Source organism: Gymnogyps californianus, chromosome 3 (genome assembly GCF_018139145.2).
Source record: "Gymnogyps californianus isolate 813 chromosome 3, ASM1813914v2, whole genome shotgun sequence".
NCBI lineage: Eukaryota > Metazoa > Chordata > Aves > Accipitriformes > Cathartidae > Gymnogyps > Gymnogyps californianus.
This window is the reverse complement of record NC_059473.1, coordinates 77,003,961-77,260,209: the sequence shown is the minus strand read 5'-3', so window position 1 is coordinate 77,260,209 and position 256,249 is coordinate 77,003,961. Positions and strand designations below refer to the sequence as shown.

General features: G+C 40.5%; 3 protein-coding genes across 7 annotated transcripts; 2 read left to right on the top strand and 1 right to left on the bottom strand.

Moving 5' to 3' along the window:
• Window positions 1-69,987: 69,987 nt before the first annotated feature.
• On the top strand, window positions 69,988-138,419 carry ARMC2 (armadillo repeat containing 2). Of its 2 annotated transcripts, XM_050894256.1 has the most exons (19): window positions 69,988-70,030; window positions 74,230-74,451; window positions 75,768-75,840; window positions 78,111-78,279; window positions 79,545-79,752; window positions 83,514-83,564; window positions 93,330-93,400; window positions 97,178-97,270; window positions 100,195-100,370; window positions 101,682-101,784; window positions 104,362-104,582; window positions 110,664-110,809; window positions 113,059-113,158; window positions 125,514-125,835; window positions 127,415-127,537; window positions 129,443-129,556; window positions 130,997-131,129; window positions 133,406-133,563; window positions 138,051-138,419. In XM_050894256.1, exons 2-19 carry the CDS (start codon window positions 74,234-74,236, stop codon window positions 138,206-138,208), a joined length of 2,637 nt encoding a protein of 878 aa, XP_050750213.1. In that variant the 5' UTR covers window positions 69,988-70,030; window positions 74,230-74,233; the 3' UTR covers window positions 138,209-138,419. The 2 variants fall into 2 exon arrangements, with proteins under 2 accessions (XP_050750213.1, XP_050750214.1); XM_050894257.1 differs by lacking the exon at window positions 83,514-83,564.
• Window positions 138,420-142,651: 4,232 nt separating this feature from the next.
• SESN1 (sestrin 1) lies at window positions 142,652-229,233 on the bottom strand. Of its 3 annotated transcripts, none has more exons than XM_050894351.1 (10): window positions 228,665-229,233; window positions 152,515-152,580; window positions 151,390-151,590; window positions 150,259-150,441; window positions 148,685-148,927; window positions 147,291-147,438; window positions 146,328-146,440; window positions 145,892-146,082; window positions 145,487-145,631; window positions 142,652-143,784 (listed from the first exon to the last, which is right to left on the bottom strand). In XM_050894351.1, the coding sequence occupies exons 1-10, from the start codon at window positions 228,944-228,946 to the stop codon at window positions 143,698-143,700; spliced, it is 1,659 nt and encodes a 552-aa protein (XP_050750308.1). In that variant the 5' UTR covers window positions 228,947-229,233; the 3' UTR covers window positions 142,652-143,697. The 3 variants fall into 3 exon arrangements, with proteins under 3 accessions (XP_050750308.1, XP_050750311.1, XP_050750309.1); XM_050894354.1 differs by lacking the exon at window positions 228,665-229,233 and adding an exon at window positions 160,092-160,122; XM_050894352.1 differs by lacking the exon at window positions 228,665-229,233 and adding an exon at window positions 159,746-159,772.
• Window positions 229,234-238,985: 9,752 nt separating this feature from the next.
• On the top strand, window positions 238,986-253,456 carry CEP57L1 (centrosomal protein 57 like 1). Of its 2 annotated transcripts, XR_007766283.1 has the most exons (12): window positions 238,986-238,997; window positions 242,625-242,769; window positions 244,246-244,425; window positions 244,999-245,120; window positions 245,537-245,653; window positions 245,944-246,021; window positions 247,782-247,880; window positions 248,599-248,676; window positions 248,785-249,014; window positions 250,681-250,825; window positions 251,523-252,110; window positions 252,993-253,043. XR_007766283.1 is itself a non-coding variant. In XM_050894880.1 (11 exons), the coding sequence occupies exons 2-11, from the start codon at window positions 242,628-242,630 to the stop codon at window positions 253,215-253,217; spliced, it is 1,416 nt and encodes a 471-aa protein (XP_050750837.1). In that variant the 5' UTR covers window positions 238,986-238,997; window positions 242,625-242,627; the 3' UTR covers window positions 253,218-253,456. The 2 variants fall into 2 exon arrangements, 1 of the variants encoding a protein (XP_050750837.1); XM_050894880.1 differs by lacking the exon at window positions 251,523-252,110 and having other exon boundaries at window positions 252,993-253,456.
• Window positions 253,457-256,249: the final 2,793 nt, after the last annotated feature.

Here is a 256,249-nt window from a genome sequence, read left to right as displayed (position 1 = left end):
CACCAGTCTATCTGAAAACAACACCCTGCTTGTGTTTTTGCCTAAAAACATGCTCTTTCTATCGCCAAACTTTCTCTCACTGTCCTTGCCCCGGAAATTGCTGTGCCAGGCAGGGAGCTGCCCGTAGGGGATTTTTGTGCATCCCCCCCAAACTGAGCAGGGATCGTCTGTTGAGTTGTTGGTGACCCAAACCATCAGTGGCCATCCTAACGGCCCAGCTTCCCATCTCAGGCACCAAAGAACTGCTGTTGCTGTCAAAAATATTTTCAAAAGTGTAACCAAATAGAAAACAAGAATCTATAAATTCTCCTTCACGACAGCACTTGTGGTGTGTCTGCTCTTGGGAGGAGAAATTGTTTTTCTTTAACTGCTAAGCTGACACATCCAGCAGGATTTGGAGGGCAGAGGTAATTGATGAGGTTAGGTGAAATGAAAAGCATATCTTGAGAGAATCACTCCTGACACTGATCTCAGCCTCATGCAGGCAAGGCCAGATAGTCCTTTGTGCAGAGGATGCAACACGCACCCGTCTGCACTAGAGAGATCAGTCAAGGAAAATCTTCTCCGACACCGTTTGGACTTGGCCCGCTTCTGTCCCCCAGGTAGCAAGGAGCATTTTCCACTGTGCCTTAGAACACCTCGGGCTGATAACCACATGCTTCCCAGCATAAAAGTTTCTGGCAACATTTTGCTGAGAAGCTTTTGCACTTCTGATGGTCACACGTGGCCTCTGAAACTCAGCAGGAGCAAAGCTGGAGGTCAGAAATAAACTTTGTCTTTGACTTTAAAACTCAGCAGGAGCAAAGCTGCGAGGCCAGAAATAAGCTTTGTCTTTGTTCCTTTAGCTGCTGCTCATGTTTTTGGCTGAGATAAAAACTCTTTTGGAAATTATTCATATCTTCATTCAGTGCTTTGGCAATCTGAGGAGACTGCATTACTCGATGATGCTTAGAGCTAGCAATGGTAGGGCCCAGATATTCTTGGATTTGACAACCAACAAACGTCTTCATCAGTGAACTCGTACAAGGTGATGTTGTTTTGATGTGCAATTAAGTTACTAGGGATCTAGTCATGGAGCAGAGCTTTGAACTGAGTAGCTCTTACTGTTTGAAGCAAATGGGGGAATAAACACAAATACATATGCATCTGAGACTCAGCTTGCCAACGGGCAAACTGATGAAGAGGGGTGATGTTCCTCAGCAAAGCTGGGTCAGGTGGAGAAGGTGGAGGCTTGAGTGCAGGGGAGGCACAGGCAGAGGCATGGAGGTGAGGCATCCCATACCTTGCCAGCTCCTCCATGTGTCCCTGGCACTCAGTCCTCTGGTTAGTCCTGGGGAGCCTCGGGAAGGCTGTTGGGAAGACACAAGGGTTCACAGGCTGCAGAAAGAGGACCTGATCATTTAGAGGTCAAGAAATGCCAGTATAACTGTCAAAAGCAAACCTGAGCTGAAACTTGCAAAGTATTCCAGAAAAATGGGAAAAACTTCAAATCTCGATGTAAGAGAGGATGAAAAGCAGACTCAGGCTGCTGTGCAATAAATGAGATTAAAGATAATCTAGGCATGGCCTAAAATCAAAGGAGTATTTTACCTCTGTTCTCATTTAAGGAAGACAAATCCTAGATGCAAAAGCAGGCTGGTTAATGGGAACAGGAATATGGAAATGGAATCGCTACTGTGGGGAAGCAAAGCCCAAAGAGCAGGCTGTGTTCCTCTTGGGGGGGGCAGGTCATGCCTGTCCAGGAGTTCTGCAAAGACCAGCATGTGAGGTGGCATGTCTAATAGCAACTGTTTTTATACATCTGTCAAGTCAGTGAGGGACCCCATGACTGCAGAATATCCATTACAATGCGTTTTGTTGCACAGGGTTAAAAAATAATCCAGCCAACTGTCGTCCTTGTAACTCTGACCTCACTGGTATGCGGGGCTTTGGAACATGCCTTGAAGGTTAATTAAAAATGCAAAGGCACATCAAAAATGGGATGAAATGCAACTAAAGGTACATCCTGCCAGACTAACCCGATGGTTCTCTTTGATAAAACAATTATTTTTCCAGACAGGTGATATCTGCCAGATTTGCTTTATCTAGACTACTTTAATGTATTTGCTATGATGTCAAGTGTGAAACAACTGATGTTGCTGGAGACAAAATAGATTAGCAGAGGAATTGCTTCGTTGGTAAGAAGAGGAGACAATGAGTGCTGAGGGTGGAGATCTCAGGCCAGGAGGAGTTATGTGGGAGAGTTCTTCAAATAGGAGTTTTGGGACCAATTTTGTTTTAATGTTTGCGTTAATGGCACACTCCTGGCCGATGCGAGCATTCTGCTGATGAAATGTGCTGCACAAAGCCGTGACGCATTGCTGGCGTGGAGGTGGTTTGGAGGCCAGGCAGGATGAGCGGGGCACCTTGAGAACAGCTGTAATAAAAGGAGGATGACATTCAAATAAAAGACGAAGAGTCATGCAGGTGAAAACCGGTGTCAGAGGCGGCTTTTGCTATTAACAGGGAGTGAATCAGTTGGGAAAATAACTGAGGAAAAAGAAAAATCAGCATTAGATAATCATAGAAGAGTTGTGTGCTGCCAGCTTGATCCTTATTTTGCATCTATTTCCAGTTTAGATGAGGAAATATTAGTGCCAACATACACGGCCCAGATCGACTCTCTTCCCTTCCCGCCCCTCCTTTTGGGAAAGATGCATTAACAGCAGAGCAGCTGCAGAGAAGAGCTGCAAGGGAGACTGGGGGACCAGGAACCCTCTCTCCCAGGAGGCCATGGGAAGGTCCTGGCGTGCATGCACGTGGTGATGGGGATGGAGTTTGATGGAGCAGGCACCCTCCTGCAGTCTCGGGCTCAAGTATCCAAACACTGCCTGCATGGGGCTGCTCTAGACTAACGCCAGCCCACGTTGCTGCCAGCTGCTAGCACAGTCACATTTATTTTCTTTGGATTAGGGGCAAAAGCAACCCCTGGGGCAAGTGGCATAGGCGGGGGTACGGTAGAGGAGGGAGGAAAGGCCAGGCTGGACCAGCTCACTGGTGTCTCCCAGTGCTTTGGTACCAACTGAAGCCCCGGTGCAACGTTTCGCCCTCTGTCCTGGGTGTTACCAGCCCTTCCACCAGCACCTCGCACTGCAGCTAGGCTTAAGCTATGCCGCAGCATCAGAGGTCCGACTCCAATGATGGCGTGCCATGAGGAGTGGTTGCAGTTATGTGCAATTACATTTGTTTTAATATTTTTCCTCAAAGCTTAGAAAAGCAACTGAAAAATGAATGAAAACAACTGCCTGCCTGCGTGATTCACAACCATATTGCTCTGCCTAGCAAGTACCAGAAGTTTTTCTGCATGTGTTGTGGAGAAGGGAATTTGCAGGAGGGCCCCAGATGAAGCCTAAACAAACAGGCACGAACTCTGGCCATGCCTCAAGCCAGTCAGACATGCAGCAACCTGGGTCTGGAAGCTGCATTGCCGCCTTTGTTGGAGACGCTGTTGGAGAGCGGCTGTTGCTGGGGGCTGTCAGATAAGGCCCAGCAAGTTGCTAAGAAATGGCTTCCAGCCCAGGTTTGTTGCCCAAATACTCAGGTCAGCAAGGGCAGCAGAGGTGCTCAGGGCTGTCAAAACTGGACTGCAGGGCTGTGCCCTTTACGGAGGGACTGCGTGGTTACATTTCTGAATTTCTTTAGCTTGCCTAGGAGCTAATATTGTCTCCATCGCTGATGCCTTTCTAAAGAGAGGGGTGAGAGGGAAAGGCAGAGTGTGAGAGAAGAGTAAATAAGAAAGAGCAGAGCTGGATGCCCATGCAAAACCTCAAGAATTAAAAGTGGAGGCTCTTAAAGCTTGTGTAAGACCCACACAGCATTTGCAGGTTTGGCAAAGCAGCCAGGAGGGCTCTTGGTCCTCTCGTGAGAGCAGCCGGGAGCAGAGTGGGACTCTCCCACCAGGGAACCCTGGCAGCCTGTTGATAAACACGTTGGTGTTGAGAAGCTAAGTCAAATACAGTTATTAAACTGATTATTCATATTCCATTCTGTTCACTGTGGGAAGATACTGCTTTTGGGGTTAGGTTTATGGGCCATACAGATTGTCAGAGTGAATCTAATTAGCAAGAGAAATCCGAATGGAACAATGACTGGTAATCGTTGTTAATGATGCAAGCATATTATACCAGCTAAAATGAAATCTTGGGTTGCAAGCAGCGCTGAAAGGCAAACGAACATTAATAGTTGTACATTAAAACGCTACAAGTCCCTACCTCGCTACTGTCAGGTGTGCTTAAGGTGAGCTCCCACCCATAAAACAGCAGTGGCTTGCCAAATGCTTCCTGGCGGCCACTGGAAAAAAATGCTGCAGGAAATGAATGACCTGCAGAGCTCTAGTAGGAGAAGTGGTCTGGAACTGGTGTGCAGGCTGAAAGCTATCCCTGCTTTGCTTTCACCGAGGCAAACCTCAGCTGCCCCCAGAGCTGATTTAAAAAACAGGATCCTTTTTACTTGGACAGTCTCTGGATTGTGCCTCTGTGCAGGTGCAGGGCCTCCAGCGTCGGAGTCGGACCATCCCGGGTTCCCCAGCTGTTGGTGCTGCTCTTGGCACGCCTCTCCAGCTCCACCAAGCAAGCATGGGGCGGGCCACCATCCAAATATTTTGGATTAAATTTGGATCGTGAATTATGCAATACACGCAGACATAGACACACAAAACCTATTTTGTTGCTTCTGCCACTGGAGGTGGGCACGCAGACCTTTCTGACCGTATGGCAAGCTGTGCATCTGAATTCGTTGGAAAGATCTGGTCCAGAGCCTGCATTGTGGTTAGCAGCCCCCAAACTAGAGTGCTGATGACTGGCACTCTCAGTCTGGAAACTGCCATGCTTAAACAGTCAGTGGAGCTGGGACAACTCGTAGCAGTCATGGATTTGGTCCAGCACTGAGCTTCAGCTCTCACACGGAATGGCCCTGGTACCGTGCCTTGTTTCTCTCTTTTTAGCCTTCAGAATGTTTTGGACTGGTCTTCAGTTCAAGACCTACCTATTCCTCTGTGTTTTTTGGGTAGGATGGGTTTGTAAGAAGTGAATTGTATAGAAAAGTTGTTGGGAAAGGTGATTCAAGCTGCATCACTTCGTTTTTCAGAGGTTAAACGCAAGTTATCTGGTTTTTTGGCAATACTATAAATGTAAATATGATGGGAAGCCTGGACAGTTGAAACATTTTCTACTTATTCATCCTTCCAAATGTGTGTGGGCAAGACAACCTGGTACAGACAAAAATGCAGACTCTCCCTTACATTACTTACTTTACATTTTCTGTGGCATAAAAGATGAGAGTTGTAACGGCCAAGGGTGGGAAGGAAAGCAGAAGGAAGAATGTGAGAGTGAGAGTTTTAAGACCATGGCATCAGATAAGACCTCCATGCCTGCAGACCACTGCATCCTTGACCAGAACGTGCAAGCTGGCTGTTAAATATCACTTCATTGATACGGTGTTGGAGTGTTGGAGATGAAGCTGGGCACTTGGCTAAAACAAAAATGTTTTAGTTAAAAAAGAAAAAAAAGTTTATATTAACAGTTGTAGAACTTGAATAAAAACAAACAAAAGGGCTGGCAAAATCTAGTCCAGATACTTTCGTTTGAAATAGCATTTAAGAGTGGTCTGAGATGGTTGGTTTCTTATAAAAACCCTCAAAATTTCAACAATAATTTTCAATTTTTTTTTTTAAATAGGTTTGTCAAAATTTTTAAAAACAGAGAGAAAAGAAACCTTTCTTCTGTGTAGTCCTCCTCTTCCTGATGCAGGTCTGAGTCATTATAATGGGTCCATTGATAGGGACTCAGTTTTGCCAAGGACACATAAGGTTAAAAGTTAAAAATTGAAAAGCTGTGAAAGTACTCAGTACTTTTAATATATTTTAAGGACTTTTGTTTGAATTTTTCCAATGACTGTCATAGAAGTTTTTTTCATGTATCTAAATTCATACCTAGAAATGTATATTCCACAGCTAAGTGTCATCATAATTTCATTTTTGTCTGTTAAAAATAATGATGAGATTTGACTTTTTCTATGTTTTTATTTCTACAGGAGTATAAATGGTGAATTTTTTATTTCTCTTTGCTATTCAGATGTGTCAAGGAATTTCAAAGAAAAACAAAAATTTGCCATTGAAAACAAAATTCCTACACTGTCAGGCAACCCTTGTTTTAAACATCAGGAGTGAATTGTTTCTTTGGAAATTATTTGAATAAGAGAATGCATAAAAACAAAATCTCCATTTTTGGAGATATTCAAAACTCAGTTGAACAAGGCGCTGAGGAGCCTGAACTAGTGTAGAAGCTGGTCCAGCTCCGAGCAGGGAGTTGTACCATACGAGCTCCAGAGGTCCCTTCCAACCCAAACTATTCCATGATACTAAAATCTTACTTCACAATTTTTAGTATATTCTTTCTAGTCTTATTTGAATCTAGGGTTCTTCCAAATTTGAATACCTTTTTTGTTTTTATCAAAACCTGGGTCAGAGTTCATTTATCTCTTCATTATTATCAGTTACAATAAATAAATCTGTTACCTTCAACTGGAAGGCTAGGGAATGATTAAAAATTACAGAGAGACCTCTTGGTATCTCTTTAACAAGAGTGAACAAATGCTCAAGAGGAATCTTCACAAACCATTTTGCTAATTCACTTACAAATATTGTGTAAGAAGGCATAACAGAACCAGCAAGATATCTCTGATCATACAGCTTTATTCTGTAACAGCTTCAATATACTAACAAAAACCTTATGTCTTTATTACCAAAAACCATTGCACTGTATCTAACTTAAATTGCCTGGTGTTTTAAATGTACTTTTACAGCCAAATCTCTGTAATACAAGTTTCTTACATATATGCCTTGAAATTATCAATCAATGGAGCATTTAAGAATACGAAAATGGGTGAAGCGTGGCAGTACGGGTCATGATGGGCTCCCCAGCACGGAGCTGGACTCTCTTTTGCAGTAACTTAGGGAACACACCATACCTCACATGCAGTTCCCAGAGTAGCCAAGAAGGATGTAAGTCTTATTTATTCCAGAATCCATGAACCTGCACAGGTGGAAATAGTTAGTTTATTTTGTTAAGCCACAGATGAATCTTCCAAGCCTGTTTCTCTTAGCATGGCCGCTGTGGGTCTTCAGGAACTAGAACTATCCCACCTGTGAGACGGTGACTTTAGTGAGTGGCTGTCAGTAGCACGAAGACTTGTTATCAAAAGCTTAAAGGACAAAGATTGCAATTACATTTATTGATTTAAATGGCATCATCACTTTTTTCCTTGATGTACACTCGATGCTATCCCAAGATGTTGTCCAATGTCAGTGTCCACTCCTCCTTTTTGTCCACGTGACTTCTTCTCCATTCATTTGCTTTCCTATGAGTCGATGTTTTGTCTTGTCTATTAATACAGAACTAGAGGAGGCAGCAGCAGGAGGTGAAAAACCAGCAGCTATCCAGCTGGGATGGGAGAAAATGTGCTCCCAGTCTATGAACATGGAAGCGTGAGAGGAGATCTGCATCAGAGCAGGATGAGGTTTATGGCATCTAAATTCCACCTCAGTCCTGACACCTAACATTTGTTGTTGGACATTCATTCCTCTCCTGAAAAACACTGGTTAAAAAAAACCCCAACATTTTTTAACCTCATCTCCCTAATGCAATAAACCTTCTTAACCTCATAAAATGTGATTGTCAAAGAACAAAGAATTCCCCCTACTTTCTTTATTATGTACAATTTACATACTACCCCATCCTTCCAGTGCAGGTTGGTAATATTTAAAGGGCACTGAAATATGATAATAAGAAGTGCTATGCTTGCTGATGTATTATGAAATGTATCCCATTAGTCACTTTATATCTGAAAGGCAGAAAAATTTCCACCTAGCAACAGGAAGGCTTTTAGGATTAAAAAAAAATATTTGGCAGGCAGTAGGCGTGTTAAACTACGCCAGGAGGAACCCAATCGGAGGTTTCTAGAGACAACAGGAGCATAAATAAGTTGCCGTCAGTGTTGCCCACCACAGAGCTGGAAGACAATTAAAAGCTCTGTAACCTGAAGGAGCAAAAAACAAGTGAAGGGCAGCCCGGTGGCAGCCGTGTGCTGGCTGTGGAGATCTCTGGGAGGAACTCTTGCCCTCCAAAGCTGCAGAGAGAAACGTGGCAGCAGATGCCCCAGCTCACCTGATCCCCACTGTGCCACGCTCCTGCTCATTGTGTGGGCCACAAAGAAGATGCCTCACTTTCTTAGCTTAGAAAAACTGATCTACTACCAAAAATGCTCTATTCATGACGGTGCTGGTGAGGGAGATATTGAGAGATTCTTGCCAAGGCTTCTTTTTTTTCCTTCTACATAAGAACATAGCTGGTGCAAGAGATCTTACCACTGGAAACCAGAGCAAGGAGAACACTTCAATTTTGGACACAAAGCAAGCCAGACAAAGGACAAGAACTTTTTCTGTTGTTTGTTCATATCATTAACTACCTAGAAAAGGGTTTTTTCTGTGATCTGTAATTTATCCTGAAACAGAAATGTTCTTGATGGGCCAGGCAAAGGCTTTTTCCAAGAGGACCATGTTTTAATCACATTAAAATTTTCCATTCACCTCTTTTCCTTTGGAGAAGGAGCTCTTTTAGCAGGAGTATACAACCAGCAAGCCTCCTTGTGTAGCTCAAGAGCAGCACGCTGAAGAGAAATAGGCAGCAATACTTTATTTCCTAGGTGTGTCCAAGCCCAGGACTGGGGATTTCAGAAGGTGGCCAGGGAACTTCTACAGGCTTTGGTGAAGATCAGAAATCTTCTCCTGCCTCAGAAGGACACATGCCTCAGCCTCACAGCACTACATTCCCAGACAGTCATCCTAAAATGAGATGGAGGAATTGCTTTTTCCACCTGTGAAGTGACACTGCTTTCATATCTGACCACAATGAGTAAAATGAGCAAAATGAATATAAATGAGCATAGTGAATGCACGTGACCCCTCGGTCTGGCTTCTGGTCCTGGAGGGAGCTGGGTTATTTACAGGACAATCTTTCTGCTGCGTAGCAAAGACCACCAGAGGAAGGAGGCCTGAGAAAGGACAAGCTTTGTCAGCCCCAGCCTTGTTGAAGAGGCAGGAGATACAGCTGCAGGGGTAGATGCTCCTGCCCTCTCCCTACGAGTCATTACATGGATATTGCTGGACGTCTCTGGCCGTTTGTCAGGAATGGATCCTCAGCTGGGACTCACCAACACCCTCCCCCGATGGGAGGGGAAGATGTTTGCCTTATTTTATTAGTGGTGAGTGACAGTATTTGTGCCAAATGTTCGGGAAAGGCTCCACGCTGCCCAAGACAGCAGCAGGGTCGCTCTGAACTGAGTGTTCGGCAACATTGAAGAACAAAGAAACACCGTCCGTGCCCCCGGCAGCCTGCGCCCCAAATGCCTTCCAGCACAAACGGCTCGGTGGTACTCCCATGCAGGATGCCAGTGAGCAAAACAGTGCTGGGCACTGGAAAGTGGTCTGCTGCTGGTTATCTAAGAAGCCTTCAGATGCTTTGTTTCTTATTCCCACCTGCTGGAGATGGTGCTGGGGCTGATAAACCTCTGCCTGGAGTAAAACTCTTCCCAGTCTTTATGTTAAACAGAACCCACTTTACTCCAGTTTGGGGACAAGTCATAAGCCATAATTTGAGGATAGCTAAAATGGCTGTGCACTTCCCTTCTGTTCAGCCTGGTCTTTGTGTTTCCTGTCGTGAATTAGGTAGGGCAAACGCAGCCAGAAAAAACAAGGGCTGAAACCTGCCATCAGAGCTCGGCCCCATCACACAACCAGTGCCCGAGGCTGGAAATCGATCAAGGGGGAGCTAATAATAACAACACACAGCAAAGAGCAGAGTACTTTGCTGCTGTTGCTGAAAGTATGAAAAATACCATTTTAATTTAGAGACTTATTATGGCATATTATGGCAGGGCATGCCAATAAATGCGGAGCAAGGTAGAAGTGCTATGCTATGGTATGTATTCTTATCGCAATAATAAAAAAAATTACCTTCTGAAAATACAGTTTCAAAAAAAGAAAGGATGTTCTGCTGTTTATTCAACAATAAAAACAAAAAAGCTATGACATCCACAAAATACTCTCTCTTTGAAGTGGTCAAAAATAAACTAGAATGAACCAAGTTACTTTTCTGCCTCTGAAAACCTGTTAAATGCCGCTGTGGCCTGCAGAATATTCCACATAAATGCTTTGTATCTTTTTCAGATTTGTTTTTCATCATACTTAATATGTCCATTTTATTGAATTTTATTCTTAAAAATAACAAAGCTCACAGCCAAAGAAACACAGGCACTTCAAAAGCCTGGTGGCACTCCATGCTTTTCTTTTTCCCTGGATGTAAGAAAAGAGCTAAAAACCTTTAAGACATAGCAGCGAGCTCGGTTAGGGGACAGTGCTTGCATACCTGTACCAGAGGCAGCAGCACGCATACAGGGCCCACCAGTCTGCTCTACTGCCTTCTTGTGCCGCTCCAGCTGGGAAAGCAGAGGTGGGCTGCAGACCTGCTGGAGGCTCCCTTGGTTGAAGGAGGATCTCAGCTTCAGAAGGACTGGAATCCCTTGCTCCTTGCTGCCCTCGGCTTCCCGGCAGACCAGGAAAGGGAGAGGTGGGGAAACTTAGGCGTACCATGGGGTTGCTGTCGACTGACATCCCTCAGGGCCATCACCGGTACTCTGTCGGCACCAGGCCCCCCCAGTGCCAAGCTGGACTCAGGCTGCTTCACAGCGTCTCCTGTAGCACGGTGGATAAAGCCACCGTGGTACAGGAGCAGGCTGCACCACCACCACCAGCACAGTCAGAGCTTTCCACATGCACCCTGGGAAGTGACCTGCATTTCATTTAACAGTAGCTTACAATTATTATCCAGTAATTGTAGGAGGGTTTCTTAGTGAAATACTAGAGAAATCCTAAATTTGGTTGGAAAATTATCAGCCTTTTCTGTTTGCAGTTACTTGGTGGAGAGATTATTCTCAGGAGTTATAAGCCATTCTCCAGCAAGGAAGGAGTGTTTGGGATTTCCAGCATTAATGCTAGTAAGAAATCATTTGGCTGTCACTAACGTTATGTAAATAGATGGTTCATGTTTATACTCTACAAAATCCATTTACAAGAAAAAGGCTGACTAATTCGGAGGTCAGCTTCTAATTCAAGGTTAGTGCTCAACAGTTTTTTTTTCCCTGCCAAATAAAACCACTAAAGGCTAAATTAAAACCATGTGCTCTAACCTACCTTTATGTAGTTACTGATACAAAGAGGGTGGAAGCAGTTTTGCTCTCAAATTTAATGCCACTGTCTAAGGAGTGAAGTAAAATGTCCTACAGAAGCTTCTGCACAAGGACGCGCACCGAGACTGCCCAACCTGGAAGGTGTGAAGTGCTCGAGTACATGAAAGCCACCTTTCAGTGACCTGTCACTGTTACGGACTAGCAGCTCGATTTCCCAGGAATACATTGAAATCAATAGCAATTTAATCAACAAATCATCCTCTTCATTAGGAAGAGCAATTGGCTACAGGAAAAAAAGTGATCAGCATGATGACATTTGATCCTCTTTTAGATGTTTGGATATTCTAGTCATGGTGAAAGAGGTTAGGTCCATTAACTCCCTTAGACCCATACTAGATGGTAATATTGAAGATGGCTGCCAAATTTCTGAAAACTATCAGCTGCCAAAATTTGTACCAGCATTGTATTCTCCCTTCTAGCTATTTGTTTATCACTGCTTAAAAATTATCTGGTCTTCAAAGTTTCACTTAAAACTGGAATGAAAACTAAACCCCACTCTTTTTTATTAGCTTCTCAGATGTAAGTAAAACTTGAAATTCACCCAGCATCTTCTTAAAACGTTTTGCCTGGAGAGAGTGGGAGCGTTCACCTGAAGACTTGAGCAGAAGGTCAGTGATGCTACTCAACTTGTGCCAGACTAGAAGTAGGGTGCAATATTTCTGTTCAATCCTGTGAGCACGCTCCCAAATCGTTTGAGGACTGAGGTCTGTCTGTCCCCATCTCTCAGTCCCCCTGTGTCTAAGAAATGTTTGGCCCAGGTCTGTGAATGTGTGTCAGGGTGATAAAAGCCCAAGAAGATGCAGTGCTTGTCATGAGGTGGGACTGCGGCGTGCAGGCAACTAGCTCCCATGCAGAGCCAGCCTGGTCAGGATCTTCCCAACTCCTCGGCCACTGAGCTATGGACCTTGCTGGGGTCATGTAGCCTCTCCCACAGATCCCAAACAACACTTCTAGTGCTTACAGCTGCAGAAGAAAACCTTCAGTTTATGAAGTAATCTGCTACCTTTGGATTATAAAATACAAGTTGAATTATGAAATAAATAACAAATGTTTGCACTTCATTGCCCTGTAAAAACAGCCACTTAATTTGTATTACAGGGGTTTGCACTCCTTCCACAGCATCAAATATTTCACCTGTCCAAGAGCTCAAATGTCCTGTTTCTCGCAATGTCCAGCTTTTATAATACACTTATACATCACAGTGGCCAATGTGCATAACGCAGACTACTAGTGCTGCAAGGAAATACAAATAACAGCTAACTGTAGGATGTGTCTTCAATTCAGGAAATCCCTTTATTTAACTGCTGCGGCAAGGATAGCATGGGCATAGGGCGGCTGTGTACGGGGCTGGTTTTGCCGTGCTGGCTGCCTGCTTCCACCCAGGTCAGGAAGGCTCCTGTGCCCTGCACGGGACTGGAAGAGCAGCGAGAGGACCGAGTGCGTGTCTACAGCCCATGGCCGGTGCAGGGTGGATGTGGCAAATGAGTCCCCCAAGTGCTGGGTATTTGTGTTACTTGGAGATGGACCCTGCCCAAAACAGAAATAACAGGCAGGGCTCCGGGTTCGAGGTGCCGGTTCAGACACTAAACTGACACTATAGCCTGAAAATTAGTGAATCTGTCCAGAGCAAAAGAAAGATCTCACAACTACTGTAAAAAGTGCTAAGTATTCACTCTCCCAGAAGGATTTCTCAGATGCCGAACTTCAGCCATCTCTGCTGAAATCTCTCTTATTTCCCAAACCCTCTTCTTATTTCAGGCGTTACATCCATAAGGTACCTTTAAACCCAACAAATCCTAAATTTCTTTGCAAACTGAACTATCACCAAAATGTAAAAAGATACATTTTAAATATGTGCCCAGATTAGAGGCGGTGACACTAGAAGAACTGCAGCTAGGATCATCACATACACTAAATTTTAGTATCTAAAAACAGTGACCACACACTTTTATAATAGGCTCAGTACTGCCTGTAGGTCTAGCACAGTATCCAGGGGTGTATTGACCCAGCAGAAAGTGGGAATAATCAGAGTGATTATAACCTAACGTTGAGTCTATGTAACTTTAATCGATCACATTGCATCTGTACCCGGATTCTGACCATGACTATAGTGGTAACAAGACTTCCACGAGGCAAGATATGCAGCCTGAAAAGAAAGAGCTTTAGGTTTTCAGATTAAGTGGAGAAATGGTTTTGAATGGATCAGCCAAGACAGCAATAATTGCCATGAGGCTTAATGTAGCTTGTGCAGAAAATGTTTCTCAATTGCTTATAGTGGATTGTCAGATGTAAGAGCAGACAAATTGAGCAGATTGTGAAAATAATCCTAGCGTAGCTTCCAACAACAGAAGTTAAACTTTTTTGTTGCTAAGAAATGTGAAATTACAAAAAACAGTAATACCAGTTGCTGCAGAACCAACAAAAGCATAAAATATTGTTAGCTGCAATCATTCATTATATGTCATCTGATTAAAAGAACTTGCTAAGTAGCATTTTCCAAGACTTGCCCTTAGATAAAATGATACGTTTTGACAGAAAAGGTCTTCTGTATTGACATGTACATAGTGAAGCTCTTTGCAAATTGAGAAAACAGTTTTAAAAACCTTGCTGAAAAGAGCATATTTTCCCCACTGTTCACTAGAGACTCAAATGGTATTAAAACACTTCCAAAGTTTTTTCATTATCTGAAAGGGGACTAATCAGTTGTTTGTCTGAGTGGTTTCAATATAGTAATGAAGCAATGTTAGGAATTTTTGGGGAAAAAACCAAAAACCAACTAGATTACAACCAAATTATTTGAATTTCAATACTATCCTTATTTGGAGATGCCACTATTAACTTTGGGAGACATTACTTTCTAAAAATTTAATGAAAAATGAGGATGAATGATTGCTGGCAGCTAACTGTTGAAATCATATATATTGCATACATCCATAATAGATGATCATTTAATCTTCATTTAATCTTGAGGGTTATGCATAGCTTTCAATCATTTAGGGGGTTTAGTCATCTCTCCAAATGTCAGCATTACCAACCTTTGTCAAACTTCAATTCATGGGAATGAATTCAATCCATGGGAACGTGCATGCCCTCACATGATGGTTTATCTCTATACCCTAAAGTTGAAAGATCTTAAAATTATTTCCAGCTATTAGAAGTTATTTTTGTCCAGTAGTTAAGAATTGCTCAATTGCAATTATAAATTCCTTAAGGATGAGAAAGACGGTGATGAAGGAAAGATGTTTTCAGTGACTGAATATTCCTTATCTTCATCTCATGCTGGGCTAAAAGTTTGACTGCTCTAATTTTAAAGCTATCTAATCTTTTATGTGCTAAAGCATATGAAATAATGCATTATTAGAAGTACGAATCACAAGAAGAGTTCATTTATTTGGTGTTATATATAACCTTTATCTAAAATGCATTATGTGGTCAAAAATTTTTCATTTAGTAATATTCTTTAAGTCTCAAACTTTTCTTTCAGAGAACAAAATGGCTTCAACCTGATTGAGATATTTTATCTGGGGGAAAAAGAGTGAATTTTTTACAAAGTCTATAAGCATCAGTGAATGTTTTGACACTTGACAGTGAATCGGACGTGAATCCTGTGTATAAAGCATGTTCTTTACTGGGACATCCATTCAAGTAAGTGTACAGGCCTCAGAAGTCTCATATTGGAAAACAGTCACATATTCTTTCTTCAGAAATGTGAGTTTTTCAGTTTCTTAGAACATGTGGAATGTGTTGTATTCATTTCACTGTTGCATCTGAGGCATGTATGAATATTTTCTTTGTATACATGTAGTTGGAAAGATTGCAGAAATCTATTAAAGGCAAACCCCGCTTAAGGTTGAGCTTCCAATTTAAAGTGATTTTAATTGTAGAAGTAAGGAGTTTTATCAATTGATTTTTTTTAAGATGAGCTTAAATGTACTAGAATGATGCTTATCAGTTTACCAATAAACTGAAGCTTATCAGAGTGAAATGCTGCACTTGAGAGCAGTGGAAATTTCCACCTTGGAGAAAATCAGATGATACTTGAAAGGCAAAATAGCATTTCCCTGAAATGTCACTTAAAATAATGTTCCTAATTCCTACCCGAAAAGGTGGCCAACCTGCCCAAGAATGATGCTTTCAGGACAGATGATTTGTTCTAGGACAAAAACACAGTGCGAGTCTGCACCCACGCTTTTAGTTTAGTCCTAGGACTTGGGGGTTTGTTTTTTGTTTTCAAGTGTCACTAAACCTTTCTCCCTGCCCCTCCGCTGCTAGATTAATTATTTTCCGTGCAAGGGCCCTTCTTTCAAAGTCCTCCATTATTCTGTTTTGACCATACTGGGGAACTTATCCAAGTCAACAAAAAGGCAGCCTTTATCACAGAGAGGCTGTTGATGAAGTGGATGGTTTCATACATTACTGGGGGAGAATTGCCTTAACATCGCCTATTCACGCTGATGTGCCAGGTGCATCCACTTACATGGCTCAAAACGCTGCTGCCACCACATCCTCGGCTGCCAAGACCATTATGTACTCTGAGTGATGGAGCAAGAGGCAGGACTTAGATCTTCTCCGCTGGGAAGTGGAGGGAGAGAGACTGATTTTTGTGTCTCAAAAAAAAAATCTGCTGTAGGGAGCCTTTTAACTCTCTGCGGCTCTGCAACTGCGAGAGCTTCGGAAGAAGATGGGGAGGAAAACAGCATGAGTTTAGAGCAAGACTCTGCTCTGCATCACTGCCCCGAGATACTGTAAAGAGGACAAAGGGAAACTGGGATATAAATAGAGAATGACATTTTCCTTGCATTGTCCACAATGAATACATTTGTACATGAACAAAATCGTTGGAACGAGACAACATGCATGCCTGATGTTGAAGAAAAGCCTGTTTGTGCTTAGTACATTGGAGACATTGTTCGAAAATAGTTCATCCTTTTGTAAATATTGCCTCGGCATTGGTGCCAGGGTCACTGTTGCTTTGCGCTATCAGCTGAGTAAGTATCAGTCATGCACGTGCTGCTGGAAGAAATTTTAATACGGGCACCAGATTTAAAAGGAGAAAATTATCCTCCTAAGGACTGTCCCATTAATTTGTAGTTAATACTCCCTGCTTTCCTCTTCTTCTTGTTTCTTCCAAACTTACCCTGTCTTCTTGCACCTAAAGGGTGTTTCACACATGTCATCAGGAAATAAAACTTGCCCCATCCCTCAGGTGCTGCTAGTATGTGTACAGAAAGCAGATGTCCTTTTCAGACAAACCCCTGGTCGGTGGAAATCTTGCCTTCGCTTTTCATCTGTAGTTATACAGCTACAGCAGTTCCAGGCTACGCTCCCTCCTCGTGCAAAGTGCCTGATGTCAGCTGAGTGGCGCCGAGTTGGAGATCTTGGCTCTTCAGTTTGTTTGCTTGTTTTCTGGAAAGACATTTATGTGGCAACATTTCTTTTTTTTTCTCCAGAAGTTTTAAGAATCCAGCAAAACAAATACTTGTATCACATGCAAAACAAAATCTATGAAATGAATAAAATATGTTCTGCGCTCAGTGAAAGCCTCCTTGTATCCCTGAGCAGAAGGCAAATCTGATGAACAAGATACTTTTGTATTCGTCCCCATACCCAGCTTTTTTGGCATGAAATATAGAAAAAAATCAGAGTTCATTAACATACCAAGATAATGGACCACAACTTGTCTTTAAGTATGCTTGTGCAGCTCTGCTGTTATTAGGGAGAAAGAACGGGTGCAAATGAGGCAGAATTTAACCATCAAATAAAAAAACCCCTTCCTGTGATGTATCACATCAAAACACTCGTGATCCCAACAAATTGTGCAGCCTCCCTTTAGTCAATGGGAAAATATGCACTTTCTGGAGCACAACTCCTGTGACCTACTTCAGATCCCTAGTTGAGACTGAGATGACCTGGTACTTATTTCTCTCTCACAAATATAAAGGGAGTTCAGAGAAGAGGAGGCGTGTGCTGTGGATGTTTAAAGACGGGTGAGGTGAATCCAAAGTTTTTTGTTAACGGATCTGTACAAACAGCTTTTAGCAGTAGCTATAGCCTTGGATGAATACTTCAATAAAATTGAGAGTAATACTAAGAAGAGAACGATTGCTCCAAACAAGGATGTGTCTGTTGGGATTTCCAACAGACCGTGGTTCGTCTGGGAAGTAATTCTTACTGCTAGGCTATTCATTTAAAAAGCATTTAACCAATGTGTTGGGTTTGGCAATCCAGGAATTGTGCAGGTGTGGGGGAGTGCGAAGGATGGCAGAGTTAGTCTGGTCCCTGGCTGTGCTGGCTGAGACCTGGTTTTAGAAAAGGTCATTGGAAATGGAAAGGTTTTAACTGAATAGTCTTTGAGTGACCCCCAGCAGGTGAATCCTGGTTCTAGGTGGCCTCGGCCTCTTCTTAAATCCCGGCTATCCATACCCAGTGGAGCTGGTTTAACTCTAATACGAAATAGGATTTTATATAATTTGAGTCAAATAATATTATCATTTTTCATATTTCCTTGAAGTCCAAAAAGCAAAGTCAACACACTTACATGTGCATCTTATATTAAAATTGCATATATCTCATTTTGGATATGCCATGCTGCCCTCATTTCCCTGCCTGATTAGGAATGGGCTTTTATTTCCTGAAAACCTCCCGCTCCAGGAAGGAAATTAATACATTTGTAATCTGAGGATACTGTTCCCCATCAAGATAAAACGCAATCTGAAACTACAGAAATTGCAGGACCCTCCAGCATTTCACACTAGCAGGCACATACAGTTATCCCTATGATACAGGCAAATAAATCAGAGGACAGTGAACTACTGACTTGCCCAAAAAGTAGTCGATGGAAGAGCTGAAAATTATACCTTTAAAAAATGCTATGATGTTCAGGCAATTTTGAAAATGTTTCTCTGCCCTAAAGAAGGTATAGTTCAAGTTCAAACAGGATGCGGTAGGAGCTATTGTACCAGGCTTATGCAGCGTCTGAGGATAATGATGCCACATATCCTGAAGATTACTATACTCTGCCACTCTCTGCTTTTATCTCTACGGCCATGCCCCAAGGTTAAAAAGTGGCACCCTTCAAATCAGGCCTCCAGATTTTGCAGTTGGCAGTGGGATTTTCATTAAGCTCCTTGATGGAACGGGGACATTGCAAGTGTTTTTCTTTCAGCGTGCGTCACACCCAGTTTGAAGTTAAGTTGTGTCGCACTCACCCACCTTCACCTGGGCAAAAGGGCCAGGCACTCAATCTGCTCCCGGTTGGTGGGACAGGGCTCAGGGGACACGAGTCCTGCTCTGCTGCTGGCCTGCTGGGTGACAGAGGACAACTTCTCCGAGAGCCCTCTGGAAGCAAAAGGACCGTGGCATAGGTAGGCACCACAGGAATCCCACTTTCTTAGGAGGTCCATATGCTTCAGTTCAACAACTGCTTTTGTGCATTTGACCTCTGCCTGGGTTTATGGCACAGAAGATGCGCTCTTCTGCGTATGCGCTGCTCCAATAGACTTGTCATATTACCACCTTGATTGCAGTTGCTTAACTGATTCCTTTTATTATTTGCCATGTTATTACAATAATAAAGGTTTCACATTCTGCTGTCTCCTAAAAAAAGTAAAATAATCTATAGGTCAGGGATGAATGTCCAAAGACTGTAGTAATTAATGAATGGAAAATTTACTTCATATTTGATAATAATGATTTACTGGAAATTAGTCCATCATATGTCACTTCAGACTTTCCTGATAAATACCTTAATGCAGTCAATTTTTATGTCTTCTAACTCAGGTCTACCGTTCAGGAGCTATTTGGAGTTTGTGAAATATTAGATAATTGTCTGCAAAACTGTTGCACCTATTTTTTTTCTAGAAGCAATGCCATAACCCCCCAAAATAAAACATACACATGCTTTCACACATGTGAGTCAACCAACAACGGTAATAAGTATAGAATTAAAAAAAAAAAGGCAGACCACTAAAATTCGTACGTCAGTCTTTTTTTATTATTACTCAAACCCTTTGTGGTTACACTGCACAAGGTGATAAATGGATTATTTTTTTTTTTCCTAGATTGGTTATGTAGTTTTCTGAACTAAAATGTTCAGAAGACTGCTCAAAGCCAACTACACTACCCAAACAGCTTTCATTTGAGCTTTGAACACCTTGGGCCCTCATTTCAGTGTAGTTCTCTGCACGTTTTCTAGCACTGCGATGTGGCCGGGATTCCATCCTTCCTGTTTCAATGGTTTAAAAAGAGTAAGAAAATCTAGAGGTCAAAGGAAAACAAAATGCTTTCATAGTAAAATTAGGTTGACTAGAAATGTGAATTTAAATGAAAACTAGAATCCATTTCTGTAGCATACACTGCTGTGATTGGCTTTTGTATATGGTAGAACTCAGCAGACTCTTTTAGTAAAATTTGTAAATTTTACTCCAAAAAATTGGAGTAAAAAAGTTCCTCCAGCCCAGCAGAAAACAGAAGATCAAAAAGTTGCCATTGTAGAAGTGTGGATTGATTGCTCAAAGAAATAGAGGACTGAGTAGTCAAGGAGACAGTATCCTAATCCTAAGTAGGTATAGCTTTCTTCCCTAGTTGTGCTCTGCAATGGGTATAGAGCCTTGACCTTGTGCCATATTTCTGGTAAGTAGAAAGGAAGTTTATCCGTATCTTCACGGGACAGAGTGATAATAAAAACACTGCAATACAGTGGAGTTATTTCAAAATACAGTTTCTCTCAGTATTGGGTGGTTTCTTGATAGACCATAAACAGGGAGTTAAATATAAATATTCAAGAGAAAGCACCATCAACAAAGGAACATCCTACCTTACGCCTTGGGAGTGATTTAAAGCAATTTTATTAACAGGATTCTAGTAGTAGCCTATACTACAAGGTTTTACCACTGTCTTTAGATGACAATCTGACATCATAAACACAATATATTATTAATTATAATTTGCTTTTATCATCCAGGTGTCCCACTTCAGACCAGGGACCTTTCCTCTAGACACTGTAAAAATTCATTAGAAATGTGTCTGGAGAGATTAAAATGAGTATCTGGCTACATCTTGGCCTTGATTGCAAAAGAGCACACTGTCAAGCATCTTAATAACATATTTACTGATGTTCAATTAGATGCTAGAGAACAAAATTGATCACCACGCTTAAAAATATCTGCTGCCGCCTTACCGTGGTGAAAAGTGTTGCCATCCATCATGCACATGGCAGACCCGTTGGCTGAACACCAGTTCCCGCAGTCACTCTCCATGCCTTGTGGAGGAGCTGGTAAGCGCATCCAGCCCTGCTTCCTCCTTGCCTTCAGTTTTCCACACGTACCTGAGCAGCACGGACAGGGCAGGCTGTGGGAGTCAGAGAACAAAAGCCCTTCAAGAAAAATATCCCCTCCCTGTCCATCTTTGGTTAATGAACGCAATGTTTTTTAACCAGTTCTTACAAGACAAGCTTCATCTTGTCGTGAACAGCCTTCTGCATGTGGTAACGTTTCGCGTTTCCTGAGCACAGGCGACCCAAATCACAAATGATACTGCAGATGCAATTTGGTCTGGAAAGCAGATGCTGGAAATCCTGCACACGCAATTGCCATACCCTACACCTGCGTTTGCTTCTTTCCCAGCTGCATCACTCCAGTGCCCCACGGGGTCATCCCCTGACCTTCACAGACCCTCATGTCTATCTTGGAGAGTCTAACTCGTAAGCTCCCATCCGGAGTTGAAACTCCTACTAGTTCCTTAGCGTGCAGACATGGTTTTTAATTACATTTTTACCTGCTTTTATTAACGCAGTGGACACAGCCGTTCAATTCCACTGTAACAGCCCAGTCCTCCTCTGTACCGACAGGGACTCCCAGCTCTTGCCTTGTTAGCAGATTTCACCAGTACGGTTGATACATGGGTTGTGTTGTTGGTACAGGGTCATTAGTGAAAATATTAAATAACCCTGATCTCTGAGGTAGTCCCGGTTACCTCATCTAGGAAACCATGTCAATAGAGTCTGCCGTCACCTCTCTTTTGCCCAGTGTTTCGTGTGCGTGTGTTACAACCCTGGCCACAACGCTCTCTCCTGCTTACTAATGATTTTTAGCACGGCATTGTAACCACTGCTTTACCATTATTAAGAGATTTGATCTAGGAGGATAAAAGAGGGGAAGAGAGGTGTAAATAAGGGTCGAAGTATAATCAGACTGTTCTACATACTCACCTTCATCACTCCTTAGGAAGTTTCCAGCAGTGCCATGGATACCCTCTTACGCTGTTTCTTTCCCTCTTGGCCTTTCTGAAGGTGAGGGAGAAGCGTGTGAAGCAAACTGTTGTTTTCTTTTAGTACAGTGGGGTTTGTTTGTTTGTCTGATATTGGCTTTCTAGCTTTGATTTTGCAATGTTTTTTAAATATACATGTTGCTATGGATTTATGTTAAAGGCAGCCAGGCCAAAGAAACATGTGCAAGACTTGGAAAGTGGTAGAAAAGTTTTACACAGCACCATAATAATGCTGGTTTTTTATTTTGTTCCCTGTCCCTTTCTCTGTGATTCCTAATATTTTGCTTGCTTTTCGAACCACTGCCAAGCAGCACATTGATGTTTTCGTGGAAGCATCTATTACAGCCCCACGACGCTGCTCAGGAGGGGTAACAGCCAGCTGAGACCCCGTCATTTCCCCCTGTGTATCACAGTGCAGTTATCTACGCCGAGGTTCATCTGCTGTTTTGTTGCTCAGTCACTCAGCTTCACGGTGTCTTCCCTCATCCTGTCTTCGTGTTGACAGTAATCTCTGCAACTTTTATTCATGCCCCTTCCCAGAACATTTCTGAGCATGCTCTATAATGCTGGTCGAGGGGCTCTGCTCTTTGTCTCCCATCACCATGAAGTGAGCGTTCATTTCTGTCCTTTGCTTCCTCCCTTTTCATGTGTTATTTGTCCACGTGAGAAGCTGCCTCTTTGCCCATGCAGCTTAATTTCTTTGAGAGCCTTTGGTAAAAGACGCCTGTCGTGGTTTAACCCCAGCCGGCAACTAAGCACCGTGCAGCCACTTGCTCAGTCCCCCCACCCAGCGGGATGGGAGAAATAATTGGAAAAAAAGTAAAACTCGTGGTTGAGATAAAGACAGTTTAATAGGACAGAAAAGGAAGAAAATAATGACAATAATAATAATAATAAAAGAATTAGAATATACAAAATAAGTGATGCACAATGCTGTTGCTCACCAGTCGTCGACCGATGCCCAGCTAGTTCCTCAGCAGCAGCCCCTGGCCAGCTTTCCCCCCAGTTTATATGTTGAGCATGACATCATATGGTACGGAATATCCCTTTGGTCAGCTGGGGTCAGCTGTCCCAGCTGTGTCCCCTCCCAGCTTCTTGTGCCCCTCCAGCCTTCTCACTGGCAGGGCATGAGAAGCTGAAAAGTCCTTGACTTAGTATAAACACTACTTAGCAACAACTAAAAACATCAGTGTGTTATCAACATTATTCTCATACTAAATCCAAAACACAGCACTATAGCAGCTACTAGGAAGAAAATTAACTCTATCCCAGCTGAAACCAGGACAACAATGTCAAATGTCTTTTTTTAATTCCTTGTAGGTGTGTCGACCAGATCTCCTCTCCCCATACAGAGGGACTTGCAAGGCATCGCTTCCCTTCACAAAAGCTGCCTGTTTCTTTCCCTAAGTCACACTTACTTACCCATTTGTTCACTAATGCTTTTCTTTAACTAGTTCACCTGGCTTGGTCATCAGGCCTAATGGTCTGTAGTTACCTGTGTCTTTCTCTAGAGCCATTGCTAAAAATTAGTCCCATGTGCGCCAGTGAGTTTTTCCTCAAACTTATTTTTTGATACAGTTAATAGTGTTTTTACAGATATAACCTGCCAGATAGACGTTCTTTTCTGTTTTCTTCATTTGGGTATAACTTCAGGTTTTTAAAGGATGCCTTTTAACTTGTAGCAACCTTAACCAAGTTGTTTTTAGCTATGTTCACTTTCTTTTTAAGACTTTATAAAACCTCCAAGATATGACCAGCCCTTGGCTGGACTAGAAGTGAAGTGTGAAAGTCTTGGAGCAGTAAATTGCAGGATTTAGAGGCTCTTACGTCTATGGTATTCTCAGCTACATGCTAAAGACTCCAAGAAAATCCATGGTTCACCACCACCTCTGTGAATAAGCTTCTCTGTGAATCCTTCAGATGGAGGTGAAATGGCAAAAAAAATTAGTTTTGTTCTGGCTTTCTTAATTTCTGGGTGGGAAAACCTGTACAGATTGGTCCTTGAATCCAAGTAGAAGAGCAGCCACCTCAAATAGGACTTTAGAAGTAATCAGAGTTTAAAAGGGGGAAAAATTGGGACTGCCCACCAAGAACTTGGATGCAAGGAAGCGTAGGATAAAATTGGATAAATAGAAAATAAGAAAAACACTACAGAGCTTTCCTAAGAATAGATTATGACACACTGGCCAGACATTTAAAAAAACACCAAACCCTACTTTTCTACATCAAGGAAATGAGTTGACCTAATCTGACTGGATTTCAGGAAAACATTTTGTTAGTACGCTACTTGAAAAAAAAAAATGAACTAAGGAAGACAGCAATTACTAAATTAACTCTTAATATGAATAAAAGCTTGCGAAGTAGTTTTGAAGGGGAAGTCTCCAGCTAGAGGCAAGTTGATAGTGGACCTCCTTAAAGAACGATCCCAGACAGATCTTACTAATTATTTTCACTGACTACCTTAGCCTAGGAATGATCAGCCGATGACACAAAGCTGGGGTACTGTTTGCACAAAGGGGGCCTGGAATATCATATAACAAAGGGCATGAAAGTAATTTTACGTGATGGGCTTGACTCAGTATCCTGGAACTCGGCATACACCAAACCTAGCAAAAGTTCTTCAGTATGGTATTTTCACTATAAAGATAAACCACAGTGGTCAAGTTTCTTAGTTGTCCCACAGGCACAGAAGTAAAATATATCAAATAAAATTGCTATATAAAAATGCTACAATACAGATTTCATACAGCAAGTTCCAAGGGAAGACAAAGAGAAGAAAGAAAAACAGATTTTTGCTTGTTTAATCAGAGACAGTCATAATGTTACTTAACTTCCAGAAACACAACCACTGAAATCCTCTAGATTCTTCTATAAAAAAAAGTAATTCTTATTTTTACATGTTATTCAGGAGTGCCACACAACTCTTGTACGTACCGCTCTCCCTTCAATCTCACAGACCTAACCTGTAAACTGGAGATTAACCTACAGGATCAATAGAAACAATATCATGTGACACTAAGTTAATCTCCTCTGTTGATTCTGGAAAAATATTTCAGAATTTGGTCTCTTGCTCCCAGAGCTGTCAAATGAAGCCAGTACAGGACACCAAGTCAGAAGTACTGTACAACTTTCTGAAGGCTTACCTGAAATAACACACCATGATGTGCCTGAGGTAACATAATACTAGAGACAACTCTGTTTCATGAGCCAAGCTAGCTCACCTGTAAAGCCCTGCGCCGTATCATGTGCATGTGCCAGCTCACGTCCATAGTCGTGCAAAGCGTAGAAATTCCTGAACAAATCTGGACACGCCAGAAAATTCAGGAGAAGCCCGTGGCTTGGATGAAACTGATGACACCCTTCTTATAAAAAAGCCTTTTGACACCCTTGTCATGCAATACCACTACAGTAGTGCAAAGGTCAAGGTCATGAACTAGGAATGAATAACAAGAACTTTTGCTATCAGCATCCATAAAAAAGGGTAAGTTGGGTGTTTCGGTCAGTCCTCAAGGCCTGTGAGATGTTGACAGCAGGTATCTCTGACTACAAAAATTAAAAAAAAAATCAAAATATTAATTGCTGTATATCTAGCAGGGATAGGAAGGTATTAATGCCAGCATGAGAGGCCCTGGCAACATCTTATCTGGGAGTACTGTGTCTACCTCTAACCCTGCATGTTAAAAGAGATTTACTGGAAGTGGAAAAGGTGCAAAGGAGGGTTAGAAGAATGGTCAGGGAAAAGCATCCTCCTCTACAACAGGTACGGCACAGCTGTTTTGGCTGAACTGAGGCTGAGCAGGTTTTGGCAGTAACCTATGAAAGCTCAAGGGGTGACAGATTGGAAGGGACTTTATACTGGGAGAGAGAAAAGCTCTTTAAACTGAAGTCCAAGGCCTCGCAGAACATGAGAGGTTCAGCTGGTCATGATACACGCTATATGAAATCTTTAACCGTTCAGAGGAACAGAAAATGCGGAGCAACCTCATGACAAGGGTAGCTTTAAGATGGAGTCTGGTATCTCTGTAAGTTGAACACTGCAACATGGCTGCCTGCGATAGCTGGGATCAGGCCCGATGGCTGAGGAGGTCTTCTCCAGTCTTGCCTACATCAAGGTCAGAGCGGACTATGAAAGCTCTGATTTTCAAAATGTGTATCAAATCTACACATTTGTCACCAGCCAGTTTATCATCACCTGCTATCTTGTATTCAATAGTGTTACACAAGAGTGTAAATTAACATGGAGTGCAATCCTCCTAATTATTACAGTTGGGGAACAAATGGGGCTGTGCATATGCAAGTATCTAATTAGTCACATCATGGTTGCATATATGTGGAAATACCCTCTTTGACTATGAAATCATACGGCCTGCTTTGACTTATACAATGATGTGTGTTGCTGCGACTCTTGCATAAGGAGAATTAGGCCTTCTGGTTTAATAATACTGCACCATTCCGCTCGATTCTGAGCCCTTAATCTTGCATCACAGTAAAACACTGTAGTAGCAACACATAATTGTGTATTTTTCCAATTTTCCATTTTGTAAAACACTGGTTCCTGACCTCTGCTAAATGTGTACAGTGGCCTACCTTGACACAGTATTAGATTAATCTTACTGAAAAGTCCCAGTGTAGCTGTAATAGTAAAAAGAATATGACTTTACCTACTCATGAATTTCAGGTTTTGGTCTTCTTTTCTCAGAAGAGCGCTATTGTCTTAGTACGTCACATGTGTAGTTTCACAAGTTCTGTTTGTTTTAGACCGAGATGACTTGGCCTGATTAGCTCCTTCTATCCCCTCCAGTTTTGGTGGGCTCCCAAGTGCCTCCTTAGTGGTATTGCATAAGGAAATCCCCATAAACCGCATAAAGCCCTAAAAAAGCTGAGGGCGAAACTGAGCGGATCTCTGCTCTCGCAGGCAGTGTCCTCCCCTTCCGCAGCGCTGCCACGGGTGTCAATGGCAGCTCTGCAAAGAGCAAGAGAACCACAGCCCACAGGTTTTGCTCACTGTCCATGTCTGAAAGGACACCCTCACCCGGAGCACCTTTTCTGTATTCGCTCGATGTTTAAGGGAGCTTATTGCTGGGATTTCCAGGGCAGAGTCTCGTCACTGTGGCGCTTCTGTAATTTACAGATAATGGGTGATGAAACAGAAATGTAGTTTGGAGGATTGGGCACGGTATGGGGTCGTGTTCTTCTGCTCAATTTGTAGGGGCACCTGCTTGTTTCTGAATTATCACTACTTCATTTAGATGAGCGTCAGCAATGGACAGATAAAAAATTGTTTGTGTGGTTTTGAAAATACCTGCATCTTTTCTCCAGAATATGATAATTTATTTTGCTTATATATAACAATTCAGATTCCTCCTAATTACTAATTAATTTTAGGGTTAATTTTACCTCCTTCCCCCTCTCCCAATACACAGACATGTATATACTTATGTACATGCACATACGCATACCCCATCAAAATTATTTCAGCATAAGTATGAATACCATGAACCAAAAGTTTGGCGTACCTACTACAGTGAAAGCTGACTGCCACCTATGGGTAAGAGTTCATGTTAACATATTTAGATAAAATTTTAATATTATTCTTTGTAATTAATTCAATTTGTCATTATCTAGCAGGACAGTTTTGATTCATTTGCTATATATTTTGTCAACAACAATCACTGCTCATCCTCTGAAAGCTGGGTATGAAAACCAACTCCCTTATGAAGGAGCATCAGCTTTACGAGGAGTAAAAAAAAATGGGGTATGACGTTCTTATTTTTCTTTTTTGAATAAGGAATACATAGAAGTTCCCTAATTCCCAATGCAAAGAAAAAAGACTCAATGCTACGCAGCTAGGTACATCATATTAGATAATGCTGTATTTAATGATTACCATAATTTTAAAGTTTAGGCACCTCAAGGTTTTAATGTTTTGCTTACTGCTTTCTTTTACGAAACACATACAAATAGCTTAGCTATGCAGTCTCATGAAAATGTGTATATAATCAGTATGTCACAGTAATTTTCTATTCAAAATTTTTCATTTTTCAGAGTAAAATGAAAGCTAAGTGGGGGAAGGGAGGCAGTAGAAAAATGTATGGCTTGGTTATGTAAGCCTCGATTTTTCTGATAATCAGTCTATGTAGCATTTACTTAGAAAACTCAAAAGGAAGTACAGACTGAAAAGCCAAACTTATTGTATCAAAAATATTTTTTCCGATTCAGCTTTCAGGTACTTAAAAGCAAACAGGCTGACAATTCTGTGTATCTGGCTACCAAAGAGAAAAACGCTAGATTACAGCTACTATACTGTAGTAAGCTGCATTAAAATGGACATCACTATCTATTTCTCAGAAATACCATAGGTAAAAATAGCTAGAAGTCTAGCAAATTAATTCATATATTTCAGTTTGGGAAAAAATCATTTTGCTCCAGTAAACAGAAGCTAACTGTAGTCATTATATTTCTCCCTTTCGGGGCAGGGGCGTAGTATTTCTGAAGGAAGAGAGACAGAAAGGAACTTACAAAAGGGAAAACTATATTAAAAGAGATAGCAACTAATACAAACTAAGAATGACTCTGATATTAATTTTTTAAAATCCCCTTTTTAAAGTAATCTTAGTCCTAGGCCTTCTCATTCGCATTCTACTTTATTAAATATGATAATCAGCCTATCTAAAAAAACTGAAATAAATATTACACTAGTGCTTACCTCGTGCATTTTCACCAAGTTTTTTGACTAAACTTATGTTATAAGCTTATGAAATACTGTAAAAGCACTCAGTAAATGCCACTTAAGTATCAGAGGTTGTCACATCAACATTTCATGCTTGCTCTCCGACAGCATTGGTACCCTTTATAATCTACGTAATTCAGATGCTTATGGTAAAAATCTTTGTGCTTCGTAGACAAAAGCATCTTGTAGCTGAAGTAACTCTGCTCCACAGTAATATATTTGTGATGCATTTTCCTTCTTACTTCTGACATATTTTAGACACTGCAAAAATAGCATTCTCCAATTTACTTCCTTGCATCAACTTCGGCTACTGAATCAAGCTGTCAACTGTCCAGTAACATTTCCCTGTATTTTAAAAACCACAGTTTAAACTTAACCTACTTAGTCTCCTTGGATGGGAACTTCATATCAGACAGAAATGACTCGTTATCATGTTTGATGAATCCAGCTTAAAACAAAACACCAGAACTGTATGAACATCTGTAACAAATGACTTGTCTCAGCCATTCTGCTCTTTCTTATTTTATCTCCCACTGGAGTACAATTTAGTAGGTATACTATTTCATAGTGCAGACCTCCTCCCACCAACCTACTGCTTGCAAAAGGAATAAAAAAAATATTTTCCGTGTGTCATACCAAAACCTGAACAGAATATAGTTGAACCTTTTAAAAGAATTGCAAGTAGGAAAAGGGAAATAAACAAGTAAGCTAGTACCCCAAATTTACAAGAGCAACAAAAAGGTAAAAAAATGTACAAATGCAACAGAGGATTGTTAAACTAATAGATCTATTAATAGAATATGAAACAAAATCCTCCTTTCCTGGTGACACATCACTGAGTTACTACTTGTATACTTCTACAAGTATAAACTGAGAGCAAAATTTTTCTTTATATAGTCAGTATTACAAATTCTGAGATACTCCTCTTTCAGTATCTTTAAAATCGAGGCCTTGTTAAAGGACAGGGTACTTGGAAAGATCTCCATGACACTGGAAACGCAGACAGGTTTCTCCTGATTTTTTTCCACCAAGGATCTCTATGTTTGATAGAGGAAAAAAAAGCACAGATCAGGCAGTGCACCCAATTCTCTGAAGTGCTTGTTGTTAATTTTATGCCTTTATGAAAAGACAAGGAAAATTCCACTTCCCAAGTGAAGAAATACAGAACACTGTAACATCATAGCTTTAAAAAATTATTCTTTCTGTTCTATATAGATGTCTCACCAATTTCACTTGAATGCTGCTTGTACTGTATAACATAGATTTTACTTTAAATAATAGTACTTAATGCCTATATGGATTTTTTGTTATCTAATAGCTTTGCTAGATTGATCATGGATTTTTTACTATGCTACGTATTTTTTCAGTACTTAGTTATATGCCTGCATTTTCCAACAGACATTCAAAATATTACTGCATTCTGGTCTATTCCACTGTGTTTTGACACTGGAGAAGTGCATTCAGATACTCATAATATAATATAATATGCTTATAGATGCAACTAAACAAAAAAACAGATTACCTTGTGATATACTGGAATGAATGGGACTTTCTTCTAATGGGGGAAAAACTGTTTGTTCATAATAATTTAGTTTATAGTTGAGAAAGGGAGCAACACAGTTGGAACTGACTAACTGTAAATTCCAGAAATGCAAGGAGCTTCACAAAAGTCTGCGGTTACCTTGTTTTTTAAGGAACCGTGCAGAGCTGACAGCTATTAACAGTAGCAAGGACTTGCATAACGAGGACTTGAAGGAAGGCTTAGTACTATCCATGCTGGAGTGATTTAAAGAGAATGAAGGCATGTATTTCTTTATGATGCATTATGTAACAACACAGAGGGCAATCCGAGGCATTCAGAAAAATACGGGACCCACATTTGATCTTATACTTGTTATTTATCACAAAAATATTTTATAGTGCTTATAGCTTAAAGCTTATGAAACACCTAACTTACGAATGTTATCCAGTACAAATGAGTTTGAAATGGTTTAGATGACATATTTTATGTTTTGTACATCTTTAGGAAAATATAATAGGTACTATAATTCATTTTCTTCAAACTTCTGCAATACATGCAATCTCAGATAAAATAAAATTGTCAAAATCAGTGATAGCTGGACCTTCTGGTTCACATTAGTGTGAAGAGAAAACTGCTGTTGAGCTGACACATTGATAGATTACGAGTTCTGCTGAAGAATAGCTAAAAATGGTGATTCAATCTTGTCGCTACTATCTAAGAAGAATAACAGAAGTGGAGATGTTACTCATGATATCATGTCTTTTATCAAAACCCTAAAGGGTTCTGGTGCTTTGAACACATTCTCTTCCTGAGAGCTTCTGGCTCTAAAAAATACCAGTGTAGGCAAATGAAACTAAATGGGCCTATTAAAAAAAACAGGATGAGCTTGTGCCATAAATTTATTTAAACATGAAAATAAAGATTGGATTGTAAAAAGACTATCTTTTAAAGTTTTTTTTTTCTCTTTTTTTTTTTAACAATAGAGATGCTGGTCTTGTAATGATGAAATGGAGAGCTAGGAGCATTATGAAACACAAGTAACATGAAGGGCAAATCTGACTGAAAGAGAGGGAGAATATTATTCCAATTATTTAAAACTTAGCTGGGTTAGTTCTCTAACTAACTTAAATCAATACAGCTCCCCTGAAATCAATAAGGTGATACAGATTCACCCAAGACGTATCTAGCATGTAAGATAATGCGGACCATCATCTTCTGTTAGGACAGTAAACATAAACACATGTGGAGAGTCATCTTTTCTAAACAGCTCCTTAATCTTTAGATACGCAAAAGAGAACTTTTAAAAGAGGCACCGTAAGTACTTCTGCTATTCTACCCCAGGTCCTCCGTTGATCTGAACCTTGCATGGTCATTTATGCTGAAGTGAAGTCAGGTTTAAACACTGACTTCAGTCCCTCAGTGCTTCATACTTCCCTGTGCTGCTGCAAATCACCACGGAAGGCTCAAGATGGAGGGAACGGGGCCTTGGTGGCTTGTGCCTTCCTCCCACAGACATCACCGAATGCTCCCGGTGCTTACTTCTGATTCATCCAAGAAGTTCTGCAACAACAGAAGGGGAAACAAGGCTTCACAGTCCTCATCCTTCACTGAGAGGGATAACAGGTAAGGAGGAGGAGGAAACAGAAACATGGGGGGGGAGGATTTCTTACTACAGGCTCCCCTCTCCCAAAGGAAAAGAAACCTTGACACAAACTTCATCACATCACAAAGACATACACAGGCAGGCACCTCCGATTTCTGATAACTCAGTGGTTTTGTTTCAGGGAAGGATAAAGTATTCTTTCGATTTTTATTTTTACTTTTACCAGGGCCTCTATAGTAAGTATTTGCAGCTTCTCCTATAATAATTCATGTTTCACGTTGCACAGGAATTTTTTACCTTAAAAAAAAATCTCCCCAGCAAAACTGTGACTTAAGTTTTGTTCTTAATTTGAGGATGAATGAGGAAGAGGGGAAGAAAAGCAGCAAGGCAGAAAGTTCATTACCTTGCTCTGAAACGTAGGCAGAGCCAGAAACCGAGATTAAATCCAAGAAATGTCTCAACCCTGTTCTGTGTTTTGCCTACAGTTCTTACACACACATTTGCCTTTTGAGTATGCACACCGACATCTTTAGGATATTCAGGCAACGTATTAACACATTGTGGATAAGCGAAAGAAACAAGTCAGAAATATTTGGAGGGTGTGAAGCAGTAAACAGTAACCAAGTAGAAATGTTTCAAGCAATGCTATTACGGCTTGACAGCAAAGTAGATTTATACATTCTCCTTTCAAGCTTGTAAGCTTGGTAACAAGTGAAATGAGTTAAATTTTCTGAGTTTGGAACCTAATTGATTTTTGTTTGTTCCACAATGCTATGCAGCTCTTAACTATAAAAGCTCTTACAGATGAAAGTCTGGTTTTAGGACAGGCCCCGTAGCGACAGGCTGCGGCATGGCAGGGAGAGACCCAGGTAATTCTGGCGGGGCAGCGTTTGGCGATGCACGACCCAGCAGGTATCCAGCCCGCCTTACGTAAGGATTTCATCTTCGCTAGACTACAGCTCGCCGCCGCACAAGGCAAAGGAGAAGAGACTATTACATCTCCCCGTGCAGCGCCAGTCCCCGGTGCCAGGCCCAATACCCGCATCCTCGTATTTTTTTTTTATTTTTTTTTTTTTCTCCAAACAGCACATCTACACAGTGGCGTTTACCTATTTGCTCGAGCCGTGGCTGCCATGGAACCTATCTGGGCGGCCGGCTGCAGAGCCTACGTTCAGCGGAGCGTTGCCGAAGAGGAAACCTCCGTCCCTCTTCGGCGCCGGGCGAGGGGCGCGCTGCGGGCCGGCTCCTGGCGAGCAGCTCTCCCTCGGCGGCGGCGGCGGGGCGGCTCCGCTCTGCGGCCAGCGGCGGGCAGCGTCCATTGCAGCTCGGCGGGGAGCCTCCCCGCGCGGTGCAAACATCCACGGGCTCCGGCAGCGTGCGGGGGTCCCCGGCCCGCCTCCGTCTCCTTCCCCCCACCTCTCCTAACACCACCGCCAGGTGCCTTTTATTTCTCGTCCCACAAATCCACCGCCTGTGGCCGCTGAGCCCCTGCAAGCCTGGCGAGCCCCCAGGTCACCACCGACACCTCTCTCTCCCTTTCTCTCTAAGCTGTCCCCGAGGAGGCAGCGCGGCGGAGCTGCTCTCCGCCCGACGCTCGTCCTGCATTTCACCGCCCCAAGGACGCCACCGCCGGAGCCCTTAAAACAAAGGCGAAAGCAGCCCCTTTCCGCACTCCCTTCCCTTCCCGCGCCGGCACCGCCGCCTTACGCGGCTGGCTACAGGAGCTCGCCTAGCAGGGGTAAAAAAAAAAAAACAAGGGGGGGGTGTTAAGGAAAGAAGACCCACGCACCCAGCCCCACGGCTGATCCCCGTCCCTGGACGGCGGCGTGGCGGGGCGCAGCGCGGCGCAGCCCAGCGCAGCGCACCTGACAGCCCGGCGCGCCGCGCTGTATTTCCCTCCCTTAGCGACAGGGGAGGCACGCGGCGGCGGCGGCCCCGCCATTGGCGGAGGGGAGCGGCGCGGCGCGGCCATAGGCTGGCGCCGCCGCCAATGGGGCGCGCTGTATCCGGGAGGCAGGGGGCTGTGGAGCTATTTAAATCCAGCTCGGTGATGTCAGCGTGGGTGGCGGTTGGCGGGGGCGGCGCGGGGGGAAGAGGGGCGGTTGGCGGTGAGGCGAGCGCGGTGGCCGCGCCTGTCAGGCCGCGTTAGTCACGGGGCGGCCGCTGCCTCCGAGGGGAGGTGAGGTGAGCGGGAGTGGCCCGGCCCGGCGCACCTGCGCGTCCTGCCGAAACATCCCCGCGTTACGGGATCCGGCAGCCCCCCCCCCCCCCCCCCCCCCCCCCCCCCGCTAACCCGGAGCAGTCCGCTTGTCCTGGTGGTGATCCTGGAATATGTGGGTTAATTTCGGGGTGTTGGCATGGCGCACGCCGAGACTGAGCACAGTCAAGTGGGGTCGCGAGTCGTGCGAGTTTCATGCTAAGCCATCCCTTAAAGAAAAGGCAAAAGGGCTACTATCCGCATTAAGAATACTTCTGCAACTGTTCAGGGGGAGGGGTTACCTCACAGTACCTTTCTACGCTGCTCTGATTCGCGTCCAGTGCCTCCCCATGGCCTCAGTGATACTGCAAAAGCAATCAAGTGCATTGAATGTCATCCCTTGAACAGTGCCTTCAGAAAGGCACAGCTTACCCCTTGGTGTTCCAGGGTTGTCTGGTTTTGATCCTGAGGGACTGCCGCAGGCGGGAAATCCCCAACTGATGATGCTGGTTTGAAGGTGCACGTTTGGGCCACAAAGCATACCAGTAGTAGGTACAGCCACCTGGCTGATTTTCCTTTTGCATTTCTGATTCTGGTTATGGCAGGTCCTGTTCTGTGGGTCACAGGGAAGACTTTTAGATGCCAAAACTTGATAGATGCTTCTGGCCACAAGTGTTCTGTTTTCTGTTGTCTTCCCAGCACAGCAATCATAGATGGAGTCAAAATGGTGTTACGGTACAACAGAAGATAAGCAAAACCAAGATCCAAATGCACTGGTCTGTCTTGGCAGAAAATGTCTTGTAATTTGTTCTGCGCTTCAATATGCTGGAGACCTGTCCAGGAGCTCATCTTTTTTAGCCTAATAAACGCTGAAAAGTGGGATTAAAGTAGACTTGTTTGACCTGAGGCATGTAATCATCCTGCCTGCAGCCTGATACCCAATACCCTGATGGCTGCACAGCTCTGTCCCTCTTGTGTGACCCAAACTTACCCATGATGTGACCAAAATGCAGGCATCTCCCATCATACAATGGTGTGTCACTTGTGATGGGAGCGCACATAAACATCAGGTAACAGACTGCAAGCTTTTCTCAGTTTGCAGATGGATGTGTGCTGTGACCATAGATTTTGGCCTGTAACTACAGGCATTTTGGTTGCCTAAAGCTGTGTGTTCAGCTGTGTGGCTGCAGAAGCTGTGTGGTGACCTGTGGAAGCGGTTCCCTAAAAGCAATGCTGGGGGGTGGTGAGCTGAACGCACAGGGCATTACTGAGCTGAACGTTGTTGGTACCAGAGAAGATTTATCACGAGGAAATTGAGACTGGAAACCAGGAGGAAGGAGGTTGCTGACAACCAGGGGACTGAAGGTCTCAACAGCTTCCCAAACAGGACAGTGGGAGCAAACAGCCTATGCTATTTCGTGGTGGAGCTTCATAACCTCACAGTCACAATTAGTATGACAGGGCTGTTTGACGTAGGACTTAGCAATTAAAGCTGGAGTGGGGAGTTAGTACCCCCAAGGAAGGATGAAAAGCCCTTACTGTTACATGTGAAGGAGCTGTCATTGAAATGTTTCTTCACTGTGGCAGGATATGGTAACAGAGGTAGGAGACAGCAGGAGAAGGCTGTCCATGGAGGTGGCTTCTGCGAGGGGAGGGGAAGGCTTGTCATAACTTGGGGTCCTCAAGGTGAATCTGATTTTCTTTTAAGGACGTTCTTTCACTGAGAGTCAGATGGAAGAATGTGAGAGCCCCTTTCAGGAACTGACTCAGTGTGCCTTTTCAGTCCCATTGGCATTTCCTTGCTTTTCCCTATTTGGAAAGCTGCTTGGAATAAAAATTAACTCACTACACTCTCTGTGTTTTTTATGTATTGTATTTGTCCATTAATGCCACACTCCAGATTTTCTGTGAGTTGCCTGCAAGGCTCAGGAGATAATATTTTTTGTTGTTTTGATTGAACTTTCTCCCCGTGGTCCCTGGCTGTGTTACTTCTAGGTTGACTTGGGGAAGTGTCACCTTCCTCTGAAATATCAGATCAGCATTAGCAAGAGATGAAAAGCTGGGCAGAGGTGTTTGTGGTGGTCCTGCTCCTGACTCATGCATCTTGCTCACATGCTTGGAACTAATCTTATGATCAGATTTGAGTTGAGAAGAAATTTTTCTCTAACATTGGCCATTGCATTTTGGGCAAAAAAGGGAAGGGGGAGGAATTCGCCCTCCTCTGCAAGATGGAACGTGATTTGCTTTGTAAAATGAACTTGGGTATTTTGGGGGCAGGAACTGCTGGAATGGACAGAGCCCTTGGCCTGGAGTAGTATAAACCTTAATTTTGTTGGGGGAGGGAGGGTGTTAATATATGTGAGTGGAAGAGGGGAAGATGAATGGATTTTTCTGGACTTCACAGCTATGGCATAAACTTACTGGGACAGAAAGGAATGTGAAGAGTTCATCTGGTCCATCCCATGATTTTACTACTGTAAAGCAGGATCCAATCTCCCCATCTCTTTCCTGATAAATATCCAAATTATGCAAAGATCTTCAGGGATGGAACTTTATAACCTCCCCAGGCATCTCCTCCAGTGCTCCACTTTCCTTAGCTTAGGATAGTTTTCTGTTGCCTCCAACAGAAACTCCAATTAGAAACTCTTTAGGTGCAGTTTAACCCCATTACTTCTTGCCCTATCCATGAAGAGAACAGGTCGTTCCCTTCCTTTTTACCAGAGAATTTATGTATTTTGAAGATTGTCAGCATGTGTCTTTTCAGTCTTCTCTTTTTTTTTAGGCTAACCAAACTCTTAATCTGTTCAATTTTTGATCATCAGTAATTTTTTCTAGTTCTCTTCATGTGACCCTGGGAGACTGCAATACCTGACTCCTCCTCACTTTCAGTCCTACGTATCTGTTTAAGAAAGGTCCGGAGAAAGAAGGGAAGTAGTGATGTCAACATTTCCTCATAGTCCTTTTTTTCTCCTGAACAACCATGGTGAATGAACAAAATTAATGGCAGTTGAAATTTGCAGCCCCTAGGAAAGGAGCACACACTGCAGGGGAAGATGGATGGATGGTGCTTGAAGTGGTGACATCAGCTCAGAAGAGGGACATAGGGACAGCTGGCTGATAAACTGATGTGTGCAGCTCCATTGAAAAAGAAAAAACAAAACTCAACAAAACCCAAATTTTAGGATGCTTAAGGAAAGGAGATGCTGAGTGATGAACAATAAAATGTTACTGTAAATGACACTCACTGGAAATTACTGTGTGTTGCAGCACCTCAGCTCCAGAGTTTCACAGAGTGTACAAAGATTGCTGCTAAGGCTGAGTAAACAGAGGCACAGAGAAACTAGGAGGCACGTGAGTAACTGAAGTTCAGACAAGGCAGAACTGGAAAACCCCTCCCAGTCTTGACACTGCTTCTTCCTGGCCAGTCTTTAGAGATCATTCCTGCTTCAGACTAGTGATATGTGATACTGTATTTTTTTCTTGTTAAGAACACATTTTGCAGAAGGGTCTATAATACTGTGTAGGATTCAGCTGAATTCAGGTTGCAATTTTATCATTATTTAAATTCTATTCTAAATGTTCTGGTCAGGACTAGTGAAGCTTTTCCATTTTTAAATGTGTTTTCTGTGGAAAATCCCTCTGTTAAATAATTAGCAAGCGCTCTAAGCATTACTGCATATTTTATATTTCATCTGCCTGGAAGAAAGGACAGTTCTGTTGCTACAGATTAATTGCAATTTATTTTGTGATATTCTAATGGAAGAGAGACTTCATAGTTTATTTCTGTTATATCTGATTATTCAAGGAATGGGGCTGGACAGAAGAAGGGTTTAACCACAACTTTTCTTCTACTCCCAGTCCCAGCAGACATTTGAGTTTACAAAGAAAAAATCCGCACAAGCTGAAAATGTGAAAACCAGAGAGTGTGTGGTTCAACAGTACAAAGAATTGCAGTGCTGGATCTTATTTTCTTGGCCGGCATTGGCTATGATGGTTTGTTTATTTTACCTTTGACGTAGCCTTATTCCACATTTCAGTGTAAATTTTTCTCAGGCAGCAAAAAAAATCATCGCTGCAGCTGCTGTTGCATGAATTAGTCTTAGGTACCAATGGACACTAATTGTATTTAAAATGAAGAATTTGGCACAAAAAGCTGTTCAGATTTAACCTTTTCCTCACAGAAATGGAGTTACTAATGTTTCTGTTTATGGAATGAAGGATAAGATCACCTTTTAATTCATTTTGATGATCAGGTCTTTGTTCCTGAGGGTCTTTGAACAGTAGGTTGTGTCAGAAGCATGTCCCTGGCTTTGCTGTGGGCAATTCTGTACATCTTGGTGCTGTTAGCAGACTACACCAGCAGGCCTCGGAAAGCAACACAGAATGGTAACTGTCACATCTGTTTTCCTAGAAAGTTTTGTTCTGTCTTTGAGACAAACTTTGAATTCTGGGATGATTTTGTATTCCAAGCACTGCAATTGGCAGCACCATTCCTGAAGGAATAAAATGCTTCAATCTTCATGTGTGTTGGACCTAATAGCCCTCCTGGCAGTCAGCAGGAGGCTTTAGTATGCCAAAAAATGAAGACATGGGCTCCTCAGCCTGAAGAAATTGCCCTAGATTAGAGAGTACAGACAAATGTTGATTAACCAAACGTGCCTACAACACACAAAAGTTCTCTTAGAGTGTAAGGTAACTTCCAAGTTTTCTCCTCTGGTCTAGCACCAGTAGCTCGGAGCTCTAAGCAGTCCTCTGCTTAATTTCACAGCCGTTGCTTAGGTGGCCAATCCAGTTTGTTTTCTAAGCTATGTTATACAGAAGGCCATTACCTGTGCACGCTATCTCTGCATGCACTGGGGTTCAGTTGTATATTTTGCCCACATCAGCTTCTTCCACAGCGTTGCCTCGTTAGCACTTTCAACAAGCATCTTGTGAAGCCTTTAGAAAAGTCTCTTCCAGCTTGCCAGAGACAAACATGTAGGATGCTAGTCTGGGATTATAAAGAGGATGGTTGCAGCAGTACTCAGTGGTCTGTTAAGGGCCAGATCCCTAGTCAGGCCAACGAGGATTGCAGGGAAAAGATCAAGGACTTGAATAAAGCTAATTCTCCATTCTGGCAATCAAACTGGGGAAATGCGTGTTTTCTTGCAGCCCCACTGAGGCTTGCAAAAGCTCTTCCATCTCCAAAACATTGCTGAGACTGATGCCAATGAAAATAACACGCAGAAATATTTTTAACATTTATGCCGCTCATTTGCAATTTGAGTATGGCGAACTCTTGTGTGCTGAAGTGCAGAGAGCAGAATAGAACAGACCAATCTATCTGTGAAGACTGGAGGGGTTATTTACCATCACCGAGATTTAGACAATTTTTTAATGTTATTGATTAGTATTTCTAAAATGGTGTTGAATTGTAGCTTTCCTGTTGTGATAAAGCTGTATGACTAGTATTTTGATATTTTGTTTGTTAGGAGCTTGGGACCACATATCAAAAGGCAGGGGACACCAAAGAAGGCTGTAAGAATGTGTTCAAAATAGCACAAGGAGGAATTTTATGTAGTATTTCCTAGGTACAGTGTTCCTAAGGCAGTGTAAAATTTTACTCTAGTCTTTCATGAAACTTATCTATACATATATAACAAAATCTGTTTTTTTTAAGCATTGGCCTGTTTGGGCAACTACTCTTAGACTTGGGATGAAGTATAGTGTGATGTGATGTCATGTCAGTAGGTAATATTAATATCTGCATAATTTTCCATAAAGGGCAGGGAACTTGAGAGGAATGTCCTTTTACAACCCCATATAATGAAGGGGGAAGCTTGTCAGCTGAATTTCCCAGTATGTGGATTATTTTTTTTTTTTAAAGTTAGCTCTCATAGTTCCGTGTTGTCTTCCTTATCCCCACAATCCCAAAGAACAGCCTATTCAATAGCTAGCATAAAATTTAAGTCCAGAGATGACTGTTACAGTAAATACCAGCATGACATTTAATATAAATTCTTGCCTAAAATATCTGTGATAAAGCCTAGATCCTATAGGTATGCATATGTATGTATTGGTACTAGAGTATGATCTAGGTGGGGTTTAAGCACCACATTCCAAAAAAGCAAATCCATGTAAACCACTCATCACCTCTTCATCATCTGAGCATATGCAGACACCTACCATCTTTGTGACACTGTTTTAATCCTATGTGGAATGGCTTCATGAAGACAGCTGCATCTTTAGCATACATGGAGCTTACTGAGTTCAGCACAGAGCTATTTCCAGTCAAGAATGCAAACCAGCAGAGATGGTTATTGTCCACCTCTTGCCTAATGGTCAGCCATTAGAGGACTTGCTGAGGAAATCAGACTTGCAGCACCCTCAGACAACAATTCCCACTTACTAGATGAGAGACCTCACCTTAGTGGCATGAGCGGAATCATGACACAGCCTCTTCCATGGTTTTCAGAGTTGATTTATGTTCTCTGCCATGCTTGCATGGGACTGTTTTCCTTTCTATAACCACTTAAAAATGCTATATTCCTCTAGTTTCTGTGGAATTCCTGTTTTGGAGTAAGGAAAGGGATAATTTTAACACAAGAACTGAAATTGTGCCCGACTCCTCCTTAGATAGAGAGAGGAAAATGTCTCTAGTGCTATTTCCTTAGGTCTTTAATTTCTGAGATAAAAAATGTACATCTTTGCTCTGGTACACATACTCTCTACCTCAACTTCTCTTGCATCCTTTGAATAATTATTCTGTTAGGAGTTGTAAGTCACACAGTACTTTTCAATTTATACAATTCAGCATGCAGGAGAAGTGCATATCAAATTTATGGGCTGAAATGGAATCATCAACCATTCACGAAGCAACACCTGCAAGAAGGAGCACTCACAGCTTCTTGTCTTGAGCAATACAGAACACTGAGCAGCTACTGGGTTAACTTGTCCTAATACAGAGCAAAAGCCCCTCGAGTGAATCCAGCATTACTTTTCTGTTTAAGAGCTCTGTCCATGTGTTTGATTGGTGTCTTGTTTTGGTTTTGTTTTTCCAAGGGAATCATAACTCATTTGCACAAACAATCCCTAGTCTATAATGAGTACACATACCAGGATTTATAACAGATAAATTAAAGGAGATGTGCTCATAAGACAGCAAAGCATGCAGTAGTAGAAAGGATAAGAAGTACCCTTTTCATGCTGTCTGATAAGATTGATCACTTAGATGAGAATATAATTTTAATTTCTAAGTTATCCAAATACCTGCATCAAAAAAGGAAAACAAAGAGAGAAAACAGGTATTTATGGGCACACTGGTGTCACAAGTGCTTTGGTATCCTGCTTTTGTACATTGCTTTCAATATCTGATAGGTAACATACACCACCAAAGCACACAGCATTTATAAAGATGTCATTAAAGAACGTGACAGTCTAGGCTGCAGGAGAAAATAAGAAAAAACATGGTCCCACTTAATCATTTGCCTGAATCTTACATGACTTTTTTCAGGGTAAGAAAAACAAGGACTGTTAAGCAGAAACTGTGTCTGATGGCAAGTCAGCTGCTGCTCAGAAAAAGGGGTGAAACTCTGTATGGTGTCCTCAAAAAAATGAGAGCCAAGAAGAAGTTGTGATCTGCTGCAGGGAGCTGAAGACGCATGTTACTCTTTAAATTAATTTAGGGAAATTTAATTTACCAGTAAATCAGCTATGATAAGATGTTGGAGAGAGATAACCATGTTGTAGGTGTGGGTGGAAGTAATATGCACAGCAAAACAAGCTGGTTGGGTATGTGGAGAAGCGTGTTGCTGGAAAATCTTGTGAGACACTTCATACTAGCTGCAGTATCGTATATAAACTTGTGTCACATGCTGTTGATCAGGCAGAATTCAAATGCTGAAGAGACTGAGCTGTGGCAGAGTCTCTGGCTTTGTGTGATTGCCAAACAGCCCAGTGTAAAACACTTAGTATCATCTTAACTTCTACTTTCTGCTTGTTATGACTACGTAGTGCTGTTTCATGGCAATTTTGAGGTTATTTGAAGGACTCTGGGGAAGGGAGTCTGAATGGCATACAGCATTGGAATGGACACAGCAACAGCTGGAAGATGCAAGAGGATTCATAGGGGAGGAGAAGAGCAGAGGGCAATGGAGAGAAGCAGAAGTGAAGAAGCATGGAGTGCAAAGATGGAACAAAGGTGTACCATTATAATATAGTTTAAGACCCTACCTAGGGATGCTAGGACCTGTGGGAAGCTGAAGAGTGTATCAGTGCTGTTTGCTTACCATGGCAGACCTGCTTATCTAATTATTTTATCTGTGGTATTTCTAGAATACAAGTAATGTGCAAGCTGTACTACAACGTGGAGGCAAGCAATAAAGGCAGTTCAGCTGCTGGGATCTGCAGATGCTGATGCCTGTGGTCCCTCACAATCTGGTATGTGGCTGGCAGGAGGGGAGGAAGCTTAGTAAAGGAGAGCCACGCTACACTTGGTTCTGTGGTTCAAACAGCTATAGCTGTCAAACAATAGTATTTCTTGTTTGGGAGTTAGCTTGGATTAAAGCTCTTCAGACCTACTTGCCTGGGGCAAGCCTCCAGGCTGGAATGCTGTTAGGAATTTACAGCTTAAAGCTCCTTGGCAGCAGTTGCCATTTTTCAGCTTTTGTGGCAGCAGAGCAGGTTCCTGGGAGTGGGAAGGGAAATCTCAGAGGGTATTTGTGAGACACCTGGGAGATGCGTGTAGGGATGGGGAGGGAATCTGGGAGAAGCCAGCAGGGTGTCATGGGTCTGTGGCAGACCTGGCGAGGAGGGGGAGGCTGTATTCAGTCTCTTTCCCTTCTCTCAACCTGTCCCCATCTCTTCCTCCCCAGGGGTGGCTCCTCATGTTCTTGGAGTTTCCAGCTTGTTTCCAAAGCCCACAACTGCCTCCTTCCCACCTTATAGCTGTCTCCCTCTATCAACTCAATTCTACCTAGAAAAATCCCTCCTTGTGGCCTTGCTGAAGCCTCTAATTATTCTCTGCTGAAAAGAAGAGGATGCCAGTGTGACTCCTGTTACAAAGCAAAGAGGGGGCAGAAGGTGGGTGAGGATTATTTAGGCCAGAACAGCAGGTTCTGTCTCCCAAGGCACAGGCAAAGTCCCTTGCAGTCTTCAGCTGCCCCTACCTTGTCTTGGCCTACTGAGCTGACATCACTCGAGTAGTCACGCTGATCTCAGAGGCCCGCAGTTTGACCTTCATTATGTTGCTATGTAGTTGTTAGGGATGTAACTTTTGTTAGGTAAAGCGCGACCAGGCAAGTGTTATGAAGAAAACATGATTGGTAGAAGTAGCAAAACTAACCTAATACAAGAATACTTGCCCAGCAATTCACTACACCCATCATCGAGCAACACTTTAGAGCAGACCGCCAACCAATAAAGATCAGCCAACCTGGATGGTGCTCTCCACCTCATAAAACTCACCTACCTCAGCCTGAAGGGCAGTAACACAGCCCTACCTTCAGGGACACCTGACCATGGAGGACCTTCAGGAACATCTGGGACCAAGCTTGCATAGCTGGAACCAGCACACTTAACACTACTCCTCCTGACTACTGACAACTGCTTGTCCTGTCAGCAAGGAAAGGGGAAGTAGAGATAACCACTCTTCTGTAACTTTGCAGTGTTCTTTTTGCATTATTAATCATTCTTTCACAGAGGTAATGAGTATCCACACTCCCTCACACATATCCAATTATTGCATAATAATTAATGCGTGCATTTAGCCCATCCTGACCTAAACCACAAGATGCTGCCTTGTAGGTTTCTAAACCAGGATCAATTAATGGTAGGTGTTTCCTGCACACTGTCTCCAAGCTCCTCTCCCAGTTTCTGCCCTTTCCCTTCAAAGTCTGGTTCCCAGTGCAGTGATAGTCAGAAAGAGGTGACTGTTGGATACATCAGGATCATAGCTCAGTGGGAAGAGACCTGATGGGCACAGTAACCTCTTTTGTCTCTACACCTTTGAGCGTATGTAGAGGTTATATGTATGCAGCTTTGTGTCTAGCTTAAATGAGCAACTGAATTAATGCTGACTAAATGTGCATGGATGGAGTAAAACATTTTCCTCTTCATTCCAGATCGGTTTTCTATCAAAACTAAAATCTTGGCCAGTTGACCTATCCACCTCATTGATAACATCCTCTGTCTCCTAGCATAAATAAAACACAGCTCTATGTGTTTCTTGCAAGCTATCCTGACTTAGATCATCTAATCATCTCTTCATTCAGGTGTTGCCTTTTGTCTCCTCAGGGTCCTCATATCCATGCAGTGTGTAAATCTGGCTGATTCTTCCCCTAAGTTATCCTTTAAATAGTTCAGACTTCTTGAACAATTGAAACTTATCTGGACTTTCTTAATCTCATAGCTTTATTAATGAAACATCAGTTTCAACAGTCTGAGAAGCCCTTTGCTCTCTCTCCTGGTTTTCAAGGAAGCTGGTTCCTATCTTTGCTCAGCCAATGCTTCCATACTTCTTTGCCTATCTGAGTTTCAACTGATGCTTCAAAATGCTTTCTTCCCCACTAGTCTTGAAGTCTGAGTAGTCCTTTACAAACATGTACAGTAGACCATTTTAAACGTTATCCTTCTTCCAGTCACTCTCCAAAACTGTCTGTCATGATAGGCACCAAAACATGGCCAGAATCTCGTTGCAGACATTCTGGGATTTACACTCACCACCGTAGCCACTCCTTCATAAATACCATCTCTCTCTCTCTGCATCCACCTCTCTTTTTCCTAATAATTAGATTGCAAAATCTTTGTGACTAAGAACGTTGTCATTTTGCTCTGTATTTAGAGAAACATCGAATACGATTGGCTTATCATTCATGACTGGAATTCCTAGGTATTACAGAAATACAGATATTTTTTATTTTATTCCTGTATTCATTTAAAAATAGCATGTGATTTTAGGGAGTATTTCAGGAGATTTTTGTGGAATATTCCTGAGAGAAAATACAAACTGTGAGTGATTCAGGATTCTATCCACAAAACGGTTTCTCCATCGCTCAAATTGCCATGGAGTCCTTCTTCTTATCTTGTTTGTAAAACCAATATTCAGCACTTTCAGTGTTTATCTGGACCCTCACCACAAGACCATAAACTGGATCAACCTTCACTGCAGGAATGCTGTGATATTAGGACAGAGCAGTTTCAAAACCTCAGCAACTGTGTATTCTTTTAGATAATTAAAGTAATAGATTTTCTAAGCTGTGTAATCTCACCAGATTCTTAAAGGACACCATCTGGCTGTACCATCACAGAAGTCCAAGTATGCCCTCCCCCTCCCAAAAAATGCAAGATTTTTTTGAAGCATAACTGTTGAATGTATTTTTACAATTAAAGAAATTCAACAATGTATTTGAAGATGAAAGAGCATCAACAAAACTAAAAAAGCAGATTGTGGGACTTTCCTCCCTAGACATACTTGAAAATCCCAGACCTGATGGGAACGTGGAATTTGAGCAATGTTTGTCCTTTGTTCCCCTGGCTCAGGAACACCGTTCTTCCTGCACTAGGGACAAAAATCATAATACAGATCTCTGGATGTACCGTGGGAATAACAGGGCAGGATACAGAAATTAAATATTTACTTCTGACCAAGTCCCACTCTGTTTAGTGCTTTCCCGAATTAGAACCGTTACTAGCAGTAGATCTGATGATAAAGACAAGCTTTCTCATCAACCTTCTTTCTACTGAACTATGGCTTTCCAGTATCCTGCAAGCCTGCAAGTCACAGCCCAAGTTCTAGCTCTGCTGCATCAGGGGCCTGGCTTATATTAACATCCCTAATAGATGAGAAAAGAGCTCAGTGTGTAGAGGAATCTGAGGCTCCATTAAAGCCCTGTTGCGTGGTACTGCACATTTAAGATGATCTGCAACACTCCGTCATCTGCATAAGGTGTGCTACATCCCACCTGTGTACGGGCTTGTTTTGCCAATAAAAACCCCTTTTATTCTTGTGTACTCCCATTATTGTCCATCAAAGAAATTTTGTTAGTATACTCAAAAGTGTTCCCTCTCTGCAAGAATCACGCACGCTTCTATGTACATAACTGAAAAGTAAAAATGTTTGCATACAAGTATTTAAAAGGATAGGTTTATATATGCACATCTACAAGAAGAGCAAATGAGAGATGAACTGATATTTACAGATAGTCCTAGGCCAATGATCAAAATGCAGAGCCCTTATGCAGGCAGGTGGGAAGAGTAGTGTTTCTTTTCATAACTGAAACCACAGGAACATTAACAAAGTAGAACAAGACTTCTGCTTGAATGCCTATTCTCTGTATCCATACAACCCCTGAAAGCTCTGCTAAGGTGAATTTCAGTTCTCATTATGGATTTCAGGAAGATGCAAAGAAAAAAAATTCCCATTCAAAATGTCTTGTCTGATCCTGCTTGAACTGGTAGTTGAATGGGCAGAATTCCCACTTTTCTCAGCTGTTGGACAAGTGTATTTCTTTTGTACATGTGATAGCAAAGGGAGACATTCTTTATATGTGGTGTTGCTGGTCAGAGGGGCTTCCCACACTCTCGGAGACCATCACTCCATCTCCTTTCTCAACAGTGTCGTTAAATCTTATGCTGGCATGGGTTTCTGTGGAACTCCCTCCTGCACATAAATGAGTAAAACTATAATGACAGCAAACAGCCTCAAGCTGAACTATCAGGATGCAGTCTCACAATTAGCCTTGGCTGGTCTCAGTCCGTTTTGCTGTATCCTTCCCCTGTGCCCCACACCTGCCAGCAGCACAAGTGGTCCTACAGTTACATACTCACGGATCAGCCGCTCAATTTGGCAAACCCAGCTGCTTTTGGAGAGGGGATGGGGTTTATTTTCTGCTTAGGCAGGTCCCTTCCCTGACTGCACAGCCCCATGAGAGCCAGTACCAACACACAGCAAGGGGGCAGGGGCAGGACATAAGGACATGTCTCATGTAGGGCAGGACATGAGGTTGTCCATATCTTTAGCAGTAATGCAAATGACTAAAGTTGGTAAAATCTCTCACTAAAAAAGGTATTAGAACACATCGATAAAAAGGAAGTGTGCAAATTGCCAGGACTTGACAGTATCTATTCTTGAATTCCAGCATAGCTAAAATACAAAATTGCTGTATTGCTTTTTGTGGTGTGCCACTTGAATTGGCCTAAGTAACAGAAGAATCAAAGGTGGGAGGTTTGAGATTTTTTTAAGGCTGTCCCATGTGTTTGGTAAGCGTAAGCTGGTATGTCTGATTTGTGTACCAAGAAAATAAAGTAAAACTGTAACCAAAACTAGAACTGGTGTATACAGTAAGCAGATAGAATAAGAAGAGTCAATATGGCTTTGTCAGAGGGCAGCTGTACTTCAAAAGTCTATTAGAGTTCTTTATGGTGAGTGTATGAAAGTGAACAAGGAGCTGAGAGGGATCCAGTTAGATTTCCAAAATACTTTTGACCAGGTCCCTCAGTAAAGGCTCATAAAAAATTGAGTTTCTGATGAGGTAAGAGACAAAATCTTCTGTGGGTCTGTTTAAAAGCTATGCAGCAATGGATAAAAATACAAGTTTTTTCACAACAGAGATTTGTTACAATTTCACTGGTGCTGGTCTTTTATTCATAAGTGATGTCAAAAAGGTGAAGAATATGGTGATGAGGTTTACTGATGATACTAAGTTCTTTAGGATACTAAAATCAAAAGCCAGCTGTAAAGTGTTGCAGAAGGACTCCACGAATAGCTGAATGAGAAAAAACTGACAAAATTAGGTTAATTTAAGAAAATCCTAACTTTTCAATATAGACTAATTGTTTCTAAACTAACATTACTACCATTCAAGAAAGAGGCCATGGAATAATTTTGACCAGTTTGATTAAAATAGTCACAGTTGAAAGGCAAACCCCAAGGAAAGAAACTGAGAATAAATGGAAAACATTGGTATAGCACTGTACTTTTCTCTATCTCTTATTTCTCTATATTACAAGGAAGAGCAAGAGGAATGATCAAAGGTGTGGAACTTTTCCATATGAGGAGATAGTAAATGAAAAGTAAACAGACTAAGATGTTTCTGTTTGGAGAAAGGGTAACTGAGGGGATACTATGAAAGAAATCTATGAAAATGGTGACTGGTATTAGGGCAGATATAGGGAGCCATCATGTACGGCTTCTCACAATAAGAGAACTGAATGGGAGTCTACAAATTTCTCATTTGGCAGGTTCAAAACACAAGGAAGTAATTTTTCCCGTAACGTAGAACTGAATGTAGACTACACATACTGTTATGGTAACAAAAATGGGAATGGGTTAAAAAAGGAGTTGGAGTGATCTGAGACAGGCCTATTGAAAACTATTATACAGTGGTCTAGAAAGAAATCTCCAGCTTGGAATTATTGGGAGCTACAGGATATACCCTGGAAAGAATCAATTTATATGTTTAATGAGCTTTTCATAAGCACCCACAATTGGCCACTGTGGGGAAGAGGGAACCAAGCTACAAAGACCTTTGGTCTGCCCAAGTACAGACATTTTAACTTCTACTTTCCAAACAGAATGAATGACTTTAATGAGGCTTCTAATATCAACCACATAATGTGAGGTTAGCACAGGTAAAGGATATTTCAGATATTACATTTAGCTCTGTATTGCCGTGATAACAGCAATGAAATATCCAAAGGGCATTATTGGGCATCATTCAAGTGGCATTGGTCATATGCCATGAATGCAACAAGCCTATATACGAGACCAGAGCTCTTTCTCCTGGTAAACACCACGCCATATGTTTTTATCAGGCACTAATTTTGGGGAGAATTAATCTTTATAAAGTTATTATGTTAGAGTGTCCTAGTTATGTCAAAGTATAGAGCTGGGGGCTTCTTCATTTATACAAATATTGCTGAACATTTAATTTCAGATTCTCAGTCTGGTGGATAATAAAAAATGACTACCCACCAAACTTGTAGCATTAAATGGAGACTGTATTTTTGGCAGCTCATTGGAGAGGGATTAATATTACTGGAATTGCTTTGTTTCTCAGCAATGCCTCCTTAAAAACAGCTTCCTTTGAACACATATTTCTATTTTATTGAGAAAAGGAAATACAGTATTAGAAATCAATGTTTTTAAAGGGTAATTTAAAGAAATCTAATCTTGGCAAATGCTGAAATATTTTCAATTTAGAACAAATAGTATTTCTGTCATCCAGTCGGCTTTTTAAAATTAGACCATTACTCCTTGATAAGTTAATTACAAAACAGAAAGAGACTCAACCAATCTAAAAAAGCGTATTAATGAAAGTATAGAGCACACGTCTAAAAGCTGCTTTTACTGATTTATTGGTGAAATTTTACTTTTTAGATGAAAAACCTTGTCTCCAACGTCTTAAATCATAGGAAAAAATGCTCAATTTTTCACCCAATCACAACTAATTTTTTACATTGGTACACTGATGGACTATTGTTTTTCTGTGCTACCATCCGTTATAAAAAGTGACAGCATCATAATTGAAATTATTTAAAATATGGTGCATTCAGATAATTCTTTACTTCGGTATAAATACGACTACATAAGAAAGGCTACTACTGGAAATTGCTAGGATGAGCTACCAAAATGGAATTATTGCTCAGCAGGCCATATTGCTCTGGGGGTAGGAAATGAAAAATATCAGAAATTCCTTTGAAATGCAAAAAGATAAGAGGAATGGAAGGAACATTTTCTGTTGTGTCTGAGGCCTGGTCATCTTTAGTCAAATCTTTATGCTGCAGGGCAGATACCCAGTATCAAACGTTGCAGAAGTTTCACACTGCACAGGCACTTAGGCTCCGTGCAGACATGGGAAACATGGAATATGTTGCAACCATGGGTTGAAATGTCTCCAGGTCCATCAGCTGAATCCTGGTCTCACTGAAATCCCTGGCAAGTCTTTCAGCCCAGTGAAGCCACAATTTCACCCCAAGGATTTTGGGTAAAAGCCAGCAAAACTCACAAAAAAATGCATTGGGTGATTAGCTTCGTAATATCTGCCCATGGATGTCTCTGTAACTGTGCTGCATGGCTGCATGTTGTGCTTCTTACGCTAAGAACCAGCCAAAGTGCCCAGTGGGAATCCTTCCTGGTTAGTGCTGGGGTCTCAACTGTGCCTGAGCCAAAGTCATGGCAGGTATCAGTCTAACAATTTAACGGTATGAATAGTGACAAGCCAGAGTCCAGACTAAATGTGCTGCCCCTGATTAGTTTACCAGTATGGAAATTGTCCCACAGAGCCAACTGGTTTGGCAATCTCTTTGGGAGCCTGTCACCTAGCGGTGTGTGCTGACTGGTAAACCCACTTCAACTAAAATATTATTTAGTCTCAAAGAACTGGAATAAAATATAATGGAAGAGGAAAACATTTTAAACCTTAACAAAAATATCAATACATATCTTCCTTACCCCAAAATGTTGCTGTCCTAAAGCAGACAGGCAGGTTTAACCTTTTCAGATACTGTATAGTTTCATAGAAACAACACCCCCCATAACCCAGATTTGTTATCTCTGCCATTTTTCTGCAGTCCCACACCAGTTGGCACACACAACAGAGGCTGATAATATCTCCTTATGGCTATTTAATTGCATACATAGTCCCAGAACAGCCCCCTGACAATTCATGGGGAACGATATTAGCTCAAGTCAGTGTTTCATTTTCCTGCCCGTATTTCAGCAAAATGTATTTCAGCCCAATATATTAATCTCTCAGTGCTGCCCTACTGCACATCTTTCCCCCTTGTCCATAGCCAGAACTGGAACATCATCTACATCAGGTTGCTGATTTTTCTTTCAACACTTGCCATGGTTCAGTTGGCCAAGAGGTGGTCCGAGTTTCATGTAGGCAAGGTTGTGTGACCCCAACAAGGGCAAGCCAAAATTGTGATAACGGCAGCTGCTGCTGCTGCTGCTGCTGCATTGGCCGTGTTACAGTTAGAATAGAATAGAATAGACTATTGCAGTTGGAAGGGAGCTACAATGATCATGTAGTTCAACTGCCTGACCAATTCAGGGCTGACCAAAAGTTAAAGCATGTTATTAAGGGCATTGTCCAAATGCCTCTTAAACACTGACAGGCTTGGGGCATCGACCACCTCTCTAGGAAGCCTGTTGCAGTGTTTGACCACCCTATTGGTAAAGAAATGCTTCCTAATGTCCAGTCTAAACCTCCTTTGACGCAGCTTTGAACCATTTCCATGTGTCCTGTCACTGGATACCAGGGAGAAGAGCTCAGCACCTCCCTCTCCACTTCCTCTCCTCAGGAAGCTGTAAAGAGCGACGAGGTCACCCCTCAGCCTCCCTTTCTCCAAACTAGACAAACCCAAAGTCCTTAGCCGCTCCTCACAGGACATGCCTTCCAGCCCTGTCACCAGCTTTGTTGCCCTCCTCTGGATGCATTCAAGGACCTTCACATCTTTCTTAAATTGTGGGCCCCAGAACTGCACACAGTATTCAAGGTGAGGCGGCACCAACACTGAATACAGCAGGATAATTACCTCTTTTAACCGGCTGGTTATAGCGTGTTTGATGCACCCCAGGATGCAGTTTGCCCTCTTGGCTGCCAGGGCACACTGCTGACTCATGTTGAGCCTGCTCTCAACCAGCACCCCCAGATCCCTTTCTGCAGGCTGCACTCCAGCTGCTCCTCTCCCAATTTATACTTGTGCCCGGCGTTACTCTGTCCTAGGTGCAGCATCTGACATTTCGACTTGTTAAATTTCATCCTATTAATCATAGCCCAATGCTCCAATCTATCTAGATCCCTCTGCAAGGCCTTGTGTCCCTCAAGAAAGTCAACACCACCTCCCAGTTTGGTATCATCAGCAAACTTGCTAATGGTGCATTCAGCTCCTGCATCCAGATAGTTGATAAATATATTGAACAGAACTGGCCCGAGAATTGGACCCTGAAAAACACTGCTGGTGACCGGTCGCCAGCCAGATGTAGCCCCATTAACTACAACCCTTTGACTGTACCTGGTGACGTCCAACACCAGGCAAAATCATAAGAAATTTCAAGGAGAAAATGTTTGCAGACAATTTCTATACTTCAAATACAGAAAAAAAAAAAGCACAGGATACAGTAAAAAAACCCAGCCTTCAGTATATACTGTCCAGTGGTAATTTTAAGAACCCAGAACTTTTGAAAAAACAGGTCATTTTTTAATTACATGTGAAGTCTCCTTTATACAAAGTTTTCCATATTACTCCTCACATCAGTACTATCTCAGAAATAACAACACCTATAAAGTGCAATATTGCTCACCTTCCTGAATGTGGAGCAAAATTTAGGCAGACACTAGGCCTTTGGCAGTACACTCCCCCCCCCCCCCCCCCCCCTTTGATGAACATCAATAGAAGTACCACTGTAAAGTTTGTAACTTTATACTGTTAAATGAGAATAAGCAAGGGAAGCAATTATGTCTATTATCAGGAAGTATACGAGCGCAGTGTCCAGCATCATCCCCAGGTGTTTAGCCACATCTCAGTGGACACTGTAATAGGAGATCTAAGATTGACCAGTCTGACCATTTCTTTAAAAGTTGTATAGCAGGTGAACATCTTTTACCACATACTCCTGCAATCATGCAGGTAATTAAGTAGCACATCCCAGGTGAACCCAAGGATTCCCTAAAATTAAATCCCTGAGCCTCACAATGTTATTGTAATTAGCTGTCTTTCTTATTAGTTTTTTTTTGTTTTATTGCATCTGTCCTGTGTGCTAGGGATTACAAACCATAATTTGACAGAAAATATTTAGAATGGTTTATTACTAAGATGAGGGCTTATTTTCATTTTCCCAGACTACATGCTCTTTCTTTCCTTTGCTTTTAATCACAAATATTCATGGGAGTGAGAGAGAAAGTAATGATGTTCACCCCTTCTATTTAGAGGGAAAACCTGCCTGGTCATGTTTGGTTTATCTTCACCTTACGAAGTGACACAGGCTAAGTACCCTGAAGGACAGGCATGTTAGCTCTGCAGTTTTGATTTGGGCTTGTTCCCAGTTAGACCATTTTTCAAACACCACTAATCACCACTGTGGAACAGTTTGTATTTTGATATAAATGAAATCACTTTCTTTAAGTGCAAGCTTCCAATTTTCACAGAGGAAAAATGGAAGTCAGAAGTTCTATATGAAAAATAAATATAAGCTGCACTGAAAATTGGACTTTGGATCATTATTCATTAGTTCACATTAACATGCATTACGAAGTTACTGTTAGCTTGACAGCAGAGTTCTGAGCCCAGGTTCCAGTTCTGTCACTTACTTGTGGCTTTTCAGCAGGAGTTTCTTCAGTTGCTCCATGGTGGAGCAATGTGCAAGGTCAAGTGGGGAGTGTCACCAAAGACCTGTTTTAGGGACTGTGTCTGGCCTGGGAGAATGTAGTCTCCCAAGCTAAGTCCATTATCAGGGACTGCATTTGACTCTTGTGGTATTTATCATAGTTATTAATGCACCAGCTCAAAAGGTCAAGTGACTCACATGAGATTCTCAGTTTTCATTTGAGGAAAAATGTGTCTCTGGCCTTGTACTTCTGGAGAAAAGATGAAAATATAAATGTACAAAGGCTTAAGAAGTAGCAGGATACTTAAAAAATCATTAAAAGACACAATAAACATGAAGAATTTTTGATCTGATGTTATGATCTGGGGGACAAATTCATTATTTTTGAATGTCAGGGACAGGAAAGATTAGGACGGACCATAGAAAAAGGGGTGGTGAAATCTTCCAAAATACTGATTATTTAAAGAGCTGTTGCCACGTGTTTAAAACATGAGATGATATTTTATTGTCTGTTGCTTACAAAAAAAAAAAAAAAAAAAGAAAATCCAGTCAAGGCAAGATGAAGAATCCATGCAGTGTTATAGGCTATGATCTTTCTGGTTGTTATCTCACTTTAGTCAGTCGGAATTTTACTAACCAATAATTTGACCCGTGTTGTTGCAAAGTAGATCCACAAAAGCCACATCTGCTCATGTAGCACAGAATTTCTCTTCCACAAGGGCCTCAAGACCTGCTTCAGGGCTGGCGCCTCCCATCAATCAATTAAATATGTTTAATTTTATTTAAAAAATGAAAACAGATTTTACATGAAATATGGTAGGGTTCTGCTGACTACAGTTTGTTGTGGGATGATTAACAATGGCCAGGCCTGAAATACTGTTTTGATTAGTGTTTGTTCAGAATAGTTAAATGCTGGAACAAAAAGTAAGGTAGTTTAGCAAGCTTCCAACTGCTACGAAGCATACATATAACAGCAGTAAAATCTAATAGTAAGAAAGAAAAGAGTTTGGGTTGAAGCACTAGACTGAGTGTGAGAACTCTCTGGGGAAAATTTTCACGCTTGCTCCGACTCCAGCTTTGTGCAAGTGCCGAGTCCCTTGCTAGCTGGAGAGAAGTCTTTTGCTGCAAGCATTGCCTGTTCCATCTCTAAGTATCCTGTAAAGGATCATCACACAGGCTTGGTGATGGAAACATGGGGTAGAAATCATGGTATCTTGCACAGTGAAGTGGGGGAGGAATGGCTCTGCTGCCTGCGTGGTCTGCCATAACCCAGAGGATTTCCACCTGCCAGCCTTTGCTGGAGGAAGGTTTCAGTCCTCACATTCAACTGGAATGAAGGTGACACAGTGGGGAATCAAAACTGCAGTTGCGTACCCCACTTCTGGCTTTCAATTACTGTACTGGCCTTCAAGAGATGGGACACAGAGTCTCTATCTTCTGCTATGAGTTCTAACAAATGCTTACTGCGTGATGATGGCCTGTAAGTGGTTAATTTATTTTCGCAAGTTGCACCATTGGACTGATTTATAAAACTAATTTAAAGTATGTAAAGCAGCTTTCGTTCTTTTAATAGTGCTCTGTAAGAATAAGGAGAGGGATGGGTTGTTGGGTTTTTTTTAATTCCTGTGCATTTTTTTTTAGTTAGATTCCACATTTAATTTGCAGTTCAGATCTGCAGTGTGTCCTTTTCTTGGAAACACATGCTCCTAACAAAGTGAATTCATATATCATTCAGGGATCAGGGCCCCACAGAACTTCCTGGGACTAGAACAAGTATTTTCTTATTACCATTTGACATGGCTGCCAAAGTATGAAGAGAGAATTTCTCTATTGAACTTGATGGCTCCAAAATTCCCTTTTGCTTAGCTAGCCAGTAGTCAAATTTTCAAGGGAAGGGCACAGCTGCTTCAGAAGTGCAGTGTACCAGTTCTTCATAAATGTCTTTCATATCCCCTGACATAAGGCAAAACCTCAATATCTGAGAAGTTTCCAACAATTGTCTTCTGAAAATCATAAAATGAGAAACTTTGCTTTAAGTGACCAATACTTATTTTTCACTTTGAACCCATTCTCTGTGGTTCAACTTCATTTGTTTGGTTCATCTATCGCTTGCAGACTGATAACACCCTGGAGTCCAGTCATGGCCAGGTCTTCATAATGTGAGATGACATATAAACAAACTAGCAAAATGATCCCAGACACAACCTAGAATTGTTGTTGAACACAATCCTAAAGATGACCAGACACCCGAGGAAGTAGGAGGATTAGGAGTTGCTTAGTTGCTGGCTGGGGTTAAGCCACAACATTGGTCAATACACGTTACCATAAAACATGACAGGCTGGCTTTAGCTTGGCAGTAAGTTATCTTTTGTCACATATTTGTAGTCTTAGGGTTGCAGCTGTACAATAAGAGATCCTTACTTGCTTCTCACATTTATTAGTATTATGTTGTTCTGCTTGTATCACAGCTGGAGACTGAAAGTATTTGGGAGCCTACTGAACAAAACTTGTGTTTTTCCTTGTGCGGGCTTGCTCCAGGAGCAGTGAGTGGAGAGCTGAAAGGCAGAAAAGAACTGTCTACAAAAGTGGTGTGATAAAAGAAGACAGCTAAAAGAAATACTGGTTTTTTTAAACCCCTCCCACCTAGCAATGCTGTTTCTTGTACCTTCAGTTTCATCTGCTTCTCACAGTCTATCCTACCAAATATGCCTACCTTTCAAAATTACCCCGGCTTTGGAATGAAGGTGTCAGCAGCTGCAAGACCCCGTAGGGTGTGATTATCTTATTTCCTGTCTGTTGACTATGTTTAAACATATGCCAAACTGGAAAGGTCATTTTTCTAGCATGACTCTGGAGTACACTTAATGATAGTCTTGTTACTGACTGACCTCCTGTACGTACAGAGATTAAACATCTTGGACAAATTTTCATTGCTCGAATCTGTGCCAAATCCTTTTAATGCATGAAGGACTTGATCACTTTTAAACCAGTGGTGTAGAGCAAACAAGGCTCAGTCGTTTGATGCCAAGGGGCCTGCCTGATTTTTGCAGTAAAGAAACAGAAATTCATAACCACCATGGGGATAGCAAAAGAAAACGTATCTATCTGCGCAGATCTCTGTCGATAGTCTAATCTGATTGCTGGGTACGTCCTGCCTGGACCAGGCTGAGTGATGCTGCAGCAGCCAACAGTACTACAGCCATGCTACCTTGCATGATGAAAACATGTTATCTGTGTCCAGGGCTTACCACCAGAAGCATAACCTCAGCTTTCAAAATAAGGGATATACTTTTAAAGTATTTATATTGTGGAAATTAAAGTAAATTAGACCGTGTTGTAGTGTTGGTTTTAGCAACTTGCACTTACTCTACTTCCATCATATTTAGACTCAAATGTAGCTGAAAAATCTTACTAAATCTATAATGGGGCTATTTTTAGGGCTTTTTTTATGCAACATTGACTATTAACATTTCACAGCATCTGGCAACGCTAGCCTTTCTGATTATATTAAACCTTGCTGAATGGGAATTTTTGTATCATTTAAGAGCAATTCTTTGCACTGCCTGTATTCTATATCTTCTCCTCAGAAGTAGGGATGATGAAAGCTGATGTTTCAAAAGATAAGTAATCTTCCACTACCTACCCTCTGTCTACAGTAAGTTATCTAGATGTTGTACATGAGGTTCACCAGGAAAATTCATCGTGGCATGTTAATTACTTTATTTATCCATTCCACTTGATACAGCTACTAAAAATAGGTGTTCTTAGATGAGTGAGTCTTCTCCTCTTGCATGTGTCAGTCTGCAGGATCTAATTCTATAACTAATTTTACAAAACTGAAGGCTCATAAGATGAATGGGCTACATTTACCTACTAACAAAATGTGAAACTGTATCCTCTAGGAATATTTTGATGATTTAAAAAATCCTTAGGATAGATGTCAATTAAAAGGAAAAAGAAAGGGGAGGGATTCCATCTACTCTTTCACACTCATTTCCTCTTCTTCTTCTTCAGCGTGTTTCCTTTCTATTGCTTCCATCCTCAGATAAGCTTTCTGTCACCAAATTAATTTTGCCATTTTGTATGTCTTTTTTTTTCTCTTCTTTACTTTTGCATATTCTAGGTTACACTACCACTATGTGAGGGAATATTTCTTCTTATTTCCAGGCATTTTCTGTATTTTTATTATTAATGAGATTGGAACCAAGTTCAGCATCAACAAATGGCTGATTAGTGGTCTTAGTATTTGTGATAAGAATGGGCAGATAACAGTCCAATTTTGAAGGAGAGGGTAACTATTACAAAATTTTGTGCACACCCTGGGCTTTTGTTGATCCTTTAAGTAGAAAAAGTACATGCTGAATGTAACGGAGCTTCTCACCACTAGAATGGTTTTCCTTACATCATGACTGAAGACTGCACTGACAGGCGACCACAGAAAAGCTTGCAAAACCTGAGCTTGCAGTTTAACGTTGACAATAAATCTCCTGTGCACTAAGACAGAAATGATGGGCCAGATTGTAGTTTGGTGGGCGAATATGCACAGGGACAAGGACAGAAGGAAAAATAATTCTTTCACCCAATCCTTCCTTTCTGTGCTCAGAGGCAGGTTGTAGAATACAAGAAGTGATGAAAACAGCAGCTGCAAAAATACAGAGCAGCCCAACCTTTCTTCGGAGGTGGTGCTGAGCAGGTCAGCAGGGCTGCAAAAGGAGGTGGGCTCGGCACAAGTATGAAGAGAGTACATCTACAACAGTCGCAAGGTCATGCAAATATCACTCAAATATCTATGAATATTTCAGCTGCAGCTGCTGCCAGAAATTAAAGTGGTTTTTTGCCAGTGTAATTCTACAGGTAGAATTATATTTTTGTACATAGGACAGTATCACTCCCCACATGGAGGTTCTTGTTCCAAAATAACAAAGAATGCCTTTTTCCTTAGTTTATTTATCAAATAGAACAGAAATGTCCACACAGGGAGCTTTACATTCATAAATATATTGCTAGATCTTTACTGGTTCCTTTTTCAGTGTAGGCAAGTCCTAAAACTATTACTTAATAAAAAAACTTGAGGAAGAACAGGAATAGTATTGATGCTGGGATGTCCTGGGGATGTTACCCTTGTATGCAGAATCCATTGCTGACTCAGGACGAGTCCGGACCATTACACAAAACATTGTTGGCAATGAAGCACCGTGTTTAGCAATTTAGGAAAGATATGCGAGGCAAGAGAAAGGAATCCAAAAAAGCAACAAAGATGGTAGACACATGGTTGTGCATTTCACAAGCACTGAGCTCTCTTAAAATAACACGGAAGGACGAAAGAAAAGCCAGAAAATTATATATCAGCAGTACTATTTCTAAAAATAATGGTTTTCAAACTTTTCCATGAGGCATTAACAGCTCTTTAAGGGATAATCTTTATTGCTTTGTAATGTACAAAGCAATAAACAGCTGCTGAGATTGATTAATAGCCAAAGCAAAGTTGAGGCATGTAATCAATCTAAAAAGCCATTTATTGTGAGTATACTACAAAGCAATAGAGATTATTGCTGTTGCACAACAAACCATAACAGAGAAAACACACACACACCACACACACCACACACACACACCACACACACCACACACACACACACAGAGCGAAAACAGTTGTTTTCTTTTCAATGCTCACAGTGCTACGCTGCCTTTTTCCTGAGCTTTCAAATGGCAATCTCTTTGACTACAGCAGGCGACTGGCCTTACAGCAAGTGATCTGCTGGAAAAAGTAATGCTCTAAGAACTCCAGTGTTACCTGAGGGAGAAATAATATTTGTTTTTTTAGTTCTGTAACTAGAAACACAAAATTCCACATGTATTCATCTTGTCCTTGGAACTGTTACTGCTATTCATATTACCAAGAAAAACAAAGAATTGGCTCACCAATTGAAAAATGATCTAATTTGTGCTAATGCAGAGCTCATTTAGAAACGAAGGCTGTTTACTTTTGCTTTTTTTATGAATGGCTACTAAATCACTTCAAAGTTTTTCACTGGAATGCTGAATGGGACAACTGGGTCTCAGCTCCAGCTATTTCGGGCAACTACCTCACCCCATTCTTTTTATACAAGTTTAATACAGCTCTTAATACAGTTCAGGTTTTGCCTCCTCCAGTCTTCCTGGGAGGCTGTTTCAGAATCTTACCTCTCCAGTGGTTTTAAAGCTTTTTAAAAATTTGCATCCTGAATTTTCCAGGTCAGATAATGCCCATTTGTTCCTGAATCAACATCGTCTTTTAGCTCTTTATCTTCTTACAGAGATGATATGGAGAGAGTCTCTCACCCTTCACTTTGGCAGAATAAACAAGCCATGCCGTTGTAGCCTTATGCCATGATAGGCTTGTCCCTTGATCAATCTCGCCACCCTTCTCTGCACCCATCCCCGTCTCAATCCCTCTCGCCTGAATGTGGATGCTCTGGATGGCACCGAGCTCCAGAGGGGGTCTCAGCACGGCCTCCTCCAGCCACACTCACTCGCACTGCCTACTGGAAATATTTCGCCCAGTAAACCCAAGGATCAAATTTGCCTTTTTCACATCCCTTTAACATTTGAAGCCAGTGGTTAACTTGCACTTCCAGGCACAACCTGTATATTTCTGTTTCTGAACTGATGACCTTGCAACTTATGACAGAAATTTGTATTAGTTCACAAGGGCACAAGCTTGCAATTTGCACTATTAAGTTTCATTCCGTTTCTATTACTCTAGTTCTCAAGGTTATTCAGGTCTTCCTGTATCATATTGCCATCCCCTTCCATATTAATGATGTCACCCACTTTCATGTCATCAGCAAATTTCATTAACAAACTCCATCTTCCTATTTTAAGGTAATGAATAAAAATACGACTGAAGATGTATCCTTGAGGAACTCTGTTAGTAAAACACCATTCAAAGCCAGGTATCACAATAGTAGGAACTGAATTCTTCAATTTCACATTTGCAGGAAATACAATTCAGTTCAGTGAAAATTAAATTTCTGATCCTAGTGGATAGAAACTTTCCAAACTCTTGTCTTTGAAAATTTGAACTATTTCATACCTGAAATTACCTAAAATTTAATAACACCTACTTAAAATATTACAATAAGGATTTTCATAATTCCATGTACATACCTCTTTACAGCTATAAAAATTTGGAGTGTAAGAATTGTACTCATGGTGTAGCGGTCACTTTGATTGTTTCTAAGCATTTGACTCTGGTAGTTAAAATATTTGTTTTAATGTTATTTTTACCCTAGCAGTCAATTTTACCTGTTAGCCTGTCTTACATTTAATTTCTTTTCACTTTCATACTACTCCAGCAAATCACACCTTCCCTGGAGAAGATGATCCCCACGCTTGAGATCACATTCTCCGTGAATTCCTGTTCTCTGTGGGTCTGAAAGTTCAAATTTCCTCATTTTCCCACTTTGGGCAGCCGTACTATTCTTCTCACAGGAAACACTGGGCCTAGATTCACGACCTTAGCCCTTCCCTACCTTTTATCTTTTTTCCAGTTGAACAGTTCAGTGTCAGCAAAATCAATGAAAATCTTTCAATAATTATCAGCGATATTTCTTTTTTCCTGTTAGTATTTTATTTGCAAAATGATTGTCACTGCAGTACATGATCTTTTGTCAAAAATTTTACAGAAAATTTCAACTTACAGCAGCCAAACCGAAGCTCATAGCTGTCTCAGCTGTGTCTAACGCTACATTTGTGTTGCTGATCAATCTGAGAAGAGTGAAAGAGCTCTTGTTTTTTCCAGCAGAGTGTAGACGGCCTCTTGTTATCGTTTAGCAGAGAATGACCTACTGGAAGCTGGGTTTGATGCATCAGCACAATACTGCAGAGAGGGGACTGCGGGTGGTAAGGCGGGAGTAAGCAAAGTAAGATGGACGGTTGCACTGCAGCCTAGTGAGAAGTGGACCTACGAAGAAGAAGTCCTCTGCAGATCAACCGTTGAACATCAAGAGTTCATGCTAGCAGAACTTCTGCCAGTAAAACTGCCTTGTTCAAACAAGGCCAGCAACAGGAGCGTACAGAAGAGGAGATACAGGTTACGACGTATGTTGGCCTGGGTGTTGGCGAGGAGAAGGGCAGCTGGGCTCTCCCCTCACCTCTTGCACTGCTGCCACTGTGTGAGCAGCCACCAGGATGCCCGCTCATGAGGTGCCCCGAGGCTGTGTACGCTGCTGTTGCTGCTGCTGCTGGCCTTGTTTGAACTAGAAAGTTTTACTGGCAGAAGTTCTGCTGGCATGTGCTACTGACATAGCTGTTTTGGCAGGATGTGTTCACATTTGGCTGTTTTTTAAAGATGCAGTATGTCCTCAGAGCATCAGGCTTTTATCAGCAAAAGAAGTCTGGCATTATGGGAGGCTAACCCAAAATACCTTGTGCCACGTTTGGTAGATTGCCTTCTGGTAATTTTTTGCAGCATATTGTGGAGCTGCCATTGTATACTGTGAGGTACAATGTCACATCATAAAATCTGTGTAAATATTGGGTCAGATTTTCAAAAACTCTTCTATCTTGTGTGATAACCTATTTTTATATGTGTTGTTTCTCCATATTGCAGATTTCTCACTGCCAGAAACCCAGACTGTATCAAACAGCAGAGCTCTCTTGTTCATTTAGGGCAGATGAAAGGATTCTTTCATATCTAAAGAGCAGCCTAAAATATTGGGTACTGTGGACAAGTGGAACATAGAGACAATGAATGGTAGCTAACTATTTGCAGTAAATATTGGCTAAACTACAAGAACAAATTGTAGTTTCAAGTCATACTGTGAACACTGGATACGAGAAGATTTCAGGGTTGGATGTCAAGTTTGTTTTAACCTCGTAGCACACTCACCCTAAGTTAAGAGCTGCTTAAAGACGAGACAGTGGAGAAATAGGTGGTGCCAGCTTTCTGGAAAGCTGTGCCGATCTGGGCATTTTGGCATTATTTGGGGTGCTCAGTCTCCAGTGAGCTACACAAAATTAAGTCTTTCCCGCTGCACAGTCTTTTCATGCTGGGTAATGTACTGGAAATAAGAGATGAACCTGATACAATGGGCTTTGCTAACTGTGGTGGAACAGTAAATAAGGTTTATGTCCAATTCGGTCCCATCTTGTTTTGAATACATAAAATGAAAGCAGTGCTTCTCCATGGTGATCTCTCTAGACAGTATTTTACATCAGTGTTGTTTGGGAGAAAGCCCATGCTTTCCTCCCCATCTATACTGTTGTCATTAATAGAGTTACAAAGCCAACTCTGGCAACAGAGATGAGGCAGCTCTGGTTGGAAAGGTGTTTGTAAAAATAAAAACCCTGTAACTGGAAAAAAACCCCAGAAATATCCACCAAACCACAAAACTCTAATTTAGCAGTCTCCTGCAAAAAACATGAAGGGTCTCATAGGGTCCCTTCATTTGCTGAGTGGAGTTTCATCCTGTTTCCTGAATTCAGCACAAAGTCAGTGGCAGTGCTTTGTTTTTTTCCGTGACATTTCCAGATATTAGAGACAAGTGCATTCCTTAGATAGGTATCATACATGTAGAATATATAGATGGATGGAAAATACATAGAGCTTAGAGACCATATGCATGCATGGAACCTGCTGGACCTCTGCATAACCACATGTGTAATGTGAGTTCCAGAACAATGAGTCTGACACGTTATGGACATGCAGCACCTGTGGTCTGCAGGCAGCCTGTATACATGCAGTAAGTGCAATGTGTTCTGGACACATCCAGTTTATCACATATTCACAGATATTCTGCTTAGCACATGCACAGAAGGTCTGGCATGACTGTGCATGTGTTGTGCTGCACATGGACTGAGACTGCTGTCTTAGATTTCCTGGATAAAAATCAGGAAGTCCAATTTCTATAGAACTATTTACTGAAAACATATACTCACTCATTTGGTTCCATTGTCACTAAAAATCATCTAAAGTAGTTTGGGTTTGTTCCAATGATACTGCATGTTATTGGTTTAAAGCAAGTGCGTTCTGTAAATGATGAACGTGCTCACTCACTGCTTTGCAATAGCTTTGTTCCTGCTCTGTGAAAGTTTTGGTTTTGACTTTTTGGACTTTTGCCGAATACTGACATTTCAGTACTCTTAATATACTCTTAATATTCCCTCCCACCAGCAGCTGGTGGATACAATTTGACAGGAGAATGCGTTAGGAGGAAAGGCAAGGAATGCTGATGTAGAAACCTTGAGAAAGTAAGTAAGATCACCATGTTAATACACCAGCCCTATTACAGTGAATCCCCTTCCTCAATTAGCTGTGTTCAGTGAGCTCCCTAAGGGGTTCTGTATCTCAATAGTTTTGACTCTATCCATGTCTCTGTTCCCAAAAATCTCTTCCGATTTAGCCAGTTCTTGGTATCCTTCACCGCAGGCTTATGTGAATGATAAGAGCAGTACAGTATGCTGTCCGTAATGAATGCACAACCATTGTAAGGTGTGCACAACAAGCTGGTCATAAAAGGAACACCTTGGACCACTAAACTTAAGGTTGTGTCTTGTGAGAAAACAAACTGCCTTTTCTTCTTCTTCACCCAGCACTGGCTCTTAATCTCGGCTTTTAGGCTTTACATTGGATTGTGGCCTCCATGATCTTCACATTTTCCCTCCACATCTACTTATTCTTGAGAAAAGGCTGTTTCCCCAAGTATCCCTCCCTGCTCTGGCTGTAGAAATTTGGGTCTTAAACAGAGTAGCTGCACCGAAGCGATGTGAAGTCCTGTCCGTTTAGTCAGGTCAAAAGGCAGACTAGAAGAAAAGCAGGCATTTCGCCAACACACCAGGGATTTCCAGTCACTGGCAGAGGCAGCAGAATTAACAGGAAATCAATGAACGCAGTCATTGATGTAGGGACAATTGCATAGTGGGTGTGTGGCTGGAAGATTGCTCACAATGCTCAGTTGGTACAAGAAGTCCTTGCATGCCATGTGTCAGCACAAACGTACCAACTGAAGGGTATTTCACTTGGGAAGCTAGCATAACCTCACCAGGAAATCTCAGGTTTTTATTGATGGGACTGGACAGTGAGCATGGAGGGAATCAAGTGCTGGCCAGAGTGAGGGTAAGGTGCAGAGCTTGCAGGACGCTGGCACAGGGACCAAATCACACTGAGCAATGCAAGCTAGAGGTTGATCATGGCAATTTCCCAAATCTTACATTTCAGCCAAATCTGAATAAGATTTTAAGGAATTTAAAAAAAAAATACATCTATTACAGAACATTTAAGGTTGGAAGGGACCTGTGGAGATCATCTAGTCCAACCCCCTTGCTCAAAGCAGTCAACTACAGCAGCTCACTCAGGGATTTTTTCAATCAGATTTTGAATACCTCCAAAGACGGAGACCACACAACCTCTATGAGCAATCTGTTCTAGTGTTTGACTACCCTCACCATAGAAATTTGTTCTTATGTTTAAATGGAGTTTCCTGTATTTCAATTTGTGCCTACTGCCTCTTGTCCCTTCACTGGGCACCACCAAGAAGTCTGGCTCCATCTTCTTTGCACCCTTTCTTCAGATATTTATACACACCGATAAGATCCCACCCAGAGCCTTCTCTTCTCCAGGCTAAACAGTCCCAGCTCTCTCAGCCTTTCCTCATACGAAAGATGCTCCAGTCCCTCAGTCATCTTAGTGGTCCTTTGCTGGGCTTACTCCAGTATGTCCATGTCTCTGTTGTACTGAGGAGCCCATGACTGGACCCAGCGCTCCACTTGTGGCCTCATCAGTGCTGCGCAGACGAAAAGAATCACCTCCCTCCACCTGCTGGCAATGCTCTTCCTAATGCAGCCCAGGAGGCTGTTGGCCACCTTTGCAGCAAGGGCACATTGCTGGCTCATGTTCAACTTGGTGTCAACTGGGATACCCAGGTCTTTTTCTGCCAAGCTCATTTTCAGCCAGTTGGCCCTCAGCGTGTACTGGTGCATAGGGTTATTCCTCCCCAGCTGCAGGGCTTTACGTTTCCCTTTGCTGAACTTCTTGAGATCCCTCTTGGCCCAGTTCACCAGCCTGTCAAGGTCCCTCTGAGTGGCAGCACAACCATCTGGTGTAGCAGCTACTCCACCCAGTTTTGTATCGTCAGCAAACTTGCTGAGGGTGCATGCTGCTGCTGACCAGCCTCCAGCTGCATTTTGTGCTGCTGATCTCAACCCTTTGAGCTCTGCAGTTCAGCCAAATTTCAGTCCACCTCACCATCCACTTAAACGGCCCATGTTTCATCAGTTTGTCTGTGAGGGTGTAATGGGAGACCATCAAAAGCCCTATTTAAGATAAACAGCATACACTGCTCTCCCCTTACCCGTCAACCAGTCATCTCATCATACACCCAGTTGTGGTGGGTTGATCCTGGCTGAACTCCAGGTGCCCACCAAAGCCACTCTATCAGTCCCCTCCTCAGCTGGACAGGGGAAAGAAAATGTAACGAAAGGCTCATGGGTCAAGATAAGGACAGGGAGATCACTCAGCAATTACCGTTACGGGCAAAACAGACTCAACTTGGGGAAAATTAATTTAATTTATTACTAGTCAAATCAGAGCAGGATAATGAGAAATAAAAACTAAATCTTAAAACACCTTCTTCCCACCCCTGCCTTCTTCCTGGGCTTAACTTTACTCCCGAATTCTCTACATCCTCCCCTCAGCAGCACAGGGGGACAGGGAATGGCGGTTGTGGTCAGTTCATCACACATTGTTTCTGCCACTCCTTCCTCCTCCTCAGGGGGAGGACTCCTCACACTCTTCCCCTGCTCCAGCGTGGGGTCCCTCCCACGGGAGACAGTCCTCCATGAACTTCTCCAACGTGAGTCCTTCCCATGGGCTACAGTTCTTCACGAACTGCTCCAGCGTGGGTCCCTTCCATGGGGTGCAGTCGTTCAGGAACAGACTGCTCCAGCATGGGTCCCCCACGGGGTCACAAGTCCTGCCAGCAAACCTGCTCCAGTGTGGGCTCCTCTCTCCATGGGTCCACAGGTCCTGCCAGGAGCCTGCTCCAGTGTGGGCTTCCCACAGGGTCACAGCCTCCTTTGGGCATCTACCTGCTCCAGCATGGGGTCCTCCAGGGGCTGCAGGTGGATATCTGCTCCACTGTTAACCTCCATGGGCTGCAGGGGGACAGCCTGCCTCACCATGGTCTTCACCACGGGCTGCAGGGGAATCTCTGCTCCGGCACCTGGAGCACCTCCTCCCCCTCCTTCTTCACTGACCTCGGTGTCGGCAGGGTTGTTTCTCTCACATACTCTCAATCCTCTCTCCACTGCTGTTTCCACAGCAGTTTTTTCCCCCTTCTTAAATATGCTATCCCAGAGGCACTACCACCGTCGCTGATGGGCTCGGCCTTGGCCAGCGGTGGGTCTGACTTGGAGCTGGCTGGCATTGGCTCTATCAGACATGGGGGAAGCTTCTAGCAGCTTCTCACAGAAGCCACCCCTGTAGCCCCCCGGCTACCAAAACCTTGCCACGCAAACCCAATACACCAGTGCTCTTTTCCTGTGACAGATTTCCCTGCTGCATATAATGGAGATCTTCATAAACCTATTTGATTAAAACTCACTAGGCCACCTAGTATAGGGGTTGTTTCTAACTAACTGCCATAAAATGAACTGCTTCACCTGCCTTTGTAATGAGCTACAAGTGATATGAAACACAGAGCTTATTTAACAGCACATACCAGATGGTCTATGCAAAGTTGAATATGACAGGAAGATTTTTGTCCAGATTGGAGGTGGGACTGTTGTTTTGTTTTGAAAAAGAGGAAAGAAATAGGGGGAAATGGGGATTGCATTGCCACTTGTGTTGCTGAAATTGCACTGGAGGCTGCTCTTACAGGTCAGCAACAAGCAGCAGCAAGTATGATCAATGAACACTTGGCAGGCAAAGTGTTTAACGCTGTTAGCTAATTCTGGATTGCATTGAAATATAGGCCTTGTATGCTTGGATATCCAGATAAGTTTCATTTCTAGACAAATTTAAGTTAGCCAAACTGAAAACTGAGACTGGATACCAGCACAAAATCCCTTTCATGACTTTCAAATCTAAAAAAATAAAGTAATTTGAATGAATATGACAGAATTGAATACTTTGTATTTTTTTGTTAGTTAGGCAGAACTGCTCAGAACACATTGCTTTTTCCTCAGCAATCTCTTGAGCAAATACCGGCTTGCCTAGACCAAGTCAGTTTATATGTTTTGATGATACTTCCATCCTAAAGCAGTGTTATTGCAAACAAGGAGATTTAATTAAGTACCTGCATTTAAAACAGGTGCTGAGAGAGTTCATTCAATAAAAAGCACATGAGAAAAGGGATTTAAGTGAGAAAGTTGTAACAGCTGAGACATAGCAGAGAGACATCACAGAAGAAATATTTGCTATAATTGCCAAAGCTCAGAAAATGAATAAAAAATTAACTCTTCAATTTGATGACCTAGAAAATAGAGAGAGGAGAAATAATGTGCATATGAAAAGGATTAAAGAAGCCAAGAAGGAAGGCTTAGTGGGTTTAACTGGGTGGATTTAAAAATTGTTTAAAGAATTATGAGATGATAACAGTAAAAAGGGATTCAAACTGGCTTTACCAGGAAACATCTACACATTTTTCTGTGAAACTTTGCTTGTATTATCTCAATAAAAGAAAGGTTCAGAAGAAAATAACAGAGAATAAGCTAACTGTGAATGATCTGAAAATAGCGTGCATGCACACACACACACACACTCCTTTGGCTTTTAAGGAAGGATATACAAAGAAAAGCAAGTACAATACTAACAAGGTTTTCGTTACTTCTGAGGTATTGAACTTGGCTGTAGAAGAAAGAGGACTACATGTCTAATAATTAGAGATAAAGGAAAAGCTAGCAGAGATAATGGCATGTGTTATGTAAACTGGGTAGGGTTACACATGGAGATCTTTTTACTGCTATCATAATGCCTGTCAGAATCAAAAGAGAAACTGGAAGAGGACTTTTTTCTAGAAGAAAGGGGCATAACAGGCTTATAACAATATTCAGAAAGACAAATTAAATTTAAAATGTCCACAGAGTTCTTGTCTAACAAACATGAGGAAGTCAAAGTTATGATGTTAGCAAGCAATTAGTAAAAGGAACTTCAAGTGAGTAAGAGAGAGATATATTTACATATAAATATATATATACAAGATGAATTTATTCGGAGAGTGCTTTCAGATATATCTGAAATGTGTTATAAAGGAACCAAGGAAGAAGCTTGGTCAGATGGAGCTGTATTTGTTGCATTTTTCTGTTATTCACAAAGAGATAATCACCACCCTCCTATAGCAGTTTTTAGATAAATTTCAAAACACATTCAGAGACAGTGAACAAAGACTGTCCTTGTCAGTCATGAACAACCCACTTGCTGCAACAGGCCTGTCTTTGTTGTTGTTACATGTCTGGAGATTTTCTGATACGAGCCGTGATCACATTACCCATCCCAGTAGCGGGAGGCATGCAAGGGAGCTGTTCAGTGAGTGTCCCGTGCACCTGGCCAACGGGGTCCCGAAACCTGGAAGTGGATGCACCTTCGGTAGGACCTTACCCAGGAGGCAGCTTGGGGAAGACACTGCAAGTGACCCCCTTGTGCCACTCCAACAGAGCTCTCCAGCCTGCGGGACTGATTTGTGTGAAGCTCTGCTACGGACAATGTGAAAATGGCTATCTTTTGGCCTCCCAGAGAACAGGAGGCGAGCAGGAGATGCGATAGCGCTTCTGGCCTGGCAGGAAGCCACCAAGATGAGCAACCCGACCCTCAGTGCCTGACCAGCGTGACCCAGGGAAGGGGTTTTGCGGCTGCTGCTACACCGTGCCCGAGTCCCCCCGTTTTGTTTTACTGGGGAAAACTTTCAATGTCTCCGTTTCCAATCTGTAGATCTGAGCTGAGAGAGAGGGTATTCTAACAGGTCACATCCAGCATTTCCAAACTGAGTAACTCTTGTCAACCCTAACCTGGGCTTTTGCCATCTGCTACTGTGCCCTAAAATGTGAGTCAGGACGGGCCAGGGGAAGTGCCCTCCGCCAGAAAACCACCATCCTACAGGCCAACGCTGCAGCGGGAGCGGGAGCGGGACCCGGGCTATGGGGACGCCGGCCAGGACAAGCAGCCGCTACAACCGCCGCGGGACTATCACAACACAGCGCCAGGCCCGCGCAGCCCGCTCCGGCTCCCGCTCCCGCTCCCTTCAGCCCGCCCTGGCCTAGGCCGCGCTGCGCATGCGCTTGCAGGTGCCCGCGCAGGCGCCTTGGCGTCTCCGGGCTCCCCGACCCCCACCTCCGCAGGTGCGGCTGAGGGGAGCGCGCGGGGCGTAACGGTACCGGCGCTATGGCGGGGCTGCCGTCTCCCTCGGCGGAGGTGAGTGAAGGTCCCGCCCGGCCCCGGCGCGCTGCTGGGTCGGCCGCACTTCGCTCGCGGCCCGGCGGCCATGGTGTGTACTGTTGCCATGGGAACAGCGGGCGCCGGTGCCGCCGGTCGCGGGGGCCGCCCGCGGCGGGGAGAGTGAAGGGGACCGGGGCCCGGCGGTTCCGGGTCCCGACCCTCCGCCGCTGGGGAGGGGGAGTCGGCAGGGCCGTTAGGCAGGCCGAGCCCCGCGGCCAGCGCCAGCCGTGCCCCGCCTGGCCGTAACGCTCGTCCTCGGGGGCTGCCGCCTCTCTGCGGGTTCGCGGAGGGTCGGGCTGGGGCGAAGGGCTGGGGTGTGCGGTAAGTCGGACCGGAGGTTTTGCAGAAGTGGCTGGAGAGGGAGAACCTCTGTTCCGTTTCCCGGTAGCTTGCTGTCCACTGTGTCCGGGCGAGAGTCTTGTTTTGCCGACTTTGGGTTCGTTACTCCACAAAGCCCGGGTCAGCTTTTACTCCACAGGTAGTGCTTATTTGGGGAGTTCCTCTTGGACGTGTTATCTGACGGCTGCACTGAAAATCTTGCTCTGTTGAGGGCTGCAGGCTCAATTTGTCATAACTTAGTTCTCATTTCTTTTTGATAGTGATTTCTCTGCTTCAAAATTTCACCAAGCTGCAAGCGTATCAGTTGTGATTGGTAAGTTGCTGATGTTTAAAATTATATCTAATAATACCCATTATTAGTTCACTCTTACTAAACCTGTATTTGGGTGCTAACTGTTCTAGAGATTTGCTTGGGCAGACAGAATGTGGATTCAGATGTCGGTGAGCAGAGTGTTCGCGGCTTGAATACAGGCTTTCTTCTCGCTGTACTTAGTGATGCACAATGCAATTGTTCACCACCTGCTGACCAATGCCCAAGCAGCAATCCGCGCCTCCCGGCCAACTCCCTCCAGTTTATATACTGGGTCTGACGTTCCATGGTATGGAATATCCCTTTGGCTAGTTCGGGTCAGCTGTCCTGGCTATGCTCCCTCCCAGCTTCTTGCACACCTGCTTGCTGGCAGAGCATGGGAAACTGAGAAGTCCTTAACTTAAGATAAGCGCTACTTAGCAACAACTAAACCATCAGCGTGTTATCAACATGATTCTCACACTAAATCCAAAACCCCGCACTGTACCAGCTACTAAGAAGAACATTAACTCTTTCCCAGCCGAAACCAGGACACAAGTATACCCACTCTGTATGCTAGCAATTAAATGACACTGGTTTTGAGGTGGGAGATAGGATGGCAGAGTCAGCGTGGTGCTACATCTGATGTAGTCAGCCCTGCTTCTCTCAGCTGCACCCTCGCAGCACATATCTCACTTCTGGAGACAGCTAGGACTAATCTGGGGTTCTCTGATCCTGTACCGCTATCTACTGCTTTCAAATCTTTCTGTACAGCAAAGACCAGGCCTCTGGAGTAAACAACTGGCAAAAAAAGACGAGAGCCCAAGTATGGCTTTTCAGACACTGGGTTAATACTCTTCTGCCTTCCAGTATAGAGTCGGAGAGGAATTCTTCATCTGTGCAAGTTAAAGACTACCTGGGGAATGGTGATAGCAGTGGGGGACAAGATCTGTGCGTACCAGTTATGCTGTCCCCATTGACACTGCGACATTCCCTTTGTCTGTCCCCTGCTGGGATTGGGGAGCAAAATGGGAACACTGCTGGATTTTCAGAAAGAAGCACTAATAATTAGAATTATTTCTTATTTGCAACTAAGATACTTTATTTCAAAAAGGATATTGAGTAGAGTTTGTGGAAAAAGCAGAATTTCTTACAAATAAATACAAAACCAGGCAGAACTAGTCTTGTATAAACAATGAAAACCAAGGGTAAAATCAGATTGTGTGCTGGGCAGCCAGCGCAGTCGTTTCCCTTCCACTCTTGCGCTCCTCCTTCATCATATACTTCCACTTTCTGCTTGTTGTGCTCATTTGTTGCACCTTATTTTAAATTAGTCTCTGGCATTGCGATTGAATGATTCAGGTACCGTATGCTCATCAAAGTCAAGAAAGCTTCTGGTGACTGGAGGGTTTTTCCCTTATGCCCAGATCTAGGTAGTACTTTTCTAGGAAGAGAACTGGTGTAATGTAGCTGAAGGTGCTTCCTCAAAGCTTCTGGGGCGTGGGACGCTGGAGACCAGATGAAACTTCTTTCTTGAGTGCTGCTGCAGCAGCAGAGCAATTGCTTGATGCTTAAAATTTTCAGCCTTAGGCATTATAAAATAGAGAGTACAAATCGTCTTTCTCTGTCTTGAGAAAGAGACAATGGTTGTACTGTGATGGCACAGCAGCCAAATTCATTCAGGTAAAGAATTACTCGTGATTTTTAAATGCTTGCAAGAAAGAGTAAGCTTTCTTATTGTATCATATATATACACGCATCTCATATTGTATGACACGGCTTACTTGTTTCTTTGTGTTCTATTACATTTTCTGAGATATCAATTAATAATATATTGGTATCGTATCACTACCACAATTCTGAATGTGTCTAATACTACCTTACGCCAAAATGACGAAGTGTTAATGCTCTGATCGGGTCCGCGTTCTGCTCACTGCCGCCCCCCCGTGACAGCTCCCGGGCTCGCTCCGCGCTCTGCCTCAGCGCCGGCAAGCGGAGACTGCCGCCCGCCAGCCTTGCTGCTCCAGCAGTAGGGAAAGGCCGTGCTCTCCCCCTCTCCGCTAAAGTAGCAATGCAGCAGTGAGCTCAGTCAAGCATTCAAACTAAGTCATAGGTTCCCTTTGCAACGTTAATTATTAAAACTTTGGTTTTAATGGATTGGAAGGGTGACTAACAGTGCCCAAATAGTAGGACTTAACTAATAAAGCTTACAGTAGAAAAGTTCCTTTGCCAGTTAAAAAGAAATAGGTAAGAGGTGAAGGCTTCAACAAAAAGTTATTATAATGGAACTGTGGCAAATAAATGTACTTCTGGGATAGAAAATTTGCAGTTGATAGCAGAATTAACAAAACCTAAAGCTGATTATATCAGAGATGGTGCTGTTCCACAGAAGCACATCATATCTCTCGGGTTGCTTCTTAGTTTAACTATGAAGAACGTATACGTAAATCCCATAAAATACACATTTCAATGTCAGAGCACAGAGGGTTTAAGAACTAAAGAAAACGGTGACCTTCAGAGATTAAATGTAAGATATTAGGTTACTTGAGAAGATTTATTTTAAAATTTAGCAAGGTGGATCAACATATATAGACCAGAAAAGAAGAAAGGTGAATTAGTTCAAATTTCTGATTTGTAGAATCATGTTGATTATGTTTTAGTATTTATTCACAGCTATTGTTTCCATATATGCTGGATAATAACTGTATCAGACATATGGCAGAAGACCTTCCACTTAAAGGTCAAAATCTTGACTCCCAGTAGCTGGGAGAATAGGGAATGATAATCTACCTTCCCTATTCAGTGAGGAATGGCTGTGTAATTGCTCCAAACAGACTGCTGCAGTGGAATTCCTTACTTAACTCTTTTGAATCATGTTGTAATAGAGGGAAGAATAGGGAGCATGGAGAGCCAAATTCAGTCACGGTGAAGAAAAGTAATGTATTAATGGTAATCGGAAAGATTAAAAACACTTGACAGGCTTAGGCTCCTGATCTGTTTGTGTGTGTTGTAATTATGTATATTTTAGTGAAAGAGGTTGGTGCGCTGCTCCTTAGTATCCAATTTTATCTTGTGTAGTTCAGCTGAAGGGCTTGGGTTGTGTATTAATTAAAGAAACTGTGCCAGAATGTACAGGCTCTCACAGAAAGAACAGAAGAGGCAGTTGGAAATGTAAAAAAGCAGAACAGGAAGAAGTGAACTAAGAAACTAAAGAAATAGGATTTTTTGCTCCATAGTTTAGAAATAACCAAGATGGTGGCCTCTGATCTACTGTCGGTTCGTTGTCATAAACTATGTGAGCGAATAGAAGTTACCAGATGGTCTGAGTCACAGACAGGGCAGAAACATATTTTTCTTTTTAGGTAAGTTTGAAAAGCAGAAGAGGAGTTTTGGATGGTTTAAGGCTCGTGATGAATTTGCTGTAAAAAGACAAGGATGGTATCTACAGCGAACTGCACCAGGATAGCGGTTGATTGTGGGGGGCTCGAGAGATGATGAAGCAAGTCTTTCACTGCCCACTGCATTTGCCGGAAGATGCAGCAGGACAGAACACTGATTGAAAGTTTGGGTTGATAATTTATCTTATATTAGTGTTATCTTTGTTTGCATGTGCTTGGGGGTGGGTTGGGGAGGCATTTGTCTCAGAGTAAAAATGGATTGCTTGTTCTTCCTTGTCTCTGCTTATCATTTACTGATAACTGTGCTTCAGTTACTGATAATAATACCTCTGAGTTATGAGGAAACTGCCCTTGGTAAGGTCGATAACTTATATTGGGTATTTCCTAAGTTCATTGGAAAGAAAGTGTCTCTTTATAGCATATTATTGAATTCCTGTTTTGGCTATGATGTTTTATAAGTAATCAGGTGTTAAGAAACAGATTTTCTGTAGTATTGGAGAGTACCACATTTGGCCCAGAAAGCACTGTGATACTGAGTGTGGTGTATTTTAGCTCCCTCTAAAAAACTAAAGGTCCTCTATGTCAGATGCTTTCTGTTCTTCTTCAGTATTTTCCTACAGAACTGAGAAATAGTGAGGGAAATGCAGTATCAATGAGCCTTATTTTCCACTACTTCATCACTGTCTAGGATTTTTTTATAATATCCTTTTTAACTACATTATGGTAGCATAACCATTGATGATTTAATAGTTTGTAATTTAAAACTAGCATTATATTCTGTGCTTTCCATATTGTACAGTGTTGTTCCTGTGCACTATTTTGCAGAGGAATGCAAGCTTCAAAGAATAAAAATACAGAAAAGGCAGAACCGTTCTACAGGCTTTCAGTGCCAAAGCAGAAGACCAGTTCTGAGATTATAAATGAAGCCAGAAATGTTCTACGAACACTAAGAACTCGGAGACCATTTACACCTACAGAGGATCAAAGGAAACTTTTTGGATCTGGATCCTCACGAGCTCCTCAAAATAGACCCCCTTCAGTTTTTAGGTACTGTGACTTTAAGACTTTTTCAGATATCCTGTAGCAGCAAGAGATTTGATTCTGTAATTATGTTTCCGGTGTTTGTTTTTTTTTTTTTCCCCTGTGTTAATCTGTATTCCTAATCACATCCTTTGCCGTCTTCTAATGATCCTTACTGTTGGTGTTAATCTACGTGTCCAGGAAGTTCCTGTGGATTAGAGCTACCAGAGGCAGTCATTACACTAGTTTGGTATGTGGAGAATAGTATAGGAAAATGGTCTGTAACTCACCTTTTTCTTAAGATAATGTATGCCTTTAGTTGAGATAGTCTTAATCTTTTCCCTAGAAACTGTGAAAGCTTGCTTGTTTCCATATAAACTGTATGCTAGATCTTTTTTCAGAGCTTTCTCAGATCTTTTTAAATATAAAATTGGAGGTCTTGAAGTTTGAAATGCTCATTTTTAAACAAAATTTATACTACTTCAGAATTATTTCTGTGTGGAATTTTGTTATGTACTGTAATTCACAGAGCTCAATAGATCTGTCTCTTGTGACAAAAGAGGAAAAAAAATTGTATATTGGGCTTTTTTCATCCATTTTCCCAGTCATTTTTTAGCTGTCCTTATATGCCAATTCTGTAATGACTGTAGGGAGGAGATATGAGCTGTATTTGTCATGTTAGGTGTCAGGCATGCCAGAAAAGATGCTGAAACATGTTTGAATGGCCATACAAGTAAGTCACTGTCCTTGCTGTTTTCATGGCAGCATGACTTCAGGCACTCAATGTATCCGATATTCCTTACTGCATAGTGTTGTGCCCTTACAGAAGGCAACAGCCTGAGAGTGGCTTGGCTGTTCGTTGGTGACCAGGTAATGAGGTCCCTCTGGCTGACATCCATGCTTGTTCTGTCTGTGCTTCTCCTGTGTATGGGAAGGAGCATGCTCATGCCTGCACAAACCTGGGTTTTCTGCCCTGCAGTGTTCTGCAGCTTGTGTCAGATAGTTTGGGCACTGACCACAGTTGGGTTTGTGCATGAATTTAGGCTTATATAAGAGAATTGTTATAGATGTGTATGAAATAAACTGTATCATGGCAGGTGTGCAGGCGATCTCATAATTCTTCTCCCTTGATGCTGCTGGATTCCCAGATATCAAAGTTAAATAGCATTCATGGAAGAAGAGTGATAGTATAAAAGTGCTCTGTCACTCTTCCTTTCTTCCTCCTTTTCCCCATATTCATTGGCAAAGGGAAGAAGCATGCAATGTATTAAAAAAAAAAAAAAAATCCACCAGGAAACACTGGGTCTGCTTTATTCATATTGTGTTTAATTTCTTTATGTTAGTCTTCATGCATCCAGTTTTGATTTGGCTGAATCAAGACCAGTGTCTGGTGTTCGTCTTAGCCCACTGGATGATGTGAGTACTCTGGAAATAAGTCATGCAATACTGACATAAAAATATGTGTATCGGTAGTATGAGGAAAAGATATGGTTTAAATAAGTTGGGGAGAAAAGGAAGCCTGTTGTAATGTTAGTCTGAGACTTAAAATCAGTTTTGTCATTTTTTCCCCAGAAGAAACCTGAAAATAATTTAAACTATTTAAATATTGCTGCACTGCATTATAATTCTAAGTGACATTAACAAGAATCAGAAGATGGATACTCGAGTCAGCTTTCTTGTGTAAGATTACTAAAATAGAAAAAGGTCATGAGCATCAACATGAGCCAGCAACGTGTCCTTGCCGCTAAGAAGGCGGCTGATGGTATGCTGGGCTGCATTAGGAGGAGTGTTGCCAGCGGGTTGAGGGAAGTGATCCTTCCTCTCTACTCAGCCCTGGTAAGGCCACACCTGGGGTGCTGTGTCCAGTTCTGGGCTCCCCAGTACAAAAGAGACATGAAACAACTGGAGAGAGTCCAGTGAAGGGCCACAAAGGTGATGAAGGGACTGGAGCAAGGCTGAGAGAGCTGGGACCATTCAGCCTGGAGAAGAGAAGGCTCAGGGGGGATCTTATCCATGTATATAAATACCTGAAGGGAGGGTGCAAAGAGGATGGGGCCAGGCTCTCTTCAGTGACAGGACCAGAGGCAGTGGGCACAAACTGAAATGTGGGAAGTTCCCTCTGAACTTCAGGAAACACTTTTTCTGCTGTGAGGGTGACGAAGCCCTGGCACAGGTTGCCCAGAGATCTTCAAAAGCTTCCTGGACACGGTCCTGGGCAACTGGCTCTAGATGCTTGAGCAGGGGGCTTGGGCAAGATGACCTCCAGAGGTCCCTTCCAACTTGAACTGTTCTGTGGTTCTGTGATCAATAACTTGAAAGTAACTAGGTTGATTGTGCTTTCTATTTGACTTACACATCTATAAAATGTAATGATTGTAGCTTATTTAAAAACAGATAGAGGTACTTGTAAGAACCCCTTTTTCCCCTGTGTGAAAGTTTTGAATTGTTTTCAAGTTATAAGTGTATCTGCTCTTTCAGGTTTTTTATATTTAATCTTTAAATATAAGATTAAGTCATGATCATTTGTTTAGTACCAGAGAGAACAGAGCATGCTAAAACGGTTAAGTATGCTAGCTGTATATATTGTTTCTTCAAGATAGTAATCTAAATGTAGCATTCTTTAGGAAGTTAGGGGAAAAAAAAATCCAAGAAATGTTATACTTCAGTAATTTTGATAAGGTAATGTATTTACATGAATAAAATTAAAAAAGTCTGACCATACTTATATTTAGATTAAATGTATCTACAGTTGGATTTAAATACTGCTGTTAAATTTACATTTATCTTGTGTGTGTGAGTGGAAAAAAAAAACTAGAGAAAACTACTGTTAAGACCAATGCAAAAACTGCCTTTTCTGCTTTACCAATGGAGATAAGTTAGTACACTGTAAATGTAGAGCTTGTTTTAGTCACAGTGGTTGTGGGGAGTGGGTCTCACCTGTTGGCTGTCTTCAACTAATACTGGGGAGAGCTCCAAAGGATTGGACTGGAGACTTTCTAATGGGTTCTTTATTGTAAGGAAATTGGTAGAGAACCTTGATCTTAGAGGGCAATGCATTTATGTGGGGCACAACAAGCATTTTGTACCAGAGGTTTAGGGGGTTGGTCACATCCTCTAAGATGCAAGATACTGACATAAATAAAACTAGAACTTGCATGTTTCTGGATCTGCATGATTTGTCTCCATGTGATAGGAAGTGGTACATATGATATGAACATATTTGAAGTGTTTTGGAAATACTACTTTAGTGCTCAAAAACAAATCATAAAGAATAGATGTGCCTCTAGAATTGTTAGCGCAAGTCTTTGGCACAACATTTTTTCTTTTTGACAAACATACTGCAGATGATGTTAAATGAGTATTTATGAGGGAAAGAAATAATTCTGAGTTTCAATTGCTCTACTCAGGCTAGTTTTTGTTTGTTTTCTGCACCCTGAATGTTTGCCTTTAAATGGCTTTCTGTAGCGATAAGGGTATAGATATCTGGCTTGTTCAGTGGAATGGTATGATTAGATTCTGGATATGAAAATTTCTTAATGAGGAAACCTATGTAACTTTTATCTATTCTATTCTGAACTTAATTCTTTGTATAAATCATTTGGTTTTCTTTTTTTTTTAATTTTTGTTTATATGAAAATGAAATTATCTGTGCTTTTATTAAAACGTCTTCTTTAACTTTGTCACAGAAACCAATACTAGTCACTTTTGCAAAAGACGAAGATTCTTCTATTTCCCTTCCAAAACCTCCTGCCAATGCTCCAGAGGTTAGAAAAGTCAGCAGTGCTCGGGCACGCTTATTTAGAAGAACTTCTCAGGGAAATTTCCTTTCTGCTAAAATGGTTCCTCCTGATCAGAGTAAGAATGTTTTGATACATATTATTTCCTAGAAAAATAACTGCATGATGGGTATTAATATTGTTAATTACATGAATTATTATGTTATATTAAAGGACCTGCATGTTCTTTCAGAGTAGATTTTTAAAATATTTAAATGGCTTTAAGGCAGTTTTGAAAATGTGATTTCCAAAAATGATACTGGTTTCACTTCTGAAAGTGAGTTGAAAGCTAGTCAGGTGCCTTTTTTTCCTATAGGTTTCTAAGTAATGGAATTTTTACTGAAAGTTTTCTTCAATGGGTAAAATTAACATTAAATGCTGAAATGTTTAAAGAGATCATGAGATGGCATCATCTAAGGAGATTCCCTGATGGATTATTGAGCATAAAAGGAGGAGTAAAAAGGAGTGATATGTCTTAACAGGCCTCCAACTACATCGTATTTGTTGTTAGGAGTTTCATTAGTGGAGACTTAATAAAGGTCACTAAATGTAGGATTTAAAAGTAATTTTCTTGCAGATGGGAAATGACTTGACATCTTGGTTTCCTGCATGTTGGCTCATAATAAAACGTCGTGGAACTCTGTCTCTAATGAAAACTCATTTGTAATAATGACAATTCTTACATTGCCTAGGATTGTTACTTTACATGATAAACTGAATATCTCACTTTTTACCTTATTGCAAAATAAGTCTTATACAAAAAGTACTAAACTTTACTTCGTTATTATGTACATATTCTATAAATATATATTTAAATCATGTACCCCTATATGTAGTTTCATCCATTAGCCTTAATAAGTTGATGTTACTAATTGGAGAAGTTGAGAACCTAATGTAGTTATAGCCTGAGTTTGCCTCTTCTCCCCTTTGGGGATCATGCAAATGTTTACTTAAGTTTTTTGTGCATGTTCTTATCGTGTGTACGTACCAAGGTACAAGATTAACAGCTACCTTTTGCTTGAGTTCCTTCATAATATTCAGATCCTGAAATGTAATCACTTCTTTCACAAGGTACAAACCATCTATCTGTAAAAGGGAAATTAAAAAAAAAACAAATGAAAGATTAAAATGTTAAAACACAAAACTGAAAGACTTTAAGAAATGATGTTCATAAGAAGACTTTGACTACTTTGTTCTAAATAGTATTAAGCTTTCTCACCTTTTAAATTGATACAAGCAAATTTTGATAATGTAACATGACAAACCATAATTCATTTTGAGCTCCGTCGTGTATTTATTGTGTAAGAACACTTCTACAAAATGTATTCTCTTTGGCTATTTCAGGTGAAGAGAAGCTAGATTCTGAAGAACCAGCTATGATGAATAATCTTTGCAGAAGTAATAATAACTGCTTAGCAGAGCAAAGGTCATACACACCATTTGATGATGAAAGTAGACAATTAATTTGTAATGAGCATATCAGCAGATTGGAGAGGGAAGACTTCCTAAAAGGGACAGCAGGAAAATTTGTATTTCAGCTGAGAGGAGAAAGGTCAGTATTGCTCGAGTATGGTAATGTGTGCCTTCCACCCAACCCTCTTCCTGGATATTCAGTTGTGCAAGTATCAAAATGTTTAAAATTGATGGAATTTGAAGGTAGCACTATTTATGCACTAAAACAAAACTATGTTTAGATTATTAGGAAAAAAAAAATCTTTACACTTCTGTTCTTAGGAAGTTTCTACACTCAAAAGACTAATTTGTCCAAAAATTGTTGGTAGGAAGTTGCTTGATATGAAATAATTTTAGTTTTGTTTGATCATTAACATTTCAAAACTAGGTCTTCTAATAATTGCATATAGAATACTCAAGTTTAAATTCAATGTGCTTGCTTTTACAGTTCAAGCCTGTTGTTTTAAGGTGCTATACATTCTTCCCTTAGCTCCACAGATGAGTAGAGCAGTGTTTTCAGTTCTGGTATTGGGGAAACGTGATTGTACACAAAAACCAGGCTTAAACTCATTGGCAATAGAGGCAGAATTTTTTTGTGGCTTTGAACTTTTTTTAGGTTTTGGTTTTTTTTATTTTGTGACCAAACAGGTGTAAGAGATTAATGAGACTTATGTGCATGCAGTCTGTTTTTACTGAACCTAGATTATTACATCCATTCTGTAACTCACAGTTAAGTCTCTTTTTTTTTTTTCCGTTTCAATTCAGATCTGAATTCTTGCACAGGGAGGAATAGTCCATGGCGCTATGTTCAGTAGGTGTATCAGTTGCTGCATTATTAGTTGGATGAACAGCCGTTTTGTGCTAATAACATTGACAGATCTGACAGTCTCCACAACAAAGAGTGAATAACAGTTTATTTTCAAAACACATCCTATAAACACTTGGTCACTATTAAATATAAATGTTTGCCAGTAGGTATCTTCTTTCTGGCATGTTTTTATGCTTAGGAAAAAATTATTTCCCTGGGTATTCTTAAGCACCTTTGATATTAAGGAGTATATTCTTAATTTTATAAAATGAAATGCCTTTCATTTACTAACTTGATGATAGTACTGAATAGTTTAGAGAATGTTGTCCATTGAGGCTGTTACAGCAAATGATATGTAGCAGAGCTATCATAGCAGTCTTCTTTTATATAAAACTGAATGCAGGATTAAAAAAAAAAAAAAAGATTCTGAAAGACTGGAGACTTATGGGAGCAAAGAAAAAGTTCCATGAGTATGGAGGGAGCGAAAACGAGAAAATAAGCCCATCGATGAAAAATATGGGTGAAGGAAAGTAAAGCACCAAGGAGAATGCTTCAGTGCAAGGTCATTTTCTCCCATTAAAATCAGTGACCCAAAAGACTTTTTAGGTAAAGACTGTATGGATTATCATACTACATAGTTACTGTAATTTGACTTTTATTTAGTAAAGGTATAGTGTGAAGTACTTTAGTGTTGGAGTTGAAATGGGTAGTCAGTTAATGGTATCCAAGTGTCTCTAATAAGAAAGGGTCAGTTGATGCTTTTACTAATTGGAAAGAATGACCTTCCTTCTGAGTCATAATTTTAGAACTTACAGGTATGATTGAACAGTTAACTCATCCTTGCTATCTGTTCAAAGTTATATGCTTCTCCTTTATAAGCTTGAGAGCTCTGCAGGTTTTTGATTTTGGGTTTTTGTTACTGGTGCTTTTCGCAATCAGCCATTCATATGGCGTTGTGTACCATAATCATTGAGTTTTCTGGTAGCCTGAACCACAGAATGTCATGATTTACCTTGATTACCTTGATAATTTTTGAGAATGACTGGCTTCTCTATTGAAATATTCTTAGGAACAGGTGAAAAAAGCCTATTACCGAAAAGATTGCTCGTTGCAACATGAAGTCTTATAGGACATTTTCAGTTCAGTTTCTCCATGTAAGAGGAGTTTTAGAAAATATAAGAAGTTGAAAGGGGAAAATTATATATTTTCAATTTTATATTCTTCAAATATCACTGTGCATATTTGAAGAATAGGTTGTCAAGGCTCATTTTGCGTAAGCTCCGCTGGCTTAATTTCTTTATGACCTGTTACTTACTTTTCTGACTCTTAATGTGATAGCTAAGATACTAATGATTCTAACCATAAAAGATGGAACGTTAATGCATGTAGCTTGTCATATCCATGTTTGAACTAGGGAGAGTAATACTAGAGGTAGTTGAATCTCACCCATCACTTAAATTAGATCTCCAATTACTGGCCTTAAGATAATAAAAAAAAATGTTTTCCAATCTTGTTCTGACTAGTTTTCTCCAAAATAGAAGAGTAACATAATATTCCTCGTTCTTCCTCTGTTGAATGCAAGATCTGTATTTTTGAATGGTGCACCTCTTACCTTCTCCTGTGGGTTGTGTGTGCTTTCTGTGTGCTTGAGACAGAGGCGACTTTTTCCAGTGCTGCCTAAGAGATGCTGCCTGTGCTGCGTTATACCCTTGCACCAAGGATCACTAACAACATTTAGGTGCTCATATGGCTTAGAGTACCAGACATACCTGCAATGCTGTAATATGCACAAAAATAATACAAAATGCTTTCCCTTTAGTAAAGGACAAAGATCCCACATCTGTATCAGCCCAAGCAGTTCATGCCATTGTATGATGGAATGACTCTAGGTAACCTCAACTGCTCTCATACATTCTAACTCATTGCTAAGACTTATGCCAATAAACATGTTGGTTCAGTATTTGCATATGATACTACACGAGTCAGGTAGACCTTGATCTATATCCTTTTCTGAGTCCAGAGATGTCATTCTTCATCTGACAAGGCAGTTGAAAGGTATCACAAACCTATCCTTCAATATAGTTTGTTGAGTTTGGTTTTGATAAGAGTTGTATACAAAAGGTTCCAGTACCATAGAGGGGTCGTTGCAGTAACAGAGTTTTGGCATTCTTTCTCATTAGAACATGTTTACAGGTACTAGATGATTGCTATCATTAGATTGCATCTGCTTCTATGTCATAAGGACTTGGGGAATCTTGTATGAAGTTAAAAAGATATTTTCTGTTTAAAGTACATTGTATTCAGGAATAATAGGGTGAAGGCTTAAAGGAATGTGAAAACTTTTATTACCTGGAGTCCTGTCATTCTCCATATGAAGCAGTTGTGTCAGCTTCAATTCTGTATCCCAGTGATGTAAAATCCTTGCAGGAATTAAGCAAGAGGATTATAGAAATAGTACACTTCGTCCAGGAGAAAGTGCATGAGACTCCTTACTCCCCTTTCCCCACAGTTCCTATATATGTACCAAAATAACTTTTCTAATAAAGTTGTTTTTCTGTTAATGATGAAACTGTAGAGCATGCCAAAGTAGCATGGCAGATTCCTGCCATTAATGCTATTGCATTTATTTCAAAGAGAACAGAAGGGTAGTATTTTATTTCAGCAAGAGACTTGCACACTTTCCATCTCAGATTCTTTTGTTGTCCCAAGAACTGATGAAAAGAATGAACAGTGCTAATGAAATCACTACTGCTTTATAAAGATACTGGAGGAAAAAAGAGAAAAGGACCTTTTGAGGGGAAGAGTTATTTGTCATTCTGTTTGCAATTCTGTTTTTCAACTAACCATCTAGTTATAATAGAATAGGTATATTAATTGAAGCAGATTGAATTTATTGACATGTTGCTTCAGGAAAGCAAGGAGCAATTTCTGACAATCATAAGGAAGCTAAGTTTTGTTTACATCTTTGTCCAGCCATTGTGCCTTGCCATCTATTGTGATTGCTATAGAAATGAAACTTCTAAAATGTTTTCTGCATTCATATATTTCAACAGAAGTGTCAACACTGATGGCAGATTTGCTGATGAAGAGCAACAGTTTCCCTAGTGAGAAAAGATGAATTCTTTTTTTTTCTCCTCCTCCAATTTCTCAGTATTCTGAAAGCTTAGATGTCATTCCAGGACTCCTTAGAAACATAGGTGCCTTCAATGAGGAAAAGCTTGGTGGCAAACAGTTGATTCCCAAATGGCCTGCTCTACACTTTTTTTAAGTGGTTTCTATAAATAGCTACAAAAGGATTAGAAGGTGCTGTAAAGAAGATATGCTATGCCCTGTTTTCTATCACCATTGCTGTCCTTATTAAATGCTTGTTTGACAGAATCCTTGAGAGATATTAATCAACTGCTTCCATAAGACTAGTTTCTCTTTCTTGTGCTTTTTAGAGTTTTGGAATGCTTCAATAGAAAATGATAAAAGCAGGGGACAAGTGAATACTGGAAATCACTTCTGTCTGATTGCTCAAACTAGCTTCACATCTGCGCCCAAAATATTCATTCTTTTCTCCTCAAAGAAAAGGGTTCCTGCAGAGGAGATAGATTTCTTTCCTGAAGGGAACACCCATTCTGTTTTGCTCTGGATCAATTTTTTAAATGAATGACATGGTGTGGATATTAGTTTGTTGTATGGTTTAGCTGATATTGCTGCAGATTCTCCAGACTTCTTTCAGGATTTGTCTTTTCTTATTATGCATATTCACAACTTCTGGAGTTCTCATAAGGACATGGAAACAGGAAATTAATATACTCCTAACTAATCTTTCTCTATTTCTGCCTCAGTTCCACTAGCTATTGAGACCACTAATTTAAGAAATAAACAATTGAATGGTGGGAAAGCTTTCACAGGTAGAGCTTTCTACAGTGTTTTCCAAAGAAAGTATGACACCTGCCCTTAGAACGTGCCTGGTTTTGTATAGGGTTAGGGGATACTGAGAGAAAATTGGGAATGAAGAATTCTTTTTTCAGAACTTTTTATAAACTTCTGAAGAAAAGAGCAACAGGTAGCTGTTATCTCTGGTCTCTTCACTTGTGTAAGAGAGAGTGGAGTTTAGGCTCAGTCTTACTGCCTACTCCAAAGGAAGTCTTTCCACTCTAGTCATTGGCTTCAGGGTAAGGTCATTGGTCTCCAAATCTGGGAGATCTATGTCTTGAGAATCCTTACTACCAATTGAATGGTAATTCTAGAATGGGAAAGTGTGACATGCAAGGGGTAAAGAAGGAATGCCAATTCAGTTTAGGAAGGACTATAGTAACAATAGAGTTAGATTGAATTTTTGTTTAGAATGAGAATGCTTATGCAACATTCAAGTTAGGAAGATGAAGATGCTGTGGTTTTCAGACTCAAATATATTCAGGCTAGTATTTTAGGTGTTTTTTATGGTTAGAATTAGGCTGTTAGTTGTCTGCTTGCTTAAAGATACCCTGCCACAAATAGATATTGTTAATATTTTCTGTATTAGGCAGAAGATGTAAAGACTGTGAAGAATAAAAAGGATAAGGATATAGGTTTTTCATCAGCCTCTATTATTATTTTAAGCCATACTATTTAACATGTACATGAAGTTCTTCATCAACAGCCTTTATAAATAGAGTACTATATTCTTTTTATCACTGGAGCTGTCATAAGTAATGGACTATGCCCATGATTGTGTTTATAGAGGAATTGTTATTTGTTCATCTTTAGGATGACTCAGAGTGTAGTTGGCCTATTTGTCAACATGTTTTTGCAAATTACGTTGCCTTTCTACTATTTATCCTTTCTCGTATCAGTGGTATCGGTTATACTCTCAGTTATAGTTTTCACTCTCTTTTTTTGTCTTTTCTGGTGGTGTTACTTATGATATAATCCTCTACAATTCCTGAAATAATTTCAGGACATCTATATTATCAGTTTTTCAATTATTTGCATGCTTTTCAAAAGCTTTGCAGCTGAGAAACAGGACTGACTAGAGGTTTGTGTAATTGGTTTAATACTTTAATTTATATTTCCTTTAGCTGTCCGCAAGTAATTTACTATGTGTCTGTTACGTTTTCTAAAAGGAAAACAGTCTTTAAAAATTGAGCTGTTATACTAATTCTTTTTTCTTTGAGGCACACCAATTACTTATTTCCACATTGTGTTTGTATCTGTCTTGTTTGTCCCTGAGATGACATCATAGGAAGGAAAGTTCAGTGGTAGTTGAGCAAAATAGGGACACATTCTCTTCAGTGTTTCAGTGAAGGTCAATTCTTTGTCTAAAAAGACATAGTGCCTTTCAAGTGCTAAGTGATGGGTCAGGAAGAAATCACTTGATTTAAAACAAAACAAAAACTGCAAAAACATATTCCCTACTATTCAACCAATGAAAGACAATACAGAAAACTAATTCTGATGTCCTTTTGGCAACATAAAAGGTCTGGATAGTATAATTAAATAGGAATAAATGGATTAATGAAAAATGCAAATGTTAATTGGCATATGGAAAAATTAATTTCTGTGAGAGTGAATGATAAAGCAAAATACTCATTTTTCTCATTTTGCCAAAAGCTAAAAACAATTCCTATTAGTTGCTTTGGCAAAAATACTAGGATGTTGTTTACATGTCCTTTCAAAGTCTACAGAGCAGTGTCTTGTTATTAAAATCAGTAACTATCATTTAGAGTTAGAACTCTTGTTTCCTGATCACTAAACAGTTACGGTGGAAGAATCATGGTAGCAGAGGGCTTATGTTCTAAAGTGGTGGTTCCTAAGCATTGTGTAACTGAACGTTATCTGAGAAAATCAGTCGCGGTCTCTCTCATTTGCTCCAGCTCCACATCTAACTCCCCTTCTCCTTTGCCATGGGGTTCTTGCACCACCTTGTCCCTTGCTGCTGACTCAGGGTCTGCTGCATCATCCTTCTTGTCCTGATTCGCAGGATCACCATTAGTTCCTTTTAACTTTCCCTGGAGCTGCCATCCTTCTTTCTGAGATGAAGATGCTGAGTCTGGCTGTGCCCTGATAAACTTGGTCTAGAGCCTTGGGTATCTGCACTGTGCTCCCCAGTGCTCCTTGCCAGGAGACCTGATGGGCAGTTCATGAGACCACAGTTCTGAATAATTTAGAAAAACGATAACTGGCAGTCAGTATATAAGCAACCCATTAGCTGATACACCAGAGGGTTGTGCAGCTGTCCAGAGGGACCTTGACGACCTTGACAGGCTGGAGAAACGGATTGACAGGAACCTCATGCAGTTTAACAAAGGCAAGTGCAAAGTCCTGCACCTGGGGAGGAACAACCCCAGGCACCAGTATATACTGGGGGCCGTCCAGCTAGGAGGCAGCTTTGCGGAAAAAGACCTGGGGGTCCTGGTGGACACCAAGTTCATAGAACAGCTGGGATTGGAAGTGACCTCAAAAGATCATCTGGTCTAACCTTTTGTGGAAAAGGGAGCTTAGATGAGATTATCTAGCACCCTGTTCATTTGTGTCTTAAAAACCTCCACCACACCTGGGGTGCTGGGTCCAGTTCTGGGCTCCCAGTGCAACAGAGATATGGAGCAGCTGGAGAGACTCCAGCTACTAAGATGATGAAGGGAGTCCTTCATATGAGGAAAGGCTGAGAGAGCTGGGACTGTTTAGCCTGGAGAAGAGAAGGCTTGGAAGGGGTCTTATCAATGTATATAAATACCTGAAGGGAGGGTGCGTTGTGATACCCTCATTGGTTGCGTGACAAGAGTTCTTCCTTCTCTCCTGTGACAGGCACTCAAAAGAGGAAAAACTAGCTATTTACCTGTGACTGTTCTTTTTAGAGACTTATTGGTTGTATATACTTTCACAACACATCCTTGCAGCTTTTCCCTTTGTAGTCCATATAGAATTTGGGAGTCTTTGGTTGAAAGGAAAACACACAACTGCTTAAATAGCCAAATGATCCTTGTCAATAGAAGGCATGCCATCCTGGATACTGCTAGCATTAAAAATAAACCCAGATTACAGTGTAGATGTAGTCATACTCTGAATGTCAGTAACATCTCAAAGAACAGTCTTTCTAAATGGCATATCTGTTTCAGGATTACCCACAATCAGGGGGACTGAGCTCTGATTTAGTCTGAAAGAACACCTTTGTGCCTAGTAGTCCTTTTGATACGTCTGGCTTGCCTGAGCAGGCCCCCAGGATCTGCTTAGCATTGCTCTAAATCTGTTCTTCTTACCACTTAGTGAAATGTCTTGATTTTTGGGTGTAGATATCATGTCTGGGTTTCCAATGCACACAATGTATGTTTGTAAAATCAGATGTTCAGTGCTTTTATTTATGTATAAACAGTCTGCATCTTTTACTTATTGCAGTGCCTAGGCTGTTTTTAGAGCCTTGTGAAAAGTTAGAAATTGCTCTCCTAGACATTTGAAGACCTGAAAACATAGATATATCAAGGATCCAAAATAAAATTTGTAAAAATCTGAGTCACATTTTTGGATTTTAAATTAACTAGAAGAAAGGAAGTTCATGGGGGCTGAAGGGGGTGGAATGAAGGAAAAGACATTGGGGAGAAATTGAGTGACTATTGGGGGAAAATGGAAGAAAAAAGAAGAGGAGGGGGAATGCATCAGGGTGAAAAACATGAAGGCAGATACTGAAGGAGAACTGCAGGCAGGGCACCCCAACAGCACCTTCTATTTGCTGGAGGCATCTAAGAAGCTTTTTGGTCACTGTTAGAAGACAGTGAGCAAGGTGGACTTTCAGCGTGACCTATTATGGCTTTTGTATATCTTTGTTACATAAATGGCTAGAGTACTTTTAGATTAATTACGACTGGTTTTGCTTACCTTATCAAAATAAAGACAAAAAATAAAAGGGCTCTAAGGACAAACAATGAAATTATCAGGGGCTTAGATTTGCTTACAAGGAAGGAACTTAGAAGATTAGAATCATGGTTCTATAGATATAGAAAATTCTCTGCAGATATAGATGTGTAGAAATGTATGCTCATAATTACAGTTTTTTGACTTAAGAAAAAGGGCATCAAAGAAATAAAAGGAAATTGAGAGGCAATAAACTCAAATGCCTTAGAAATTTATTTAAAAAAAACCTGAATCCCACCCCCTAACTAAATATTACTTTACCTTAGAAAATGCTACTAGAGGTTAGCAATGAGGCCAATGTTTTATTGAGAGCACATGGATGATAAGAGATCTTTCACGTGGTGGCAACACAGACTAAGGCTTCTTATCAGGAAGGAACTTCTGAAGAGGTTTTTCTGTGAGTGTGTGTACTTACCAGTTTTATATCTTCTTCTGATACACTAAAAAGAGGTAGTTGAAGACAAGCTTTTGGACTAACTAGACCATATTCTCTTTCGTATTTTTATAAAAAGTATGTAAACATACGTTCTGTAAATTTTAGTTGTTTATGTAAATTATTGTAGTTTAGTTTATGCAGGTGATGCCTTCAAAAGGCAGTGTGCTGTGTGTTTTTCCAAGTATCTTCCAAGTTACCTTTTCTGGTTTAAATGTTGCTGATGTTTGAGATTTACTACTATTTGGAAAGTTTTGTGTGGAGCTGACTGAGAGAAAATGGTGTTTTGTTAGTCTCCATAAAGTCCTTGGATGTTAAGCCTAATATTCCTTCTATTTCTGTCAATGGAAACCGGTTTGGTTCTTCTGGTGTCTTCAACCACCCCCCCTACCCCAAAGAAGTTGCCTTAAGCAGTCATGTAGAATTTGCCAACAAAAGATACCTATAAATACAAAGTTAAGGGTGCTCTGCAGAATCTTGTTATCTTCCAGATCACAAAGTTGGTAATTCATTTTCATTTCTTTGTTTAAAAATGGAAAAGAAATCTATTTCCAGACACCAGCTAGTGTCTACTGTGTATGGCTTCCTCACAGTGTTTACTAAGGGCATGCTATGCACTGTCTACGTATGAGTAGCTATCTGCCTTTGTAAGAGACTGTTCAGATTCCAGTTTACATGGGAGAGTCCCAGTTCCTATCTCTACTTCAAGAGAGAGAGTCCACAGATTCAGTTTACATGGGTGCAAGAGAACAGACTCATAATCTCTGGAGGAGCAAAGTTGTGTGAGATCTTGGCACTTGCAGAAGCAGATAGTATGGGGCTTATGGCCTTTTCCATACCCACTGCCCTTATCTTTTGCATGAGCAAAAGATATTCCTACTCTTCTCTTTGAAAACTAATCCTCATATTCTTTATCCTTTGTTGCACTATCTCAATTACTGTGCTCCTCTGTTCTCCCACTTCCATATTTTCTAGTTTTGCCTCCCAAAGTTGTAAGAATATGTAGGTGTTACAAGAACCTCACGATGAGGAGAGGAGAGGGTGGTGTCTAAAGGGTATGCCTTCAAGGTCGACAATTCCGAAAAGGTGATCATATTCTCTTTTCTTTCTAGTTAGGCTTTGCTACCTCACTGATCGAAAGTGCTTGTTAGAGACAATTCTGTAGAGAAGCATTAGCTTGTTAGTATTAGGCTATGTGTCCCTTTTAACTGGTAACTAAATAATTGGTGGGGCACCAGGGCTACATCTGTACTAATAATTAATAAAAATTAAACAAAGGAGTTAGTCTCTGGCTTGGTGGCCAACTGCTGTGCCATGGGTTATGTTAATACAAGGAAAGTATTTTTAACCCCCTCCCTACCACACACAAAGTATTGGCTGGTAATGTCCCTACCTCTGCTTGTCTGTGCCCTGTGCCCAGGCATTTGTCAAGGAAAGTACTACCTTTCTTGGGCCAAAACCGTAGGAGGGACCATGCTAAGGGTCTAACTGTAGGGAAAGGTGTGGCCCAAAATTCAGGCCCATTGCCAGACTCTGTTTTACAAGTAAAGAGGTAGCCAGATTCTCAGATGTTTAAGGCTCTGCTGTATGAGGAAAGAGCCCAAGCACTGTTCCTCTATTGGGATCTTGCACTCACATTTGTGAATCAGGCCTTGCTGTTGTGTACAGCTTCTTTGGAGAGAACAAGCCCAATTCTTTGCCTCTGGGATGCAGTTCTTAGAAATGTAGTTTTCCCTGGAATACCACTGAAGGTGAGAGTTTGCAGATTTACCATTAACAAGAGGCTTATGGCAAGAACAAGCAAGTAAACATCTAAACATGCAGAAGTTTCTGAATAAATGCTGCTTTCACTTAATTATGTATTCTTTCACCAGGGAAAAATACTGAACACACTATTGCAGTGCTGGCTCACCTTTCTTTTGGAAGTCCTCATATTCTGTGTACATTCAAGAAAGCAGTGTTCCTTATAGGGGCTACTATGATCTCCCTTATATGAGAAGGACAGAGAAGATCCAGCTGCCAAGTTCTTTTTCCTCTGTAAATCATCAGAGCCTCTGTCAGTTGATTTCTTGATGAGTCCCTTATCAGATGATCAGATTTCTGCCAATTGCCTTTGTTTCCAAGGCAACCACTCTCTTGACAAGCCAGTTCCCTTCAATAGAAGGTAACTTATTTTTTAGAGTAGGTTGATTACATTTTAACTGCATAGTTCTTAATAAGATATTGCTGCTTAAGTTTCAGCCCTACATGAAAGTGAAAAGATAACAAAGAAGCAAAAGTCTCTGTAACTAAAATGGAGTTGGCAGTATGGTAAAGATATATACAGGGATTTTATAATCTCTCACAAAATTCATAAATTGTACATACTCCCTAAAGATAAGCCTGCCCACCAGTCGTTCTCATTTATGTATGTATTCAGTGTATTCTTTTTCTGAAAATAATGAGAGTTCCAGTTAAGCTGTTTAACTTATGAGGATGTTTCCCAAAAGCACAGATACGAGCAGTACTGCAATCTGCTTTCCTACTCACGTACGTCTCTAAACTGGTTGATACTGGTGTTTAAGAAATCATAGGTTCCAACCAAACTTTTTTTTTTAATGCAGTTCAGACTTTGACACGATCTTACCCTTCATCTCACGTAAGTAGTGTTTCTATCTGATAAGTGTTCAGGTTACCACATCCTTTGCTTTAGTGTCTTTTCTGTTCAGCTGCTTTTGTTTCCTACAAAACTTGTAGGATTGTCTCTGTTGAGGTTTCTTGGATTCATCCTGTGGATTTACAGTTTAGAGGAAGAGGCACAGACAGGATATAGTTACAAAACTCTTCTTCTGAGGAAAGCAAACTCAAACATCCATATTCATATAGGCAGATAATATCATCATGCCTACATATAATTCTGAAGATACTGATTTCTGAATATAGCTGGGTTAGTATTAGGTGACTGAAGTTGTTATTCTCTTGCTTATCCAGTGTCCTTTCAGGTTATAGTCTTGATTTCAGGGATGGCTGAACCTTGTAGAATCATTTCTTAAATGTTTGAAGTTTGTAGGACAAGGTATTCACATAACTGGAACCAAATTTTGATTTCTTTTAATACACTGAACTGTATTTAATATGTGCTGTAGAAACCTTCTTTCTTACAGATATCAGTCTATTTTAGAGTTGCAAGCACTTGTTTTTGGTTTTGGTTTTTTTTTTTTTTTTTTTTTTTTTTTTAGCATTGCTTCTCCAGAGGAGCAGGAATTGCCATATATGTGCTGAAATAATTTCAAGATAGTTTGTGTAAGCATTTGGATTTTGGAGCACTTAAATCCTCATGCTGTTAAAAGAAAGCATTATTCACTGTTAGCCATAATGAAGCAAGTGTTCCTCTGTAATGTGATTGCTTGGGAAATTTTTGACTGATCACAGTGAGCTATCCAGTCCCTTTTGTAGGGAAGTGATCTTACAAGAGCTTTGTCTTTTATTCTGTCTCCATCTGTTGATAGGATGACTTACATCTTCTGTCTGGACTGGCAGACAGGATTTAGGCGGCAATCCAGCAAACCACTTAAACAACAGTTTAGCTTTAAGCCTTACAGCAACTAAATTAACAGGTTAAAAAAAATTGAAATAACATTGCTAACACACTACTGCTATCTTTAGAAGGAAATTTAGGAGATTAGGTTGTATTGGTACGTGAACTATAAATGGAATAAGTGTTAAATTAAACATACACTAAGAATAGAAAACATAGATTAAGACCTTTGTCTTTAGTACAGAATTTAAAGGAGGAAAGATTCCTGTTTAATAGCAAAGAGTTTATATCTTGTATATGTCTTTTAGATCAGTGCTGCTTGAGTGTGTAGCTAGGCAAACAGAATAGATTTGTCACAGATGTATGTAATTGTTTCCTCTGGCCAAAGAAAGACTAATCATACAATCAGCAGGAATTACGGCACTACTCACTGTTGCTTTACAAAGAAATGACAACATACATGTTTCTCGTACTAACAGAACTAGTGACTACTATGCAGTTCGCAATAATTCACAGGCAGACCTGGAAATTCTAATATTTATGTTAAAGTTTACTAAAGTGTTTCTTTGAAAATTCTTCTTATTAAATCTTTTTAAAGTGTTAATTCTATCAGAAGAAAACACTGTCCTTGTGAATGGATGAACTTACAGTTTTAAGCTAGTTGAGTTTATATTCAGTTAATGAAACTGATGATAAAATAAAAATTGGCTCTTTGTGAGTTTAGTTTGGTTCAGCTTGCAGTTTTACTGTACAAGTGGAAATGCTTTAGGTTTTGTGTTCCATAATGGTGACCTCTTGTGGTGTAAATATGTCAGTATTTCTGAAGGAGCTTTCTGTAATACATACTGGAGGAAGTTGTATTTATATGTCACTTCTAATGAGCAGATAACCTACTAACTTAGTAAAATAACTTACAATCTTTTCCAATTAGTTATTAATATGCAGATCTCATACTGAGTGCATGTGAAGAAAGAAGCATTTTGAGCATTGTATTCTGATATACTTTGTGTGTATCTTTGTGTGTATTTATACTGTATCTTTTAGTGACCAGATGAAAAAGCCTGGCACAAGTTCATCATGGCCACGGAGTACAGGCTGGAAGAGAAGAGTAACAGGTACTTCATAAGGCATTTCAATCTCCAATCAAAAAATGTGAAATACAGTCAAATAGAAATAATTTAATTTTTGTGATTTTAAGATCTTTTTCTTCTTTATTCACTGAACAATATTTTTGGTTTTCTAGATGTATTGGGTTTTCTTTAGTGTTGTTGGTAAAGAGAAACAATATTAAAGAGATCCTCACTCTAAAAATCTGCTTATATTTTCTCTCTTGTTTTTCCCATATGTAGGCTTACGAATTTGCCAATCCATTAACACCTTGTTTGCCCATCACTTTTTGTAAATTGGCATGGTTGCACAGAAACTAATAAAGTTATGCCGAGCTATATTAGCTGAAGATACAGGTTCTGGATTGCCCTGTAGGGATGCATTTTGCTCATTTTACGTCACAGATTTTAAGTAATATTTCCTCATAGCTTGCACATTTCATACACGGCAAGTGCATATTTGCAAGTCTGGTATGGAAACCTGAAGTTTCTACACTGCTATTATTATGCTTTATTACTATTTTTCCAGAACTGAGAAGTTGCATTATTCTGGATCATTCTGGCGAAGGCTGTAATGTGCTCTGCTTTCATTTCCTTCAGAGGAGCTGAGAGTATTTACCATGTCATGGGAGTTAGTATTCTATGGGGCTGTATTTTCTCTGTTTATAAGCCTTTTAATTTATTTGTGCTATTTTATTGGTGCTATTGAAAAAATCATGTGTGTTGTTAGCATTGTTTCTTTTTATATCTACTTTTTTTAACATTATGTAGCTTCCTTAGTTTGTGCATACTTTGTCTTTAATCCCAGAATAAACAGTGGGATAGCAGTAGGAATTCTCAATCATTTCTTCTCTATAGTGGGGTGCTGGGAGGAGTGTTCATTTACAGATTATTTCTATTTCCTGATACGATTTGTGTTTATACTTTCACATTTTAGAGAGGAGGTAGACTGTTTTAATATTGATAAATTCATAGCCACTCAGTATTCTGTGAAAAGGCTAAACATGATAAGTCAGGCAGTACACAGCTTTTGAAAGCTCAGTGTTGCTAAGGCTCTTGTATTTACATGCTAAAAACAGCAACCAATAAATGTAGACTGATTAGTGATTTTTTTTTTTTTTTTTTGACCAGAGTGCAAAGCTGTGGTTAAGACCTATGAAAAAATGAGACAACGAACTTCAACTTGCTGAATTCTTTTGCTTGAGTATTTTTGCTGTTGAATTGTGATTCGCTCAATTAGAAGGTTCAGGACAGCTTCTGCAAAATTTTAAATATGGCTAGTGCCATAACTTTTCATCAGCAGCTTAAAAATCTCCCAGGACTGAGACACATGCAAGTTTGCAATTTATTAATGTTGAATTTCTTTATAATCATGTATTTCCTGTTCATTCTTATTGCTAGGATTAATATTGTTTAGTAAAAGCTGATTATCTTTTTTTTTTCCTAGTTAAAAGAGAGATTTGTTTAAAAAAAATTATGCCATTATGACTTTTAGGTAGCTATATTTTTCTGATGAATGTGAGACAACTGCAGCAGAGTGGCATAAAAAATCAGTTCTTTTTGTTCTGAACTAAAAATTGAATGACTGTTAATTTTTTTTCTAGTGAGAAGTTTGGTCATATCTGCAAATGCATACATGAACTATTCTATTTCTCGCTTAATAAAGTTAAGCGTGTCCGTAGTTAGAAAGTCAGTCCCATCTTTCAGTTTGAGAGGTAGCTACAAATTGGAAAGAAAAGAAATAATTGAGTCAATATGTGGGTTTTGTGGCAGGAGGGAACAGTGCAAACTATTCTAGTGTTCTCATTTCAGCTGTGCTCTTACGTATCCAGAGCAGAACTTTCACTTCATTGCAAATGCTGCATAGTGTTTTATTAATTAAACTACTCATCGATCTAAATAAGACTATTAACTCATTTGATCTAGAAAATAAAAAAGGTCTGCAAAATAAGTAATAATAATAACATGTACTTATACTAATATGTATATATGCACACACCAACAATACATAGTTATTGTAATAACATAGCAGTGTATTACTTATGAAAGAGCAGCATTTTTGTGTAATCTGTTGAAATAGATATAATTGATAGATTCATTCTGTGTAAAATATAGGTAGACAGTTAACGTTAATACAGATACTCAAAAAGTCTGGATTTTTTTTTTTAAAGAGCAAGCTTTTAAAATAGGAAGTTTTTAATTGTTTCACTGTTTAAGATCTGAGATACTGTTCTCATGATGCAAACCTCTCAATATCAGTGTTTCCATGTAGTACAGTATTTTTTGTGTTTGATAATGATTATGTTAAGAGTTTACATTGTCATTTAAATGTAAGAGCTAGTAATGAACAGTAGGAGACACTTTCTGACAAATCTGTCACTTAAAAAATGTATATATTCTAGTCTTAATGGCTTTCTTGTTATTTAGTGGAGTTGTGTGACTTTTATTTCCCTAGTTTAAAAAAAAAACCACAAAAAACCCCCACAAACAAACAACAAACCAAACCCCATCTTTATAACAACAGTTTTGGTTGCCTGCAAGATAAGGAGCTTAACCTAATCTTGAACTCCAAAAATATGCCTACATGCACCTTGTAAGCAATTGTTAGATCCTTTAAAACTCAAGTTGCGCAGAAACTCTGGCTCTCCAGCTGTAGTGGGCCAATGGTCAGGACCAGAATTTTTTCACTTCACATAGTGCCAGGTGAATGTGAAAAGGGTGTTCAGCAAGTTGGAATAATTCCCTGTGATATTGCATCCATATGAAAGTCAATCCTGGAATCCATTTTCTAATAAATCATGTTTCACCAACTCCCTTGTCCAGTCTCAAAACAGATCCACGCTCCCAGTCTTGTTTCTAGAATAATTTCATACTGCTGATTTTTTTTTGGTCTACCAATTTTTAACTTGATGTCTGCTGATAGACTTTTTTTGTCTTTTCGTTTCGAAGCAAAGTATAAAAAAAGCTGAAATATTTTTTAAAACTTCTCTTTGTGAAGTGGACAAGGTTTCTGATAATGAACAGTAGCTCTTTCTCAGTCACTGTGGAGGAAATTGGTTGAGGGTGGCCAAGAAAACTGGGAGTTGGTTGCCTTCAAGGTTTCTGTCATGTTTATTGGAGGCAAAACATCTTTCAGATATCTGTAGTTTGCTGTTCATTTCCCAAGATGCTGTGTGAGAAATTGTTAACATCACAAAGAATAGGAGGGAAACATGCATTTTACAAAAATTTAGTCAAGAAGTTCTCAAAACTAATTGCATGAAGTGGTTAGAATTGCTAACAGGATGTAATAACTAACAAGACTATTTTTCCCTAACTGACCAAAGAGTCAGTTAACCAAGCTTAGTGTAATATTGTGCATGTGTACTAGATAAAATTGTACAATCCTAGAAGATTGTCTGTAGTATGGATATTTTTTAACACGGAACAAGCTGTCATGTGGACACAGAGCTGAAAAATAGTAGGACATGTTGATGTAAAAGTAGTCATTACCTTCCTATTCAGCGATCAAATGAAACATTGTCAGCAAACAAAAACAAACGGGCTTTACGGTACAGCTTTACATATCAAAACATTTATCCATCTAGTTTTGTTTGAAACTTTTGTTTTTGAGAAAATGTAAATAAAAACAAAAGTTTGAATAGGTAGAATAACCCAGAATATAGCAAAATGTGACATTTTTAGATTTCTTTTCTGACTGATTAATAAAGTATTTGTAGCTATTTATTTGTGTAGAAGTTGAAACCTTCACTGAATATGTGCTTTTGTTTTGAATGTATTTTGAAGGCTTAGAAGATGAAACAAGAATCAATGAATCAGAAGAGGAAGAAATCTTTTGGCATATAAAGATTCTACCAATTCTGCACGAACTGGGAGGAGGTGGGTAACTGTTCTTGAAAGGGTGTACTGTCTGTACTATTTCCTGCAGGAAACATGGGACTTATTTGTGTTTACTACAAAAGAGTAACAGTAGTTGGACTATGTAGTCTTTTATGCTTTCATATGTTCAGTGACTTTGCAGTGTAAACCTGGCCTGGGCAGCTGTCTCGAGGTGGCCCTGCTTGAGCCGGGGGGTTGGACCAGATGACCTCCAGAGGTCGCTTCCAGCCTCAACCATTCTGTGATTCTGTAAAAAAAATACTGGTTTAGAGAAGATCTTGTCTGATTAAATTACCTTATTTTAGACAACATAGCTCTGCCAGCTTAGCAGTCAGTGATGAGGTAATAATTTTAAGAATAAAGTACTGCACAGATTCACTGTTTTAAGCATAGACTGTATTGAAGGTCTCAATTAATTTTAGAAAACTAAGGAAATCTTAATGAAAATTTCCATTTGTGCTTAAAGTGTTAGGTGTCTCAGAAAAGTACGTAATGACCCAGAATATTGACGCAAAATTGAGTAAATTAAGTATGGCTTGAAAGATTGAACTCTGAAATCCATTTTAACATTTTATTCAAAAGGTTGTTTAGTTGCCTTCTATAGACATTATATTTATTTGAATGGTGGGAATATAGAAAGTAGATTTGTTTTTACAAGTGGTTAAAAGTGAGTGTCAAATTAGGGGATTGATTCTGTTTTATGGGATCTTTTGCAGTGTTCATTATAGCATGGTACAGATTAGAAAATTTTTTTTGCATAATTTTGCAGATGTTGATGAATATGAAACACCTGTACGGTACTGAGTGATTCCCAAAATATATCATTATTTTAAAAAGATAGGATTCTCATTCCCACATCTGTCACTGATGTGTAGAAAAACAGTGATCACGAAATTTGAAAACAGCTGTGCAACTTCACATTTTCCTTGCTTAATGCTGAGATTGTCAAATATGAACCACTGAGTTAAAGTTGTTCATAGTGAGATGTTCTTTATAGGTAAGCAAAATATTATTTAGAGGTAAAATCTAATCATGTCTTTCCCTTGTCATGAATGTAACTAAGGAAAATCAATTTTCATGCCCCTTTTCCTCAGTCTTTACTTGATTTGGCTAGTGTGTTGGGGTTTTTTTTAGCTTTTTTAAAAGCTTGATTATGGCTTAGTTTTTCTAATAATAGATGAAATTATCTAACCAGTTGATTAAGGTTTTTGTAGTACTACATTCAAAGTTAAGAGTTTTGCTGCTTCTTGAATATTCACACAGATTGTAACTGAATTGCATCATGGCCTCCTGCAGCTGCGTGTTATATTGCTTTATTTAGGCTGTTTACTGCACAATTGCAGTTTTTCCTATCAAAATGAATATTAGAATTCCATAATTTTAATGTTTTGAGTGGGTCTGTTAGTAAATCAGTATTTCTTAATTTTGTATGCAGTCACTTGCTTAATACCTTTCAGCTAATTCCCTGCACATGCATTTAGGTCATATTTAGTTTTTTATATATTAATAGAAAAGCCTTTTTCTTCTTCTTTCTCCCTCAAAAATATTTGCAGAAAACGTTCCATTCAAAAACAAATCTGAAGTTTAACCTGGAACTTAATTATTGTCTAAAATCTTATGAATATCATGCGCTTGAGATGATTGTTATATGACAAAACCAAATAGAACCCCAAAGGCTCTTTTTCTAGAGGAGCAAATACTTTATTTTGTTACATTCCAGTACTCAAGGGAGGATAAGCTTCAAAAATGCCCCATGGGATGAGTGATGAATAATTGTTGTTGTTGTTGCTGTTGTTAATTTTGATGAAATGGAGTGGAGACCTTTCAGTTTTGGTTCCTTGCCACTCCTGTTTCACTGCTTACTGGAGCAGAGAGTTTAGAATCATGCTAAATTCTGTTAAATTTTCTGTCATGATGGGCGTAGAAATGGCATAGTCATTGCTGTTCTTTGAGTATGATGATTGCAAATTGAGAGCTTCCAGGCACTGCTCAGCATGAGAGGTGGGTCCTTGAATCTGCCTACAGGTGTGGGGCCTTAGATATAATGTTTTTTGTCGTAATTTCCTGTCCATATATATTTCATCACAAGTGCTTTGCCTCCTTGAATATGATGCTATTTCAGCTGTGAAGTACATCCTGAGTAAATGCAGAGTTTATACAGGCCGTTTAAGTGGATTTATACAGTGCTTTATTAGTGTCACCTTATAGACAAAAGCAAATGTAAGAAATGAAAAAAAAAACCCCCTCACTCTTGAATTTTAAAAATAGGCAAGACTTTTCCTTTTCCCTCTAAAGTAAACATGTACGTGATTCCATTGTGTTGAGATGCAGATTTTGTAATAATTTACTGCAGGTTTTATTTTTGTATTTTTTAAATAGCGTCTGAGGGACTCAGGAGGTAGATGACTTTTTTGTCAATAGGCCAACAGTCCACTCAAATATATCTTGCACCTCTACTATGCATTGGAGAGTTCTAACGAGTTTTTACATTCACTTGTTCTTAATCCCAGCAAGGTTCGATAGATTAGGTTATGTATATGGGCAGAAGAATATTCCTTAACTGTCTCTCACATGTAATGTTTGGTGGAGCTCTTTAAAGAATGTATTCAGATTCACAGTTTCCTGGTAGACATTTGGTCAATCTGATTATTAAGCATTAAAGGTGAGTTTCATTTTAGCTTTAGGTATTATTTTGGCTCTGTGACTTCTTGGCTTGAGTCTCTTCTTTTTGAAAGAGCAGAATAAAACTGTTTCTGAGGATCGCGTTACCATTTTAAGAGATTTATTGGGCCCCTCATTTTTGTTGTTGTGCAACCCATTCTTTATTTTGTTCTCCTGTGTCTTTGTCTATTGAGATGCTCTGGAAAAGGTGGCACTGATAATTATTTTTTATTTTTCTCTCCCTTCCCACCCCCTTCAAGTAGAAGACAACGTAGAAAATCTTTGTCTGGCTTGCACAAAGCTCTATCAAGCCTTGAATGAAGGAAATATGCTTGGAAAAAGATTTAAAAGAAGAAGTGTGCTTCTGAAGACATTATATAAACTTGTAGGCATTGATTCAGATCCACTTTGCCTGAAGCTGGCAAAGATTATTCTGGCTGTAAGTGTCTTAAAATGCTGTTTGGTAGAATGTGAAGCTCAAAATCGTGAATTACAACTTGCATTTAGTTTTTCATTTCATACTTTTAAACTGTGTCTAAACTAACCCTTTCCTAAGCACAATTTCCTGCCATACGGATACTAATCTCCCATTTCATCCAGATCGGCACTTATTGGAGCGTATTTTTTGCAGAGAAATTACGTCTGGGGGAGGAAGGAGGGACACAAAATAGGATAGCTGGTGTATGGTGGCAGGAATATTGCTTAGGCATGGAAAAGAGACAGTGTCCTAAGCTGGGATATACGTGCAGGGATTTAAACAAAACAATAATTTTAAAAATTACACATGGAAATGAAGCTTAGTTTTTGAATAATATCTTGACCTTATTAAATACCTTTATCTGAAAATACCAAACCAGGGTTTTTTTGGAAAGTGAGTAAGTGTAATTATCTGTTTCTTTAGTATTTTGGGTTAAAACTCTCAATTAGGTTGGTGCTTTTGAACCTATTGGTTCAGCTTCTACTAAGTATGTATGGACAGTCCCTGGTGAAAGGATACCAGCTGGCATTGTGTTGTAGACATTTTAGTAATTTGTGTGTGTGTGTTGGTGGGGGGGGGTGTCTCCTTTAAGGTAGCCTGTGTTATTTTAATCAGAAGATGTAATTATATATTCAGATACTGCATAGATGTTAAGTGGTGCTTATAAAAAAAAAAAAGTTCTGTTACAGACATTTTTCTGTGGAATCTTTAAAAATCATGAACAAGAGAAGAAATTGCTCTTGAAATGCAGAGGAAAGGAAGAGACTTGTCATTGTATTTTTAACACTTTTACTTCCCTTTCATGATCTCTCAATGACCATTAGTACATCATAAGATCTTGTTTTCTGATATTTGAGAATAACTTCCATTATGACATGTGCTGTTGTACTGGAGTTCTTTGTGGTATGGCCATAGATGCCAAACCAGCGAATCCTGTGCAGAATTTCTTTGTAAGAGTGAATTAGAGAAAAAAAACGTGCAAGTTATTCATATACTACCTGCAGAAAATATATAAAAAGTTTATATATCATGTGTTATTTTAAAGTCAGTCAGCACAGTTTGCTAAATAGAGCTTAAACTAGCTAGGTTTCAGAGTCCTTTAATTCTGCAAACTTTTCAGTTTGGCTCAGTGTACTGTCAGGGTTTCAGCTGGAATTTAATAGTTCTGTGAGAATACAAGTTTGCCGTGGTGTCCGAACTTGTAAAATGTTATGGTGCATTTTTGTGTGTAGATTTTAGTTGTGATTTTTACGTCTTTTACTTTCTTTGCAGATGAAAGTGGATGGAAAAAATCTTCTCAGTGTTTGCAAGCTTGCGTTTAAAATTTGCAGGAATGAGAAAAATGATTACATCATTCAAAATGATAGACTATTAGGTATGTATTCTGTTCTTATATATAAGATGTTGAAATTCAATAGTTAGACTGATCATCTTTCAAGAAACATTCTCAGAGTTAACTTAGTCATGCACTAAAAATTGCCTACTAGGTCAAACTAACGGTCCATCTAATCCAGTGTGCTGTGTCTAACGGTGGCGATAGGGAATGCTGTTTAGGGAGAGCATGGAAGCCTATGTGTTTTCTGTGATCCGTTTCCCCTGTGCTATCCCAGCATCCAGAATTGTTACATTCTATAAGGGACATTAGATGGTGCATCCTGGCCTAATCCTTTTTAGTCTCTGTTTATAGATCTTTTGTTCATTAATTTGCCTAATTCCTTTTTGAACTTCCTGATTCTGTCTGCCTCTGCAATCTCAGAGCAACAAGTTCCAGAAGTTCTCTGTCTGCTGTTTTAAACCTATCTACTTTTCATTATGGCTCTGCTTGTAGTTTTGCAGGATTTGTAAGAGTTTCTACAGTCAGCTTACCCTCCACCTTCATGATTTTTTTAAACCGCAGTCATATCGCATCTCTGCCTTCTCCTCTACAGACTGAGGCATCTCAGCCTTTTAGCTCTCTCTTTGAAAGGATGTTGTGTCATTCCCTCAGTTGTTTTAGTAGCCCTTCTATGTACCTCCTCCAACTGCAGCAGATCCTTCTTGAGATGTACAGAACAAAACTGTCTATAGAAGTCAAGATGTGTCTGCACCAAATTTTACAGAAGCGAAATAATGCTGTCTGTGTCATTGGCCATCATCAGGAAGGTTATTGAGAACGATCATTGGCCTTTTTAGCTGCTGCTGCACATTGAGCCAATGGTTTTGGAGAATTGTCAGCAACGGCTCTAAGATCTCTTTCATGATTGTAACTGTATTTATGTCCTACACACACACCTTGCAAATATGAGAAATATGAAGAAAATGACAGTGTACGAATGATACTCAGTATTGATTAATGGTCATTCCTTTCATTAAAACTTCATTATGTTTTATTAACGTAGGCCTTGACCTTGCAAGCATTTATTGCATGTGCATAAGTTAAAGCATATGTGTATATCTGCTTAGATAGATGAGAGTATTCATGGTCTTAAAGTTTAGTATGTGAGTGTTGTCAGAAATAAAGACCAGATAAGCCTTTCCAGTAGTAAGATCAACAGGAAAGGACTCGGAGAAAAGAGAACAGCTCAGATTGCCCAACTGAGCAATTGGGGTTGCTGACTTCGGATACTTGAAAACTACAGTTTTGTAGAGATTAGCATCATACAAAAATCTGGACAAGTTGAGTGGCTATGTCTGTGTAAGCATTGGGTTTTTTACTCTCATTTCCATCTTCACTCACTTCTCTTTCACTTGCTCTTCTTTCCCTGTATTTTAAAAACTAGTGAAGGAAAGAACATTTTTGGTAGGGGTTTGTTTGTTTATTTATTCACTCTTTATGTTTTGGACCCACCTTATCCAAGCCGAAGATGTGAACCTGTGTTATCATCATAATCACTGTGATTCCTGTTGCAGTCACTGGGTTATAGATTCAATTTTTTTTTTTTCTTCCTCTGGCCCTGTGAACTATTTATGTGCAGTGGAGCAGCTCCAGTAGAAGAAATAAATTAACTGTTCGTCCCAAAATAGACAACTACTGTTCAAGACCCTGTTTGATACTGAGCAGAGCAGGGGCCTGAAATTGATTTCTCACATTGCCACAACCCAAGTGATTTAGCTGACTGCTAGGCAGTTGGTGAGGGTGAGAGTTTGGGCAAGAGCCTAGAGTGTGTGTACTTCATCCATGTACACTGGTATACTTGGAGAGAGTTTCAACTTGAGTTGAGACAGAAAAAAGTGTAGAAATCTCTTAAGTTTAATGAGATGGGAAAATGTTTTTATTCAACTGGATGGAGCAGAGGAAGCACAATTAAATATCAGTTTCAATCAATTACTAGAAATTCAAAAGTATAAAGTTGGTTAGGATTACTTATTTAAGATACACCCACCAAATTCAGAATGTCTCAATTTGACTGTGAAAGATACATTGGGCTTGTGCTAACAACTGTTAATTTTAACATTTCAGATATCTGACAGTGGTAGCATAAAGCAAAACTTTTATGGTAACTTTACTTACATAAAAGGTATATCTAAAAATGCTACAAACAGACTTCAAATATGAGATTTGAATTAGGCACCTGTGCTTTTTAGTGCTCCATTTGAGATGCTTTAAGACATTTGATTTTTAAGGAAGTAGTGGGAATAAACCTCTTTAGAAGGTCTCAAGTTTAGTACACAAAACTCCAGGGACACACAATCACTTTTGCAAATCTTGACTGAGGATTTCAATGATTACTGCTACATGTTTACAACTGGTGCTGGTTCTTGAAGCCTGGGAGAACAAGTCAGGCCCATTCTCTTATTCATCAGTACTTGTTTCTTTGTTTCAATCCAAATACCCAGTTTTTCTACCCCACTTATTAGAAATGTAAGAGTTCAATCTGAGGTTTTTTCCCCAGTTGTTAATCTCTTCAATGACTGGACTGTATCAAATATAAATGTTAATATTAGGCTTTCTGAATAATGATTTTCCTTTTAGATTGTTTGTTGGAGGTCCTGAGAACTGAAGATCTACCAAAAAACAATGAAGCTCTCCTGTATTGCATGGGAGCTATAAAATTCATGTCTGGAAATGCCGTACTCCTTAATGAAATGGTCAACAAAGGAGCTGTTGAAATGTTGCTGCAACTAATGAAGCAGATTAATAATATAAAAGAAAATGACACATATTTCTCCAACTTGGGCCACCTATTAGTCCAGGTTAGCATTTACTTTTATTTCTAAAAGTACACACTTCAAGGGCAAATTAAAAACTTAATTAGAAGAGGTAAGCTAACCTTGTGTGCCACTGACAGAGTTGTACCTGTATTTGAATAGAGTTCTTTTTAAGAAGTTTTCATGAAGTTGTTCGGGACCTAAATTTAATTATCATAGGTATTTTTGTGTAGTCAATTTTATAGGCTTTAGAAATTCTGAAGTTAGTAGAAATATTTTTAGGTACCTAATAAATCCGCTTTCTTACTATTACTTTATGGTGCTGACAATGTTCTCGATATTATAGTACACAGATAAAAATGTGTTCCCTGTCTAAATTCTTTAAACTGAAATAATAAATACAAACTGGTTCTGCAATACTCTCGGAGATTACAAAAAGCTTTTTATTACAAGAATAATGCATTTTAAAAAACACATAGGAAAATATAGCTACATTTCTTTGTCAAAGTGTTTTTGAAGAACTGTAAGGAAAAGGTAATTGTAAAAGCCAACACTTCTTGAATCTTTTTGAAGGCAGCAGGCTCAAAACTATCTTTTCACATATGAGGTACCTTGATGAGCGGTGGCTATGAAAACTAATCCTTTGCCCTAAAACTGTTTAAACCTTAATGTTTTAGAAGAAAATGGATATGTAGCTAAATCTCAAGTTATGCATAGGTTGTGGTTGTATTTGTCAAGGATTTACCTGGTAGATTCCTGGCATTTGTCTTGGAAATTATTGATGGAAAGACTAGTGAATGGTGGAATTGTAAGCTTTTGGGGACTTCATAGGAAAATATATTGGACAATTTTCTGAGATAGTGTTTACACTAAATTTCTCTACTAATTATGCCAGATTTCTTTAATTCTCTACTAACTTACAAACAAGGGATTTTATATTACTTGAAATTATATGAGAAAACAGATAGCTTACATCATCATGTTACTATTACTGATTTTTGTCTGTTTATTTTAGTGGAGCTATGAGGTATGTCTCTCCAGAATAGTGTTTCTAATCTTAATACAAACATAAACAGATTGGGAGATGCTACGAAACACTGAATGAAATGATGTGACTTAATACTTACATTTGGCTAAGGAAGTCCCGAAGTGGCAAATTTCTAAAGACTGGGAGAATGTATGATGAAACTGGAAATTTTGTGCTTGTCATGTTCCTATTTTCTTTCCTATCTGGTCCTGTCATCATTAAGTTAATATATGAATCACAAAGTTCTCTTTTATACACTTCTGTGCTGGTTTTGGCTGGGATAGAGTTAATTTTCTTCATAGTAGCTTGCATGGGGCTATGTTTTGGCTTTGTGCTGGAAACAGTGTTGATAACACAGGGATGTTTTAGTTACTGCTGAGCAGTGCTTACACAGAGTCAAGGCCTTTGCTGCTTCTCACCCCACCCCACCAGTGGGTAGGCTGGGGGTGCACAACAAGTTGGGAGGGGACACAGCTGGGACAGCTGACCCCAACTGACCAAAGGAATATTCCATACCATATGATGTCATGCTCAGCAATAAAAAGCTGGGAGAAGAAGAAGGAAGGGGGGGGAGCGTTCGGAGTGATGGCATTTGTCTTCCCAAGTAACCGTTACGCGTGATGGAGCCCTGCTTTCCTGGAGATGGCTGAACACCTGCCTGCCCATGGGAAGCGGTGAAGGAATTCCTTGTTTTGCTTTGCTTGCGCGCACAGCTTTTGCTTTACCTATTAAACTGTCTTTATCTCAACCCACGACTTTTCTCACCTTTACTCTTCTGATTCTCCCCTCCATCCCAGCGGGGGGGAGTGAGCGAGTGGCTGTGTGGGGCTTAGTTGCTGGCTGGGGTTAAACCACGAGAACTTCTATCTTTAGAACTGGGAATGTTAAGTTTCTTGTGGCACCGTGAATTCTCTAAACAATTCTGAAATCATCTGTGCCATTTTGTTGATATCATACCTTATATTCTATACAAAAATTGCCTGTGGGATTTCCAAGCCTTCTTTTTCCAGAGAAGGTATACAAACTTCAGGTCTGCATGTAATCAAAATTTTAATGACCGTATTTTTCTTGAACGCTGCTAGTTAGACTTTGTAAGTCCCAATACTACTGCAGTGCTGCCTTAGGCTATCAGTTTAGTTAGAAAGCCCCTTTTGAAAAGTATTGAGGAGGGATTGGGGGTCCAGAGTAGATTCTGTTCTCAGTGTAATTTGCAGGGTGATAGACAGTGACTTAAAACACCTAAACTATAAGAAAAGTAAGCTTAGATGAAGTAGTAGAGTATGGTGCCTCATATATGGAAGCTGTGCGGTCATTTCAGTGAGTGCAAATTTAGGTTGTAGTTTTGGTAGGCATTTTAAAACCTAAATTAGAGATATGTGTCCTGTATCTCTTTTCATGGCTATATAGTTTAAAAATATTTATCCTTCTGAGAGCAGGAAGGGGATGATTAAAAACAAAGCATATTACTTACTGATGTTTGCTGGCTGCTGTTGGCATTAATCGTATAATACATATAATGGGAATTCTGTGGAGTAGAAAGAGATGGAAATTTATGTTAAATAGATATAAAAAGAAGTTTTTGCCAGTTGGGGCATTTAAAAATAACAAATGATGTCCAAGTAATAAAACTAATAAATCAGATTATTTTCAGCTGATTGACTAGCTCTCTGAAGTTCCCCACAACTTTGCAGAAATGTTTTTTTCTTCCATTATTTGTATGTGGATAAACTTAGTTTTTTAAATCAAGGGTTTCATTTGCAAATGTGTGAAAGGAAAATGTTACGTTTTACACTTTTTTTTTTTTTTTTTTTGGTCATTATTATCTCTGCTGTTTTCAGTATGATTGGAAGTGTAGCAAAACTATTTTGTACAGTTTGAATAGACTGGCTGTTTCTAAGAAGGCCTCCAGTATTTTGTGGAAAAGTCAATACTGACAACTGTCTCTTATTGAGGTTGCTTTTTCACTTGTATTCTCTTTGTATTCTCTTCTATAGTAGTACAGATACTTCATTTTTCTTCCTCTTGTGAGAAAAGTAGTGATTCCCGCTGCTATGGAATTCCTGTGCGACTTTCTCATATCAGTTTCTTCAACAAATCTACATTAATGTGCACCATTTCTTCCATGTGAGTTAATTGTTCAGTCATCATAGACAGATGTAGGAATAGGTCTGTTTTCAGGGATGTAGTATCGAAGAAAGTTTCTTCTGTGATTCATGTCTTCAGAATAAAGGAAGTTTTTGTGGCATACTTTAACTTGTAGCAAAAGATCAAATGTCCAGTGATGTACAGAAATAATGAATAAATACAAGTCTTCAGGAATAGGCAGCAAATTGCATTGGAAGAGAAAAACACCTTAAATAGTCACAGTGGTCTCTGAGGGAGGCTCTGCCATCTCTTAATCCTGATAACTGAAGTATCTCAGTTAACTGGGACCAACTCTTCATTCTTTAACCATATAATTGCACAATCACCAGATGGCAGTGTTATATATAATCTTGCCAGGTCCTTTTTGTGGGAGTAAAGTCCCTCTCTGATTTCTTTGTTGTTACGCAATGGATTTTATGCAGAAGTCCTACAATATAAGAATAAAAATGTTTGTAATAATAATTATTTTTCCTTAATAGAGGACATGAAACCAAGGTCATCTTTGCCTCATTTTATGTTGCTTCACCTAATAGTCTGATTACATTTATACGAAATATGGTAATGCTTATTGAAGAGCCAAGGCTTTTGAAGTGTCACTGACAAGACTTAATAAGTACTCCATGTTCCTTAATTGAAAAGCACTTAATGTCTTCTCCTTTAAAAATAGCATTTGTCTGCTGTTAAATTTTCTGTTTGGGTGAATTTGATCTTTCACATGGCAACATAAGGATTAGGGCTGGTGGGGATTGCTAGAGCCAATGGTTACGCATTTCTCCCTGAATCATGGTGTCTGCTTGAAGCAATCAGAATATCTCTTGAATTCATCTGCTGTCTGGCTAGCTTCTATTATTTTTTTTAATTTGTACTCTTCAAATTTCACTTGTGTACTAACTGTTCTTTTCTAGATATATACTTCTATGAACTGCTGAATTGCGTTGTCTCGCACATTTAAGTGTATACATTATTTTGCATTGTTTTTCCTTTCCAACCTGTCTTTCTGTAAGGATGCCTCTTGATAGAATTTACTGCTGGAGGATTTTGAACTGTCTAACTGTCTCAGGCAGTGAAAAATTTTGCTTTCTTTTTGGAGGCCTCTGCACCATTACCTATTGATAAAGATTTTTTTTTTTTTTTTTTTTTCCATCGTCTAGTATGTAAGTCTCTTTGGTGCAGTGAAAACCCTGGTTTGGGTTTGAACAACACTTTTAATATGTGGTTTATCCTTCATTTTCTTTATTGTGACATTTAGCTAGAGCTCAACAAATATCATCCTAGGCTGACTGTGATCTTGTATGTGAGCGCTGAATGGAGTCTTCTGTGTCTATTCTATTTGGCAGGAATTTTTCCACCAAAACTTTTGAATAGCAAAATATTCGATCAGAATATTTTTATTTTAAAATATTTCTCCAGTATTGTGTTGATTTTTGAAGCATTGTGACTTGTGAAAGACTGTGTATCTGGAAATGTGGGGGTTTTTTTTTTTTTGCAGTTGTTTAGTTAAAATAACAAAAAACTCCAGGTGTCGTCTTAAAATATGAGCAACATGAAGCAAATGGCTTCCATAGGTTCACTTTCTGTTTATTCTGAATATAGTATACATTTCATATTTAGTGCTGAAGTTAAATCCATTCACATTATCATAGAATTTTTTTCCCTCTGTACCTTGCTTCTTCATTTTGACACATTGTTCCTTCTCCTATTGTTCCATTACAGAACATTGTGTGGTAACTGAAGACATGTACACTTTCATCAAATTTGTTGAAGTAGGACAGCAAATTTGAGAGCTGCTGGAGAATGGACAGAGTAGTGCATAGAATCCTATGAGCAAAAGCTCCTTAACACAACTTAACCTGCTCTTTGTGATATTTTTCCTTTAAAATTAGCAATTTCATATCACTGGACAAGCAGTCCAATTCAGTGATAAAAGACTTGGTTTCTAGAGTTTTTTGTGATTACAAACAATTTGAACAGATAGTCTTTGTGCCTTATCAAACTACATTTAAAACCAAATTGAAGTTAAATATCTTACTCTTAGAATAAAGAAAATCTGAAGAATTCCCATATTCACATTAGATTAAATGACTTCACATTAATTTTATAGTAAGTTCTGGTTTAGATCAACAGTTAACTTACATGTCATTGTCTGTCTGACCTTGGCATTTGAATACCCTTACCTTGGAAGAGAACCAGAACATTTCAAAATATGCAATAGCTGATTCATTTTGCCTATCTACAAGTGATAGATATTTTATGCTTAAAACTCCTTGAAATAGAACAGTATCTTCTGAAAGTATTTTGGTTTCTCCAAAATAGACTTGAGGACTTCAGCTTTTCATTTTTATATTGCTTGAATAGTGGATTTCTCTTGATCTTGATTAACTTTTAATTTTTTTTTAAACAAAATAAATTTTATTGTCTTTTAAAATCAATTCATCTTAGTTTGCAACTTATAACTTGATAACTTATAGTTATCAAAATATATATTATATATCATTATGATATATAATAATGATATTATAATTATATAATTAATGATATGATATATCATAATGATATTATATATCATTATTAATTTGCAAGACTTAAATGTAAATTTGCAAAATCAGACATTATGCAAAAAATCACTAACTATCCACAGCATTTCACATAATTTCCAATTGGTATATGGTTGTATACATACGTACAAGATTTTAAAACATATGAAAGATCGTCTTTCCCTCAAAGAAGGAGGTTACGTGCAGGCACAGACCAGTATCAATCTTTCATTTTCAAACAATTATTTCAATATACACAATTTTGTTACTTACACATTTCCTGTTATAACTTATTGGTAGATACGTTCAGACTGCCTTAGACGTTATAAATGAGATCTGAGCTTTATTAAATTTTCAAAACAGTGTGGAATCTGTTGTAGACGGCTGTGATTAATATATCTTTAAATATTCTATATGCAGCTGACAGCTACTTTGCGAAACTTGGCTGACTTACCTCTGGCAAGATGCCAACTCGTTGGCAGTGGTGCAGTCTCTGAGCTCTGTGTGGCGCTAGAGCAGCGTGTGAATGATAAGGATGTATGCACCTATATTGTCAGGATATTCAGGTATGTATAGAACACAGTGCTATTTCTGCATGCAGTCAAGTCAGTGTTACTGCTTCGAGTGACCTCAAAGAGGGCAGGATCAAGCACTACAATTGGAAGATTTACATTGAATTGTTTTTTTTAAAAGCTCTGTAGTTTTTAATAATTTTGTATGATAATTGTGTCTTTATTAATACTGATAAATTGTTTAACTGTAGCCATACAAACTTGGGTTCATTGTCCCTGTGAAAAATGTGTTGTTTTATTGTGTCATTCTTTGATCCCACAGATTCTGATTGAGATTTTTAAAGTACCATTTCTTTTAAAGCTGCGTAAATTATTAAGTATTTATTAATCCTATTTTAGGCCATGTTTTATAAAAATGAGTGAGAGAAATTACACAAGCTTAAGTTATATCAGGCACTGTGTATTGTGAAATAAAATACAAAAGAGAGAAAATGTGATCAGTGTTCATTGTTTTGAGCTGTCACAGAGTGTTTGAGGAGATTAATCTGTGGGATCAGAGCTTGAGTGTGCAGATGGAAGCGCTGAAAGAATCTCAGTTTTATGAGCAGCTCAGTGGCTGCTTCCCAAGATGTGCTTTTTAGAGGGAGATCAGTATGAGTGAATCACCCGGAAAGATCCTTTTGTAGTCTGAATAGTTTCTCAGTCAAAAATCTTCCAGTTACTAAGCACCAGCTTGCGGTATCCAATGCTTTAGCATTGGACTTGCAGACAATTTAAGGATTTTGAAGAAGTTGTGAAATTAACTGTTGGTAATTTCAGGAGGAGTTGGGTTATAAGCGCAATTTATGAATGGCGTTCTGGATGAAGTATTTGCCATTGCTGCTTTGTTATTGTATTGTGTCATGTTGCCTGTGGCTCCATGTTCATTGAGATTCTGCTATGGACTTCTCTTCCTGTTCAGCCCCTCCAAGTTATCCATCGCATTCTCCTTGCTAGATGAGATTGGGTTGTGCTTTGAAGAGCAGCTACATAAGGGACTGTCATTCCTTCCTCTCCACAGCTAAAACCAGGCAAATCTGGTCCTTTGCTGTTTGTGCTACCTGTAAAGCATGTGAATTGCTTCCCTAGTCCCATGCCACCTTGTCCACATCTGTGTCTCTAATTTTGTTCCTAAAAATAAGTTGAGTTCTAGCAATGATTACAGCACTTTGAGCACATTTACTTCTTCTACGGAGAGAGTATTTCTTTTACTTGGAAAATGCCATGAAAAGTGGGGTAATGGGTTTGTAATTAAATGTAATCGATACTTACACTGTAATTCTGACAAGGACATTTACTTGATCTAGAATTCAATATGGAGCAAAAGTAATTTGTCGTATTTAAACTTTCCTACTGCTTCAATTTTTTTTTCTTAAATTTAGTGAACTGCATGCTCCGAGGATACAAATTACCCATAAAATCAATTTAATTAGCTTCCTGGAAATAGCGGTCACGAAAAAAATATATACTATGCAGTACAGAGCACAGATTTGAATTTTGTTTTGTCTTCTAGTAATACAGAATGATTCTTCTTTTTCTCTCAGTAACTTTAGGCAGCTTCTTTGTAGAGAATATGTTCAATCTATTCAGATTATTAATTTCTCTAAGTCTGTTAAGTCTTGCTATAATTGGTTGTAATTGAACATCAACACAGATACTTGCTGGTTTTGACTACATGGGAAATAAGAGGTTATCCTAGTTTGTTTTGTTATTGCAGTATTTCTGGTATGACCAAAGCATGTCCAATTCTCTATTTTTGTAATGGTCAAGGTGAGCCGTGTAGGACCAGAGCAGCTGTTAGGGAATATGCAGAGATAAAATCGTGACTGCAAGAAGGCGTGTTCTCCATATTTGCTGGTGAGAGATGTGTTCTGTTAGTGCTGTCGCTGGGCTCTACTAGACGTGCATTAGGAAGGGACCCTTTATTTTCTCTCCTGTCTGACTTCCCATGTCATCTTGAAATTACAGTACTCCCATTTAGCGCTAAGAAGTGCTAGTGTTAGCATACTGTGCCCATATGGCAAGCAGGTTGGGAAGCTCCTTCTGTTTGCTTCTTCCCATAATTTGCTGTGGCAAGGATAGCTACACTTCTATTGTGCTCTTATGTAACTGCATATGCCTTTACTGGAAGTCAGAGTATTGGCATTCATTTAATTTGTGGGAAAATACAGCTCTGAGAGTCAAAAGCAGAATGATTTTTAAAATAATCTTTTGTGGAAAAAAATGTTTTCATTCATTTATATTTTATTTTTGTACCTTTGTAGCAAAATTTCTTCCTACAGTGACTTCTGTGCAGCTTTAGCAGACTGCTCCAGATGTTACATCTTATTTTTAGTCCTACTAAACAAATACCAGAAGCAGCAGGTCAGTTTTTTTATCTCTTGATTTTTATAGATTAATCCTCTGATATGTCTGTGTATTATTGTGTACAAGCTTGTTTTCAGTGACCTACTTCTATGCATTTACCAAATAGAAATTTTAAATGGTTGACAGCATTTCTAAGTAGTAAATAGTTGAAATTAAATCATTTAGATTAAAAATTCAAAGCAATACAGAGGACAGATAGTTGATTAACTTGTCTATCCTTTGCACGTGTAGAAACAGTCCTTTGAGTACTTAATTATTTTTCTTAGTTTTAAAAAATACTTTTTAAAGCAAATAGTTATTTGAATATTTAATAGTAGGAAATTGTTGGGATTTCTCCTGCCCTCCTCCCCTGCAAAAGAAGTATGACTTTTCCAGAGTTAAGCAGTTTGAAAGCAGAGGAAAATTTGTTCCTTGACAACTGCCTAAGGTATCAGAACGTATCTTTCCTCTACCAGAGAAAACCATATGTCTAGAATACTGCATTTGGAACATTCACCTAGAAAGAAATGTTTAGAGTTTGTCAAAATGCCTCGTATTACGAAGTAAAATTATAAGAGTATACTTGCTACCAACTTCATTAGAACTTCAAGGGTCAGATGTTGCTGTATTGTCCTGCTATATCATAGTGATCTTTCCTACGTTTACTGGAGCACCAGGCTCTGGGAGTTTGGTGCAGGATCACAGTTTTAAAGATTGCCACGTTGGTAAGAGTGGAGTGCCCCGTGTATGGCAAATTACTCAGCTCTATTGCCAGGTAAGATTTAAGAAGAAAATAATTTTTATGTAAAGCGTAGATGATCAAAGGTGGAACAAGGTTTCAAAACATAGAACATTAAATCACATTAAGATTATTCTTAAAAGCAAGGAACTTTCTTGGCTGCTGCAGCATCTAAACTAGTTTGAGGATATTTAGTTATCCTATAGAATTTATCCCAGGGTTAGTAATTCCTGGAGAATTGTTGGAAGGAGATCTTTTGTGTTGCTATTGTTAAAGGCAGTTAATGAAGGTAACCAGATCGGCTACGCTGAACAATCTATTCTTTCGCTTGCCAAATACAAAAATAATTTCTCCCTTTCCTGTTTGGCTGCATCCCTGTTTTCTGTGATAATACACATGGAAGGGGAACAAAGATTAAGTTGTTTCTATTCTTCTAAATGTCTGTTGATTAACATTTCTGCAGCATATCTGAGTATTTCTAGGTTCAGGCTGCTCTTGCATTGTATAGTCTTCAAAGACACTTTAGGTAAACGCTATGTAAATGCTATGTAAATAATATGAGAAATATCAAAGGCATGATATTTTACTAGATTTATAGTTATTTTTCCTTGTGAGCACTGTATTAAAAACTCAACAAATGATGGGACTGGGAATAAGGAGCTTAAATTGAGTAACATCTTCCTGTCCATGTTCATCTGTAATTTTAAGGGGAACTTTTCTAGGCCTCTGAGATAATAACTTTGTATCATAATGAATTGTAGGTTTATATATAAATTCAAATTGTTTGTTGTCGGGTAGTGTTCAGAATTTACCTTCTCATTTGTCGACTTTATTAAGTGGTCCTAGAATATATTTCTTCACTAGATTAGCATTGGTTTTTGTGTTAAACTGTCAGTTCTTCTATGAAAATACAAATTAGTAAAGAAATAGCTTGTGTATTAAAAAAACTTAGTTATTATGTTGTGATGATTATATATGCAGTGTCTTCAGAATAATTATTTCTTACTGCAGTTTTTAAACAAGCATACAACTGTCAGTTGTCAGCTTAGTGAAGCCCTGCAGAAACAAGAAGAGGGACATAGATAATGTAATGCACCACTTTTTCTGTAGGATATAATAAACACTTGAGCTGTGAGGAGTGCAAATGTTTTTCCTGAGGTGTAGTTGGCACTGCTAATCTTTCTTTTAAAATGCTGACAGCTAGTGAGTTATAGTGTGAGTTGGTATGCGTTGAAAAGAAAACAAGTAACAGCACTGTGAGTAAAATTGTCTGCTGTGGGAAGAAGCAAAGAGGAGGATAAATCAGCATTATTAAATCAAAGCATTAAAAATCCTCAGGACTAAGAACTGATATGTTAAGAAAGGAAGTGTGTATGTTTTCTGAATTTTCAGGTTGCAAAGTTCGTGGGATCAGGGTTTTTTTTACTGGCAATCATGGCAGCTGGAAACATACTGGGGGAAAAAATAAAAGAAAACCATCATTCAGACCTTCTCAAGTGCTTTCATAACTGTGACTTTAAAAATAAGCATTAAATATTGTGAAAATATAAATGTGAGCACTGGAAATAGGATTAATGACTTGCTCCCACACCACACACTGAATTCCACAGCTGCCACCCAAATAGTCTCTATTATTCTCACCACACTGCAGTTTCAGTTCTGTTTGGGTTTTTTTTTTTTTTTTCCTCAGCTCATTTTCGCTCTTGGGTAAAAGAGTGAGAAGAAATGGGAGAGTAGTAATTTAACTCTATGAGAAAGACTTTTGGGGAAATTGAGTTGGCAAGACTTGCTAAATTCCATGTGTCATAGTCTTAGATAAGGAGAGGAGTACAGAAGATTGGAAAAGCTGGATCTGCAAGGTAGGACTGGGGAATTCAGCAGTGCTTTTCTACGCATCTGAAGTACATGTTCTGTTGGACTTCACTCGTGGTTGGTTTTGGAGCTTACTTGTGTGGAGTAACAAAAAAATCTTTGGTGGCTGCCACATGCTGTGAAAGCTGTCAGAAGTGTTTGTGTAGAGCCTCTGTCTTGCAGGATGAGCTTTGCATGCTTCTGTTTCTAGTCAGCATTGTAGACTTCTGCCCATCTCCAGAAATCTTTTAACAAGATGCTGTTCCCCTTTCCCAGATCATTATCATCTCTAAGCTTTTCAGATAAGCTATATAAAGGATGACTTACTCAGGCTATGATAATGTTATAAGTCATGAGGAGGCCATGCTTTTGGAACAAGGAGATTGCCTAAATAGGGCAGTAACTTCTGTCAGTAAGTCAGGCACTACCTGAGCTTAGGTGGCCTTTTGGGGCTCTGCCAGCTTCCGTGTAATCTTTTATCAGTGTACAGTTAGGAGTCTATTTTCAATGCTAAGTGCGCAAATACAGGGTGTGATACTAAAATTTGCATAGAAGAAATCTTGTGCCTGTTGTATAGAAAAGTCCCTTTATACTTTAGTGTAGCCTACTTTTTTAATTAGGAAACATTTGTTAAGTATCTGATATCACTGGATGCAGCAATTGCCTATTCAGCAAAAGAATAATCACATTGGGTCACATGAAAGGTTCATCCAGCCTACTATCTATGCTCGGCAGCGGTGAAAATCAGATACCTAGAGAACAGTAAACACAGAGCAAACATGTACGATACTTCCTGTCTATACTTACCAAACCTCCAGCTCTTTCCAGTTTGGAAACTTCCTCAGCCAGCTGTGGTTCTCTGTGTATGAAATAAACCTCAGTTGACTTCTTTTCCATGAAATTCTGCAGTCTCCCCTCTACCCCATATAAACTTCTAACATGTTAAACATCCATTGGCAAGGAGTTGCCATAGCAACTACCCATTGCACAGATAATTCCTTTTGCTTGTTTTGAATTTGGCCTTTAATATCTTTATTTGATACTCTCTGGTTCTTGCATTGAAAAGTCGGTGAATATTTAATCCCGATATTCATTTCACACCACCCCTGACTTTCTAGACCTTTATCATACCCTCTTCGAGTTACTTCTTTTCCAGGCTGAAGAGTCCTTGCTTACTTAGTCCTTTCTGATATAGAGGCTATTCCATACCATTGTGCATCCGTGTTGCTTTTCTCAGAACTTTTTACAATCCTGATTCCTGTATCTTTTTTTGAAGTGAGGAAACCAGAACATGGCAGTTAAGATGTGGCCATATCATAGATTTGCATGCCTGCCTAACTTTATTTCCCAGTAATTCCCAATATTTTATTTGCTTTCTTGACCTTCTGTGAGCATTAAACCCCCCTGAGGAATCTGTCATTAACCCCAAGATTGCTCTCGAGGTGGTTATGGTTGGTTCAAAGGCTGTAATTTTATACATGAAGGTATGTCTGCTCTGTGTTTTTTCCACTTGCATCATTTCATGTTTATATGCATTTAAATTTCATTTGCTATTTTATTACCAGTTGACTACAAATCCTTTTTCTGCTCTTCAGTCAGCCTTCATCTTTGCTACTTTGAATATCTCAGTGTCATCAGCAAACTCTCCCATATCACTGCTGTCACCCACTTTTCCATGTTGGTTATGGACAACTTGAACACAACAGGTCCCAGCACAGAACCATGTGGAATTCCACTGGTCATCTTCCACCATTGCAGGAACTGCTAATTTGCTCTGGTTTCCATCCTCTAATCATTTATCTACACCAGGACATTCTCCCTTACAGCATGACTGCTTAGTTTCTCTAGGATTTTGGTAAGTGACTTTGTCAAAAGTCTCATGGAAAGCCACATGGGTGATACCAGATGGGTGGTCTTTATACATGTTTGTTGATCCCTTCAAAGAACTCAAGAATTGGGTAACTCAGAACTTAGGAGTCTTAAAGCTGATTGCATTTATCTGACTGTCCACTAATTTTATTGTTCTTTTTTATGGTCTCTTCTAATTTATCTGGCACAGACACCAGACTTGAATCTCACTTGGATCCTTTTCATGTTTGTTACCCTTCCAGTCCTTAGGCATCAAGGCAGTTTTGAGAGGTTGCACATCACTGTTAGTAATTAAGCTATTTAATTAATTAGTTCTTTTAGAACTGTTGGGTGATTATCCAGTCCTGGTGATTTGTTACTGTTTGTTTTGTTAGTTTGTTCCTTAAAATTGTTTGCGATCAGTTTTGGACAGATCCTCTGATGAGCCTTCCCCAGAGAAGGCTGTAGTATTGAGATCTCTCCAGTTGCTTTTACAGTGGGCATGAATCAATGCAAAGAACTCATTTAGCTTCTCTGCAATGACATTTTCTTCTCTGAATGCTCCTGTTTTATCCTGATCATCAATTAGTTCTGCAGATTCTGGCAAACTTCCTGGTCCTGATATGTTTGAAAAGATTTGTTATTATTTTTGCATCTCTTGCATCAGCTAGTAGAACTGCACTAATTTACAATTATAGTTTGCATGCTGCTTTACCTGTTTGATTTAACAATCAGTTTATCAGAAACAATTTATTAAATGAAGAATAGACTGATGTTGCCTCGTCATCCTCTCTAAGATGTCCGCATTTATTGGGTTCACTGTGCCTGGATCTGCCCAGCTTTCTTCCCAAATGCATCTACCAGGTAGCGGGTCCCAAATCAGTTTATAGTTTTCTGTGAGCAAGCAGGCTTCTGCTTGTGAGACCTTTTCTTGTCTCCCTCCAAGAAAAAGACTAATTTCAGGGCTGTTGAATGTCCTTTTTGCTCTTAGGATTGCTGCAGTGGGGAAGGTTGTCACAGATGGGGCCTGTAAATGCAGAGAATTACTCCACTTTGTTTCTGGCTTTATTTATTAGGTGAAGGCTTATCTGCATGCAGTGACTGGCCTTCCTGGCTCTTTTTTTGGCTGGCTTATGGAGAATTCTGTGATGAGCTCCCAGGAACCCACTATCTGTCTGTTTCAGTCAGTCATATAACATAAGTCATGCAATACCCCAAAGCAACCACAGGCTCTTAACAATAGAGTCTAATGCTGCGGCTATGTTTAGTTCAGATATACGTGTTTGCTTCTTGAATGCTTTGGGAGTATTATTGGTACTCCGCTCAGTGGCATCATAGTTTGATGAGATACCAAAGATTTTTTTTATTATTATTTTTATTGGGGGGGTGTGGTGGTGTGTTCCTGTATCCATAGCTTGCCTCTAAAGAAATGGTCGTCAGTGCTGACATAAGTGTTCTTTGTGTTTCTGTTACTCTCTTTTCCCCTCTGCGCCATCCCTCATTTGGGCTGAGGACAGCTGTTTGTGTGACAGCATGATACATCATGTCACAGAACTGACCCAGCTTCCAATAACCTTAAAACTGAAAAAAAAGAACCCCAGTCCTTTGCTGGGTTATCACCTGCATTGCTTTCCAGTCTAGTTTGTTGAACAGCCACACAAATAGTTCCTTGTTCACAAATACTGAGGAAACGATATGGGAGAGGAACCAAACTGTGATGGAAAGGAAAGTGGGTGCTGTTTATGCCACCACTTCTGCTGAAGTGCTTGTCAAGGTAACCCTACGAAGAACTTGCATAGATAATGTTGTTCTTTTCTCCTATGTTTACAAATACATATTTGTATTTGTAACTCAGAGTTGCAGTCAATGGCTCAATGTCTGAGTGGAGACCAGTGACGAGAGGTGTTGCTCAGGGGTTGGTGTTGGGACCAGCACTGTTTAACATCTTTGTCAGCAACATGGACAGTGGGATTGCGTACACCCTCAGCAAGTTTGCCGATGACACCAAGCTGTGTGGTGCAGTCGACACACTGGAGGGAAGGGATGCCATCCAGAGGGACCTTGACAGGCTTGAGAGTTGGGCCCGTGCAAACCTCATGAAGTTCAACAGGGTCAAGTGCAAGGTCCTGCACATGGGTTGGGGCAATCCCAAGCACAAATACAGGCTGGGTGGAGAATGGATTGAGAGCAGCCCTGCGGAGAAGGACTTGGGGGTATTAGTGAATGAAAAATTGAATATGAGCCAGCAATGTGCGCTTGCAGCCCAGAAAGCCAATCGCATCCTGGGCTGCATCAAAAGAAGCGTGACCAGCAGGTCATGGGAGGTGATTCTTCCCCTCTACTCCGCTCTTATGAGACTCCACCTGGAGTACTGTGTTCAGCGCTGGGGCCCCCAGCATAAGAAAGACATGGACCTGCTCAAGCGGGTCCAGAGGAGGGCCACGAAGATGATCAGGGGGCTGGAGCACCTCCCCTATGAGGACAGGCTGAGCGAGTTGAGGTTGTTTAACCTGGAGAAGAGAAGGCTCCGGGGAGACCTTATAGCGGCCTTCCAGTACTTAAAGGGGGCCTACAGGAAAGATGGGGAGGGACCCTTTATCAGGGAGTGTAGTGATAGGACGAGGGGTAATGGTTTTAACCTGAAAGAGGGTAGAAAATAGATTGGATGTTGGGTAGAAATTCTTTACTGTGAGGATGGTGAGACACTGGAACAGGTTGCCCAGAGAGGTTGTGGATGCCCCCTCCCTGGAAGTGTTCAAGGCCAGGTTGGATGGGGCTTTGAGCAACCTCGTCTGGTGGAAGGTATCCCTGCCCATGGCAGGTGGGTTGGAACTAGGTGATCTTTAAGGTCGCTTCCAACCCAAACCATTCTATGAGTCTATGATATTTTCAGTTGCATTCCTTCTCCCTCTAGCCCAACATTATAATAGTGCCTTGGACAATTAAAAAAAACTATGAAGGGAATATAGTAATTGACCATTGAAGAACAAAAATACAAGATTTTTCTCCTGTTTTGTGTGTGCACATGCATATTCATAACTGATCATTCATTCTCTCTGAATTAACATTTTTTTCAAGAAGGAAGTATCCATTTTAGGATAAATATTCTGACAACTCTGGAGGAATTTCCCTGCTGATAAATCTGAATAACTACAGAAGGTCACCATTTCCCTACAATATGATTTCTGACAGCATGCTGAGCTGATAGTGTATTTGCATCTTCCTAATACTTTGGTTGTGATTTTTTCTTTTTTTTTTTTTTTTTGTCTGAAAGAAAAGGCAAAAGTGGTAAGGAAAATGCAGAATATGTGATATGTACTCTGAATATAAAATGATCAGGAATGTAGAGCTCAAAGTTTGTAGTCAACCAGCCTTCATTGGCATAGATATATAAAAGCCTGCTGTTCTAGTGTATCAAAAGATACAAGAGAATGAATGTAATTACTAGATAGGTAAACATTAGAATATCAAATAATAAGAATAAGATTTACTGCTTGGTGTGACAGACACTGTCACTAAAATATTTTGCCTTAGTTTTTGGTATTAATTTCTACAAAAGATGCTGAAAGCTTGGGAACAGCTCTGAAAAGAGCTAAAAGAATGATTAGAGTTAAAAAAAAAATAAAACCAAGATTAAGCAAATTAATTTATCAATGACAAAGGTCAGACCATTAGCAAGTTACCTATTAATAGAATCTGCACAAGGAAGACATTTCTGTTAGTAGACCATTCTTTAATCTAGGAAAAAAGAGATAATAAATAGTGGCTGAAGCTGTACAAATTTAAACTAGTAATAAGAATAAAGATTTAGCCAGGGAGATCAGTAATCACTGGAACAATACTGTGGGGGATATGGTTTTCAACTTTTTTTTTCAATTCGTGATTTCTGAAATGTTTTTTGTTAGAGTGTACACTGCTTTTCATCAAATATTGTTCCGGTGACAATGTGCTTGCTTTTCTTCGTTACCTTTCCCAGATCTCCAGATGTCCGCAGACAAACCTAAGGACATGAGTTCTTCATTTGTAAAAGTCACTAAGTGCAAATGAACCCCTTTCTGAAAAGTTTACCTACACAGATCAGATTTTTGGATGTAGAAACTATTGGGTAGGGTCCTGTGGCAAGGTCCCTCAGTCAAGAACTTCTTGATTTGCTTTTGATACTTCCAGGGTATTCTAACACAGCCCCCCCCCTTTTTTTTTTTCCTTCTTTAAATCAAGTTTCATTTTGGATCATTTGTTATTTCTGGGTTTGACCAGGAATTTTCACAGCCAGAATGTCACTTCAAGATGAATCCTTACTGTGTTTGGAAGAGATTAGCTCCAGGATGGCATAACTACTGTTATTTTGTCTATAAGTAGACTATCAGACCCTGCAAAGAAAACTCTCCAATTTTCTTTCCAAGGTACATAATAAAGCAGAAATACAAATTTGGAAATGAAGTGTAAATTAGATTTAAATGAGAAGCAGTTCGTACTGCTGGGCAGGTGGTAGAATTTTGACTACCTCCACTGACGTTCATGTAACATGGAAAGCACATTTCATTTACAGCTGGAGATTCAATAGGAACTCAGCTGCTGGCATCTGAATTTTTGTTTCATACTACCGCTCCCCTTCTGAGGGTCCAGACACCAAATAGACTAACAACAGGTACTTGGCCAATGTGTACAAACTCTAGAATGGACTGCCCTCCCTTATTTATCTCATTTTAGTTAGAAATTACTGACCTAATTGGCTTTCCTTTCCTACCGATAAGTAAACCTGTACTATTTGTACCTCTGTTCATCATGCTTTACACTGAAAGGCAGGTACGCTTTAATTGCCAAGATAAACTGCTGTCAAGTTCTGTGACTCAGCAAGTACATTGGGTACCTTTGCTACTAGGGCAGTGCAAGGAATAGATTTTTGCAAGTAGGTAAGCAAAGAAATCTTTCGTATCAGTGATCAAATGTATATGTTCCAGTTGTCAGAAAAATAAGAATTAAATGCTGATGGAGTATGTGGTCCCATTACTGCTTTAAAAACAAAAATATCACAGTTTCTTCACAGATTGGAAGTAAAGAAAATAATCAGTTCTCCTTCGCAAGCTTTTCTTGATATGTTTCTTCAAATTTGTTTGTATAAGTGAAGCTGTGTGGTCTCATATATAACCTTCCAATCAGGTTTGGGTACACTCTCTGGACAGCATGTCTCACATGAATGCCTTGTTATAAAAAGATGAAATAACTGAGTGTAATTCGTATCTTTAATCTAATTTGTCTTTAGTGCCATACATGTTAAAACCTCCATATTATATAAATTAATCTGATAAATGTAATTTTTCTGTAAGTGTGCAAGAATGTCTGAAATTCCATATGCAGTTAATACTCCAGACAGTTGGAGATGCATAATAATCTCATTTATGATACTGATTTTTTTGTTATTTACAGAAAGGCCCATGGGCCTTGTACAGGTTTAGTCTTGCAAGCAGTTTCAAAATGCCATTCATCTTCACATGTATTTCTTTACACAGTAATTCTAAGCTGGTGTTTCTTACTCTTGCAGTGCTTACCCCATGAGCATTTAAAAAAAATATAGCCAAAAATAATACAAACCCTTGAGTATTATCCTACTCGGGAGAAGTTGTACCAGCTTTTCTCTTTGACTCTGCTAGTTAAATTTTCACTGGAAGATAATGAAACTTCGGTAATATGCTATTAAAACCGGATGTGCTTAGCTAAAAAGAAGTATTTTATAAGTTTGTTTTGCTAGCCTGTAGGTGGAAGGCACAGCTGAGATCACACTTCTCAAAATATCAGTTGATTGCTGTACGGTACCTGTTTGTCTGTTTTCTGATTGGGTAGAGCTGTTGCTGGGCTGATACTGTTTTGACCAAAATTAGAAAGTCAATATAAACGAGTCAAACTAGACTGCTTGCTTTTTTCAGTTCTCCCTTCTGATTCATCAGTTGTTTGTTTCAAATTCTTACAGCCTTTGTGAAATGGGGGTTGTGCCAGCAAAGGTGAAAACTTAGTGGTTAGTCAGTAAGATGTTCATAAAAATTTGTCTTGATGACATTTAGATGCTAGCAAAAATATGATGCCTGGTTAAAAAAAAGTGGAAGTGGGTCCTACAGAGTGATCGTATTAAATACATGGATGCGAGAACCTATTCCTCAGTTAGGAGACTGCCTGCTTCTCATATTCAGGAATAGCATTCATCTTCTTGACCCTAAGAGGGTGTTATTGCCAATGTCTTGTGGCAGAGGCTCAAGACCTGAAACTTATTGATGAAAGCATGTATGAAAGAAGGATTCACTGCTTACACATCTTTTTTCCTTCAGTATTAGTATGTATACTTTAACAAGTTGGACTGTGCCTGGTTAACTTATGTTATTAATACTAGGGTGGATTAGAATATCTATTATATTTGAAGAAAAACAGTATGTAAATTGTTTAGCAAAATTCTAGGTTAGTGCAAGTACAGCGGTTTAGCAGCTAAGGGTAGATGGCTGTGCTGTACTTGAAGAAATGCTGTTACTCTACCTGTACTGTTAAGATGAAGCTATGGACTTTTCTTTCTGGAAATGAGTGGGTTTTGATGCAAGTGACACAGGCAAATGTTTTTATTAGTTTATACTTTGGTTAGTTCAGACTTTCAGAATTTATTTTTTTCTTCTTCCATACAGGTGGGTAAGAAAAAGATGGGGATGTTGTTGAATGCCATTCAGTTAGGATCCACTAGTCTTGCCAAAAAAAGGCTATTTCTCAGTATGTCCAAAATGAAGCAACAAGAGATGTAATTCTATATCCCATTGAAGGGCAGGGATAGAAAGTGCTTCAAGAGAGCAACTTGGTTAAATCATAAGATCTCAAGATACCGTATAAAAATAGAAAGTAGGTCTCATTTAGCAATGATAAGAATAAAAGGGTAGCAAGAACATGTAAAATCAAAATCAGAAAAAAAGCACAAAATGAGATGCAACTAGAGAGGGACATAAAAAGAAACAAGAAAACTTTCTATAGTACATTAATAATGAGAAGATAATAAGGAAATAATTGCTGCAGTGTTCAGAAGATGATGAGAATTATTGACAGATGCCACTGTGAATAGTGAAGTGTGGAATGCTTTTTTTTGCTGCTTCTTCTGAAAGGGTTAAGTATGATCAAATGATTACTGTCTACTTCAGCCTAAGTTCTTGTATCACTAAAAAATGAGCTGGAGCATATTTAAGTGTTTTCAAACCAGCTAGACCTGATGAAATTTACCCTTTGGTGCTTAAAAAAGGACAGAAAGGGTAATGTCTCTGGGATTCTTGAAAAGTTATGTAGGATTGCAAGGTTGTAGGGCACCTGTCTTTAAAAGGAGAAAGAGGAGGAATTGGGGAATAACAGACTGGTCAATTTAGATTACATTTCTGGTAAAAATCTGGAACAAATAATTCAGCTATCTGTAAGCAATTGGACTTAACAAGGAAATGAGTAAGAGCTAACATGGATTTAACAGTAACAAATCAAGGGGAAGTAGTTCAACCTCTACAATGGGTAACAGGCCTAGAGAAGAAGACAAGGTGACCGTCTTTGGCCATTACAACTGACACTTGCTTACTTGAAAGATTAGTAAGCTCTGGCCCATATGATTATTCTAGTTATGTAAAGTGCTGTTTTAAGATTATTGTGGGCTTGGTAAAAATAGACGACCTATACTAAGTATATCCCATTAGTAATTACCCTAATGCTATACTAGTTCTGTTAGGTGTTTTTTATTTCTTCTATAAACTGAGTTATGAAATATAGCAACATAAAAAATTATTTCTAGTTGCTGTATATGGCATTCCTTCAGTTGTTCTGGACCTGCTATTAACTGAATTGTGAAGCAAATTAAGTATTATCTTCTTTTTAAGCAGGTAATAGCTTCTGATGTTTTCCTTGTAATATGGTTTATTTATTTTATTGCAGGATTTGGTTATCCGTATCATCTTCATTCTTGGTAATTTAACAGCAAAGAATAACCAGGCCTGTGAGCAATTTTTTAAAGAAAAAGGAAGTGTTAACACCTTGATGTCATTATTCCAAACCTACCGTGACCTTGATTTGAATGCACAGAAATGGTATCATGAAAGAGGAGGGGAAGGAAAAAACCACCCAAAGCATCCTTCAGAAGCAGAAGATGTTCTGATAAAACTGATAAGAGTGCTGGCCAATCTCTCCATTCATCCCAGCATAGGAGCAGCTCTGGCAGCTGCCCATCGTGTTGTAGAATTACTTGTTACAGTACTAGGTAATAAAATCTATATTGTGTTTGTTATCTTTGTTCAGTCTGTAAGGAGAGTTTAGGATTTTTCTACTTGATCTTCTTATCTAGGTCGAGCCATAACTAAATCAGTTCCATTGCTAAAATAACAAAGTCAATCTGCTGATACTCATAAACTGTTTTATGTAGAAAGCCTGTTTGAGACAGTGGAAGCATTGCTGCTTTGGTACTGACTTTTCAGTGTCTGGGGAAGGATGTTGTAGAAGTGTTTAATTCAGTGATCAGATTTGCATATATGATCATTAAGGATAAGCAAACAAATTTTATTTTAAATACATCTCACTGAGAGTTCATATATAAGGGAAGTCTGTTCTTACCAGATGCTACATAAATGTGTTTGGTGGTGGGGTTTTTTTAAGGTTTGCAGGTTTTTTGACTGTTCTGGATTAAGTATTCTTTTTGTTCCCTGCACCCATACCTTTCAGCCTCCTCGAAAAATTTCCTCTTATTTTTTCTTCTTTTTCAGATTTCCAACCTTTATCTCGAGAGTGTCCCTTTCCCTCCAAACAGAGGCTTAGGACTGCAGTTTCTTTACCACTTACTGATCGCTTTGTAAATCTAATTACAGGCTAGGACTGGGCAGTCTGTTCTCCCCGTAAGAGTTTAGCAGTGACAAGATACCTCTCAAAGAACTCAGTATATTTTAGTGTGTGATGAGAACATTAAATATTATGTAAAGACAATCAACCTGATTATATGCTAGTTTACCAGTCTTACCCACCAGCCATGGGGGATTAGAGAAGGCAGACTCACAACTTCGTCCTTTCTGTCTTAAGCTCTGTAGGAGCTTCCTGGGTTGGAACTGTCTTAATCATTGTGTAAGCACTTTTGAGCCTCAAAGCTTCTCTCTGCCACCCTCCCCTCTTCTTGAGCACTGTATCAGTTAGTTTACTACAAAATGTTCTCTCTCCCTGTGAACTTACCCATCTTTTATTTCCTTCACTCTTGATTTCTGAGGCCAGAAACCTCAGATAAATCGGTATACACAACTTTCAGAATTGCTGGTGTAATTTTACACTGGTTAACATTCTGTCAGGAACTCTGAGAGACAATCTTTCAAATATTGTTAAAGAAGTCTTTGTTTGTTTGTTTGGTTTGTTTGTTTTTTCCAATTTTTCATGGTACCTGACATTTCAGTATAATAGTCCTTGGTATTTCTCTGTGTCTATCACACAGGCCTATTTCTGCATGTGGATTCTCCTCGGTTCCATCTTAAAACAGCAAATAGGATCTGTAAAATGCCTTAACTAACTAGATTTTAGACCATGCTGCCTTAGTCACAATGATTTCTGTAGATGAAGAGTTGGAAAGAGTGACTTCGTATTGCCATTTTTGGATCAGCCATTCCTGTTAGCTTCTGCCATGTTCCTGAAAAACAGAATAGTTGTCTGTAATAGTGGCCATGTAAACGATGATTCAGTTTGCTTATATAGATATATAAAAAAAAATATAATGCTTATAATATATATAATGCACTGCTACGTTAGACTCATGTGCGTGTGTGTATCTACATATGCATATGTTTTTTGGGTTTTTTTACTATCAGAATACAAGTCAGTTGATGACTGTGAGGAGTTGGTCATCAATGCTGCAACAACAATCAACAATTTATCCTACTACAAAGTGAAAAGTTCTGCTGTTCAAGACAAGAAGCTACACATTGCTGAAAGTAAGGACTTTTAAACTAGTACTTTTTCTATAGCTTTTTGGAAGTGGAAGTTATTCATGCTATATTTTGACACTACAGAAAATAAAGACACTGATAGTGTTTTGTGGTATCATGTTGCAGGAATATAAAGTTCATAGGGCTAATTTCTTCCCATAATGATTTCTCATTCTTTTGGAACATAATTCTATGGCTTGTGTGAAAGTAGTTAGGTTGTTGACAAAACCCCTTCTTTTCCTCCCAAAAGGAATTTGCCATATTGTTTTCTGTTTAGCAATTTTTGCTAGACTTGTTCAAAATCCATATGCCTGAGCCTAAATAATCATGTGGCTTTTTACTTCTAATCAGAGTATGGTAAGAAAGGTTTTTTTTTTTTTTCTTCTTAGTACCTTCTAGACCTGCAAAATCTGATTTATGTCTGTTTTTGGCTTATAAATCCATTGGCAGTATAGGAGTTGTGTGATTCTCTCCCCTCTGACAGTATGGACAAGGGTCATATTTTAGTGATGTGTAGGAACTGCATCTGAGTTCTGGGACTCATTGTGTTCATGTTATACAAAAGGTAGAAAGTCTATGTCTTGCATACCTTTCTCTCTAAATAGACAAGACATGGGGGAGAAACGGAGCCTGAAGTTCGCACAACAGTTTAGAATGAGGAGTAGGAAAAAATATTCTGGCTGTCAACCTAGTGCCCTGACTGGTAGACATCATATGCTCTCTAGGTAACAGTTCTGCTGTTCTGCCACGAGTCATTTTATCACCCATAAGCCAGCTGTCTCTTATTGCTAGTCAGAGAAATGTGGAAACAAATGGCTTCTCTGCCTGTCCCATTTGCTCTCCCACTCCTGTTTTTATTGTTAGCGTGTGGAACCAGTCCCATCACCTTTCCTCTGCCTGAACTGAGGAGAGAGAAAACCTTTTGATGGAAGACCAGCAGGCTTCCTCCTCCAGGAGACATTTTGAGAATACTTGCTGTTTGATACAAGTGGTGGATCCCAAAGACAAAAAATAATCATTTCAGACATCTCTTTAAGACAAGTTCAAGGCATGTTCAATATTGCAACATTCAAAGATGGAAGTAATGTGAACGAAGCCAACCTCTTTTCTATTTTTTTTTTTTTTCTCTCACTTTTCTGTGGTAGAAGGGTTAAGGGTTGACTGATTTGAGTCCTTTATATGATGGACTGATTTCAGTGGTTCACTTCATGCTCACAGAAGACTGATAAATGTAACTTCTGTAACATCGCTCCTTTGCCGTGCACTGAAAACCTACATGATGGCAGCTCTTCCTAGGAAATGCTGAAGGTCTCATTCTGTCTGCTGAAGTTACATGCTGATCATATGTGAAACTGCTAAGCAGGAAAGCAGCAAGCAAGTAAATGCTTCAGACCAGAGGCAATATTAAGTAGCTGTTCAGAGAAAATGTGTTTGCTTGTTATAGCAGCACTGAGAGAAAATAGAGCTAATGTCAGAAAATAATTTGAGTTTTAGGAGACATCCCACCATAAGACCATCTTTTCAGGATCTAAATCAATTCTCTCATATATTACAACATTTTTTTCCTTCTTTGTCTTCCGGGATTTTCACAGGAGCCCACTCAACACTGTATAGCAAAACTGGCTCCCATTATTACAACTGTGCTTAGGCTATCTTCATAACTCATTTGTTCCTTTGGATTTAGCCCCATATTGGAGCTCTTTGTCTCATCTTCAAAGCCCTACACAATTTAGCTCTTGTTCTACCATCAGCTCACCCCCTTCACTGCAACCAGACAGATAGATAACTGTTCCTATTTATTACATTTATTGCTGTTGCTGCTTGCATTCTGATATTTATTGATAAAAAGCCAAGCACATGTTTGTGATATACAAGTAATTGTTTTTATTTCATTTCTCTGCAAACCAATAGTGCTTTTGAAGCTGTTAATGAGCAACAATATGGATGGAGTTGTGGAGGCTGTCAGAGTCTTTGGCAATCTTTCCCAGTATCATGAGATCTGTGACTTCATCATACAGAAAAAGAGTGAGTTACTTTTGCATTTGTAGGAGTCCTGTTTTAAATGTCCATAGTTCTAAAAAGGAAAGATTGTTAATAAGCTGTCTCAGTTAAAGGGTAGAAGCAATATTCTCTGATATTTTGCAAATTAGGCAAAATGGTAGAATCCAATAGTAGTCGTCATAAACACCATTTTATTTCAGTTTCATTGAAATGGAAATATTGGAGTAGGAAAAATATGCCATGGTGCCTTCACAAAGGTAAATACTACAAAAACGCTGTTTTTCCTAAAGATTATAATTTTGAAATTTCCCTTCACTCCTTCAGTTTTTCAAATCCTACAGGTTAGTAGTGATACGATATAAAATGCAAATGCAACTAAATTCTCATTTAGGTTCATAATCACAGATTTTTGATTCCCATGTTCAACAGCTTGTTAGCACTTTGTGACATGCATTTAAGATGTTTGACTGCCTCAACAAAGAGACCTCCCATTTGCCTCTGGGTGAAGTAGGATACAAGTCTTCTCAAGTCCTTTTGCTTTGGGTGTCTAAAGAGCTTTGGGAAAAATGGCAACTCCTTGCTATCCACAGAAGGTGTGTCATAAGTTTACTTAAACACTAGTTCACTGTAAATTTTTTTTGTATCTACCTGTCAGTACTGAAAGTGAGGTGATACGCCACAATATACAACCCCTTCTTTAAAGGGTGGACGTATCACCGCTTTTGGATGAGAAGGTATCTCCAAAAGGCGAACAGACACTTAGTAGCTGGTTGCTGATGAGCTGTCTCAGTCAAAGGACTGAATTTTCCACATGGGAGAGACTGTGGTGTTGGTGTGCCAAGCTCAGGAAGAGCTGGTAGGCTGCCTCTCCATTAGGCAAGACTGACTCCCTCGCTGGGGTTGCCTTCCACTGCCTGCTGAGTTCAGTGTCAGCAAGTGCTGCGAGATGCTGCACGTCCAGTGTCTGCTTCTTGCCTGTCTCCCGCAGGGGCCCCAGGCTGCAGCAGTTCCAGCTGGACTTGGTGCAGTCTAGGGCAACCCTGCCACTCACGGAGGTAAGAACTTCCCTCTCTGAGTGCCAGATGCCAAATCCTAGCAGTTTCTGCTGACTGTGCGATTGAAAGGAGGGTGATACTTTTAATAAATAAGCTGTAATTCAGTTTGGTCAACTTAACCTCTTCTGACTGGGTTTTCACATTACTTTGGTGTATTTTTATAACTAGAATTTTGTATGTGTTGTTTTGAAGAAAATTGGTGTTCAGCATGATGTAATAATGGCTGGTACTCTGGGTCATGCGCCTACTCTACAAATGTCACAGTAATATGCTACAAGGTTAAATTTTTGGGTAGGGTATCCTGCATTTGACTGCTTTCTAAGTACACATGTTTAAAAAGTACGTTGTAATGCCACTTGTATGCTAAGTCCATCTTCCCAGTAATATTGTTTCCTTCTTTACAATCCAGTATACAAGTTCATGATTGCTTTGCTTGATGCCAAGAACCAAGATGTCTGTTTTTCTGCCTGTGGAGTTCTGCTCAATCTCACAGTAGATAAGAACAAACGAGCTCTTCTGATGGAAGAAGGAGGAATTGGAAAGTAAGTACCTGATTATGCTTACGAAAAAGGCAATTTTGAGTAGTTTGGCCAGAGTTTCAATCATATTCTTTTTTACTGGGGCCAATAACTTGTAATAAGGATACATACTTAATAGATATTCAGAATCTAATGTTCTTCAAGAGAGAGCCGTTCATGTTCTTTCATATGTTTTTTTGCAAAAGCATTAGAGTGGTTTAGCCTACTGGAGAGCCAAAAACTATAGAATAATCTCCCAAAGATCCTCCTGATATATACAGCAGAGGAAAGTACCATACAACAAAGCAACTAAGGCATGGCTTTGCAGTAGTTGCTTATGCTTGACTTAACTGAATCCTATGTGGGCTACAGTTAATAGGCACTATTGATGTGTATCTGTTTTAAGTGTGAAGATTACTTCGGGAACTATGATATCCCACATGGTCTCTTGCAATTTTTGTAACTACTTAGTACTGTAGGGAAAAGTATCTGATGTAGCCATGCTCGGCAGAGAATAGCTCCTGAGTCTCCTCTCTCCGGGAGTTCAAGTTTAAGGCGCTTATATTGTAAGTGGTATTAGATCTTGAAAAACCACCGTGGATGCAACACTTGTGGCTTTGATGTTCAGATAATAGTGGATCCAGCTTAATTGGAGCAACATGAAAGATCCTGTTCCTATGCTTGTAAAGCAGTTGATACAACCCGTATTTATGAAACAATATGCCTAACTTTGAAATGCTTTCCTGTTCATACAGCATATAATTACTTTTTTATACAATGTAAACAATGCAGTCTACTCATCCTTCCTTCCCATGTTCTAGTTAACTTAAAAAATATAAAGCTGAAAAAGAAGACTAAAAATGTTACAGGCAAATTGAATAATAAATGTGAGAAATTTCTATTATATAGAATATTCTGTAGAATATAAAATCATATAGAATATAGAATTTTCTATACTCTGTCTGAAAAATTGTGAAGAAGGAAGGAAAAACAGTAACAATATGGAATAAATCTAGAGAATTTGGAAGTGATTGTTAAGGAGGTCATCCTGACTGTGCCAAACCAGCCCTGTGGATTTTTGGAAATGAGGTTATTGTACCAATATATAGTGGCCCTAATAAAACATGGAGTTAGTCTCATCAGGGAGTTAAACTTCAAAAAATTAGGGCAGGTTCTTTTGGCTTTTCATTAGATGCCTCCCAGTCTTCCACAATCACTGCCTTCAGAGAGGAGAGAAAAAGCAAACCTCTTTTTGGTTGCTTTTCAATTACTGCTATTTTCAGCCATACCTGAATGTAATAGTTATCCCGTGTTCCCTTTACTAATCACCAGATTATAAATCTCACAGTGAAGTAGAGAAGTGAGGGAAAGATGGGGTCGTAGGATTGGGGAAGAGAACAGCAGTGAAGGATTACTATTAGAGGGGTCACTAGGGACAGCAGGTGAAAAACGACGTTTATTTCTGCTGCCCCAGGACTTGTGAACACTGCTGTTTGGTAATGGGAACTCTGGATAGCTACTGTACATAAGCTGGTGCAGGCAGAAAAGTTATAGCTTAATTTCAGTGTCCTGCTTATGATCTAGCCTGCATTTGGTATCTGCAAGGAAGTGAGATTGGGAGAAAGGTCAAGAACCTAACAGTCCTTAATAAAACTGGCATTTCTGAGAGGAGTCCATTGGGAGTGCAGGCTGAGGAAATACAAGAAGGGGCGAGATCTGCAAAATAGTCAGACTTCACCGAATGTAAAAGGTAATTCTGTGAGTCATGGAAGTAGCGAATTCCTTTGGATTTGTCTTCTGATGTGATCCTCTGATGTGTAATAAGCTGGATATTCTGACTGAAGCTTTTTCTGCACTCATACCATCTTTTCCAGATGAATGCTTGGTGCCTGATAAGGTTTGGCTTGCGTTGCAATCTCTGCTCTAGTGGTAGCCACAGATTGGGGACAGTCACAGATTGTCATGAAATTTGATGGAATTTTAGTGTCTTTGAGATGGTTACATTTGTGATGTATGTGATTGAAATTGGTCAGCTGGGTTAAAAAGTTACAGGGCATGGACAGATGGAGGCAGGCATATGCACATATGTATAGACAAAAGGCATGTTCACATCCTTAGGGAACTAGACTAAATGAAAAGGGGGAAGTTACTGAGGAAGAAAGTAGCATCTTAAGTTTATTAATGTGGAATTTCCCTGCAAACTTTCATGGAGTCTGCATACATTTCTAGACTGCCAGATTTTGAAGGGCTCAGGAGAAAACTACATGGAGCAAAACACTGTTTTTGTTTGATACTGACAGGTTAGTTGACTGTTTACAAGACTTTGGGCCAGCAGACTGGCAGCTGGCTTGTTTGATATGCAAAACCCTGTGGAACTACAGTGAAAACATCACGAGTGCGGCCTCATGCTTTGGAGAAGATACTGACACGTTGCTGGTGCTGCTCACATCACTCTTAGGTGAGATTCATAATCTTGGTCTCTTTTCCTTAATAAAAGAAATAGAAGGAGCAAAATCAAAGCAGTATTAGTTTGGGTGGGAAGTCTGTCAGGCAGCTTTAAGGGGTTGGCCAGTATAGACTAACCAGCACCACAGTGGTCTATTGCCATTCAGCACGTTCCCTCAGATCTTACAGATTGCCAAGGTGGAATCGGCTGCTGTTACTCCCCACTCTAGTTTGTCTAGTTAGCATGCTGCTAATGCTTTTCACCAGCTGCCTTTTTGCCTGCTTGAGCCAACTATCCCGTAGACCTTCAGTGCAAAACATACTTTTGGCTGGATGTGGGCCCTTCTGGCCTCAAAGGTCATTGCAGGTATTGACAGAAGCAGGGGCTCAGCTGTGATGCACCTGGTTACTGCACAGCACACACCGGGCAGTCTGGGGAATAAGGCTTTTCCCCTCAGCCGGAGGGCTGTGTGGTGCAACGGGCTGAGCTTGCTGCTTGTGACAAGAGTCCCTTGGCCGCCCTTCTTTTCTCATCGTGATCTCCTTGTGGGCAAGGGCAACATCCTGACAATTTCTCATCTGCTCCCTAAAGCTAGGGAGGCTGTGCTCCTCCACAAATACAGGCTGGAAGGTGCCTACAGGTGAATGTTAAGACCCTGATTCGTTCACCCAGTTGGATCTTCTCATCTGCACATCTATGTTTGCTTCAAATTTTAGAGAGTTTAATTGCTATGTAATAGTCCTATAGTCACTATATGTAATTTTCCTCCTTTATTTTATGAGCACTGCTTTGGTTATGATTTTATTTTGGGCAGGTCATTTACAATTATCTTTTTAAAAAATCTTTTTTTAAAGAAATTTAAATGAAATTGAAGCAAACCTTAACTAATTTTGATTTGGTTTTAACTGGAAATTTACTAAAGATGTATGCTGGCTGTGGAGAAGGCTGCATGTGAGTCAGACCCACGCAGAAAGTGAGATCTCTGTGGTCTTTTCTTTTTAGGCAATCAGAAAAGTGCGTGGATGTGTGAGGATTTTTTTCCAGTTACAGCAGAATTACTGTTAGTCATTGTTATAATCATTCCTTGCATTACATTCCTTGCTATGATAGAGCATATCTTAATGTGAGCAGTAATTCCATCTGTTTATCTGAAAATACTCGGTGTTTCAAGATCATTAGTGCACTACTTAACATTCTGCAACAGAACTGCAAACTTTATAGCCACAATCGTGCTTGAATTTTCTGGCATGCAGCAAGGAATATACATCTTTATTTTGGAAAATTCTTACTTATCTTTTCCTCTGCATTTAACACTGCTTATTCCAGCAATTAATTTGACTGCAGAGTCCAGGCTGGGTAGTAATTAGAACTCTCATTAACTAGTACAGCTTTCGTGAACTGGAAGTTCATGTACAATTGCAATTGCAGTTACAATTGCAATTGTAATGCAACTGTAATGACAATTAATTAAAAATAGGTCAGAATTAAATCAGAAGGCTAGTCTTTCTTCACACTGTAGTCAAAAGAGTAGCTGTAGACAAAGTGCATCTTATTCATTGGATCTGGTTCCTCTCTGTGTTGAGCCAACAAATTTTAGTAATAGCGGCTGGTTAATATTGTCCTACGTCTTCCTCCTCCCATTGTATCCAGCAACAGCCTTGAACCGTCATTGCTCTGATTCTATCATTCAGGAAGCAGGAGGCAACTGCTGACAGGCAGTGGACTGTACTTAAGCATCAGCACTCCCTCAGGAAGCGGAAAAAGTGGAGCATGGCACAGCAGACACCTCACTTCACCTGCTGTGCTTGGCCTCCTCCCCTTTATTTTTCTTTCCCCTACCTGGCACAAGATGACAAAAGATATGAGGGAGCCAAAAGGGAGTGGAAATAGCCTGAAAAGATGTTGGGCCCAAGAAAGGCTGGACAAAAGGTGCCATTTGTTTTTCTTTTTCCCTGCCTGATCCCAGCAGCCTGAGACGCAGTGGCACTGCTTTCCAATGGCACTGTCATTTGCCTTCTTTCAGCTGCTCTTGCGTTTCATGTCACTTTATTGGCTCAGAGCTTCTGGATGCTGCTGTTTCCAGGCCCCTGGCAGCAGCTTTGCCTTGCCCTGGTCCCTCAGGAGCAGCAGTGGAGATGAGCCTCTGTCTTGAGAATATTCTTCTGTTCGGTCATGCAGTGAAATCTCCTTTCTCTCTTTTTCCAGACTTTTCTTCTGCTCACCTTTACCTCCACTATCAATTCGAGGAGGTTATTTTGGGATCTCAGTACATGTGAACTCTTACATGGCATGATCCTAGCTTCTTGGGCTCCTGGCCCCTGTATTGCCGGAGTTACAGGGATGGGTAGCCCTTGCAGACTAGAGTCTGCACTCTAGTTTTCAGCTTCCCCCGCAGCATGCAGACCCAGTGTGCTTGTCTTGTTCCTGGGCTTGCAGCCAGTTCATATGCTGTTTGGCCAGTACCCAATTTTGCTAGTTTTGAGGAGGGTCATGGGAAAATTAAATTATCTGAGGATGTACAGCTTGCATGTGGGACACTGATCCTCCCTGATCCCCAGTGTTACTCACATTCTGCTGTGGGAAATTTACTGGTTTGGTTCAACACTTCAGCTTTTGAACTGGTTCTGACCCTTGTTCTTGTAGGCTGGAATTCCCGACCTCGGTGATTCCATAAACATTCAGTCAACTTCTGGGGGGCACAGCTGTCTCATAAGAGGGAGAAATGTCTCTTGCTCTGTGTTAGAAGATAGGTAATTTGGGTAGAAGAATCATTTCAGGAGTAGGCAAAGCAATTCTCCCTGAAAACAAAAACCATAACCCCTTATCTTCCTCTTCAGGGTGTCTCATCACTTCTCTGCTGCTGAGATTCATTTTAGATATGTTGGGCTACTGTGCCATTGATAGGACAAGAGCTAATGGGCACAAGTTACAATAAGAAAAATTCCAATTTAATATTAGGAAAAGAAGTTTCCAGCATGGCAGGGGTCAAGCACTGGAACAGACTGCCCAGAAAGGCTGTGGAATCACCATCCTCGGAGATGTTCAGTACTCAACAGTACATCGGCCACAGCAAGCTGATCTACGGTGGCTTTGCTCCAGAGGTCCTGTCCAACCTGAATTATCCTATGATACCATCAAATATAGATCTGATGTCTGAGGCTGGATTTTATCTCTGATTACAGGATTTCCTCCTGCAGAGATACGACATGTCTTCCTTCTTGAAAGAATGGGTTTTTTTTCTCTTTATTTTATTACAGAAAGCCTCTAAATGGCATCTTTTCTTTACGCAGAACCCCTTTGGGAATCTACCTCACAATCAGCATCTCTTTAATTTTGATAATTTAGAAACACTGTAGTGGCATATAAGTCAAGTATTGTTTGCAGTTACTGGTAACTTTCTATGAAATGGAGCCCATCTCCACGCAAAAGTAACGTCGTCTCTTCCTTTATAGCTGTTGCAGCTCAGGCCCTATGTTCTGCATAGGCACCTTGGCATTCTTTTAAGCGGGACTACTTGCTGTTTGAGTGTCTCTTTTCTACACAAAGTTTGACTCAAAATGTGGGTAACTGAAATTTCTCTTCAGCTCCAAGTTGTCTTTTACCTGCTGTGAATGTGCAGTAAGCTCCCTTACAGAGTTAGTCATTTAACAGACCGTGAATCTGGTGCTCTGTCATAGTCTAGGAAAAAGATAAGTCACACTGCCCATTCGGTGCAGGATGGTATCTTCATTTTAGGTCCATTTATGGCCTAAAGGCTGTCAAATATCCTTCTGTTAAACTGCATGAAGACATTTGTTCAGCCTTATCAGTTGTGTTTGTAGATTCCTGATTCAGGAGCATGCTTCTGGTTGCAGACCGATTTCTTTTTTCTGTAAGGGTTTGTTTCTTTGCCGCACCCAATGCCAGGCAAAATGGAGGGGGAATAATGAGTGATGACTTCATTTCATTCCTAACATTGCTTGTCTCTATTAAGAGTGTCCTATTATTTTATTTATGAAGTTTGTGAGGCAGGGAGGGCATCAGTAATACAGTATCTAGTATGGTTCAAGTTCTTTAAGTACGATAGTAGATATAGTTTGAAAGAGTCTTCATGAACCAGATGAGCAGAGCAGTTTGTGACAGGAAAAGCATAGTTGTAGTTAGATGAATTGATTACTTACATTAGCAAAATTGCTGTGGGTAATGTTAAAACCCAAGTAGTTTCCCAGCTGACAGTCACCGTAAATGCTTGATCTTGGAGACACAGTTCAGCTACATCTGTGAGGTGTGAGAATAAAAGAACCTGCAATACCCTTTTTACTGTTTTGCTGACCTTAACATCCTTTATTTTCAATTGAATCTAAGTCCCTCAGACAGTGATGCTTAGTTTGTCTTAAACATAGAGTTGTTTTTAAGCCATCAGCATGCACAACTGATACGTTGTATGTACTGTGGTCATAAAATACATAGTTGGGTATATTTTTATTCAGAACTGATGACAATATTTTCCTTGATTACAGATGAAGAGCTAGCATTGGATTACAGCCTCGACAGAGATTTAAGGGACCACCACAAACTATATTGGGAAAGAGAGTTCAAACCTGTGGCAGAAAAACTTCTTGATAGAATTCAACGCCATCACTCCTTTCTTCCAACTGTGACTATTACTCCATTTTAATCAGTCTTTTTTTTTGTGTGTGTGTGTGTGCTGTAGATTGTACAGCTTTGTATTTCTAATACACCTGTACATTGCCATTGGTAAGCATGCTGGAGAGCATGGCAATTTAATTTTAAAAAAGTCAGCAAAGCCTGGCATTTATATACTGGATACTATCTTTTGAGAAGCTTGTATGAAATTTTTGCATGTGTAATTACTTTTTACAATATATTTGAGCTGATCAAGCAGCTGTTCAGTGTGATTTGTCTATTAATTGCGTAGTTTCTTGGCTGGGAAAATGAAACAAAACTATTTGCTGAACTTTTAATTTTTAAAAGGTAAATTACCACTGAGTACCTGGACCTCTGTGGTAGGAAAAATGCTGTGCACTATAAAATAATGTTACGTGACAGGAGCCGCGTCTTACCTACAGACTTGGACACGCTTTTACTTTATATCAAATTCTGCGACAGAGTAACCCAAATGCTGTTGGGGCATTCTGCTGTGTTACATCGTAAGCTTCACTCTTCAGATTGAATGCTGTCAACAATCAGGGGGAAAGTTGCTCCCCTTTCCTTTGGAGATCCCCCTTTCTTTACCTGATACTGTGTGGCTAGGGTAGCCCAGCTCCTGCCTTGGTGCTTGTGGGATGTAGGTCCAGCTATGCTGGAATGAGGCTTTTCTGAATTGGGACGTCACATCTTAAAGCAAAACACCCATCTCCCTGATGTAAGAGAAGATTTTAGCTGTCCGGTGTGTTCTTCTTTTAGTTGCTCCCACACTCCCAGGAGCCGCCTGTGTGCCTGGACTTCTCAGACTCTCTCGGCCAGCCGTCTCCCCCTGGGCTTGTATCTCCATCCACAGGGGAAAAAAAAGGCTGTACGTCCTTCATGTTCCTTCTGACTGCTGCTGGCTTGTGTATCGCTCAGTCTTCACCCTTTCAGTGTGTAGAAGTCCCTGCTTGTAGCCCATGGATTAGCTCAGCAGGTGCATCGCTGGCCTCAAGCATTAACAGCCCAATTGGCTACAGAAAGCTTTACAGACCGGACCCATTTGTCTCTCTTCTGACCTCAGATTACTAAGAATAAACCGCTGTGCAGGGGCTGCTGGGCTCCTGGCTCCGATCCTGAGGGTCAGCAGCCTCACGCTGTGCTGTGTGTGCCAGGAGAGCAAGTCTCCAGCCTGGCAGTCCCTGCAGAGAGGCTGGAGGAATTTTTCTGAGGCAGCAATCCAGAGCTGCCTCAGTGGCACTGCTGTACCTTTGGCAGTGCCCGGACCTCTGCTTCCAGGTGAGGAGATGAAGTGAGGAGGCTGGGAAGTAAAGCAGTAGTAGAAGGGCAGGGAAACTTTTTTTCCTAGTTTAGGTCCCTGCTTCTACGTTCTTGGGGACTACTTCACTGTTGATGGGGCAGGGGAGGGGAGATTTCATGGTCCAGGTTTGAGGAAACTTCAATGAAGGTAATGAAATTTGCAATGTTCCCAGCAGCTTGGGTATTTCTTATGACCAGCAAAGCTCAGCCCTGCAGTGAACTGCTTAGGGAGCGCGTGTGGCAGCCTCCATCGCCGCAATCCACAGGGGAGAACGGCTCAGCAGTTCAGTATGGTTTGGCTCCAGCAACGGCTCTGCTGAGCTCAAAAAGATCTCAATTATCATTCCTTCTTTTGCTATTTTAATTTTAGCTGAAGTTGAGGGGGAAGATAAATGGCTTCAATGCCCCATTTGTTTCTTGGAAAAAAGAATGGATTTGCTTTCTGGGGGTATTAAAGAAAGGATGACGGGTAAGTACTCCCCTGTGGGGAGGGAGCTAGAGGCATTTGTTCTTGGCATTCGCATCAAGGCAAAAGGCAGGCAAACACCAGGCTGCGTAATGCAGGGTGGGGATGCAGTGGAAAAGGCCTTGTGGCCAAGTCCTGTCAGCAGGTCTGATCAGAATTGACAAGCGCTGAGTATCTGTCAGAAGGCAGCCTGAAACTGATGTTTTGCTCAAGTCAAGGTGGATATGTAGGCAATTAAGATTTCTTCAAAGAAAATGCTAGTTATGTATGTCAGTCATTAACGATCAAACTGTAAACAAGGGCCCGGAGCGCTGTGTAGCGTGTCCTGTAGCACAGGGCAAATTCGGGTATCCTGTAGTGGAGAGCAAAGCTGGGGCAGCTGCTGTGCGTGAGCTCGGGCCTCGTCTTCAGAGTTCGGCCTGTGACCGCTTCAGGAAGAGGCGCATTCAGGCGTGCTGGGTAGAGCAGAGAGGGCAGCAGGGGCCTTGGAGCACCCAACAGCAAAACCCAGCAGTGGCTCCCGTGGAGCTGCATGGGCCCATGTCTTTCTCTGAAAAAAAACCCCAACTTGGGGCTCGTTCTTGTTACCCACAAAATGCTGAATTTCTGATGTAGTCTTATGGCATCTTCTACTGTTTGGGCGTCTTTGCCAGAAACCTCAATGAAGCAGCTCTCTCTCTTGTGACTTCAGGCACCTGTTCCTTGGTTTAGCGACCAAGGACATGATCTGTCACGCTGCTGCTCTTTACCTGGGGTGGGGTGTGTGCGCGCACGCACGTGCACAAAGTTTTGAACCGAACCTGCAAAAAAGATGAAAAGGGAAGGGCTGCTGGGGAGGGCTAATTGCTGCTCATGGGGCAGATGGCTCTGCCATGCTCCTCTCAAAGAAAATCCTGTGTGTTTTGTGTTGTTTTGTTTGTTTTTTTTTTTTTTTTTTAATAGTGTCCTACCTGGGCAGCCAACCATTGAGTTCCCTTCACTTGTGCTGGTGCACACAGTCTCCTTCCACGCGTTGCCTGGCCTTTTGGATCGGATCCCCTGCCGACGTGTTCTTTCGGGGTGAGTTGCCAGTACTACTAGTGCCCACAACATCTGAGGTGTGCGAGACGTTGCTGCTGCACACGTGAGCTGCTGCACTTCGCAGCCACAGGCTGAGGCGCCGCAGGAGCTACTCGGGAGCCGTCAGGGCTTACAGCCTGCAGCAAAGGAGGGCAGCTCACACCCGCCAGTGGCTGAGGCAGTGCTGTGGCTGGTCCCTCATGCCCTGGCATCATACACAGCCGCTGCTCTGTGCAGCGATTGCCACTTTCACGGAGCATCTGGCGACTTAACCGTTTTTCTTGTTTTTAAAGACTAACCCCACTGTCTTTGGTTGCCACTGTGCTTAACAGCCTTGCTTGTTCTCGCCTACTTAGGACCACAAACGCCTCAGCATTTTTAATGGAAAATCCTCAAACATTTTCAGGCCCTTTCTGCACAGTAAGTAGCTTGGTGTGTAGTTAGGATTGTCTCCATGTTGTGGTTAGCGTTCTGTTTGAAAATGTGACCGTATGAAGCCACTGACACACACACACTGCAGTGTTTACCGCTTGAAAAGGGAGAGAGTGCCTGCAGGTACCTGCATGTGTCTGGAGAGCGTAGGATGGAAACGGCCAGTTTAGGCTTCTTGGAAAATTTCATGTCTACCTTTGACCCCCCAAAAAGCAGCAGGAGAATCAGGTGCTGCAGAAACTCCATTTACAGACTGGAAAGCCACTTCTTCTGTGTCCTTAGGCATAGCTTAGCTTTATGATATGCCCTTAGACAGGAAAGTTTTGCTCTGGTTTTGGAACATTAAAAATCCTGTATTTTTAGTTAGGAGGAAACAGCAGATGCTTCCTGTTAGTCACAATTTTTGACAGTTTATTAATCTTTCTCCCCTAGGTCTTTTTAGACGTTTTAGCTTCTTGGACTGTAAACTTAAAACTGTTCTCAGAATGTTCTGTAGTAAGAGAAACCAGTCTGAGCTAACTGAGAACCAGGCCAGGGGACAGAAATCTTAATTTAATTCTACCTGTGGGCTTGGGAAAATCCATTTCTTTCCTGCCTTATCAATAAGACTCCTACCTTCCTGTAAGCACGTAGGAATTTCTAGACAGGAGCGCACTATAACCCCCGTTACAGCCAGCTGTAGGAGTGTGTCCAAAAGGGTTTGTTGCTGCCTTGTAGCACATCCCCCTCCCGCTGCCTGTTACCTCTTGCCATAAACTCCTCAGTCTGACTGCACAGACCTGACCGTCCTTCTGATGCCAGACAGAGACCCTTTTGGCACCAGCCTACGAAAATTAGCAGCCTAATCTGGAACTAAGTTCACTAGTGGAGGATTTTAAAATCAGTTTAACTCTTAAAACAGTATTTAGAGCTAGTTATTGAAAATAAGTGATTCTATAAACATACAGGTGGAATCTCACACCCGTTACCTGTGAGGAAAGAGAAAACCCTATATGACAGAGTATACCTGAACAGAGGGTGGAGGACTATGGGAAGGATGAAAGGAGTTCCTACTATAGTTTTCTCACATCATTTTAGACTCAGTTGAAAGCCTCCTGGTTTGTCACTTTATGACATTTTTGAAAATGGTCTTTGAATCAGTAAGTAAACCAGTAAGAACAGAAGCGTAAAGTTAAACCACACCAAAACACCAAGAGAAAAAGTTGTTACCTTTATTTAAAAAATACCAATAATACTGACAAATTTAAAAAGCAATTCACACTCATACAAAAGTATTCATGTGTTCTCCAAAACCACTGTATATTAAACAAACATCAGCATTTTAATCATGTTTTGATTTACTAAAAATAGATGGTTTTTAGCCTAGTTATTTAAGCAACTGCAAAAATCAGTAAGACCAGCGTTGGGCATGTAATACAGTAGGACTGTTTGGCAGTCTAGAACAACATTCCCACACCTTGTCCTAGCTCCTCCTTGGTTCATCCTTGAAAAACAGGACAAGAAGCTACTCAACACTTCACGTAGTTAGATCTCTCAAAAGCTCTGAGGACTCGAGTCCCCTTCTTTCCATAGGAAGACCATTGCACTTTGGAGCTCACCAAGTAATGCTGAACAAATAATGTCCTGTTGTAGCATTTTAAGGCTAAACTATTTGAGAAAATTGACTGCTATCTTTCAAATTATCAGTGTGGACAGAAGAGGTTTAGTTCTGATTAAAAAAGGAATCTAAATAACAAGGCTTTTTTGAAACCACACACAATAAAGGCTCAGACAATAGCAGTGCTCACTTTCACTTTTAGCTTAACTGGAACAGCCTGTGTCTGTTCACTCCACCAGCACAAATAGCAGCATCAAGATTTTCTAAAATTATTCTCGTAGGGAAAGCAAATGTCCTCAAGTCCCACTTCTTGTCACGCTCCAACTCCCGTAGTATTTGCCTTAACACAAGACCTACATATCTATCATTTGCTATATTGCCACAAGTTCATAGAGTGTCCCGTGCTGCCTAAAGCCAAAATACCATGAGCAGGCAGCACTTCTGCACAACCCTGTCTTTTCAACTGCCAAGCGTTCACTGCCGAGTGGCAGCAGTGATATTCCAAACACGGAAATAGCTGAAACTAAAGGAGTTATGGCACAATGGGCATCTTAACTTATAGCTACCGTTGGTCCTGAGGCTTCGTATCTTCCTCTGCCATACTGCAGCTGCAGAACATTCCAACGTCAACAGGCAGCCGGAGACATCAGGTCATATAGCGAGTAATAGCTCTCAGAGCATAAAGTAGTTCGGCTTGCATCCGAGCTTCTACCAGAAGCAAATTTACATGGACCTTCGGGGAAGAAAAGAAGTTACGCTTTCACGGCGTGCTCACAGTAACGTACTCCAGTGAAAGGAAGTCTGTGGGGCTGTGGTTTTCGTATTAGTGTTTGCAGTGGCAGTGGGGGAGCACTTCACGTTTCAGCTACCCAGATAATTAGTTCTATCCGTCAAGCTTGCTGAGGGAGGAAAGATCGAACAAATGCTGTATGTAGCATTGCAGCACAGTGCAGCAATGGGTCACAGGTACACTTAAGCAGGGCCAGGTTCATAGGAAGAGGCAGTCATCCTTTAGTAGACCAGCTGGTTTTAGCTGGAACAAACAGACAAGCTTTCAAGCACACAAGCCCTTCTTCAGCAGCAGACTAAGCACAGCTTCAAAATAATTGTTCAGATTTAGCTTGACTAAGTTAAGTGATTAGTTAAAGGCAGAAGGGTGGTTGGTACCTGTGGAGCAGAGGGGGTTGTTAGCAAAGGAAGAGGTGATAAGGTCGTTTGCCCCTGTGGGACAGAGAGAGAGAGAAACACACAGGTAATTATCACCTGAACAACATGGAGTGGTTAGCTGAGGTAAAGCACAAGAAAAATTGTAACATGCCATAAAACTATTATCTTTATTGAGACAGAGGTGTTCAGTAGCTACCAGAGGTAAGAATTTTAGTTCCCCAGCTCATGTCCTCAATGTCTTTACTGTATTTCTTGGAGGATGAGATCAGAAACCATGTAGGGCAGGGGGTGAGAAGTATTCTCTCACTGACAGCAGGTTGGCTGTGAGTTTGTTCTGGCATGTAACAGCTGTGTGTGGCTTCATTTGCGTGATTTCCATGAGGATGGATGGTGACGGCATTCAGTGACACATACATGTACAATCCCTGGATTTTGATGGCTATAGAGATGCAAAGTTGTGGGCTTTAAAGAAGGGTCTGTGTGCTTGAAAAGCTCGTCTCTATCAATTAGTCTAACCAAAACAAACATATGTAATATTTTACTTGAACAACCTTAAATTATTGTAGTTACAGTACCCCTATTCTAACTGGGTATCTCTAAACGATTTTCACACGGATTTTGGCAAGAAATAGAGCCTCTAATGATATGAACACTGATTAAGGCACATTTATGTTTCAGCACTATATCAGCATTCATTTTAAGTGGAGCCTAGAAATATTTTTCCAAAGAAAAACTGGAGGACGTGAACTTGATGGAGCAGACATCCGAGAGTTAACAGCAAGAAACATTACTGGGAGGTGCAATTCAAGACTATAAGCCAGCAGCAGGACCTTATGACTTTAACACGAAGTAACTGCTTTGGGGGCATTCGCACTAAAAATGACGGTAGGACTGCAAAGACCTTGGGCCAGCAAGCAAACTGCTCTGGGTCTGAGGCCAAGGGATGGATCTCGCATCACTTCCCGGCCTCTCTGGGACACAGGCAGTACCAATTGACAGCGGAGGAGAAAGCTGCAGGGGAGGTGAAGCTGTACCATTTACGTGTCTAACCTCCCCATACAGTTCAGAGCTGTTAGCTAGCAAACATGCAGTAGGAAACGAAAAATTATTTCAGCCTGGGAAGCACTGCACCTCCCAAAGAATTTACTGAATGTGAGCAGAATCCCAGTAACATCAGCTAAAGCTTAAATGCTGGCTGGGTAGCTGTGGCTGTTAGCGTGGCAAACGGATCCATCGCCCATGTCCCTCAGCACACATGCAAACTGTACCTTCTCAGAGTGTTCAAACTGCCTCCAGAAGCTATCATACATTCTTTTTGTGGTCTTTTCAGGAGTGCAAACCACAGTCTTGATATAAACTTTAAAGCTGCGGTCCAACAACTGATTAATTTCACCATAGTCATAATCATCGTATCTGTTCAGAATTGAAAGAAAAACACTTTCATTTTCGAGAACCAGTTATTTCACTTGCATTGTTTCTAAGTTCCTATGGCAAAATAAATTATTGTGTAATTTGTACCGCTACTGGCCCTCCCCCATAAACAAAAATATGTTTAAAAACACATGCATGTTTGCTTAATAAATAGCTTTGCTTCAATCTGAGAAAGGAAAAAAAAAAAAAAAAGCCAACGCTAACAAGTCTGATGTGTTTAGAACAAAAGTAGTAAAACTGACCTTATTCCAAACATACAATGAATATAGTTCCAAATAGCTCGTCTTAGCATTGAGGTATCCACATCTTTGTGCATGGCCATTGTGTTGTAAGTCAGATTATAAGCAATATGAAACTTCTCATCAAGTAGTTGTCCCACATCTGGGTAAAGACGATTAACCAAGGAATAGCCATGGTCTTCCCAGGAATAATCCTTAGAATAAGTAAAAATGCAGAATGGAGCATTTCAGAAATGAACTTGTGAAGACCTAGTGCTTTAATGTAACTGATCTCAGGGCAGATTATCCAGTGGGGGGGTGGGGGGCGTTCATTTGCTTGCTTTAAGCCTTCTCATCCATGGGGCAGTAAGTTACAGCACAGCAGTTTCTAGGTTTGGCATTTGGCACAAACAACAGACTGTGCACTAAGCCGCCTGACAGCAGCCCCCATCCTTGTTACCTGAACACGAAAGGTGGGCACGTGCATTCCGTGTCTGGAGAAGTCTTTGTAACCATAGCTGGTATCCTCAAAGTGACGAGACACGTCTCTTGTTGGTGCCGATTCTTCATCTTCTGTTAATTTCAAACAGAATTTCACACAATTTCAGTAAGAACAAATTGGAAGTGTGCGAGCAGAACTCTTGCAGAAGAATGGGAGTCTCTGTGCTTTTTAAATAAACACACAGTTTCACTGGACTACCTGTATTAAAATTCTTTGGTACAGCTCAGTGTGACTGCAACTATGGTTTTTAGAGGCAACTCCACAAAAAACACTCAGATTCCTTCCTATAGACAAACATCTTTTTCTCCCTTCTTTTGTGTACCAGTCTTCACCCTACCCCCTAAGCCTAGGGGACACTTTGCTCCTAACTCAAGGGGTCTGTAAAAATGTCAAAAGAAAATCTGTTTTGGAACAGAGAGCTTATTAAAACAGAGACCTCTAAGACTTCCATGCCAAGTTTATTTTAGAGGAAACTCTGTTGAAGGGCCCACTTCAACCCTAAACTTGTAACAGATAAAGTATTGTCTCAGTGTCATCTGACAAGTAACGTTTCGTACACTTAAATAGCTAAGTATGTTAAGGACTTCTTTTTAACAACGTCTTGTGAGATGCTTAAATCTCTTGTGAAACTTTTAAATCTCTCAAGAGAGAGATTCCATTTCGGTTGGAAATTTCTACTAAACATAATATTGGTCAGTGAGTGTTATGGTATGTTTGGCAGAAGCCACAGATCTTAGCACTACTTTGCTTTTAAGTGTTCCTGGAAGAAAACAAGGCACCCCTGATCTTGATCCCTTCAAAGAAATGGTAGTGTTTTTGAGACATCTAATAACACTTTTTTTCCTTTTGTGGTAGTAAGTATTTCTTCAAGTGATTTGGAAAAGTCTAACTAAATATATATACACACTACATCTGTTCTACCTGAAGAACACACGAACATGCTCTCTCTCTTCTCTCTTTCAAAACGCGTAGCCATCTCTTCTTGGCTGGCTTCCTCTTCATCTCTACACTCCTGTAGCTGCTTCATTTTCTCCATAAGAGCTTCAACTTCACAGACAGACTCTGTAGACTTGAAAAGGATGGAAAAACATTTCATTTTCACGTAACAAGAACTGACAATGGCAGAAATTGTCAAGCCAGAAAATTTAAATGCAGCTTATGTCCTTCATCTACATCTTTAAATACCGATTTTTCGAGGAAAACAGTTCTTGAAAGAAATCTGTACTGACCCAAGGGTTCACATTTAGTCATCACCTTTTCTCAATTAGATCCCTGGTATTTTTAGCATATTTTAAGAATCACAGCTTTTCGGAACAAGTGGTTGTCACACTAAAATTAATGTAATTTCTCTTACTTAATCTAAGTGTTTAACAACTGAAAAACAAGGAGCTGTAACAGAAACTCTGATAGAGGAAGTAACCACAATTTACTACCCAACTGTATTTTTCCCCTTCTCTGCTCACAGAGAAGAAACATATTGAAGGAGAAAGGAAGAGTGAGTGTAAATGCAGATTTACTGAAGCCTCAAAGGAAAGGTAGTGCAAGATAATCTTATTTCACAAGAGCTGTTTTAACACAATACACTATTAATTCAATATCTGGCCTTGTAAAAATCCATCAGCACAAAGCAAAATACAGTTATCTTCAATTTATACAGTTCTGCCCCTTTCATCTCTGCCTTCTGCAGTCAGTTTGCTCCTTCAGAGAACCAGCAAGCTCATCAGACAAAGTTTAAATGCCACCCACACTATTGCAGTGAAGTCTCTCAGGCAAGGAACCTGCATTGAAAATACCCTGTTATCACTGTTCTTAAACCAACGCTTAGTTCACATCATGCTTTTCACTAAGTGGAAGCAAGTACAGATCAGTGAGCCCAAGTGCTGCAGGCAGGAAGTACTTTTTTAGAGACACAAAACTGTCAATGATCTGTTGTGTGATGTATCACAAACAATTCAAGGCAACAAAGTCAAAGACTGGAATCAAAGGAAGAGCCAACTTTCCACTGCACCCATGAAGAAAAGCATTCCCGGCCACTGCTGCTCAGGACATGTATCATGAACTAACTGAGGCCAGGAGTCGTCTCAGTTTGCCTGTATGAACAACTGAGAGATTGTGTCTTTGTCTCTCCCTTCAGTAACCTCCCCCAGCTTACCAGTGTCATTTCAGCTTCTCCTAAATGTAGCTTTTCAACTGGTTAGCCCTCACCTGGATTAGGCTAATCAATCCCACTCTCACTGAACGAAAAGAGACGGGGACCCTCCGTGTATTGGGTTTACTACTATTGAAAGAGATTGTTTGTGCAGACAGATACTTACTGGAATACTTCCAGCTGGGCTGGCATGAATTTCATCCACCCCGTAGTAACCATTTGTAATATCGCATATGCAATAGTTACTGACGGAAGGGGGCCTGAAGGTGTGACCACCTTCACAGTCGATCTCCGGGCTGATGCCACAACCAAACGTGAAGGAAGCAAGGGAGTGGTAGTGTGTAAGGAGAACGACCGCGTGGATCAGCTCTGCCAGGGACCAGCTGTTCTCTTCAGTCTTCAATAGTTGCTTTAAAAGTAACGCAAGACAAAAGTATTAATTTAAAAAAGTCGTTCAAATGATCCCACCTTAATGCAGTTTATCAACACATTTCTTGAACAGATAAAATTATTTTTCCGACATCCACAATTGCTTCCTAACTCTGCTGCCATTCGTGTGCTCAGTGTCCCGTTACCAGGTTACCTGCCAGCCACAGACTCATGTGGTTAAGCCACACAGGAGACGACCTCTCCCCCCTCTCTGGCCCTCAGCTATTGAATCAGCTGGGGTTTCTATTTTGCACCACACGGTTTGTATAGAGGCCAGACCGACTTGCATTAAAATTTCACACCTCTGATGAAGATGCAACCACAAGAGTCGCATGTTTCTTCAACTGGTCTTTACAGTCTCAGAAAACCCTGGCAACTCCTTGCGGATCAGCTGCATAAAAACCTGGCATCAGGGCCGGGCTCCCTCCATCTTGTCCCTGTGGGTGGAATGCTCTACATTTGACAAGAAGCTTCAAACCCCAACTTCCCCTTCAGGCAGGAAAGTGTGGGAGGTTTGGGGCCTTCTGGGAGAGCGCGCGCCCTCCCCCACAGCCCAGCGTCCTGCCTCCCAGCAGGACCTGCCGCCCGCCTCTCCACCTGGCAGACAGCGCTGAGAAAGTCCCAGCACCCACTTCCTCCTTGCTAAGGGTAAAGAGAAGAGCAGAAGAGTTGCTCCAGTAACCACGGCCAGGCCCGGGGCAGGCGTGCCCCTGCCGTGAGAGCTGCCGTCGCTGCACGCACGCTGCACGCACCCTGGAAGCTGGCTGATTCAGGTAGCCCTCAGAGGAGGGGGCAGCAGAAGCAGCCGCTTGCTGGCTTGTTGATGCTGCAGTCCCGGCTGGCTTGTACCACCACGGCTCCCCTGGGCTGTTCTGCCAGCCTGCTCCCTCCAACCCAGCCCACAAACTCAGCATTTGAACCAGCAGCAATGATGTGGTGACTGGTGTTCTGCCTAACCTCTGGCAGCATCTCAGAAACGCTCAGGGCCTTCTGGCTACTGAAAGCACACGACTTACGGAAGCGCACATCTGAGCGCATCGTCATCGCACCAGCAGAATTCTGACATGACAACTCTGAAATGTCGGTGTGTTGTAAATTAAATTTGTTAGTCATTTAAGACCAGTTATGATCATGTTAGTTTTAGAAGGGCACAAGTGATATCATATCATGCAGTATCACAGTGATATAACACTGAAATGAAAGTCAGTAACACAGCACACCTTTCACCCTGTCTGGCTCTTAACGCTAAGAATCTGTGATTGTGTTACTGAAAAATAAGGGTACATTCACATTACTCCAGGAAAGATTTACCTCAATATGTTCCTTGGTGATAAGCCAGGGTCGGTGAGCCAACATTTTGTTCAGTTCTCCTAAATTTTGCAGTTTTTGAGGTGCATTTTCCAGACCATTCAACCATTTAGGGTCTCCACCGACATGAAGGAAGTCATTCACATGGAGATTAACAAGGTAAGAGCACTGATGTCGTGCTGCAGCCTAGAAAGGAAAACACAATTGTGATACAGAAAACAATTACAGTAAGTTAGTGCTTTATGACAAATACCATAAGTCATCATTTCCTCAAAATATTCAAGAATAAGACTTGCAGTGATCAAAGGTTGAAGGAAAAAAAAAGTTGAGATTAACACATCAACCTGTTTTGATTATTGTTCTCACAACATAAATATTCCTCATTTACATACATTATAACTATGCTGGCTACAGGTACAACGTGCCTATATCCAGGGAGAAGTACAGGCACAGATTTAATGTATGTCCTGAAGCAAGTAATCCATACTGCATGGTACTCTCCAGTGGGGAAGAAGCAAGGCTGCCTCTAGGTGAATCTTTACCAGCAAAAACAAAAGCAGGTTTTAGAACACATATTGCAAGAGAGAGTAAGGGCAGCTTTTCAGCAAAGAACAGACCCAGTATCATTTATTCAAACAGTAATACTTTCCTCAGCCCAAAACTTTAATTCAACTTCAGCAATCAAAGATCATTGAACTGGCAGATTGGAAATTATGACATCAACCACTTCTGGCAGAAAACTTGCTTAGAATTTAGAGATTCATAAACAGATGATGGAATGGACTATTGAGTTAGATGGAGATGTATTTGACAAGACACACACACAAACAAGCTTTCCTGAAAAAGTTTCTGAGATACTAAGGAAACCAAAAATAAACAATTGTCTTACTTTTATAACAGATTTTTTTCCCCTCTTTCTCACAGTCCTACCAAAACTATGGACATGAAGTACTGGTCTTACAAAACAATCTGTAAACCAGACACAAACCAACCTACTCTGCTTTTCCCCTTAGCTCCTGATGAAATGCCTTTCCAACTAGAAACTGCAAAACACAGCAATAACTGCTATTAAACAAGACCAGAGATGGTTGCCAAAGTGGCTGTTTCTGCTTGCTGCTTTATGCTCCAGCATACCATTATCCCGATGTAGTGTCGGTAATGAAGCGGGAGTGGACCATCCATTTGCAGTAGATAGTGCTGAGTTTTTAGAAAGCTTTCAAGATACTGTGGGTGGAAAACCATCACCAAGGTAACGTTGTCCAATCGGCCCAGCGTAGCAAAAGAATCTGCAAACAGCGTGTGCATCATGGCGTCTTCGTTTCCTACTTGAATCGTCTGATTGAACAGAAAGAGCAATTAGGAATATTGTCTGAGAAGTATCAATAAAATAGGAAATAAATACATTACCACAGCACCCAGAGGCCCCAGTGAAAGGAATCATATGATAAATCTATTAATGGCATTAAATCAGTGCACATAAGGCAAGGCACATAAAATCCCTTTAATACCTCTCATTTAGGAGATCACAAGTGGTTATATCAGCAAAAGGGGATTTTTGGCTTCACACTTTCTCTTGTACAACACTTCTCATTTTTAACTGTCTCACCTTCACTATCTTGAATGCCCTGAACTGATCTAACTTATTTTATTATAACAACAAAGAGCTAATTGAATAATCATTTTTACTACGGGGAAAAAGAGGGAATGAAGTAAAAAGCGAGCTAAGATGACAAGAGAGAGAAATAAAAGGAAATTGAAACTGAAGGCTCTAAAATTCCTAGAAAACCACAGGCATATTACTAACTTTTCCTCTGTTCCAAATTCTCTTACCAGACAATCAGGAGAGAAGCACCAGAAATGCTCAGCCACAGTACTCTGAAGCTTCTCAGATTATTCAGAATGGTAGAGGCAGCTCAAGAAAAAACAACCCCAGAGCAGGGGGGCAGGTGCCTTGTAGACCAGGAGGAAATTACATCCAGATGTTTACAAGGAAACAGACACTCTTAGAGAAAACAGTATTGGGTTTCTCTTATGCTAGATAGCAGTACAGAAGGGGTCATAACTATTCTAAAGCTCCCCAGGGCTCTCACTGCTTCTGTACACTAGAACTGTGGCCAAAGTCTCACCAGGACTAAATGTGATCACGACCGAAAATGTTTTGCAGCTCAGCAGCTGTCCTGAAACCAAATGTGGGTTACTACTAAAAGGGTGTTCCTTAAAAGCATAAAGTTCACTGTGTACTTGAAAACACTACCACACCTCCTTCTCGGGGATGAATCTGCTTGGTCCGTGTCCCAGTGGTCTAGGAATTCTTATTCCGAGTTCCTAGAAAAGAAAATTATACCATCTCAGCATTTAGTTATAAACAGCTTTTTAGCTGTGGTTGCAAAAAAGAAGAGAGTTCTCCATTCAGAGCTGGGCTTATTTGGGTACTCGTGGTACTCTTACACGGGTACTTGTACTATTTGTACAAATGCAAATCATTTTTTATACAAGTGCTTTATAATTAGCCACACTTGTTTACAGTGTACTGCCCCACTCCAGCAACAAAAAATTCAACAACAAAGGCCCTGCCACCCGAAGAAAACAGACACAAATTTATATGCACACACACACACACTACAACCTGGTTCACGGAAAATTCTGCATAAAGCATATTTTGGCAGGGTGTCCAGGACAAGGAGTTCAGTACATAGCCGGCTGCTGTGTGGTTATGCCACTGATACAAAACGAGACTGGTGTCTGTGTGTACATCCGCAGTACGCCAGCAAATAACACTCTGTGCATCTGTCAGGAAATGAAACAGCTGTAACCCTAATCAGATTTCTTTTTCCCAACCTCAAAGAGCTCTTAAACTGCTGAAAGTACCTGATCTACATTTGCATCTGCTTTCTTTTCAAGACTGGATAAAACGCTATTCACGTTGGGAGGGAGAGAGGGGATTTTGCTCAATCAGAACAGCAGCAGCCATGTCCTTGCACACAATTCTGTGGACATGTTGCCTTGCAGGTAAGAGGGAGGCTGGATATCCCTCCAGCAGTTCACTACTTGCCCTCTCCCTCAGCTAGATGCTTTCTGCCAGGCCTACAGCACCCGGGGCCCTTCGTGCAGCGAAGGAGCAAACTGCATAAAAGACTTGGGTACATTTGCATCCTGCCTGTTAAACCGTTCCCTTTGGAAGGGTGGGAGCCACGGGTTCAAGGGCAGCTTCTGCATTTGGCCTGAAGCAGCCCTCAGAGAAGGCACAGCAGGTCCACGGGGCACGTACCAAAGCAGGACACAGCCTCACCTCGCACATTCACACGTGCCCACCTCCCCACCGCTACAGAGGCTCACTCCTTCATGTGCGCAGCACTGGCTGCAAACCAGCTCTCCTGAGGGGATTACTCCCCAGCCAGCGGCATGGCTTCCCCAGGAAAGACAGGAGCCCTGCCACCTGAAGCAGCTCCCAATGGGACAGCTGACAGCATGGTGCTCTTACAGATGGAGGGAGACCTGGGATTAAAGCTGGGGATGGAGCTGAGTGCTAAACATATATATAGGCTATATGTAAATTAAGGGTTTGGGCTCCTTATCTGTTCCCTCTCTCCTGGTCATCTTTTAAAACACATCCACTGCCTCTGTTCCATAGCCCAAACCACTCATTTTCTGATGATACCAACCCCATCCAGGTTCTCAACTGGGTTTAGATGAATAAATACCATGTATTGAGCCAGTTCAGGCCACACAGAGCAGAGGGGCACCTTCAGCTGTTTTAGGCCTCAAGAGCAAATGAAGCCCCTAAAAGCTGCCTGCCAAATGCAGTTTTTAACTTCGCTACGTTTTCCCCACATAGATAAAGGCTGTTATAAACAAGCAATACTGGTCGCACTCACTATTGCACTTTTTCTGTCTTTAGCTGAGGTTTCTATTTGCACAAGTTCATCGTACGAGAAGCAATTTTATTAATCAGTTACCGTTCCCTGAACTTTCCCCTAAGATTAAAAAACAGCTTCAGAGAGCCGGAAACAATCAGCATAGGTCTAAGTTGGAACTACCAAAGCCCATCAGACTCTGACAGTCTCCTTAAATGCTAAGTCAGATGCCTTCATTTCTCAAGTCTTATTTGGATAAAGTGAGATCAAAGGGCAGCTCTCATACTAGTCTTTTCACATTTTCCCTGGGACAGTAAAGTCTGCGATGTAGCTTTTTCCTGCTGAGGGTCCCAACATTCACAAACAAATTTTGCCTGTCAGCCAAGTCTCTAGCAATGCCACTTGCAGGATGTAATTTACATCTTAAAAACACCCTCTCTCCTCAAAGCTCTAGCACAGCTTATCTTGGCTACAACTACACTAGCAAATTAGAGAAACATCTTACATCCAAATGACAGCAAGGGAAAAAAGTCTATACGCACCATTTAACTTAGCAGATATCTGCAGTTGTCTGCCAACTCAAGCACTCCGAGAGAAATACTTTGAAGTTTAATTCTTGAACAACTATGTTTCAGTCTTCCCCTTTTCCAGAACAGTTACAGGAAGAAAAAAACCCGAAGATTTAAGAACCTGAGATCAGCAGGCTGCTAACATATTTTGCCTCACAATCTAAAATACATCAGTATCAATACACTTCACATTTTTTTAAAGCATGCAGAGGTCAAACTATAATGATTACACTGTATATAACAGGTTACATTACTTAAGTAACCAAAACCACTCTGCAAAGTGACTTAGAGTTTTTTGGAGGATTGAATAAGTTGCTTTGTCTTCCCTCAGGAGAGAAAGCATCCCCCTGAAACCATGGCACCAGCCTAGTACTTGAGAAGCCTGAGTTCAAGTCTCTGTTCTGACAGAGATGTTGCAAAGGATTTGTGAAGATAAGCCTCAGTTTTCCATCTGCAAAATGGGGGTAAAAATGTTTCTTCCAGAGGGTGCTGAGAACAGAAATAAGCTTGTTGTCATAAGCTGCACAGTTACCACAGTCATGAGAGTTGTATAAATTCTGACCCATCAGAAATCTTCTGAAAATTGTTATTCTTCAGTTACAAGCTATGGCAGACCTTTTAAAAACTGTTTTCCCCTCTTTTTCAGAAGCAGCATTTAATCAAGTTCTCCTAGTACTTGAGAAATAGCAGGCATCTCCGGGTGCTCCCAGTATCCCAACATTTCAAATACTATATAGTCAACACAGTAATAATTCTCAAACCAGTCCTAGAGTATCTTCCCTTCATTTTGAACATATTTTTATGCTCCATGACGCCCTTGACTAAGCCTCCATCTTCCAAATACACTCAACTCAAGGAGCACCGCTCTCCAGCTTTCCCTCTCAAAGGCAAGACCTGCATCCTGACCACCCACACCACCACGTGTCTCTCCTGCACCTTCCTCACCTGGAGCACCGACAAGCACTTGGTAAAGCAGCCAGGAGTAGGACGAGCAGGAATTGCAAGGAACTGATATTTATTTTGGTTATTACAAAAGTATAAGCAATTTTAATGCGATTCCAGACCACCGAGTTCCACACCAAAGTGACCTACTTTGTGCCATGTTTTCTGCATCAAACTTCTCCTGGCTTCTTTCCTCCTGTTTATTAACCTTGCCACACCACTTCCATTCAGTCTAGAAACTCTGCAGCTGAATACAGCTCCAAGCTCAGCAGAAAGCCAACCACAACTGAGGCTTTAAGTGCAAATAATAATAATAAATAATAATAATGCATCAGAGGCACTCCATCTTTAAAGCCAGAACATAAAATGCAGATGGCTGCAAAGCTGAGCACCAAGGGTGGAACAGATTTCACCTTCAACACCCAGAAGCTCACAGCTAATGGAGGGAGGTGGGCCTTGCCAGGTAGCCCACCTGGCGAGGCCCACCAGATGACCTCAGAAATCACAGAGAAGCCTCCTCTTTCCCCTTACGTAATATAACTTGTATTTCTTTACAGCTGCTATTATTATTTCCATGGGAACTATGTTTACCAGATACCTGCCATTTCAGAATCTACATGCCCCTCATCACTGCCATATCTGAGCATCTCATCACATGTATTTAATTCATGCAACATTCCTGTGAGGTAGGGCAAGTGTATTATCTCCCATTTAGAAAAAGCCCTGAGAAACAGAAAAGCTACATGTCTAACAGAGGCTGCTACAGAAGACTGGCAGCTTGAGCTGAAATCTCTCAAGTCACAGGCTAATGCCCTAACCATCAGACTGTGTGCCTTTTCAGAGACTTCTCAGCCAGGAAATATGTTTTATGCAAATTTACACCAAGAAACAGCTCTTCAGAGCTGAGACAGAAGAGTTAATGAGACAAGTCTGCAAACTTAATTATATACTTCCCAGTTACCATTCTCTCTCACCAGTCTGGCCCACTTACTACATCCAACTCCACAATGACAACCGGACCAAAAATCTGTACTGCACGCACATATATGCTCAGAGAAGACCCCTCTAAACCCACAAACACGTATAAACTCACTCTACTTACGGCTTTTCTGTATCTTAAGACTCTGTCAATCAAGCCCACTTTTAGGTAACTTTTTTAAGCATCTTGACAAGAACAGCATTCCTATCAAATTTAGGTAAAAGCTTGAGATGGAAAATAGAACTGCAAATGCTTAGAAGAAGTTTTTAAATACTTAAAGTACAACACGCATCACCTCTGCTAGTAATAGAAAATCATCTGCTTTGGTTCTGAACCTTTTTAAAATAAAAGTGAAAAAAACAAAGAGTCACTTCTAAACAGACACCCAATATCAGAAATTCCACCTAGAAACACTGAAGCAGAGTTAAGTTACAAGCCGAGACGCAGGGCCTCTAGAACAGGACAGCTACCTAACCTTAGCTACAGCTCCTGCTCCGTAGTGCGCCTAAAATGCTTTTTCAGACCCCTGTTCCTCCCCCACTACTGGCTCCTGGCAGCTAGAGCTCTGCCTCTTATCACAAAACCTCTCCCAAAACTCAGTTATTGTTTTGTCAGATGAGACTGTTAATTTTCAGTCATTCAGGATTCATGAGCTGAGCACTAGCTATGAACCACAATCTTCAGATTGCTTCCCTGGTGTTAGCACAGTGAGTCATTTTGCTCCCCTCAAGTACCGTCAGGACCAATATCAAATGTTCTATCTCCCAGAGAGACTTATTTACATACTTACTTAAGCCTCCTCTAAATGGCAAAAAGAGGCAAAGTGAAAATATAATTATCAATTTACTTCACTAAACCACATTGGGATTAACTTCTTCATCTGAATCACCTGTGTCCTGATTAAGCACTAAATACTGCCAGATTCAAACAAAACTATAAGAAAATCACCCACTGTAATGCAATATAAAACAATCTAAAAGAAGGAACCAGAGAAGGGAAATGAGTTTGAGGTGACCTTTTTTGGAGGTAATGTTTTCCTAGACAACCAGTGATGATTTTACATAATCTAAGTGCATTCCTACCCAAGTTTAGGGTTAAGAAAGGCACAATGAGCTGTGGGTTAAAAACTCTTCAACACAATCTCCTAGTAGAATTAACCCCCTCACTGTGCCAGTGCTGAAAATTCAGCTTAGTATACTATAGTATGCATTTGAAGCTGACATTAAAAATACCCATTTAGAGCTTTATATGTTTATAGGATAAAATGCCCCAAAGCATCTAAGCGTCCAAGAAGCTCGCACTGCATTTCCAAGGGAGACTTTGGCACTTACCAGTCTAAGAGGCCTTGTGCTGCTGCTGCCACTTCACTCACTGTGTGTGGTTCCTACTTCCCCTTTAAAGGTCACGGACAGCAAAACCTCACTGGTGGTGACACTGACAGGCTACAAATTTGGAGTTTCCTTGTTTAGGATCTTAACGACAATGACTGGCACAACTGGCCTCACAGGACAAGTTATTTATCACCAAGCTGATACATACTCAGCTTAAAAGCCCTATCTTCAGTTCTGCTAAATGCAGTAGTTACTGTAGTTTCCTCATCAGACAGGTAGCTTTTGGAAATTAAGGTATTAAGAAACAAACAGTAGTGATTAAATATGGTTCTTTTCCTACAAACACTAAAAAAAAAAAAGTAATCCCACAAATCCTACACCTTTCCTAAATGTGGGGCTTAAGCAGAACTGGCAGTTTTTCCTATTTTATCCATTTACCTAATCCAGAAGTAGCTGCAATTGTTGTGGCTTTCTCAAACAAACCATGATTCACATTAAAATGACAGAAAAATGATCCAAAAAATGCTCATGTACTCTAAATTTTTTGCACTGGTTCCATTTTCTGGGTATCTCAGACTGTCATTCAACTGAAGCGCTAGACATGTCTGCACTTGCATGGATTTAAAGAACTGAGAACAAGTACTCCCCCTCTGCTACAATGCACTTTGTTCCACAGACCTACTGCTCTTCACTGGAATTAGAGCACAGCAAATGTTGAACTGTTTCTATTTGACAGAGAACACATTATTCTTATATGAATTTAAATACTTAAATTACTTTAATTTAAATATCAGTGTACTTTCTCTGAATGTCTCAAAGTCCTTTGAAGTATCAGATTTTAAAAAGATCCCTAGTTTATGTGACTTGATTCAAGACAGAACTCAAGGCAAGTGTGTGCCCAAGGTCACACACCCTGTTCACAACGGCAGGAATAAAAGCAAAGCCCAGACTCCTCAGTCTCAAGCTCTAACACCTCTTTTCTGGTCATCATCTAGGACCGAGCAGTAAAAGCAGGTCCAACTGGGGTAGTCTCAAGGCACGTAAGTGCTACCTATTCTTCCTCAGCAGTAATAGTTCTTCCTGAAGTGGTTTTGTGACACAACTGCCTAGAGACGACAACCCAATTTACTTTTGATACGAGCTCACTGAAATCAAGAGGCTGAATTTCAGTGATTAGTGCCTAGCTTATCTATATGCCAGTTCTGTAATGTGTACAATGAAACAAAAAATATTAAAGGACAAAGGATCTGGAAGGAACGTCTGCAATTTCCATGCTGTAAACACTGTTTAAATACCAATAAATCAGTGACACAGAAGGAAACACGTTTAAACGTGACAGTTACAGTTTGGATTATGCAGACTGTATTGCTGGATTATGTCAAAGCAAAGCAATTTGTATCCAAAAGGAGCTAGATCTGTACAAACCCAAAAAATACAAAATAGTTTCTGCGGCAACCTGCAGTAGTCTGAGGATTTAAAAATTTCCTTTAAAAGAAAAATCTTAATGTGGTGACACTAAGAAACTTACAAGAGAGATCCAAAGCAGCATTTTAATTCCTGTCCAAAATAATGCTATTGACTTGCATTTGTTTACAATTACAACAAGCTCTTCTCTATCAGAAACACAAGACCAGCCTCACTGTTTCAAACACATAATCCAAGTCTGTGCAAGACCGAAATAAATACCGGGCAATTCAGAGGCAAAAACTACTTGGATGAGCCTAAAAACCCAGCAGAGACACCCCACCACCACACACACAAGCGGTACGCAGCCCTTCTGGGACCAGGTGGCAGTGGGGAGGCTAACGACAGCACCTGCATTGTCGCTGTAGGCAGTAGCTGGATATCCCGGAGAAGGGAGCTAGGAAGGACCTGCAAATCCCCCGAAGTTACCCTCCAGTAGCTCTGAACGACGCCTTTACGGGTCGAGCGAGGAGCCCGCAAGGAAGCACTGCTCCTGCCTCCCGGGCCCCGCAGCTGAGCCGGGACTCGCTCGCTGCAGGGGGACTACCCGGGCCCCCGCCCCGCCTTCCAGCGGGGATTTCTCCCTGGGGATGCGCTCGGGGAGCAAGACCGCCGCCCCCAGGGAGGCTCAGCCCTGCGGGGGCCAGACGGTGGGGGCACCCCCCGCGGCCCCAGCCCCTCGCCACCCGGGGGGTACCTGGTGCTGGGGGCCCGGCCTCGCCACCCTCATGCCAGCGCTGCGGGGCTGGGGCTGGCCGCGCTCCCCTCGCAGCCCCGCCGCCGCTCTGCTGCACGGCCCAGCGCCGCCGGGCGGGCCCTCCCCGCGGCCCGGCCTCTGGCCCTCCCCGCGGGCGGAGCGGCGGGCAGGGCGCTGCCCCGCCGGGGCGGAGCGGCGGCCGGGGGAACAGCTGCTCGCCGCGGCCCGCCGGTTGCTCTGTCTCGCCGGTGGCTGCCAGCCCCCGGGAATGCCAACAGATGCCCCGGACGGGGGGAGAAGCGGCGGCAGCCGCTGCCGCGGAGGAGGCCGCGGCCCGGAGCCGCCCGGCCCGGGGGCAAGTGCCCCCGCAGAGCCCCAGGGCCCCCCAGTCCACCCCGCCCCGCTCCTCCGTGCTGCCCCCGGCCCGGCTGGCGAGCACGGCTGAGGCGCAAGGGCCCCTCTCCCCCTGAGCCCCGGTCTCCTCTGCTCCACTCTCCTCCCCGGCCCGGAGAAGCTCTTTGGGCAACACTTTTTTTTTCTCCTCTTCCCTGTTCCTTATGCAAGAGTTTCTACCTTGTCTTTAAGCAACAAAGTAATTACGGCTTTTAAACTGAGAAATCACAGGAGGTTAACATTTTGTAGATATTTGTGTGACTAAGTATGCTGCTGCAGAAATTTGGCCTCCTGCCTATTCCCAAGATCATAACAGTCCTGGGCAAACATATGTTTTGCAATCACATCAGCAAAACACTCAGCCTTTGTTTGCAGCAGGCTGTACTTCTCTTGTCGACCCCCCAGGGCTGTAAACTCTGCCAGATGCCTTGCATCTCCCACCTCTTTTGGTTTGGGATTTTACGGCACCAATTATTTCAAAAGAAACAAGTCCCTGAGCTGGCCCGCATGATTTTTTTTTTTTTTTTTGTCTTCCACAGCAATCTAAGATTTGTAAAGCTAAATTCAGTTAGATCATTTTCCTTCAAATATTTTGAATTAAAATAAAATATGACAGACCCCAAGAGGAGAACTGCTATTGCAGTTTTGATGGGAGGAGGCCAGGACAGCTCTGAACCCCCGAACATACTCATTTGGGGGAGGAAGGCTTCTGCCTACAATTCAGGCTGCTTGGTTTTGAGTCCTACCAAGCTATCTAACAACCAAGCAGGGAAATTCCATGACACTGAACTTTACACTTCTGTTAAATGTAAAACTGAACACTGAAAAATTGTTCACAAGCTGTTCCTGTTATGGGTGTACAAATCTTGCAGCAAAATGCAGAAAACACTGAGGACAGTGCTGTCAGGGGAACGTGGCACCACGACTCAAGGCAGCACTTCTGCACATTTCTAATGCTAAAGCTTTAAAGGCTTCCTTTCCTCTCCACTTTCCAAATACCACCACCTCTCTGGGCTATGCAATTAACTCTGGAGAGCCAAGGGATACTCTACTTCTGAAGGCTTAGCAGCAGTTATAAGGTTAAACTACCTAGAGATACCCAGGTACCACAGCTCCTTACTTGGGCCCTTGGCTTTGAGCTGCTAAGTTTCTCCAGAAGAAACGAAGTGTGCTTCATACCTACTTGCACTTCATAAAAGGCTCAACAGAAGCATGGAAAAAGAAGAAGAATGCAATACTGGCAAGGAAGGTTGCATTTTGTGAGCTAATAAAATAAACTAATGAAGAACACTTTAATTCCCACTGGCTACTTCCTTACTTCAGGCCAAAACATAACAAAAAGAGAAGGAATGGGCTCCTCTTGCAACACAGGCAAAGAACTGGCTTGTGCTCAGAAAAACTGTTGAAAAAGAGAGTAATTACCTGAAAGCTGAAATGCAAGAAGATGCCTCACCGTAAGAAGTCTTCCTGGATGTCAGATGAAAGGTCATCCTCTTCAATGAATTTGTTAACACTCTTGGAAGAAAAGGGTAGAAGGGGGGAGGAAGGAAAAAGAAGAAAAAAAAAAGGAAAAAAAAAAAAAAGGGCAGCACTCCCTCAGTTCCTTGAAGCATTTTTCTCCCACTGTGGTCAATTGCCCTGCCTGGATATTTCTGAGGAAGCCTCTTTATGTTAACATTTGTTCCTATACAAAGAACCTTGGCAGATACAGATTTTTCTCTGACATCGTCAAAGGGAAATTCTCTCTCATTAAACAACCAACTCAACAGCAGAAGGTAGGAAATTATACCATCTTCTTCGCTTTCTGTATCAGGATAGATGAAGGCAGTGACAGCATGTCAGAAAAAGCGTGTACAAAGGGGAAGAGGAAGTTGCACAGCCATAGCAAACAAATAATAATGGTCTTAAAAGCTCTCCCATACAGCCTGAGTACACAAGCTCTGCTCAGGCCCCAGGTATGTCTCTGCCTTAGCAGAATCTCATCACCCTAGTCTGCTGCAAGCGCTTTCTCCACCCCAGCCCTCACACAAGTATTTCCAAAGTGCAACTCCTCCAAATTGAAGAACATGCAAAACTGAGCCACGTGCTCATCTATAAATCAGTACGCAATTGTAGACTGAAATTATTTCCATTTGGGGGCTAGTAAGACAAGCTACATGAGCAATTTCATGAGGGAATATGGTTTGGCACTGGCACAAAGCTCATTTGGGTACAAATGAGTGCAGAACCCAGTGCCGCCGGGGGACACGGGGACAGATCTATGGTACAGTTTGCATAACTTGAGTGTTCCCCTGGGGAAACACAACAGTATGTTTGACCATGTATCGATGCAAGTAAACAGAGATCTAGTGCAATGCTCATGCGGGAAAAAACAACAACAAATGTTTAACATGAAAGTATCGATAGATACCAAGTTTCCTTTCACCCAGAAAGAGCGAATGATAGATACACATGAAGTCACCTAAAGCAAACACCACCTAAAGCATGGAACCATACTCTTTCATAGCAAGCACTTCCATAAAAGCTGCTTGCATAAAAGGATGGCATTCAACATCTGTGCACTCTAAGTTAAGTCATCAGAAATGCAATTTTGCCTTATTGCTACAGTTAAAGAAGTGTCCCGGTGAAGCTAAAAGGAGACCAACCAGGTACAATGTGAAAACCCTGATCCTGCAAACACATATGTCTGCACTTAGCTGCTGTAACTTGGAATAGTTCCATTTCAGTCCAATAGGGTGACTTTTTTGAGTCAAGTTCAGCACAAACAGATGACTCTGAAGAACTGGCAAACCAAGATCTTAAATTCTTTCCATAGAAAAGCCATCCAAGCAGGAGCACTCAAAATGCCTGTTACTGCAATGCCCTGGACATCAAATTAATATCTCGGAGGATGATCAGACGATTCTTTCCCAGGAACATTTACAAGTAAAAACAGATAATTCTTCGGGGCTCTGAGCTACCTGATTTGTATTAGTTCTTAGGACTGGATTTCTCTCTCTTGTGGTTTCATAAGGTTGCGCCAGCTGTGGCAAGATATAGCAAGCTTAGCAGAATGGATGTAAATACCAGCATTCACGTCTGAGTGTCTTTGAACCCCCTCAGATGGCTAATGGCCACAGATGCATGGTGTCTCCCATCTGCAGCTACACCAGCTGAAGAGGTTACTGCACTAACCTCGGTGTCACTGCACCCCGGGGGGGACGGGTCTCTCTCCTAAGACTTGCCCACCCAGCTGCTGTGAACAGCACTCAGTACTGCTTACAGTCAAAGTAAGCGATTGGAGAACTATCTTGGGTTGGGGGGGTTTTGATTTAATTGTTTTTGCTCACTTTGACTGATAGAGGTTAGGCAATACTAACAACAAACAGATCTCGGGACGTAACTCCTAGCGAAGCAGCAGCAATAAAAGCATGGGGGCAAGAATCTCTTCAACCAGAACAGCTTGAGCAGCTCCACCTAATCTGGCACCTTAATGAAGTCACCAGGTATTTCAGCAATGACTAAGCAGCCCCATGAACATTTTTCCCTGTGGATTCCTCTCGTTCCTTGCTGTCCACAGCCACTACCCTTTTCATAACAAATTTCAAATGTATCTCCTAATCTCTTCTATCCTTTTATTATACATTTGTTATTTCTAAAATAGCAAAAATCTTTATCATGATAACAATATGGGAGGCACAGCAATCAAACCATTCATTACAGTGACAAAAGAATTTAAATTAAATAGAAGAATATATCATCCTAGCATGCAAGTCAAGAAAAAACGGTCAGTGTTTCAAAGCATTCTTCTTGATTTAACCTTAACAATCTGATTTGTCAGTCTTCAAAAAACTCACTCTATTAGAATTAGTACATAATTCTAAGGAGGAGGATAAACTGTATTCTTTCTACAATCTAAATTCTTGCTGTATGTGTCAAAAATGATCAGCCCTTAGGAATGGCATTGCACCTGATACCTTTATAATAGTAAGAAAAACAAGTTGTTTAGGAGAATGGAGGGCTGACAACTGGCCACATCAGGAAATAAGTTTCCACCAATATATAGAAGCTTTCCTTTTGTAGTCTTTAGGATTGCAAGGCTGGCTAAGACTGAGCATTTTACAATATTCAGAGATTATATTTATTGTCTGTTTTTCAAACCTTATCCATCCTTGAAATGCTCTTTTTCTATTTCTAGTTCTCTCTTACATGCTGCTTTCTTAATGGCCACATCTTCAGCTTTAATGGGCAAATGACTTGCAAGTACTCAAGGGGTTTTGTGAGTAATTACAAATCAGGTCACTCCTAGCCCACTGTATCCCCACCAAAAGACCCAGCATCTTTTCTCTCAGAGCTGCAAGAGGCTGTGAGACTCGGTTGTTACACCTGAGCTGTTCTCACAGTTGACTGACTTTAACTCACCAAGCTCCAGGAACTCCAGTGGCTTTATCTGTTCCCTGAACTATTTGGTTCGTCACTCAGGACTCTTATTCCCCCAAAACAGTCATTCTTCTGGTAATTTCTGCCTTTAAGATTTCTACAGCTCACCGCCACCTCTAAACCACAAGTTGTTTTTCTCTCCCCAAAGCTTGTCCAAATTTAACATTCCCTTCTGCAGTTATTAGGTAGCAGAAGTACAAAGTTTAATTTAGGGACCTATAAGAAGTTGAGATCTTGAGATTATTCATGCTTCGGCAAGGACATGAAAACAGACTTATGGTTTCTAAGACTACTACAAATAGGTAGATTAAAGATGCATATCTAAAGCTTAATAGATTGAAAGAATGTCTTACCCGATTATTCTTCCCCCTTTTTATGAGGGTACACAGCTCCTCCTAGGCTGATAAACAGCAGCTGAACTAAAAAAGTTGTTTGTCTGGCTTGCTGTGAATATCCAGCAGTAGAGAAGCGGGTGGTTCTGATACCGTTCTGAGGTGGCTCCAGGCTCATGCACTATGCAAGAATACTCTGGTTAACAACTCCTCCCTAGACCCAGCTCTCCCAAAATGCAAGTCTGTGTTAACTAGTTTCAAAACTGACCTTGATAACTCACAGGTAACTTCTGATCTTTTGGTGGCTAGAGGGTGTATGGAGAGGGGATCACTTGTCCAACTGCAGATTGCCACTCTCTGGGGAATGGAACATCTGCAGGCTGCCAGCCACTCTGCAGTCTCTCTCAGTACTAAATAAACATTAAGGTTAAAAAAACCCTAGTTTAACCTTAATAAAAGAATGTATTTGGAGTTCAATCAAGAAAAATAAAATTTAACATAGCTCATAGCTGTCTAGAACTGGTTTGGCCAAAAGAGGTCTCCCCTCCTCCTTTCAGTTAGCAAACTGCTGGGTCATACCAATGCCCAAGACATTTTGCACAGCTCCTTGGAGCTGGGATCCATTTTGCTATCTTTTTCTCAGGCCCCCTCTCCCCAAGATGAGTACTGAAAAGGGACAAATATCCTTTCTCAGTTGAGTGAAAACTGGGAACTTCCTAGTCCTCATAATTGATTCAGTTAAGAGCAATGAGACAATGCAGTACCTTACTTGCCATGCTACCTGGAATGCTGTCTGACTGTGCTTCACCACTATCATGTAAAGATGCTGTTGGAAGGCCTGTCCTATATGATGGAAGTTGCCTTATCACTCTGGGCAATCCACTGCAAACAAAACCTTTTACACAATGCAAATGTGCGCCTTCAAAGCAAGGGAAGGCCAGCTGAATCACCTCTGTGGGAGTTTAAGGCTTCTGGGTTTTTAAAACTGCATTTGACCTCAGAAACAGTCTTTATATGAAAAGAGAAGAAAAAGCAATGAAATGCATCTCATTCTTAGCTTCTGACAGAAATCAGACACAATGGCAAGCACATGGGGAAAACAAAAAAATGCCTTTAGGATTACTGGAGTGTTACACCTGGCTTACTGGAATTGGGTGAGACCATGACAGCAAGTGACCCAGAGCTGCATTGCTGTGAGGTTACGGTGAGTATGCAGGAAATGCTGTGCAAGCGTCCTGTGAAGAAGTTGCAACTAAAACCTACTTTCATACTCTGGTACATACAGACATGCAACCCAGAAGCTCTTCTCCTCACCAGAAGCTTTTTTTCATCTTTACCTTTAGGGGCTCAGGTTTATTTCTAGAAAATTGCTTGAAACTCTGACCTGAGGCTCATGCCTGACTTGATTTTGCAGGTACAACAAACAAAAAGTTTATTTCTGCAGAGCCTTCACCAAGGAACAAACTAGCAATTTATAAACTGCTTTGTTAAGACTTCTTCAAGTCAACCCTTATTCTCACGTATATCCACACTACAGCCAAAACCTAAGTGATTTCCTTTTTTTTTTTTTTCTTTTAATAAATTCAATGTTTTCCCCACAAAAAGACAAGTAAGAAGAATGGAATGCAACAAAAGCATGTCATGTCATTTAATGCACTTCAGGAAGACTCTTATGTTATTTTTCTATAGCTTGATTGTTACAATGAGATAAAATCAAGTGAAATGAATATGGGAAGTACCACTAGAGATTCAGGAACCCTTATATCAGTAACTGCAGTTTGGGGAACTGTTTTGTGGCTTTCTTCTTACACTTGCCACTTTCAGGCACATGCTCAGTGTGCCTCAGAGCAGCAGACAGGAAAAAAAAAAAAGAAAAATCAGTTATTTTATTTTCAGTTTTCAGTGTCTAGCTGTGACCCAAATAATACACATTATTTATCTGAATTTGAGAGTTTTGGAAAACCATCACAGTTTTTTTATTAGGAAAAAAAATCCAAATACCTATAAAGCTGTATTCCCCTTGCATTTTCTATAATGACCTATCTTGATGGTAAGGTTGCAAGTTCCTCGAGACTGAATCTCCCTCCATATTTGCTTAATATATATAGAGCCAAGTACAATAATATTATAGGTTTTATCAACTCCTTTAGAACATTACCTTGGCAAAAAGTTAAGTACAGAAGTAAGTAACATCATCCTAGAAGAGTAACCCACATAATTGATTTAATGATAGCAGTTAAGAACACAGATCATCCTCTAGGTACTATTCAACACCTGACTGTTACAAGTTAAGGAGATAATACTAGATCTGCCATTTTCATATCAAATCTGGTTCTTTTACTCTGGTTCTTTATACTCAAACCCATGAAGACCTCTGCTTAAGGAGAATCATGAAAAAAACCCAGATGAATCATGTATTTCTTGCCATTTTTGGCAGTTACTATTGGTGTTTCGTTTAAATTCAGACAGCACTGTATTCTTCATTCTTCTCTATTTGAGAAGATGACGTGGCTAAGACATTTTGACCCAAATCAGTTTATTGGCCTTTCCTTTCTAAAAGAGAAATGAAAAAGCACTGCTGATACAAATCCTAAAAGATCTGGTCTGTCTCCTACTCAGCAATCAAGACCATTTCCTACAGTGGGGTTTTACTATTTTGACACTTGCATTAATATGCTGTTCCTTTCTCTTACGGTAAGTTAAAAGGACACTGACACCCACCCAAGGGGTACAGCAGGGAGCTGAAGCCCCCGGCCCGCTGAAGGCCACCCCTGCCCTGTGACTAGCGACAGCCAACACCTGCTCTGACGAGCCGCAGAGCAGGCGCAGCAAGCTGCAATGCCACTACCAACACATGCTTCAAGGACATTGTACACATGCCGCTGTTTAACATAGCACAACTTCTTCATCCTCCAAAATCCTGGATTTCTCTGGAGCTTGGAGAGCTCCCTCAACGCCCCTGGGACAAGCTGGCCTGCCACCAAGCTGCCTGCAGGACCATCTCCTTACCCTCCTACCCCCACTGCCACCTTGGCACTTTTCCACAGGCCACAGAGGCTTTGGGTCCCTGCAGGATAACTGTAAAATTGCAGGGAGATTTCTGCAACTGAGCTGCTTGGGGTTTCAACAAAACCACAAACTTTTCTGGGCTTTGCAATGCTGCTGTCTGCAGTGACGACGTCCAAAGAGTTGAACTGTTAATACCTTACCCCATTTACCTTCTGAAATGCATATTTGCTAGGGGAACTAAGTCAAACAGACTTGAAACCAATTCTAGCACTTTCTGTTCAAATACTGTTTAAGTGTCTGTCTTTGTTTTTTTAAAAAAGTTAACCACAATATTGGAACTAAGCCTTAAATCCACTGTTTGTTAACAATCATAATTTTAAATCAACCACTTGCTATTGTGAGAGAGGAAAGGCCACCTACCATTGTTGGACCACCCTGACTAGTTACTATACAGCATTTTAAACATGCGATACTTCAGAAGTCCTGAGAAAGGCCAGCACTGTATGTGTAGCCCCTCAGATTCAAATGCGCTGAAACCACACACAAAATACACACAGCAGATGTGCTGCAGAAGACACAATGCTCTCAAATTTCCATAGCAGAATCAATATTTTGCAATCAAGCTAGCATTAAAGCCTGATTTATAGCAGTTTTCAAATGTAAATAAACAAAGTACAAGTAAATAAATAAAAATGCACACATACCATACTAAACACACACAAATTTTACTAAGACAGTATTAAAATAGGGATAATGTCCTTAAATAAGGGGTTTAGTGTTTACAGTTGACATTTGAGCTTATAAATCTGTTTTAGTGGATACGAAGCTATAGCATTCAAACACCTTCTCATTTTGTCAGTAAAGCTACAAATCTATACCTGTCCCTCTGTTTCTCACCAGCGTGACAACTGCCCTCTAACTGCTCAGCAGGGATTCCAAGTCAGCAAAACAATGCAGCAAATGAAAACTTGGGCAGAACCAGACCATGTCTTCACTACTGATGAAGATGCAACAATGATCACTGAAGCCTGTAAACTAAACTACTAGCAAAAAACTCTGGTTCATTTGTTGACATGCCTATATTACTAACAACAACAGAGAGGATGATTTCTCTTTATCAGGGTGTGTTTGTCATCTTCCTGAGAAGTCCTCTTGAGAAAGACTACCACAAAAATCATTCATTCCATTATTTTTGTAAATGTAAAGATAAATTTCATAAGAGTAACAAATGATTTATAACTTAACATGAAATGTGACTTGAAAGAAATTTACATGTACCGTCACACTCTTCTGAAGCTGGTAGAACTGAGGCTAAACCAGGTTTGGATTGTAGCCAACAAGGGCCAGAGACCAACTCCCAGACCTGTAGCAAATAAGGAATTGCTTGGCAAAGCGTAGGTCTGGAGTTGTCAAGGATCACTGCACGATGGCTAAAACAAACAAGACTGGGATGAGTCCAGGATAAATTGTTTTGGTGAGCTTAAACATGGGGCTGACAGAGAAACCAGAGCCAGGATCTGCATTAGGATCTGAACCAGTGAAGACTGGCAGGGCAGAATTTGGGCATTGGGCTAGGGAAAGAGAGAGGACTCCCGAGGATCATCCGTCTAGATTTAAACTTAAGCCTGGTGGGAGTCATTTTGCTAAGGCAAGGTGTTTGCATGTCCACAGCCAGCAGGTGAAGTTTAGAGCTTGCACTACCCAGGATCCAGAAAGGGAGGTTCAGCTGTGGCTAATGAAAGGGGTCCCTGGGCCCCTGTAAGAATAAACAAACAAACCCCTGCATCCCTGAACTCATATTGCAGTATCATCTATATTCTTTCTTTCACGTGCAAGGGCCACATTTTCTACAGTAAATTTGTTCTCAGGGCTACAGAAGGTTAATGCAACATTACACACACAGGCAGGCACTTTCTTAATAGCTGTCCTGCATTAATTCTTTTGTTGAAATACAATCAAGACATTGCTGGGAGGGAATGTTTTATACTAGGGTCACTTGCGACTTCAGGTTGTTTCTGGCAGCACATTGCCCTGGCTGAGGGAAATGGTCTTGTACAAGCAATCAAAATACATCGTCTGACCACGCCTAAGCTGACCTGAACAGGAAAGAAGGATAACCCCCATATAAACTTGTACAGCAATATGTTAGGAGTGAAGGACTTTGCCCTGTTTCACATGATACAGCAACTGGACAAATTCTCCTAACGGCTCTGAACCTTTCTTAAACATAGCTGCTCTGAGGGGCAGAGGGAAGAAGAAAGTAGCTAGAGGCAAGCTGGGGAGCTGGTTTGCAGGGAAAGACTCAAGAGAAGAAATCACTGGATAGGGGCCTCACATTTCTGGATGGGAATGTGGGCACAGCCCAGGTGTCCACCATACATGATGTTAAATCAACAGATTTTGAAAAAACATGAAAAGTAACTGCAGTGCATCCAGAACACATCTAGCTCACTGGGCACTGCCTGTGACCTCCCAAGTATCACATGTATAATAGGTCTGAACCTGCCCCAAACACATCAGACACCTGGGTGTACCCACACAGCAGTCATTTTACAGAGACAATGTAACCAGCTACCAGAAACCCCAAATAACCAAATTCCTTTTTTGCCTTGTCTATATACAATCTTCCAGGAGCGGGGGAGGGGAGGGCAGGGCAGGAGTGGAAGAGACAGGAATGTGTGTGGGTAATGACAGCACTATTTATGGGGTCCTAAAAACAGACTAACTCTCTGCATGGGTACTCACTGATGAAAAAAACAACTGCCTGCTCTGCCTCATAACAAGACAGACATTCATATAAAACAAAACATACATTTAGATTTTTGGCTTAATGTTCTTGTCTCTGAATTGTTGCTCTACATATCAAGAAATGATCCTTTGTTTTAAGATCCTTACTGGCCACAAGTTTCCCAAGAGAGGGACACTACATCCTCCAGCACTGACAGGCCTGCCTGGTAATAAGCAACCAGCATGTATGGGATAGATGGCACAAATCCAGGGCTGAGTATAGAGGAATCACAAGAATAGTCTCCGAGAGAGAAAGTTAAGGCGGCATCTGGATACAAAAATGACAGAAAGGTACTGGTCACAATTATCCTACAACCCTGCTATGCTGCCTTGCGTGCCAGCTTGTTGACATTTATGTGGCTATTAAAAAAGAGAGAACAACCACAAACAAGTCACTATGCAAAACTTTTTTCTACACGTACAACACTAAGGAACATTGGACACAGAGGTGTCCAAGCCAGTCTTAAAGCAATCAGCTTCACGTTGAGAGTGAACAATTCTCAGTCAACAGTAGCTGAAAACATGCTCAATCCCAAGCATCTAGAGCATGGGAAGGACTGCAGCCTATTTAAAAGTCAGGAATATCATCAAGAGCTGCAGTAGAAACAGAAGTCTGAACTTGGCAAGTAAATGCCTTTTCCGCTCCTGTTTAGAACAAACTCTCTTGGTGGAAGTTGTCTATTTTCACGTAATTTAATTTTGCATTTGAGTATCCTACTAAATTCTTAACTGAGCTATGCATGGCTAAAACATTTTTTTTTTAATAAAATACAAGAATATAATGATAACTGGGTGGGGGTTTTTTTATGAACGGTTTGTTGACAGAATAGAGCAACAACACTTTACATTATAGTTTTCAAACAGTAAATAAAACCTCTAAAAGCAAACTTATTTCATGTTTTCACTGTCAACTAGCAAAGTATCAACTAAAAGTTAATGGCATTTATCCTGCTATTTTGGTCACCATCAGATTTGAAGGAATACAGCTGCATCCATTTTTCCCATATGTTCTATACAAGTCTCTCCCTAAATATGTTTTCCTCCTCTCCTCACACAAAACTTCCACCAACTGTTGGAGAAGCCACGCAACTGCATTTGACACTAATGTGAACTTCCTGATCTGACCATCTACAACCTTTAGCCCATGTTCCCAGTTGTCTCAGGGGGCAAAGGGAGTGGGCAGCTGCTCAGAAAGTTTGTAACTAACAGTACATTGTGAAAGGAACATGAAGGGAACTAGAGTCAACAAATTAGATTTGAAGATTTAAGCGAACTGCCCAGAGAAACAGCACATATTTTTAGTCTGGTAACAACCTTGAACATTACATAAGTGTATTGTGTACATTACCCTGGAAAGCATACAGTTCCTGTGGTGGAATGGTGCTTAATCTCCATGGCTTGCTGCTTACAAACAACAGTTTATATCAAGCAGAGGATCCCATCTTAGGTGCCCTTAAACCAACTTGAAAACCTATTAAAGCAGCGCTGCAATTATGTGAAAAGTGGGTGGGGAAAGACCCAGAAAGAAAGCTTCCAAGGTTTTTCAATTAACTTCTAAGTGACACTTCTTCTAAGAATCAGCGTGTCTGTTCCATACTGTGAAATTATCTTCCAACTTTTTCCTTTGCCCAGTATTTTTGCAAACTGACTAGTACAGCCAAACACAGATAGGAGACTCAGAAGAGTGCATGCTGAAAGACATTTCAGCAGGACCCTGGGTTCATGACCTATTTTATGTAATGGAAATCTGCTTAAATATGAATCAAATTAGATACCAGAACTCTTTACATTTAGATGATATCGACTTCTGTGTGTATTCCGTAATACACGTGTACCGGTAAGGCTTGCACACCAAGTTCTTCCCTGGTAGGAAGCCCCTTCGGCAAATACAGTCACAAAATTCAGAACACAAAAGCCAGTTACTGAAGAAGACACCTAAAAGAGATGAGAATGTATAGAGAACAGCTGGGCTTTTAGATTCAGATCAGTGCACACTCATCACAATTCAGTCACAAGCTGACTTCCCTCTTCTCAGCCTGGGCTCCCTCCTCCCTACATCATCCCTCCTTCATTTCTCTCACCTTCCCCACCATTACTTGTCTGCTTAACTTCAAAGAATCAGAAATTACTGTAGAATGAATCTAATTTTCCAATTCTTACTACCCTGTCTGAATTGCTTACTGTTAGCCTGGTTGGGCTGTAATTAACTGAATTGTGCTCTGGATCTGTACGGCAGCCCCATCTGCTCGCCTGACTCTAGACACTACTACTACAAGCACCGGTGATTACTTCATGGTGCCATGTGTAGAACAGAGGATATTCTCCCTTCAGAGCATGTCCCAGTTCCAGCAAGCACAGATATGAAAAGTCACTATGACTTGGGTCATACAAACCCAGGTAATACAGACAGAAATCAGGATAACATTTTTTTACTGTTTTATTGTTTTCAGTCTCTCTCGCCCCCACTGCTTCCCAAACTAGGACAGCTCAGCTCTTCCATGACATGAGAACTAGAACTGTAAAAGGGGTTAGAGTGATGTACTAAAGCTTCAGGACAACAGCCTGCAAGCAAAGCAGGCCCCCAATACTCCTCTAAACCTCCACCTGCAAAGACCTTCTTTCAAGGTATGCAAAAGTCTGATTTCTGCTCTGCTACAGGTTGCTGCTATTTCCAAAAGACCTCTAGCTCTGCAAGAGCAGGTTATTACTTTGCTGATGGCTCATTATCAAAGCCACTTGCAGACTGAAAATGTCTGAACTGCCCCAGGAAACACGAAGTCTAGCAGAATTTATCTGGGTTTAAGCTTGTTATTATGAACCTGAAACTTGCATGAGTTCACTAAACGCAGGCTGAGTTTCAGCTAGTATCACACCACAACTTCCTTCTACCTCAGAAGAACTCAGAAGGCAGAGGTTGAAAACTCTCCCTGTACATCATATACATGTAAAAGTAGAAGAAAACAGGCTGCACTCCTCCCCAGTGCCTGACAGCTGGATCCACTGGTCATTAAGGAGAGGGGAGAGTGCAAACCCAGAAAAGGCAGTTTCTGGAAATGAAGGATGGCAAACCAGAGGCTTAGGCGAGGAGAGTAAGAAAGAGCATCTGGGGCCAAGGACTCCTAGGGGAAGGCATCCCTCTACTTGTCTGGCTTAGGGACAGCCCCCCTTAGTATAGGGACTCACCCACAACAGCAACTTCATAAATTGCTGTGTAGTACATCAGCAATGAGTGGAAACCACGTCTCTCAGACTAAAAGCAGTTTTCAGGGGGTGAGGTTTAGTATGCGATTCAACTTCATTGAAGTTTCAAACAGGGAAAGTTTAAGATAGGGCAGGCACTTCAGGGAAAACGTGGGTTTACCCAAGTCTGTGACCAAACTGCAACTAAATCCTTCCCAATGGCCTGAGAGCTTTGCTGTATAACCTCTGCAGATGGATTAAATTCTTAGAATTGAACTTTCAAGTTTTATTATTAAGCAGAGCTGCTAGCAAACAGAAACACACAAATTCGATGTGAAAATAAAATGGTAGCCTATCTATTCCTTCCACTGCAGCTACTGTATGTTTTCTCTATTTGGACAAACACTCACCCAAGCTTGGGACAATTCCAGCTGGTTATGTCAACGGTTCATACAGCAGCGGTTACATACAAAAACTAGTCTTCAGTGTAACTCTATGGACGTTATTACAATTTCCTTCTAAAATCAGCAGCATTATTTAGAGATGACCTTATATGTTATTAAATCTATAGCATCTGAGAAAGAAAATCCAGATGCCTTTCTTTATTTCTCCTCTTCAGAACAAATACAATAAATCACAGTTACAAAGAGCATCTAATTATCACACAGATTTTGAGAGGCATTGAACTATCATTGATTTTGAAATTAACACTACAGGCCAATGACAAAAGATGTAGGAGTACCTGTTAACATAATTTAACAAAAACAGTTACGTCTCAAAGTAAAGAGGGACTTAAAGCCCTTCAGTAGGCAAGAAATAGTGGACAGCTGGCAACATTAAGAGATTTAATGAATACAGCAGCATTCAGCAGCAATTTGAAAACTGTCTGCTTGGGAAAGGCTGAGTTATTAAAAAAATCTCCATTTATAAACAGTGTTGATGGGATTTAAACAGCCTGTGTAAGAAGGATTAAAAGTCAATTGAAAAGTCTGTACACATAAGCAAGCAAAAAGAAACTGTACCCTTGAATTCTGTACATACTGTTTAACCTTATCTCTGTTTCAGTCTCCTGGCACACAGCAGGGATAAAATAGGCTGCCTTATGCATAGCTGGTGAGGTGGGCTCTGTGTTAGGGCTATTTAATGCTTGTACAGTGCTTTGAGCTATACTGTCCCCTCACTCCCCCCTCTCCCTCTTTTAAAGCTGTATACTAAAAATCATCATTTACCATCCCCACCAGGTACAGCTAGCAGATACGAGAGACAGACATAAATTGCAAGAGTCTGTCCAGGCATGCTATAATGATTAGGTGTTTTCCCTCCTTTATGTAACTGATGATCTTGCTATTCTCTGTTAGACATTTATAAATGTATACCTTCAATATAACTAGTGTAAATATTGACAACAGGGAGGCAAGTGGGGACTTCTGGGAGGAGGAGGAGGAGTAGTGGGTGGGAGGTGAGAACTAGGCTTTAAAGTTTTTTTCCTCTTGCCTCCAAAGTATCCTGTAACATTGTGCTTTACACAAAAGTTATTATGGCTTTTAATTTATGTATCGCTTCTTAGAATAAGAAGACAGACAGGAACACACAACTAGCTCTTTTCATTCATTAATTCCTCCCCTATCCTTTCTCATCTTCTCATCTCATCCAAAATCCAGCCTATTCTGGTAACCTAAGTTGCCTATTTCTGATGTGCCTTTTGTGGCCAAAGCTAAAGAGCATTCAAGGTGAAAACATACAATACCACGTCTTGTCTTGGTTTCTCTAGCCTGTATCATAGCCTAACATTTGATTTGCTTCCTTTGGTCTCGTCCAGGATACAATAAGAGCTTTATGAAAAAGCTCTGTAAGAATCTGGGCCATTGATTTAAACAAGGACTATTTAGCCATGACACACAGCACTAAAGAGAACTGCTCAAGAAGCCAGCTCTGGAAGCAGTATTGCCATTTCAGCACAGGGCTCTAACAGTAGCGCAGTGCTAGGCAGCAAAGCTGGACGGCTTCTGGGACCTGAGGGTATGTCTTGGTGCAGTCCTTCACCGCACTGTGTTAGAGCTAGTTCAGGTACGTCCAACACAGCACCACAAAACATGTTGTAAACGTATTCCAATTACTTATCTGTGATATTTATCAGCCTATGCTTTTTCCAAGGGATCGCACAAACCATTACATAAACATAACCAGAATATTACTTGCAGAAGGGGACAGCTATTCCACTGGGAAGTGGAGTTATATTTAAGAAACAAACAAACAAGCCACAGATATTTGGGAGTACGTTGCCTCCATGCAAATTTAGGGGGGAAATGAAGAGCATCAATATACAATAGCCCTAGGGAGAGTCAAATAGCTAATCAGCTTACTTGCTGTATTTGTATAAACCACACAAAACACTCAAATTCTGTAGGAGATATACCTTCCTAACTCTTATGGCTGCAAAGTTAATCTTTTAAATGCAGTTTTACTGTAAGTCAACACAACCCCGTTTCCACTAGTCTGCTAGAGCGTGAAACTACCATGATAGCAGCAAACTTCTCACTCTCTTACCTTCGTGTAGGTGAAGAAGCTAAAGCCCTAGTACAAACATTGCTTGATGAATGCCTCCTCCAACAGATTTCATCATACAGTTGTTATCTGGTTACTGTATACTCTCTGTATTCATGAGTATTACTCCTTGCATTTTGTAAGTATGGTTTTATATCCTGCAGAGTAAGAAGGATATTGTCATTCAAAACACATTTGTGACTATTCATTTTGCAGCAACGTGTTCGTGGTCCAGTCCTTACTCTGGATGACATACTCAGGGAATCCACATCAAGGAGATGGAAATAAACGTAGCAAAACCAATCCCTTCTTAAAGCTCATCGCTCTTTTATGCAGTTCCTACTGCTGAAAAAAGGAGGGTTTCTTGGTACGTATTTCTGTTTGGGCTGCAAAGTCAGCACAGATAAGATAGCTGGGTCTCCCTATTTATTAGTGCCCCTACCTGTTTATACGACAATAAAACAAAAAGGACTGGACTGCCATTCTATAAGGGCTATGAAAGATGAGGTGAACCTTAAAAACTGAAAAACCACCTTGCATCTGAATGTGCTCAGGCAGCTGCCTCATTGAAACTCCTTAAGAGTATTAGTCACAGGTCCCCTGCTTCAGTGCACGTAGTTAGAGGATTATGATCTAAAAAAGTGCAGTTTGGCTCCCTCACTGTAACCTCATCATGTTATTTGGGCATTTGTGAATAGCCAGATCTCCATGCAGCAGAGCTGCTAATAGCATGGCATGTACCAATCACACTGCAAAGCAAGTGATCTCACTTAGGCAGCTTGTGTAAACACAGCACAGCCACACAAATATGACAAGCTTCTGAGCATACTTAAGGTTATTCTATGAAGAATATTTACTGTGTTGCCTGGAAACACATAAATAGGGCTTTTGGGGGTTTCCCCTCCCCCCGATTTTCCATAAAGAAAATTTATGGAAAGAACAAGGATTCCTTCAAAGAAGGGGTTTGCTGTTGTGGTAATTTAGCATACCATACTCTGAAGAATAACTTTTCCAAACAGTATTTCCAAACCCAGCAATGTTCCTTTCTGAATACCTATTTCCATTAGGAAGTATTCTGCTGCTATAGGCAAGAACTGACGGCACCTCAGAGTGCCCTATTTGAACAAATGTACACTGCTGGAACAGGACAGATTGTCCCCATGAATGCATTTTGGAGAAGTACTATTTAAAGCTCCCTGGACATGACAGTGAAACTGAATTTAAATGCTGAAAGAAAAAAGTTCAAACCCTTTGAAAGAAATTATTAATATTTGTGTACCTTCTTCCTTAAACCAATAGATGTTACTTACTTGTTGGCAAACTGACAGGAAAATTAAGTCTTTGGTTATTCACAAGGTCTACCAAAAAGTCAGTAAAAACCAAGAATGGATAGATTCACTGTCTAGTGGTTTCACAGAGAAACAGCTAAACTCCAGTTCTGCCCAAATTAGAAGAGGGTAAATCCTATTTACCTGCATTTAGTCTCCCCTATACTATGTCTTCCATTAATAATACTTAGAGCAGAAATCTATTTCATGTGGAGGAGTGTTATAGAACAGAAATCCCATAGGAGTAAATATGAAGATCGCTGAATATGAAGTATTCTGGTTTGCAAAATATTTACCAAAGAATCCTGTAAGAAAATAAGGTTTATTTTTAAATAATGTATTTCATTAGATCAACTAATGCAGCTGGAAAACTACAGGAGGCAAGCTCTACTTCAGATCAGGCTTAAAAGCTTATCTACTTCTATCAATTGTATGAGCTCGTCTAAGAAAAGCCACTAGCTCTCCCCATAAGTCTGATTTGCTGTTATCACAGCTACAACACTATTTTTATTTGAAAAAGAATGAACAAGCTTAGAACATTTGCTAAATGTTTTTAGTTGTTTTTTCTCCCCATCAAAATAGCAATTAATTCTTTCCTTAAAGGCTCCACTGCTACAAATACCAGAGCAGGAGAAGAAATACTGGTCAGACAACTTATTTTAGAGATACATGCTCTGGATTAAGTGGGATTTCAGAGAAAAACTCTGTGCTAGCCAAGTGATAAAGAGGTTTAGCCAACAGCTTTGCTATTTTTGAGGTAACTTTGTAAAGTGAGCAGCTGTTCAGTTTCAATATATATAGTTATTGAACTCTGCCTGGCTTACCTGATGGGTACAGAAAGGTCTAACGGAAAGTGGCAGAAAATAATTACATATTATTCAATGATACAATCTCCATGACCACTAAAAGAAACACATCTGAAAGAAATTTGTACAGCACACCATGCAGAATACTCAGGAAACAGTTACAAGGAACTTACAAAATCATCCCAGCCGTAGAAAAAGGACAGATGGGACCCTTGAAAGCCTATTCAAGACTAACCTCCTGCTTCAGCAGAATCAACTACAGCTTTGTCATCCTGACAGATGTTTGCCTAACCTGTTTGAAGGCCTCTAATGACACGCGTGCCATGACTCCCAAGGTAAAGAGTGCTCAAATATCTTTATTATTAAGATCTAAACTTTACCTGGTACCATTATCTGAATTAATCTGTGAACACAGAATGACTCTTCAGTGTTATACAAAAAAAATTATCTTCTTTTTCTAACTGCTGAAGAATTTAACACACCACCAGTTCTCGCAGAATACATTGCTAAGACAGACTTTTATTATGCTGTCGCTGTGTGTCTACAACTGTCTTTTCATCCAGATATAAAGCGAAACAAATGCAAGTCTAGGAGCAAACAGCATCAAATATAATGTATGACAGAGTACAGCTGACAGCAGGTATTTCAACTTAAGCATGGCTCAAAGCATTATTGTTCTCAATTCTTTTATGGCCACAGTGGATTTCTGACTGAGAAGCAGGGGGACAAGGATAAAGAAAAGGGTGATTTAAGATTCCTGAAGAACAATTGCTTCATGCTACACTTTTCAGAGCACTGGAACGAAGCTACTAGGAAAAGCAGCAGCACATAACCTTATTGCTCCTGAGAACAATGCTTTGCAGAGGATAAGGGGGGGGAAGAAAAAAAAAAAAAAATATTGAGAGCGCTCTTCCTACTCCCTAATAAAATCAGTTGCAGTACACCACTGGGAAGGGGTGCTTCAAAAGGCTTAGATGCCATCTCTATTCCCTCCCACTTTAGCACCAGCTCTTGCTAATTTTTGAGCATTTCTTGTTCTTCTCCAGCAGACCCACTATTAGTTACTCCAACAGGGACAGAGGTTACTTCTTCAGAGACAGATAGGTAACAGCCTTGGACAGCAAGTTAGCTACTTCATCTTTGCCTCAGAAGATGGGGACAAAATGTTCTACTTGTTCTGCGCAACCTTCTGCTACTGAAGAAGAGAACAAGTAGTGGCTAATGTACTGCTGAATACTGCTGCAATGAACACTCTTTAAGAGGGAGGAATTACATTCCTCTCACCTTGGCATAACTGGAGGCAGAAAGTCTTCTCCAAGCAATTTTTCTGGATGTCCAGTTCTAGCTGATCCAACAAATCCACAGGTTATCCACTGGAGAATCAGCTCCTAACATTTAATATCTTATTCTCCATTCCCAAGCCAGAGACTAGACCTTTCCACACTGAAGAGCAGCAGTAAGAAAAGCCTAGGGAGGGGTCCATCACTGTGCTTCCTTAACAGTAGCTGAAGTTCAGAAGGAATTTTTCACCTATGCTCTCTTCCATTGTTTCTTTTGCTGACAATTTACTACAATTATATCCCTATTCCCTGGTCACACAAACTCTGCAAACAGAAAGCAATCCTGTCCTACATCCTGGAAGGCCCGTATATTTTGTTTCTCACACAACACTAGTAGCCCTGTCATCGCATCAAAGAATAGAGATGGTTATCAGCAAGCCTCTCACTGCATGCACAAAGGGAAACAAAAATACATAGCTGTTTAATAAAAGTCTTGTTGAGGACCTTCAATATACCTATGAAAATTTACACAAAAGCAGGACCAATGAGTCTCCAAGCAAGACTTCACCCAAGTGCATGATGTTCAGATTTCAAAAAACTCGTCACACTTGATTAAGGGAAGGAATACGTGGAAACTCTTTTCAAGTTTTCATGAGTACAGGTGAAACAGAGGCGTGGAAGTACAGACCCCACCTAGGGTGAGATGCAGGTGATGGATGGATAACAGTAGGTTTTTGCAGGAGTGTTACAGAGTCAATGTGAAACGATATTTCTAATGAACTCTATTACGGAGGAAATGCAGGGTAGAAGGGAAAGAGCTTCCATCAAACCTGAATGGATAGGAAAGTGAAGAGGATCCCAGCCAGCTTCTAGGTGAAAAGACAAAGAGAAAGATGAGATGGGAAAGGAAAAAAGGTCTCTAGTTAGACCTGAGCCAGGTAGTTAGATGTAAGCATCTATAAAAGATTCCAAGCACTTGAACTTATGAATGCCAAGGTAGGCACAAAGGGAAAGGGACAACACAGCCCACTAAGGGAAGGAAACTGAAGCTAATTCAACTTGACAGAAGCAGCACTTCTTTTCAATCAAGACAGCCAGTGCTGCCTTAAAAAGAGCCAACTTGGGGACAGTCTGATCGAAAGGATAATAAGAAATGCACACTAAGTTCCCAGAAAGGCCACTAGCTCTCTTTCCTGCAATTTGTTTCAACACGTGCTCTACAGAACATTCTGCTGTGACATTAAGGAAAGACCTTTTTAAATGTCCCATGGTAAGTTCAATTTGTTTTAGCTGTTACCTCCAGTTTATGCCCAAGGAAGGAATACAGATTGGCAGAAACTTGATACATACCATGGTGGGTATGCTCATTTACATGGATCTTCCAAAATGCCGTGGATGTCTTAGGAAAGCCAAGTAGGATACCATTCAGCATGTCCAACCATAGAACAGCTACACCTTGCATGCTCTCCACCTGCCTACGGTAGCTCAAGGATGCTACTGGTTGCTCGCCTTTGAATGTACGTGACAACAAAAATCAATCCCATAGCAAAAAAAGGAGGAAACAATGCTGAGTGCAGCTCTGACAGACAGTGGTATAGCTGAGATGAGTACCTTTCCCTCCACTGGAGCCTCAAACTAATTTGTGAACATTTGCACCAGAGAGAGGATGTGTGTCCAATGGCATAGTAAAGATGGGGAAAGAAGATTGTTGGGAAAACTGGAGATCTCTTAACACCCAATGTTCCTAGCCCTTTCCTCTCATCCTACAAGTAACTTAGGACTCCCTGCCTCCTTTCAAGAACGCCTTAAATAAAAACATTGTGCCTGCGCTGCTGTAGCCATGCACAAAAGCCCTATTTCCACCTTTATTTGTCAATCAGTGCTAGGTTTTCCTCTCTGTTGAACTGGCTGCTCATTCATCATTATGGCTTAGTTTGAGGCAATGATCAGGCACTTCAATCTACATGGACTAATTTCCCATACAGCCAAAGCCTTAGAAAGACACTTTTTTTTCCTACTTACAAGCTTACAATCTCATTGGAGAAAAGAAAACATCATGCTAGAGCAGTTACCGTAGTGGGAACCCAATCAATGACTACGACTTCTAGGAGCTGCCATAACATAATAACAATAAATGAATACCTAGGGAAAAAGACTGAAATCTGTTGTTTGTCAAATTATAATATAAATTAGTATACTAAGCTATGAAGGAAAAAAGCCTACATATGTAATCAAATTCAATGTGAAATCCCACTCTACAAATATCTGATAGAGATTTATTATTATTATTATTGTCCTCTTTAAATATGTTGATCTTATTTATCCAAGCACTGTACTTATCTGAAACTGAAAGCTTACTTTATCATCAAGAGAGGCAATTCTTTTTCCACAGTTTATGTCTGAAAGAGTTCTTTTGCATCTGCTTTAAAATGTAGTTGTGTTCAAGGGCAACCAAATAATGCTGCTTGCACGATATCTCGGTGATTCCATATGAAATATACTTAGCCCATAAACAAAAGCTTTTTAAAAAAAGTTTTATACAGTTGTACAGCTGGGCTTGCAAATTCATCCAGGTCCAAAAGTCTAAAGTGCACGTCTACAGAGTGCAGTCCTACACTTACTGTGCCAGTGCAAGAAGGTGTCTGAATGCAAGCCAGCTTCAGTGCAGAAACTGTATAACCATGACACTGTTTTCACCATTTCAGAGCTAATAAACCCTGCCTCTTAACATAAGCAGCAGATCTATGCCTCCTGGAAGACACCCAACCATAATGAAGGTCAAGTTACAACCCAGATACATACTTGCAATATCACTCTGTTCAGATCATTAACAACCATACAAAACTAGAAATGGTATCAGATTTCAAGCAGCTAAAATGGCTTTGCTGATCCTGCTCAATACTGGACAACCACCAGATTCATTACTAGAGAGTTCACCAAACTAACAGGAGTCAAAAGCAGCGAGCATTCATGTAAGTTGCTATGCTCAGCAGACAACTGTATTGTGAGAGAAGACAAGATACACTGAGAAAGCAGTCTTTACAGCCTTAGCTATATGCAGTATTTGTAGTTAAACTGCTACTGATTATTTAAAATGGGTTTGGTTAAACTGTCACAAAATGTGTGTACCTTTTTAAACACTGTTTACAAATGGCTTAAACAAGAAAGAGGTAAAACCAAATCAATAAGAAGCTTTTATAAGCCAGTGTACATTTATTTACATCAGGACTCAAACCAGCTTATATTTTACTGATGAGCTGGATTATGTATGGAACATTTGCAAAACAGACTACTAACAAAACTATGTAAACGTATGCTGTCGTTCTTGCAGTACTGTCAAGTCAGCCTGGGAACAGCTACTGCTGTGGTTTCCTTGTGAAAGTGTAAGCACTTTAAGATCTGATAAGAGACACTGTAGGAGTATATTATAATAAAGACAGAAATTCAGTTTCAAGTCTTCATCCTCATAAATTCACTAGGATAACAAAATCTCTGTGTGACATATGTGCAACTAATTCTGGGCTTTAAACATGAAAACTGCAAGTTTGAAACTTAAGTATTTGAACTTGACACTGCCTATCAATACTGCATGAGCCAAGCAAGATTCCAAATTTTGGCCTTTTTCAGCTTCAGACAATATAATTATGAAAAGCTTAGCTTCCAAATTAGCAAATTTAAATATGCATAATCCAAATATCTGCATGTTGTTTACTTGTAATTCAGGATTAGCATACAGTTCTCTATAAACGCATTCAAAAAAATTCTGCTGGATTACTAATGTCAATTTATTATTGAAATGCTAACTTCATACAATGAGTATAGACCGGGGAGGACAGAAAAGAAACTCAAGAATCACTCAGCCATTACCTGGGCATCCACAAAGCTTGTATGCTGAAGAAACAGCCTCCTTTATTTCTCAAATATGGTAATACACCCTCTAAACCAAAAAACACATTACCTGAACTGTAATAATAGGGTTTCAGAGAGATGCATAAGTAAAGCATGAAGGGGAAATGGCGCTCTCCGCTGTGTGTCTTCAGGTACAATGAGGAAGAATTGTACCTGATTCTAGAACTGACAAATCATAAACCTCAAAAACAAAGAAACCTGCTTGCTGTATAGCCTGTGTGGTAACAGCTCAAAATGATACAGTAAATTTTGATATATTCTGTAATTAATCTTAGGAAATGCTGTCTATGATAAACACTTGTATAATATGAATACTTTAATGTATATAATTTTTCAAAACACAAATTGGCAAACAGACATTGGTTATACTACTCCAAAAACATATGCTGCATTGCTCAATGAGACTAGCACAAAAGTTTAAAGGGCTCTGCGACAGCGTTTAAAGTAGTTGAGAAAGCCTGTGTGATATACTCTTCTTCTCCCTTCAAAAAAATGGGAGATGTAAAGGAAGTTTTATTTGCTAAGCTTAGAAATTCAGGTCTTGTTTACCTGAGCCACTAGAGAACTAGTACAGCTACAGTGCAATTTGAAGCAAGTAAAACTCTGGTCATAAATTACAGTGTGTATAGCCAAGCTTGGCATGACTCATTAAAGCACAGTTGCAAAATGAATATCTAAAAGGCCTTGCCAATCAGCCTGTTTCCAGGAATACCATCTTTTTTGCACACCTGCCTAATGGTTTACAAGTAGAATTTCAGGCTTTTGTTTTCAGAGGGAAGCCCAAGCTCTAGCACAGGTCCTGCCTCCCAAGACCAGCTCTGTCCAGCCGTGACACAGGCATATAAATGCAAGCGTCTCTGGTTTAAGGGGCAGCCTTGTTGACAAGGCATTTTCCTCCAGACTCTTTGGTCCTCTGGTCCAGTCTTAGGCCACGTGACTTGACTGCTAGAGAGTACTACTCATCTGGGTAAGCACAAGGAGAAAATTGCAATAAAGAGTGGCTACAAAAGGATTTCATTCTGAACGAAACGAGGATTTACAGAAAGTGAAGGAGGAAAGAATCATTGGTAGGCTGCACTCATCTTCTGTTATGAAAAGATATTTTCTTTTTTACTCAATAAATAGAAATTATATTACAAAGATTAGAGGCAAAATATACAGTTATATCTCAAAAAATTACATGTATTTACAGTTTTATTGAGAGTTTAAATTAGCATGATGCAACCATTCCTTTATAAGGGAACTTTTATACTCACTTTCAACAGGACATTTCTCTTTTAATTTTCAACTTAGTCAGACAAAAATTGTCGAAGTCTATTACCAAGAAAATTTAGCTGCTTTTCAAATTCTGAAACAAAGATTTACCTTTTCAAACATGCCTGCATAAACAAAAAAAAAAAAAAAATCTAAATCCTTAAATATCTTGAAAGAGTTCTATAATTCATCTGATTGTAAATTATTGGGACTTTGGTAAACAATTCAGAGCTATGTGATAAACATAGGGACTACTGCACTGTTTAAATGCTATTCATAAATTGAGAAGACCTTTTTCCGTAAAAATGGCTAAAAAGCTTGTTTTTCAGAGATCTGGCTTTAAACTTTGTGTTAGCCATAACATAATGCGTGAGTATGTGCATACACAATATGTATTTTTTAAATAAAAGCATTTTCCTGACAAGGAAACTGGTCTCAGCTACAAAAGCCATAGCTGAATTCCTGCTTTTTCATTAGACCTAATTAAGAAGTCAAGGGAAATTAGAAAAAAAAAAAAAAAAAAAAAAAAAAGAGTGCACATTGCTACTTCTCCAGGAAAACATTGGTACAAGCCATCTAACATTCAGTTAAAGAGTCCAAGTATCAAGGCCAAGCTAACCTGATATTATCTTAATAAAAATCCTTGTCTGGATCTTTGGTCCATATTCCAATAAGAAACAGCATTATCCTTGCTTGCTTACCGTATTTTGGTCTACATTGTTAATGGTCAAAAAATAACTTGAATTATTTGGTACAGCTGCTATTTCCACTAACATATGTGATTAGGACCTAACAAGACATTGTGACATAGGCAATACATGGACAGATGGCTGTATCATGGAACCCACACTTACATAGCCCTGAAAGGTGAAAAGACTGCCAAAAACTCAAGGTCCAGTATTTCAGCATCTATTGTCCTCCTAACCTGGAATTAAAAGCAAAAATTTTGAAATTCGGAGATAAGTGGAACGGAAAATAACAAAAAGGTAACATTACTCATACAAAACCATCTGAATTTCCTTTTTTAACCCTCGGGGCTCAACATCAACACAAATTGTCAGACTAGAAGACAGAAAGTCAGGCTAGAGAGAATTTAAGTTATTTTTTAAATTGGCTGGGCTTCTTTAATTTCACCTTAAATATATAAAGAATTGACTGAAATTGCTAGTGTTATTTTCAAGAATTTATGGAGGATGGGCGAAGTATCAAAAAACAGAAACAAGAAACACAATGCTTTTATTTAAAGAAGGAAATAAAAAAGGAACTAGTTCAGCTAGCTGAATTTCAATTCCTGAAAAAAGCTGGAACAGAACAAAAAAAAACAAACAAAAATTTGCCAAAACAGTTTCTAAGTGCCTAGACAATAATATGTGACTGAATGAAAGCCAAAAATCAGTTTGACATGCACATTGAGGACAGATCCTCAACAAATCTTTCTAACTTGCCTTCCACAACAGGACAGTAGGTTTGAAGAAGGGAAGACGCTAGTACATGTTACAATTACGACTTTTAAGCTAAGGAAGCTTTTTCTTGATGAAACTACAGCAATATGAACACAAAACTGTCTTATGCTGAAAGAGCAGCCATCAATGGCTCACTGCCATCATGAAAAGACATAGCACATGAGATTCCATAGCAAGTGTGCCCTAAGTCTGGTTCTACACAGAATGGCGACCTGAATTATGGAATCGAGAGAATGCTTACATTAATGAACCGATAATACAAAGCTTGTAAGGACTTGAGGGAACCTGAGCGGACAAACTTGAACTTCTAAAGGTTCTTGACAAATTGGAGAAATGTTCTGGAATCACCTAAAAAACGGGAATACAATTCTTAGGGAAGAGATTTAAATTATTACTCTCTGATAGAAACTATCAAACATACAAAGACAGGAAAGGGAAACAAGATGCTAGAGACACTCTGCTTGAAAAGAGTTAAGGTTATAAAGGATTATGGCATCATGAGGTCAACATGAAAAAAACCAACAAAACCTTAATGTGATTCATACACAGTAATTTAGCTTGCAAGACAGAGGAAACAAACCTCTCTGTTCTACTCAGCAGGAATACCCCGTCGTTTTGGTCAACGCATATCAAAGACGTGAACTGAATGCTGTCCTCTGTATTCTCACCAACAAAAGTGATCAGATGCCTCGAAAAGATGACTGAGAAAGAAAGACTGGGAACAGGGAGTAATGCCAAAACACTACAAAGACATTTCACCTAAGGAGGAGGAGACTGAGAAGAGAAAGGAGATTCTGTAGAGTCTTCACTGCTGGTAGTCTTTAAAACAGGCAGATAAATTCCTCAGGCACAGCCTAGATATAATAATTGGTTCTTCCCTGGGGCATCTTGATAGATCTAACAGATCTCTTCAGGTCCTTCCCTACCTTCCCTATTCTGTGGTTCTATGAAAACACATTTTAATATAGCTAGCTATCCCACACAGAAGGACAAGAAAATAATCAACATGTACACATGGGAAAGTAATTTGGAAAGCACTGTCTCCAAAAAGAACATTGGGAACTGCAGATCAGGCTCCACTGTGCATTTATAGTGTGGTTCAGCTGCCTAGAAGGCTAATTTGATCCAAAATGTACAAAAGTAGGAATATCAGGCAGAACAAATGACAACCTTTCCTGTATATACTATGTTGATCTGACTGTTTAAGAATATGGTGATTTTCCTGGTGTCAAAAATTATTTGGAAATACTGGAAGGATTATGGCTCCTCTTTGACTTGATAAAGAAAAGGGGCCTCTTAGTACACAACTTAAAAACCTCAGTATAGGCAAATTATGAAAGAAAGTTGAGAGATGACTTGATTTTTTGCATATATACATACATATACATATATATTTATATACGTACACACCCCTAAGACTTGTTAAGATGGCTGAGGAGAAAAAGATTTAAAAAAAAAAATCAAGATTTTTCGGATTCATAAATTAACTCACAGAAAACTACAATGAATGGAAATTGACATTACACAAATGTATCTTGCAGAGATACCACTTCTTAGCAACAAGAACAATTAAACTCTGAAAGCTCTTACTACAGGAAATTGACACCACTGCTTCAAATTTTTAAAGCAAGATGAGAGATCTTTCAGAAAGATATACTTACATTCAGCTTCTGGGAGAAAAACAAAACTCTATGACCTACATATACAAGAGATCAAATCAGATTATCACAATTCTCTAAGCTGGCCTAGCAGCCTAAACACTTCTTTCCCTCAGCTATTCTATTAGATGCTTCCTAGTCTATGCATTTCGCAGCAGAAAAGAGCCGAAGGGACTGAATACAAAAGTGACCTGATGCAGAAATAGGCAGAAAGAATACTGTTTCAGGTACCTCAAAGACAAAAGCCATATAAAAATCATTCCTTAAATTCCACAAAGAAAGGAGCTTTAAGACTTGGCAAGTAGAAAACTCAAAGGGCCATAGGGAGAGGAAAGATGCAAGGAGAAAAATGAACATAGCAGGAGGAAGATGCCCGCTATCCATCAGGGAAGAAATGGTGAGTTGCCTCTTGAAAAGGCTCTGGGCATGAAATATGTGCAAAGAGAAATGAAACTCAGCTGCTCCCAAAGACTGGGAAGAAAAAAAAAGACATTCCACTTTCCCTAAAGGCTGCCTGACATGTTTCATGTTAATTGTACCTGAGGCTTTCTGTTGTCCCTTCATAGGCTCAGACTTGCCTGACAAAGCAGTTCCAAAGTCACTTTGCTTTCAGGGACGTCACAAAAAGCAAACATGCATTTTATTGTTATTGTTGTACTGATTAATCCATGTCTAAACCTAGCCTGTACATTATATGTAGTCATTGTTTACATTTTAATGACTGTACAAGCTGTTCCAAAGGAATCTTTCCTTTCCCTATAGTAACAACTAGGGAAAAATTTTCCAATAATAGATGACGTTTCCAAGTGTGGTTATTGTCATAACGATTTAACCTTCAGCCCATCCTAACAACTACTGCTAGAACAAATTCTCCCTTTGGCCAGCAATGCATCAAGTCGTACTCCAAAACACTGTCAAGGCTACTACTGGATGCTCAGCAGAAGACTTCAGCAATGTAACTAATTCATACTACCTGTCTGCTAAAGAAAATTTAAGATTGCTGGTACAGCTGGATCTTTTCTGTGACAGCAAAATAGCGTATTAGACTGCTTATAACTTACAGCTCCCAGGCTTAAGGTCTCAATATTTTTGTCACAATGTTGTCACAAAAAATCAATAAGAATGAAATTTTGTATGTCAAAATAAATTATAAAGCAGTTGGAAAACAGAACTTAAGTTATATTTAACTAGTTTTTAAAATTAAGACATTACTGTAGAAAGGATTCCTAAAAATCTAATAATGAGAAAGACTTATTATGCTGCAAACACATATATGACTCCAGAGTAGCCAAGACAAGATATTTACTCATAATAGAACAGGGGGAACCTTAGGACTTTTTTGCTGTTTTGGAAGATATGTCACAGTAAGTTAAGTTAAAAGAGATACAGAATACACTTGTACTCTATGGCCTTGAATAAATATATTAGTGACATTAGAAGAAATATATACTTAGATTAAATTACAGTTAGATTAGATGTGTACTGGAGCTTGGACAGGAATACTCAGAAAGGAGTCCTAAGGGATGATGACCTGGGGATTGGGAAAGTCCCCAAACAGAAGAATGAAAGGATGTTATATTACAGGGTTATCAAGCTTTCAGAGACTGCTAAGAGATGCGGGGGAATGCAGGAGGGACACATGAAGAAAAGCAGCCACAGACAGGGTTAAGTGTGGTACACGTTAGACAAGAAACCAGCTATGGAAAGAATTTTGTGATTTGGGGCTGAAGTCATACAGAGGGTGATATGGAAAGGTGCCCTTTAAAAAATAGTCCCAGAGCAGCTCAATCCTGAAGTCCCATTTCTGCCTGAATGAAATTTTGAGTTCATGGGAAAGAAAGATAAAACTTTGTCCTATACGTGATATGGAAACAACAGAACGTGAAAGAGTTTAGATATGTGAAGAAATATATATATATATATCAGGGATGTGCAGGGAAGAAGAAGAAATTATAATATGGCACACAGTACAGACCTGAATAACAAAGAGATGGAAAACGTCATCAGCAAGGCATACAAAAAAAGAACAAGCTGGCTATGTTAAAGCACTTCTGGAGCTGAGTCATCTAACAAAGCATACTAAAACAAAGTGTTTGTTTAGGAGACGGGGGGTTTTTTGCAGTATTGTAAGGCAGGTTCTGCTCCTCTTTTCAATGTTTTGGTTACTTTACAGCCACTTAAACAACTGGCAATTTAATATTATGATCTTCTAAAACTGCTAAGATTATCAACACCTCTAAAATGTTCGTAACACTTGAATTGAACTTCAGATGTCTTATAAACAGTGTTTCCTAAGCAGAAGAACAATGTGGTATCACTAAAGCAGAAGCTTGAGTGACAGTACAGCCAATGACATTAAAACAGAAGCATCAATTTCTGAAGTATTTTGGAGAATTGCTTTTAATGCAGATATTTAACATTAGCTCATATTTACTGAGCTCAAATCAAATGTTGTAAACATTTTTATTTTTTTTTTAAGCTGAAACTGAAATTTAAAATTCTTGCTAATTTATTACCCAAGGGATGCATTAGCAGCAATACCTCCTTACTGAGCTAGGACATACCCATATTACAGGAAAGTATGGATCAGTTGAACAGGCCAACCAGGAGTTGTCTGCTTCGGTCAATACTTAATTTTCACATGGAAGCTAAGAACATATGCAACCTACCTAGGAAGAACAACTCTAAACTTTGCAAAACAGTCAGGCTATCGGTTTATTTTTTACCCCAGTATCTGTACCAATACCAACAGTGCATAGCTGTTTCCTAGTCAAACTACCTCAACCAGCCAATATAAAATTCCTGGGAGATCAAATACTCAGCCCTCCAGAATCCAGAGCAGGTTTGAGTTTTTTACTTAACATCAAATTCATGTTGCGATGCTGTTATTCTGGGAAGCAAACTAACATTTCCTATCTTTTTTCCTAATTCTGAATCCATGGACAAATAAGCAGTACTGATAGGTTTGCATTTTAATTGCTGGTGCAAAACTGTTCAGCCTACCATTTATTGATTCATAATGCTCTCACAGTCCTAGGAAAGGTTGTAACATATTTATATTTATTATTTTCATATGTAAATCATATATTAAAATAGGGCTTAACTTCAACTTAAATTTCCCCTCCTCCCCTCCATGATGAAGAGATACGGTACACAGCTTTCACTGTAGGATAAAGCTGATGAAAGTGATTAAAATAGAACTTGCTGTACAGTTGCTCAGAACCACACTCTTGTTTTCTGCAGTTTCAGCATTTCCAGAACTTGCAGGAAGGCATAAATAGAATACAACAATGAAACAGAGCTCCACCAGAGATCTGAGACAATGTACGCAAATACAGGAACTTCCCTTTTTCAACTCTTGATAGCCCCTGATCCATATAATATCCTACATCAACAAGTTTAGAAGATGTAAGTTGGACATGGGAAAATGGTAAACTTGCTCTTGACTAAAATGTTATTTTATGTTCTCAGAATTTAATCAGGCAGTGACTGTGGTGAGGATCACATTTTCTATGTAATTGAAGAGAATGTTAGCGCTCAAGGAGACAGAATTTAGGTTGCATGAATGATTTCAAACACAAACAGCACCCTGCATAAACTCCCACCAAGCTTCAACCCTGGAAACTTTGGCACTGTGGCACAATGCTGCTGCTGGTGCACCGGGGTACAGGGATAATTTTACTCACAGTAGAGTACTTAAAGTAGAAGTTTCTTTACATATCACAGGCTCTTAGACTCCAGAAATTCTAGTGAACAGCAACATTTACGCCCATGTTCTAACTGTAATGGTCTTCCCCCATTTCAGCTCCAGAGAAAAGGAAAATCTACCATGACTACATGACTAGACTGCAGATTTGTGGACAGAGCCCAGTTTTATCCTCTTACACCTCCACTCTCACAACTGATCTGAGAGCTCCCTCCTATTCCTAGGCCATGCCCGCAACTGCTGCAAATTTTTCAGAAGTATGTAACTGCACAAACGGAAATCCTTCTTTGTAATACTTATACCCCCGACAAATCTGAGTGGTAGTCATGGAAAAAAGAAAAGGCCTCTTGTGTAGTTCAACCGCTCCTGCCAAATATCAAAAGACCCACTGCAAAAAATGGATAGACTTTCTCAATGAAAAGGTCATAACAATCCTTTCCAAGGAAAAGTTAGGGCATATCTATGCAGGTTTTGCACACAATATTGCCTCAGTAATACTAAACAATACTGATTTAGAAAGAAATATGGGTATAGCTATAAAACTCCCAAATGAAGACATAGTAATGACAAAAGTACTTCTATTGCTACAGTTTATAGCTGTGGATAAAATGGAAAAGAATTTGTAGTGTGGAAATTTTAGACTGACAGAAACATTTCTGAGCAATAGCATTATAAAATAGAAAAAAGAAAAGCCCTAGAAGGTGCAAAAACACTGAAACTTATCTTGATGCATGGTGATTTCCATGTTCTATTTGATCTATAAGCCAACCAACCAACACAAATTATTGAATTATGCACTTCTTCCTCCCAAATGAAACCATATTCAGTGTTTTCTCCAGCTCTGATTCAGTGACCTCAAACATTAGATTAGTCACTTGTAATCTATCTTTTTGTTTCAAGCCTTTCTTTACTTTTAAGTACATTTACTTTGGGGGGTTTCATTCTTTTCCTTCATTTTTTCAATAAGGAGAGGTTACAGCCACTTGTCTGCATAAGTAAAGACAGAGAGGAGGGGGTTTAAGCTACAGTGTCTGGAGCTTTTACAGTGACTGAACAAACTGTTTACATATTTTTGCCTTCATTTCCACTTGAAGTAGAATGGTATAACTCAGTCCAATCCCTCTGTGTAGGAGGCAATTATTTATCAGCTTCCTTTTGGCAAAGATTTCTTTCACCTCTTATTTTAAGGCACTGAGGGTACCAAGGTGTTTCCTGCTCAGCCATTTATCACAGCAGGCTTATGATTTATTTTAACAAGAAACACAAGATAAAAAGGATATCACAGAAAGCGTAATGCCCCACAGTACAGGGAATATAATTCTAATAGTCACCAAGACAGGGTTCCAACTCTGAATATTCTCCAACCAAAGCAAGCACTGTTAATGCATGTTTAGCCACAGCATTGTACAGACTGCTGGTATATTCAGGAATTACTGCTCCCTCCCCATTCCCCCCAGTTAGACTGTTCACAGTATTATGAACAAGTTACATCTAACCCCACAGAGATAACTGACAATTTTTTTTATATATATATATATACACACACACACACACATACATATATGTATATGCACACACGTACAAACACTCCACACCATGTTACTAGAACTCTGGCTTTCTTCTGTCAGGTCTCACCTTCTAACAGGTATGTACATGCTGTTCCAAAAACTAGCCTGAAGAAATTAACTCCTATATGGCTTCCACCTCCATTTCTAGATTAAGATTCTTCACTGTAAGAAACAGCACCAACTGATGAAGCAAATACTTTGGTTGAGCTTTGAAATTGGTACTAAGTTCACATTAACTTTGAAGTCACTACAGATTTGATAAAATCTATTTCTTTATTTAGTTTTTAGTTGCTGACGTAACAGGTATGTTCCTACTTCCTCCAGGAGACAGGTAATTAAGTTCCAGAATTCATTAAATATTTGTGCTCTGCCTATTCCCTGGGCTGCATGACGAAAGATCCTGGACAAGTGAGCATAATTCAAGCTAAACATTTCCCTCATTCAAGGATAAAATTTTGGCCTCTATCTTCTAAAAGAAATCTAAACTTTTTTTAAAAAAGTTCACCTTTTCCTCAAAGATTTTAAAGAAGAAACTTACACACTAGAGAACTTGGCACTTTTTTCCCCTCTTAAATTTATCTATTTTTTGTAAACTACTGCATCCTCTCAGCATAAGGAATTAAATCAGTTCTTCTCTGAGCTACCCAACCAATCCACTTTCCATTTTCCCAGCCAAACATCTGTACTTGCCCTCCCCCATCTGCTGTTCTTGTTGTTGAGTTAGTTTACCATCTCAGTCACTGCAACTTCCTTTTCAGTTTCACTAGACAATAGATTGGTGCTTTCCTGAATGAGGATGCCTTCCATCTTTTCTATCACTCCATCTTTTCCCCTTCAGTAAACTGAGGTGATAAGATGAAACACAAGAAGCAGAGGCTCCTCTCCTCCGCTTAAAAAGATAAATCTCTTGTTTAATTCTTGGTAACTCATACATGCTAGTTTTTCGAAGATTAAAATTAAGATATTAAAATGCAAAGACAAGCTAAGAGCAAGGACTCCAAATAGATACATATACTAAAAAAACCCCAACCAAACCCAAACCACGCTGCATTTGCTCTAAAGCAAACTAGGGAGAAGGCCATTTAGAAGCAACATGAACACATTCCTACAAACCACTGTAACCATTGTTAAACATTTACTTGGTTTTGCCTGTGTGCAGTGTTACCCAATTGGCCATTTCCATTTTATTTAATAAAGTAAATGTGATGAGATGCTACAGTACCCAATGTTGTCAATTCATGACACATTTTAGTCATATATATATTGCCCAGGTTATAAAAACCTGTAAATGTAAGAATCTTAAATGAAAAATAAAACGAATCTGTAGTACATGAATCCTACAGGCTGAAGAACCAGAAGGCAGTAAATAAAACCTACAACTTATTTCTGTAAATATCACTGTTTCGGGGGGTTGCTGGGAGCCAAGAATGAAGTAACAGATCAGACTGAGGAACAGAACTTCCCCTACAGCAGACTCAACAGCTTCAAAACCAAACCACTCTACCATTTTATCATATTGATCTACATTAAAGTGTAAGACTTAAAAGAATTTTCTTAGACTACAGTAAGAACAATTAGACTAAGTAAGTACAAATTTAAATAATTCCTGGTTTCCTTGCATCTAATGGACAGGGCCAAAATCTGAAGCATGTTCTTGGGAATTTTTTATTATTATTTGAATAGTGTGTATGCAAATGGCACTATAAAACTCATACCAATGGTTAATTCCAGATTGACCTGACTCAAACAAGGGTGTTAAACCATTTCTACACAGACTTTCAGTTCTGCTTTGTGTAGGATCCTCTTCTGCCATTACCAGCACATCAGTATGCAAAGTGTCGCGAAATTTAGCTACTAGTAGTCCATATTCCTCTCTAACCCTTCTCCCAGGAAGAGGACTGTATGTGTAATATTTTCTTCTCATATAACTTTCGATTTACTTTTTAAATTAGAAGTAGCAAGTTTGATGTGTTCTTTTTTACACTTACGGGGGGGAAAAAAACAGGTGGAAATGTCCTTGAACATACTTGTTTCCCCATGGGCATTTAATTCATAATCTAGAAACACTCACCTGCAAAATGAGTAACTCTATGCTTCCAAAGTCCCTCCTGTGCCTCAGGAATACAGTTTTCAATGATAGTCTTGGGTTTTGAGCCTTTTGCAATCTAAGGACTCCTTTTACAATGCTAAAAAATGCCTTGTGCATCTTTTAAGCATTGGAAATAATTGGTAATCTGACAAAATCCAGGACTGTTCTACAAATCAAAAAGAAAAAACTGACAAAGTTTAGTTGTTAAAAAGAGGCAGATGTTATACTGTTTAGGTCAAATGTGAGGTGACAGCCTCCCTGAGAAAAAAAAAACAAACAAAAAACCAACAAACCAACACTAAGCTCTTTCCTATCAGGATCTCTAGATGCCTATCACCCACCATTACTAAAACTAACCTCTTCCTTTATCAATTCTCCTAAGAATTGTAAAATATTATTTTAGTAACATATTCACCTCTGAAGATGAAAACTGGTCCAGGCTTTTTGAGGTTGAGATGGGAACAGAAACCAAATCTCCTAGCAATTCAATTTCTTAAAATCTTAGCCACAGTAAACAAAACCAAGTAATTTAACAGAGCCTTCCACTTCTAGCTTTAAAAATGGCATAATTTCTCTGATACCAAAGTCAGGAACTTGAGTTGGCTGGAGTTTTGTGGGGCAATGTTGCACTTAGGTCAAATTTAGGGTAATAGCAGCATCTTCAAACAGTAAAACCACAACTGTGCAGAGATAAGAGTCAACAAACTCTCCAACAAGCACTACTCCTTTCTAGTGGATGATAAGATCCACTAAAGGAAATAAATTTCAAACTAAAGCATTATCTATCAATATTTTCTTGCCCTGCTCCTTTTGCACATACCTTGTCACTACAGCAGCCACTGCAGCAAACATGAACATACAGTATTTAATCAAGTATACAAGACTGATCTACTTTCTCCATAAGAAACAGTACAAGAGTCTTAAATCTCAGTAAGATTTTAAGTTAAGCTACATAGGAGAATTAAGGCTTTAACAGTGCTGGTTGCGTTTACTGAGAGCTAACACACACCATGCAAGGCACGAGCTGGAAAGTCGTCCCTGGGGCTGTGGATACAGGCAAGTTCATGGCTGTTCACTGGGTTCTTTTGCAGAAAGGACAACACAGTCTCTCATTCAGGCCAGAAGCACCAGCTCCTTAAAATATCATTTTGAGATTTTGGTTGCACTTCTCCCCTCCTCTTTTTATTTCTATCCCTCCCCACCTGAGGACCCAAAACACTGGAGAAAATGGTTCTGCTGAACAGTCACAGCTATACAGGTATCCCAGCAACTATGGGGTTTGCTTTTTGTTCCCCACTTCTCATTTCATATATGTAAGCAGAGCACTGAGAAAAAGCATTTGGCCACTAACAACCTGCCTTGGAACACCTTCAACAAGGTGAATCCTCTTAACAGGTGCTTTCCTCAGTGTTCCCTCATTTACATTTTTGACCCTTGCCCTTTTTCTTTCTACTTGCAAGTGCAATCCTCCCAACTCCCCAGCAGTGTGGCTCACTACAGTTCTTCTGTGTTTTTGAGGGAGGGCTACTCTTATGTTTGAGGCAAAGGCACAGTCATCCCTTGGTTAGTGCTAACAGGAACAGCAACTGACACCAAAGGCCCAGAGAACAGCTTAAGGTAGAAGTTTCACAGCCCACTTGCCTTGCTAACGCACTCCTTGCTTGCCTCCAGCAATCTGCCACTCAGACTGAGCCAGAGATGGGGCAGTACATTTAACACCCTTCCAAAAACCTCTCCCAATTTGTATGTAGTTGTCTGAACCAGTGTAAGTTACTGGCAGCCATACTAGCCTACAGAAATAGAGTTTCAAAGTTAAGCTGTGCCTTATTAAAAAATAAAAAGCCATCTCATTTTGCTTGCGACCTACCACCCAATAAAGACATTGAAAGCTCTTTATTCTTTCATAAAAGGAGGAAACAGAAACACTGTTCCCATTCTCTACACTACTGATTTTAATACTGTGCCACATCACTCCTTCACAATTCTATTCCAACCTGACTCTCAGTCTGTTTAGTTTAAATATTTTCCATCCTTCTGGTCATCCTTGCCCCACTTCTCCATGCGCTCTTTTTGTTATTCTATACTTCTTTTTTTTTTTAACTAGAATACACCTTGGATTAATTGTTATGATGTTTATTTCATTCTTTGTCTGCTACTTGACCAAGAATGGAACAGACATCTATTGTAATTTCACTGTTTTCTGAGTAGTAAACACATAGAGCACAGCCCACCACTACGTAAAACGAGAATTTGTTTCCCCTTACATGCATGTCTTGCACTTGTCAGTACAGAATGCCACCTGCTATCCAATCACACTTATTGAAGCTCTCTGCTACCTGCTTCCAGTTTTACTAATCAACTTAGTATCAGCAAATATTTTACGAACTTAAGAGAGTGTCACTTAAGGTAACAAAATAAGAACTCTCAGAATTTCCTCACTAGCTTTTTTCCCCCTGGAGAAAGGGAAGCGATACATCCTTTGTTCCGCAAAAGGGGCTAAACAGCAGCAAAATTTATGTAAAGGGGAGAGCTTTGTGCTAAGGCCTGCACTGTTCAACATTTTCATATGCAATTTAGAAGACAGCTATCGCTACCTTTCAAATTTAGATCTTAAAGCCTAGATTCATATTTTAGGCTTATTAAGTCTCAGGTTATGCAAACATAATGCTGGTAAATTACGGAAGCCCTAAATTGTTATATCAGCCCTAAGGCATAGATATAAACGGTTCTTCTCAGGACTTCCTACAGCTCACAAAAGAAAACTAGGAGTGGAGGAAGCAGCCAGAGAAGCCCTTTTCTTTAAGCAGGTCTTCAGGAATCTCTGCATCAGCGAACAAGCTTCTCTCCTTCACACAGCTATCCTTAATTACACTAATTTAAAAATATTCCAGTCACCAGTTATTAAAATGAGCATAAAAGAAATGAGGTTGCTAGCTCTCCCATTCCTATCCAACAGGAGAAAGGTTTTCTTTATGGCAAAAGTCACTTCTGCTTGTTATATAGCTTATAACTAACAAAAAAATTAGAAATCAACAATACCATTCCCATTCCACTCCTCCATTTGCAGCTGTTGAATTACATATTTATTTATTTTTTAAGCTTCTAAGGATGGCTCTCCTCAGTCACTTTTCTGGGTTAAGAATTTAAACAAAGAGACTTGTGCATCAGAGAATTTAAAATATCTTTTGCTGATAATTCCTCCATAAGTGCAGGTGTTATTTCCTCATCACTTCACTCCAAAGAGCAAGGAATTTTAATGGAATAACATGAAAGCTTATAAAACCATCACTGAGGGTGCAAAGATTTCAAAGATTTAAGAATGGAATGTTTAATATTGGTTAAGCAACTTCAATAATGTAGCAAGGCTAGTCTTTTGAAAAATCTTGAAATGTTAATTCATAGAATCATAGAACAGAATCATAGAATGGTTTGGGTTGGAAGGGACCTTAAAGATCATCTAGTTCCAACCCCCCTGCCATGAGCAGGGACACCTTCCACCAGATCAGGTTGCTCAACCTCAGTTCTATATAGATAAGGAAAATATATTATTCAAAAGCTGATTGGCAATTTATGTATTACCAACTACTGCCTTTATCTATGTTTAAATATAACAGAAGCAAAAACAATTATTCAGGGAGGAAAAAAAGCTGAACTTGGGTTTAAAGAGCTTTCTGGTAGTCAGCTTCTCTTGCCTTTAATCTTCCCTCCTATCCGTTTCCATTCTTACTCTCCTATGTATCTTTGCCTCTTCTTCCTGAAGGCAATAACCCCTATAGTCAATATTCCTATATTTAGTGCTTGTCCAAACCCTTGTTACTTAATAAAACCCCACAAGTTCCTGCTTCACAAACTAGCTTTTCACAGCCTTCTGGTTCTGTATGCATCTCATCTGAACCACAACAAAAGTCGTATGTATTTTCCATATAATTTTCTTCCCTTGATTTTTTTTTTTTTTTTTGGAGAGGAAGTAGGTTAATGAGTTCTGATGTATTCAGTTATGCCAGATACTTACTCAGCTGAAACATTCACTGCAGCTGATCAAATCTCTCATTCAGTTATGATCTGAAGTCATTTTACATACGACACAATGTTTTAAGTCTTTAAGTTTAAAAAAAAAATTCCAAGAAAATTCCAGATCTATTTAAATTGATTTAAATCAAAAAAAGAAGGCATAGCTCACTAAAACATGGTCAGGAATAGTAACTTGATTTTTACAAAAACAACGAAAGACATTATTGCAAGTGTCAACAAAATTTTACAGAGCAGACATAAAAACAGCTTTAAAAGAATAACTTTTCAGTATAAGCTGAAGTCAGTACATTATAAAATCTGAAAAACCACTTTCAGCTCCAGTTAAGATACAAGAAAGTTCTTCAATATCATATATACCAACCCAGAAAAATACAAACAGATCTAGACAACTCACACAGGCCTCATTGTAGTTGGGAGGAAAAAAAAAAACCAAACCAAAAAAAACCCCCAAAACCTGAATTCATTCCACTCATTTAGCTCAAGTATTACAGCCATTCCAAAGAGGTTAACTGTGTCTGCTCAAGTTTATTTGGATATTAAATGCAAGATAAGAGATCTCTAGGTGAAATGTAAAAGATTGTATCTTATTTTTAGGAAGTAAACAGATTCCAGAGGTGTGTTCCCGCCCGGCCAATCCCGAGGCTGTCGTGCAGCTCTGCCACCTCTCCAAGCCCAATCGCAGCTCCGAAGGGAAACTCGTTTTGCTGTTTGTCTCGGCAGTGCTGGTGATGAATGGCTGCTTCAGGGGAAGAGAGCAAGCTGTGTGGTAAATCTATTTGTTCCATCTGCTTTTCTATTTTAAACAGCTGTAGTGATCAGCCTGGCACCCTACATTAAGTACATGTGAATTTCATAAGAGAAAACATTTATGTAAGTGAAAACATGGCTTAGATTTGTCCTCCCATTCTCAAACTGAACACTGGAACTTCTGCAAGCAGCTGCAGAAATTTACTATTATTTTGTATCTACCTTCCAGAAAAGGTATGGCATAACATAGCTTGATTTTACAGCTTTTAGAAGGTCAGCTGTGCAGTCATGGCAGATTTCAAGATGATGGCATTCTCCACCTTTCTTCCTCCTGCTAGCCCCACTTTGCAATACGACTTGAAAGATGGCAGAAGTAATATGCAAGCAGAGTATGTTTATTAGAATATGCCCTTCAAATATACAAAGGCCTAACATACAAGCCTTACTTATCTTGCAGTTGTGCTGAGGTTGTGCTAGCATAAGGTATGCCAATCAAGCCTGGCTCCAAAAGGTCACCATTTTAAAGGAATGCTTTACAATAAAACCCATCACTGATTTCTAAGCTGAACAGACTAGGAAACTACTGAGACAAGCAATGGGGTTTTTTTGTTTTGTTTTCAAACACCATTCTTGACAAGTTAAGCCCAAGCTTTCTGCCCAGATCCCAATTTGGCCAAATCCTGCTTTCCTTTATACTTTCAGTATGTTGTTCTTTGTATCCTGACATAATGTGCAGCACTGCTGTGTTCTAGTAAACAGCTTCCTCACTTCTCAAAGCTAGCTACATTTCAACGGCCAGCAAAAAAAGCTCAGTATCTTGATGAGAATATCTACCCTACCCCCAAATTCAAACGTTTTAGGATTCCAAGGAAGGAAAATGCAAGCACATGTGGATGCAAAGACTGTAAAATGGTTATTTTCACCTCCTTCTATTACTCATGCTCTATTTCTCTCCCCCAACTTAAATTCAGTTTCTTTGAAAGTTCGAACATGTTTAGCCACTTCTGAATTAAAGCAAATTAAAAGTGAAATGGCAATAAAGTGAAATGAAAAGGCAAATAGCAGCACTATAGGTTGCCTGTTCACAGTATCAAAAGAAATTACTACATCTCTTAGGTGAGATAATTTCCACCATATTCCATCTATATATAATTTTCTTCATATTAACATGTTATGCTATAGGAGTTTTCTAAAGTGTAGTAGTGTATAAAAGTTAACTGGAAGTATTGCAACTTCAACTAAACATATCTCTGTAACTTCATCCTAGCAGCTTTTCACATAACTTAAAGTTACTGTAAAGTTTCATCAGCGCTATTTCCATTTTACAGAGAAGCAAACTGAAATGGGGCTATAACTCATCCAAGATCACACAGCAAATCGGAGAGTGGCAGGGCCCGGAACAGAACTCATCTGTACTCCCAGGCCAGTCCCAGAACTGTTACGCCCGTTTCAATATTACTAAAGAAGCAGAAGGTGCATTTTGGGGAGAAATACCAGAGGCAGATTTCTTAGTAAGGAGCCTTGAGAAGTCAGAGGGAACACTCACATGCCAAGTCCTTGAGAGATCAAAGTCTTGATTATACTTCCATCCCCTTCTTACAACAAACCAACATATAAAGTACCTTTCAACAGAAGGACACATGAATGTGAATGTAACACCAAGTTGGCAAAGGCTTCAGAAGTTAAGATATGATCTTAAAGGCTACCTATAATAGCTTTGATTAGCAGAATTTGAAGCTGAAAAGTTCATAGATTCACTGTAAAACTTTGCAAATACAATGACTGAACAACAAAATAACCACAATCCCAGTGTTAATCTCTTAGGTAGAAATCAAAATTATTTTATTAGAGAATTGTCTATTTGTACAGTTTATATTACTTCATAAGTTTGATTCAGAGAAGATTTTAATCTTTAAATCAGTTTTAAGATTGTTAGAGAAACTTAGCAGCTTTAAGAAGAATTCCAGGACAGGGATTGTCATCTTCTGTGTTCAGACAGACCCAAACTGGAAGTTTTGAATAATATTCTAATGGTAACACAATACACAATTAAATCATGCTACCAAGGGGTTTTCTTTTGATTCACCAGTAAGCACTGGAAAAATAGTGCAAAAAGCCTCTACACAAGCATCTTGAAAAAGACATGTCAAAGTAATCTGGAAGGAAGAAAAAACCCCAAACATACTACTACACTTATCTACACTTACCTGCTTTCAGCTCTTAAAGCTGTATCTTAGATTTATGCAGGTACTACTAAGTTGTCATACTCTGTCAAGGAGCTGCAACACTAAATTGTGACTTCCCACAGGCTGACAGTTTTTCTTTCGTTTGGGATTTCAGACAGTTAAACACTGTTTGCTTTATTTCCTCACCGCTCCCCCCCCCATGTCCTGCCTCAGCAGTACCTTCTTCTGTTATGCTATCGTGCGTCAGAGGAATGTGTTACTGCAGCCCCACATCCTGCATGATGCAAGTATGTGCAATCTAGAAGGACTGTTATTGATATAGGCCCAGTATGGTATGTGCTTTATAGGCAGACAAAGTTAGATCCTGTCTGTACAGTCAATACAGAAATCAATAGCTTCATGTAGTAAGTACCAGTGGAACTGAACAGATGTTTAAAAAACAATGTGTTGATTTCATGACACATCAGTTGGCAGCATGAGATACTGTAGGAAAATAGTAAGATGATGGTGGCAAAGTTGTAAGCAAGAGCAACGAGAAGACTTGATGAGAGACTAGGGAAGGGAAAGGCTGAAAGGAGTTCAGTTTAGGATATCCTAACTATGGTAGTCATCAAGTGCAGACATCAATTTGATCTATGCACAGACAGCTGGGACAGAAAATGGAATCTGCAAATCGGACACCAGAGACTGTCTACCTCAAAGAAAATTAATAGGGAAAACACTGATGAGTTCAATGGTGTACAGTAAGTGTAAAAAAGGCTACAACAATAATACCCTGCAAGTTTAATTAACATGGACATAGAGAATTTGCACAAAAACGCTACAGTTAAAAATCTGCAGTTAGCTTAGGCATAAAGACATTTATTGAATGGATTTTACCATTCACATTGCTTTCATTTCCAGATTCTGCCAGTTTAACATTTGCAGGTTCCACTCTTCCCTTACGATGGCTGGCTGTAGAGCTTAGTGAAATGATCAGTTGCTAACTGCCAAGTATTCTTGTGCCTTAGCAGGATATATACTTCTTCATTCCAATAATATGATTTTATTTGGCAGTTGGTACAAAACAGGCATTAGGGTTATGATTCACTACTTGGTTGTCTCAACAATCTAACACTGAATGAACTTCTTTCTCCCTGTCATTTGGTAATCAGACTATTAAAAGGCTAAAACAAGCAAAAAGGTTTCAAAAACTTTTTCTACAGAAATCTGCATATTCCACAGGGCACTTTTCAAGGACAAGAACACCAAACAATCAACCAGAGGTGCCTAAATTCTAAAGCAACATTTATTAAGTTACTATTAGCTATACTTTTTCCTCATACCTTTCCCTACTGCCCCATATAAACACCCACACAAAGCTCTAACTTACTGAAAAATACTGCTTAGTTTTGAATATATTCTCAAAGCTTTATGTTCTCACAACCTTTATGGAGTATGGAATTTTCCTTTCCCTAAGTGTACCAGTGAAGGGGAGATAACACTGAACAAGCTTCAGAAAAATCTTCCTAACTTCACAAGGTACTGTGTTGATCCACCTTACCAACCTATACCTCTCTCTCTCCCACTCCAGAAACAGTAACTAGACTTCATCTCTTGCTTCAGCTCTAGCTTCATAGAAGAAAGCAAGTAGCATGCGTTACAACACTTGCTCAGTTCTGAGCACTGCTCCACCAGCACCACTGGACAAGGCTCTGCCTGGCTCCAAACTCACCTGAAGCACTAAGCCCCAAAGCCTCTGTCCTCCAAGAGGCTGGATCTTGAGCCAGAGGTGCAAACTGCTAGACTGTCATTAACTGAAAACCACATCTCAAATTTGTCTACCCTAAGAAGGAAGAAACAAAATGACTAGAAGCAATGGCATTGTTAGAGCTTGGACCATCTCCTCATTCCATGAAAGCCTAATGCCAGAGTTAAGTGTCTGTTTTCCCTTTCAGCTTATAATGTAATTCTTCTAAAAGTTAAAGCTCACAAACCAGCACTTGGATAATGTAAACTGTAGGAGCCCAAAGAGCTTGTAACTCTTTCTTTACATCTCTGCTATTCCTGGACTCTGGTCCAGGTGCAGGTCTAACTATACTCACTCAAGTCTCTATAAATCACCCCTTTCCCAACCAACTGGGTCGAATAACCCAAAAGGCCTGGCTAAGATCTTAGGCCCAAAATGGAACAAGCCACTGTGGGATAGATGAATTTAATAAACATACATCGTTTAGGCTGGGGAGATTCCCAGATTTCCAGCAGGGAGAAATCAAGCACTAGCAGTGGATCATTACACAAGCACAGTCTCACTAGATGCCACTTTCCACAAACTGCTGCTTTCCCTGGTTCCACACACTAGGTATAATAATCCACAGTAAAGGTCTGAATGGAGTCTGTCCCTCCTTTCAAGGACACTGATAACTTAATCTTAAAAGGAAAGCTACCAGGTTTTGTTTTCCTTTGGTTTTGTTGCTTGTTTCTCCATTTGATATTTTGGAGATTAAAACTTCACAGAAGAGGGAAGGAATCACCGCAAAGGAAGCCCGCTAACCTGACAACGGGCCAACCTTCAGTTTTATGCTAGCTATTCCAGAAACAAACAAACAAACAACCCCACACCATTTTGAAGTTCCATATTTATAACTCTAGGCTTCTGACATTTATAAAAGCTTTTACAACTAGGAGGTCAGTAAACAGTCACCCCAGGAATTGTGTAACGAATTCATGTCACCTGGGAGAGGTGGGGGGAAAACTATTAGCCCAGTCTTGTGGGAAAACAGGGAAAGAAGTGGCCATCATTTGCCATCTTCTTTAATCTACTGCCAATAGATTAAACCAATAATTGTCTACAGCACCACTTGATGTTTGGCATTTGCTACATTTCCTTCCTTTACAAAATCTTTTAAGAAAAATTTTTGAACATGATGGAATATATGCCTTAGCATGCAGGCATGCTTTAACACAGAAGGCAAAGTAAACATTCATAAGAGCTGTTACCAGAAGTTCACACAACTGCAAACAATCAATTTACCATAGTCTTGTGAGTTAAATCTTGTCACTTCAGCCACAGCAATTGACAGTACACTCCCTGCTTGACATGTTTTACACAGCAGATCAGACAAGTCAGTTTTTACAGATGAGCTACTCAGAAGTTCATGGTAGTTTAGCTCACGTGCAGTCATGTGAAGTTATCCTAAAATCAGAAGGTCTGAATATGAAGGGAAGTGTTGCAGCATACCCTGTGAGTTCCGTCACAAAGAAAGAGTCAGTTGCTCTTCAGGTTGCAGATTTTCACAGTACTGTTCACAGAACCTCTGGCATTTCAGGATGCTTGTGGCCATCCACTATGAACAAGATTCAACTGCACACAGATCTATGTTTGAATGAAGTTCTGTTAAACAGAGTTGAAGCACAGTGTCACTAAAGAGGCATGTATTTCATCTCGTATTGTTTGATATAATTAAGGGATGGAGAAACAAAAAGGCCTCTGCACATTTAATATATGCTATTATGTCATCTAGCTGCATGTTTGCTAGAGGCTTACTTCATTTGGCCTGAATATAAACTTGGAAGAACTTCAGGTTCTTTTAATGGTAATGATCTAGTTCCTGTATAGTAGAGTCAAGTGAAAAAGCTTGGCATGGGACAACTTAAATAGCAACAAGAGTACACATTTCTCTTCAAGAGAAATTTAAGCTTCACGCTGTATTAAACTCAGTACAGTGTACAGTACTTGTTGAGACTGTTTTGCTCTTCCTCCAGACTGTCCTGCTGGTTCTGTAACCCTATTTCAGCCACTTAGCTGCAGTAGTGCAGGTTACACACATCTTGTTGCACTTGGGTTTTGAAAGCAAATTGCAAGTCCACCTGAGACCAATTACTTCCTTTCCAGGTGCCAAACTGTACTACCAAGCCTTATACAAACAACACTGATATTTTAAAGAACTGTTCTTCTTTTCCTTTAATGGAAACTTCTCGATCAGAACATTCTTCTCCAAAACTAAAGATAAATAAAGAGAAAACTCACAAAAAATACTCGAGACACCCAGTTCTGATTCAAACCTCCACTAAGAGCTTGTAGAGCCATTAAAGTATAAAGGAAGAATGAACCTACAGCGCCCTCAAGTGTGAGGGGATGTGAAGTGGAAGAAGTCTGGAGATCTTCTGGGAAGAGAAAAGCTCGCAAACCTTCAGAAAGGACACTCACTGAAGAAAAAAACATGCTTACTTGTACGGGGGGGGGCGAGGTAGAAGGGGGGAAATTGTCCTTATGCATTATGGACAGACTATGTTCTATAAACAGGTGCAAGAAACAAATGACAAAACATCTTCACTTTCAGCTGCCTTTTCAAATGCTTATGAGCTGGAAGTTTCATGTTCATTCTCACCACAGGAACACAACAAAGGCAGTTTAGTTATCTATTGTAGCAGCCTTTAAATGGTATTTAAAGCAAGAAGTATCTTCGTGGAAGGTCAAATGTTACACTGTAGAGACAAGTCCAATGATGCTCAACACCACTTCCTCAGTGCCTGAATCTCTTAGCAAAGATCACACTTCAGTCTATCACCAAGGAACACAAAAGTTATCTTTATTATAGTTATATAAAAATTGAGGAGGGTAGTGCACCTTAACTATCATTCACAAAAACCTGCAAGTCAAGTTGGAAGCCACCTAAATTAGCCAACAGGAAGCACCAAAGACAGGAGTGCATCTTCAGTCTCATCTCTTACTGTGCTAGAGCTTTCTGCCCACCACCAAAAGGCACCTGCATCTATTCAAAACCACAACCTCAAGCCCAGAGACTAGCTCTCTCACCTCAGCGGTTAGATCACTTAAACAAGATAGAGGCCAAGTTCAAGTCATTAATAAGCCTGAGGTGATTTCAGCTTCTCCTCCCTAAACAACAAAGTTAAGCTATTTAATGATGGCAACACTGTCAGCACATCCAACTGCACTAGTCCTGCTTTACATGCAATCCTTAAGGTGTTCACTGGCCCAGAAATGAGAGCAAAAGGTAGTCCAATTCTCTCATCTTGGGAGCCTAGGCATGTAAGAGGCATGACTTCCATCACCTCAGGCAGAAAAGGTGCTGAACCTGGAGTCCTCACTCTTTGGGAATGCTCTAACGACTAAGCTATTACACAGGAGTGGGAGGGGTAGCTCAGGTTTGTTTTGTGCAAAGCCCATCTGATAGGTCTTCAATAAACACGCTTTGAGAACACCATGTTCTGCGAGCTCCGAGAGGAGACAGAGAGGGAAACATTTAATCTCTGGATCAGAGTGAGCTTGAGCATAGGCGTGGAAGTATTGCCCACTTTCAAAACTGAAACACTCTTACGCGTGGCTGAACATCTGATGAGTTCTGCCTAGCTGCTCACTCACTTTACCTACAGGTTTAGAAGGATCCTGAGTTTTGAAGCTCTGAGTTGGGGCATAAACACAAGCTTTCTGAACTCAGCTACAGTCTTTGGGCTGCTGAATTGTCTTTCAGTGACTTAGTGAAAACCAGGACCTTTGTCTTGCTGAATAATTATCATACAGGACAGAGGAATCCCCATGTTGCTGACCATAAGTGCCACAAATCTTAAGACATCTTATTCCATATTTGGGGGGGGGGGGGGGGGGGGGGGGGGGGGGGGGGGGGGGGGGGGGGGGAAGAAAAACCTGTACTATAAAAGCATCAAGTTTGAAAAGCAAAGCAGTCTGATGCTAAGAACTACCAGAAGTTGAGTCTACCTTGATGATTCCAACTTTCAGCTTTTAAGTTTACATTCTACTATAGGGAAAACTTTTCTGTTAGGGTTACCTCTTCCTACAGTGCCATCTGTTCCAGAACCTCACCTCTTTTATTGTTAGTGAGCTATGTATCACAAGCAAAGCAGGGACAAACTGGTCAATGAAAATACTGCATAGTAAGCTCTGTCACAATCATGATCTAAATGTACACCAAGTGTCTGAATTACCATTCAGATCATCTGTAGGAGGCTATCCAATGCATATCCAGAGCTGTAAGCAGTAGTACAGTATTGCATATGAAAACGCCTCAAAGATATAAGCTGTGTAACTCTTTCAGTTGCATACATATAGTATGGGAGTTGAAACAATTTGAAGAGTATTTTCATTTGACTAAGAGGTCACAAACTCCAGCACTTCCCCGCCCCCCCTTCTTCTTTAACTAGAAATACCACCTATGTTCTGATGTATTAGAGCCTGGTAGTAAAATTTTGGGGATACATGCAGTCTGTTGGGTCATTGCTACAGCCAGGGCTGAACTAAGTAGAGCACCCTGCCAGCTGGAGGAGGCTTTGCCATCAAGTCATACAGCAAGAGAGAAGCTAAAATGCAGCACAGCAGCCAGGAAGGTTCACCATACAGGGTCCCTTTTAGCATGCCTGAGCAAGTCCTTTGTAATGGACCACAGTCACAGAGCAAATAATCTAGTTTCTTCTAGCAAGCATGGACTGCCAATGACAAAGAATTATCTTTTCCACTATCTATCTTTATAATAGTGGACAATAAACAGTATTTAAATAGGTTTTTCCAAAACTCAGCCTGGACAATGCAGTAGTTTTACTCTACTTGTAACAGGAAAAAAAAAAAGTAGCAAGCAGCAACACTACCACACAACACATGATTTTACTTTACAGATAATATAGTTCAGCAGAAAAATTTATTTTACTCTAGAGACAGCTTAAACACATTCATTGGTTAAGTTTTGTTTAATATGAGCGAAAAAGTCCCAAAACATTAAATGTCAGCCCTCTCCCCCCCTACTAGAATCTACTCTTTTGTGATCTCTCAACTTAGAAAATTAGTTAGCTGCCATATGCTAATTTAAAATTCTTTATTGGTAAGCTCATAATTAAAGTTAGGAGTTATTCACCTAGGTTCTCTGACAATTTCATTTCCCTCTCTTGCTAGATCCTTCAGAAAAAGAAAACAGACTGATTATGGTTGTTATTTCCTCCTAGTACCTGTGCTAGTATTTTCTGATTAGATCAGAGAAAGTCTACACCATGGCCAGCAACAGAAGACACCATCATACATACTCAGAAGACTGATTTCCTTCACAAACCTCAGCTTTTTGACCCCAACTGTTTCAACTATTAAAAAACATCACTATAGTTGGGTAGAGGGTTTTTTGGTTGGTTGTTTTTTTAATATGTGGGAATGCATGTCTCTTGTGTTTAGAAGAGGTGAATTCTTGCTGTATGTGCATTCTTTCATGTTTGTTTTTTAAAGACATTGATACAAAGTCTTGATTAACACTACAGAGATCAAATTTGGGAAGTTTCAGTTGAAGATAAATTCCTTATAAAACTGAGATATTGAAAATCGGGAATTAAAATAGAAATAGGCGTGCAACTTGAATATAGTGGTGAGCATTCATAACTAATACATGAAGCGCTGCAATGATCTGGTTCACCTACTATCACAAACTTCTTATTCATGCGTGCTCCTCTTTTCCCTTCGCCACAACTGTATCGCTCATCATTGCTTTCATATCTAGGTAGATAAGTCAGTCAGTTACAATTATATAATTTTTAAAGAAAACTAGTAAGATATCATCACCAACAAAAAATACCTAAAAATATGCCCCATCTCAAGAAGCTTTCAGGTTACTATTCTGTAACCAGAAATAGCATGAGACAATAAGTTAAGGACAAAAGTTTCATTTTTCAAGACGTTTAGAATAATAGATCTCAATTCACAGTGATGTTACTTCAAGCAAATCACAAACTGGAAATAAAACATGAGACATGAAGTCTCCCCCAAGTGTTCCTTCAGATTCATTACATCTTTCTGCAGCAGATGCATCAGCTTCAGTTCATTTAGATCACCTACATGTTAAAACAAACCTGTGTAAGAAACAAAAGGATATGGATACTATCCAAAGAAAATGGTTTGCTCCAGTACAACTAGGGATCTAAAAAACTGCTATTTCTGTCTCCAAGAAGCCTGGCAGAGCTGAACTGTAGCAGGTTGTCATCTCAAGACTGCTACCTGCTATCAAACCCTTTCATGTGGAGTTCTGTGAAGCATGCTCAAGTGAGCAAGAGTTTGCTTAAGCTGAGTTAACTGTAAGCACTGGCATGGACTTTATTTACTGCTATGGTAACTGGCACACCTGGTAGCCCACAATCAGTGAGCCAATTTGGTCCTGAAAACACTGCAGCTGCATACATATAACATTACATTTAACTTCCTAGGCCCTGCTAAAAGGGTACACCACCACACAAATAGACATACTGTGCTTCCAGGCTCAATATGGCACATCCAAAACCTCCTTCCTACATCTCTCTACTCACAATGTAACTTCTCAGATTAAGAGACAACTGTGACTGTCAGCTTGGCACAGTGATCACAAACCTTATGGCCACAAAAGGTCCAGGAAACCTGAAACCTGTAAGAGGAAACACACAATTGTTCATAATAAAAGGAAGTACTAATAATGTTTTGAAATGGAATCCTGCAGCAAGGTATCAAGATGCTTTTGGACAAACCAACCAGCACACAGCCTCAATCCTGCAAACACGTGTATGCTTCACTTTACCACACATGAGCAGTCTTGTTAATTCAGGGCTGCTCCCAGTAATAACATGAGGCAATTGTGAATTTTTTCAGGATAATGTCAAAACTGTCTGTTGTACACAACATTTTTAATGAAGTCCCTGCTGGTTTATTTTTCATGCATAATTCTTTGATCATCAGATGGTAATAACGTAACTACCCTCAGTAAACAGTTCCCACTGCAAATGCGACAGTAGGTGGCCAAAATACTACTGCTAAGACAACAAATACTCCAGTTCAAAATTAAAATCTTCAGGGAAAAAACCAAAAACCAAAAAGCCATCCACAACAATCTTCTAATTAAACAGATTTGTTTAATATTATAATAAGGGACATAGGGATACAAATCTTTCACCTGAAAAAAGAAAAAAATGCTTTGCCGTTATGGTAAAAGAAAATTCTGACCTATTTCTGTAGCACAACATCTTTTTTTTTTTTCCCCTCTCCAAAAAAAGATCCCAGTAGCTGAACTTTAAACAAGCCATATAAATATGTACTTCATCCTATTTTTCTTAAGTTAACATATTTAGAAGTGTTCTAAAAAAGAAACAGGAGATAAATAGTGAACATTATGATTGGCAAAATTATTTTAGCATGTTTCAGTCTTCACCAAAATCCTTGTTCAGCTTACCTCATTAATCTAAAAACTGTATTACAACTACGTAGTTGGATAAAATCCTTCACCCCACCTCAGGGGGCCTTAGAAAATTCCTCACTGCTTTAGCTTTAATATAAAGCACTTTTGCACTGAGACAAATTAATTTCACAGCAGCTGAACAACAGGTATTTTTTCCTAACTTGAAGTTTTAAGACCTCGGGTACTTATTTCTCCATGTGACATCCTGTCAATAAACAAGACCTCCAAGACCAAGTAAGGTCTCTTATTTGAGATGAGGCAGACCAGGTTTCAAATTCCAGTTCAGTCCAGATCCCACTCATGCTCGAATAGGATAATCATATATCCAATGCAAATGCTCTTAAGATACTCATTACTTTAAAGAAAAACACGCAATTTCCACTGCTTGAGAAGATCTACTTCGTCCATTCAACTGCCCTCTCAAGTCACTGATCTGAGAGGGGCAAAGCACAGACTGGAATGTGAGACCTTCATGCTCATAGTTTTTGGCAATTCTAAGCCTATTTTTCTTTCTAGTCTTCACAGGACTTTCACTTGTGACTGAGGAAGCCTTCCCACTGCAAGCACTTTGTCAAAAGCAGTACATTTTCACAAAAAGTTTTTATTTTGATAGACCAATCACCTTTGAAACAACCAAGGAAACACTGATATCCCACCAAATTCTAAACTTCACTTCCTAATAACACACCAAAGAACTAGTTGAAATGCTGTGGTGGGTTGACCCTGGCTGAACTCCAGGTGCCCACCAAAGCCGCTCTATCACTCCCCTCCTCAGCTGGACAGGGGAGAGAGAATATAACAAAAGGCTCATGGGTCGAGATAAGGACAGGGAGAGATCACTCAGCAATTACCATCATGGGCAAAACAGACTTGACTTGGGGAAAATTAACTTATTACTAGTCAAATCAGAGTAGGATAACGAGAAATAAAACTAAATCTTAAAAACACCTTTCCCCCACCCCCCCTTATTCCCAGGCTCAACTTTATTCCCGATTTTCTCTACCTCCTCCCCCCAGCGGCATAGGGGGACGGGGAATGGGGGTTGCGGTCAGTTCATCACACGTTGTCTCTGCCGCTCCTTCCTCCTCCTCAGGGGGATGACTCCTCACACTCTTCCCCTGCTCCAGCGTGGGGTCCCTCTCACAGGAGAGGGTCCTCCACAAGCTTCTCCAATGTGAGTCCTTCCCACGGGCTACAGTTCTTCACAAACTGCTCCAGCGTGGGTCCCTTCCATGGGGTGCAGTCCTTCAGGAACAGACTGCTCCAGTGTGGGTACCCTGTGGGTTCACAAGTCCTGCCAGCAAACCTGCTCCAGCGTGGGCTCCTCTCTCCACGGGTCCTGCCAGGAGCCTGCTCCAGCACAGGCTTCCCATGGGGTCACAGCCTGTTTTGGGCGCATCCACCTGCTCCAGCATGGGGTCCTCCACGGGCTGCAGGTGGATATCTGCTCCACCATTAACCTCCATGGGCTGCAGGGGGACAGCCTGCCTCACCATGGTCTTCCCCATGGGCTGCAGGGGAATCTCTGCTCCGGCGCCTGGAGCACCTCCTCCCCCTCCTTCTTCACTGACCTTGATGTCTGCAGAGTTGTTTCTCTCACATCTTCTCACTCCTCTCCAGCTGCAATTGCTGCTGTGCAGTAACTTATTCCTCTTCTTAAATATGCTATCACAGAGGTGCTACCACTGTCGCTGATGGGCTCAGCATTGGCCAGCAGCGGGCCCATCTTGGAGCCGGCTGGCATTGGCTCTATCGGACATAGGGGAAGCTTCTAGCAGCTTCTCACAGAAGCCACCCTGTAGCCCTCCTGCTACCAACACCTTGCCATGCAAACCCAATACAAATATGGAGCCAAGGGCGGGGGTGGGCGGGCGGGGGAGCAGAATCCATTTTTTTTTTTTTTTAAATAACCTGCCCCACACATTTCCTGGACTTATTTCCACTACAAGAGAGAAATAAAAAAAAATGTTGTAAGACATTTCTAGAGCTTTATAATTTGCTTCAATCATGACAGTATCCCCTTTAGGATACTCTCCTGCAGATGACTATGGATTTCCAACTCAGAGCATACTTTGTGAAGAGTCTTTATCCTATCTAATTAAGTGAAGGAAAGCAACTGCCGTAAGGACATAATAGCTCTTTCTCTTCTATGTTTGCATGTAATAATCGGATTGTTGCAGCAGAATATTATACAGCATGCTGGTTCCATACTTTATTCATTCTAACCTTCAGAATTGTTAAGAATTCCAGTAACTTCTTAGAACAATCTTCCCCTTGCCATCTCAAAGTCTCAGGGTTCAGTATGTCCCAAACAGAGCTCAATATTCAGAAGCACAAACTACATAAGAGATATCACTCATTTTGAAGAGAAAGTAGTTTACAGATTCTATTATTCACATTAAGACTGTCTTAATCTCTAAGAGATAGAGTGCTCGATTTCAGTGAGCATCAGAATCTACTGTTGCACCAGATACAGGAATCATGTCTCAAATGAGGCTATTAAATTATATTATCCCTGGCTTCTGTTACTTACAGAAGGAGAAGATATTTCGCATAATTTTATCCCTAGTAAAATCCCTCCATGCTATTTCAAAATGAAATAAATAATGCTTGGCTTAAGAATTTAGAGTGAGTTATTTGTTAGATTGCCTGCCTCTTATCATATTGTATTACCTAATAACAACTTACAGCACATGCTCTTTCCAATTTCATTTCCATTTACATTTCTTGGAAGTTTTGGACAACAAAGGAGCTCAATGCTTTTTACAAGTCCTACCTAGTTGGATTGTCTACTCTGTTATTTGTAAACAAATATTCAAGTATTATATAGAGGAAATATTTAAAGATTAGTATTCATTTTTCTGCTGAAGTTATGAAAACACTCACATGATGATACAGATTTGTATGTTTGTTTCTGTTACAGAATCAAGAAGGTATCTCCTTATAGCTGCCTAAACCAACTATGCATAAAGAAAAAAAAATTCCGAGTTTTTTTGTAATATAATTGAAGTACACAGTCTTTTGGAAAAATGATAGCATACCTAGTTAGTGTCCTAACAGAACTGGCATCAAATGAACTACTTTCACCATCAGCAAGTGACAGAGGATCTGTCTTGGCTCCAAATTTGCCCAGCTCTAGACAGCAAGGTAGAGCAAAGCCCACTATGAAATCCTACGCTCAACCCTATGTAGTTCCATTCAGTTCAGCACTAGTGCAACCAAGGTGAGACTGTTACATCCCAGGGGCTAACTCCCAGCATATTTACTTGGCAAATCTAGAAAATGTTTTGTAGTAACCCAGAAGAAAGAATATCTTTCTCTCTAGCCCATCCCTCCACAATAACAAGCTATTTTGCAAGTGCACTGAGACAAGTTTTAAGCCATTCCAGACAGTGCCAAGTACCAGCATGGCCAGAGAGATTTCTGCTTTGGCTGGACCGCTACTGCATGAGAGACTGGGAGAACACAGCGAAGGTCACTCTTATCAGATTACCACTCTGGCAACTGGCCCACTTGATCTCCCAACCAAGGCATCTTTCTGCCATCTTCTGTGTGCAAATAGGAACTAAGAGATGCAAAGTATTACTACTGCAGAATCTCCACATACAGACCAGACTTCATCACAAAGGACAGAACCAGACAAGTTATATTAGTAAAGGATGACCTGGGATAAGTTTGCACCAAAGCCATGTCTTCAGCACAAGGTAGTAGACTTTCACTGAAACATACTGCTTTGGCCCTCCCATGCCAGCATCCCTGAATAAAGTGCAAACGTGGTTACAACTGCCAACTGAAACAGGCCATTACAAACTAGGGTTAAATGGGGCTGCCACTGAAAAGTCAGTTGTCATCGCTGCACTGATGGATTTGCAGCATTAGTCTGGTTTATCAAGAAGAGGTAAGCACTGAGGCATCTAGGTAACCAGCTCTGAATAACAAAGGTTCCAAACAGTCCCCAGATAGCACACCTTTTAGTTCTGAAATTAAGATGAGATGTTACAAGGATTTGGGGATATGTCTACGTTTTGCCCATTTACTTCAGAGAAAGCTTCTCAGGTTGTATAATAAGCATTTACAAGGACTCTCAGAAATTTCTGATGAGCTGAACCGAGATGAGCTGTCTGTCTGAACCGACATGAAAAAGTTCAAGTCTTATTTCTGGGGTGTGGACACTGAATGGTCCACTTCAAAGACCCATTTTGTCCAAATTCTTCCTCCATAGTCATGCGAGTCTACAGTTAAAGTAGATTTTTCATTTACAGTTAACTAAGTTTTCTGAGGAAAAAAAATGGTATTTTTGACCAGTATTTGACCTTAATGCCATTTTTGTTTATTTAAATAACACTGTTACTGATGTACATATGTCACTGCAGATCTATTTGGAGTCTATCAATATTAAAAATTAAAATCCAAGAATCTTTCCTTCCTGACTGAACACACTAACTGGAAGGAAGGACTTCTTGCTTGCTTCATATGTAAGTTATTTCTTAAGACAGAACAATTCCTCCATCTGGTCTGCCCCCTACATAAAATCTGATATCTCAGAAGACATGTTTATTCCTGAAGTCATCTTTAAACAGACAATTTGTGAGTGTATATTTAGAGGAATCCTGTTTCCCAACCCCATCAAGAACTGTTTTAGAAGATGGTATTAAAATCTGAATTTATTCTTTGTAAAGTGCTTTGTTTTTTTTAATCTCAGGACATCTTCCCAAGTATCTTTTTAGCAATTATTTTTTGAGGGAACAGCAAGTAATTCAGCTTCCACATGAGATTTTTAAAAGAATCTTCTTAATCATCTTAGCATGTTTTTATGCACATGCATGAAGATTTATTATTACAGGGAACTACTTTTGAGCCATGTGGCTACCCTACCCCAGAAGGTCTGAGATACAGGAATTGTACCTCCCCCCAAAACATGCAAATCTGTGACACAAATTGCACTGCTGAACCCTCTAATGCAGACCTCTGGCTTTGAGAGGAGGAACACAGGTGTAAGCCACATACATGGGAAGCACACCACGGCCTATCACTACAAAATTAATTTTTGCACTGGAAGCACAATGAAGCAGCCATATTTTCCACTGCCCTTAGGAGTAAAGATATGCACCCTGAATTCAGAGTATATGAAGACTGCACTTCCACCAAGTCTCTTTTACCAGTGTGAGCAAACAGACTAGCTAACTCTAAAAAGGAAAAAAAAAAAAAAAACCACAAAACAGTCTATGCTTCAGTATCAGGTATTCACTTAATGCATAAGCTATAAAGAGTTAACTACTACCTTTAGAATCTAAAATTTCAAGGTTTTACATTGTGCAACACAAACAGTATCTTCTGCATTAAAAACCACAGCTTTCATTCCTAGTGAAACTTCACCCAAAAACTTGAATCCTTTAACAGAAAGGCCTGACACCAAGTAATGAAAGAAAGAGGAGCAACGTTTGACCTTCCCAATTTACACATACTCTTCTTTTGACAGATTCCAGACAACATCAGCCAATGTTCTGAATAGTTAGAAAAGCAGAACACTAGAAGCCAAGATACCAATATGCCTTCTAAAAGCCAGACAAAAACATTTCCATTTGGCTTCTTTTCCTGCATCCTGGAACAGAACAGTAGCAATAAAAGTGTCAGAATTAAGCTTCTCTTACAGAACACTATTTATACATTAATTTCTAGGTAAACATAAGCAACTGTTATAAACATACCTCTTAAAAAAAAAAGGAAGTAATCTAGGTAAAGTTACAATGCTTCCAAAACCTTTTCTGTAACACAGGCCAGAAGGACAGAATGGACTCATATGAAGTTAGGGCAGATATCAAAAGCAATCTTGTCCTGATAAGGACTTATCTTCATAACATGATGAGCTCCAAAAAATATTACGTGCATGGCAGCTGCCAATTATTTAGTACTGTTAAACGGACATAAGTTTGCACTCAGCATTGATTCAAAATTCAGAGAAATAGAAAGTTTAAGAAAAGCTTTTTCCTCTCCAGTCTTTCTTCTACATGAAAATCCGTGCAAATCTAGATTAGAACTAAAATTTAAATAAATGGAAAATCCAAACAAACAGTTTAATCTGAGTGGAATGTGCTGTTGGCAAACAGGCTGCATTTTAAAGCTAAAAGTTTTGTTGCACCAAAACACCAGGAACAGTGGAGGCTCAGCAACAAGCTGCAATGGAAAAAATCTTTCCGAAAAGAGGTTCCCCTCCTCCTTCAAAAAAAAAAAAAAAAAAAAAAAAGGCACATGGGAAGGGCTTTAGAGCTTTAAGTAAGTTTCCATTTTCAAGGTTGTTCCTCCTTTGAACAACTATCATATTATTCCATGTTTAGTCTCTAGGAGTTAAGGCATCCTTAACTAAAATACCTATTTCAGAAGAACAACTGTTTAAAACCAATTCAATAGCAACCAGAATATCCCAGGGAGGAAAATTTAACTAAGAGGTTGTTACACCTTGAGTCTCAAAACTTAAGCTCCCAGAGCCAGTCAGATATTTAGGTAGACAAAAGACTTGCCAGGAAAGACCTGCAACTGAGAAAATCTTATTACTGACTCCAGAAAGCACTGAAAATTGAAGAAAAAAGTTACAATTTCTAATTAATTTACAGTAAAAAACAACCACATGTTTTCAGAAGCACTGTGCTTTCCTTTAGCACAATGCCTGGACTAAAAGTAAGTTCTTGTAGTTGCACAGAAGGAAGACTTATATCAGATTACATGGCATAAGTAGTAGTATGCGTTCTAGCATCACCTCTATTTTTAAAATACCAGCCCAATGTATTTTGGGGTAATATTCAGGCACTAGTACACAACACTGGGTGATACTTTTGACCCAAAATGACTTGAAAGAACGAGTTTGGTTTCTACATAAAGCTGGAGTAAGGAAAATGGTTAATTGTTTACCAGGTTTAAATAGAACTAAACCAGTTCACCTTCCCAACCCAACCTTTGGCAGCAATCTAACCTAAGCTTTCCAGAGGAAAACACAAAGGAAAAAAAAAAAAGTCAAAGTTATTGGAAACATCAAGAAAGTGGTAAACAAGAGAAAAACCACCACTTAACTTTTTGGATTTCATTCATGTATGTAGGTCCAAGTGAAGATTTCCATGTTTCACTTGATTTCTGGAGAGAGAGCTAAGCTTTCCCCCTCCCCCCCCTTAAACTGTAAACAACTTACTGGAATAGAAAACCGTACTGACAGCAAACCATATTTTTGGAAATTTAAACACTCAGTATCCACAGGAAAATATACTCAAGCTTTCAAAACTATTTTTCTGTCCCACAATGGTATATTCAGTACTTTTCCACTATGTTTATTTTAAAAGGAGAAACCCTGACCTGAAGAAGGAGTCAAGAGTAAGACGACAAAACAGCAAGTATTTCTTCAATGCTCACTTTGCACTTGTCACAGTGAGACAATGTAATTTTCTTTTAAACAATGTACTTTGGTCAAGCTAATGGAAGATATATTGTTTTACATAACCTAGGAGTCCATACATTTTTTTACTTAATACTTTGCCTATCATTTGCTAATTTCTAAACCTTTCCAAATTCTTAGTGCTTTTCACTTTGAACATCTCCTCAAGATGCATAAAATTTCTCCATATGTAAGCAAAAAGCATCCAAATGCATGCCAACAGCCCAAAATGAAGACAGTTACTTACATACTAAATGGGGAAAACAAATTATAAGATATAAAAAAAAAAAAAACATGGAAATAAGTTGGGGTTTTGGCAACAAAGCAGAGCAGAACTTTTAGCAAAATCAGTGCAGAGGGGGGAAGGATCACTGCTACCCATACACCGTTAGTATCAGAGTGAGAAAAATAAAGATAAAGGACTAAGTTGACACTAAAATACTTGAGTGTAGACTGGAAAGGATCATCTCCAGCTATGAGTTTAAAAGAACAGCCAACTTCTAGAATTACCTCTAGAAAGAGAAGCAAAAGAAAAAAAAAAATCTAAAACAGAGCTTGTATGACTCAGATCAACTGCTAGATCAGGAGAACAGATGCTGTTATTTACAAAATGCATTCAAGCTGAAAGCATTTCTGGTTTCTACAGTTCTCTAGATATTAGCTCCTATGAAAAAAATCAGGAAACAAAACTTTTTTTGTGTAAGCCACCAATGCACACCCTACAGTTGCTTACCTCATTAGTAAATAATAAGAGATGAGGAAATGTTTGTGTGCAATTTCTTCAGTTTAAAGCATTTCAATGCAGTCAAAAAATAAAAATCAAGCAAGCCATTATCATCAAATGTGTGCTTCACTCTTCACTACTTTTGAAAATAAAAATTCTAGTTATGATGTCCTGAAAATCAATTCAGCAGAATCATGTAAACCCATAAATTTACAGATCAAGTTATCCCAAACAATTAGAAGAAAAAGTTGACTAAGTAAAGCCCATTTCCATACAAGAAGAATGGCATACAGCTAGCATGGAAAATTATGGAAAGGCTCCAAACACAGAAACAGCATTAGAAGTGACCCAGATATCCTACTTTACATCACTTTGAGAACCTCCACTGTTTTCAAGCAACTCTTTATTCCAACCAGACACTCTCAGGGTCAGGCAATTCTGCAGTTGACAAGCTCAACAAAAGAAAATTTCCCTTCATCTCTCTCAACAAACAAACTGAACCTTCAGAAAGGAGGCAAGTAGGCTGAAGGAGGGAGGAGTCAGATAAGGCAATCTAAGGACTATTGACAATTTAAGTTTTTAAAAAAATATGTTCACACCCCTGCTCAGAACATTCCCCGACATGTCAAGATTAAGTCTTCTCCCTTAACTTCTCCAGCCAGCCTCGCCACATGCATGTGATACAGACCCATGATCAGAACATGTTTACAATAAATACTGCAGAGGTACAGTTCTTTTTGTAGGCTAGCAGAAGCTGTAAAGAAGACTAATCATTTAAGTGCATCATGTCGTTACTTCAGTATCTCTCCCAATATTAAGAAGAACAAGAGTATCTGAACACCACAAAAAGCACCCCTAACAAATGTTTTCTAAACTAGCAATCTGGCAGAGCGACATGTGGCTTTTAAAGGGAGCACCCTACCACACATAATTAAACCCATTCCACCTAATGGCTGGAAGAGACAGAACATACTTTTGCTCTGAAGTGAACTTGCAAAAAAAGGGTGTTTTCATTCACTTTACATAAGAGTACTATGGGAAACAGAAACCAATTTGGGTATCGGCATTGTGCAAGGAGACTAGTCAGCTTCCAGATGGATCAGATTCACCACTACCAGTGAGGATACTGTGTTTAAATTCATAGGCTTGAACAGACTATAAATTTCATCTGAGACACCTTTCCATGGTGACTGACCACCAGTAAGCATCACAGGGGAACATCACTATCATGCAGTGGGACACTCAAATTAACTCGGACAAAAAAAATCCCACAACCTAACAGATCTGCCTAGCTACAGATTTCGAAGTTCACTAAAGGAAGTTACTTCTGTTGTGCAGGAAGGCTAAAAAGATTGAAGACAAAGTTATGAAGTCATTTATCAAAGATTACACCAAAAGCAGATTAAAGATTTGGAAAGTTAGCCAGTCTCCTGTAATACCAGAGTCATCAGGATAAGCCATTTGAGAGCAAGGAGCATATTTGAGTTTCACTCTTATTACTCTTAACAAGCACCACAGAGCTCAGGCATGGAGCATACACAAAGCAAAGAGATAGGGAACCCTATTGTGAGAAAAATCTAGCAATGAAACAGAAAAGTAACTCCTATTTTATCCTTTATGGACACACACAGGGGAACTACTACCTCCTCTCCTGGCAGAGGCTTTATTTGTCCCACACACTGTGGTGGAGGAAGAGGACAGGATGCCTGCTCTGGCTGTGACTATAAGTCTTCCCATCCTCTCTGGATGCTCATTTAATTTAAATCCATACAAGTATTTTGCCAGGATTTGGAAAGGGTAAGGCTAAGGGTATTCCATTCCATGTTCCCTGCCAAGCAAGCCTAGGTCACAGGCAGTGCCCGAAGGTTGTAATATGAAAGGATATATACTTGGCTACTGACATGACCCCTCTCTTGTTATATGCCATGCAGCCCTCTGCAAACTATGGGATTCTGTTACATTTATCCGCTAGAGCAGCAGGCCTAAGAAAACAAGGAGCTACTCAAAGTCCTCCCAAGCCTACCCGCTGCTTTTCAGTAAGAGACAGAGGTTCCAGACCACACGTTCCAGTGCTACATATCTGGTAAATACGGTCTTGGAGATCAAAGGGAAAGCATTCAGAAGGTGCATCCCTCCAAGCAGTTACCAACACAAAACATAGAACAAGAGGGTGGAAGGAAAAATCATCCAGTTAGCAATGTTCCGCCTTTCCCAGGGAGAGATCAAATAAGCATATCACTCCTGCCTGATGTTTAAGAACAGTTTAGACAAAGAGTTCTAGTGATGAATGATTGGATAGTCTATGCCATTGCTTTACTATCCTAATTCTTGACATTTTCCCCCAAATGTCTAACCCAAGTCTTGCTGGAATTTAGATCAACTGATTATTCATTCAAGCTCATGTTTCCTTCCTTTTTGCAGCAGTCTTTTCACCCCCCTCCATCCCCCATTTATTTGGGAACATATTGTCTTAGCCTCCTTTTTAGCTGACTGTACCACCACCAATTTCTTCAAAGTTTCTTCACAAAAAAATCAAAGGTCTAGAAGACATGATACAAGCTCCCATTAATTATTAACATAATTTTCAATTCTATGGCTGCTCTCCAGTATTCTTACTCTCCTTCCCAGCTTGTAACCTGCAATGCAACAAGCGCAAAATTTTGTTAATCAAGATCGTGCTGGACAAGACCTTGTAGAATCTGTACCAAGTACTTGCTACCTGACCTTGCTTACCTTCTGGGGATGGTTTTCCAGCTAATTTTACTCACTGCACAGTAGTTGCTAGATCATAATTCCCTAGCTTGTTAATGAGAATATCATGTGAATATTGAGGACTCCAATATATCAACATATTAACATTATTGCATCTCTCTGCAGCACAAGGCCTGTTACTCAATCATAGAAGTAGAAATGCTGGATTTAAAATAATTTAACCTGGATAAGTCTGTTTTGGCTGTTGCTTAACTTCTTTTTCTAGGCACTAAAAATGTGTTTCATCACTGCTCCAGTATTTTTTCTTTGAGATAAAGTTAAAATCCACCAGTTTCCTCTTCCCACTTAGCCCATACTGAAGAGGTATGCACCATTATTCTTTTTCAGTCTACTACTTCCCTCCAGTATCTTGAGATTGCTATCCACTATGAGATTGCTTCAACTAGGTTTTGGGGTTTTTTTTAAGCACCTCAGAATGAATTTCATCAGGCCTTACCAGATTGAAGATCTGTTGCTTATCCAAGCAACCTACAGTTTTTTCCCCCCTAGTGTAGGAGAGTACTATTTATGCTTTTATCATGACTATTAACTACACTGGCTGGATTAACCATTTGAGAGAACATTTCAATCACCTCAGCATTATCTGTTAATCCCTTAATCTGTGGATCTTTTATTTCTTGCTTTCTTCCAATACCCCTTTTAGCTACACCTTATTATATATTTGACTGTCCCAGTTTTGTTCATGCGCCTTTGTGCTCTTCATGTGTGTCGTGGTTTAGGCCCAGCTGGCAACAAAGCACCATGCGGCGGCCGCTCGCTCACTCCTCCCCGCCGGCAGGATGGGGAGGAGAAAATACAATGAAAAGGCTCATGAGTTGAGACAAGGACAGGGAGGGATCACTCACCAGTTATGGTCACAGGCAAGCGAGACTTCGGGGGGGGGAAGAAATAAATTTAATTTGTTACCAATCAGAGTAGGATAATGAGAAATAGAACCATATATTAAAAACACACCTTCCCCCCACCCCTCCCTCCTTCCCGGTCTCAGCTTTGCTGCCGATTCCTCTACCTCCTCCCCTGCAGGAACAGGGGTTGCGGTCAGTTCATCACACCTTGTTTCTGCCGCTCCTTCCTCCTCAGGGAGAGGACTCCTCACACTCTTCCCCTGCTCCAGCGTGGGGTCCCTCCCACAGTGGTCAGCCCTCCACGAGCTTCTCCAGTGCGAGTCCTTTCCACGGGCTCCAGTCCTCCACAAACTGCTCCAGCGTGGGCTTTCCCATGGAGTCACGGCCTTCCCCGGGCCCAGCCACCTGCTCCGGCGTGGGGACCTCCACGGGCTGCAGGGGAATCTCTGCTCCACCACAGGCTGCAGGGAAATCTCTGCTCTGGAGCACCTCTTCCCTCTCCTTCTTCACTGACCTCGGTGTCTGCATGATTGTTTCTCTCACATCCCACTCCTCTCTTCACTGCAGCTCCTTCTTAGCAGTTTTTCCCCTTCTTAAATACGCTATCACAGAGGTGCAACCACTGTTGCTGATTGGCTCAGCCTTGGCCAGCGGCAGGTCCATCTTGGAGCTGGGGAACCTTCTAGCAGCTTCTCACAGGAGCCAACTCTGTAGCCCCTCACCCGCTACACAAACCCCCGCAATACAAACCCAACACAGTGTGCATCTTCAGCAACATACAGTTTCCCATTTTCTGTATGCTTCTTGTGTTTACATCAATGAAGAGATCAATAGAGAGCAAAGTTCTTTTTTCATTATTAATTTTCCCCTTCAATTAAAGTGTTTGATACTATTACATTACTTCTCAAAGAGGTTGAGACCAGTTTCTTTCTTCCTTATATTTGCCCCCCAATCAAGCTTTACATGCCAAATCCTAAGCTTTTTGACATTTGTGGGTTCTATTCTGCTGTTCTGTCATCTTTTATCCTATGTAGGCTAACATCTTGTCACTCCTGCAGAGCCTGCCTCCCATCTATGAATTCTCTTTGTTAATCTAAAAGACTATTTTTACGAATTTACATACCTCAGCAGAGCAGTATGTTCTGCTCAGTCTTTTCCAAAAGATATTGGATGGTTATGAGAGATTTTAACTAGCAAATCTCATACTTTCAATGATTCTTCTCCAGCTACTGACATACATCTTGTATTTATATGCCAGTCACGTACATCTAATTGATCTGATGGAGGCCGGGCACAATACTTTTAATGATCATGTTTTAAGACCTTCCACTGCTGTTTGTTCCCCGTATATTTGTGTTGTGCAGACATATATTGTGCAGACACCTAGCATACTAGGTGGAATGACCCGCTATTCTGCAAGGTCATAAGCAATATGCTATAAATACATGCAAAATACCGCATATGCAAGAAGTTATCAAAAAGCTATGATATATTTGGGGTTTTATCTCAAAAACCACTCATCAAATATTTTCATATGCAAACATTCAAACTCTTTTCACTTGGTTAAAGCATTGCAATTGAAATATCTTTAAAATATTTTAAAATATATATATATATTTGGTCAAAGTGACCTTAGCGACCTTGCTTTTATTAATAAAAGCAAGAAAGTCTTAATTAGAAAAAAGGGTGCTAGTTTGCTGATACTGTCTTTGTAATAATTCTTACAAAAACAACTTGTCTAATCTAAATGCGAAATTAGATATATTCTCTTAGGCTAAAAAATATATATTATTATATATATAAAAATATATGTAGCCTACAATAAGAAACTCATTATCCTGAATGTAAGTCAAATCAACAGGAATTTACATTAAGCAAAAACTTATTTTTATAGATTCTGATACAGGCAATACTATTTATTAATAATAGCATTAATAATACTATTTATTAATATAGCAAAGAAGAAAGTTGCATACTTAGGATTCCACCATATTTCAGAGGCATTTTTCCCCAGGAAAAAAAAAAAAAAAAAGACCATAACAAAGGCAGTCTTAGAGGGATGCCATGCTGACACAGGCTGCTGCCAAGCCTGCAGTTCACCAGCTTACACCAGCCATATAATGCATTCTACCAACTTGCTCCAGACACAAAGCTGCAAAAACACCAGCAGCATAGTTGCTCATGCCTAAATATTTGTCGATTACCCCAACAGGCAAGAGGGCACGAGCCCCAGAAAGAAATAGCTATCAGACCACATGGAAAATTCAAATCTTTGATTTCCTCACTGACCTATCCTGGATGCAGGGCAGAAAGATGAAGAAAGCACATTTTACAATTCTCCATTTAATGGAGGAGAAAAAAAAAAAAAAAAAACAAACCAAAAAACCAAAACAACAGTCCAGGCTCAGACTACTAGTCTGAGTTAGACCATCCCATGGGAGAACGAAGGAGGGCAGCACCAGTTCCCAGGAAAACCTTTGGGTTCAAAGTTGCCTCTCCTGCCCTGGGCTTTATGTCATTTAATAACTTGGCAGAGAATAAGGTTTAGACAGCATAATGGTACATATTGCTGTAGACTTAAAGATTGTTTCATATCCCAAAACAGGGAGATAAGGTAATACAAGTGAGTCCTTTAAGTACTGATACTGTTCTGAATAGGATTTCACATTTTTATAATGTTACTAAGCTATTTACCTTTAGAACCACTGCTGAAAGCCACAAGTTCTATGGGATAATTATATTTAATAGTTTGCTTTATCTGCCATCTTCATCGCAGAGATTTGAATAAAATCCCTCTTGGCCATGAAATCAACAGAAAACCATTTCACACCTGACAATAGTCTGCAGCATCCAAAAAGGAATACCTGGATTGGATTATTTCGTCCACAAATGCGGATCCAAAGAGTACAATGAAAATTTTCATTTATGAGTACAGCCATAAGAACTAAGACTTGCCACTCTATAGTCATAGAATATAGAATACTTCTCTCTCAGATCTACTCCCTAAAAAGTTACAAAAGAAGCTTTTAAAGATTTTCTTAAAGTAATGTTGTATTTGATTTTATTTCGCTTAACTTTGTTAAACCTTTACTGCAGCTTGTGTGTATACAATTGGTTTCATATCTATTATATGTTTCACATCTATTTTTATTAGTCAAGCCAGCTACGACCATGGGATTTGAACTTGTGCTTGCTGTATCAAGATGGAGTTATTTTCTGCCAGAACTTTTTGGCCTATTTAAAAAAAGCTAGTAACAAAGTTTCTAAACAAGACTAATAGTTGAACATGCCAGTAACTTCATATATAAAAACCTAAAAGGGAGTCATCAGATCATATATTCTGACCTCCGCCAAGACTTAGGTGAGAGATCACCACCTGTTTGGTCTTTGAATAGACTCTGATAACTTGTGCCTGATAAAAGCAAGTCTTCCCTTAGCAGTCTGTTCCAGTGACTCATCATTCTCACTGGTAATGGGCTCACTTCTCATTTGAATCTTTAACAGGGAAGATGCTGATGCAAAGGTGCCAAATTAAGTTTGCAACTCAATATTCAAGTTGTTTTGGGTTTTTTTGTTTGTTTCGTTGGTTTGGGTTTTTAAAGAAAAGCAGTATAGCTGCCAAGCCTTTCGCATAGACCATATGTTGTACTTAAAGCTTCTACTGACAGAATCTGCTTTGAGAAAAATGCCCCATACAGCCCAAACTGTATAAAATAAATTAAATTATATTGTATTTGTCCCATTGCACACTATTGAGAAGTAGACAAAATAAACAGAGCCTCTCTCAGCTTCAGTAATCCAAACGCAGAATTTCTCTGAACCACTTCAAAGTAGGACAGAGGAAAAAATGGATCTATATACAAGTTCCTTTAAAATACTTATATACGTGTATTTTTATATATTATATTATGTTTTATATATAATACATATATGTGTGTATTGTATATATTATAATATATAATGTTTATATATATAAAATTATTTTTTCCCCTAGATTCCCCTATATTAAACCTGTTAATGTTCAGGGAGAAAAAGCACAATAGTGGGAATCAGGCAGCTAACTCCAAGCACAGCTCTATGTATTCACTTGTGATTAAAAGAAATACCTGAATTTCCTTTTCCTACTCTGCAGCAAGTAGTATCTTTAGCAGTAATGCTGGACCCGTTCATACAAGCCTTGCATCAGAATTTCAAGACCGGTTCAAAAACTTTAGGTGAGCAAGAGAATTGCAATGTGAGTAACTATAATTAGACTGTAACAGTGGAAGAGTACAAAGCAACATTTATTTTTGTTAGCATAAAAGGTCAGTAAATGTAATACTCTATTGCCTAGACCGCCTATAAGCTATTAAAAAAAAAAAAGTTTGGATCTTACCGATCCCAGTGGAGAAACTATATACCAATAAACAACAAAAAGGGAATTTTGACAGGCTCTGCTTTAGTAATCTTGAAGCTCATACAGCTTTTAAAAGCTCAAAAACTTCCCATACTGATTTATATTTTTAATTGGCAGTCCTGAATGTTTATACCCAAATCTTTCCTGCTTTTGTATTAAAGCCAACTGGTAATATCACAGCACTGGTCATACAGACCAAAACCAGAGCATTAAAGTTGTCACTTCAGCACTTCCTTCGATCAGCTACTTCCCAGCCATTCATCGCTAAATCCTCCCCGCCGGATTGCACTCAAAAACTTGACGCTTTTTTCCCCTGCCTTTTAATAACGCTTTTCCAAATGTTTCTTCGCGCGGGGGGTGGGCATTTAGCATGTATTATTGCACGAATAAATCTGACCGGCCGGGGTCAGATGCCCACCTTGTTGCACAGCTGAAAGTCGAAGGTGGCCTGCGTGGGACGGGGCCGGGAAAGCAGCGGCGGCCGCGGGGCTCTCCCGGCCCCGTCCACGGCGGAGGTGGGGTCTGCCGTGCTTACCTGCACCCCGCTGAGGATCGCCTCGCTCTTCTCCCTCACGTCGGGGAAGGGGCAGCGCTTGGAGAGCATCAGCAGGCGGGCCAGCACCTCGCTCAGCCCGTCGCGGGCGGCGGGAACCAGGAGCCCATCGGCGGCCCGAGTAGGCGGCACCGCAGCCACAGGAGCGATGGTCTCGCTACGGCGGAGAACGGCTTGCCCGATGGTGTCCAAGGCGGCGGCGCGGGTGGCAGCGTCGCGGCTGCACAGCCCGTCCCAGCGCACCTCGCCTTCCCGCTCCTCCATGGGGCCGTCCGGCTGCTTCCCCACCGCCGCCTCAGCAGTCCCGAAGCGGCCGCCCCATGGCGGGCTCCCGGCAGCCGCCAACCCGCCCACAAAGACGACAAACGCGGCGGCGAGCGGAGAGACCGCTGCCTGCGCCGCATGGAGGGCAGAGCGGGCGGGAGCTCCCTCAGCCCCGGCGGGCGCCCCCGTCAACCGCCGCCCACCGACGCCGGGGCTGCCGGGCGAGCAACGCTGCTGGGGCTTCGCCTCTCCCGGCGGGGAGCGGGCCAGCCACCACCCCGCGGCGCCGGCGGCTCCTCCTCCCCGCCCCAGGCATGGAGCGAAGGGGACGGCCCCGGCCCTGCCTCTCCGCCGCGGCGCGGGGCGGACCCCTCAGCCCTCCCCGCCGGGACCGGGCCGCCACAGACCCCCGACGAACCCCTCACCCGTGGGGAGGGGGGGAGGGGGGGCAGGGATAGGCAGGAACTAGCCCGCCTAACACGGGGAGCCCACATGACGGACGCGCCCACCACCCAGTCGCCTTTCAGCACTCGCTGGCCGGCGGCCCAATCGCGGCGGGGAGCGGCAGCGCCAGGAGGGGGTGTTGGGATGTGTAGTCCGGCCGAAGGGCGGCCCTTGCGCCCGCGGGGGAGAACTACGTGTCCCGGCAGGCAGCGCGCGGCTGCCGCCTCCCGGCGTTGCAGGGGTCCTCCCGGGGGTGTCTGCGCCGGAAGCCCCGCCTGCCGCCGGCAGCGCCCGCGGGCCCCCGCGCCCCGCCGCGGGACGGTGCCGAGGAAGGGTGAGAGAGAGCGTTCGCTGCCGCTTCTGCACAGGGTTGTTTTTTTTTTCCCGTGATGTCGGGTTTTGGGTTTTGGGGGGTTTTTTTGTGTTCCACCGCAACAGGTTATCGTACGCAGATGGCTGGGAACAGCCAGGAATAAAGCAATTCCAGTAGTGGATTTGCTTCAGAAATTTGCGTTGGCAAAAAATTAAGCACACGCGTGTTGTAAGCAACGGCAAAGGCTTGTGAGAGGTACGCTTCAACAGAAGCCTTTGATGTAGCCTAAGTAAACACATCAGCAGAAAGGAGAAAGAGACGATGCAAGCGAAATACAGCGCCTTCAACACTTGAAATGAAAGGGGGGGGGAAATCCCTGGGATATTCGAATTGGGCAACAGTTCTGCAGTCTTTTTATCCAAGTTAATCCAAGGTTTTTTTAATCCAAATTATGCTGGGGCTGATGCGCCTGGAGAAGAGAAGGCTCAAGAGGGATCTTATCCATGTATATAAATACCTGGAGGGAGGGTGCAAAGAGGACGGAGCCAGGCTCTTTTCAGTGGTGCCCAGTGGCAGGACCAGAGGCAATAGGAACAAACTGAAACACGGGAGGTTCCCTCTGGACATCAGGAAGCACTTTTGCACAGTGAAGGTGACCAAGCACTGGCACAGGTTGCCCAGAGAGCTTGTGGAGTCTCCGTCCTTGGAGATATTCAAAAGCCATTTGGTCATGGTCCTGGGCAACCATCTGTAGGTGGCCCTGCTTGAGCAGGGCGGTTGGACCAGATGGCCTCCAGAGGTCCCTGCCAGCCTCAACCATTCTGTGATTAAGTGTAATCTGCCACCAAATGGGCTGGTATTGCTGTTTCCCTTGCTTTTCCTGCAGGGAAAAAAGGCACTTTTTTTATAAAATTAGTTTTCAGCCAAGTCAGTTCCTTGATCCAATTCACCTCTTGGCAGAGAAGAGGAGAGGGAAACAAGGGCAGAACCACCCGTTTGCAGCTGTCACATTAATGCAATCATAAAACTACAATTTTGAGTATACTGAAAGGTAAAAGAACGTTTGCAAGTAAATCGGAAACAGGACATTGGGCCTATAGGGTCTTGCGTAATTATTTTATGGTTCTCATGTACACTTTTCCCACCCTAAAATTCAAACCGCAAAACTGAAGTTAAATGCAGAACAAGCTACTTGCATACCACAGAAAGACACAGAAACTGCTTCTGAGTCCAGGAACAGAGCTTGGGCTGGCTCACCAACACTAGCCATCAACAGCTCTTTTATTTGTAAAGAATCTGGTTTCTTCATCTGACATTCCTTTTGTTTTCTGGCACTGTTTCTCTAAAGCTTGCAAAATAAGTGTCATTCTATCATTACCTGTACCTTTCAAGGAAGACCAATCTCTTTTTCCCATAAAATCCTTTCTACAAGGAGTCTGCGTTGCCATTGTTCGGCAGCGTGGACAGGCCTGGACTGCTTCGTGCAGCTGCTTCCTCTAGGCCTTTGGCACCCTCATGAACAATATATCTACTGAAATCATCACTACCTGTAATAAATGTGAGTCTTGACTTCTCTAAGCACTCAAGGCCTCCACCCATCATAAATGATGGGTTCAAAGAAAATAATTCTGCCAGTGCCTTTTATGTTTGGTTTGTTGTTTTTTTTTTTACATTAGCTACCACTTCAGCTTCCCGTCCTGTTCTGTCGTCACTCGTTATGGTCTCCCAGTTTTCCTGTGAACAGGCATGTCACGTATGCTTTCTTTATTTCTATCTAAATTTTGATCTTCAGAAGTTGGATAGATCTCATTTTTCCCATGATAAGTTTGCGCTTGCTGGGTGTCTCTGACAATGGCTACATACGTCTGAGATCAATAAAGTGAACCAGAATCGGAACTGAAGCATTGGTGTTAGACTTTGGTACGGCTATATTCCCACACCGAATGCTAAGATTGATTGAAAGTCACAGCACTGCCTTTTATCTTTTAGAAGTTGTTTTTTCCACTGGCTGCAAATGAACTCTGGCTACAGGAAACAGATTGTGAAACTGGCTCCAAGGCCTAAACTTCAGATTTCAGCCCTTTGTTTTATAGATTTTAATATAGTACTTTGGTAATGGAGATGAAGGTGGCTTTATTTTTTCCAAACCAAATCTCTGCAGTCTTCCGATACCAGGTCAAGCTTCGGTATGTACTGCAAGACATTGTGGAAATCAAGGTCAAAGGCTACCAGTGGAATTAATCAGAGCCTGAACTTAGGGGAATGTGTTTGTTTGATTTGCGTGTTCACTGACTGAAGTTAATATGCTTGTTTTTGATCCCTAAAGAATGGATAAGAGAAAGGCAGAATTATGAAGGAAACAATCTGGCAACTCATCCAGAATTACAGCATTTGAGTTTTTAAAATGATAAGCTGAAGAAAAACAAATTTGTGGCTGTTTTAAACCTCAGTATTTCCTTCCTTGATGATTTATCAACTTCCCTCTTTTTTTAACTAGATAAGAACTTCTATAGCCATATGCAAACGATATCCAACGGCAGAATTATTTTTTGAAAATACAATATATAGTAGTTGTATTCATGTCCTTTCTAAGATATAAGATCTAAATTATATTTACTTTTAAAAGTGTTTTCCAGTTTCTGTATGTCACAAAAGAGCACTTTACTGCTGAATACACTTAGTCAGTTACTGGAGAACTAATAATAACACAGTAAAACTTGTGCAACTTAGAAGGAAATGCTTTTTAAATTAGATTCCTTGAACTGCTTTTATTTACACCTGGTTTTGTTGAGGCTTATTTCATTCCAACTAGTAAATACATAGGATGGGATCGCTCTCTTCTAAAAGTTCACCCTCCCCTTTTAGATCTGGGTTTTGGCATGTTGCTGCAATAAATAGGCACTCCACAGTATTTAATGCGTTTTTCTTCACAGCAGCCCTCTGAGGAAGCAAAGTTCTGTGTCTCCTGTTTTGCAGAGAGACACCAGAAAGCCAGAGGCTACTCCTCTACTGTCTTTGAACCCAGGCCCAAGCTTGGTGTCAAGCCCAGACTCATGTATCATCCCAACAGACCGGCCTCAATGATCAAGCAAGCTACAGCGTATGATGTGGGAGAAGATGTGGCCTTGTTTTACTTCTGAGCACATGTTTGTACATCTGCCATGTGTTCTGGCCTGCTCTGGGTTGCGTGTGTATGTTTGCACCAAACTCTGCCACCCTGCCTCCTTAGAGGTCACAAATGCAGCAGGGATGGGTACGTTAGCCACCAGCTGCTTCTTACGAAACCAAATCTTTCTTGCAGAAAGACTATGGAATAGTTTTATGCTGAAGGGTTGGTTGCTTTGAGAAGAGCTGGGCTATGACGTACCAGAACTACAGGCCACTTCAAGTCTTGCTGTACTTTGCCAACGCTTTGACTATACTCCATTTAACTGTATAAATGTAGCCTGAAAGACTAAGGGCTAGACCCCAGAAAAGAGTATGGGTAAACTAAAAATTCAGATCCAAAAAACTCCACTGAGCAGCCACCTGAACTCTGTTAGTCTGTTTCTGGATAGAAATGTCCAGAATTGCCCCAAGCTAGACATCTTGGCACCTCTCTCCCCTTTGTGTCCACTTGTGGTCTAGGAAGCAGGTAGAGCAGCTCCAAGAGAGGTCCAGCTGAGAGGAACCTCTCCGAGCCCAACAAGTCAGGTTCTTCTGTTACAGCCACAGCTGGCTTCAGTGCCCGGCCACATTTGGTAGAGTGCTCACCTTCAGTGCAGTAACCCAGTGATGAGAGAATCGGCTTTTAGCTCAAAGGGCTTTACGTCAACATCTTGTAACTCCCAGGAGAGTGTCCCAGGTGCTCAGAAGGACTGCAAAATGGAAGGGAAGCATTCATCACCTCACCTGTTGAAGTTGTGTCCCTATGGGAAAGGATGGCAAATACATGGCACTAGTGTGAACTAGAAGGAAGGAGACACAGAGAGCTGTAGGCACTTACTCCTGGTTTCTGGTAGCTATTCCCAAGCCAGTGCTGTTTTTTATCCAGGAACTATTTACTACAAAAATGCATAAATAAAACCCGGGACTCTCTTTCAACGATTAAACTAGATGAGAGAGACACATCCTTGTTTTACCCTGTCTTTTGCCTCAGCTGCCTTCTCCTTGTCATAGACTCTTACACGCCTTTCTGAACAGGGTCATAACTTCAAACGAAAAGGTGGTGACTCCCTGTTTCCTTCCTGCTCTTCCTCCTCCCAGTCTAGCATGGTGGTCAGGGATGCGGCATGAATGCTCCCCAGGAACTCCCACTTCCCAGCCAATGCTCTAACCACTGGGTAACAGCATAGAGAAAATGGACAGTATTTCCTCCAGCTACACTTTAAAAGAAAATGAACATTGCTTATTGGGAATTTTTTATCTGCTGACAGACCAATAGGCCTTTTAAACACCTTTGGCAGGCTGTCTGTTAACACAAACCTTGGTGTTTTCCAGTAATAACACAAAGAAAAATGCTGTGGCCAGCAGCCACATGAAATGAAGTCACAGACCAGAGAAGCTACAGGGACTCTTTATTCATTGTTTTAAAGAACAGATTTTGGCACTCACTGCCAGAAGAGGACTCCAAATTCTGAGTCCCAGGAGGACAAAGATGCCAAGCACCACGGTGGGACTTCACACACATCTATGTTCATAGAGTTTCCCCGCACACAGCTTTTGTTAGCTCCTCACTGAGCATGCTGCTTGTTTTGGCCATATACCTGCACTTCTGTTACATTGAGGGAATGTAAGCCTATCATTACCAAACTCAGGATTCAGCCCTGAGGCTGGAAGGCTCATATATCCTGGAACATCAGTCCCTTATCAGTCCCATCCCTCTGTGATTTATTAAGGTCACACAGAATAGCAAGGATTTAAATCAAGTCCCTAGAGATCCACTAAATTACCTTGCAGTCAGAAACTGTGCATCTAGTTAATAGGGGAGAAATGTCTCTTAAATAATTTATAATCAATTGAAGTTAGTTTTATATATGCAACATTGTGCAGGATTTCGTAGCATCTTACTCAGATTTTTTCTGCGTCTCTGAAGTCATGCAAGTTTAAATATACAGATTACATGAAACAAGTATTCTGTTGCATGGCTTTGAATGTTGTAAGTTTTCCCAGACAACTCAGGGCAGAAGTAGCAATAGACCATTTTTGCATTTTTGAGTACTCATTATACCGTATGATATACAAACTATTTGGCATTAATACTTAGGATATTGTGCCTGTTCAGGATGCGCAATGTGGATGTGTTGGAGTTGCTATGAATATTCTGAGTCATGTAAACAGACGATATTATTTAAAATTATTCTTCAACAAAATAGGTCTCCAAAACAAGATTGAGGAGTTGCTCTGACTCAGATCTGCTTGCAGTTTTTCTGCATCTTTAAAGGCAACTGTTGCTGACAAAAGATGACTTTGGGAATCATTTCTTGCCAGGAGTGAAACTTACCTTTTCCTTGTTAGTATTTTTTTTTTCTCATTATTTTCTTAGGTTGCCTGATGTACAAATGCAGAATGGAGTTCTTGTTCCCTGCCAGGTGCCTAGTTATCAGCAGCACAGGAATATATGAAAAAAAAAATGTAGGGGTGGTAGTAGGTAAAAAGAGACAAATCCTATGAATAATTACCCTCTTTGTGTTTCTCTGCTCGACCATGTCACGCTCTTCTAGTTATCTGGCTAAAAATCTACCTCCTACTCTGTCTCCATGCTAGGCTAAAGGATGTTGAAGAGACTGACACTTTCCCTGAGAAAGTATTGGTAAAAACAAAAGTTTACTTTGAAAGTAAATTCCAAGGCAACGGTGGGGACACAATCTGTGTGTTTCATCTGCCTAGAGGGCAAGTTGCAACGTTCAGAACCATCTTTCAATGATCCCATTAAATATTTGAGACATAAAAGGTGAAAATTATCATACAGTAGAAGTGTTTACTATGAATGAGTCAGTACCTGCAATAACTATCCCCTACCTCGTCGTATTTCTTCACTATGATTGTCGTTTCATCCCACTCTTACATTTGCCCCACCCTACCCTAGTATATCTTTCCCTTTTTGCATTTGCCCTTCTAATCTCTAATTATTCTGCCTGTGCACAGATACACAGTCTTCTCTACTGGAGACGGTTGCCCTTGAAAACCTTCCCTTTCCACAACAGCAGTGTCTTCCTCTTTTTAATCAAGGGTCAATAGTCAGAGCCAGTAATTTCCTCCTGCCTTCCAGTCTGTCGGGACACACGTACTCTGCTTTGCTCTCTAGAAAGGTGTGAGAGCTGCTTCCAATCTAATGAGCAAATGCAGATTTTTGAGGGTGAAGAGAAGTGACCAAGCTAAGCAAACTACATATGGAAGACAGTGTGATGGCATCATCAGCTGAAAATAACAGGGGGGAGAAAAAGTAACTTTTTACATTCTTCATGTAGCGTACTGAGGAGAGCACCTTCAATTTCCACATCAGTCAGTGTACTAAGAGCAAACAGCATCTGTCGGAACTGGATCTGAAGTATAAAGGGAAGAAACTTGATAGTTATTCTTGTGTGGGAAAAAATGGCTCTTTTTAATTTGTAAAAACCATAACTTTTTATGCTAGAAGAGGGAGTGGGATAAAAAGAATACCAAAGGGACAAGAGCAAGGAACAAAGCTGTAGGATGATGTAAATACAATGAAAAGAGAGGAGATGAGGGAGAAAAACCAACTATAACATGGGGGTGGATGAAAGGAGAGGATAAGAGGACTAGAACTATGAGGGAAGAGAGGAAGTATATTAGTGACCATTTATAGTATTTGATTTTGTGTTTGATGCTTATTACAAAAAGGTTATATTTAATTCCTTTGGACGGATTAAAGACTTAGAAATGTAATTATTTTGATAACACTATATTCCAGGCCAGATGCTTTCATGCTAACATAGCAATTGTTACTAGATAGGAATTCGCAGTTTTGCTCCTCTGAATGCTAAGTTCAGTTATCTTCTGCTCATACAGGTTAAAGCAGTTTGCACCAACTCGATTTCCCCACAAAGTATTGAATATGATTTTTGTCATGCACTTATGAACGAAGGCCCAATTTAATGAGGAATTGGGTCTCCTGTGCTCATTGAAGAAAACAGCAAAACTCTAATGACATTATGACCGAAGTTTGCTTGATACACTGTCAGGTTAGAACCTTTTCCTAAAAATATTGTCTTTAAAAAAATCTCTGTTTTTTTCCCCACCTGGTTATTTCTTTGCCTTGTTCCCAAAGTATTTGTGTAACTCATTCCATTTTCTTTCTTCCTCTTTTTTGTTCTCTGTCTTTTATCTCAAGCAAACAGGAACTAGAGAAGTATCAATATGAATGCTTAGCAGGTCTGACACAATGAAATAAAAGGCTAAGGAGGTGGGTTTTTTTTCATTAAAATATCAGGTTTTGTCATACTTCACAGTATATACAGTGTCATGAGAAAACACAGAAAGTAATTTATTTTCCTTTTCTTCCAAGACTGAAAAAAAATGATTGTATGAAAGTTCTGCATAAGACTTGAAATTCAGGAATGAATAGGTTTTGCTACAGCAGTATCAAAGCAGGAACCAGGCACTTAACCTTCACATATCCAGTTCTGAGACTGTCAGTTTGTATCTTGCAGTTTGTACAACAAACTAACTCCCATGGATTTGCCTGTGTCAGTTTTTAAAAAAACTCCCAAGTTCCTTAATTGTTCTAACAAATTTTAGTCATTTGTTCTAAACTCGTTTAAAGTGGGACTCAACAGAACTTAAAAACATGTTGAAATGCCTTATTGATTCAGTGAGGTTTCACTTCCTATTAGTTTTGCAGCTGTCACCATTTCATTTCTAACCCACTTAGATTAAAGAAGGCACATGAGTACCAGTTACTTAGATATGTCCTGAGCAAGGTCATATGTTTCAGGCTGATTAAAGCGGTTGTGTCAGGATGCTAGAGACTGGGTGTTCCCAAAACAACAATGCAGTTTGCCTACAACATTATTTATTTCTTTTTGTCAGTGGAAGGGCTGTTCTTTGTCTGTTGGGAATAAGGCTGAAAGAGCGTTGCAGCACAGCTAGGACAGCTGACCAAGCTTTTCCCTGGTTCTTGAAGGAAAGTGAAAGGGGAAAAAAATAGACCAGTTTGGATTGTGTCACGAAAATGGCCTCTCACATAGCCTTTCGCCAGCAAGGCTTGGCTCAAATAGACAAGGCGGTAGCCAGCATTCTGGGAGTTTCTTGGTATAGCCTGTGTTGGGGCAATTCTTTGAAATTTCTCTTATAATATGTCAGATAAACAGTGAATCATTCCTTGATTCATCTGAGACTTTATTTTCAGTTATGAAAAAACCCACTATAAATTGTCCATGCCCAGTAGGTCAGGTCAGAAGATAGATATCTTTGTATTTCTTTCTGAAAAATGCTTTGATCCGTCTTTTCTTTTTCCTCTTTGAAGGTGTTCTGACAGCACCTCTTTCTTTGGTTCTAAAAGGTTGCCCTCACAGCTATTTGAATGAACCAGGATCTCTGTAAGATAACAAACATTGGAGAACTTAGTGGAAGCATGTCTTACATTATCATATTATTCCCTTAGTGTATATCTTTTGGGAAACTGTTAAGCCAGCATTATTCCCTGAATCTGCTATAGTTCACATGTGGAAAAAGCTTTTCCACATGCTGCTTTACAGTACGGGACATAATTGTATATGTGGCAAAACATTTTTGGACTTTTAACTTCAAAAGAAATTTTTTTGAAACTTTTTTAATGATGTGGCTAGCAATGGAGGGGAGGAACAGGACGGAGGAGGATGAGGAAGTCATAAATGGTCTTTCTGTAACATTTAGGATTCAGTGGTGTTCAATAACTCCCTACTATTGGCATGCTTACTTGTGCCAGGCAGCAGTAATTAAAATTTCAATTGATTTTCATGGCAGCCCGATCCAGTACTCTGGCACTCAATGCAGGCCATATTCAGCAAAAATGAATACAAATAGTGTAGGGGTAAATCACATTAGTCCTTACATGACCATGATGAAATGGGAAATTCTCTGTTTGTCTTAAGGTACCAAATTCCAGCTTGCTTGCTCTCCTCTGAGGCATGGAAGTCACATATACAGGTATGGACCTGAGGATGGAATTGCTCCCCAACAGCCTTTGTGCCAGCTCACTCCCAGCCCGCATGTGATGGTGAGCCAACAGGCAGAAGTGGTCGTGCTGAAGGGACCAGCTCTGCTCATCCTCACACCCAAGGGGTGAGCACACTGGCTGCAGCAAGGTAGGAGGTAGGCAGTGTAATTGCATTAGTGCAGTACTGTCACAGAGCTAATTTGCTATGCCTGGCACCGTGCACAGGGTTGCAACCGTGTGGCACTGCGCTCCGAGAGCCTCCTGGCTCAGGCTTGGAGGCAACATAGGTGGCTAGGCCAGGCTGACAGTTAACGGCAGGCCCATAGGCAGCACTAAATTGCCTCGTGCTTGATGCAGGGTATGTATGAACTGGCTACTTTGTGTTTTTCTGTGTAAAATTACACTGGGCATCTGACCATCACCACTGCTTCCACCCATGTAGGCTGGGTCAGTTCTGGTTAAAAAACCCAAAGGGCCGGCGGTGAGTCCAGATGCAACCTGCACAATGCAAGTGCTTCACCCTGCTCCCTGCAGCGGTGCAGGCTGCTGGGGTGGGAGTGGGGCATTTCTTCCTTCTTCCTCCCCTCCCCTCAGCCTGTAACCAGGGTATTTTGTCAGCCTCCGTTTAATATGCATACTTCTTCCTTGGCTGTTCCCCAAACTCGAATGAGTGCACTAATTTCCTCAACCAAGGGCTTGTCTAAACAACGGTGTTTTGGCTGCTTTAACGAGTGTTGTTCAAGTGCTAAATCCCCCTAAGCCTTGTGGAGTTACATTAGTACAAACATTGCCATTCAGGATGCAATATCTGCTTTAAAGCACCTCTCTAGGGCTGTGTACCAGCATCCAGGGTAGCGTGGAATTAAAGAGCGGTAGGTTAAGCTTGCAATGGTTGTGGGACGTATAACCCGTTTTAAAAAGTAAACCTGTCTGTGATCGTTTTGTAGCAACTTAAATACTTGTGGGGGAAAAAGTTTATGGTAGGACAGTTGATGTCCAAACATACCTCAAGCTACTTAATTATTTCCTGATAGATTTCTTGTCCTAGTGGGCTGAAAGTGGTCAGGATGTTTGCTGATGTCTTGCTGGTGTAGAGTGACTTGGTCCTTTTCCTGGCCCATGTCCTTGCATGAGGGCTGCAGTGTTGTAGAGATTACTCCTGTGCAGGATGGTTATTATAAACTATATTTACCTGCTAAGGTATTAAAGGACTTGTCTACACCAGAGCACCTCTACTGGAGTAATTACGCTGGCAGAGCCTCCAAGCACTATAGCAACCGTTCCCTCAGCTTACTTCGCACAGCCTCTGTGTCTGAGGAAGCTGTGGCAAAGCAAGGCGTCCGTAACTATGTCCACAGCAGGAGTTCTGCAAACACGGGTGTCTCGGTCGTGCAGTGTTGTATTCCCTCACACCCCTTGCTGAGCCTGTGCTCTTAGGAGTAGCTTGGGGAGCTCCCCCCTCCAGCCGCAGGGTGCATATTACCCTCTGCTGTGCTGGCAAAATTGTGGGTCTGCACAAGTTTTCTGGTGCTTTATTCCCTCCCTCTCTTATTCATTATTTGCCTCGGATCACTGCCCTCCTTACAACTGTCCACAGACCTATCTCCTTGGAAACGGCAGAGCTTGTTTATGTGACAGTAATAAAGAAACTAATTGATGCGTAGCAGCTGCAGACGTACGAGGGAGCCATGTTCCACCAGAGGACGTCGGAAAAGCGAGTCTCTGCTTATGCTGACTGACAAAAGGTTAGATGGCGTGAGCAAAAACCACCTTCTTCCTCTGGAGTTTCCAAAGTTGCCTTCCCCTGTTCACAGCAGCGGTAGGAAGCTTGTTGCGTGCGCATACGTGTATTTTTATGGCCTTTGTTAGTCTTTTTTATTACCAGCATGTAGAGATTGAGAAGCAATGGGAAAATTGGGAAGTCTTGCTTATTTCTTATTTTGTGGAATACTGTGCTGGTGCACTGTGCCGTGCCTGGCCCATCTCCTCTCCTGTCTCGGCCCTGATCCTGCCTATGGCCACAGGACTCTCATATCCATATATTGAGACTTCTGCTGCTCCCTGCTTCGTGCCCTTCACTGCTGCTGCCCCTTGTGCTGTTGGAAATGGCCGATACGCCTGTCTGGCCTAGCCAGCTGTTAGAGTCGGTCAGGTGTCCCCGCGCGGTGTTTCCTGGTCCTCCAGGAGGGAGCTGTGGAGGCCCCTAAACGGCTTGTGTGGCCGTAAATGCGGCAGGGTCACCAGGTGGGACCTCTCGCCAGAGATGGCGGCGTGCCTGGCTGCCTGCAGCTGCCGACCTGACGCTGAGAGCTTGTGGCCTGGGCTCAGGGAGGGTGGCGACGGGGCCACACAGGGAACTCTCCGGAAAAGGCCTGTGGTGCAAGGGTAGCCTGGGCAGCCCCCCTCTTGTGGGTATGGGGGGCCATGCCGGTGCTGGGGGGGGCCATGCCGGTGCCAGGGAGGCTGCCCTGAATTGTGGTATCTGCCCCAGGGGTGTTAGCACTCAGAAGCAGCGGTGTCTGGGAGGCCCCAAGTCAAGCAAGCCCTGGCAAAGGGATGCTCATGTCGATGTCTCCGCGATGACAACTTGGAGGAGGAAGGAAGTATTTCCGTGTACCTTTGGTTTAGTGCATATCTTGAAGAGGCGGTGTGGAAGGATGATGATTTTTCTATTTTATACGGCCTCTGAAACAGTGCTGGAAGAGCTGTTCCTGGAAACTTTTTCCATTACTGAAAACTTTCTTCCACGCCCACCCAGTATGAATGGCTTTTCCTGGGGTGTGCTTCATCAGCAGGTTCCAGTCTTGGTTTGGGTTTCTTCCTCCTGTTACTAGATACCTCCTTTGGGTGACTTTCTTGGGAACTAGCATCTGTAAATAGCCTTGCCCAGGTGGGAAGCCTGTTCCAGTTGCATGCCCTGTATTTTAAACTCGAGTGATACCATAATTGTTATATCATTGAACCTTCAAATAAGCTGTTTTTCTATCAGCTGAAGCTGTATATACTCTTCATTTCTTACACTATATCAAGTGAAATGCTTGGTACTACTTTGCTAGGTAGCTGCAGTGTGATTTAAAACTTGCTTTAACTTCCTAGAGGTTGTTTTAGACTAAAGCACTTTCTGCAAGTTTCACTGTCCATGTCTTGAGTATCAAGGAAAATCACTATTTGACAGGGTGTAAACTGTCTTCAAATGTGCTTCTGATAAAATAAAGAATGCGAAAGGGTGAGGCAGAAAGGGAGTGGAGAATAGAACTTAATACATACACTTCATAACGGGGAGAATGCTGGGAATATTGCGTGTTAAATATCTTTCCGTTATCTCAACACTAAATGTGGAGAACTTTGTCTTTATTATGTAATAAAGCCATATGTAAAAAGATGGGCGTTAGAGCACTAAGGAGGCTGCAAATGAAAACAGGCTGTAAAACTTTGAATGCTTGCTCTGCAGGGACTGCTGAGAGGCAGACACTGAAGTCTATAACATAGATAATAGAAAATGTTGTTAATCCTTGACTTTTAAAAGGACAAAAAGCACCAAGAAAAATCTTAGAAAATTTTGGGTCGTCGAGGAGAACTATATTTAGTGTTACGAAAGGCATTGTTTTGGAATTGCATCAAAATACAGGATTCATCTGGGGGGGTGGGGGTTTAATTATTATTTTAGTGCACATGATCTGGTCTGATATAAACAGAGCCAGGGACAGCCCAGTGACATACTTTGAAAACTGTTACATAGTCCATTAAAGAGCTAATGGCATTAAATAGCTCTCTTTTTACAGGCTATGGATTCTGAATCAAAGAACAGTTTCATAGGAAGCTTTCTTCAGCCACCAGATAAGATGCTTCCTGCAGCCTTTGCTTATATAGAATCAAAGACGTTGGCAGCTGTGGGTGGTGACAGGCCTTCTATCCCCAATAACCAAGGTAAGGCCAAAATATGTCCTTAAAGTGGTCTTTTTAATTGTTCCATCTGAAATCTCTTGAGCAAACTCCCCGTTCTGTTTTACTCAGTTCAATGACTTGCTGCGATTATCAGACTGACATTGAGACAGGATGTATATGTGTCCTGAGGGAGTAGTCTCCCTGAAGTCATACGTCTGGAATGGAAACTGCTGCAAGTCTTCTAACATCCTTATAAACTTTGGCTTTGAAAATTGTTTAACTTAAAATCGTCAGACTTCCTCTAAAAGCAAAGGAGAATGCTTCAAACTCAGCAGAAGCAGTTCATGACTTTAAATACAGCAAAAAAAGATCATTAGTATGGTACACTGACTTGAAATTGGCTTTGCATAGTGCTGTTTGACTCCCTCTGGCTTAAAATCACTTATAAGGTTTTTTGTGTGCTATGATTCCTTGGGAGAACTTTTGAATAACACAGACTCTCAGGAAAGTTAGCAGCATGAAAGTTAGTCTGTATGAAATATGGGTCCACTATGGTGGTTGTGTGCCTTAATGGGTGATTACTCTCTGGAGCTCACAGGGCAAGTGCTCGGTGGCTTAGCATATCTGGAGAGCTCAGTGAATCGCAGGGATACTCTCTGGTATCTGCTTTTTGCTTCTTTTTTTGGGTTTGTTTTTTTTATTTTATTTCATTCTAATGGGGCTATGATAAGCTGATAAGAGTTTTTATGGAGCTAGCAATATTTGCTGGGTATTCCTTTACTGAGAGAATTGGTATAGGGAAACTATCAAGGCTTATAAAATGTCAGAAAAGAAGCTTGACTTGTTACAGAACATGTCTTAAACTTCCACAGGTGTGTACGCTTTTTGGAGAGCTAGCAGACTTTTCCTTGTAGCTGAAATTGCGACTTTTATTTTTGGCATAATTTTGACACATACTGATTTGAGGCTAAAAGCAAAATCTTGCAGACTTGTTTCTATGGTTTAAAGAACCATCAAATACAAGGAACTAGACATTGAATCATTACCTTTTGAAACAATAAACTTTTTAAAATGCATCCCCTACTAAAATGTCCATTTGTATCTGATTTGCCCCCTGAGTCCTGAGTCGGTTTTTTTTTTTTAGTCTGTCCACGCCAGTTGCATTACACCAAAACTTGTGAACTAACCTGGATACCTGTGTTCCCTGCTTCTGTGTAAACAGAAGTCCCAGGGTTTGTTATACTCAGTTTGCCATGATTTCTTTGTGCTTGCTACCATTTGGAGTGAAAATAGTTTTGCTCATAGGACCTGTGCTTTATACCTCAGTTACGCAGTAAACATGTCCATTTTCTCCCAGATATGTTCTGTGTGTGTCAGTGTACTGCTGGGGAATATAATTCATTTTAGGGGTGATCCTAGGAAGAAAGTTTAGGTAGTATTTTGCTGTTTGAAGTGTTTTGTAAAAATAATAATAATAGGAACTGTTGCTTAAGGTATAACTGTTGCATTGTTTGCTAGCTGTGGTGGCAGCCCTGAAAACTCTTCAAGAAAAGATCCGCCGTCTAGAGTTGGAGAAGTCACAGGCTGAAGATAATCTGTGCAGCCTCTCCATAGCAGCTGCTCAGTATAAGAAGGCCTTAGAGCATGAATCCTGCAAAAAGGACACAGCACATCAAGAACTGATGCAACAGAGGAAAGGTATTTCTCTTGAGTGATAAGGTGTAGCCACAGTAACTCCAAGACTGCATAATCCAGGGAGTGTTTGTTTGTTTTGACAAACTGCTAATTAATGCAACCCCCCCTTTCTTTTTTGCTTCAGAGTTGGGGAGGGGCAGGAGCCTGATAATTGTGAATCAAGTTGAGATCTTCTTTTTACATGTAGTAACCAAGTATTGCATAACCCATAAAGCTATTTTAAAGAATAAGCAGATTTCAGGTGGTATGTTTAACTCCTACGATAAGCAAGCAGCTACTTACATGTATAACACTGCTAACTTGAGAAAAGTAAGGAGAAGGGAAGAAACCAGATTCTGTTTACATATCTGCTGATATAAATCAAAGTAACCACAGCACTCACACCTTTGGAATTCATATTAGGGACTAGCTCTGGAAAAACATCTTGATTCTCATGTCTTATATATAAAATATATTTTAACTACATGACTTGTTCAGACTAACAAAACTTTTCTTGCATGTTTTCAAGATAGAGAATTCCTCAATGAGATGACAGACTCCCATTGCTGTACTGAATGTCTTTGTTTCTCTCTGTAGATGTAAGTGTGCAGTTAAATGCAGCACAATCTCGCTGCTCCCTGCTGGAGAAACAGCTGGATTACATGAGGAAAATGGTTGCCAGTGCAGAACTGGAAAAGAAAGTGGTTTTAGAACAACAGGTGAAGCCTTTTAGCATATTAACAAAGTAGTGATATAGTTAAAAAGTATAAAAATGTGTAAGATCGGAACTTTTTTATGGCCATCGTTCTTCCTCGGCTTTTCTCAAGATGGTAGCAAACGGAAGCAATTTACTGGCTGACTGACTGATGACAACCGTTCAATGAATTGTATGAAAAGAGTCCCTAGGTGGAACTCTTAATGAGCAAAACCATGCTAATACTTGCACATTTGGTAGACAAAACGACTGCTGGAAACTTAAGTCTTCTTTGTCTGCCTGGTATTTTTCATCACTTTGCAATTTAAAAAATATGAAATTTAAACTAGTTAGATACCTTTACTGTAGTGTGTTTGGTTTTTTGCTGTCTGAAACAATTTCAGTCAGCTGCCAGCTCCATTCTTGCTTACTTTTTTCCAGGCCCAGGTTCAGAAAGAGGAAGATCAGAACCGGTTAGAACTGCATGCAAAACTTGAAAAGCTTGAAATGCTAGAAAAAGAGTGTCTTAAACTTACTGCTACTCAGAGAATTGCAGAAGTAAGCATGCATGGAATGACAGTCTGAAAGTCATTAATTTGGTATAATTTGTATGGCATTCTGTTAATAGTACTAAGTTTTGCGAAAGTTTCCTCTATTAAAGTTAAGATCATAAAGCATACCTGACTGAAAGCCATCTTGGCTTCATTTTCATGAGTCTTTTTTTCAGTCTGGGCTTTAAAAATTCCTACAGTCCTGTTTTATCCCAGATTACAATTGCAAGCTACTTCAGACTTCTGATTCAGCATGTCAAACTGAATGTGACTAATCATTCTTGCCTTCAAATTCAGGACAAGATCAAACACTTAGAAGAAAAGCTTTGTAAAGAAGAGCATCAGCGTAAGCTAATACAAGACAAAACTGCTCAGGTAGACTGAAAAGGTTTTATTTTATCTTATTTTTTATTACTGAAGAAAACTAATCTCTGTCCAAAATACCCTTTTTTTAATTACATTTAAGCTCCACATGTTTATTACCCAGGAAGAACTCCTGGAATACTACCTAGACCAGTTATAAACTACGTAGTAGAAAGCTTGCCAGGTGTGTTGCATATCTCAATCAAGGAAGATTCTACTTGGTTTTGTGTTAATGGTACAGTTCATCAGCCTCAAAGCTGCTATAAGTGATCTGGGTAGAGAATGAATTTCTAGAGAATCTGCAACCAAATCAGATAACCTTAACTTACAGTAACTAGAAAGTGGTCATATAAGAAACCTTATACCCCAAGTAAGGTTGGTTATTCTGTTTGTTTTCCTCTTTTTGTTACGATCTGCTGAAATCTAATATACTGGACTATACTTGGAAAAGTCTTTAATCAGTGATACTATTACATTGTTCATTAAGTGAGAGCTTGAATAATTCATTATTCTGTGAAGCCATAGTCAGTTTGTTGGGCCACCATCCATCTGAGAGAGGAATATTTGCCAAAGAGAGCAAAATCAAAGGAACCTTTTGTTAAAGGGGCAAAGTAGCTTCAGGTATTCCAAACCTCACTTCACTGAGAAGTAGCAGCCATTTTGAAAGAGAGCAGTTGTGGTGGCATTCCCTTGCGGCGGGGTGGGGGGATGCAGAGCTGAAGAATAATATTGAAAGAACCTAGCCATAAACAAAGCTGACAGCTTAAATTAATTCATCACTGCTGTCAGTTTTTATACCTCATCCAAGGATGATGGGCTTTCATCAGTCCAGGAAGCTTGAAATAACATGCAGATTGTAGCCCGGTATCTGACCACCTCCAGAATCCAACAGAATGACAGTTGAAAACTTGCAGGTTTTGGGATTTCTTGCTTAAACTGCTTGCTGCTGCAGAGCAGAAAGCCTAGTGTGGAGATTTTATCTTCTGAGAAACATAGTAAGAATGACTTTCCCAGAGCAGATAGTCTGACCTTAGCAGTATTATAAACATTTGCTCAAGAAAGGACTTAGGTGTAGTGACCTGAGTCCTAAACTAGTATTAGTACCATCTTAGTTCACTGCAGGATCAATTTAGATCTGTTGGATCTGGGTTGGGAAACACAGGGTGTGGGGTGGTTCACTTCCTTTTGATGACAGAAAAGCCAGAATAATCTCACTTTTGTGATGGACCTCCAGCGTTGTTTAGCCGGAACTGTTACAAATGCCAAGACAAAGTCCTTGTCCTGTGTTTAATTGGGAATGGCTATTATCCTGTTTATCATTGTCCTTTATATCAACTTTGAACTACAGAGCAATCCAAGGATTGTCCAGCAGGTTTGACCTCTAAATGTTGCACAGACGGGCTCAGTTCTCTCTGCCCCCAGATTGTAAAATCCAAATGTTCATTTTCTTTGGATTCTATGATCAGATCCCCAGCATGCAGCAGGATTGGCTTATCTCAGTTGCTGGTTGTCACAGTGGAAAAATACAGCTGCTGCAGGTGAATATGAAAATGAGGACTTCTAAGACAGAGCTGCAAGATGTGCCTGATACCCTGCCATCCTAGTAATCTGTTCAGTTTTTAAGTATAGCTTCTGCCTGCCAAGCAGGACAGTTAATAGTGCCCTTAATTGGTTCTCATCCATGCATGAAAAGGGGAATTAATTAGACCATGTGATTTCATACTTCTAATATTACATTAAATGATTGTTTTCTTTTTTGCTTATTCCTACAGCTTCAAACAGGATTTGAGATAAACAGAATTTTGATGTCTTCAGTAACATCTCAAAAAGAACCTAAAAAGGAAAACGGGAAGAAGAAAAAAACTAAGAAGGTAACATGAAAGTTTTTATTAGCATACTGTTGCTGATAGCATCTGACTTGCACAGAGATAGGAATTTGTGAAAAACAGTGATGTAAGAGGCACTTGATTTGTCTGCTGCACTTTACTCCATTTCCAAAGTGAAGAACAGTGCTGAATACTTCTTTTTTTTTTTTCCTTTGGTAATTAAAACTGGGCTAGGGCTGGTAGCACCTCACTGGAAAACTTTCCCTTACCAGCATGACAATAACCTCTGTTACAGTCTTACTGCCATCCCCCATGTCCTATCTTAGCTGCCTTTCAGTTTATCTGGCAAAATTTGTTTCCAAAGCAATTTCAACTAGGCATCTTAAGATAGTGTGTTTTGGGGGGATTGCTGAAATCAAGAGAATTCATTTTGTAACACGTTACAGGTCAGTCAAAATTTTGCAGCTGTGGTTTTGCAAACTTAAGTAAGCAATGTTCAATTTCTTTAATGTCAACCTATTTGTCAAACTATCTGCTAAATGCATCTGGAATAAAATTTACTTGTCTCAGCTGTTGGAAAGTCCTACTCCTTCCACATACAGGAGGGAAATAATTTTTTTTAAACCAGAGGGAAACTGAGATGATGCATTTCACTGCTTGTTTATTTGAATTTTACTTACTAAAAAAAAAAAGTTTAAGATTGTGCTATTGGTTCAACAGATGGAAATTTCTTGTCTTACTTTTCCTGTCTATTTTACGGCAGAGAAATCCTGCAATGAAGAAAGTGCACATTTCACAATTACGTGTAAAGGCTGGTGAACTACCTTTTGTGGCTGGGAAGGTGAGTGAAACCAAATGTTCTTGCTAAATTGGCATCTACAGTTTGAATAAATCTCTTTACTGTAATTGTTAATCACCTCTGTAAACCACTTACTAATTCTGCTTTAAGTCTGTCAGTTCCAGCCATTCTGTTAGTGCAAACGTACAAAGTGTGTTGCATATTATGAAGCATCGCAATCCACGTATCTCATCACAAAGCCAAGGAGGAGCTACATCTGGGATTTCAGGACGCAGTGCACTTTCAAAATCTGTATCCTCTTGTTCCACATCACCAACTGCCACCAGAAGTCTTTCGGACCTTTTGTTAGCCATACAAGATGAGCTGGGCCAAATGAGCTTGTGAGTACTCATCCCTGGTGTTATGAGTAAAAGTGACTTCAGTGGTAGCCCTGTGAAGCTACAGGTGTGCTGTAGTCGAACCTAGCCTGTTTTAAGTGTAGGATTGCTTGTTGACAGAATGGCCTGAGCAGGCCTGACTGGTAGGATTTTTCTCATTCAAAAAATTCTTTCTGTCCTGGTGTTTAACTGATCTTGTGAGCAAGCAACATACCTTCAGCTGGGTTTTTCTGCTTCCACATCCTGTACTTAACTGAGCTGCTACTGAAGTAACAGCTGCAGCAAATGAAAAATCTTTCAGGCCTGTGCTTTTTAGAAATTTTAAACATATTCTGAGATCTACAGAGAAGACCAAGAATGTTCTCCTGGAGAAGGCTGCAAAGGTGGTGTTAATGTTGAGTAGGCCTGCAGCATGCAGTCAGTCTGGGTGGTAGAATAGGTTAATACAACTGTGGCAGGAATAGTCCTGTCACAATATCTAGCCTATTCCTTTGTACTCCTTCTCTGTTCTCTCTGTACGTGCGTACCTGATGGGTCTTTGTGCTGAGACAGTCTGGCGTTCATACCCTTTACTTGTTGATAGCAGGAGAACTTGCTAGTCCTGTAAAGGGGTTGTGAAAGAGGGGCAATCTCCTGCCAGAAAATAGACAGGGTGTGGAAGAAGCTAATGCGTTAGATGGGAGCATATGTATCTTTCTAGCCACGCAAGTAAATGTGAATTGCAACTTGTCATGTTCTTAGGCATCTTCCCATTAATGCAAGCTTGTAGAAATGCGGGCCAAAGCTATGTAGCTGGTCATAGTAGACATGTCGACATGATGAGCTGTGGTTTGAACAGAGGAGGATATGTTGGTTAAACCAGTTAGGATGTTGACACTAATTTGAAATCCTTGATGGGGCAAAATTTAAACTGGCAACCAATCTCTTCTTCAAAAAGCAATGTTTGGCTTACTCATGGCAATTCAAGGACAGGCTTTTTTTTGTTATAGCAACAACCAGTTGCTTCAATTAAACTGTCAAGGAGCAGCAGTTACTCAGAAGTCAGAAAAGAAGCCGTGACCTTTGTAAAGAGATTATTTATCTAAGAGAGGGTCTCTGTTTTTGACTATTTCAGATGTCTAGGTATCAAGTAGATCTACACAATTTCTTTTAATTAAGCTAGTTAATTAAGCTAGTTAATTTAATTAACGAGCACACTTTGCTGCAGATCTTTTTTAGTAGAATATTTTAATTTGAATAATCTGTCAGAAAAACTATAACTTAAATATACTAGTTTACAATACTTTTCTGTATTACGCTAAGCTTTCAAAGTCTGCACTAAGTTGGGCAGGAAGTGAAAATACCATACTGCATAGCTGCTGTTCACTTTCCAAATTCTCATTTTGCACACTATTACACATGTAGTTGTTATGACTGTGGCAAGAGGGAGGAATAAGATGCACATCAGCTACAAATTTGGAATGAGAAAATCAGACCCACTGGAAAAACTTTTTCTTTTCTAGTGTGAATATATTGCAGATTAATGTGTATTGTTTGAGAGGGTAAATAATGCTAAATCGCTGTACTCTGGACAAAATGGCTAGCAACTCCTGCAATACACTGAAAGTATTGGAAGAAATCCTAGAGACTATATCACGAATACTTAGTGTGCCATTCTTGCCTTTAATAGTGTGCATCAAGAACTTCTGAAGCAGATGCAGGAGACTCAAGACTCCAAAGTTCGTGAATACCTGGAACAGGAGCTGGATTGCCTTGTAAAACAAATGGAAACTAAAGGAGAACAAATATCCAAGCTGAAAAAGCATCAGGCTACTGTAAGAATAAAACGTAAACTCTCTAGCGAGTAACACACTAGTTGAAAGGCTGCCACAACTCTGCCTCCTGTTGTCATTAATGAGAATGTCACTGGAATGCTTAAGCCAGGATGTTCCAGTATGGGTGATTATAATTAGGCTGCTAGCTCGGTGTTCTTGTACTTCCATTTCCTTCTTTTGATCAAGCAAAAGTGCTTACAGCTGGCAGCTAGGTATCTATGCTAGTGGGAAAACTTCCTGCTCTGTGGCAGTTCTGCAATACAGAGCTGGGTTGCTCAGTCTGTCACTTCTGCTCGCTGTGTTAAGGCAAACTGTTGAGATTTCATTCCTTTGTGTACTGTCCCTCTGGGGAATGAGAAAATAGAAGCTACGGTTCCTGTACAGACTGGGTTAAATGTCTTTTATATTACTGAAATATTGAAGCTTTTTATTAACCAAATAGTCTGTTGACCACAGCTTCTCTAAAATCATAGCCAGACAAGCCTTTCAGTTTTGTTTAACCCCTAACGTGTACACATTCTGTCACTATTTGTTTTAGAGCCACAGATAACAGCTTTTCATACCTGCCCATATAAAATCACTCTTCTGTAGATGAACAGCTTAATCCTTTTGTAGGAATTTGGTTTGGAACATATGATAAAAAATGCAATCCATAGTTCTGTCTGATAGTTTTCTGTTCTTCCATCTTATGTTTCAGGATAAATAGACTCACTTGAGAACTTCACTTCTACAGGAAACAAAACAAAACTCAGTGTGAGACCTTACGAAAGGGGGAGGTGATAGTTAATTTAAATCTGGCCAATTTTATTCACGTTCATTCTTTGATAGATTTTACTCACTCAAACCTTTTATTGTCCACATAATTGCAAGCACAAAGGTGCTTATGTCAAAGTAGAATTCTCAGAGTTGCATTGGCAATATGGACAAAGGACATTGACTGTTGAGTCCTCACTGCCTCTCTTGGCAATGTCAACTGTTTTTTGGATAAATCTCTTATATTCTTGAGGAGCCAACAATTACAGTGTTATTCCTTGCCTCGCAATCTTGCTGACTTCATCCTCCAGGAACCTTAGACAATGGACAACAACTGCACCTTTGTTTCTTCCTTTTGCATATCTGTATGGCTACAGTCTGCCTTCATTTTGGGATGATGAGAAGAGGAATAGCACATACAACGTGGTGCAACCTTGTTGTCATCCTTGCCTATTATCAGGCTGCAGATCTGCTGGCAAGTCATCTGTGCTCTGGTACAGCCTTATCGGAGCACACGCCTTAGGGTCATGATGTAAATAGCACATTCTTTGTGTTTGTCTGTTTGATTACTGTCCATCATGCCCTGGTTATCAATGCAGGCCACTCCTGTAACCCTAGGTCTATATCGGTTTTTTTCTGGTGCACACAGACATTTCTAGTTGTATTTTGTACGAACCAATCTTAATATTTCTGATGCATATTTCTGATGCATAGTTCTGTTTTTAGAACCTGTCACACTAAAAATGCTGTAGTCTTCTCTGTGTTTCACAGTTAATAATATGTTCTAGAATGCAATTAAAGTTAATTATTTTTAGAAATGGACTTAAAGCCTAAATTGGTGTATGGAATGCTTCCAGCCTAATTTTATCCTTGGGAGTGACCTTTTCATGCCAAGTGCAAGTCAAGACTTATTATTTGACACTTAAAAAACCATTCTTTAGCAATCAACCCTATTTATTCTGTTTTCCAATTTTGTTACGAGGCTTCAAAGTAAACTGCTTAGATACAGTAACTGATAATAAACAGTATGCATTTTATAGGTTTGTTGGGGGGTTTTTTGATTAGGATAGTACAATCTGAAATGGAAAGAGACTGTTGTACATATAAATTGGTAACAGATGATATTCCATCTCTCAAGCAAGCATTTTTACCTTAGAGAATGATGGGATTCAACAACCTATTGAGTGTGGGTGAGGTCAGTTTTCTGTAATGCTTTCTGTGTGGGCAAGGTCAACTTTCTGCAGTGCTTTCTGTTACAGCGAGACAACTGTGTGCAAGATTAGTAGGTTTCAACTTTTTTTTTTAATATGTCCCTTAGACATCTTTAGTTTGGAGTTTGGTAGAAGTCCATTAAGCTCTACAGCTGTAGGTCTTCTGAGTATGTAACATTCTAATTAGTAATCTTTCTTCCTAGGTGCAGAAATTAAAGAGAAAAACTCAGAAATTGAAGCAAGGGGCAGCTCATGTCAAACTAAAGTGTGATGACCAAAAGAAAGCAAAGGAGGCTGCAGTCAGTGTACAGGAAAGTATGTCTAAATCGTGTCCTGGGCAGAAAAGTAGAAGCTCTCTTCAGCTGCTGCAAAATGTGCGGAAACTTCAGTCAACACTGAAAAAAGATGATATCATGTGGGAACAATAGTTCTGAAGTTTACTGTGTCAGAAGTTTTTGAAGTTGTCTGACAGCTAGTAAATTTTTAATTTCACAAAGTACCTTTTAAAAATAAAATAGATATACCATAGATATAGATATACATTCTAAACTGCCTACTCACTAGTAGGTCAGTTTGTTCACCTCAGAATTAACTTTCATGTAGGGTAGCTGTAATTCAACTACACTGACTTGTGAGAAAGTGTTTTAAGGGATCAGTGAAATGCTTACTTGCTAACTTGTCAAATAAAATTTTATACCTTTTTTACACTTAAAATAGTATGCGATCTTTGGTGTCCTGTTCCCCCCACTGCCAAGGAGATATTTAGAGCTTGCTTTTCCAGAATGACTTGGGCTAGTGCTTCTGTTCAAATAAAAACAGTGGTTTTCCTTTTCTCTAATAACTGAAGATTCAGATAATTGCAACTGAGGCAGAAGAAGAGATATTGTCTCTTTTTTGTATACATTTTCATTATTATTAATATTACTACTCTGTAAGCTTTATTGACAGTCTTATTAGTATTAGGTACAGCTAGGGACTGGAAGCACAACTCATGACTTGGTTAAACCATGACAACATGAGAGTGTTCTTGGTAAGTGCATGGAAGGGGCCACCACCGAAAGCTTGGGTGCTTGTCTTCTCATCAATAGAACCTGCTTCTACCACAGTATAAAATAATTGATCTGTCATAGAGGAGACCTTGAACTGCGTACCAGTACATGTTGTGGAATTTGTGTACTCATACAAATGCAAGATGGGTCTTTATGCTAACGGTGAGTCTGCTCTTTTCCATCCCCCACTATGTAGATACAGTAAAAGACATAACAGTGACTTTGAATCGACACTGGTTAGTTAGTTGCAATAAATTCTTGTCTTGAGGTTACTGACTGATACTGATTTTCCTGGGTGTTTGCAGATGTCAGAAAAAAATAGCTACCTCAGGATGTATCAGTGAAGTTCTGCTGTAGATCTCTGGTGTAAAGAGAATGTAGTGGTCTTCTCAAGCCCCTGTGCAGGTATGAATAAAAACGGGAGGCATGGTCTGCTGTCAAGGGTTTTGAATAAAGGCTAGTAACAATGTATGGTCCTAATGGAAAGTTGGGTCTTTGGATCAGTAAGTTTCGCTCTGGCACCCTTCAAGAGAAAGGATTAGGAAAATTTTCAGACAATTAATTTAAATTTAGAATGAACTGTTAAAATCTTTGACAGGAGTTGCATGTGTGAGCTTTTAGGGGTGAGACGGGGAGTTTATAGGTACTAAACATCTTTATCAGGACCGTGGAAGACCAGGTTGTTCAACTGATATTCGGGTACGGGCTTCCTACACTCCCTTAAATTGTATAGACATCCTTCTTACTTATGGATTATCTCTCGCTTAGAAAAGCACATTGTACACTTAAAAACACGTAAACACAGTTCTAAACATGGTATTTTCCTGGTATAGATAGCGTTTCTGAGGTAGGTTTATGCATTTCTGGACACTGGAATCGCTGATACCGGAGACAAAAGAAAAGTAAGCATTTCTGCTGTTAACATTTTCAGATTGTAGGTATTCTGCTGCCATGAGATAAGCCTTTGCCATTCCTAGGGGTAGTTAAATAATCTCTGAAGCTCTGTACGCATGTGTGAGAGAGCAAGCGAAAAGGGCCTTAGCAAGCCCTAAGGAGCCTAAAGCATTCTGTTTCATCTGGAGGTCCAGCCCTAAACAAAAAACATCAGGCATTGGATTGAGAGAGAAAAATTGCCAGCAATTTACCCCAAATGTGTAAAAATGGATGGAACGTCTTTGCATTGTGGCAGTGGCAGGAGTGAGAGCAAGAAGCACCCCGGGCTTATGGCTGGGGCTGAGAGGCCATCACAGCTCCTATAGCTTGGGGTTGCTATAGGGACAGCTGGGCCTGTCCGGGCAGGGAGCTGGCACATCAATCACCTGCTCCCTCTGTGCCTTGACCTGGTATTTTTGTTGACTATAGAAACCCGGGGAGAGGAGGCCATTTTGGAGCTGGAGCTGGAGAAGCAGGGCCCCGGCTCCTCTCTTGGACAAGGGGCTGCGGTGGAGGGCAGCAGCTTTGGGTCGGTCAACCAGGTACTGGATGGGGCAGTGCTTGAACGATGGAAGCATTGAATAGTCAGTCTTCGAAATGTTTGTGCCGACAGAGGCTGAATAAAACTGCTCTGTTTGTTTGCCTTTCTGTGGGGCGAGTGGCTGGAGAGAAAGGGAAACAGCTGAACCTGGTCCTGGGCGTTTTGCATCTCCGCCTGCTTCAGAGGGGGACGGGGAGCTGCAAAAGCTGTCTTGCTCAGAGCCGGGAGCTGGGATTTGAGAGGGGAAAATAGGAATGGATGATATGCGAGCTTACATTAGTTGACAGGGGTACATCACTTGTATTTCAGCTTGGAAGATTTCATTGTATTTTAATAATTCTTTTGTGCTGCTTTTTTTCTGGAGCTTTTATTTCTCTAGTGCATGTGTTTTCACACACTAAAGCAAAGCAGATGCGCTTCAGCATGGGCTGAGAGAGTCAAACCGGATACAAAGGAAGTGTATCCCAAACAAGTTTTCTTGCTTGAAGAAACGCGGAAAATTTGTTTTCAGATTGTATCTTGGGAGGGGGAGGTACGGTAGGAGATCAGCTTATGTATTTATTTATTAGCATATTCACAGTTTGAGGCAATTGTCAATCACGTAAAATAAGTCTTCAAAGAAGTATACAGCAATGAATAATTCTGCAGAAACCACAGTGGTGAAGTTAAGCTTGCGCACAAGTGTTGGCAAGGTTCAGCTCTGTGAGAATTAGGCAGGCAGATCACAGTGAGTTTTGCTGGGATCTGAATGCTTCACGTCTTATGCTCCAAAAAACTTCTGGCCTGGAACTCCATAAAAGTACATTTGGAGAAAGCACAGTGGTCAGAGCAGGCTTCTTCACAAGAACAGTATGTTTTGGCTTAGTAAGCGCTTGCTCTACTCTTTTACAGATCCTTGTTTTGATTTATATCCTGCATGTTTTTGTTTGTCTTCTCT

Bases quoted from the DNA above. Each gene is read 5' to 3' on its own strand.
- SESN1 (XM_050894351.1), bottom strand. From the start codon at position 228,946: ATGGAGGAGCGGGAAGGCGAGGTGCGCTGGGACGGGCTGTGCAGCCGC. The intron at 151,591-152,514 runs GTGTGGTAGTGT...CTGTTCAATCAG, and splicing joins GATTCATCCCCGAGAAGGAG to ACGATTCAAGTAGGAAACGA. The intron at 143,785-145,486 runs GTACAGTTTGCA...TCTTCCCCGAAG, and splicing joins AGTTTGAACACTCTGAGAAG to GTCCATGTAAATTTGCTTCT.
- ARMC2 (XM_050894256.1), top strand. From the start codon at position 74,234: ATGCAAGCTTCAAAGAATAAAAATACAGAAAAGGCAGAACCGTTCTAC. The intron at 75,841-78,110 runs GTGAGTACTCTG...ACTTTGTCACAG, and splicing joins GTCTTAGCCCACTGGATGAT to AAACCAATACTAGTCACTTT. The intron at 78,280-79,544 runs GTAAGAATGTTT...TGGCTATTTCAG, and splicing joins AATGGTTCCTCCTGATCAGA to GTGAAGAGAAGCTAGATTCT.
- CEP57L1 (XM_050894880.1), top strand. From the start codon at position 242,628: ATGGATTCTGAATCAAAGAACAGTTTCATAGGAAGCTTTCTTCAGCCA. The intron at 245,654-245,943 runs GTAAGCATGCAT...CTTCAAATTCAG, and splicing joins CTACTCAGAGAATTGCAGAA to GACAAGATCAAACACTTAGA. The intron at 249,015-250,680 runs GTGAGTACTCAT...TGCCTTTAATAG, and splicing joins GAGCTGGGCCAAATGAGCTT to TGTGCATCAAGAACTTCTGA.